General features: G+C 39.2%; 10 protein-coding genes, 2 long non-coding RNA genes and 1 other non-coding gene across 18 annotated transcripts in view; 5 read left to right on the forward strand and 8 right to left on the reverse strand.

The window, feature by feature from the left end:
* Positions 1–1,518: 1,518 nt before the first annotated feature.
* LOC141907085 (26S proteasome non-ATPase regulatory subunit 3-like) lies at positions 1,519–19,393 on the reverse strand. Its single transcript, XM_074796655.1, has 10 exons — positions 19,250–19,393; positions 18,901–19,094; positions 17,708–17,842; positions 16,933–17,069; positions 8,491–8,681; positions 7,653–7,871; positions 6,719–6,942; positions 6,095–6,250; positions 4,433–4,483; positions 1,519–2,293 (listed from the first exon to the last, which is right to left on the reverse strand). The coding sequence occupies exons 1-10, from the start codon at positions 19,359–19,361 to the stop codon at positions 2,216–2,218; spliced, it is 1,497 nt and encodes a 498-aa protein (XP_074652756.1). The 5' UTR covers positions 19,362–19,393; the 3' UTR covers positions 1,519–2,215.
* Positions 19,394–19,622: 229 nt separating this feature from the next.
* On the forward strand, positions 19,623–45,764 carry LOC141906749 (myc box-dependent-interacting protein 1-like). Of its 4 annotated transcripts, none has more exons than XM_074796067.1 (11): positions 19,623–19,691; positions 25,157–25,237; positions 29,008–29,062; positions 29,369–29,463; positions 30,104–30,307; positions 30,837–30,998; positions 31,660–31,891; positions 31,995–32,051; positions 33,810–33,907; positions 35,813–36,187; positions 39,808–45,764. In XM_074796067.1, the coding sequence occupies exons 1-11, from the start codon at positions 19,623–19,625 to the stop codon at positions 39,886–39,888; spliced, it is 1,509 nt and encodes a 502-aa protein (XP_074652168.1). In that variant the 3' UTR covers positions 39,889–45,764. The 4 variants fall into 4 exon arrangements, with proteins under 4 accessions (XP_074652168.1, XP_074652169.1, XP_074652170.1 ...); XM_074796068.1 differs by having other exon boundaries at positions 35,831–36,187; XM_074796069.1 differs by lacking the exon at positions 31,995–32,051.
* Positions 45,765–51,240: 5,476 nt separating this feature from the next.
* LOC141907514 (uncharacterized) lies at positions 51,241–53,842 on the forward strand. The gene is made up of 3 exons (XM_074797178.1): positions 51,241–51,265; positions 51,977–52,116; positions 52,478–53,842. The coding sequence occupies exons 2-3, from the start codon at positions 51,993–51,995 to the stop codon at positions 52,753–52,755; spliced, it is 402 nt and encodes a 133-aa protein (XP_074653279.1). The 5' UTR covers positions 51,241–51,265; positions 51,977–51,992; the 3' UTR covers positions 52,756–53,842.
* Positions 53,843–55,244: 1,402 nt separating this feature from the next.
* Positions 55,245–55,880, reverse strand: LOC141907729 (uncharacterized). Its single transcript, XM_074797468.1, has one exon. It carries the CDS (start codon positions 55,878–55,880, stop codon positions 55,245–55,247), a length of 636 nt encoding a protein of 211 aa, XP_074653569.1.
* Positions 55,881–58,596: 2,716 nt separating this feature from the next.
* Positions 58,597–127,093, reverse strand: LOC141906826 (dual 3',5'-cyclic-AMP and -GMP phosphodiesterase 11A-like). 3 transcript variants are annotated; one of them, XM_074796238.1, is made up of 17 exons: positions 127,047–127,093; positions 124,801–125,730; positions 81,419–81,577; positions 78,761–78,850; positions 77,611–77,748; positions 71,948–72,012; positions 68,278–68,486; positions 68,113–68,180; positions 66,159–66,251; positions 65,866–65,916; positions 64,752–64,898; positions 63,642–63,749; positions 62,938–63,047; positions 61,871–62,062; positions 60,354–60,495; positions 59,643–59,801; positions 58,597–59,004 (listed from the first exon to the last, which is right to left on the reverse strand). In XM_074796238.1, the coding sequence occupies exons 2-17, from the start codon at positions 125,668–125,670 to the stop codon at positions 58,879–58,881; spliced, it is 2,727 nt and encodes a 908-aa protein (XP_074652339.1). In that variant the 5' UTR covers positions 125,671–125,730; positions 127,047–127,093; the 3' UTR covers positions 58,597–58,878. The 3 variants fall into 3 exon arrangements, with proteins under 3 accessions (XP_074652339.1, XP_074652338.1, XP_074652340.1); XM_074796237.1 differs by lacking the exon at positions 127,047–127,093 and having other exon boundaries at positions 124,801–125,772; XM_074796239.1 differs by lacking the exon at positions 127,047–127,093 and having other exon boundaries at positions 62,938–63,029; positions 63,615–63,749; positions 124,801–125,772.
* Positions 127,094–148,078: 20,985 nt separating this feature from the next.
* On the forward strand, positions 148,079–155,106 carry LOC141907730 (uncharacterized). The gene is made up of 13 exons (XM_074797469.1): positions 148,079–148,306; positions 149,828–149,982; positions 150,581–150,698; positions 150,828–150,928; positions 151,014–151,123; positions 151,215–151,250; positions 151,712–151,810; positions 151,963–152,157; positions 152,534–152,578; positions 153,234–153,356; positions 153,912–153,971; positions 154,396–154,515; positions 154,976–155,106. The coding sequence occupies exons 1-13, from the start codon at positions 148,079–148,081 to the stop codon at positions 155,104–155,106; spliced, it is 1,521 nt and encodes a 506-aa protein (XP_074653570.1).
* A 14,248-nt stretch (positions 155,107–169,354) lies between these two features.
* On the forward strand, positions 169,355–188,735 carry LOC141907370 (uncharacterized). The gene is made up of 3 exons (XM_074796989.1): positions 169,355–169,965; positions 184,873–185,033; positions 187,726–188,735. The coding sequence occupies exons 1-3, from the start codon at positions 169,488–169,490 to the stop codon at positions 188,209–188,211; spliced, it is 1,125 nt and encodes a 374-aa protein (XP_074653090.1). The 5' UTR covers positions 169,355–169,487; the 3' UTR covers positions 188,212–188,735.
* A 22,267-nt stretch (positions 188,736–211,002) lies between these two features.
* LOC141907731 (uncharacterized) lies at positions 211,003–213,718 on the reverse strand. Its single transcript, XM_074797470.1, has 3 exons — positions 213,208–213,718; positions 211,845–212,079; positions 211,003–211,168 (listed from the first exon to the last, which is right to left on the reverse strand). The coding sequence occupies exons 1-3, from the start codon at positions 213,716–213,718 to the stop codon at positions 211,003–211,005; spliced, it is 912 nt and encodes a 303-aa protein (XP_074653571.1).
* Positions 213,719–221,127: 7,409 nt separating this feature from the next.
* Positions 221,128–221,199, reverse strand: Trnae-uuc (transfer RNA glutamic acid (anticodon UUC)). The gene has a single exon. It is a non-coding gene; the product is annotated as a tRNA-Glu (tRNA).
* Positions 221,200–228,837: 7,638 nt separating this feature from the next.
* Positions 228,838–238,207, forward strand: LOC141907732 (uncharacterized). Its single transcript, XM_074797471.1, has 16 exons — positions 228,838–228,886; positions 229,222–229,296; positions 229,540–229,626; positions 229,847–229,933; positions 230,254–230,340; positions 230,707–230,778; positions 230,886–230,972; positions 231,227–231,301; positions 231,546–231,632; positions 232,816–232,887; positions 232,995–233,081; positions 234,560–234,631; positions 234,739–234,825; positions 235,032–235,118; positions 235,210–235,272; positions 238,038–238,207. Exons 1-16 carry the CDS (start codon positions 228,838–228,840, stop codon positions 238,205–238,207), a joined length of 1,344 nt encoding a protein of 447 aa, XP_074653572.1.
* Positions 238,208–260,237: 22,030 nt separating this feature from the next.
* Positions 260,238–268,237, reverse strand: LOC141907733 (separin-like). Its single transcript, XM_074797472.1, has 7 exons — positions 268,206–268,237; positions 264,108–264,281; positions 263,368–263,550; positions 262,143–262,360; positions 261,431–261,514; positions 260,811–260,975; positions 260,238–260,457 (listed from the first exon to the last, which is right to left on the reverse strand). Exons 2-7 carry the CDS (start codon positions 264,264–264,266, stop codon positions 260,238–260,240), a joined length of 1,029 nt encoding a protein of 342 aa, XP_074653573.1. The 5' UTR covers positions 264,267–264,281; positions 268,206–268,237.
* Positions 268,238–269,489: 1,252 nt separating this feature from the next.
* Positions 269,490–270,370, reverse strand: LOC141907920 (uncharacterized). Its single transcript, XR_012619559.1, has 3 exons — positions 270,355–270,370; positions 269,650–269,767; positions 269,490–269,544 (listed from the first exon to the last, which is right to left on the reverse strand). It is a non-coding gene; the product is annotated as an uncharacterized LOC141907920 (long non-coding RNA).
* A 14,142-nt stretch (positions 270,371–284,512) lies between these two features.
* LOC141906668 (uncharacterized) overlaps positions 284,513–288,358 on the reverse strand; it is a 4,201-nt gene continuing 355 nt past the window's right edge. Inside the window, exons 2-3 of the long non-coding RNA XR_012619386.1 lie at positions 284,844–284,924; positions 284,513–284,575 (exon numbers count right to left, since the gene is read on the reverse strand). This is a non-coding gene — a long non-coding RNA (uncharacterized LOC141906668). The remainder of the gene's footprint in view (positions 284,576–284,843; positions 284,925–288,358) is intronic.

Below are 288,358 nucleotides of genomic sequence, written 5' to 3' on the forward strand. Positions count from 1 at the left end.
ATATCCTATTTACATGTATTTGTTAAATTGCGTATTTGTCACTCCGCAATAACGATATGCTTATCAATAATATATAATATGCTTATTGCTCCATATTTGAAATCTTTTCCTTCGTATCCTTTTACTTGACAGTTACATATTGCTATCTCCCGAGGTGAAACCCTTTATCACAGTTACCTATGAACCATTTAGGTTTTTTTTACTGCCAAGTATAGTGATAATTTATGAAGGAAATGAATTGACCGAATCGAAACAAAAAAAGAAATACAGAACTCTTTTCACTTAATTTAGATCAAATATTTGGTCCATTTAATCCCGAACCATGTAAACTATTATTTGTAATTCGGATTTTACTTAATTTGAAGACATCTGGGCGCAGTTCCTAGTCATCCAACTCAGTGAGTTATACTATAGGTATTTAACACCAATCACCATAAACTTGGTTCTAATAGTGGATGTGTACAAACGTGCCTTCAATATAACAAGTAACACAGTATAAACTCGCTTAATTCAGATCGATTTTATTCAGATTTTCACTCATTTTGGACTAAAATCTCAGTCCCCACTAGGTTATTTCTAATGAAATGAGAGCACATAATTCGGATTAGATTTAATCCGGACAAAATTTTCCAGTCACAGGTGATCCGAATTAGGCGAGTTCTACTGTACATGTGTTAAGCCTATCATTCGAAAAACTTCCTCACTCAGTTCTTATTAATTTGCCCTCTTCAATTTTCAGTGTCCTCTCTTTATTTCCATGCCCTTCGTGAGAATTTACTGCTATACTCAAAACCTTTAAAACAATTTCTTTATACTTCATGGCTATTTTCCATTCTTAAGGCCTCTAATAACCGTGTGTGGACATAATCAGGGCCATACAGTGGGAGGCAGTTGCCCCCCCCAAGAAATTTTGGAAAGTGCCCTGTTTGCAAAATTATTGTTATATAAAATAGAAGTCCTTTTTCAGATTCTTGCCCCAAAATTCAAATACTAGGTACGGCCCTGTGATGGCACAAGGGACACATGTACATACAGTGAACTGAATATGTTCATTAAAACCGATAGTTCGTAATATCCGGTATAAAATTCATCAAATTGTCTTACTATATTTGTTACTGGTATATGCGATGAATCGTTGTATCCGAGTTCGTTGTATTGAGGTTCCACCTGTCAAGGGATTCGAACCCACTAAGCTAAAGCCATTCCCCGAACCCCTTGACCTCACGAGTCGTTGCTAGCCGACCAGAATCCGGTCGTACCAATCACAGCGCTTGTAACAAACGACATTAGCTTCTATTGGTTTTCCCGTTTTAATTGACCAATTAGCGAACGTTTTACCGAAGTAGGAAGTATTTCGCAAATCGATATATGATGTCATGCGTAACGGTGCCAGTAATGAAATCACGCGTCATGAGGCCAGATGGGGCTGGTGGAAGCGAGTTCAGGAGCGATACCGGACCCTGGCAAGCGAGGATGATTGAATATAGAGTCAGACGAGAGAAATGAAACTTATTTATACGCATCGCTTCAACGCCAGTTTAGAAAGCTAAACTTTTTATTTTTCCATCATTCATTCAAAAAAAAAAAAATTACAGCAAGGTCAATTACATTTCATTAAATTAATAATTACAAAAACCACATCTACGCTAGCTCGTTGAACCCGGGTTTCAATATACCCAGTTCCACGGTTCATGGTAAATGAACCCGGGTTTCAATGTACCCAGTTCCACGGTTCATGGTAAATTTCCAATAATTGTAGGGTTAAAATTAGTTATTCACTGAAAACTGTACTACCGTGGTTGTTACACGAAATATCAGATTAGTAACATAAATAACTACTTGAAAATAACAAAGTTTAGTAACAACCGGTCGGCTTTTTTACGTTTTCGCGCGAACACCTGCTGCAAAGATCTATGTACTCGTTGAGAACCGTCCAAATACATTTTGAGTAGTAGTCACGACGGACGGTGCAACAGCAGCGGCAGCAGGCAAGCAGAGATCTTCATACCGTCCACGTATGTTAATTCGTCAGTCGACAACATCTGGCGACGAACAAGGTCAAATGCGTATTATTGATAGGCGCACGAGCAATTCGAAATCGAAACATTTTCTACCAGTTGACGAAGAGACATCAGCGACGTCTAGATATACCGCTATATGTTTATATATACAAGAAGTGTCAATGGAGCACATGAACTAACGCGTGCGGTTATTCTCAAGGAAACCCGTCGAAGTCCTCGTCGGCGATTTCCTTAGCGCTTTCTAACTCTTGTTGCTCTCTTTCTCGCCGATCCTACAAGAAAAGAATTACGATCGAAATTATCGACGGTTAGGTTTTTATACGAATTCCGGCGCTGTTGCACGCGGGTTAACTGTTCGATCTTTGATCAGTCATTCTACGAACACGCGGAATAACGAAGTCCATTATAACGCCCGTGGTCGCTCTTAATGCTAAAAATCTTTCCGAGAACGCGAATATACACCAAATCTAACCGGAATCTTACCATAATCAAATTTGTAACTTTTCTGATATTTCCCCGACTCTTCACCATATTTCCATGATAGAATTAGAAGTTATTCTAAGTGGGGCTCATTTCTTCTGAAAAGGTTCTTGTACAACTTGTACCACTCTTTGTACCGCCAGCAAGGATGAATACAAGACACCAGGACATCAAAATTCCCTAATTTTGCCCCAACTTTGAACGAGTCGAGAGTTCCCTGATTCCCGCAGGCAAAAAGTAAATCTGTATCTGTAAGATCGGCGAAATTTTCTGAGTCCCGATGGTGGTGTTATAACAGACTTCAGGTGTAATACTAATTTGAATTTTTGATTCTTTCAACGACCTCCAGCTATTTAGCTAACAAATGGATGAAACCTTGAGGAAAATTGAAAAATATTCGCACTAATCGAAAATTGCCATTTTAGTATACCGGTACTCAAATACGATAAACCTTTTCATCCAGATCAGATTCTTCTTAGCAAGGAAATTTCATTTAATACTTTTACAATCAATTCAAACACGAACTGAGTTTTTATTAGTGCTATTAATCAAAAGTAATAAATAAGTTACTTTTATTAGAACGCAATGAACGGATGAAAAAATAATAGAGATTTTCGACGACGGCCTACCAAAATAAATCATACGCACCATCGATCTAGGTAAAGAATACATATTGAACTTTACGAAATGGCATAAAATTACTGATAGCGTTTCATGATAATAAAAAAATATATTTCACTGAATATTTCTAGATATTGATTAAGGAAAAGCCATTTAATGTCTTTTGGCCACATTACACGGTAGACATCGCTTGCGCAGTTTGCAACCTGGAACTGACCCTCACAGACATACTCTTCAACCATTATTCCAGTTTCTGATCATCCAAGCTTTCAGAAGTTCACCTCAACAAGATATTTTAGATTGAAAATGAACTTATGAATGAACTAAATGCACATTATATCATTTTTGTCACCACACTTTCAATTAGTGATCAAGACTTCACACTTCTGAAAGGTTTCAATTGTACTCTTCTACTCTTTTTTCTTTGCATTCATTTCGACCAAAATACGCTTTACCTATTTCAGGGTTCCAGTTGCTCAAAAGTTGGTTAAGAGTTAATCCTTTCAGTGCACCTACACCACAGTGGGATGTATAAATCGGTGGATTTCGCTAGTACACCGCATCTTGGTGCGTGGATGTTATCAGTAATTAGTTGGTTGTCATCTTTAATGAAAGATGGCAACGTCTGTCAAATGTATAGTGAAATATTAGTAACTAACGATACACTGCAACGCGATGTAGAAGCACCGAAACGGTACGCATGTTATTCCCCACACTGCGGTGGAATTTCATAAAATTTTCAATCTCATACATCTCTGTCACTTTCAGTATCAATAAGTCAGCATTGTAAGGGTTAACCAGCGGATAAATACCATAGTGAAAATTGAATTTGCTTTGTTACGAGGTTATTTGTCCACCAGTTTAACTCCACTAACCAACTTTTGGGCAACCAGCCTCAGAACAGCGTAATCTGTTAACCAGACAGTAAGCCTGTAAAGAGTTTCTAAAGTTCTGGATTTGCCATCCCTAAACCAGAATGCATTTGATTGAAACCTGGCTTAAATGTCAGAGGCGAATATCTGAATGAATGGGGTGGTTCCAGGTAGCAGCAGCTGAGCGGAATTGTTTGACATGCTTGTTTGTCGGACAGAACACACTTTTTGTATACAAGAATATTTCAACAAATATCTGAGTGCATTAAGATTAACTGTATCAGCCATCTTTAAGTGAAGTGTCACATAGATTTTGGGAATTTGCGACACTATGTTCTCATTTTAAAATATTGGGTGGTCGAGAAAATATGGTTGCGCGACATTATAAGGGAGAATAGATCGAAAATCATTCATTAGTTTTCCATTTCTCTTTCTTACCTCGGCTGATTCTAAATCCTTATTGTACGACTTCGGTGGAAACCTCATAGCCTGAAACAGAGACGATCGTCATAATTAGTTCATTTACTACGAGCAAACTCAGTGGATCCTCACTTGCCACAAGTGGAATCGTTGATTGGTCCCCCATAATACGGTCAGATTGCACGGGTGGCCACTTTCCTCTCAAATCCCCTGATTTATTTATGTGATAACACGCAAAATTCCCTGAGTGAATCAGAGAAATTTTTCGGTTTAAAATGTAACAATTCATTCATTTTTCAATGAGTCTCGAACTGGTAAAGTAACACGAATCAGGGATGATTCATTTATAACCGTATTTTCCGGCCAATAAGCCGACTCGGCCAATAAGCCGAGGGCAGTTTTTTAGCCTAAAATACATGGATTTCATAAAGCTTCGCCCAATAAGCCGAGGCCCTTCATCAGAGATTTTAATTCACTGATTTGTCAATTAGTTCGTCTTTGACGATTTAAGAGGCTGACAGTAGCGCCCGCCGATGTGTGAGAGTGCTGTGTATACTATCATCGCCGAGTGACTGTGCTATATATAGACTCACTCAGCTGATTACTATACACACAGCCATACAAGCAGTACTCGGCTCACTGCTGATTTGCATATATACTAATGTATGAACTGACACGTGGTAGTACGATGAACTCGTGTGTTATATAAATGTATACCATTGCCGCTGTGCGGTGATGGAACAATCAAAGTAAAAATAAAATAGTTCAAAATAGATTATAATTGGTAGTAAATAATGACCTCAAATAAATATCGACCACTTTTCTTGATTTTGACGATCATTGAGAGCATATGAGTAGCATAGATCAGGAAGTGATTTTTTATGTCAGATCGTATCCGCCCAATAAGCCGATCACGATATTTTGGGTAAAAATCTAAGGCTAGAAAATCGGCTTATTGGCCAGAAAATACGGTACATACACATACAATTTGAATTTTTCATCATTCCCCCCCATGTACCCCAAAATCAGTCATTTTTTATCACATTAAGCATTATAGCATGTAATTGCACTGACCCCTCCCCTTCCCCAAGTGTGTATGTAATAAATGAATGACCCCTCATCCGAATTGTCAAATTCCCCGAGTTTTCCTACATTTTTCTGGATTCTAGGACAAATGCCCCCCCCCCCGAATAAAATCCCTTTTGATTTGGATTAACACCACCTAAATACTTTACTTAGAAATTCATTTGCATATTATTGAATATAGATTTATAAGATATAGAATTACTGATGTTGTGTGCAGATCAAAAACTTTAAATCAGCCCTTGTGTAATCATAATTCACTTACCAAATTAAGTTAACTTAAACTTAATAAGTCCACTCATTAGTGCATTAGTTAACGTTGGCGGATTTATTGGAATTCGTTTTAGAGTTTCTTTAGCCAATCAAAAACTTCAAAGCAGTCCTAATTAGTTAGAATTAGTTCACTTTGTCTAATTAATTTGAAATAAATATCAGTGTTACTTTAAGATTAAAAAGATTTAATTTGGAGGGGCAATTGTCCGGGGGCAGTTGTCCGGGGGGGCAATTGTCCTGATCCCTTTTTTCTGATTCCCCCCCCGAGTATGGCAGGTTTTCCAGGTCAGCAGCCACACTGCGGTTGCACACGTTGAAACTTACTTTGACCGACTGATTATGTATATCTAGACAGAATGTGATTCGCTGATGGAAGGCGGCCATCGGTTCACGCGTACTGTATATATCGATGTTCTCTTTTGACTGTACGTAGCCCTTCTCGTGGTCGATGGTAGCTTCGATCACTCCATCACGAATTGCCTGTAACAAAAACATAAACGAATGTTATCATCGTCCACTTCAAGGATTTGTACGTACGTAGTAACAGGCGACGTGATCACACAAACATTTTCAATCAAGGCCAAACATTAACACGGGTGCCAAATGGCCGGTGCTGGTTTTATGACCAAAACCTAATTATAGCGAGGGTCAAATTATTGTGCATGAATTGCAACTGGTTCTTGAAGTGACTCACTGCGCTTTTTCATAGCATTTGTTTAGTATCGAGTGAGCAGTTTAATTAGTGGTCTAATTAGGCACGGGCTAAATTTTACTTTGGTCTGATCCGGCTATAGCATATCCTTGTCTTAAAATGAAACCAATAAAAATAATAATAAATAATAATCAATCATAATTCACTGTATCTATCTACAGCTTTGGCACCACCTGACTTTTTTTTTCAGCCAACTGCATAAGTCTAGACATACGTGTCACCTACAAACCACGCACCTTAGCTACGATGAATTCGGCATCTTCCGGACTATCCAGTTGTAATTTCTGAGCAATATCGGACAGAGAAATCCTTGAGTACGACAGATTGATCATTCGGACGCCCGTTTTGATGACGTTATGGCGTAATCTGATGATCAACGTATATGTGTGCTCAGCCTGGAACTTCGCTCCGAATTTCTCCAACACTTCGTTGAACTTTGCCAAATTACCAGTGCGCACAGCTGAAAACATATAATCAAACGATTTTACCACATAGCCAATCATCACAAGAGGCACATTAGAGATTAATTTATTTCTCTACTTGGGTGTTTAATAGTCATTGATAGATGATGTATTGAAAAGTTCATTCGATTTTGATTGAATTATAAGGAAGCATCCCTACAGATCAGTCGCTACTGGACATGAGGAGTTTTGATGGGAGAAAATTTCATATTTCAAGGAAGCTCCTGCATCACTTTTAAATCCCTATTATGATAGAATACACCTATATCGGTACTGTTTATATCGGTAAACCGCTTATTTGTTGGTTTTATATCCACATTTTTATCTTTGACGCGTTTAACAAGGTTTCTTCTTTAAGGTTACAAAAAGATCCTGGTTCCAACTTTACTGATCTAGGCGTAGTCTAATGTACGACTTCCTAAGTATCTTTTTTCGATTTTCTAAAAATTGAACGAGTTTACAAGGAGCTTCCAACATTTTACTAAAATTAAGTTGAGTTTCAAGCAATTCAAGAGCATTTTCCATCTAGAAGGAGTTTTTATGGAATCAAGTAGTCCTATGGACCCTGTGTAGACGAAATTGAAGCGTGGGTAATGGTGTATCTACTAGTGCAACTAGCGGAAAACAGATTGCAACAGTAGCATTGCCGGTAGTCGTTTCATATTTCATTTTACTTTTTCAAACGAGTTCGGACATTTTTTTTGTCTACCTTGAGTAAGCTGGAAGTACGGAGCTAGCGTTTTCTTCAACGACGTCTGTCTGAATACGGAGCGTTCAGGAATTTCCCCCAGCAACAATTCGACGACGATGAGAACTTTCTGAACGGTTTGTTTGAATCCGACGGCCGTCTGCTGCGGCGCTTTCCTCATCGCCGTCAGTAAGTGTTTATGAGCCTCCGAGTACTCCAACTGCATAGCTTTGATTCTTCCTAGAATATGGAAATAACATCGATGATACACTATATCTTCATTACCAGTACCCGTCACAGTGGCCACTTTCTGCTATTTACCGCCCCCTGTTTCCCTTTTTTTCATATATTTTCATCATTCATCATTTATGAAATTTGAGAAATCATGGCTCTAAGTTTCAATTGAATTTGAGAAATCTGGCATCGTTGTCTAATGGACATTGTTGGCATTTTCGCCTTGCTACAGGCAAAATCCTTTATTGCGCTTATCGACTGCGGTGTCCTCATTAACACTTTCATTGTGTTTACACCATAGCGCGGTGTATAGATCAATGATGACCTTTGCTAGTACACCGCGTATTAATCACAGTGTATTATTACTAATACATGTAGTTATTAGTTTCTATCTCCACTAAAAGATCACAGCACTGTAAAACGCAGTGAAATATTAGTACCTGACGATACACCGCACTACGGTGTAGATGCACTATTATAGCGGTATGCCAGCTAATCAACACACTTAAAAATTTTCAAATTGTCTCCAGCAATTTTGGGTGTCAATTAGTCAGCACTGAGAGGGTTAAGTGAAAGTTCTTGTATATCAGACAGTACATAGGTCTTGTATATCCCGGTTTCTTACCTATGTAGTAAAGATATCTGGCCCAGTCGTTGTTCGACACGCTTTCCGGATACGTCGATTTCGAAATCAGCTTGTCGGCTTGATCGTACAGGTTGAAGTGTAGGTAGTTTCGCAACAGCAAATTCAGGATCATCGCTTGTCCCTCGAAGTCCGACCTCAACGTGCACGTGCGAAGTCGCGAGTGTAAAAAACTGCAACGAGAAAAGATGCGTATTTTAAAGACCTTGAGATTCAAAACCATTATTTTTGTTTATATAAAATAGATACTCATTGCGAGTTACCTAAGGAGGCCAGAAAATCTGGGACCAGTTGGTGAAAATATGTTTAAGAGTTGACCAGTGGATAGTTGATGGACAGTGAAAATTATATTTCATTGTTACTATGGTATTTATCCGCTGGCTATCTTTAACAAACATTTGAGCAACTGGTCCCGGATCATTATAACTGATAGTAGTTACTTGTATTCAGTATGAAAAGAGTTAAAAATATCTAATATCTGATATGTTGTTGTACCCAAGTCCGTTACAACAAGGAAAAAGCTTCTTTTCACCGCTGATCCTCAACCCAATGAAGTCATATATACTGAGTATACATTCCCAACGCTAATGAGTAATACAGAGCCAAGCTCTTCGCATTCAGTCCGTCCTAATGTTCAACCATAGTCTTTAACTCAACACATCAACTATCATCATATGCAGGAGTGAGGTATCACATGAGTTGATTTATGTCTTGTATTTATGCACACAGTACTTTCAATAGAAAATAATTCTAACATATTATTTTCAGCATTGGAATAAAATGGTTTCTAATCTTTCCATTTTCAATTGGAAAATATGACAATTAACGATTTATTGTGTCCAAAGTGTATTCAATCATTCCAATGGGGGTATCCAAGTGTTACTCATACAGATGTCGACCCCGAAAAAATCACACAATTTTCTAAGGCCAAAATCCAACTTTTACTCAAGCACGGCAGTTATTACTAAGTGTTATTTGAAAACTTTATTACTGATAGCCCTTTATCACTGAGGTAAGATGTAGAAGGCATATATGGCCTTTACAGTCATACTTTTTGCATCAGTCCGTCCTAGTGTTCAATCATAAGTTTTTAACTCAACACATCAACTGTCATCATATGCAAGAGTGACGAGGTATCGCATGAGGTGATTCATAAAATTGTAAATATTGTACGCGGTACTTTCAATAGAAAATGATTCAAATATTCTTTTAAGCGATGGAATAAAACGGTTTGATAATCTTTCCTTTTTATTCATTGGAAAATATGACAATTTACTGGAGTGTGCAAAGTAGGCCTATGTGGAGACGATTAAAAAATCTAATTTAAAATTGGATGTCTTTTTAATCACTGGAATGAATTACATAGTTTAAAGTTGTCGGTTTACGGGGTATAAAGAATGGTCTATCATGTGAACGTTATAAGTTTCTACCACCAACCACCCACCAGATAATAATCTCAGAATTTTCAGTAGTAAAATCGTTGCTTGCATCAGATAAGCTATGTAAGCAATTTTATTCATTGTGTTCTGGTGATACACTCCCATAAGAGGTGTCAATTTAAATCATCATTTGCAAGCGGAACAACAAAATTATTCTAATAAGGGTGTCTGAGTGTCGATAGCAGGGGCAGAACCAGGGGGATTTGTGAGACTTGTACAACTCTACTTGTACTTAAATTTTCTTAGTGCCTTTTTTCATTTTGTCAACAAAGATTATTAATAACTATGCATTTCAGTGCAGTAGTGCCACTTTTATTGCCTTTTTGGACATGAAAATGCCTTTTTGGATATGACAAGTTCTTCTAAACTGGCCCCTCAGTGGAGGAGTAAACCTATATTGCATTTTTGGACATGAAAGCTCCATTTGGGATGCGACAAGTCCTTCAAAATTTGCCTCAGGATCTGCCCCTGGAAAGATGCTGACCCGGAAAAAATCACCTGTTTTTTTTTCGGTCTAAAATTTGACTAACTTGCCTATAGTGTAAAGTGGTTATTTCAAAGTGTCATTTGAAAGCTTTATCACTGATAGCACTTTATCACTGAAAGTAAGATGTAGAGGGCATATGGCCTTTACAACCACACTTTTAGCATCAGTCCGTCCTAGTGTTCAATCATAGTTTTTAACTCAACACATCAAATGTCATCATATGCAAGAGTGAAGTATCACATGAGGAGATCTATTGCAAATATTGTACGCAGAAAATGATACAAATATTCTTTTTTTTAACAATGGAATAAAATTGTTTTTAATCTTTCCCTTTTCCATTGGAAAATATGACAATTTATAATTCACTGTGTACAAAATATGTACTGGTAATCAAACAATCCCAGTTAATTGGATGCTTTTTAATCACTGGAGTGAATTACATAATAATTTAAAGTTGTAGGTTTTCAGGGTATAAAGATTGGTCTATCGTGTGAACATTGAGTAGCTACCTTAAACCACCCACCAGAAGAGAATGTCAGAATTTTTCAGTAGTTAAATCATTACTTGCATCAGATAAGCTATGTAAGCAATTTTATTCATAGTGTTCTGATGATACACTCCCATAAGAGGTGTCAATTCAAATCATCATTTGCAAGCGGAACAACGTTATTCATACCGTATATTCAATCATTCTAATGGGGGTATCCGAGTGGGGACTTGGGACCAGGGGGACTTGTGAGGCTTGTACAAGTCAATCAATTTTTTCAAGTGCCCTTTTTTATTTTGCCAACGAAGAAAATAGTGCATTTCAGTGCGATAGTTCCCCTGCTATTGCCTTAATGGACATAAAGGTCACATTTGGGATGTGACAAGTCCTTTGAAATTCGCCCCTGGATAGACATCGACCCCCAAAAAATCACCAATTTTTTTCGGTCCAAAATTAGACTTTACCTGAGCATACAGTAGTTATTTCAAAGAATCATTTGAAAACTTTATCACCGATAGCACTTTATCACTGAAAGTATGATGTAGAGGGCGCATGGCCTTTACAGCCACAATTTTTGCATCAGTCCGTCCTAGTGTTCAATCATAGTTTTTAACTCAACACATCAACTGTCATCATTTGCAAGAGTGACGAGGTATCGCATGAGGTATGCAATACTTTCAATAGAAAATGATTCAAATATGGTTTTTAATCTTTCCTTTTTCCATAGGAAAATATCACGATTTACTGAGTCCAAAGTATGCACTGGAAATTTAATGATCCCAATCGATTGGATACCTTTAATCACTGGAATGAATTACATAGTTTAAAGTCGTAGGTTTAGAGGGTATAAAGAGTGGTCTATCATATGAACGTCGAGTACCCCAACCACCGACCGAAAAAGAATTGCAGAATTTTCAGTAGTTAAATCATTTCTTGCATCAGATAAGCTATGTAAGCTATTTTATTCATTGTGTTCTGATGATACACTACCATAAGAGGTGTCAATTCAAATCATCATTTGCAAGCGGAACAACAAGGACACCAAACATTTTTGGGTGCCCTTTTCTCTTGTCAACAAAGATAGTCAGTTCATTTCAGTGGGGGAGTATGCCTTATGTTTTTCTTGTGGACACAAAAGTGCCCTTTTGGGATGTGACAAGTCCTGCAAAATTTGTCCCGGAATTCGCCCCTGGATAGATGTCAACCCTAAAAAAAGTCACCTGATTTTTTTCGGTTCAAAATTTGACTCTTACATGAGTATATATGGTAGTTATTTCAAAGTATCATTTGAAAACTGTATCACTGAAGTAAGATGTAGGCTGCATTTGGCCTTAACATCCACACTTTTTGCATCAGTCCGTCCTAGTGTTCAATCATAGTTTCTAACTCAACACATCAAATGTCATCATATGCAAGAGTGAGGTACCATATGAGGGATTTATATATTGTTTATACTGTATGAGTATTAACTTGGTTCTTGGTGTAATGATGCACGGTATCATTACACGATATAAGAACTAGTAAAACTCCATAATCAAGAACAAAAACGAGATTTGTAGATAGTCCTTGGTATACGCAAGCAAGACTCCAATATAGAGATAGATAGTCATATCAATTTCAACAATTTGGTCGAATATAATTTTTAACTACTAACAGCCGTTATCTTGCAAACTGTGAGCCCTTTATTACTGAGGTAAGATGTGGAAGGCATGTGTGGCCTTTACAGTCATACTTTTTGCATCAGTCCGTCCTAGTGTTCAATCATAGTTTTTGACTCAACACTTCAACTGTCATCATATGCAAGAGTGAAGTATCATATGAGGTGATTTATAATGTAAATATTTTATTCCATACTTTCAATAGAAAATGATTATTAATTCTTTTTAGCAATGGAATGAAATGATTCAAATATTCTTTTCACCGATGGAAAATTTGACAATTTACTGTGTCCAAAGTAAGTACCAGTAATTAAACAATCCCATTCAATTAAATCACTAAAGCGAATTAAGGTACATCATTGTAGGTTTACAGCGTATAAACAGTGGTCTACCATGTAAACATTGTGTGGCCACCCCCAACCACCCACCAGGAAAGAATCTCAGAATTTTCATTAGCAAAATCATTGCTTGCATCAGATAAGCTATGTAAGCAATTTTATTCATTGTGTTCTGATGATACACTCCCATAAGAGGTGTCAATTCAAATTCATCATTTGCAAGCAGAACAACATTATTCCTGTATTCAATTATTCTAATGGGGGTATCCAAGTGTTGATAGCAGGGGCAGAACCAGGGGGATTTGTGAGAGGAGTTAGTACAAGTACATCAATTTTTTTCAAGTGCCCTTTTTTCATTTTGTCAACAAAGATATTTGTACACTTCAGTGTGATAGTACCCCTGTCATTGCCTTTTTGGATATCAAAGTGTCTAGGTATATGACAAGTTCACCAAAACTGGCCCTCAGTGTAGGAGTAATGTAAACCTAATATTGCCTTTTTGGACATCAAAGTTCCATTTGGGATGTGATAGGTCCTTTGAAATGTGCCCCTGGTTCAGTCCCAGGATAGATGTTGACACCAAAAAAATCACACAATTTCTTTGGACCAAAATTTGCCTCTTACATGAGTTATTTTGAAGTATGATTTGAAAACTTTATCACTGATAGCACTTTATCACTGAAGTAAGATGTAGAGGGCATATGGCCTTTACAACCACACTTTTAGCATCAGTCCGTCCTAGTGTTCAATCATAGTTTTTGACTCAACACATCAAATGTCATCATATGCAAGAGTGAGGTATCACATGAGGGATTTATCATTTATATATTGTTTACACTGTATGAGTATTTACTTGGTTCTTGGTGTAATGATGCACGGTGTCTACACCATTCAAGAACTAGTAAAACTGCGTAATCAAGAACAAAAACGAGATAGTCCTTGGTATACGAAAGCAAGAAGTTTATTGTACCAAATTATGTATCGTTCGTCACACTCGTGAAAATTCCAATATAGCCTATAGATAGATAGTCATATCAATTTCAACAACTTGCGTCGAATATAATTTTCAACTAACAGTCGATATCGTGCAAACTGTGAGCTAAGGTCTCACCTAAACCGAGCCAAAATCTCCCCTCCCAGTCAGTGCCTGGGGTTTTATATCCCTCAGCACTCGACTGGTCACCTGACTATAATTCCAAATCTGATTGGCTAACTTTTAGAATGATATCATAGTTTTGCCAGATGCCTAACAACCTCCGAAATTGAGGTCCTGCCATTTCTGATGTAAACAGATCTAAATACTATTATTATCTAAATAATGATTTTCTTTGTTTTCTTTTAATTTACCTACTCGACTACCTGTTGCAGTATAGTGATATTATGGTTTGGTCGAAACAATGGCCACGAACTGAATGTCCTCTTCTATAAATCAATTTCTCTAAAATGGAATTCATTGTTAATGTTTACGCCTGACCAAACCGCAAGCTAAATTCTAAGGATTTAAAGTTAGGGGAACATCTCATTCTGCCGTCAATTGTTTACTAATGCCAAATTAATAACTCGTCATGTAGCCTTAGATATCCATTGTTTTAATATCTTCAAACATCTTCAATTTTATCGAATGTCAGATTTTTTATCATGACACTTGGGAACGATTATAAAATATTATTTTTAGCAATAGAATAAAGTGGGTTTTAATCTCTTCCGTTTCCATCGGAAAATATGTCAATTTACTGTGTAAATAAGTAAGTACCGCTGATTAAATTATCGCATTTAATTGGATGCCTTTAATCACTGGAGTGAATTACAAAGTGGTAGGTTTACAGGGTAAAAAGAATGGCCTATCTTATGAACGTTAAGTAGCGACCCTCTATCACCGACCAGAAGGGAATCTAAGAGTTTTCAGTACTCAAATCATTGCTTGCATCAGATAAGCTATGTAAGCAATTTTATTCATTGCGTTATGATTATACACTCCCATAAGAGGTGTCAATTCAAATCATCATTTGCAAGCGGAACAACATTATTCCGGCTGTATTCAATCATTCTAATAAGGGGATCATAATGTTGATAGCAGGGGCAGAACCAGGGGTACCAGTGAGACTTGTGAGACTTATACAAGTCCACCAAATAATTTCGAGCGCTCTGTTTTATTTTGTCAACAAAAATAAATGGTTAATTTTAGTGCGAGAGTATACCTTGTATTGCCTTTCAGGGCATGAAAGCGCCTTTTTCGGATGTGGCATATGGCCTTTACAGCCACAATTTTTGCATCAGTCCGTCCTAGTGTTCAATCATAGTTTTTTACTCAACACATCAACTGTCATCATATGCAAGAGTGAGGTGAGGTAAGATACAATATTCAGTACTAGAAAATGATTATAAGTATCTACAAATTACTGTGGCCAAAGTAAGTACTACTAGTTTAAACAAGCATTCAATCCCATTTAATTGGATGCCTTTAAACAATTATACAATCCCATTTAATTGGATCCCATTTAATCACTGGAGTGAATTGCATATAGGCCTAGTTTAAAGTTGTAGGTTTAGAGGATATAAAGAGTGGTTTATCATGTGGACGTTAAAAGTTGCTACCCCCAACCACCAACCATATAAGATAGGGCCTACACAGAATTTTCAAAACTAAAATCATTGCTTGCATCAGATAAGCTATGTAAGCAATTTTATTCATTGGTTCTGATGATACACTCCCATAAGAGGTGTGAATTCAAATCATCATTTGCAAGCAGAACAACCTACTGCATGTATTCTATCATTCTAATGGGGGCATCCGAGTTTTGATAGCAGGGGCAGAGCCAGAGCCAGGGGGAGTTATTAGACTCACACAACTCCATAAACTTTTTTTAGTGCCCCTTTTCATTTTGTCAACAAAGATAATGATGCATCTTAGCGTGATAGTTCCCCTGTTATTGCCCTTGTGGACATGAAAGTGCCCTTTTGGGATGTGACAACCCCGGCATCCACCCCATGGATAGATGTCGACCCCAAAAAATCACCCAATCTTTTTCCGGTCCCAATATGACACTACACGAGTCTCAAAGTATCATTTGAAAATTTTATCACTGATAGCCCTTTATCACTGAAGTAAGATGTAGAAGGCATATATGGCCTTTACAACCACACTTTTTGCATCAGTCCGTCCTAGTGTTCAATCATAGTTTTTAACTCAACACATCAAATGTCATCATATGCAAGAGTGAGGTATCACATCAGAAAAATGATTCAAATATTATTTTCACCCATGGAATAAAATGGTTTTTAATCTTTCTTTTTTCCATTGGCAAATATGACAATTCATTGTCCAAAGTAAGTACCGGTAATTAAACAATCCCAAGCATCTACCAGAAAAGAATCTCAGAATTTTTAGTAGTAAAATCATTGCTTGCATCAGATAAGCATGTAAGCAATTTTATTCATTGTGTCCCGATGATACACTCCCATAAGAGGTGTCAATTCAAATCATCATTTACAAGCGACCTGTTGATAGTTTACTCAAAAAACCTTTTTCCACTTCAAATGAAGACTGATGACTCTTTAAGATGGCAGTCCATTGTGCGTCAGTTGACTATCTGATAGAGCAATCCGTCTGATATGTTATGGGAGATCGAAATAATTGAGAGGCATCTTCAAAATTTTCCTTTAAAACTTCAAAAATGTGTAAAATGTACTGATCTTGGCGATGATCAACGGCTGCCGGTTGGACATCCTGATTCTGATCACGGGGCCAGTTTTCGGGCTGAAGATGTGTCTAGGGTAGTTGAATGTACATACCAAAATATCACGAAAATCCCTCCCTCAAAGCATCTTCAAACACTTCCGAAAATAAATGGATTCCATCTACACACGAACAGCCGATGACGGACAGAAACTGAACACAATATAACACGCTGGTACTTAAGACCCGAGTGGGCTAAAAAGGCATCTAAAACGTCAATATTCTACACGTTTGTTCTTTACATCGTAATGAGCTATCGCAGCTAGATTGACGACTCACCTCCGTATCTTGTCGAGTTGGTTCGTCAATTCGTGCGCTCGGAAGTAATAGAAATACGCCTTCGCCGCGATCATGTCCAGCGACCGACGATTCTGAGCGAGGACTTTCTCCATCAACAGATTCGCGCACGTTACAGCCTTCAAAAACAGAAACAAAGCTTCTTCTTTTACACCCGATGCAGTAGCTTCACAAGGAAATATTTCCGTACAGGGTGGCTATATTTGACCTGCTTTGACCCAGACTATTCCCGGACACGCACGGCTAACTTCGGTTATCAGAGTTAGTCGACTAGTCGTACATGTACTTAATGAAACCGAATGTCAGTTAGTCGGAACTATAGTCCTGAAATAGTCGACCACGCGGTTGAGCACGGTTGCAGTAGTTTGGACCTATTTCCAAAATGGCCGACGATGTGAAATATCTTACGACCAAATTATAGCGCGTTCGGTTATTAGTTCCGACAACAAGTCCACTAGCGAATAGAACTGAAGTTCGCCCTTGTTGTTCTTTGACTTTCCCTCTGACTGATTTGCTAAGAATTCAACCAATCAACTCAATCCAATACGAAAAAGACATGGACGGAAACTGTTTGATTTTACGCATTATCTTGTAGCAACCTCATCTGATTTTTTGGTTATTTTACAAAATTCACCGACTTGAAAAAAATATCTACATTTTCTGTTAGTGAAGGAGTTTTCAAGGAATCAAGTGGTAGGAAGCCGGTTATAACCAACACCGAAGGAAGAACGCAGTATGGTAAAACTCGAATACTTACATCGGCGTAACGTTCAGTGTCGACGAGATGAATCAATAAGAGCAGATGCATGTAGATTTCAATCTCCGGCAACGTCGAAAGACTCTTAGCCGAGCGCAGACGCAGCGGGGTCTCCGTTCCATCGGTCTCCATCGGCTAGAAAATACAACAACAGACGAGTGTCGTGAGAACTTAATCGGAACATTTTCTAGCTAGCTTAGGTGCCTTAACCCTTTCAGTGCGTCTACACCGCAGTGCGGTGTATAAATCAGTGATAGATTTTGCTAGTACACCGCACTGCGGTGTATTGATGTAATTAGTAATTATCTCTTGAAAATGGCAGCACCTGTCAAACATAGTGAAATACTAGTAACTAACAATACACCGAACCGCGGTGTAGACGCACTATAGTGATATTCCCGTTATTCAACACACTAGGGTTGAATTTTTAAATTTTTCAAATTATCTCCAGCACTATAGGGTATTAATTAGTCAGCACAGATAGGGTTAAGGCCACATGCCCAATAAATTGTACTTTTCATTATTAATAAACCAAACGCTACTTTTGTATTAAATAATGAGATCTGACTGTGTGATGGAAAATTACTAATGAGCTCTAAATTAGTCGTTTATTTATTCTTCACTTTGTTTACGTAGTTCACTTCCAACCCGCAGTTGGCGCTATTTTGGACGGTATCTCTGTGGTAAACACAAGCACGTGTGTTCTCTAAGTAGCCTACATAAAATTGATAAAATCAAAGACAACATCATTTGTTCGCTTTAATGATGGATATATAGTACGCCCAATAATATATGTTTATCATGTCATATATGATGGCAACAACACATGGAAGATTTTTTGAATTAATTTATTCTAAACTATTATAATAGTTTAGAATTCAAAAATCTTCCAAGAGGATAAAATGCCTTTTGAAATGTCTACTGAAATGACTGGAAAACTGTCAGCGTTCAACAGAGATGGCATCAGAAACACGCACCTGCACACAGAAACAATAACGTGCTGAAATTGCTGATTTAAAAGTCTTAATACTCAGAAGCCTGAACTTAAATTCAAATCAGGAGCATATTCATAATTTGTGAACGTATTACTTTATAGAATAACTTTCACACGATATTCTATTCATTGGGCATGTGCTCTTTTAATTTAAAGAGGTACTAAATAATAGTTATAAACCGAAGTAGCATCCTATTACCTCATCGAGGTAGCTGAGTAAAACTTCTTTTTGCGCCGACGAACTACTCGGCAAATATCCATTGATGCATTTTCTCAGGATCGTGTGGTTGAGTTTCTTCCGCAGGGACGCTAAACCTCGTAAGGCGCGCGTAACGAAACGCGGCTCTTTCGTCGACACGGTTTTTTCGATGTGTTTTACATGTTCCTTGACATCTGAAAATTTCATAAATCATTTGAGACCGAAAAATCATTAAAAAAATCATCTCTTGTAACTGAGTTAAACGGTATAAACACAGACTATCATCGAGCATTTGATGATTCGACATTTTTCGATTGGAAAATCGTCTATAATGTAATTTGCAGCCCACCTTCGATAGTCAACAATTCCGTGTCGACTTTAGACTCTTCTTTCGGTTTTTCGGCGTCTTTTTTAGTGTCTTTTTTCTCTTTTTTGGCCGTAGTAGACATCGCAACCGGCATCGCGTAAATATGCTAAGTCACACTACAGATCAAATATGGCTGCCGTTGCGTAAATTCAATTCAAATTGATTTATTCGTTCAATAATCATCGATGGAGGCGGATAAAAAATAATTAGACAATTAACTAGATTATCCCGACGATGAACTAGAGGACTAGACTAAAGCATTTCTGCCGCGGGGTTTCGCTTCTTTGACGCGCTGTCGCGCGTGGAATGTGCTCGGAGCCATCCATCCAACGGCGTCATTCAATCGCCGAGCAAGATGGCGGAGAGCAAGGGAGGTATCTTCGCGAAGACCTTACAAAAACAGTTCGTCCGAACGAAACACAAGGTAATCGTCTTAAGGATTAACTTTAGATGCATCTTTACACCATGCACCTAGTGATCGGTGATATTTTATGTACGTGTCTTTCTTATAAATACTTCAAAATCTCGCTTAAACGTTCATTTCGGAGGGCTGGTCTTTATTTACTTCCGGGTTTGTGTCATTCAATGAAATTTTATTGACTAGAATTTCGACTTGTATTCTTTGTCAGGCACGGATAATTTTAAAGTAGAAGAGTTAAGTTGTCAACTGTTAACTCTTTGCATGCAAATTATGTCTGAACTGTATCCTGTTGTTTGTGTAATCATTGACCGTCCTAATTGGCATTTCAAGATATGCTTGAAAGGGGTCTGCACTGGATTACCCATTTGCCCTCTCAATTTCAGTAAGCGAGCGTGCTCTTGTGTTGAATTTCTAAACTTTCCATCCATTGTTGCCATCTCAATTTCTAGTTGTTTTGGTGTATTGTGTCTTTGCTGAAACTCATCCAGTTGTCTGTGGTAACTGTATTCATAGCTCTGGCTGTATATAAGGTTCGACAAATAAAGTTGTTGCTTGTTCAATGTTTTCCCTTGTGGAGGAATTTGATTTCTTCTCCGCTCGTTTATAATCAAAAAGACCTGAGTGATGGGTAACCTTTTCGTCAGAGTTGTTCGTGATATAAAGAAAATCGCCATTTTGATGCGAAGTACAGTCAAACCTGCTTAATCTGGATCAGTTTAATTCGGATTTTGATCTATGCTTCATTAGCCTTTCTTTTTCATCTACTCATAGTCTGATTTTATTTTGAAAAAAATTGAAGGGCAAAGGAAAAAATATGAAATTGAGAAATGTATTTTCGATTAATCCAGGAATTAATGCCAGTGCCAGTGGTAAAAATGCTAGAATAAAAAATCATACCATGGATAATGCCATAGGTAAAAATGCCAGCAGGAAATAGATGATTTTGCAAACATGGACTTTATGAACATTGGACATGATATTCTCATTTACACTAGATTTTGAATATTGAATGTGAAGTATAACATATTTCTAGGTAATTGAAATTGAGAAGTGAATCTGTGATTTGTAAAAAAAAAGTAAAAACCTAGGCAATTAGAACATGAGAATATATAAACATAGTACATGGTCTTATTTATTCTAGATGACATCTAGATTATCTACATTATTGGAAATTAGAAAATGAATGCACAGTTTAGATATAACATATTTTTAGATCAATGAATTTCCTGTTGTAATTCATAAAGATTAAATGATTCAATGAATAGTTTATCAGAAGATTTTTATTAGCTAGTTCGTTGCAATCTATCATGTCCAATCAACGATGAAATGAATAGTTCATTATTATGGTTTGGAATACCAGTTTTTTTTAAATGATGAATCGAATCAAAAGTTTCGTCGAAAGCATTAGATTAAAATCGTGGATTTGCTGTTATTATTTTGAATACGAATAAACAGATACAGTGCATATTTCCCTCTGGCATTTTTACTGTAAACCCTTTTCTATTACTGGTGTTTTTAAAATGGAAAGGGATCCAGAGGAAAATAGAAATTAGTTTATTCAAATATTTCCCGCGTAGAATATCTGAAGGACTGCAAAAACATTAAAACGGGGACGAAATTTGTGTTGAATTGAATTCAACCGAGGAAGACGCAAGACTTCGTGCGAATCGTGAGATCAGAAATTAAGACAGAAATTATTATCAACAGCAACAAAATCTGGGTTTTTTTTTTGTTATACTAAACTATCATAAAAACATGACGGGAGGGGTAAAGTTGAATTCATAGCCCTATGTCGATGTTTATGGCAGAATCCCAGGCGGCGATCAAGTAATTAGAAAAAAATCCTAAATATGAAGTACCATGTTTAATCTAGATTTATCAAAAATTCAAATTCAAAATGACTTTATTGATCCTTAATGTGACAGAACATTATTGGTGAATGTCATGGATTTCATCATTCCTGGATGTGCTCTCAATTAAGCGGGTTTGACTGTAGTTGTGTTGTTAACTTTCCATTTTATATTTTTACCGTATTCTTAATCGTTAAGTTTATGTTGATATTCTCGACTGTCTCAATCAGGTTTCAGGGTTTGACCTAAGGAATAAACGCCACTTGCCCGTATGACAAGCATATCGGAAATTTCGCTTGTCCCCTCAGTAATCGGTTTGCCCTTATACATCGGCAGTCAAAATTGGTGGCACAATCATCTGTTGTATTGGGTGGGAAAAGAGCTTTGAGAAATAGGCCTTTTGCACTAGCCCAGTGGACGAGTGATGATGATAACCTACTAATTGCCCTAATGAGAATATGCTTGTCGCGGGCAATCGGACAAGTGCTTAGATCGGACCCTGTGTTATCAGTTGGACTTCACTTGAAAAAAGTATGAAATTCATGTAGTTTTGTTTCATTTACTCTAACTTTATTTGGGCATTTTTATGCTGCGGAACTCAACGGGACTGCAGGGTTCCGGATAAACAGTAATATTTAGAAATATCCGATGAATTTCTGGATGTTACAACAACAAAAAACTATTTACTTGATGCATCACTCAGTGATTCATTCGGTTGTCGATTGTTATTTTGCCCTAAAAAATCAAGTTTCAAATTCGAAATTGTGTCTTGTATTACAATTACGTTGATGTTATAAGGTCTTGGTCACTGTGCCACTCGAAAAGCAAATGATGCACTTTATGGGGAACAGAGTTTTGTGGACAGGGGCCTATACAGAATATAATTTACAAAATTTATCTACAATATTTTCTTTGTCTTTAATAGCCTGTGCGTATTAATTATTATATGTGCTAAGCCAAGCAGGTTTATAGGCTTACTGGTTTTAACATTACTCAAAACAGGTCTATATGAAATGGTCATTCATTCAGAATTCCAGATCTTGACGTCGAAAAATATGTCTTGGAAAATTGTTTGCACATGATCTGTCATATCGTTGGCGGTTCCTGATGATTTCTCAAGTACCGGTACATTTCACTACATTAAACCATTGATTAAACACTACATCCTTGTTGTATTGATGAAAATGTTGAGATGCCCACAATGATAACAAAAATTAAATGATATAAAGTTCTAGTAGGCTAGTTTATTTAACGTTTCGACTATACATATAGTCGTCTTCAATGGAATATTTCGAACTTTAGTATCTATTTTTTTCATTATCATTGTGGGATTAACCATTGGTGAAACACTATATTCCGTGTGGTAACGATGTGTTGCAGAGAATCCCACACTAATAAAACGAGAAAGATGAAGTCCGAAAAGTTTCCTTAAACCTAATAGTTTAATATGTAATAGATGAAATCTAAGTGACGGACGCTTCGTCACAGCTTGATTCAATTTTTCATAGTAAGAAATGATAGCGATTGGGGAAAACAACCTCTAGTACGGGGTAACGAAGTCGAAAACACTCAAAATATTGTCAGTGACAAGGAGCACACTTAAATGCTGTTAATGAAACTGGAAAGAGAATCAACTCCAATATTCCATATTGAAATTGTACTGTAGTTGAACCCAAAGCAATGAATTAATGAAGAAATTAAATCAACTTAGTCAAAACTTGGAAAATTTAAAATTAATGCTCGAGTTAAGGGGTGGGAAGAAAGAAGATGAAACTGTAACTCTGTAACTGTAAGTTTTGATTCATTTCTGAAATTTGGGCTTGATATATTATAAGCCCAAATTTCAGAAATGAATCAAACCTCATAATTCTTTAATCTTATATTATAAGATCAAATGAAATTTAATATTTTAATTTTTGCGAGAAAAAAATTTCTCATAAATCAGGTCTCGGTACCACTGTCTGCTAAAAAGATTATTCTTTCGATTTGGATAAAGTGTCATTTTTTAATGGTTTAAAACTCTTTGTGAAACCATAATGTAACCAATGACATTTCGGTGGGAACTGAGAGGGGTTTTTGCAATATTGAAGAATTTTGACCTGGTAGTTAATTTAGAAATTAGCTCCATTTGGAAATAAAAGGAAGATGAGAGAAGATTACAACGTATTTCTTAATTACCTTCAAAAAGAAAAAAAATCGAATACGCGTTGAAACGCACAAATCGGAAAATTATTTTCTGCTAGAAAAAACTCGAATTAGCAGGAAATGCGAATGTCAGTACAATAATTGATTTCTCTTGCGAAAAATATACATTTCTTTCTAATCCGCCTGGAATACGGTTCAAAATAAGCAGTGCACGCAGCCAGCGGTTCCGAATTCCTTATTTGGTGAAGAAGGGGCGGAGACTAATGTTTTTGCCGACCGCGATGTTGCTGCTGCTCGAGAGCGAGACTACGCCGTGCCGATCCGCCGCCGCGCTGGCCGAGAAATTTTACGACTCTAACGCGACTCTCACCGCAGTTCTTAGGGTCGTTACTTTTGATTAAAAAAGTGTATTTCAGTGCTGCCGCTGAGAATGACAGCTGCGCGCGCGAGAGCGTAATTCTCCGGGATTCGAACCGCGTGGCACCGGGCCGCGGCCGCGTTTTGTTATTATGAATTCGCCCCTGTTGCTAAGGGAATTTCAGCTATTTTCAACTGGATCGATCAACGCGGTTCATTGTTAAACTATTCATCAACCCAATCTTGTTCGAAATTTCATGAAATAAATACATTCTGAAATAACCCGATCCATAAGTTACCGTATTTTAGTTAGTGGAATGCCGGATTTTAGCGTGACGTAATTCTACTTCCGATTTCCCCATGAACTTCAAACCGGACGTCAAGTGACGTCATTTTTTTCTGACTTTGTCAGCTAGTCAGAATCGGTTAAGAAGACACTTCGTAGTACCCACATATACGCGTTTACCAAAGGGACGTCCTCCGGGCGCCTTAGGCGCCCGGCGTCTGTCTATTAATTCGATGTTTTCACTACAGTCAATCCCCAATATACTGCCCTCCCACATAATGCCAAGTTTTCTCGATGTACATCTCTATACAAATACATTGTAAAACACCCCCGATATAATGCCGTACTCTCTATACCGCCAAAATTGTTCTGTACCCATGTGGGTGGTATATCGGGGTTGGCTGTATATCCTAATTTCTGTACATGACTATTAAGACGACTGAACTATGACTATTAGGTTATAGTCGAAACGTCGAATCGATAAGTTATTAGCTTTAAGGAAACTTATCGAACTTTATCCGTCTCGTTTTGTCAGTGTAGGATTCTCTTTACATTTCACTACAGTATAATAGGGACTCGGCAAACAATCTGATGACTTCATCGCTGTACAATGACTACAAGGTTTTCATTTCATTGTCGGTTACCACGTTATTACTTGATCATGCTTTTATCTAATCGAGGCAGCATTTCCTACTCGGGTCATGAATTAGAATGTAGAATTTCCTATCGCGTTCAGTTTTGAAGCCTGCAGCTTTCTATAATAGGTGTTGAGGTCGACCCTTTTTCGATTTCCAGTCGACGAGGATGATGATTTGGTTTTTGTTTTTCAGGTACTGCAAAATCTTGGAAAAGCTGAGAAAACGAAAGACGACCATTTTGACATATATACCAACAATTTTCACCATCAACAGGTAAGCTGAAACTGTTACAGGGCGGTCACTTACCTGGATATCGGGGAAAGGTCGGGGAACTTTTTTTCTTTACAAAAGTGGGAGAATTTTGTAAAAGCCTGGCACGGACGTGTAACTTTTTCAAGCAATCAAGCGTGATGGTCAAAATTGCTCGTTGTCGAACAAAAAATTGCTCGCCTGTAGAAACAGGAGACTGAAATAGCTTGTTGAATGGATTTGTTCCTGGCCGATATCAGCCCGATCGCCCAATACCAAATCTAGGTTTCTTTCATTGACTTGTCGGGGGATCTGAGGACTTCTCTCTAAGCTATGGCAACAATAAATCTATAAATGTGTTTATAAAAATGTATCGAAATAGATTGGGGCCAGAAAAAAAGGCACTCAGAACATTTTAGGGGGGAGGGTGCAATAAGTGGTCAGAGCCGCTTGAATTTTCCAATTGCAGCATGGCGCAACTGAAAATTGTCGGTCTGCTAGGGTTAGGGAGGGCATATAGATAGAGGTAACTGCAGGAAGGGTTGTTGACATTCGGCTGGCGGCGGGCATTCAGCTGAATCCGGGGACGTGATTGAATTAAGCGATATTTATTGGCACGGACTAATCTTCGTATCTGTTAATACGAAATGTGTTACAATCGAATTTAACAACCGTCCTTGTTCTATATCATCGCGTCATCTATATTTGTGTTAATGGCCAACTGTGCACATTCCATTGCCAGATACCGATTTCAGTTGCCTCTCTCCCTCCCCCCTCTCTCTCTGTCATTCTTGTTTGTGTGTCTGCGCTTCAAGTGGACGAATAAATCGATGAAACGAAACCAATAAAATCCACTCGGTTGACTTTTTATCCGCCACGTGTGCCAATTATAATCGTTCAATTCCTATTGATAGCGGAACAATTTTTTTCCTTCGAGGGTCAAATACCGAAATTATATACGGACGTATGTGACTTATATGTACACGAGTGTGCGGATGTTTTCATTAACGAATGTTATTCGCATTTTTAGGATGCGCGCACTGTAAGAATCAGGGGCGCCGCACTTTGCGTTTTGTTTAACGATCAATTTTTTTCTATCGACTTTGAGTAAAAGTTGGCGGCTCATACTTAAGTCGAAGTTAAGGGTTTACGGAGACGTTCCATTAAAGGTATTAGAAATAGAAATTTTTGTCGGCCGCTCTTAACTTATGCAGTGGTCAATGACAATGCGGTATTCCTCCAGTCAGGAGCCAATCAGTGATCCGTGCCAATTCGGCCCGGGCCTAATCATATTCTCTGTCTGATCGCGGCTTATGTTGTTAATCAATAAGCTGGGAATGAAAGCAGAGCTGCCAACTGTTCCTGATTTTCAGTATTTGTTACTATTTTGTAATGAGAAATGCTGATTTGATTTGTTTGATGCACATACAGAAATATGAAAGGTGTTACTGAGGGTATCACTGCTGATGACCGATTAATTTGAACATTTCTTTCATATTTCGATGAAATATAACTGAAAAAATTCGATTTGTTACTGATAGCGCTTGATAGAGGATGGCGGCCCAGTGAAAGGGTTGATAGTGATAATAATTTATTCTCATTCAACTAATTTACAAAATAAGGGTATTTTCACGATTCGGAATAGGAGATGTTAAACGAGGTTTTGAACACTGCTGCAACGTAGTAGGTGACTTAATAGGTCATAGAAAATAGTCTCAGTCGCTTACAAACACGCATACGGTTTTCCAGCGTAACAACAATGCCCAGTTGTAACGCCATTGATATTGCTGGTTGCATAAACATTTGATTTAGGTGAATGAAACCAATTTAGCGCGTGTATAAATTAGCTTTTGGAATGCGAGCGCGCGTTTAAGGCTGTATAATTCGTTAATCGGTGACTAGCAGCGGGAATCGACGAGCGGTCCGGTCTAATATATTATTAAGATAAAGTTTATCCGACGCGCTAGTTATACTGATGAGGCATTCGATTGAATATTGTACGTCATTGAATACGTAACCTGTCTCAATTAACCAAGAATTTTGATTCAATTTCTTCGTTGTTTTAGATTTAGCCTACTGGGGCTTTTCTGTGAACGACGTCCATATTGTTGTCAACTTATGGCTTGTTTCAATTACTTGGAGTACGGATTTTTTCCAAGAAATAAATGGGAGGGCTATGGGAAAAATTGTTGTTAAAACTAAAAAGTTTTTTACAATCAGCGTTTCAATGAAAATCTGTTTATCATTGAGTATTTTTCACATAAAACCTCTGAAGGACTGCAGAAGAAAATAAAAAAAGAGTGAAAAGTGTCAATTTTACTACTTTTCGTCGACAAATGCAGAATAACTTTCTGGACTAGATCCAATCACTACGCAAAGTAACCGATTTACTGCATTTGATATGTTTTCAGACATTAAACATCTTTAGGTTTGCCCTGCAATACATGTAATGCTGCTCATCATGGCAAAAGTAAATGCAATGTCTCTAATCTTCTATAGGCCTATATAATTTTGCCTCCCAGGAGAATTTTGGAAAAATGAACATAGACACAGACAGTTTTTCAATTGCCATTCGAGGGGGTATCATATTGTTTGTAAATATATGAAATATTCAGAGTCCATCATATTGATTGTAAATATATGAAATGTTCAGAGTCTACTGTTCATGAGAGAAATCCCACAATAACGAAGCCTAGATTGAAAAATTGAAATTATATATGAGGAGCGACGTTTCGGCTAACAACTGTTAGCCATCATCAGGCATACTGATCGCTCCTCAAATATAATCATTCTGATATAGAATTTTTCAATCTTGGCTTCGCTTTTGTGGGATTTCTCTCGTCATCATCATACACAGATATTGTGTATCTTCTCATCTAGTCTACTGTTCATGTTTTGCTACCTCCCGGTACAAGTTGACTGATGTACCTTTTTGTTTGTTTTATGTTTATTGCTAATGAAAATCTTGAATTTCTACTGGACCCTAAGCTGATATGAATTGCACCCTCATAGAACATATAACAACGATAATCAGTTGCAAAATTCTAGCTCATGACAAGTTCTATGATTGCGGTGAGTTTCAAGCTAACTGATTGCACCGAGGGATGTTGAATATTGAAATGATCAGATTGACAGGCATTTCGCCAAGTTGGCATGGCGTCCCTGGACCCCTAGATTTTTGTGGTTTTGACCTTTTAATCATCAATCATCATCAATTTTAATCGACATACAGCGAATTCCAACTCTTCCGAGTTGCCGAGTCAACTTAGTCAACCGAGTCACCACCCTAAATGGCCCAGGTTCCTAACCACTCCTTAAAAACTTCTAAACGGAAAATGCGTTTTGCTTGAAACTCCATGAGCAAAACGTCAGATACTCCTTTAAAACTCCGTCATTTTGAAGAAAAAGGCAATTAACGATTTTCTAAGTTTTATGCCTAATTTGGTACGGGTGGAACCGTTTAGGCAGTTACTGGATTAGAAACCGCGTGTAGTAATGTAAAAGATGAATATTTGCTTACAAAACCACCGAATTAATGGTTTACCGAGATCAAAAGTACTGATTAATGAGGAGCCTACGGAAATTGGCATGAAAATGATGCAGACGCTTCCTTGAAATATATGAAATTTTCTCCTTGGTAAACTCCTTTAAAACTCCTTATATCCAGGAATGACTGACCTGTAGGGATTCTGTGGCAATAGCTGTTCTAGGGGATGAATGTACAGGGGAACATGAAATTGATTGATACCCTATAACTCGGTAGATTAACGATTTATCATTGGTTGTATTTTCAGAGTCAGGCGACTAGATTAACGAAGGAATTAAAGAACTATATACAATGTGTAAAAGGTTTGTGTGTTTTATTGATAATTGATGTTGCAGATTGTATTATAAGGCAGTTGTTGAACGAAATTGCAGGAAAAAGAAGCAAATTTTTCACCCCAAATAGGCTAGAAGCTGGGAAATTGCTCGTCCTTGGTCTAATTTCCAAATTTTTCTGGCGAAAACTGAAGCTCCAAACATTTCCACCTTAACAAAAAATTACACTTGCATGAAAATCAAAGCCTAAAAGACACGGCTGGCTTCAGGCCTGTGTTACCACCTAGACTACTAGTAGGATCGATAATTCTGAATTTGGTTTTTGTTTTTCCATAGCTGTCTCCATCGCAAGTAAAAGTTTATCAGAAGTTATCGAGGAAGTCTACGAACCGGACTGGACGGAGCATGCCGAGGTGCGAGAACTCGTTGAAGTAAGTACTGCTGAGGGAAATCCAGATATCCAGATATGGCATGCATACATACTCAGGGATTTACAGAACCCTTGCGCTGCATATAATGAGCTGGGCTTGTCACAAAATTAATACATTTTTGATTCGATGTGCCCAAAACATTTGTGTGATGCCGCTGAGGATTCGAATTTGAAAGAAATGATGCCGACATCTTTAAGTCTTTTACTTGAAGTTGGCGATGACACTTGATTTCAAAAACAGGACCTGGTATAGATTCATATGCAGATTATTCCAAATGCCATTACTGGGTAATCAATTATTTGATGTATGATTTTGATGAACATGTTCACTGCCAGGACAAGTTATCGTGTTGTACAGACAACATTACCATTAATTCCAGCTTCCTGAGATCGGGCAGTGGCCAAAGCGCAACTAAAAGTCATCTTGCAGCTGGACCAGATAAGATATGATTATTGGAGCTGCCCAGTATATTTCAAAAATGAAAATTTTGCGTATTGTAACAATTGGGCATTGGCAAAGGAGAGCGCAGTAGAAGATTTGCGATTGGCAGCAAACGTGTCAATGGTTCAAATCTAATGAAAAATCCTTTTCGCTTTTCTGATGTGCTGTCTGATGTTTTTTCGTTCATTACGCATTTCAGTCTCAGGACTTACTGTGGGCAGATTACGTCAATAAGTTGACGGAGCAGGTACTCGGTCCGTTGTCAGTATACATGGCGCAGTTTCCCGATATGAAAACGAAGATCGCGAAACGCAGTCGCAAACTGGTCGACTACGACAATTCCAAACACCACCTCGAACACGTTAAAAGCGCCAAGAAGAAAGACGACGCTAAGATAAGTAAGGTTGGTTGAGGAAGAGTTTAGCGAGTAACGAATTAGCTTAGAACCCGACCCTAGCTCCCTCAACGACGCGTACCCCTGACGCTGTACCGCCAGCTGAAAATCTATATGGTTCATACCCTGAAAAAAATCGTCTCAAAATAACACCGCCGACAATTTTGTTTCATACGGCCAACGCTACCAGGCTGGGGGTGGATCCAGGGGGTGTGCGACTCCCTTTTTCCAGCTGAGGGACCTTGGTATTTTCTCCCCAAAAAAAGAAAATGTTGAAATCAAGAGCATATTTCATTCCTAATTTCAATCGGGAATCAAAATTTTCTGGGGTAGGACCCCTCTGACCGCCTGCTTACCTTATGGCGCTTTTGTGTAAGTAATGACCCGATATTCCATGTGCGCCCCCTTTTCTCAAAAGCTACGTAGATCCGCCCCTGTAAGCCGCCCACTGTTTTCCGATTCATTATCGTCGGAATTCTAACCACCATTGAAAACGTGTTTCTGAATGTGCTGATTTGAATGTTTTATTCCCCTGTAGGCTGCTGATGAATTGAAAGATTCGAAAGACATATTCGAACAATTGAATGACGAGTTACATCAAGAATTGCCATCTTTGTACGATAGCAGAGTGCAAGTGTATTCCTCGACGTTACTACAGCTTTACAGCAGCGGAGCTACTTTTAACTCGGAAATCGGAAAGGTGTGTATTCGCCCGTTTTAAAGCATTGTGATCGATGTCGATTTATTATCATGTCAATATATTTATGATGAATTGATACATTGTATACAATAGACATTATGAAACAATAGACTCTGCTCATCGACTAAACTTGGATAACCGTTTAACTCATATGTTTCTTGATATATTTCCTTGAAATAATATACAAAAACCAGTATAACATCTACATATCTCAAATATCACTCAAATTTTCAGTCTGACTTGAGTGGAGTGTACTATTGTACTATACCTAGCCTGTCTTAACCCCTCAACAGTTTTGAATGAGAATTAGTTCATCTTCAGTGAAATTTCAAGTCGGTTGTTAGGCTTCTGAATCTGAAAAATTATCAGAGTCATTGAATAGATATATGATTCGCTTTCTCACTGAGTTTGTGGTATAGATTACATTAAGAATTGATTTACTAATGAGAAAAGTTGACACAAATTTGACTGAAATGTAGAAGAAATTGAAGGGCGGTCACCCGCAGTGAGCAAGCGATCCTGGTGGATCATCGCGTAATCCTCGCTTGTCACTGTTAGCGTTGCCGGTATCCCATTGAATTCTGGCCACTTCGACCTTGTCAGTTAAACAGATTTAAACGGATTTTACCGTAAATCTATCATCTACTATATTTACCAACAGGTGGAGCTACAATTATCGGATACAATGCAGGAACTGGAGCGCGAGTTCAACGCCGGTGAATTTCGAACGTCGCCGAGTCACAGTCAGTTGAACGATTCCGAAAAGCGTTCGTCGATTGCCTCGTCGGAAGGAGGTTCGTCGCACACGCACAGCCCCGTACTTATTAAAGCGTCGCCGAAACACAACTCGATTATCAACGAGGAGACGAAAAAATCGGAAAATAAATCAGAAGGTTAGTTTGCAGAAGATCGGATGGATTCTAGGACGCCCCTCGCACAATTCCCCTTGTTTACTATTGGAGTTGATAAGTAATCATGAAATAATTGTGCATTTAGCAAAGCGTTTGCATAAACAATCTGCGAAAGGATTTCCAAAGTACAGTGAACTATTAAGTAACAGTTTTTGTAATTTGCCTTCATGCTTATCTGTACTGTATCTGTCTTGCGGCATGCCTGGGATCTCTGTTCATAAGCCTATGGAAAATTGGGTCTATGCCCAGTGCAGGAAATAGACCCACAAAAACGAGACCGATTTGTCGATTATGGGTTTGCGCAGGCGTTTTCCGCAGGTGCACACTGTGAAACAAGAAACACCAAAATGAACCTACAGCGCCACTTGTCTTGTGATTGGAAAAGTATTAGTTTCATCACATGATCCCCGCATGTTGTCCCTGATTGGTTATTGAATTATAGCATTTCTTGTGTAGCTATTCTGACCATAGCACACGGCAATCAAGCAAATGTCTCTTGATGAAATCATATTGGTTTTGCCGAAAAGTATTTCGGTAAACCATGTTTGATGTTTCTTTGGAACGTGCACTGTTGTGAAAGAAGCCAGAAAAGAATTTCACCGGTCACCCTTGTTTAATGTCTTGTGGCGTGCGCTAGGTTTTAAGCTAGCCCTCTTTTATCACTACCTATATGCGGGGCTTGACTGTATCTAGAATTATGTAATTCAGAAAGATATTTATCATTCTCTCTAGTATCATGTCAACAACTCGGCAGGGACTCGAAACTGATGGCATCGAGACTGCCATACGGCAGAAAACCCTACGCATGCAGCTAAGATGATGTCATTGTTACCCAATCAAGAAATCCCGTTTCATTTTAGCCCGGGTTTTCCATTTAGAGTTTATCTGTGAAATTTGATCCGGCGATTATACAACGAGCAATCTTTTGTTGCTGCACATTTACACGCGGTTAACCTGTGCCTGTACCTGCGCAATTGGTCCAGTGTGGCAGGGTTTCATACCATGTCATCGTGTTCGAATACCTGCCGATGTTGGAATTATTGCTGCTTACATAACTGTTTCGAAGCCTTCCTTCATTACTTAACTAGCCTTTACTCAATCGAACTGCGTATGCTTCTTCTTGCGAACATGATTCAAAAGGTGTTTGACATTTTTCAAAACCATAGAGGCTGACGTGACACATATGACGTCATTATTTGTTTGACCATCGTAAATATGATGACGCCAAATGTACAAAAAAAAAGCATGATAAAAATGGGGATTTAGAAACTTTGGGTATCTGTCATTCAAATGTCCACATGAGGCCGATGAATAAGATGACAACAGATATATCCCTGAAACAAATTAACCAGAACTCTCATTCCAGACCTCAATGGTCACCCATTCCAGACCTCTATGGTCAATCATTGTTATTACACATAACGAATCGGGCAGCAGCACGAGCTAATGCTAAAAAAATCATGTATGAAACATTCTCTCCAGAACAAGCAATGAGATACAAGCAGATACCAGGGGCCATTTGCTCAAAAGTCAGTTAAAGATAGTATCAAGAGAATCTCACAATAATGAAGAAAAATAAAGTCCGAAAATGTTTTGTCAACTTTTCGACTATATCCTTAGACCTACCGGTAATAGGCCTAGTTATCTTCAGTATTCCTGTAGATATTGAAGGTATTCCTGGAGTTGGCTACCATTTTCAGTACAGAATTACTTTCGCCACTTAAGAAGTCTCGTATTTCGCTACCATGCTGAATAAGCCCCGAATAAGCCTTTAATAATTCAACCGTGTGACCATTTAATATTGTTCTAAAATCAATGCCACGTAAGCCCATGAAAGGAGGATTGGAGTAAGTTATTGAAAAAAGTGATAATCGATAATGTTATTTTTTTGGAATTGTAGAAAAAGAAGATGTAGAAAATCATACGACGGAAGAAACGGCTGTCGAGGAGGAAAGCAGATACGAACCGATCGAGGTGACAAATTCTCCTGTGAAAAAAGTAAGCTAACGAACCTCAGCATGTTGCGGAGTGTGAACGCATCATCTCTACTTCAATATGTATAATTTATGGGTATAAATCCAGCAGCCAATACACTCGCAGTCAGTTTCACAGTTCTTCGATAAACAATTTAGTTGTTTTTCAATTAGATTTGAGCTTGGTTTTGATTGTGATCCAAAACTGAAAATTCATTGGAGAGATATAAGATTCACTTTCTCCCTCGCTGAAAATTCATTTGCTAATGACAAAAATTGATTCAAATTCGATTGAAATACACAGTTGAACCTCGTTTACACGATTCTGTTCAAGACAAGACCTGTTTATTACGATGATTTCTAGCACGTCCTGGCTAAGATATTTATATCGATCAAGATTTGGATAATACGAAACCCGTTCTATACCATGATTTCACTTTTGCCAACAAATTTCGTATTAACGAGATTCCGCTGTAGAAGAATTTGTAGCCCAGTTACCGGGGGCATAACTGCATAACTGCATAACTTAGTGCTAACTGTGGTTAGGCAGAAATCGCTGTTAGCTAACCGTTGTCTTCGTGCGGCCTCTTATTTTAAGTTGGTTAGCCTAACCATGGATAAGCCACTAACGACGGTTAGGCTAACTTGGTTTTCCTGCGCCCACCCCTAGTGAATCATATCGCTCGCCACGGTAGTGTTGCCGGTGCCCCCATTTGACACTCGAGTTTGATTACTGATAGTTCATTTTCAATCGGTTTGACTTCGTAGTCAAATCTCAAGTTGGTTTGACTTCGTAGTCAAATCACAAGTCGCAACTGTGGACCTGGCTCCTGATTGATGAGAATGTAAAATCATACATTTTCTTTAAATTTTGTGATCATATAAGCGCGAACATTGCGAAATTTCTTCGTCTGTTTCGTGCTACATACGTCAGGGACCGCTCATATCGGATCTGACCAACCAAGGAGGATGCGTTGAAATAATTTGTATGATTTTAGAGGCTCAAAAATACCGCTCGCTGACGAGTATTTACCCTTTCACTGTGTATACCCCGCTATGCTATGTATAATCCATCCACACTATATTGCATCTACCCTGCAGTCCGTGTAATTGTTGAAATTAGTTGGAATCTCTATTGAAAGACGGCAGCACCTGTAAAACATTGCAAAATCATATCAACTAATGATGCGCGACACTACCAGGTAGACACGATACAATGGTATGCCTCGTTTCCCGAATTTGTTTGGCAGTATCGGTTGGTTAACTGCCAACGGTTAAGGGTTTTCGACTTGAGCGGAGTCTACTGTATTGGGGGGTGATTTTATCCTATCGATTTGTAAAGATCGTCGTTTTTCACCATTCCATATTCCTCTTGTATCTATTCCTGCATTGTTATCCTCTCCGAATTTGTAACAGCACCTGTTTTTCTGGCCTTGTTTTATCGACGGGTTGATGATGTTTTCATTGGAGAAACGAAAGAAATATCTGAGATATGTCAATTTATTGACCTTAAACAATTAAATGTCATTTTAATACGTTATTGGAAAATTGATATTATAAGGGATTCGGTTAGTTATCAACATAGTAGTTCCCGTCGATAAAACTGGGCCCAGGTGTAAGCAAGTACAGTAAACCATGTTTGAGTCTGACGTTTTGGATCCGGGAGATCTTTTCAACTTCGAAAAATTCAGATTTTGATATCATCTAAGCTGCGCACACGCAGGCTAGTGCGGAATGGTTTGTCTCGATGCCATCAGGTTTCGAATCCCTGCCAGGCATTGATGCTACTCTGTGAGAGTTCATTTCGATCAGACGAACGCACGGTTTACCGTATTACCGCATGTTTCCCGTTTCTGCGGTGTCGGTGGCTCTCTTCCTCGTGTCGTGAAAAAAACTTATGCATGCTTTCGGCGATAATCGTTTGTTTCAGTCGACGTTTTATTTCCAGGTGGAGCCACCGAAAGTCGACGGCTACGACAACGTGTCGATGCCCGGTCCGCCGCGACCGGACGACGCTCCACCAAAGCCGCCTCCGCCGTCGACGCCGACGTCGGCAAAAGCGCCGGCGAAGGTTGAAGATGATAATGAGGAGGACGAAAAAGAGAAATCCGTTTACGTCGTCGACGAGGATTCGAGCGCCGTCTATCAAGTCCCGACGAGCAACGAGCCGACGGAAGACCTACCGGAAGGTGCTTTGTACAAGGTGATAGCCACTCACCCGTACGCGGCCGTTGACCCCGATGAGCTGAATCTAGAGAAAGGCGACATTGTCATTGTAATCAAATTCGAAAATGAAGAAGAACAGGTAGGGCATGATATTACGTACTCATTTACGCATATTCATTTATTCTTTAAATCTACGGTGAACAGGGTGGCCACTGACCTGGAAAACTTGAAGAATAGGAACATCTAGAAATAATCGGGAACAAAACGATTCTGGGAATTCAAGAAATTTTAGCAAAAACCTGGAAAACTCAGGGAATTTGGATAGAATTACAACAAGTTATAATATATTGATACATAAATGAGTAATGATGTATTAACATTAATGTTGTAATAATACACCGGGAAAAAGCTTAAAGCTCGAATTCCTTCATTACTCTCACACAAAATCACCCACTTACGCAGAGAATAGCAAGTATAACAAAGAAGTAAAGAGTGATAAGATTTTCCAAGCAAAAAACAAGATTCTGAAGGAGATATATATGATAATTGACACATTACTGTATCACTAAATTTTTTATCAGTATCGAGACAAAAATTTTTTTTGTTAGATGATTTGAATGCTATATTCCATTATCAAGTCGAGAGTAAGGGGTGTGTAGGTCGTATTGTTGCCGGGTGTTATACTGGTGAATAGCCGTATTATTAGTAAATAAGTTGTCAAAGGATTTGGAAGGGTATTTTTGTCATAGGCCTATAGATACATGAGTTTGGCCTTTTGGTGATGTCTTCTAACTTAAGTATATTACTTGACTCTTGGTAACAGCCCTAATGGCCTTTTTCTGAAGTTGAAATGGACTATTAATATTTGTAGGATAATTACTTCCCCATACAATGTTACAATATTGTAAATAAGGAAAAACCATTGGGTAATACAGTTTAATCAATACATGATTTGGCAAGAAGAATAATAATTTGCGGATGATGACAACACTTTTAGAAATTATTTTTGGCAATTGATTGTATATGGGTTTTCCAGTTTAGATCCTCATCTACCTGTACCCCAAGAAATTTAGACGATTTTACTTGGAAGATTCTGCTATTGTCCATAAATAATCTAAAATTAGGTTTTTTTCTAGCTCTACTAATGACTATATAACTAGTCTTCGAAATGTTTAATGGTAATCTATTACATACAAAGTAATCTGAGAGACTTTTAGTTTCATTATTAACAATATCCTGCAATAGAATTGGATTATGGCTGGAAAAAGTATTGGTATCATCAGCAAACAATAGATACTGAAAAATTTCAGATGCATTTACACATTCATTGATATGCAGAATAAAAAGCAGAGGACCCAAAATTTATCCTTGAGATATTCCACAAGTAATATATTTGAAGTTAGAAGTTAGATTATTAAACTTGACTGATTGTGACCTCTGATACAGGTAACTTTTGAGCCAGCTCCCTGGCAGTCCTCTGATACCGTAATATTCCAGTTTTTTAGCAGGACTTGATGATCGATGGTATCAAACACTTTGGATAAGTCTAGGAAAATGCCAATGGCAGTTTCTTTTTTTCTAGTTTTGTAATTAGATTAGCATTCAATAAAGCCAGAGCCATGGCTGTTGAACGGCCCTAATGGAAGCCAAATGATAATTAGAAATTACATGGCAATGGTCCATAAAGCTAACAGTACGATAACAAACTAATTTTTCTAAAATCTTTGCAAATGAAGGTAATACGGAAATAGGACGGTAATTGGAAAATATTTTATTGTGACCACTTTTGAATATTGGTGACATCAACGCTCGTTTAAGAGAAGCTGGTACATTACCCAAAGAAAATCTAACTAAGGCTTATAGATAATATCAATTATTAATTTATCCAGTTTAAAGCTTATTCCATCAACACCACAACTGCCCTAAGGCATGAAAATTTTCACGATATTTTCCATTTTTCTGCAATGACGGGTGCTAGAAATAGGTCATACTCTGTGTACAGTTCTTTAGGTAGTAGATAAAGTGATTTTGGGATTGTGGAATATCTGCAGCTAATTTGGGTCCGATTTCTGTAAAAAAAAGTATTAAAACCATTCGCTATATCTAGTGGATTATTCAAAACCATGTAATCGACAACAAACTTTTCAGGAAAATTTCTTTTTCTTAGCTTATATTGAATTTACTAATGATCACATCTTTTAGAATCGTTATGGACCAAAGAGAAATCTCGTGAGTAGTACATTTTTTTGTAGCTCTCGCGCATTCAGAAATTATGGTTCCGTATCTTTTAAAAGCCAGCTTTGCTGATTGGGTTTTTTCTTTTAAGTAGCTCTTATGAAGAGCTTCTTTTCGCTTTGCGGAAGTTAAAAGTCCTTTTGTTATCCAGGGGTTTTTTATGTCTTTGTACTTGGAAAATTTCCTTGTTACATATGGGAAACTATCAACTAAACGTTTCTCAAACAATGCTAGAAATTTAACATAGTGCAGATCGACAACTACAGAATCGATTAATGTCAGCTTCAATAAATGATTTGCATGAAACTAGTTTGAACATTATTTAACTAATATGAAAATTGGTAAGTGGCCGGAAACATCAGAGATCATTACACCTGATCTGGTTTTATCGGCTTGGGTTCAATTACAAAAAATATTGCCGATAAGTGCAGAAGTTGTTTCTGTTAAACCGGTTGGTCTATCTATAAGTGGATAAAATGAGTAACTGTATAAGTCAAGTAAATAGGTTTCGGTCGGAACATGATTATTTGACTGAAGGAGATTGATATTGAAATCGGCCACCAAAAAGACTAGTATGGCTCCTAATTCGAGCCTGAATTGCCTTAAAGTCATTCTTAAAAAGTATTTAAACAATGAGCAAGACCCTCGGGTATGGAAGAATGTGCCAATTAAAAATTTGTCTGAGCCATATGAGATTTCTATAAACGTATATTCAACTGATTTCATGTTTGGGATAGTAAGATCATCTCGAGTTTCATATTTCAAAATATCTTTAACGTAGCAGCCAATACCACCCCCTCTCTGACCCTCTATACTTGTAAGTATTGAGTTGTATCCACTTAAATTGTACAGAGTTGAATTGTCACTACTAGAAACTGTCCATGTTTCAGTTATTCCTATAATATCGGGGGGGGGGGGGCATAGCATAGTGATTTAAGGTAAACTGTTAGGTGCACGTAATTCTTATTTATGCTTCTTATATTGACATGACATAGACATAAACTGTCTTTAGAAAGAGTGTTAAACTAATCACTGGTACAATATGAGCATCTCTGCTCATTAGGTTCAGTTAATGCGTCTGCCATAATAGACTCTAGTTACGATATATATATCCTTATTTGTTATAATAGTTACCATTGAACATGGTGCTTTTTCAGTAGTAGTTATACCGGGTGGAAAACATAATTACTTTTCAATATGAGTATTTATAAATGATAAAATAAAGAACTTGTTTATCTGTATGTTACAGGAAAATATAGAAATAAAGTGAAACGTCAATGAGGGCAATGAGGGTATCAGTACGTGATTCGATGAGAAGTGAATTGTAACATTTCCACATTTGTGTGTTAGAGTTAACTCTGAGTTTATGTTATTTCATTTTCAATGAGTTAACTCAGAGTCAAATCTGAACTCACAACTGAGGAACTGGACACAGGAGATTGTAAATGGGGCAGAAAGTGGCCACCCTGGTGAATAGAATCGTTCGCTTCGGACTTTATACGGTAACGTTTCTTTTCGTTACAGGACGACGGTTGGCAAATGGGCATCATCGAATCGACAGGGAGAAAAGGCGTTTTTCCGGAAAATTTCACGAAGAAAATATAGTTGAAGAAGACGACGGCGTACACACGTTGCGGCTGTCTCTTCGGAGATGAAGCCAGTCCCTTGCCTCGACTGCTGAACATATGGTGCATGCAGCTTATACGTATACACGAACTGAGCGTGGTGGTGCAATCTGCTGCCTCTACATTATTCATCGGATATTACTGTTAATTCTTTTCAAGTCGTTCGTTGTTCATCTGAAATATTTAGCGATACGAAATGATGTCTCTCGTCTTTTAAGATCTGCACGCGGGGTCCGATCTAAGAAATGAAAGCCATTTGTCCAGGGGGCAAGCATATCTGATATTTCACTAGTGTCCCCTCATTAATCTACTCGTCCTACACAGGCAGTCCAACTGGTGGTGAAATCATCCATTGTATTGATTGGGAAAAATGCTAGGAGGCGTAAAAATGCACTGGCACGGTGGACCAGCGATAATGATAACCTACTTGCCCAAATGAGAATATACTTGTCCCGGGCAATCAGACAAGTGTTTAGATCGGACCCTTGTATGATGAATGAAAGCGTACCAGGGTATGCCTCATACTGTAGCCTAATGGACAACGATTTAACCTTTATTTTGGGCACAAGCATTTTTCCAGTGTACCTCGCTTAATCCGGATTAGTTTAATCCAGATATAAACGGGATTGTTTTGCAAAAGCCACAGTCGACCTGACAATCTATTCTAATCTGACAGTTTCGGAGTTTATCTAATAACGATGTAAAGTAATTTCAGAATATAGACGTTACTAAGGAAGGTTTTTTTTTAGAAGTTTATATGTTTGAATTACTGTATATCATTAACTCTGAAACTGTCATATTAGAATAAATTGTTAAAAATTACAAAGTTCTCAACTGTGGGTTTCGCTAATTAACTTCAAATACTAAGATTTAGTCTACCAGTCATAAACCGGATTGAATTCATGGACCATAAATTATCTGGATTTAGCCGGGTTTACTGTTATACATGTACTTAAAATTTAAATGTACGACTTGATAAACTGAAAGTCATTGATAGCCATGTTTTCCATACAGAGACCTACTCGAAATACTTAAGTTCCTACTTTTTGGAGCCTTCGCGACGAGACACCAATCAACAATTTCAATAGCATCAGATTCTGAATTCTTACTTCATCTTTGAGGACAGAGTTTTTCTTTCAATACTCAAAGACGATGGGTTATTTTTTCATAGGTGCACTCATACTGCACTCACGTAGTAGTATGTATGGTATGGGCATTGCCACGGACGAATTTGATGGAACTATAAGGCCAAACAGGCGTTTGTAGCCATCTCGCAAGAAAATTTTGAAGAATTCAGGCATAAAAAAGAAAAGAAAAAACATTTTCCGAGCTCATTTTCCGAGCATTATTTCCATTATTCCAATTATGGGATGAAATGAATGCATCATCGATAGCAAAAGCCTGGAACTTTGGCATTTCTAAATCAGAGAAGGTCCTGCTGGTGTCGCTACTATGAACAGCTACGTGATATAGTGAAATTCTTAGTATTAAGTAAAACCAATCCTTTTCAGATTAACGGCAGAGCTCGGCGAATATTCCGTAATTATATTTGCGATTATCGGCTGCCCGATTAAGATCGTAGTCGGTTCTTTGCCGCTTAACTATACGCTATTACTAAGGCGTAAATCATGCCCTTAATTCTCCCATTTTAGAGAGACTTGTACGCTCTGCCGTTTAGAGGGAACCGAATTGCCGATGATGATGATGATGATCGCTGAAATTAAGCGCCGTTAATGGCTGTTATCGCATTATAATCTGCGCGTAGTAAAGGTTATTGACATCATCTCCTTGGTTAAGTTAAGGTTAATTTGCCAAATAGAACGAACGGTAGACAACTGATGTGGTTTGACCACGCGAATGATGCTTGAAAAGATGATTGTTTGATTCTGTTAACTAGTGGATAGTTGATGAAGTGACAATTAAAAGTTCGTTGTTACTATGGTATTTATCCGTTTATGCAATAGACTCTTCCAAAGTAAAAAAAAAACTGATGAATAAGTGATATCAGTGAAAAAGCTTGCCCGAGAAGTTTTACGCATTGTTTTTGTAGAAAAGAAAATATTTCGGCTAGAAAATTGATACCTTGTTTCTCCTTTTCCGTTGAGCTTGGAGGTTGACCCAGCCGGCTGGCCGGCCACCCTGTACATGACCATTTTCTTGAAAATCATAATCAGGCTAGCCATAACAGACCCGGCAGTTAGATAGACATCTGATATCCGATATACCCGATAGGTATGAATTGGATTATAAAATTCATTGCTGTTTACGAAATGAACCGTCCGATTAGGAGAAACGAGGTATCATTTCATTCTAGCCGTAGTGTTGGATTTCGTCGCTTGACTTGCCAACAGTTGGAAACTATGTAATGTTCAATTTCATGATACTGAAAGTTCATCATTAATGTATCGATTTCTGATTTTCTCGTTGATTATTTGAGTCTCAACACTCGAAATCGATTTCTTGCCATATCGTTAGCGTTGCTGCACATGTTGACAGGTTTTTCGAGCTGGTCGGTTAAGATAATTACGAACAGGTTGCAGCCTTCTTTATATTGTAACATTTACTTAACTAGTCATATGTAACATTTCATTGATTATACAATACGTACAGGAGCGTTCAAATAGAACATATGGTCGATTTTACCATTTCTAGACCACCCTCCCCCTTTTACAATCTTGGTACTTAATTCATTGACAAACCCCCCCCCCCCACCCGTATATATATTTTGAAAGACCACCCTCAACCAATGAATGGGCCATAATATGCTGCTTAAATTGTTGAGCTTTAAATGAAAAACGCTGAGTTAGTCGCTAGAATTTGATAGTGACGATGTGTCTATTATATAAAATCATGTAAATCTTAGAAATAGGATATTTAGAGTGGGATGATATTAGAATACTGTAATTAGATATTCTGTATCACAGGGGCAGATCTAGCTTTTTGGAAAAGAGGGCGCGCACTTCTTAATTGGGCCGGGTCTGAAAATTTTGAAAAATTAGATGCATTCTGAGCACTTTCCTGGTTGAAATTCGTAATGAAATATGTTCGCAATTTCACCATTCGCTAAATAAAAAGTCTTGGGTAGAAAATTCCAAGGTCACTCTGTCGAAAGAAGGGGGTACGTCTGGATCCACCGCTGTATCAGACAGTGTTTGTCTTAAACTGCCCTCCCACCATATGAAGTTGTACGTACTATATGAACGCTCCCTAACTAACATGTACCGGTATATATACAGTTGACCTCGCTTCATTCGGATCATGAAATCCGGTTTAAGAATCATATTGCATTTTGAGTATTTTCCCGGTTGAAATCAGGAACGAAATGTGCTCACGATTTCGCCATTTAATTTTTTTGGGGGGAGAAAATTTCAAAGTCACTCGAACGAAAAACCGTGAACTGCCGGCATCCGCTCCCCTGTGGGCCAAGGGTGGTGGTAAAGTCACCCGATTGATACCAACATAAACTGATCCGCAACCGTAGTGGGTCTACTGTATATGTATATAATATATATGTATGTTTTCATATCATGCTCATATACTAGTTTATCATTTCTTAGATTAAAAACTGAATCAAATGAAAGATGAAAGTAGTTATTAGCGCGCACACAATATTATACTAGTATTTCAGTATTTCGACAGCTATGTACTGTAAATGTGTAGAATATGCTCTATATTATTGGCAGTCGTTGCGCTTTCAGAAACGAGTTCACACGCAACATTTCGCGCATCGGCGATAGAATTGTTCGAATATATATATATATTGTTTTTGCGATGTATGAGGGTTTTCTGCGTGTATTCCATTCATCAGAACTGATGTTAATAATGGGACCAATATTATTATTATTATTTTTATCATTATTATTATTATGAAGTGATATATGAAATCCAAGCGTTATATTAATTCTATATACGATCGTATGTGTCTGATAATCGTATTGTGTATGTTTTTATTCTGTTTTCGGTAAGGAACCCGCGCGCAATTTTCCATTCGAGGTTATGCGTTTAAAGAAACTCGATAATTCTGATTTTGTTCGTATTTTCGAATAATCAGAACTAGAAGTAGTTCATTCTGGTTGTATCATAAAGACACACACGGAATGTTTAGGCTGTTATTTACAAGATTTTTACTTTAGGCTGTTATTAACAAGATTTTTACTTTAGCAAGGACGGTTGGGATGATGGTCACATAAGCCGCGATCGCACAAACTTTTTTGGCCACTGTTCTCACGAGTGCCAAATGGGCCAGTGCCTGTTTGCCCCGGTCAAATTTGGCTCGACCAAAAACGAACCAAATTTAGCACGGGACAAATGATTGCGTTTGAATTGCATTTGGTTCCGGAAATTACTCGCTTTGCTTTGTTTGAGCATTGTTCGGTATCGAGTCAGTGGTTTGTGTGTGAACGCACTCTCTAATTAGGAACGGGCCAAATTTCAAATGAATCGGGCTTGATCCATGCCAATTTGGCCCGGGCCAAATCGTCTCCGTGTGATCACGGCTATTAAGAAGAGTTAATTGGGTTTGAGTCCTTTTCCTTGTTTCAGATAGATAACATGGGCCAGACCTAACTTAAGTATAAGTATACAATGTCAAAGATATTGGACACGTGTTCCACAGTTGTGAGTTTGAGTTAACTCTTGAGTTAAGGTTAGTTCATTTTCAATGAGTTAACTCAAAACTCTTGACTCAAAACTGTGGAACTGGACCATGTACAGTAAGAAATAACCATTTTCCTATATTTGGTATCTAGCATACTGGTCGTCGGAACTAACATTTGTGTCAGGCCCCTGTGAGGTACGATGCGGTTCGAGCGTTAAGCCATGAACCTGGCTTCATTTTGTGAAAGGCTTCCTCCCGATACAGATGAAGATAGTGATTAGTTAGTTTTTTTCGGTGCTAAATACGAGCGCGGATTTTTAGATTCCGTTAGTCGTAAAAATGCTTATTGTGATATTTACTTCGAGGGTGTGTCGCTCAGATTATCGTGTGCCCCGGACAAAATATTGAGGACTTTCTAACAGCGCCGTTGCTCCAGCTACGGCAAAATACGTTTGCCTCTGATGGGAAAAGACTTCGGTCGAGTCGGATCTTTCGGGCCCGTAAAAATGTGTCCGACTTGAGAGACATATCCGAGTTGGATGTTTAGTATATCCTATATCGTGTCACAAAAACAGTTTTAAAAAACATCCGATTATCAGAGCTGATCGAATCCGACTCGGGCGGAGTCTACTCTGTTTGTGCTACGAGATCCTAGGCGAGTGGAGTCGACTGTTTTTGAAAATGAACTTATCTTGATCGGGAACCTGGAACTTCGGGCCCTAACGATAGATATTAGATATGTGGCCAGGTTTCACTAGATCGTGATTATAGTAGAACTTGCTTAATTCGGATTTTTCAATCCGGATTTTCATTTCGTTCTGATGAAATATTCAGTCCGTTTTACCTGGAAACTGGTTCCGAATTTTGAATACACTGTAATAGTTTACATGGTTCAACCATGTAGACTCTTAGAGTCAGCCCCCGATATACCGCCCACATCGGTGCAGAACGATTTTGGCGGTATAGAGAGTATGGCGGTATATTGGGGTGCTTTACTTTGTATTTGTATTGATATGCACATTGAGAAAACCTGGCGGTAGGCGGGATGGCCGTAAATGGGAGGGCGATATATCGGGGTTGACTGTATTCATAATTCAGAAGAAATCTGGACAGTCCCTAGTCATCCGAATAACGGTGAGTTCTACTGTATTCCATATTTATCGCGTGTACGTTTCAAGTAGAGCCTCCGGGTTCTTACACAGGCCTTTTAATATGGTTTGGGATAATTTTGTTAATATACACGGCAATTCTTCATTCGCTCATAAGCGATATGAATGTGTGTGTATATATATATAATATATATATATATATATATATATATATATATATATATATATATATATATATATATATATATATATATATATATATATATATATATATATATATATATATTTATATATATATATTACACGCGAACCTTTCTAACTCCAGCTGGCACGGGTATCGTTTATTATCAAGAAATTTGTGATGTTTCAATGATTTTGTTTTAGCGTGTTATTCATTAAACTTTGCCGAATTTTATCCGAATGTAAAAAAAAGGAAAATGTCTTATATGCTCCGATATTAATGTGTACTTACTCATTCAGATGATTGAAAGTCCAATGTATATTTTGCGACGGTCATCGTACATTTCATCTAGAAAACATTTTGTAAATATGTAACCTACATGTATATTCTTTCTACATATTGTATTATTATTATTATCATTATTATTATTATTATTATTATTATTATTATTATTATTATCGATATTATTATTGATATACAAGCAATAAATGAATATAAGCCACCCTTAAAATAATCAATTTGTGTTGGTCGGTCTTTTCGTGCGTTTGACGGTAAGCGTATTAATTTTATCATCGGACGCGATCTCGGGAATTCTTTAAGTGGCGTTTTACCCATCAAGACAGTTAGAGTCGGATTCCACGTGTTCCAGAAAAAGTCCAGGTGTGCCAGTTGCACAGTCGTGACTTAAGTCCAAAAGTGGTCTTAAATCTTAAGACCGGTCTTAAGTTGTTAGATTGGCTTTAGAACTAAGTTGGTCTTAAGTCTAAGCCATGACTGTGCAACCAGTCCCCAGCTAGTACTGGTGAGAGCGGATTACCCATCGGCATACCAGAGATCATTTCGTCAGCAAAAATGGTAAAATAAAAAAAAAATTCTTTTTAGTCTGTGTTTTCATCACAATTTTTCCGAAAATAAAAAATTGTGATAAGTCTATCTTGTTTTCAATCTTACGACTTGCAAATAATTAGGTTCATCTGAATGGTTAGGTTCTTGCGGAGTCCTTACGAAGTTTTGCATGGAAAATGCTCAAATAATAATAAAAAAGTGTTTCCTGTTCCCTTCCTTTTTAAAACGCTTATCACAGAAAAAGAATTATGTTTATTTTGCTTTTTCCCTTCGCTCTCCTTTCATTTCTTGAAAAAAAATCCATACTCCAAGAAATCTAAAGGGGCCTTATCAATGAGAAAATATCAAATCTGCTGCGGACAAACCCGAAGGCCCGTTTATAATTCCACAGTGAAAGGATCAAATAAGCTTAATCCCACTCTCAAATTCAAGTTGTTAAAAAGACCGGTTTCCGGATGCTGTGGTTTTATAATGCCACGCAGTTAACGCGACGATGCGTATGCACCGCCCCTTTATAACACCTTGATGAAAATCTGCACGGTAGAGAATATGTTTGGCCTTGATGCCGGGATGTGAATTGCCGTTCCTATCATTAAACTGCCATTAAAGCGCGTATAATTTGATTAGATTGAGATCGCATGCTTTCCGAATCGAGAATGTTTCATTACACATAGCGACCGGATATACATCATACTGTACAGTACATTGGCTGTCGTTTCCATTTCAATGAATCAAAATCCTACTATTAAAAAGAAAATGACCTAATAATGTAATAATGATCTTAACCCCTTAGTTTTTCCGAATGTCGAAGGCAGCCGACAAAATAAACCCCCCTCCCATGATTGTTCAGGCTTCATGGAAGAACGACCTTGAACCTATATACAAGCATCTCTGATTCTACATGTTCTAAGAACAAATTAGCAAGAAAATTCTCAACATTTTGTTAATTTAATGTTCATGAAGATGACTTTTAGGTTATAGTCGAAACGTCGAATCAATAATAACATCGGACTTCACCTTTCGTTTTATCAGTGTGGGATACTCTACTTTATATACATTTATCTCTGATTCTACATGTTTTGAGAACAAATTAGCAAGAAATATCTCAACATTTTGTTAATTTAATATTCCTGAAGATGACTTTTAGGTTATAGTCGAAACGTCGAATGAATAAAAACATCAGCTATATAGGATATTTTTCGGACTTCCTTTCCGGACCTTTCGTTTTATCAGTGTGGGATACTCTACTTAATATACTTTTTATTTATATCTCTACTTCGATTTCCGTTTTCAAAATCAAACCCTCCTGTTTCGCTCTCGGCAGGTACACGACGATTAAACATAAAACGAAATCAATCAATCAAATCAAAAAGGGAGAAACGAAGAAATTTTATTCAGTTGCTCGCCTCATTATTCATTTGATCTATATCAGATTTCCACAGGAAACCCTAGCACCCACCGACTTCTAATAAATCAGTAATTGTACCATATATGAATAGATTTCTAGAATACTTTTATGATGATATGAAATGGTTTATATTCACGTGAAATTTTTATATAATTAATGAATGAATAAAAATACATTGGAAATGTGATAATATTAAATGTTCAAATTAATTTATCCGCCAATAAAGTATAATGAAAAATAGGGTCTCTTTAGAATGTACGTACTTAGTGGACGAGAGATATCCAACATTACGCCAAACAGTGATAATATTAGATTCCAGTTACCCAATATCATCCCACTCCAAGATTCACACGATTTTATATAATCGAATCTTCGTCGCTAAAATCTAGCGACTATCTCAGCATTTTGCAATTGAAGGCAGATCAACAATTGATGCGGGAGGGGTCTTTCAAAATGTACGCACGGGGGTCAATAAAATATGTACAAGGTGGTACAAGTGGAGGGAGGGTCTAAAAAACGGCAAAATTGACCGTTACAACCAAAACGTCGAAAGGTTTTAACGTGCATTAATACAACAAATTTACGATGACAAATGGATTTACACATCTTAGAAATAAGAGGTACATTTTTCGGACTACGTATTGACTACGTATTGAAAATTGTTATTTCCTCGTCCATTAGTTTTTTTGGTGTTTGCAGTCAAACTCAGTTGTCATCTTAGCCGTTATCAATACATTGCTGACTATCCAAATGATGACTTAATTCATACGTTTAGTATGTAACCCTGAAAATTCTTCGATTGGAAAAATAGATTGATTGTGATGATTTCTGTGCATTGCATCGACCTATCCAATAACGACAATAACCGACTTCGACTGTTAATTCAAAACAAAACACGGTGCCCGTTTGGAAATTCCGGATGTTGTTTATGCTGCACATTTGAAACAATATCCCCGCCGAACTTCCACGAATGAAGACTTTCCGATGGTAGAAATGAAAATCGGTAGAAATGAAAATGGATATGACGTATATCATGCGATTTTTATACGCTATTTGGATTCTAATGATAGGTGTTAATGTGCAATATGCCTTTTAACTCGCACAGATCTATAGCGTCGACTCTTGAACGACGCGCTGCTACACGCGTAGAGCTATTTTATTAAAAATTTGACACTTTAACGACGACCTGAATTGTTTCCTGACATCTTAGCGACGATTCATCGATCAAAAGCCAATAAGAGCCGCCACATTGGTATCGATACACAGCGGCAAGTCGACCAGAAGTCATCAATTCATAGTTTCACTGCAAAATTCTAACCACGCGAATTTTTCTACCAGTTTTAATCAGTTTAATCAGAACTTTTCAGATCCTTTTACTGATCATTTTGGCTATTATAATAAATATAAATATATCATAATGATGCATTTCCGAGGGCATAAGTGGCGCACCCCCTTTTTCAATTTTCTACCGAAGACGTTTTTAGAGAAAATGTTGAAATTGTGAACATTACTTATTTCAACCAGGAAAGTGCTCAGAATGCATCCAATTTTTCAAAACATTCTGGAGGAGCAGACCCCGCCTCATTATGTAAGTAGTGACCTAAGTAGGTAGTGCGCGGCCCCTTTTCCGAAAAGCTAGATCCGCCCCTGTTAAAACGAAATCTCCCTTGCTTAAGTGTATAATGACATTTTACTTAGAAGAGATATTAAGCAAAATATGTCAGTCGTAGTAATTCAAACAACAAAATAGAAATCCGGTCGATTTTGAACACAGTTTGTGCCTTTTACAACAGCTGTGCAGAGGGAGGTTTGTACTAAAGCATTTCTGCATGAAAAGGTTTCAATGTTTACATAAGGGTTTCCCCAAATCCAACTGACGAAAACGAAAGTGGCTTTATACGATAAAAAACGAAGAATTAATTTCGTATGCACTATGGACGCGAAAGGTGAATGAAATATTGCTCAATGAATTGATACGCGCGTGTCTATCTAATTCTTTCCATTCTTTCGTTAGTCTCTCGGACAAGAGACGTACAGAGGCAGAGGTTATATAAAGGCAGCAGGAACATATCGAACATCATAAAATAACAAATAAAAGATGGTACTAATAGTCGGCTTCATTATAACAGGTACGTGGGACGCTAGAAATTATCTTGGTAGAATTCGCTCGAGAATGAGGTAATCTAATGATGATCTCGGTCAACGTATGGCCACCGCTGGTTCGTTAGGATATCTCTGCACATAATTTACAAATGACCCGCGCGTTCATACATCGGACATCGTTTACGGTCGTTTCTATTGGTTAGTAGTGACCTGTACAGATATTGCAGTGGCGTCACTTAATTCGATGGTTTGATACCACAGGTAGCGTTCAAAACGTACGTGCCTCTGCAAGGGGGTGGGGAGGGTAGATTTTGGTAAAAACGCAGTGCAGGGGGTAGTTACGTGCCTATGGGGTATAGATCGATCTGTATGTTTATGATTGATGAACTAAACTCAAAAGAAATGCGTATTTGTGTTATTCAAAAAATCAAAAAGTCAATAAAGATAAAATATTTTGCTTTATTCTATATTGGGATCATTGTTTCATAACACATACCGGTATGCATTAAGTAAATATGAAGGGCGCTCCTGTACAGCCTTATGGCTCTAGGTGTGTCCTTCACATCCAATGTATATTAGATCTAAATGTAAATCTGATGTTATCTGAAGTGAAATAAATTCTTCCATCTATTGTATTTTGTACCAACAGTTCATAACTTACTTGACGGGGTGGGATATTCGCATACCTATAAGAGGGGGTCAGGATTTCGATACAAAGGTGGTACATGGTTGACAGGTGGTTCAGAAAATCGGGAAATTTTGAAGTACGTACGTGCTTTTTTGAACGCTCTTACATTGGACTTCATTGACGACCAATATGAACACTGTGACGTCACAAGTTCAAATTGGATATATAGCCCATCGTCGCAGAAATCCCCCAATTAAGCTGGAGCCTGTTTTCCATGTATAGATACCAATTCATTCCGAATAAGTTTTTCACCATTTTCTTACCATTTTCTTTTTAGTGGCATGTATTGAAGCGTCACATTGCCAGAAATGTCAATGGGAAGTCGTATCGAAGGGATATTTGACAGGTTTGAATGATGCATATTATGGCACCTCTTTGAATATGCCGCGGGAGCAATGCGAGCGGGTCTGCGTGCTGCAGACGAAGTAAGAATATCAATGAGATTTTGATTTCAGTCCAACAGTATCAATCTTATCGTTAATGGTTTCGAAAAAATTATATATGGCGTGCCTTCCGGGGTAGCCACTGAACCGTGCGAAAGAATTTCAAACAGCTTACAGTCGATCACATCAAGTATTTTTGATCACATGTATATAGGCCTACCTTTGATTAAGTTTGGAGTCGAATCAGCTGTGGATCACAATATCCGTGATAAAACAATTAGTAAAATCCAACAATATGAACTAAAATATTGATCTAAAAAGCTATTTGATATATATGAAATATTTCGGGTGGTTGCTATCACCCTTCTTCACGCTAATATGACTTGGAGTCATCTAGCCAATCCAAGCAAGGGGTATCGGCTTTGGCACATTTTTAGTGGCGATCAGTTTAGCAATGAAGAAGAAAATAAGGATTATAGTTTGTTTTTGTTTACAATGGGTACAGCCACGTTTTTAGGAGTTGCGCTTTGCACTAGTTACTTAGACTTAGGAATAGTTAAGACATATTTGAGTGTCTAATACCGAATTCACGTAAGGGCCTATACTGCTGACTAACAATTCTCGATGAAAAACCTCGGCCAGACATTACAATCCTTTCTAGTCCTGGCTTGTGTGATAGAATTTGTATTTCTTTACTGGTAGCTTTGAATGCAATTTCTTAACTGGTAAATCGTATATATCATTTTCAATCAGATTTGCCTGTCGATCGATGGATTTTCTGACGACGGTGCCGCACGCTTGTTACCTGAGCTCCCATAACCGTCACACAGCACCGACTAAGTATATCACTGACAAGCCCACGGATTGGGTATACGTCGAGAGACAGTGTCCAGGTCAGTATAATCTAAATCTGAAATTAAGCCCTTCGCTTATATTCACGTATCAGACTTTTACAGGAATGTAGGACATCCGGTCCTTTTCCTATACGTAAAATTTATATTTATACGTATTTTGTACTGCGTTAAATAATTTCAATAAACTAAACTATGATATAGGTTAGGAGTACCGTTAAGCAATACCTGTCTCGAGGTGGTACGTAGATAGATCAAAGCATTCCCAGTGGGCGTAGAATCTGTTCATGATATTTGTGGGATCTTGCTTTGGAAATTAACGAAAGCGCATGTAAAATAACTCAAAATTAATAATAATATTATCATTCATATAACGTATATTTATCATTCTCATATAACGCAGGTGACTTGCGATCGTCATTTTACGATTTGGAACAGGGCAAAAATTTCGAGCAGTCCACTCGCCTTCTGAACACTGCAACGGTAGCGACCCCTAGCGAATGCGCAGTGCTATGCCTGGGTGAGCAGTACTGCCGTTCGTTCGACGTCAAACCAGCGGAAGTGGAACAGTTGTGTCACTTGTACGGGGATTACGCGACGAGTTTGTCGAATCTGCGCTCGACTATCGGCGGTTTTTACGGAAGCATGGACAAACGGTTGGAGGATTTCAATCGACCTTGACATGTTTACATCATGGATATACTTCGAAAAAATGCTAGCTATCGCCCGAGAACACGCACTATACGATATAACCCTAAAAATGAGTCCCACAACGCTTATATTGAGTTAACACCATTTATCTGTCCGGTTTAAATGGATATTTACTTTGAAGATCCTCAACTACACGTTTTTTCAAGTACTTTTGGTTTGGCGTTAAAACATGCAATCGAGAAAAATAATCATACTCTCGTCGAGAATAATTTCGACGTCGCATAAAGGCTTCATAAAACTTCAACGGACTAAATAGCAGCAATTCCAGCTGGCTCTCCTCGATCGGATCGAGGAGGGGGATGTAAATGAATGATTACACCTTTCGGCGATTTAGCGAGTTACAAAGACTAACAAATGGAAAAAACTACCGTCGTAAAGAGCTTTTAACTGTGAAGGACTGATGTTAACATAAATCTTAACAAAAACTGCTATTGTGCCCGATTGTGTCCAACATGGGACGCGCGGATAATGGAAATGACTTGAACGGGCCGGCACCCTGCCATCTAGCAAATTATTTCCGTGTGTGAAATCCGATAGCTTTTGTCGGCCGACGTTTTGTGTTTAACAATGTCAAAACATCGCCGAGTGAGCTGATCATTAGGGGGTAGGAAACCCCGCGGTTAGCGAGAATGGTAAAAAAGGGTGCACAGCCATCGAAGGGAAAACGTTCTTTAATGTAAGGCCAATCATCGTGGAAATGGTTGGTTGGGTTTGACAGCACGCAATCTGCCGACGGATCCCACTCGATTTTTTTCGACTTTGTCGTATCTTTAAATCTGATGAAACCTCTGGTATACTTTCGTCGAACGATTTCACTTTCATCGACAAATCTATCGGTGGTTTTTAATCTTCAATTCGTATCTGACAAAAGTCACAAACGGACGGAGCTTTCGATTCGAATTATCGTCGACCCAATTATGGACTCCAGACGCCAGGAATAAAAAGCACAAGAAAAACCCTCAATTATGAATATATGTTTGGTTTTATTTTATGTAGCAAAGCCGATGGTATAATAGAGAACACTTAAAAATCATTCAAATAAAAATTATGATATGTCGATGACACATAACGCTTAAATCATTGAAGTAAAAATCATGATATATAATGGGACAATATTATCTTCTTTTGGAATATTTAAAAACTCGTTTGCATACGTGTTTCTATTGCAAAATATTTCTCGCATTTTCAAGATGGAATTTTTGCGACCTTCGCTGTCTGGAATCTTTGACGTGTAGTCTTAGTCTTCAATAGTCTTCTTGTACATATGAAATACCGGAAAGCGATACACACTAACAAAACGAAATGAAGATGAAGTCCGAAAAATTTCCTTCAAGCTAATGATTTATTGATTCAGCGTTTCGACTATAACCTAATAGTCATCTTCAGGAAAACTGACACGTGTATATATATATATCTCATATTTTATATCACTCACTATTTCCGAAGGTCACTATTAGGATAGAGTCGGAACATTGAATCAATAAATCATTAGCTTGAAGGAAATTTTCGGACTTCATCTTCATTTCGTTTTGTTAGTTCGGGATTCTCTATTATCGTTACATCACGGAATAGTGTTTCACCAATGGATACCGAAATGCAATACTATAATCGTTTAAAAAAATGTCTGCAGGTAATATCGACACGATATTCGGGTCGGGCGCGGATATCGACGCAACTCGCCGAGATGGCGTCGCCGCAACATCCCCTCTGATATATTATTCAGTCTGTCCTTTATACCTGTCGGGATCCTGAAAAAGCTCGGATGGCGCGTATGTTATTACACGCTGCGACATTGAAATGAAACGCGACGAAACCCCGCAACGTTTCACCGAATATTGCCAGCTAATTCTATTGATGAAACGGCGTCTCAGCGAGCTTTACTTCACCGACTGCCATGTTTGCTGGCTAATCTCCTGTGCCTTTGCGTGGACTCCAGTCGGCAAATTAGCAACATTTGCGGCTAATAGTCCAACATTATCCAAATACGCCCGCGGTTTTTAGGCGCGTTTAGCCGGTGCATGGCTAAGATGCAAAATAGTCAAAGAGACGAATAAACGACGGAAAGACGCTTCCTGTCTGCTAGCCCGATTTCGAGAAAATACACGAATGACTCGGCGAATTCATTATCGCGCAACACGCTTCATTTATTCACACAAATATATAATATAATATCAACATAATATACACTAATAAATTCACATACGTAAAGTAATCTTAAATGTACAAGTATGTGCAAGTCGAAAGTTAGAATCAGTCTATGATTTTTACAAGATTCATCCTTATACGCACGGGTAAAATAGTCATTTTTGTTGATTTTGAAAAAAATGTAACCAAACGAAACAAACAACATTTTAGAAACAGTATCAGGTTCATCGTCACTCGAATTCGTCGCGCTTTTCTGCTTAGATATCGTTCATTCGATCAGAAAAAGTTCTTAAAAGGCTGATAATGGCGATTCACTACAAACACGACTGCGCCGCGCAAACTGCGCACGGATACAGCGGACACGTATGTTGCAGCGGCGGCGATCGCGCGTCGATCTGGCCGTGCTGGATGATGGGCGAGAGTTGCGACGGTTGCTGATGATGGCTGGCCGTCGTCAAAGCGGGCATCGACGGAACTGCCAGCGACGGGGGCACGTCGAGCACGATTTCGCCGTGGTGCCGCGAGACCCGACTAGTCGACATAGTACCGGTTCCGATAACGCCGACGTTGGCGGCGAAATACGCCGGACAAACGTCTCGCACTACCTTTTTCATCTCGTCCAACGAGTGCGCTAGCATGAGAATGTAATTTTTCGCCAGTAGAAGAGTGGCGATTTTCGACAGTTTTCGCACCGAAGGCCCGTGAGCGTACGGCATGACTTCGCGTAGCTCGTCTAAAGCCGAGTTCAGATCGTGCATCCGTCTGCGCTCTCGACTGTTTATTTTCAATCGCAGCCGCTGCAATTCGTCCTCGCTCAAGCACTTCCCGGAGATGTCGGTCGATTTTCTAAAAGTTCGATCGGAACTGTCCTTACCGTCGTCCGATGTCGTCTGCTGACCAGTCGGCGACGAATCCTCGCCGCTATCGAAATCATCTTTGATGTTAGACATTTTTCGGAAGAATGCGCCGCAGTAAAAATAACTATCCAAATCAGGTTTTTGTTATATTCCGGTGGCTTACGAAATAGTTAATATCCTAAGATATCCAGTTGCAATTAAGCGCACAGTTGAAAAACTATTACGCGATGTTTTTTTGTGAAACCAGTTTCGTACGCTCAGAATACGTATCTTTCGAATATGAATCGAATATCTCTCCTTCGTAAGAAGATTCTTAAAGATCACGAAATCAGTTAGTCATCGCGTTTTTACCTGTTTATCTAGTACACGGTTGGAGACGGATCCCGCTCAGCTTGAAGGCGTGTCGTCCCAACAGCGTCCGTTTGGATAATGTCGACAACAACTCGGTTGTACGTCGTTGGAAGGGGCGTTACGGAGTCGTCGTATGGCCTCTTTTTACCCTTGCGAAACACTACGAAGTCATCGATTTTATCAAGAGATCGCCGCCGGCTATGACCCGTTCGTATAGTGAACTCGACGCGAATGCCTTTCTGTTCTCTGTTCACGGTCGGGCCTTTTTTCTCATCTGCTCAAAATCTGTGCCTTTTGTCGTCGCGCGATAATGTCATCATCGAACATCGTGGAGCTCTTTTGTCCGTCAGGGCATCGTATTTATTTAGGCAATAAATCACAGTATTTTAACGGTCATAGATTGTATCTTAATATGAACACTCGATTTAATGGTCTAATCATTTTTTGTCTGTTGCATTTGGTGGACTGCTCATAATACGGTCCAAAATCATTATACTTTTCACTCAAGCAAATGATACAGTCAAAGTTCTTCATAAAACCATCCTTTTTTATCCCACAAATTTGCTCAATCTCACCCGAAATCAATTGAAATGCCATCATTCATAACGCTAAATTCGATGTTACGCCATATTTCGCATCGGTATCAACGATGGCGTTATAAAGGACTTTATATGATCCCAAAATAAGTGCTGTTCTGGATTCAATCAATTTGGCTGGTCAGAATCGTCCGACCAGATTTAGTTCAATACGCTGAGTATACAATGACTCTGTAGCGTGTCCGATTTAAGAAACAGGGATTTTTGCAAATATATTTTAGTGAAATAGACCGGCTGGAGTGGTTTATCGAGCAAGAAAGAGTTTATACCATCGTTCCTTACGCTGGGCAAAAAGCGCTAACAATCTTGCTAGCTTCACCACAAGATATGCTGCATTGATTTGATATTCTAATCATTTCTAATCATCATCGCATTTCAGGATTATATCTTGGCAGCTGAATTCTAGGGTTGGAGGTCTGGGGTCTCGAAAGCTCACCCCCGCTCATCGACGAAGGTCTGCCCTCAAGAAGATAATAGCATCGATTTTTTCATTCATTGTTAGTACATTTTCATTCCATTTCGTTCAAAATATGCACATGCTTTCAAATTTACTTGATCCAAGGCCAAATTGCAGGAAAAGGAAGCAAGATCTTCACCCAAATATGCTAGAAATTGTGAAATCGCTCCGGATATTTTCTGCGGGAGCGCTCCGAGGATCTCCGACTTTGGCGTGAGTTTCACTTATAGCCTATCTTCGCGAAAAGACATTGAAAAAGAAAAAATACACAGTAATAATGTACATTCATTTCAATTTATTTCAACTTGTTGTTCATGATATAGTATAACAGCTGATAACAGTATATATACTATACCATATACGTCTTCAGAAGTGCTGATCCATGGGAGAAATAATCATTCAAATCTAATTAATTCATTATGAATGAAGGATAACGAACAAAATAATCGATTCGAGTAAATAACATATTAACGTTTAATAATCATATTCTGATTAATATTATATAAGTTTGAAGCTAAAACTTTAAATAACAATTAACATCATCTTCATCTTCATCTAACAAACTTCTTACCAGACGTGCGAATTAACAACTGTTTTGTTTAAAGTGTAAAGTTTAGAGGCTTACGTAGAAGTCTATAAGATTGAAACATCGTACAAACAAGCCTTCGGGTATACCGAATCGTACAATTCGTTAAAAATACCTGCAAGTCCTGAAAACGAGGACCGCAAATCGGCGAATTTGGTCGTCATAACATCGACTTGAAAGAAGAACATAGTATCCGTGTTTCGATACGTTTATATATACAAAACCCGCAATTGTTAGTCAAATGCTAGTTAAATTCAGAAGATGTATATACATATACACAGTGTAGATTTCGAAATGAGATATTCCAAATTTTGATTTTCTTTTTCTAATTTGATCAAGAATTTTCTAACTGTGGGTTTTTGTGGAGATGACTAATAACGTGTTAGCCTTGGCAAACCTCGGTTTTCGCCGTTAGTCGACTAGCGATCGCGGAACTAATATCCGAACGCGCTATAGTTCGGTCGTAACGCATTTCCCCTGTAAATTTTTCTATTATATAATGTAATTTTGAAATGCAAAATAAATTCATTCATTCATTTCAGTTTCGGCCATCTTGGAACTAGGTCCGAACTATATACAGCGGCCGTGCTCAATCCGGACTATAGTTCCGACTAACTGACATTCGGATTCACCTACGGTCAGGCGACATCTTGAGATGATTACTCGTATGTTTCACTTACAGTTCGACTATTGTCGACTAACTCGGGCAACCGAAGTTCGCCCTTGATGAAAGGTACACGATATCCTCGATACCGTATATCCATCGTTCGCGTAGGTTGAGCCCTATTGGCCGCGGGGTCGATTCGTCGCTTTTCAGTGTTTTATCGAGCATACGTAAAAATGCAAATGACCGACATCGCTGCTAATCGATATAAGCGACCGGGTTTGCTGCGCAAGTATTACCGATCGCTATAGGCGTATAGTTCTCATTATCATAAATATCGATGTACATTTGCACGAGACTGGCGGTCGCGATTTTCGACTCGGCATCTATACGATTTTCCGACCGAATAGGTTTTACTACAGGAGGGACAAGTTCATTGGTTGCTACTCTTAATTCAACTCTATACCGACGACGGTTGACGGGATGCATTGTTTTTTTCACACGCCCGTTTCTTTAACGCGGTTTCCTTGAAGACGGATTTGTTCCAATTGTTCCCAGTTTCGTCTGTTCTGTAGCACGCCTTCCAACATCGGCTGGAAGTTTGCATCGAATTTTACGAGATTCTAAAAAGAGAATCATACCAAATCTGTTACTCAATATACGGTGGAATAACGCAAATCAGCAATACTCCTATACTTAAGAATTTACATGTGTATCGTATAACCAAATCGTATTCGATTCCGATTCGAATGCATATCCGTTATAAAGATAACACAGAGCTAGATCCCCAATTGAATTGAAAAGTTTGAAATTGGAAAAACTCTTATCATGATTTTATGCGCTAGTCGATGTGAAATTCATGTCATCAATATTGGCGTTTCAAAATAACAATAACAATTGTGAATTTTGGCGTTCTTTTTTAATCGAATGAATCGATTTGATAACTCATTATAATCTTGATAGTTATTTTTGAGAGGATGTGCACTACGTCATCAATATTGGCGTTCTAAATTAACAATTAGGGATTGTGAACATATTTCATAACTCTAAGTTTATTTTCGATAGATTCAATCATTTCTGAGAGGATGTACGCTTCGTCATCAATATATCGGGGCTAGACTGTGGTTGCCGGTCAATTCGATTCAATTATCAATATTCAAATCCAAAATACCTAAAGAAAACTCAGGTTAGTGTTCTTGTTCATCTACACCAACGACTGTTAGACAACTTGCAACTCGCACCGGAGATACCGTAAGCATACCTTGTATAAGGGCAAACATATGCCATCTATCCAACCGAGCTGTAACTTCGGCAGTTCGTGTTGTTTTTCGCGATCCATCTGAGCCGTCGGCTGGATCTTCAATTCCAGGCGTTCCTTATCGCCTTGGTCAAAAAATTCTGTCATTACCAATTCGGCCGCCTGGGAAAAAAAACGTGGATTATTCATTAAAAGCACATTCGAAGAGGATACATAGACAAAATAAGGTTAACAATTTGACACATTGTTGGGACAGTAATTTTCTTAAATCTTTTAGAGGCACATTCCGATGGTATATTGCATATTTTCTGCATTCAATGCATCGATCTATTCAAATGATTCTAAACGTATTTTTTCGACATGATACCGAGGAACCTAAATTTGTGATTTCGGAGGACTTAAACGCCGCGGGTGTTGTGATGGTTTCATAAATCGGGTGTCAAAGTTACTCCCACTGGAGTAACATCTATTATTGGGGTAATTGATAACTACTATAGCCTAATAACAATGCGAAAACATACAGAATAGCTGGAAAATCGAGGTATATCCCATGGGATAAAAGTAATACCACGCCTATGAGACCTTGGAGTAATCATTCGTCAAATAGTTACTCAAAAATGAGACCAACCTAATTACCATTAAATAATATAATAATGATTCGCTCGGAAATGTTAATTTGGTCCATGAACTAAAGACCTCAGCGTTAATTGCTACCTTGCTTTGGACGTCCCATGGTTTTGAGATGGTAGCGATATCACAAGCGGTCATCAGAATGCCACGTAGAATTTCTTTATTCGACTTTTCCTGCCAGCATACGTCACTTTCGTCTGCCAATTTCGCGAACTTGTCTCTGTTTCTGGAGTATAGCGAAATATAGGTAAGAAATCCGACGATTATTTCAGCAAAAGACGGAATTCTCGAGTAGATAAGAATAGTGTATATTTGGAGCAACGTTTCGGCTATAAACTAATAGGGGCCGGTGCAGGAAACCCTGCTGGTGCTAACCGTGGTAAGTAAACTGTGGTTAGGCATAAATGGGTGCAGGAAATCGCTGATAGCTAACCAATGTTTTCGTGCGGCCTCTTATTTGAAGCTGCTTAGCCTAACCACGGAAAAGCCACTAACCACGGTTAGGCAAACAAGGTTTTCCAGCGCCATGTTATACTACTTCTAAATTATTGCGGTACTTTTAAGTATTCATATAAAACGGATATTGTCTATCTTATCGACCTTAAAAGTGAAATCTACAATAAGTATTTTATGAAAACTATATAATATATTCCAAGTCAAACAGTCCTCAAATGAAAAGCGGCTTCACACGAGACACTGGGCTTACATAGTACCGTACGATTGTGTGGTGCCGACTATGCCCGAATACCGCGCATTGCGAGCAAGTTGCGTTCGCACGTATTTCAGCGCTTAGTAAGCCAGCTTTATTAGTTACTAGCCAGAAACCCGTCTTCGATGGGTTGGTTGATATGGGGGAGACATAAACACATCAGTGTTACATGTCTATACCATTAACGTTAGTTCATGTTCCTTAACAGAGGCACAATCTCCCAACTGCCAATTGTATGTAGTTCACTAATTTCCTCACAGAGATCGTCCACATGGCTGATGCGCGATGTTTTGATATCATTCAGTTATGATTTTCTTTTACTAAATTGATTGCGTCCTTGTGATCATTCACATTTAAACTATGCTACAAACCTTCCTAACGTTATTTAGGACAAAAAATCGCCACATCAACATTAAACAACCCGCTCAAAAACCGTGATGTGTCCTCCGAAAAACCTCCAACCAATTCATATCGTCATCAGATGCCGATATTGGAAGTGATTCCAAGATGGCCTTTCCACACTATCATCGTTATATATATATATATATATATATATATATATATATATATATATATATATATATATATATATATATATATATATATATATATATATATATATATATATATATATATATATATATATATATATATATATATATATATATATATATATATATATATCCTAACATAATAATATAATCCTAACAACTATACGTATGTTGCTAAATACGTTCGTCTCCATGTATGTGAGCGTCTTGTAATGCTTGTTTACATACATTCAACGAGCGTCGATAACGAAGACACTTCAAAATAGCCGATGAATGATAGAGAAAACAACTACTTGAAGATCCATTCACGGTCTTTCCACCATACAAGACGTTATACTTACTGAAAGTGTAACGAGAGATCGGTAGCGAGAATCGAATGTTTGAGTAGCTTCATAACTTGCTCGTATTCATTGGGCGTTAGATTCTCGAATATGTTGCTGCCGTCGCTGTTCAGTATGATGACGGCGTGGTTGAAGTGGTGATGTTCGAGCGTCGCTTTCGTGCCGTACAACTGCGCCAAAGCGGAACTGGATCTATACGAATTATATATCAATCAAACTTGGTGAAGACCATTTTTTACGTAGTGCTTTATTACTAATTTTGCGTAAACTTTTTTTTTATGGAAAATGATTGCAGAGGTATTAAATGCTCTTCGACCGAAGAGGTTGAGGGTGAAATACTCCAAGTTCTGTTTTTCCTCTATAACCGCGAGTTTGCGCAAAATGTACGTACATACGAAGATGTAGAAGGAATCCCACATTAGTAAAGAAAAACATTCCGAAAATGTTACTGGAGCTAGAAGTTTATTCGGCCTTCCGACTTTATTCTAATAGTCATCTTCAGGAATACCGAATATTAGAATATAGTCGAAACGTTAAATAAACTACTAGCTCCAGTTACATTTTCGGACTGTTTTTCGTTATTATTGTTGGATACACTCTATATTATCGTCACAACGCGGATAAAGTGTATTATCGACCGTGTACAAAGAAGATATTTTTCGTTGCATTGGATTAGATCATTTTTTACACCGTTTTATTGAATAAAAGACTGTGCATGCCCTAATATGGTCACGAGTCTATTATCTTTTTTAACCAAAAGGATAAACAACGTTTTGCCCTTCACGCAAATCTGAATTAGTTTTGTTCGTAAGGACCCTATCCTACCCTATCCTCCAGGTATATTATACATTTTCTACATTTTTACACAATCTCCAAGCTAATTATTCAAATCTATTTTTTCATACATAAAATTCAGTAACATTCAAATCCATTAAAACGACATAAAAATGAAACATTACTCGAGTAATTCCCAATGCAATTAGACTGACTAATAGATCTTATGAATTCTGAATGATAAGTCCAATATGTTATGTTGATACTCTACTATTCTTCTATACTGTGCTTACTTTTGTTGGAAAGCGTTGTTTGTTCCACGATGGTCAAGGTCATGACATAAGCAGCCGACAATCAGAGCTAATGCCTCCTTGTCGTCTAAATACTTATCGACGCGCATTGTCTGAAAATTGTAGCATTCGATAATAGAATTCATCAAGATCGTTGCGGGAGGGAGGGAACTTACAGTTGGAGATTAGTAAATCGCAGCAGCAACGGCGTCTCAGACAAAAAACTCATTTTCTTTCTCGTTGCACTTATTAGAAAATCATTTTGCATGGCTGTGCTTAGCGTGGGGATGCCGGGACAGCAGTTGCCTTCCAGAACCATTGGCAAAAGTGCCCCTTTGGTGTCTGCTTGTTTGCCGATTGAAATTTAGTTTAGAATCGCTTCGCTTGGGACTGACACGCATTTCGTTATAGGCCTAACAGTTTGTGTTAAGGTCTATAAGAATAATCGTTATATCAGTGTTTGACTCTAAATGCCGTTTTAAGGTTTCTCTGCCCCCATCATTCGAATGCCTAATACGGCCCTATCCGAACATAAATTTTGGTTTCCGCGAAATGAATTCTCGAACCCCGAATTAAAGAAAAACAAACTTCAGTCTTTCCGGCCGGTCCTGGCACCGTCGAGTGAAATATCATTGTCCAATTTCGCTAATCTCAAAGAGCTTTCAAAATATCATATTCACGTCTGCGCTGCGTTGTACTCTACCTACCTGAAATAAGGCGTACATAACTTGGCAAACGTTGAACGCGTGACGCCAATTATGATAGGCAACGTTTCGGTAGTTCTTCTTCACCGTTAACAGAAACCGACAGAGAGTCTGCAATCACATCGAAGATACATTAAATGGATTCAATTAAGCGAAATAACACGCGATCGAGCCCTGAAAACTAAACGCGAATTTATCTAGTGACATATTTCGCCTAATAACTCGTTTGGTGAGAGGGAGCCGATTCATATAGATGTTGGAAAATTAACTATAGATTTTGATCGAGCTGTACTTTTGTTATGTGCGCCATCTGGTGGTGCAGAAAGCGGACATTGCCCATCGATCAATTAGACAAGGAGGATTCATGTGATATACCTCGATTCAAAAGAATTAGTTCCAAAAATGCCAAAGGACACGTCATAATCGGTATATGAAGGAATTTTGCACGAGAAAATGAAATGCGTTCTTTCATCCAATGGTATGCTCGTTGAGTTATATAATGTGATCAAGATTTGTTTTATTTTGTCGAATACAACCATAAAACTTCATCTGTTTGTCATAAGCAATATGGTATTTTGCTTTAACGCCGTAAAAACCGTTACGGTAATGTTTATATACATTCATACCTAGTATGCGTTATATAATAGGGGTTCTGTTTGAATCGAGGTGCACTACGTCATCAATATTTCAAAATAACAATTACAATTGTGAATTCTGGCGTTTATATTATAATTAAACATATTTCATAACTCTTATTTCATTTTTGATAAATATTGATATTTTTGAGGGCATGTGCACTGCGTTATCAATACATTGGGGCTAGACTGGTTCCCGGTCAATTCAATTCAATTATCGATATTTTCAAATCCACAATAACTTCATTGATCCTTATCATTACTTAATTCATATTATAATATTCATTGTCGACAATATGACGCAACATATGAGTTATTTTTTCAAGGCGTCAATAAACTTTCAAGTAAGTTTTCTTGTTTACGACATTATCGGGACATATCGCTATGAATACTCAACTAACTGACCCGTTCTTTTTGGTAATGTCACTCGCATGGGATATTTTCATTTCGAAAGTTAACCAATATAGTTATTACGAACCTCGTAGTCAATTTTGAATTTATTGATTAGTCCAGTATCCATAAAAATACGGATGCCAGCCAATACCATGTCGTCCATACGTAAACTGAAGTCGTTGAAAGTCAATTTATCCAACGATAGCGCGTCGGCTTCAGGCACTACTTGATCCTACAACATTTGAAAAACATTTCCTACATATGAAAAATTATTAATTTATTTTCAATCATTTTCCATATTTGGTGCTTTCCAATAGATACACTCTTAATGATAACGAGTATGATATATATGTCTTATTCACCGCGCTCCAAATATAAATTTCAGCGCGGTTAACAAATATGCAGGGCTATGAAATTTACAAATTGAAAAACGCAATTTTAAGATATTGTCTAAAGAGAAATTCTTTAACCCAGTTTGTTAACTGTGCACTGGTACTGCAACTGTAATAACAGATAAATAAATATAATCAAATACAAGGGTGATGAAATTAAACTTGAAATTTTTTGAAAGCTATTTCTTAATTGAGATTTGAATTACATATCATTTGAATTACGTATGAATATTTCTCAAACTATATTCGGTCAAAGGAGCCCAATATATAGAGTATCTCACACTAATAAGCCTAGAAAGATGAAGTCCGAGAGGTTTCTGTTAAGCTAATGAATTATCAATTCGACGTTTCGACTATCACCTAACAGTCATCTTCAGGGAAGATATCATTAGCTTTAAGGAAACCTTTTTTTGGACTCTATCTTTCTCGTCTCGTCTATATCAGTATGGGATTCTATAAATATATACATCGTTACATAACCAACACCAGCATAGTGCTTCATCAATGATTAAACATCTCAATGTTTTGGACCAGCAACTCGAAAGAATTAGATCGCCATAATTGTGACTTAAGACTTGAATACGACTTATAGAAGAAGGTTAGTGATCTGATAATGAAGCGGGAATATTTCAATGTCAGTTGGCAACAAGCTCGTGCTATCAGAATTCGATGGTTTCTATAACGATGTTGACAAAGCAGCACAATTAAGGAAGTTGCGTGATGTAGGTATTGAATATTGATGATACAATTTGATTAGTAAAAACGTTTCACGAGACTGAACATTAGTTATCGTGGTCAGCGGCTCACCTTCAGCTTTTCGCCTTCTTCGAAACTGACACCAGCGTGGTAAGCCAGGCACTGAAAATGTACGGGTACGGAGGTGAAGTGAAATGAATGATAGAATAGAAATTCTGTGCCGATCTTTTGTTATTAACGCTAGAAAGTGATCTTACTTGGAATTAGATTAAATATCTTGGCCCAGTTTTCGAATAAAAGGTTTAAATTCCTCCTCGATCGATTTGACTTACACCGAATTTAAATCGAATTCGGAGTTAAACTTTTCTGTAAAACTTGGTTTTGGATGTGAATATAAATATTACCTCCAGTGCTACAGCCTGTCTGGCTAATGATCCTCGAACACGGTCGTATAGCATACAGTTATTGATGCCCAATCCGCAAAATATAGTAAATGCCTAAAAAGTCAAGTAATCGAAAATATATGAAAATCATTTTCAACGCTCAAAACATGATACACGCAGGGTCGAATCCAGTCATTTTGAATTGGGGGCCCAAACATCCGAGGTCTAGTTGTATACACGTACTTGGTACGTGAGAGCCGTAGACGCACAGTCCTTTAGGGGGTTTTGGGACCCCTAAGGAAATTTTGAAAAAAATAGATCATTCTCTGAGCATCTAATGGTTCTCGAACAAAATGATTTGCAATAATTTGCCACAGTATGTTTTTTTATGTAGTAACTTTCTTAAAAAAGGTTGTGAAAATGTAATCTTGGTAAAAAAATAGGGGGAGGGCGTGCTGCTAACTCCCCTACGATCCGCCAGCGGCAAGTATGTTACTACGATCTCGCCTTATACCACAGCTGTGACGGGGGCGCACAATGAGGAAAAAGAAACAAACTATATATAACTGTCATTTATATTCATGTTCTTCCTACATTTATGTATTCATGGTTAATTGTTTCTGTGCTAAACAAACGTACTTTTCTTGAGCAAAATGAAATGAAGTAATTCTAAATTATGATCAGAACCGCCACAATACATATGATAGTGTTCCCTCAGACCTGGAAGAGATTGTTCCCGCAGTGGTCTCTTTTGCTCTTCGATCCTATAGTGTGACTATTACGGTTCCCGATGAAACAAAATAGAAATTAGATTTTCAAGAGAACTACTTCAAACGGATTATCGATTCATACATTATCGACTAAACGAACCACGGACATCGACTATAAAGAGTTATATCATCACTCCTGGTTTATCTTTTCCCGTGTATTCATATCATCGTCTCCAACTCGGAGGTCTGATATGTTTTTATTTGATCTGACTTTGCATTGCACGAAATGTCAATAAACGGCGACTGATCGCAGACATCAGCAGACGGAGACGATGGATAGAATAACCCCTCGTGGGGATGGGATATACGTAAACCCGCGACAGCGTCGGTGCCTAATGCCGGCAGATGTGTCGCTTCAAATTATATTTTTATCGGTTTACATTGGCCGCGAGCGGGGCGTGCGGATATCACAACGGAACATTGTGACAGAAAATCTCATAAACCGAGTTATCGTATGATGGAAACTGCGGCGTGATCGGTAACGTAACTATAAGAGAAAAAATATCCGAATGTTTATGCTCATGTAGAGACCCGAGCAAACATTGTACGGATATCACTCCGGCCGTCTGAAGGCCGCCTAATCCAGGATCTAACCCCGAGACCTGGCAAATTTATCTTCTTTAAGGGCAAAGTTCATTTGGATTCCATAACTTACTACATTCTATATATCGGGGTGGCCACTATTATTTGACTTGCTTTCCCCTTGACTATTCCCTGACATGCACGTCGTTTTACCTACTCACTCGATCTGCTAAGAATCCAATCGATTAACACAGTCAAATACGTAAGACATACTAGACGTAAAATGTTTGATTTTACGTGCGATCTAGCAATCTCGACCAATTTCACTGACTCTTCCCCGAGTTTATACGAAATCCCCCGAATATTCCCTGACTTTTTAAAAGAAAAATTTCCCTTGACTTCCCCCTGATTTCCAAATGGCCACCCTGGTATTCTAAATGATTTATGTAACCAATTTTCTTAGACCGATTCTATGTGACCGGTGAAGTCCTTCTCTTTGAAAAACAGTGGCGTCGGAACTGTAGCGACTGCAGCGGCGAAAGCTGCGGCATATACTATACTATGAAACGAAATTGATGTAAATTCGCCGCGGCTATCTATAAGAACCTGTCAAAAAAGGCGATTCGCTGCGGCAATCAAAAATTAACGCCACTGAAAAAGAATTAACAATTCATAATTCTTACCTCAAACAGTTGATCGTCCAATTCGTCAAACGGTAGGCCATCTTGCTTATTGACAATCTGCGCAACCCCTACAATGTTGTTCGGTCGAAGCAGCATTTTATTCATTGACTTGTTTGAAATGGTTTTCTATACGAAATTCAGTTTGCATAACAATATATAGGTTACCTATAATTTGAAGATCCGGATTTCTGATAGGTTTGCACATTAGGCTTTTATTTTGGCTCGTGTGAAGCGCATCTAATTCGCCGAGTACGTCTTCTTTAGATTCTGTAATGTTCACGGTTTCGCCAGTTGAAGCGACCAGTTCGGCTATTTTGTTGTTGATCGTGCCACCACCTCGGTCTTCGCTCCCTTGTTGTCCGAAGTCGGCCGAACTAAGCGCGAAAAATATGAATCACAATTGAAATGTCATATTTGAATATTTGCATCATTTTTTTCCCATTGAATTATATATTTTAGATTTCGCTGTGGAATACTCATTGACATAAAGGTTTTATGAATTAGTTAGTTATTCCACGTGTCTTTGTATAAGTAACGCACCTCAACCGAACATTTACAACAAGTTTTATATCTAAGATTTCCCTGGAACGCTCATTCGCGGTAAGATTTTATAAATTATTCAGATATTTTTTTCTGCGAGATACCAAAATCTCTGAAAATGGTATAAGTAAAAGATGAAGATATTTCCCAAGGTCGTTTCCGTGAGTTACTGGAACAGGCTATATATACAGAGTTGCCTAAATCGATAAGTTGATCTTCCGGTCGCTTTCATCGAAATAATTGACCGGCCGAAAAACGGAATTCCCGACGGATCCAAGTAATTGGGGAACGTCTTGGATGCTGAGAGTGGATTCTCGAAGGAATCAGTATTCATTGTCTGAATAGCGGCTTTGGATATCGTGAGGTTTACGCAGTTCTGGCTCCAATTGATTTCACTTCGCTCGCCTTCTCGGCGTCGATATCCCTATGTATTTCCATAACTGCGAGTATGATGAGATATGCGACGAAATGAAAGGTTTTCATTTCCGAAATTAGCGATTTATCACATTCTATTGCGTATTTCACTAGCAAACAGTCCGATCCTCCGTATCGGAGGACATACGAATTATTGGAATTAGCTTTATGATGAGTCGATCGATTTCATCTCGTGTGCTCGCTCAATGACGTGCAAAATTAGTACGTGTCGCGACTACTAGGTGACGCTATAAACAATTGGGAACCCGAACCCATATACATCACCCACCAAATATACAATAAATCAATTCTTCTTCTCAGATATCGGTACAGTTTTCATTAATCATTGATTCAGCTACGAGAAAAGCTCATTTAGATTTAATTGAAATGTAGAAGAAATCGAACCCGGAAGTTTGACTTTCTACTTGCGATACCGGGTGGATCCTTCCATAAGTGGAATCATATCAGGTATATTGAGGAAAAACTGTATTTACAATTAATAAAAAAAACAGAAGATAAATGCATCTCAAAATGTAACTAACGTTAGTTAAAACATATTATTTACATACATACTATTAGAGGTATTCATACACCTATTTTCATAGATTTAGCCACTTTAAAAGTTGGATTTTCGTACCAATGATGTTCTTAGACATCTGGTGGAAATAAACTAAACTAAACAGTGCCTCGTTTCGACGAAGACCGATTTAAAGCATGCATGAAAATGACCTTTACCCGTTATCGCTGCGTTCAAAAACCCATAAACTCGATCTCAATCATTTTTTCCTGGTTTGTGCGCTATATTAAGTCGTATTATCGAATTTATTAAAAGGTCAAACGAACTTTTCGTGACGTCTATGATTTAGTTTATTGCCGGATACGCTGGGGTCAATTTGCTTCGAATATACGGCATTTTTCCCCGCGTATTTTGTCGGTCCATTAACTGGAAATATATGAGACCATTAACAACAGCGACTGTAAGTCTTACTAATCCTAAGCAATAAAATATACGGCATCTTAGTCCGTCCTTATATACCCTGACATGACGGCGTATAGTTGATGCGACGGTTTTCGTCTGAACACCAGCGCGCGCTTAGGGTATTGTAGATGACGCGAGTTTCTCTTATCGTGCCGATCAGACCGAGTTACGTAGAGATAGATACCAAACATATACCAGATGACGTCGCGTGAAAGGGACACCGGCCAGTGAAATACAATGAAGCTTGCGAGAACTATCTTATCCTCGAACACGCTAGTTCTCATTCCTCGGAGAACCGTGGGTTCATTATCCAAGATGTTCCAAATTACTCTGATCAATCAGGAATTCAAAGACCTGCCATCTAATATGACTGTGCGTATTTCTAGCCGGTCCATTGTTCTGATGAAAACAGACGGCAAATTGCCCGTCGTATTTCGCATTTTTAGGGATTCGAACCTGATGGCATCGAGACTCGTGGGATGAAAAGTGGACGAGTTTAGCGAGGGAGAATGATCCATCGAGGCGAGGTTAGAAGGTCATTGATTAAAAGAGTGATCATCAGGCCCGTGCAAAGGGAGGGTTCTAGGGTAGCGAACGAACCCCCCCAAAATCATCAAAGTGCCCATCAAAAGGTCACTAGTGTAAAAATATTCGGGGCAAGACTTCGGGACAAAATTTGAACAAAATTTGGATACAAATTTCCAGTTTTTTCAAGTAATCCATTTCTGATGATTTATTCAAGGTTTTCAAGTACTCAATTTTTTTCAAAAGGAAAGTGTCCCTTTTTACGGTGAAAAAGTTTCATTTTTCTTGAAATAGAACTGCCCCTCAAAAAAGCTCGGCACGGGCCCGATCATATCATCTTCAAGACCCCCATCTTCCTGCTTGGAAGACAGTCGAACACGACATAGTCTGCCATAAAAAGGAATTCGTCCGCTTTTTATTTTCGTCTGCCCTACGTAATATTCACCGGAAAGTACGCGCGTGCGTGCTTATGCAAAACTAGAGAAGGTGTATACAATGCTTTAGCAATAAACAGCAATTGTAAAACACGTAATATATAAAGCAGATAATAATAGCGACCGGTCATAAAAAAGACATTAGCACAGACGAGAAAGCCGACATGTTGGATTAGCGCCGGCTATCGTGTGTCTATATTTACGCACGCTTGTACTGATGAATATTAATGAGATACTTGGTCCTACAGCCGTCGTCGCCGCTGCTAATACGGTGGACATTCACGGGGATGAATAAACAACGTCGAAAAAAACATCGGTCACCGAGAAGCGCCGCGAAGAAGCAAAGCAAACGGTGGAACGATACGGCGGCGTCGTGCTTAAGATGTCTAAGACTATAGGAGCAGGCCCCGTAGCTTCATGTGGGGGATTTGTACGGGTTACGCTGTTGCCCAAGACCTACCTATACGGCTAGCATATGATCAGTTTGATTAGATGTGGGACCAACATAAGATTTAACGGGACCAAGATAAGATTGCTTCAGCCGGGCCTGTACTCTGACACGGCCGACTCGAATTTTTTATTAACTGGGTGAAAACTCATTTTTGGCTTCTTTTTTTTTCCGATACTTAAACTGGCACTTCGCTTGCAAGCGACTAATTTTACAGCTTCCACTTTCCCTGAGTTCGGCGGGGTTAAGCGCGCGTTTAAGTTAGGAAAGGAGAACGTATTTCGAACAAATCTAACGCGTTAATGTGTCATACACAAGGCTTCCAGGACGCCTGATAACGCTTCCAGGGGGTCCACCAGAATCCCTTGGGTGCATCGTCACTACTTCCCATATCTAGTTCTGCTCATTGGAAATTTGAACACGGCCCGACCAAATCAGACCACGCTATGCCCTCAAAAAGCGAGCATCGTTGTGAAATAAGTTCTTTTTACTTACCTTGAGTAGCTGTGTCCATTTGACAACGGGTTGTTCAAGTCAAATACTTTGTCGAATACAATACTCTGAAACATGGTCAAATAGTTAGAACAATGACGACGTTGATGGTACTAATTGGCTTTCTAAATACAATCTTTTTTCTATGGAATACTGTTACATATGTCTATCAATGATATACATCTATAACAACTTCATAGATGATTCTTTGTTGATGATATATATATATATATATATATATATATATATATATATATATATATATATATATATATATATATATATATATAATATATATATATATATATATATATATATATATATATATATATATATATATATCCTACTTACTGCCAAGTAAAAAAGGCTTTCTTACGGAGAAAAATTTTTCTTTCTGTAAACATGACGCGCATCGGAGAAGTTTACGATGAAAAATGTTTCACTGTAGTGTGAATTGAAGATTAGAATATTCAACATTCGGATGATTATTATCTTGTCAGTGGGATGATTACTTTGAAATTTGCTCGCTTAATAGAAAAGTCAGAATATTACTCGCTTTCTTGCGCACAAACATAAGCAGACAAATTGAAATGACCTTGCGAAAAAAAAGTTCACAGCTTGTTATATGAAAGTATATGGAGGTTACAGTTGGGCAATTTGGTATCGAATCTATATACGTACGTAAAAGAAACAAACTGCGGAAGAAAGGGCGCGGTTGACTGGGTACCTAGCGCTTCGACCACGGTTCATTGTGGTCCTTGAAATCCGTGAATATCATTGAAACTGAAAAATTATTTGCAAGGCCTTAAAAAGCATTTAATTTAGGTGTGAGGCATTGGATAAAGGGGAGAAGCATTAAATTATATTTAGATTTTTCCAAAAAAACAAGGTCCTGACTTAAACCCCCGAAATCAAAACGTTCGTAGTTCCTGGGATAAAAATACACGTGGTTTCCGTTAGTATTCGTTAGTTGTCTCGTCGAATGTCGTGTCATCGCTACCGTTATGTGGAAATTTTGCGCACAAAAAAAAGATCGATCAAAACATATAACATAATTAGAAAAACCCATTAGTAAATTGAAATGATATATCTAGAATATGTACGCGTTATGTTTTGCACCACATTCGAAGTGGACATGATTAGGTGAGTGGTTTTAACTTAGTTTACACGTGTGTGTGTGCATATAGGATTCATATAAACAGGTGATGCAGCTAGACGTAAGCTAATATAAGAAACGGAAAAATGGCTTTTATCTATCACGGAAAATTTGTTAGATTATCTTCTTTTTGACGCTGTAAAATCCGTTACAATACCGTTTATATACATTGATCCCTAGAATGCGTTATATGAGGGGTTCTCTGTGAGTCGATGTGCACTACGTCATCGATATCGGCATTACAAAATAATGATTACAATTGTGAATTTTGGCGTTTATTTTGTAACTGAATATATTTCATAACACTCATTTTATTTTTGATAAATTTTGACATATATATTTCTGAGAGGATGTGTGCTACGTCATCGATATATCGGAGTTAGACTGGTTGCCGGTGAATTGAATTCAATTATTGATATATTCAAATCCAAAATAATTTTATTGATACTTGATATTACATGTGAATATCATTAATATCATCTCTTTATTGTCGTTAGTATTAAGCAATATGTGTGTTGTTTTTCAAGGCATCAATAAACTTTCAAGTTAGTTTTCTTTCTATATATATATATATATATATATATGTATATGTATATATATATGTATATATATATATATATATATATATATATATATATATATATATATATATATATATAATATATATTATATATATATATATATATATATATATATATATATATATATATATATATATATATATATTATATATATATATATATATATATATATATATATATATATATATATATATATATATATATATATATATATATATATATATATATATATATTATATATATATATATATACGAAAGCGTTCTGGGGATGTATTTGTAAGTAGGATTTCGAGGTTTATCCCCAGTTATCTTGGAAAAAACCTGTTTTCTCAATCAAAAGTGATTTCGGAGGCTCATTCCGAGTTGGCATAAGTCGGAATTAACTAGTGCTGTACAACCACTTTTAACTGGAAAAACCTAGTTCATTCCGAGTTTAGTAACTCGCAATAAACCTCAATTTCTTTTTTACAAATGTATCTTCAAGACGTTTCTGTGCGTATATTTCTAATATCTGATAACGAGGCTGTCCGAACGAGCCGGTGAGAGAGAACGGACGAGGGACTGCATTTCCTAACCGTGATATTCTGCAGTACACACTTTAATAAAGAAGACTAAACTATGAGCTATACCATGTACCATACCACATATCGTTTAACAATCTTTTACACAATTAGAATCTAATAACTTCAAAACCAAATGAAATATTTGGTACATGTTTGAGGCGTATTGTTTGTTTAACGGTGGCATTGGTAGATACTACCGACAGCGCGGGAAGCTATTCGGCATCGTGTAATATGATCAGCATTTACTCTGGACGCGTCAATCTTAGCGCGTTTCATGGCAGATTCTGCGTAATTGTACCTAATGTAATATCGGCTTTTAGCGTCCGTATATGACGACGTCGACCTATTAGTATAAGGTTACGTATAGGGTATGAACGAGCCGCCGCCATTACGTTACCGATACGTCGGGGGCCAGATTTGATGTCATTTTCCCATCAACATCTATCAACACGTGTGTAATAACAAAACAAAACTACATTTCAGCTCGCAAATAGAAACCTGACATTTCCGAGTTAATAATGCATACAAAAACATCGTCCAGGAAAGCAATTTCTCTTTGCGCACAGGTCGGAATGCGTTTTGACGAATGTCTCGCATATCTTTACGAGGAGGCTGAGCTCACGTCTTGACTTGCTGCGATGGACGTGGATGAATCATCTGTTTGTTGCAATTCGTTTTCAACGCGGGTTGAAAAAAGCACATCGTTGATATACCGAAATGTCCAATTATGTGCTTCGATTCAAAACAGAAGGTAGCGGGTTTGTTAGGGACACCGAATCAAAACAAATCAAACGAAATCTACCAATCGAATACGTAATAGGATCGATTCCTATTTTAAGATAAAACAAGAAAACTAACTTGAAAGTTTATTGATGCCTTGAAAAACAACACACATATTGCTTAATACTAACGACAATAAAGAGATGATATTAATGATATTCACATGTAATATCAAGTATCAATAAAATTATTTTAGATTTGAATATATCAATAATTGAATTCAATTGACCGGCAACCAGTCTAACTCCGATATATCGATGACGTAGCACACATCCTCTCAGAAATATATGTCAAAATTTATCAAAAATAAAATGAGTGTTATGAAATATATTCAGTTACAAAATAAACGCCAAAATTCACAATTGTAATTATTATTTTGTAATGCCGATATCGATGACGTAGTGCACATCGACTCACAGAGAACCCCTCATATAACGCATTCTAGGGATCAATGTATATAAACGGTATTGTAACGGATTTTACAGCGTCAAAAAGAAGATAATCTAACAGCCTTTCCGTGATAGATAAAAGCCATTTTTCCGTTTCTTATATTAGCTTACGTCTAGCTGCATCACCTGTTTATATGAATCCTATATGCACACACACGTGTAAACTAAGTTAAAACCACTCACCTAATCATGTCCACTTCGAATGTGGTGCAAAACATAACGCGTACATATTCTAGATATATCATTTCAATTTACTAATGGGTTTTTCTAATTATGTTATATGTTTTGATCGATCTTTTTTTTGTGCGCAAACTTGCCACATAACGGTAGCGATGACACGACATTCGACAAGACAACTAACGAATACTAACGGAAACCACGTGTATTTTTATCCCAGGAACTACGAACGTTTTGATTTCGGGGGTTTAAGTCAGGACCTTGTTTTTTTTGGAAAAATCTAAATATAATTTAAAGCTTCTCCCCTTTATCCAATGCCTCACACCTAAATTAAATGCTTTTTAAGGCCTTGCAAATAATTTTTCAGTTTCAATGATATTCACGGATTTCAAGGACCACAATGAACCGTGGTCGAAGCGCTAGGTACCCAGTCAACCGCGCCCTTTCTTCCGCAGTTTGTTTCTTTTACGTACGTATATAGATTCGATACCAAATTGCCCAACTGTAACCTCCATATGCTTTCATATAACAAGCGGTGAACTTTTTTTTCGCAAGGTCATTTCAATTTGTCTGCTTATGTTTGTGCGCAAGAAAGCGAGTAATATTCTGACTTTTCCATTAAGCGAGCAAATTTCAAAGTAATCATCCCACTGACAAGATAATAATCATCCGAATGTTGAATATTCTAATCTTCAATTCACACTACAGTGAAACATTTTTCATCGTAAACTTCTCCGATGCGCGTCACGTTTACAGAAAGAAAAATTTTTCTCCGTAAGAAAGCCTTTTTTACTTGGCAGTACGGGAGCATGGGAGCTATCGAAAAAACCAATTTACGGTCTGTCTGGTCGGCTAGTGAAGATTCTGTCAGGGCAGAGACGGGGAAATCGTCGTCGTCGGTTTTAATTAGGTTTGTACATGTATTATCAAATTTCCAGTCACGTATTCAACGCCCGATCCTAATTGCTCGCTTAATCATCCTAGATATCATTAAAATGACACTCTAGGAAAAGACGTATGCTTGTTTCTTTCAAAAGCAACGCTTCCCAGCCCGCAGACGAAGAAAAAAACGAATTTCGCTTTTCGCGGCTATCGGGACGTCGTAGCATTACGCCGCGCGCGTTTCGAAAGCGATCTTAATTTGCAGACAACCTTCTGTACAGTCTTACTTAAACTCTCACCGAATTATCTTGTGCACGTCTTATTTGATGTAGAACACATCCAAACATACACAGTCGTCGATGATGGCTTGAGTGTCTACTTTTCTGATTAAGATTGTCGTTGATTAATCCCGCAGACGAAGACGACGACGACCGCTCCTTCTAACGATGCAGCTTCTGTATTTGACCCATGCCGTATATTTGGTTTGAAGTGCAAGTATGTAATGAAAACACAGTCGCCAAAACACAATCCACGATGGTTGTGGAGAATATTACGACTATATCGGTACTTCGATTTTCGATTTCAAAATCAAACCCTCTGTTTCGTTCCCGGTAGGTGTGGTCAGTTTGCGAAGGATACAATATTCTAACAAAATTGAAGTTAACAAACCAATCAAAATTGATAGGAGGGAAAATTAGAAACTAGAAGATGGTCCATTATGCAACAAAATGATTTGTGATCCTTGAAGAATAAGATTTCAATGTTGACGGTATTACTGAAAACATTGAAATCTTTATAGGAATATATAGTGCAACTTAACGCCATAACAGACTCCACTTCATCTCACTCTCAACTGATAATGTATTTCGCCTAATTGAAAAGGGATCGTGAATAAATCGGATTCATAGAATCAGTCTTAACATCGAGATCAAATGCATGTGCTCGTGATATAGGCCGTTAAGTAGGTTGTCTGCCCAGGGAACCTACTGATTCGTTTTCCGATATTAAGTGGTTTTTCAAATACCTACACCGCAGCCGCAGGATTGCATGTCTATATATCTGATTACAGGCGGCCTACCTCTTCGTTCAGATCACGCAGCAATACCGAACATTTCTCGCACTTAAGCAGCGTCTGCGAGCGTTGCATAATCTTCGTGACGACCGTGTCGACTGATGTCTGCTCCTCAAACAGATCGTGAACAACCTCCAGAAGTGCCTTTAAAAGAACGTAATAAGCTTATTATATCGAAGGCCTTCGGGCGGATGGACGGCGTTTTAGTTCTGATATCATCAGGTGACGTTCATACGCAAGATGCGTTTCACGTTTTGATTAGATATGGCATTTATTCGTAAAAAGACATTACGGGGTCTCTATGTTTTAGCTATGTAGTCAGTAACCGGATTGTGGTTTTGATTCGCGATCAAATATTTTGCGAACTACAATTTCGCATATGTCTTTCCGATTAATAAAGCTTACCGCTGATAACAACCCTGTACTAAATGACTGCTAAATAAATCAATGTTTCATTAAATAATCACACGAAATACATAACATTCTATTGGAAATACATCTAGCAAGAAAACTGACTTAAAAGTTTATTGACGCCTTGAAAATAACCACGTTTATTGCGTCATCTTGTCCCCAATGAATATGATATAATATAGATTATATAATGATGAGGATTGATAAAGTTATTTGAATTTGAATATATTGATAATTGAATTTAATTGCCCGGCAACCAGTCTAGCCCCAATGTATTGACGACGAAGTGCGCATCCTCACAAATCAGTGCACATCACATCCAAAAAAAATTATCAAAATTAATCAAATACGAAATTAGCGAAATGCAATATATCTATAATATATCTAATCATAGAATTGGACTAAACGCAAATTTAACACTTTTAATCGTTATTTTGAAACGCCTATATTGACTAGCACAACGACTTACGCAAAACCCCTTATATAACGCATAGAGAGTCATTAATGTATATAAACATAATTATAACGGTTTTTACGGCGTAAACAGATTGCAAACTGCAACAGATTGTGAACTGTGACAAACCAGTATTATCGAAATTGTTATGAAATGATATTTTTAAACTTTCAGTCGAGTAACTTTCTGTTTACTGATTCGGAAAATCGACGACAGCATAATCGAAAATCCAGAAGTATTGGCTCGTGTGGCGAAACCGATGTCGATACTAGCATTGATTGCGCCACTTACCTTGTTCCTTTCGTATTCCTTTGAATGGCCGTCGAATAATTGAGCATTTTTGATGGCAATCCCGCAGAACGTGAGGTACGTCTCGAAGAGCTGAAACGACGAACAAAAAGTCAGACTAATGAGCGAAACGACGAGATCGCTTTCAGAAGAAACTCGTTGGACGACTATGCCATGTCGTTCTAATCACCCACTTGTCTAAGAACACGACTTCCGTTTCCAAGGTCTCTTGTTCGTTCTACGAACGTGTGTTGGCACTTTCAAGGAAATGCCCTTATTATAGGGGAGATCTTAGAAAAAGTGTGAGGAGATGACTCAAAATTCGATAACTCTGTTACTACTGCTATGTTATTGGCTTAGGTTTGCCAAACCGATTTGAAGCAAACGAAACGTTGTCTTTAAATAAGTTTGTTTTCATCAGCTCAATGAGAACCCCTAACGCTCCTGTGGCAAGCAAGGGTCCACCAGGATCGCTAGTAGTGAGTACTTTTTTTTTATATTTCTAGGAAAACTGAATGAACATGTCTCTAAATACATCATAAATAGGTTATCACGAAAACTATACCTATATCTGACTAGAAAAATGAATTTAAAGTATATTTGGTGGGTCATAATGTATGGATTCGGGAGCCATTCTGTTAATTGACAACAAATCAATTTCTGCAACGAAAGACTGAGCGTTCGTCACGCCATCTAGCGGGTTTAACTCGTGTTGCGGCTCCTCTTCAGCTTAGTAAACATAGTTTCTAACGATTCAACCAAATCCCTGAAACTCGTTCATTCGGTATTGCATGTATTACACAGGCGAAATAGATATAGGGTCCGTTACTACATTGCACGTGAACTTTGGAATAAACCGTGTCTAATGATGATCTATGGAGCAAGGTGTGAGTGCACCAAGTGATAAAAAGTGGCCGACAAGACAGTGATAAAAACTGACTCGACCGACCAACCCAATGTATCTTTACTTCGATTTCTGACTTCACATAATCCGACCCCCTTTTTCGTTACCGGCAGGTGTAGTACGTAGGTTCGTAAGATAGACCGCCGGATAAATACCAACGATATTCAACTCGATCTAACGAATACGAGATAGGGATAATCCCTTTTTCAAAAACCGAACGCACACCTTACAAATAAAGCTCAATCCCGATCGCCGACGACTGGGAATCGCTTAAACATCTGAATATCTTCGACGGCGTATAGAGAGTATAATCGAATCTATTGGTTTTCCAATCGCCGAGTGATAGGAGATCCGCGTCATTCATTCGGATCGACTAAAAGACGACGACGACGGTGCATAAGAGGCATTAAAACAGAGTCTCGATTCGAGAGACTCATGATTTTCCATCGCATGACTCTTGATAGATTTATTTACGGCGTAGCGAAACGTACACAGCTGCTCCTAAAAGAATTACGGTGCGGGCTTAAAATGCCGTCTATTCATCGACAAGCCATTAGGGGCAGTCGCTGAGACTGGTTACGCGCGGAAGACGCTTTTTAAAAATAGATAAGTTACTGAAGACGAGGTTGTCAAAAATAGATTAAGCAACGGGACGAAAGCCGCGGCATTTAGTTTGACGAATCAACTTTCGAGTTCAGTGACTTACCGATTGCTCGACAGTTCTTGCTTTATCAAGCATATTCTGTCGGCTAATGTCATTTATTATGGACCGCATATGATCGGAAAATATGGACTACGGGGTGATTTCCCACTCGTGGTTCTGGTCAAATCAGGTTAGCCGATTGATGATGGTTACTTCTGACGCATCGGTAATGTGTTCGGAACTTGCTCAATCGCATTATCTCGGCGTGTTCGTTCCCAGCAATGACGCTTCGTATGCGTCAACCGTAGCAAATTCCGTTCATAATTCACGATCATGTTATCATATTATCTTTTACAAATAATTTCATTAAATTATTTAGATGAAATCATTATAAACAAGTCACCATGGTGACGACGGTTCTCGGGCTAAGGCTCGACTAAATTTTGTCGATACGACTTTTTGAATTTCGACCCCGTTCCTCAGTTATGAGGTCATCTCCAAGGTCATGTTGCTGAAAAACAGTTTTTAGAGTCTAGTTCTGTCGCTCTGTAGCGCACCGGACCTAATCTTTGCACACCATAACTAGACCCCCATACCGTTGTACCCAAGATTTATCAAGATCTTAGCTAAGTAACCTGAAAGACAGGCATACGGACGGACGGATAGTACGAGAATAAGGGTCCCACGGAAGCCCGAGAACCAATACCGAACACTACAAAGGCTTTGAGACGTAGTGCGGGCCTTTATGTATTACGGGTAAATCAGAGAATGGATCATGACTGCAAAACAGCGCCATCGTTTATTTAACAACCGACAACAGTGACTGTCACTAACATTTCCAAGTGTGTTCTTCGATTTAAACCAATAATCCTGCATAATTTCGACAGACCATCCAACTATATTCGTACTTCGATTTCAGATTTCAAAATCAAACTTTGAAGCAGGTGTGGGGCAAAATCAAATCAAATACAGAAAAATCAAATCAATCAAATCGATTCAAATCATTCCCCAAATCGATTCAAATCATTCCTATCAATAAAAAAAAATCAAAAATCAAGTTAAATCAAATCAAATCAAATCAATCAAAAATCAAAGAAATCCATTTAAGACTTACCTTTTCATCGTCACCGGTGAAATGACAGCCATTTTGTCGTTTATTCACTACTTGCGCGACACCTATGATCTCGCCGTCGGCGTTGTGTATAGGCATACACAACATGGATCCGATCCGACATCCAGCTATCCGATCTACGTCGGGGTTGTATCGGGGGTCCTGAAAATACACAATATTCGATTGATCAATACCATTCAGGGGCGATCGAGAATATTCGGAATAGAACCAGCTCAAACAAGGGGAGGATATGCAACCTTTCTATCTTAACGTCCACAGAAGATGCGATTTCAGTGATTCCAGGTGGGGAGTACGAATGCGATCATCATCGACCACCGAAAGTGGGAAATTGTATCCAATGATTTCTTAAGATGATAATCTGTAAATTCGTATAGCACCTGCTTCTTTTATGTACAAAATGTTCACCAGCGCGTTTTATAGATTTCATTGAAACTAAATGCGTTCCATACGCTTTACAGAAAATCTCTAAATCCAGAATTGCAAAAGATTATGCAATATATCGGTAGCATTGTTGGCCAAAATGTTTTCAGACGGTTTGCGAAGGGATAAAAATGGGCCAGATACAACAATAAAATGACCACTATGATTATCATCAAGAATGTGAACATTTATTGTCTAAATCGTCTCATTGAGTGATTGAAGAAATCAGGGGCGGATCCAGAGCTTAGATTGAGGGGTAGCACCCAATGAAAGGAGCAATTATCATTAAAAAGAGACATTATCCACCAGTAGCGATATGGTCTGGTGGCCTTGCCCCAGGGCAATTTTAGAAAATTAACCCCTGCAGAAGCAATTTCCAATTTCGAACTGATTTCAAGCAAAGAAAGATATCTTAGGAGCCTTGCGGACGTCCTCAGGTGGTACCGGATTTTTAACCGGAAAGATTTTCGGGGGCCATCTGAAAATTTTGAGGGTAGCATGTGCCCCTTAATCCGCACCTGACAATGAGGAATCAATCGTGATTAGTGTGAAAATATACAAGTTTCGAGTTGTCGTCTGAAGATTGTCAAGCTGACTGACGCACAGTGTCCAGTGCTAGTATAATGATTAACTCCTAAATCGATTTAAGATAAACTGAATTAATGAAGTCATAATAGATATTGACGCTGCGGGCAGGCGATCATTCCACAAACACGTTGCAACACGTGGAAAGCTCTATTTCCGATGATAAATCTGCTGATGGGTTGGGGTGATAGTAAGTTGCGCGATGAGCGACTGGAGATACTATGAGCCGCGATCACACGGAGACGATTTGGCCCGGGAAAAATTGGTCCGGAATCAGGCCCGATTCAATTCTAGTCCGTGCCTAATATTAGAGAGCGCGTTCACACGTAAACCATTCACCCGATACTTAACAACGCTTAAACAAAGCATAGAAGTCACTTCCGGTATTGAAACGTGCTAGTATATGGCTCGGACCGAACTGGCACGGGCCCATGCATTTTGCACCCGTTTAAACGGTTGTTTCGGGTCGAATTCGACAGGCCCGGGACAAAAAGCTCTTGTGAACGCAGCTGAAGTTTTGGCGCAACGCTTTGAACTTAATATACGATTTTCAAAAGCCCTTTGATCCGTGCCTTCACTAGGTACAGAATCACTCGAGTCAAATCCACTCGTTTCTTTTCGTCCTTCAATCGAATTGGAAAACTAGGAATCGAATTAAATTCTTTTACGCGATTAGAATTTCCACGGTGCGGGAGTGCGGTAAAAGTGTTTCGGTCGAATTATCTAATCAAAAGACGCGATTTATTCGATACGGTTTCGTATCAATCGATAACTCGAAACTTCTATTCCCGCGTAGTCGCTTTCAATCCAATTAAACCGCGACTGATGTAGAAACTCGATTTATTGGAACCTGTCCGCTCCATGAACGGCGACAAACGAAAAAAAATCGACGAAATATCAGGCGAGATTTTTTTTTTACGAAATAGACAAAATCTAGCGTGATCCTATTCATGAGATTTATCTGCCGCAAATTATAGCACACGCGGGGATATGCGCGGCTTCCGATCACGTGATCGCGGACAATCAATCAAAAGTCCTTTTTTTCCTCTCTCTCTCTCTCAGTCGAAGTAGCGGTGCGGTAAAAGGATTCGATATAGACTCGTCGATGTCGTCACACTGTTAAAAGCAATGAATAAACATAAGCCTTCTCGAGTCTCACTCGTCGTCGGTCGTCGTCGTCGAGTTGCGATGTGCGACGGCGACGAAATATGCATGTCATCGGGGATCGATTTTCTTTCAAGACGGAATCGGTTCGAGAAGTATATACCGTCGCTGTTTTCGCTAACCGACGTATCTCGAAAAAATGATTTTTGAGTTTAATCCATTAAAAAGATGAGGGAAGTGCATACTTTATTTATACATACCAAAATAGGATTCTACCTCTTTTGGTTTCTGACCCATATAGAACCCTGTATGACGTATCTCATATTTATGGCAAAATCATTTTTTCACTAACCGACGTTAGTTTAGATGCGCCACTTAGTGAAACAAAATTACATGAAATCACGATCTTAATCATATTTCACTAAGAGACGTATCTTATCTAATCGTAATTGCCACAATGGAAAAATTGCTAAATAAGTTCAAATGGAGTTATTTAACATGGAGCACGCCCAAGGAACACGATTTATTGTGTAGCCGTTCCTAAGTTGTAATTCTTGTAGTTAACCTCATCATTGCTAAACAAAAATGATAGGGTTAAAGTTAAAGATTGTTAATATATGTGAACAATTGCTATCAAATTGAAATATTGTTTAATTTTAGACTCATTGAGTTATAATTTTCTTTACATTCGAAGAATGAGTCATTATTCATATCTAAATGCATATAATTGTTTGTTTAATAGAGAGACGTATCTACAAAAACAGGCAGTTTTATTTTTCACTAACTGGCGTATCTAACAGGATAAGGTGTAGTATCTGGTGAAAATCAGAAATTTTTTTTCACTAACCGACGCACAACTTTGGCCCCCTAAATTTGGAAAATTTTTGGAGCTTGACTAAAAACAATAACACCGTATGATAATTAAGGTAAACCTTTCCATTTTGGAAAAATATAATGTTGAGATGACATGAATATCTATACCGATCAAGCTACCAAACATTTCCCGATTTTCAAATGCCATTTGTGAAAAATCAATTTTTTGAGATACGACGGTTAGTGAAAACCGCGACGATATAATGTATCGGGCGTTGATCCGCCTACGTAAGCGTTCGACGGAGGACCCTAGTGCAGCATTGAGACCGGAAGAAAAATGGCATCGAACGCCGTGATACGATAGTTTATGTCGTAATGTTGCCGTAGTTACTCGCGCGCGGGTCGCTCATATATCAACGGGACATTCTTAAAACATCACGAAAAAAATGGCAAGCGTTTGTACCAAAGTCCATTGAAAGACGCGCATAATCCCCGACCGTACCTTACCAGTTCGCACAAAGGACTTTTGTTTTAGGATCAATGGTCAAACGTAGAATTCTCGTCGTTTCAACCGGCGTACAAGTCTCTTGGCGGATTGATCGTCGTTTCATCATGAACAATATAGTGTCGTGTGCCGACGCTAACGCCACGCTAAAAAGACCACAAAAACACCGGCATTCGTCTAGTAAACTGAGACGCCGATAGGTTGTTGGTTCAAATCTAGTTTGAGGGACCACAGTGTTGGTGGTTGACTGTAACGGTCCCCGCTGCTGATCCATGTGGTGCTCGTTGATATACGAGACAGCCTAACAAGACTTGGAAGTTCCGAAAATATGTATAGAACATTTATTCGGAACTTTTATACACAAACTATGAAAGAGATGATTATTTTGATATTTGAATGACTTTGAGTGAACAGTTTTAGTCGATTTAGTGCTGTAATATGATAGTACAGTATTGACATATTATGTATAAAAGTCTATTAACAATTCCCGACTTAAAGGACCGATCATAACGAAAACACAAAGATTGGTTTTCGGAAAATATAAAGTTTTGGATTTGGGCCGACCAGTAATACGAATGCAGTGAAACAGGAATAAACCCAGTATCCTAGAGTCACTGATTCGCCATTAACTATGGAAACAACTAGATTTAGAAAGTTCTGATCACATTACCACCTCGAAAAGATAAAGAAACACATACGTAGTCTCATCATTACTTGAAACCCCGTTTATGACTTAGGCAATGGATAGTTATATACCATGCTTCAATGGGCAAACCGCACCGCTACGGTGGCATTCGAGGATTCCACGTATGGCACGTGAGGATCTACCAGGAGTCGCTAGTAGACGGTCGGTCTACTGCGTTCTTCTACGTTTCAATTAAAACTGAATGAACTTTTCTCAACTGAATTGATTCTCAATGGAAACTATACCGATTTCCGAGCAGAGAAATTAGAAAACTACTAGTAAAATCAACTACGACACGCTTACGCAGGCTATCGGGATCATTTTGAAAAACGAATCCCCCGTCGAGATGTACAAATAACGAGGTTTTAGCGTGTGCAGAACACACCGGCGCAATGCGTCTATCCGCGAATAAATGACTATCGGTCCGAAGTAGCGCGTCGCTAATTACGGCTCCCCATGAGATATTAGCGATCTGAATGTGTGAACAATCGCTTCGAAACCTCTCTGGGACGAGCAGTTGTTGTTTTTATCGAGGCCTAATTGGCGTCACTTGGGCTGCGCTAAACTGTCGTTAACATCATTCGTCGGATATATCGGGGGCCGATGGGGACATTTTTTTTGACAACGCCGCGCACGCATCGCTAGCAAATTGTCTTTACGGCTCAATATTGAGTCACCGTTCGCAGTTTTTCTCGTGTAATCCTCGTTAGCTGTGTATAATGGATCACCTCCCGAGCTGGCTCATTTTATTTAAAGCACGTATCGCATAAGAAACGACTCGTGTTAAACCTTCTCGTTTCGAACTCAGGCGAGCTTGACATTGTACTAAAAATGCTACACCGCGCTCATTTTGTGTTCTCGGAATAAACTGGAGTGATATAGGTATAGCATTATACCCGTCCAATATATGGTGCGTTTCTTTCTTTACGAATGAAGCTGCCGAATTTGCGTCTCTTGGTAGAAACGTCAATATATATATATATATATATATATATATATATATATATATATATATATATATATATATATATATATATATATATATATATATATATATATATATATATATATATATATATATATATATATATATATATATATATATATATATACATATATATATATATATATATATAGCAGAATAGCCACAATCAAACGTGCAGAGAAGACGATGTGATAAAATCCATTTATGTACAGATTTAAAGAAATAAAAACCGATAATTTATTGAATCACAAGTATATTCGAAGACACGAAGTTACAATGTAACCCTAGATATCATCGTCAGGTGAAATCGAGACGACGTGTCTATCAATATATTTTTTGATTCAAGAAATTATCGTTCTTTCATACATTTAATCTGTAAATAGTCGGTTTCTATCATAGAAGCTACGCTTGCTCCTTATACCCGGGTTAACCGTTTCCGCTTCGCCTGAAACGCGGGTTCAATGCAGAGTTTTCCGCAAAAAAACTTTGTCTGAGAATCCGTTCTTAAAAAAAAGAGTTCACCCCGCACTAAACCCGCATTCGCATACTACTCAACATTTTATTCTAGTATAGACGGTAAATTTGCCGTATCATATTCAACGTTCAATGCCGCGTTCGGACGCAACATTGACCTTGAACTTCAATCACGGATGTTGATTCGTACTACATTGAAGCTGAGTTAAGGAACGACCTAATTATTCCATATTTCAAGGGACAATTAAAGAAACACTCATTAAAAGTTATAGGCCCCCAATTCTGGAACAAATTAAATACAGATATAAAAAAATCAAAAAGTTTATTCGCTTTTAAAAAGAGGCTCAAACATTCCCTTGTTGAGCGATATTCGTAATTTATTATGTCAATCAGTGTATGTATGTCATTGTCAGTCAGTATATGTATATGTATGTCAATACGTTGTATTATGATCGGTATTATGTCGTTTTTCTACTCTATTTCATTTCATTTTATATATTTTCTATTCTAGGGCTGCTTTCTTGTATAAGCTAACTGTTGCTTCAAAGCAGTCCCCCATCTAATATCATTACAATTTTAATGTATTTGTTTATCCATTAATTCTGTAAAAATTTTACATGAAAATAAATCATATCATATCATATCATATCATATCATATCAAGTGTAGACGCGCTACTCGCAGGGAACGCGGGAATCCGACTAGTGTAGACGCAGATATACGTCATAAATCGCATCAACTCGAGTAGCCTTATAATAAAGACAATCACAGTGGTCAGTCCGCGGATAACCGATTTAGAATAGTGGATCCACGTGACGCAGACAAGATAGTGGTAATTATGATGGGTTTTGATGCGTGCAGGGGAAACGAACAGTGTGATAAGATTGACTGCTTGCGCTATCGATATCAGCAGTTTCATGTGCGTGGTCAAAAGCTATCTAATATATGTAACTCGTACGGTTGCATTTTCCATCAATGCCATACCGTAATGGATCTTTAGGACTTGGAGAAAAAGTCACCCGCGATGGCATCGTTTGCCAACCGACGCACACACGATGCAAGGAAACACGGAAACTGGCGTGAGAAAACGTGTTTCCGAGCGTTCACCTCGTGCCATCCTGCCCGGCAGGGACTCGAACCTGATGGCATCGAGATTGCCACGGTACGAAACCCTGCCATACTAGACCGAATGCGCAGATACACGCGCAGCTTCGATGATTAGCCAGGGCATCACTTGGGAATCCCTCTAGAAGGGCTTTCCCAGTGACATTATCAAGAACTGTTCTCTACCATGTACTTGTCACTCATAGGGAAAACCCATTACCATGTAAATCATCAAAGTTGGACATGCTTGCTACAAAGTGCACCAAAATTTCATCTTTATCAGCTGTCCAATCAGAAATCCTGTTTTATTTAAGCCCGGGTTTTCCCATTTATAGTTCTTCCGTGAAATTTAACTCAGCGATTATACAACTAGCAATCTGATTGATGCCGCAAGTTTTCGTGCGGCAAACATGCGCATGTACCTGCTCACTCCGTCTAGTGTGGCAGGGGTTCGCGCCGTGGCTGAGCGATACCATCAGGTTCGAATCCCTGTGCCTGGGGAGGATGACCTCGTGTGCGTTTATGAGAAAACATGATTTCGGAAAAGGATGTTTCTTTCAGTGTTTTTTCCGTATGTTTCGATGTTTCCCTGTTTGCTGTGTGCGAAGGGCTTTCAAAGTTGATCGTCCGGTTAATCGTCCGTCGAATGTACCCAAGGTTGTAGGATACGTATACGGTCTGCCCTTCTCAAATGTGAAAACTCTAAACCATCTCCGAGAACAGCAAATCAAATACAGTTTGAGTCGTCGTGTACTGAAGAAAGAACACCGTCAAAACAAGTCTATACGAAAGATGTTTTTAATGTCGTTATACAATGTTCATTATGTCGTTATCAATAAGTAGTCACGATCCCAGGAAATACTTTCATCCTTTTGGGGCCTGGTACCGGAGAAGTTAATAGTGACATAATATGGCGATCGGATGTATGTAAGAAATCTGGCTGAACGCCAAGAGCGCAGAACGAGCTTAATTACCGTCACCCAATTATGGAAACGTCAACTTCGTTCACGGCCAGACGATAGAATGCGACTGAAATCGACTACATCGAATATGTCCGAAAGTGTAGAAAGACATTCGGAATATTCTCTCGGCGATCGCGTCGCGATTGTAGAAAGTACTTCAAGAAACATATTAACTCCGAGACTCGATACTGTTTTAATACCACTCTCCGACCGAAGGTAAGTGCCGCGTGGACGCCGTATATAACGAACGCTTTAGAAACGGCCTGATTACTTCCGATAGACGGAATTTTATCGTCGACTGGTCGTGGACATCAAGCGCCATCATCGTTCCGCTACTTCCGCCTTCAACGGATACGATAAAAGACCGCTAGGCGTAACATTCAGCGCCGACTCCATCATCATTTAGGCGTGAATCGAAGTATTCGGTGATCGCTGTATATACGCGGACACGCCGAGGTTCCTCGACTGGATCTTTTCAACCGGAACCGTTTCTTCTGAAAATAACCCAAAGGCAAGCCACAGGCGACAACGGTTCGCGTGTTCACAGTCGAACCCTGAAATTACCATGCATTAGTTTCCATTACATTTAGGATATGTTATATCTAGGGCCAATAGCTAAATTTAGTCAGGACAACTTAAATGTCGACCCCGTTCCTCAGTTATGAGGTCACCTCGAAGGCCATGTCGCTGAAAAACAGAATTTATATTGCCTAGTTCTGCCGCTATGTAGCGCACTGGGCATATTCTTCGCTTACACCGAATAAAAGACCCCCATGATAACATTGTACCCAAGTTTCATCAAGATCGAGCCACTAACAACGAAGCTAAGTATCTGAATGACAGATATACGTAGAGACAACAAGACAGTAGGAGAATCTGATAAGGGTCTCAAGAAGGCCCGAAAACCAATAACGACGAATGTTACAGATGACCCTAGATCCCAATTTCTGGATCACGTGACATCAATACGTACTTGTCTTCTTCGCGAGACCGATCACTTGTCAAAAAAGTCCTCGGCGAAATACGGAAAATTCCATATGAAATATTTATATCAATATTTGCATCGATGCCTAATTTCAATGCGCTCCTGAACAGCTACTTGATAGATCTGATGCTGTCAGATATAAATTGCTGGCTCATAACGTTTCGCAATATGTATGTACTTAACTGTTCTAGCATTATTATAGACTATGCACTGGGGGATATCGCGTAAATAACGCGCATATTTTACAGAGAAAGCTTGGAGTAAATATTTGGAAAGGAAATTATCATCTACTGTGGACCACGCCCAAGTCGGATTCGGATACGATCAACTCAGACTAACCGGGTGTTTGAAAAAAACTATTTTTCTGACACTAATGAAATGTATAACATCCAATTCGGCTATCATAGTATAGTAGTTTATTCGTCATCACCACTATGTACAAAATTGACAATAACAAAATAGATTACAAACATTGAGCAGAGCCATAAACACAAGCTCAATATCAATATCGGTTCTCTTTTAAACCTACCAATGAGGCTGCTCATAGTTGGAGCGGATTTAATGAATACAGGTTAACTTTGTGCCAAATTGAAGGAAATTTACAGAGAAATGACTTATTGAAAATGCTGGTTTTGTGGGTCTTGATTCTAGGGTGGTTTCGAGCTCTAATATTAAATCTATGATTTTAAGAAATTTCTATAAAATAGATTTACAATTGGTCGCGGATGTTGGTTATTTACAAATCGCTCAAGTCGGACACATTTTTGCGGTCCTAAAAGATCCGGCTCGAGCGAAATCCGCCGTATTGAATTCATCGGAATTGTCGATCGGAATGTGTTAGATGTCGGAATGTGCACGGACGACAGCATGCGTCTCCCATCATGTATCGAACGCTTCAGATGGTTTGAGCGAAATCCGCTGTTAGTACGGCGAGGGTTTTGACGGAAGCAAAATAAAGAAAAAAAAACGTTAAATCTATTCGCAACTGCGAAGCGTTCGGGAGAATGTATTCCTAGAAATCAATTTCAATATTTCTTCTTTTAAGTTCGATTCGAAGAAAAAAAGATTCGATTTAGAAAACATAATTTTCCGTTATTTCGTCGTCCGCGGATTTAATCTGCCGTAAACCAAAGTATCAGAGTGTCGTCGCGCGGGCGTATGCTCAATTTTTCTTCCTCCCGTATTTGATTTTCTTCTAAGGTATCTGAGAAGCGAGATGGCAGTAGGCAGATTACACGCCGTACAATTTAGCCACGTATGTACGACAGTTGTGCATGACTCTGATAGTGAAGGAAAAAACTATTATACGAATGTCATGAGAAAAAAAAGTACAATACATTAATAGACATGTATTGAGCATTATGAGATCCTGTTTTCTTTTCCGAGTTCGACAAGTTCGCTAATGCGTGATGTACAGTCATTGGTCACGTAAGAAATTAACAACTGTGTTAAAAGTTCGTTATTCGAATCCTTCAAAATTGGAAGGACGATGGGGGACGCGTATATGTATATGATGAAAACAGATTGTTCTTCTGAAAAACTTTATCGATTGGCTTACCTCTGTGGAGGCAACATATGTTCTTTGGGTTCGATCGAAAATACAGATTTTTGGTTCAATGGGTTATTTGAATATTTCCCTATTGAAAGGTCCCCCGAAGAATCATCACTAAGAAAGAGGTTCTTAGGAGAACCTGTCCATGAGAAATGACGGGTTCACTGGAGAAGCTAGGGGTTCAACTAAAAATGTTCTATTTTAATAATGGCTCTATATTAAAATCAGGGGCTCCTTCGTTAGAGGTAATCCATATACTGAACTAGCAACTCACTTATCCCTTACCTTATTCACTGAATGTGTTCTGATCCGTTGGACCCAGTTCCACAGTTCTGAGTTAAATTTGACTCTAGAAGTAACTCATTGAAAATCAACTAACTCTAACTCACAACAGGAACCGGGCACTGGAGTTCGCGCATTTATGATAAGGCTGAATGAAATGTTAATCGATTTAAGATATAAACGATACTTTTTTATCTACCCGGTACAAGAAGAAAATAATACAACGTAGTAACCCAGATATAAAACGTTTTAAGTAATGAAACTTAAGGAACTAGATTCGGAAGTGTCACAGTATGAACACAGTATTAACACTACTGTTACAGTTTCGTATAAACAGTATACAGTATCTTAACAGTAATACTGACTTATCGGTATTTGAATTCGGGATGCCGAGATTGTTTATCCTGTTTTTCGGACGCGGAGTTCATCGAAGAACGATGATAAATTGGCCGCAGCTCGTCGTGTGTCCTAGTTGACCCGGGTTTCAACCGCGTTCAGTGCGAATCAATCACTTTGTTATCGGTTTGGTGGGATTTGCGCTATCGATCGGCGGCCGATCGACTATGACGTCAATTCTGGCAAAGCGAATGAAATCACATCCGCTCCGATTCACCGATGTATATAGGACTATCCCCCTAGGGATAGGAAAGCGGGATTCTAAAGCGATATACGCCGGCTTTTATCGAGCGCGGGTAATGATTTTTATTGATGCCCTCGGGGGTATCATCTTTTTCCGCTAGTCGTAGGCCAAGCTATAGAAAGCCATAGAATCGGTATTCATCGTAAAGGTCTTAGGGCCAGTTCCATGAAAGGTTTAACATCAACTTATCTCCGAGTGACGTACAGCGCATACCGTTTGCACCCAAAACACTATAGATTAAAAAAAGATCTATTTTCTCGAAATTTTGTAAGCTATCATCTGATATGTTGGTTTCCATAGACGGGTGACTGTATGATATCAATGAAGTAAAAAGCCCACATGAAACAAGAAAAACTAATTCGAAAGTGTTTTGACGCCATGAAAAAAAACATTATATTGCTTGATATTGAATGAATAATTTGATATAGATCATACAATATTAAGGATCAATAAATCAATTGGATTTGACGATTGTTTGTATTGATCAGCAAACAGTCCCGAAATATTGATGACGTTGTGCACATCCTCTCAAAAATGCTTATCAAAAGTATAAAAAGGGTTATTGAATATATATGATTACGTAATAAACGCCAATATTCAATGATTGTAAAAGTTGTTTTAGAACACCAATATTGATGACGAAGTGCACATCGAATCACAAAGAACCCCTTAAATAAAGCATGTTATGTATCAATGTATTTTAACATTATTGTAATGGTTTTTACGGCGCCAATTAAATGAGAGCTTGACGTTTCGACCCCTTTCAAAATCAACTTCTCACTCACCACATTCTCGCAGCGGTTCAAGTCCAGTATAGCATTAAATAGTTCCGATAAGATAGTAATTTCAAATACCAGTCCGATATGATCGGTTTTTGCTGGAACTATCTAATGCTATACTGGACTTGAGGCCAATGGATCTTACGTGGTATCATACTCATAAGTCAATAATTTGCTGGAATATCAGAACGTCGGTAACCTGATATATGTCGGTTTGTCGGTTTGTCGGTATGTCGGTATGGCGTAATGTACGTGTGATTAATAAGTTCACTATTGGCGGATTAATTTCATTACCAGTCCGACGTGATTGGTCTCTGCTGCAACTATGTGATCTTATAATGGACTTGAGCCCAAGCAGCTAAGAACCTTGCCGCTAATTGCTGTATTGTATTAACTGCACAATATATCAGTTTTTGCAAGTGGCCCAAACGTCAAATTTATTTCTCATTTTTTTTCATCATATTGCTGGTTTTTTCTTCATTCAACTGATATATCTACACAAATCTTAGCAATTGTCAGCCACGGGCGGTATTCAACAACCTTTCGGTCTACAGATTCTAATCGCAGACTCAAAGTATTAGACCATGTACATCGACAAACAAAAACATTCTTAATCCGGCATCGTCGCCGTCCGACGTAGTTATTTCGTTAATCCGTTTACACGCAACATGTCGCTCAGTTTTTTTTTACCAACGCCGACGACCGGAAGATGTAAAATTGATCGCAACATTTTATTGCTACGCGAAACACAGGCTCGATGTCGATTTCACATTAAGAAGCAACCATCACGCGCGAAGATAAAATGTCGTCGGTTTTTTTTTCGTCCGTCACAAGGAGAAAAGCTGAAGTAAAAATCGACACTTTTCTGACTAAATCGTTTTTACAGATGACCCATTTAACGAGGTGATTTGGTCGCACGATGGAGCGTCGGAATGGAACCGACTGTTGACGCTGTCTCGTGCCAGAGTATATGCCGTACGCAGAGGCGGGTCCAGAGCTTATATTGAGGGGTAGCACCCGACAAGAAGGGCAAAAATTATTACAAAGAGGCACTACCCACGCGTAACGAAATGGGGGCTGTTGGCCCTCCCCTATGAACATTTCTAAAAATAAACCCCTGCAGATGAGATTTCCAAGGATTTGAGCTGGTTTCAACCAAAGAAAGATATTTAAAGGAGCCTTTCGAATTTTTGACGGGAATGATTTTCAGGGCCAACTGAAAATTTAGAGGGTAGCACATGCCCCAGGTGCTACCCCTTGGATCCGCGCCTGGAACGCATCCGTCTATTTCGCCGAAAACGTATGGGGCACCGGTGGCCGAACAACATCTATATTTAACATAATATCATAATACATCATTTCGTAAATAGATCATCAAAATTTGCACGAAGTAACGTAGCAAAAAACCAGGCATTGATATTCGGGAACGCGGCGATGTGTCCAACGGTCCTAGCGAGAGCCTTTCGTTTCGCTAACGGTAAAGATACGCGAGTACGTATTACTTTCCTTTTTGTTCTTCTTTGAGGGAGCCTGAAGCTTTACTTCCCTACGGTTGCCCCATAGTTATTTTTCACATCGATATATTCGCATCCTCCCTCGGCCTGGATTCGAACCTGATGGCATCGTCAGACTCAGCCACGGCACGAAACCCTGTCACTCTACTGGACCGAATGCGCTGGTTTGCAGCGCGAAAACTTGCGGCGCCTATCAGATTGCCGGTTGTACAATCGGATAAACAATACAAAGAAAATCCAGGCTAAAATAAAATAGGAAATCTCATTGGCTTACAATGGCATCAACCTAAGATGCGCATGAAATTGCGCAATCGGGCTGTGTGGATCGTACCGCATCCTCCCTCGGCAGGGATTCGAATCTGATGGCATCGCAACACTCACCCACAAACTGTGGCAATATCGATGCATTTAGGTTCGAATCCCTGCTGGTGGAGGATGTTCGTATACCGTGACAAGTCTCGATGCCTTTAGGTTCGAATCCCTGCCGGGGTTGGATGATGTATGTCTAAAACAAATTAACTTTGCATATTGTCATTACAAAACGGTTATCTCTTGATATAGATGATTTAGGAAATTAATGAAATGAAATGAAAATACAGGCCCAGTATGAAATATCATTACCCAGAGATGCGTAGATGAATATGAATCAGCGGATATTGTAAAATACGCGATAGATAAAATTCTCCTGAAAATGAATTTTGGTATATGGAGTGTCATTCATCGGTGGTAATCAGTATATTGCTCTGGCGAATTAATATTTCATCGTTTCAACATAAAAAATTCGCGCGTCAGTAGTTTTTGAAATGTCGTCGTAATGAAACTACTCGAGAAACACTTATAAACAGTCGCCGGGCCAAGAGCTTTGAGTATCGAAGGCTAAGAGGCATAATCTCGGTATGATGCATCTCTTATGTTGGCGCATGATTATCAGGTACATGCGAAAGTGAAGTGGGTTACATGGAGCATGCGGTGCATGGGTACCTGTATCAAGTTGCTCGTGAATATAAGTCTCCACAATGGGGAACCGGCACCGTTACTGTGATTCCAAGTATGGCAGGCGAGGATCCGCCAGGTTCGCTAGTGGTTACTCGGTTATCGCGCTTCAATTTCTCCTCCATTTCGATTGAATTAGAATCAACTTTGCTCATTAGTAAATCAATTTCCAGTAAAGCTATACCCTACACAATTGAAAAGCCGGTGCCATTTCGCGATGACCGATATTTCGAAATACGTCACGAGCGAACTACAGTGCGTTAGGCCATTAAAAGTCTATCCCAGTGGTTTTGACCGCGGCATTTCACTCTCAAAGAGCCAGTATCAACAACAATTTAATTGATACTGACAGGTTTAAGTGGTCAAACTCACCATGAGCATCGCTGACTCGCTTGACCCCAGCTGCTTGTTACTGTGGTTACAGGCAAGAGTGAATAAAGAGCAAAACTTTTCCAAGAAAATGAAGTAATAAGCAATGAAAATTCAGTTTTGAAGTCTTGTTGCATTCAAGAGTGAATATTTTCGCTGGATGCTGAAGTCGGTGTTTACATTATGAAGTGTCAAAACCAATTTCCAAGTTGAAAGATTATATTTAGACGGTGTTTCAAGCAAAACAACAGCACTCGACTCATGAGATGATTCCAGATTATATATGCTCACACTCTGAAGAGTTTATAGATGTACAAAATCAATCAATCAGATTGAATTTGCCACATGACATGATTATTCCCAAAATGAAACTAAAAAATTCAAGAAAGGATTTTGTAAAATTATAAAAATTGGAATTTCATATCCTTTAATGAATGGCCAGGATGGTATATTATTCACTCTTGAATGCAGTAGTCGCTTGACCTCAATTACTCGTAAGGCTGAGTGATAGAAACCACAGGGATCCCGATATGTTAGTGTAACAACTCTTTGATGCACCGCGGTCATAACTACTGGGGACTCTACGAAAGTTTGCCCTCGATGCCGACCGGGATCGAATCCCTGTCGAGGGAGGATTTCCCAACACGGCCAATATAGAATTGTTGTTCACCCTCGCTTTGTCCTACTGACATGCACATGCATCCTCGGGCCAGGCAGACCAGAGCCAATCTTGAAAATAGCAACATGTATAAAACATGTAGTTGTTACCCATGTGATTACGAAATGCCATTCAATTCGCAAAATAAACGGATATGCAGTATATAATATAACTCGCCCAACTCGGATCAGTTTTATTCGAAAATTTCCAGTCACAGGTGATCCGAATTAAGCGAGTTCTACATAAAAATCACATTTACACCTAAACATTTTTTCGTCAATCTTAACCGCGTTATATTCTGTGTCAATCACATCTCGGAATAGAATTTACTTTCACATTCTCATTTGGCGTGATGCGATAAAAACATTAGCGCGAGACAACATACGTCCCATTAAGAATAAACGTCGCCCGGTTTACGACTACACCGAGCTTTCTACATCAACGCGCAGTTTCCTCTAATGCAAAAACAGCAGGCAATACAGATGTAATTTTGTTTGATTTCCCAGCGGGTGTCGCCGCCGATGATAAATTCTACTATAGTTTCCGTCGGCGACGATGAAACAATCTGTTTCGGGCCGCGTAGAATAGATGGATATATTAGATGGTAATGTTTCGTATAGAAGGTCGTTACGGAGTATATTAGGCTACGGTTTATGACACGTGTTAATGATAAACTATCCAGTTCCATCTCGCGGGATAAGTCGTTAGAAATATTCGCCGATGCCGCGGAAACAGCGACAGATCGCGGCAATTTGTAACGGTAAATCGACGGTGTCATCTTTTATCAATTTTTCACATAGTTCCGTTGACAGATGACGGCGCATCGAGGAAAGATTATACTTATCCTTCGCAGGACTATGAAATATGAAAGGCGTTGTTGCAGTAGCCCGTTCCACAGCTTCGGCCCAAATTTTCAAGAGATTTTCCAGACAACCTCCACGAGCGCTTGAACTATGGATGTATACATATCGTTACGTTACGTTACGTTATTATACTATACTCAGTGTCTGTTCAAGGTATCTATCTAAACTAAGAGGCTGTCCGTTCATAGGCCTAGGGCCTTCTGTTGATGGTGAATAATGACGTGCTATCAATTGAGGTTACGTATCAGCAAAATGAAACACAGCCATACTCGCCGGTTTTAGGGATTCGACATTACTTTCACAAATAATGATTCCAGACAATTCATAATAGTCTAAAAAGGCCCTAAACTCTAGAACTCTGTATCAAATAATCTAAAATCATGTAGTTCTTAAAAAATCATGTAGTATTAAAAACTATTTGCATGTTTTATCATACATGTATTTCGTTGGTCCATCGATGGAATTTGACGGTTCCGGCAACATCTACACCGAATGAATCTCTAGTCTTCTGTTATGCAAAAATCATTTCTCAGATTTGCAACAATGCGAAATAAGAGCGATATAGAAATAATTTCTGAAAAATTATTTCCAGAAATAATTTTCTAAAAAAATTCTAACATTTCAAGACCTGTGCGCAAAAACGAGGCGACAAGAACACGGCTACAGTCGCCTCGTTATACACCTAACCGACGACGTTGCTGTCCTAAATCACTGAACAAAAAAAGGTCGACATTCATACGTCCACCATCTGTATTCATCAAATTAGCTGTTTCTGGTGATCTCCTAGTCGTGCATCGGCTCGTAAAATAATGTGTCCTCATTTGGTTCCCGCGCGCACATACACGCCACGTAAAATCATTACGCAAATTACGTGATTATCCTAACGCCATTAGTAACACTTTAGCGCGCGCGCACAATCTGCAGGCCATAACGATCAAGATACCGCGATGCACATACGCATCACAGCAGTCCTACCCTTTTTACGAGACAGACAAACCAGATGTTTTTGCTTCAGCCGTAGCTAACTCAAATCATACGGAGCCCCGGCGGTGACATGGTGAGAAATAGATATTTTTCTCGTTCGAACGAAATGTTATTCGCGAGAACGAAATCTTTTTCGCGGGTACAATCACAAGAACGAGAAGCAACGCAACTCTAAACTACTTCAAGTCATACAAAGATTCGTTTCAGGAGACGTGTGTTAACCGGGTGAATAAATACAACAAGACGAGTGTTATTATTCATGATTATCATTATCAACTAATATTCTACTTGACGCGCGAGAGCTTTCACTCCCAATACATAGTATTCTGAAATGTCGGCTTCATCCTCCCACTCGCTTTCGCTACTAATGTACAGTAGCTTCATCATCACTGACTATACTTATTCACCTGATAAAGCTACTATACATTAGTAGCGAAAGCTCGTGCGTCAAATAACATAGTTAACCGGTCTTTCGGGAGCTTGTGGCTCCGCGAGCTTCTCGCGATTGCGTGGACTAACGTCGATTAGTACATCGAGGTCGATGCATGCATTTTCATCCGAATGGATCGTAACCCGCTGTTTTCGGACACACGTCGGGCAAATCCGAGAGCCCACACTATAACGCCCCGAGTCTCGCTCGTTGAACTCGCGCCTGCTAGATACATTTTACTTCCATTTTTCCGGATAACGGAAGCATCCTGGGGACATATTCATAAAGGGGTCTTGTTTTTTTCATAGGAATAGATTTTAATGTTTGAGTTAGCATAACTCAGAATAAACTAGAGTTTTATATTTAACAATTTCAGTGCGTCTACACCGCAGTGCGGTGTATACATCTATTATGCACTTTGCTAGTACACCGCATCGCAGTGAAGTAATGGGCAGTACTTCTCAAACACAGTTGAATGTTAGTAACTAACGATAAACCGCACTGTGGTGTAGACACAATTAAGCGGTATGCTTGCCATTCAACACACTGAGGTGGAATCTGTAAAAATTTGCAAATTATCTGAATGAGTTTAAAGTAGATTTCCGAGGTTAACTGCGGGTAAACAAAAACACCTCGAAATCATTGTTACAATTCAATGAGCCCGGAATGTTACGTCGTATGTACGTACATATAGTCTACCTATGCCTGTCTGCTGGCTTGCTAATCAATACAGCTAGTAAATAAATCAAACGACCCGCTGCGACGACGCCATTAAATTCTAAAGGACGTGCATTTAAAACTACATTTTATCGAAATCCGATACATTTTAATTATCGCTCCGCGTCGAATTTGCATTGAAATATGACGTCATACGCGTCAATATTTATTAGCCGGAATAGCGTAGAGCTTCCCGGTGCTGTTACTAATTATCCACGAGTACCATTCGATTGACTTCGATGAATTCTATCGGCCCCATATACGTGATTGATAATTAGAAGAAAAAAATTCCCGAGCAACCGCGAGAACTCGAACGTGCCTAGTGATCATAGACGGTTGATAAATTCACTTCGATTGCTGAATATCTTATGAAAGCTGGAAATCATTTATTTCATGACGGTCGCGATGTTTTAACTTTTTAATTACAGTCGTTTTAATTAGGGCGCATTCAAACTGTGGATGCTTCACTCAGGAATCATATATATTCGTTGATTTACTGATTCGAAGGTATAAGCGTACATAGGCGGCCATCGCTGTACACAAATCCCTCAGCTTGTGGGCATTTTTAGAAGACGTGTATAGCTGTGTCTCCTTCTTAAGGGGGGAGGCCAGAGAGAAGTCGACCAAGAATCCACTGCTTTCTACCGCCAGCTAGATTCGTACCCATATCATATATCATTATCTGCCATCAAAGAGAACCATAGACTCATATGCAGGCCTCTTAAGTGTAAATATTTTGTGTTTTTAGTGAAGAACGTACTTAACATCTCTCTTGAATTGTTCTTTATAAGGGTGTCGCCATAATAAAAGTCCTACTTAACGTTTCATGGTTTTGTCAAAATGTTTCTAAGTATTTAGTTTTTCTGTTGTTGTTGTCGAAAAATATCAACGCTCTCCATATCCATTTTTGCGCACTTTTAAGTTGCCCGCGAAGATCGACCAACCGAGTACCTACTGGTGACTGAACCTTTGAAGATACTAAGCCTCACAAAAGAGCGTCGAAACATAGAAATATAGGGTGAAGTATCATGAATTGTTAAGATAAATTATGATGAATAGGTGAACTATAACACGCGTGAAATCGCCCTACCATTCGCAAACTACAGCGCTGCACCGAACAACATATTCCAATCGACGGCAATGACCGGCGTTTTGTAGCCATCTTTAATCGCGAGAATTACGTTCTCAGCGATGCGGAAAATCGATACTAAATCAGGCGGAAAGTTAAAACAGTGATTTGATGCCCGGCGTTCGGAGTCCTTATACGTCTTCTTTCCTTTTGAAAGCAGCCATAGTTGTTTTATTCGTGGGCATGTTTTTGTGGTAAGGCCACGACGCTGGGTTATCTTTGTTCCGCGTACGTCGCCGCAACTGACGGTATTTGTCCAAGTCATATCTGCATATCCTATACAGCCTGAAGCATAAAACCGAGTACGTTCAGTGTTGAGCTATTCGAAGCGATATCTCCTAATTCACAATGGACATTTAGACGTATAAAAGCTGTTGTCTCAACGCTCGAAAGTGTGGGGTGTTGGTAAAAGCCAATTATCCCCGCGATCGAGGAAAACTTGATATTTTCTTTATATTCTATTTTATTTTATTTTATATTTATCACACATAGGATTATCATTTGCATATGTCAGAAGAGATATCTACATGCGAAAGAAAGTTATCATTTATTTCTTTTTTTTCGTTTGTCGCAACGTCTCCCATAGATATGTCGATTTCCGGTCGCGAAATTAACCGCTACAGCAGTGGCAAGCGATGTTTTATGTTATTACATATAATTTTCTAGAGCGCAGGAAATTGAGAGAGGTCTCCCGCACCTCCCCGGTCCAATTAAGGTGACATTTACGGGTTCTATATAATATTCTCAGAGAAAAATCTATATATACAGGTTAGGTAATATAATGTAACTAGTCTTGAACGAAAGACGTCACCTTTAATCTAAACGATATCAAGTTATCAAGTTGAAATGACACGCAGAAAATTCTTCGAAGAAAATTGGATTTTTCCCCGAGTGATATGACTGATTTGAAAATGTTCATAAACAATACGCTAAAAGTGTCAATATTGAAAGTGTCAATATTCTTCACCTTTTTGCATTTCATTACGTATTTTGCTCAATGAATTGTTAGATCGGCACTCGTTCTATATTCGCTATTCGCAAAAGGTGATTTAGGTTTTGATGTCATCAATCAGCGACTTAGTCATTCAGCAATCGATGTTGCTAAAGTCGGGCGGAGACGGACGAACCCCCAAATGTAACAGGAAGAAATATCTGTACGAACTCTCGATGCCTGGCGTCCAAGGCAGACGCTCTACCGCTGAGCCAAAGAGTTCAGCCTATAGTTACGAACTGCTTTTGACTCGTTGCGTCGTAAAGACCCATGAATTACGCTACCCCGCGACTATGAGTGACAGCGGTCGCGCACCTTCTAAGACTTCATGGCCCAATTGGGGAATACATCTCTCAAGGCTTTGAAATCTTAGACTCCGGTAGCTAAAAATAAACCGATGTTGATCTTCTTATTGTTATTTCAATGTGAAATGTTTATGGTTTGTAAATACTATTTTGTAAATATCACTCTGTCCATCTTGGCCCGAAAGGGTGTATTTAGTACAATAAGGAGATTATTGAATTGAATTGCTCTGGGATGTGTGGCAATCGTCTATCCCATCAGTGGACCACTTACGCACAGATTTTCGACCAGTTGCAACCGTGTCGCAAGCAGCCGCGAGTCGACCTACACCCGCCTTGAGCTTCACAAGTATGCGCAATAGTCGTTCAGCTGATAACTTTTCCGCTTTTTTCGGTCTCAAGATTTGGAAAATCTGATCCTTCTTTGAGATTTTGATACGTAGAATGAAGAGTGTAAAGTTCTCTTCACATCATTAGGTATTTGAACAAGAGTTATTCCAAGTGTGACAGTAATGTTGTACACGACAGCTTCATCTTACTCTATACGTACGTGTACATCAATTATATAAATCAGTGAGTCAAGTTGTCTTCGGTAATTAGTGATTAGTGACGACTAATGTAATGTATAAATACATAAGACCTTCGCGAGTACCGATGATTTCTTGTTCGCGTTAACAACATGTCCTCCGTGACCGTCTGTAGATACGGAATGACGGTTATTCAGAAGCCTTGATGTGGTTCGAGTGTAAAATACGGGGTAATAGTGCATGGGAGGGTTTAGGACATCCCATACGTTGGTTGGGATTCTTCATTTTAACGTAATAAGACCCAGCGACTGTAGAGCGATAATCCAGCCATCCAGTCATCTAGTCGGCCAGTCATCCAGACATCCAGTCATCTAGTCATTGAGCCATTCGGTCATCTAGTCGGTCAGTCGTCCAGTCACCCAGTCGGCCAGCCATCCAGTTAGTCATCTAGTGGGTCAGTCGTCCAGTCTCCAAGTCATGCAGTCACCTAGTCGACCAGTCATCCAGACATCCTATCATCTAGTCGACCAGTCATCCAGTTGGCCAGTCATCCAGTCGGCCAGTCATCCAGTCAGCCAGTCATCCAGACATCCTGTCATCTAGTCGACCAGTCATCCAGTCGGCCAGTCATCCAGAAATCCCGTTATCTAGCTGACCAGTCATCTAGTCGGCCAGTCATCCAGTCGCCCAGTCATACAATCGTCCAATCATCTAGTCACGCATTCATCCATTCAACCGGTCAGCTGAGCATATACTATGTTGTGCGGATAAATGCAAATAATAATTTGAACTATTTTATCGGATTCTACATTTGGGCTCCATTACTTGCCGAATCCTATCATAGGAAACCAGCTCTTTTATACGTTAAACTCTGATTACGACACATTCAAATGAGTTCATAGGAAGTATAAGTTAATTACCTAATCGTTGGCAGTAAGCTTTTATAAGTGGATAGGCTTACATCAACTTATGCGGTTTGCGAAAATATCCAATAGTGAAACTTAACGACAGACAGGTTTCTGGCTATAGGAGTACCTAATACACGCACGTAAAAGAACCCATAGCGCAAAGAGGATTTGTTAGTCTCTATGTGAGAGATAAGTTTCCATTTCAAATTAAACCACGCAGTCTGTTAAAATACGCTCACATTCACTGTAGTCACGACATCGAAGAAGAAACCGACTCGTAGTAGGGCATTTAAAAGTGCATCGTATAAATACATTAATAACGCATTTATGTAAACGTGATTTTTCATCGGCTATATCGAGGGGCTGGGGCGGCTGTCTGTACACTGACGGCTCGGGTTTACTGATGAATTTGTCGCTGGTAAATATTGCAGGTAGTCGTTGTTTGTGTTAGCGACGATCCCAGACGGTAAAGATCAAATATTCGCGATAGTTCTAGTTTTTTACGCGAATAGAAATGAGTAATTTTACATCTCTGGGTGCACCCTTGGTGCTTAAGTTAAGTAACGTCAAATAGAGTTGGTCTACAGCATATTTTCACTTACAAAAAAGATATATACATGTACCAAGACTTCTAGCCGACGAAGCTGTCTACAGTGGCTTGTATTCTCTGTATATCCAGCGGAGTCAGACTGATCGTCAATGGTCGCGATCACACGAGCGTTTTTGGCCCGACCAAAAACGTCGGACCAGGTCCGAGGCAAATTTTAGCACGGGGCAAAGGATTGCCTTTGAATTGCATCTGGTTCCGGAAATGACTCGCTTCGCGTTTTTCAAGCATTGTTTAGTATCGATTGAGTTGTTTGCGTTTGAGCGCGCTCTATTTTTAGGTACGGGCCAAATTTGGCTCGGGTCTGATCCGCGCCAATGTGGGTCGGGCCAAATCGTCTCCGTGTGATCGGGGCTTATATTGTTCATCCAAGCTGCATTTATATACCAGTATAGAAAGTAAGATATACGTTGTTAATTCCTATCATTGATCTAAGCGCCAGAGGTGCGTATTGTCTATTTATTTCTACCTGTGATATCACCTGTCTGTGCACAAGAATAAGCCTTTTTACAGTTTCCTGAGAATTAGGCCCTAATCGTCTCAATAATTCCCTCTTAGAATTTTGAGTAATTAATCAACGCTCCGTAGATTTACTATCAATCTTCCACGAGAAAGTGCCACTAGTTCACGAGGCTGTTTTTCCGAACCATGGATACAACTGGTACGATATTGGTTATATCTTTATTTCTTTTTGATTTATTGGCGATTGCATTTCAATTCCTTCATCGAAACTCGTTTATCGTTACGTAAAATACCCGATTCCAAGAGCTACAAAACAAAAAAAAAAAACACGTGCAAAGGAGGGGTTAGTATTTGTAAAAAGACCCAGAGGCCCTGTCACTAGAACCTTGGAATCATAGGGGCCGGGTTTGAGGTGAGAATTCTATAAAATAACATCATTTCGATTAATTGATATTCAAACTGATTATTATACTATATTATCTATTATATACTGATATTATATAAACTGATATATACCTGATCTTCAAACATTTGCATGATACTAATTCATCGTCATTTTTTCACCATAGCATCCTTTATCTCTTGTTTTTATTTTGGTTTTTCTTTTAATTTCATGTTTTGTCAGGGTGTCTGAACATCCTTTTGGATATGCAGCCTTTAAGGCTCTGCTCAGGTTCCTGTCATTAGCTGTATATGCACCTCATCGTTCGTGAATAAATTTCTTATTATTAATTGTGTACATATTCATGGTGACAAATAAATTACTGTTACTATTACGATGATGTCTCAACGATGGGGATGATCGCCACCCGCACCCGAGGAGCCATACACTCCTTGTAGCTTATTCACACAGAATTGGAATGTACGCAAATGTTACTTACAAAGCCACAAAGTCAGCGTGTTTCGAGGCCCGAGGCCTCAGATTATAGCGGCTCTGTTCTATGTATCAATTTAGGTTAGTAGGCCTACAAATACACCGTGCGAATGAAGAAAGAAGAAATCTCAATATCTCGAGGATAGTTATCGCATTTTTTCTTCAATCGTTCTAAAATGTCATCAACGCCTTGTGGCGTATTCTAAGAAAAAATGTGTTTGCCAAACAGGAAATGAAGTCGCCGTGCGTAGCTTGAAGCACCCTCCCCGGCTGCGGAAGTGATCCGACGACTGTGAAGGCCGCTTTTGAAATGTAGAATTCAAAGGAAATATAACAACGTAAAATGATAATCTTAACGTGTGATGGAATCTTGGCAGACAAAAAATGAAATCAAGATTACATGAAAGTTGAAAATGACGAGCCTTTATGTCCATATAGTTCGATCCGTGAACTTCTGCAGATGAGACCAACAAAGTAACAGCCCCAAAGTACTGTGGCAACCGAGGATTCCGCGAGTATCCGCCAGGTTCGCTAGTGGTTACTCATACGTCGACCTCCTTTTAAGTTCTTCTAAAATTCAATTGAATTGCATATTCCGCACGCAAATTTATCCCAATATAGGGTATATACATTTTCATTAATTCTATTCCATTCGCGATTTAGAGATGAAAGACGCTCTGTGGTCACCCGGATAAGCTAGGCCCACATATGATACATGATATTTGAAAAAAAATATATTTGTGTATGAGTTGAGTGAATCGGTGTATGCTAGGGGATTAGAGATTTTATAAGCCTTCATTGGCTTCATCTAATCTCCTCCACATTATATTAAAACATTTCATATTTGTATATCTCTTTATGACATGTTGTAATTTTATTGTGGAAATAAATTTATTAATTAATTATTAATATTGTGTCGTTGTCGTTGTAGTGTAGTGCGGCTTAATGCATCAGTTAGATGAGAAAAATACCCACAGGAAACATTGAATTGAATCCGAGATGAAATATAGCCACTCCAGTTCGCTACGTTGTCTGCGTTGTCTAACACGATTCGCCTGTTGCATAATGCATGCGTTCCTAGTTGCAGGACACTGGCAGTAGATATATAGTCGACGAATTAATCGAAGATTTTGGCAAGCAACGTACGAGATTTTAATGTCGCGCTAACAAATCACGTGGAAAAGCATCTATCGTAGGCCAAGGACGTCGTCGTTCGTAATAGTGCACGGAGCGGAAATTGACTTCGACGATGCGCGTTGTGACATACGCTTGGGTAACCTTGACATTGGTTCGGGTTTATGAATATACCCGAGGTATTCATAACCATTCCGGATTTAATTAACAGCGCGATTCGTTAGCTATACGGACATGCCGGTATGATAGTGTGTTGAATACCGATGCTTTCAATTTGAAAACACAACACCGCGTGATAACACTGACGTCATCGAAAAGAGTTGGCCAAGAAATACGGCACCAGTCGTTCGCCGATTCAGGCAGGGTGAATCCTATATCTCCAATTATACATATTCGGTTAAACAGAAAATATGCGTGTACGTAAATTCGACCGACCATCCAACTATTCCGATTTCAAAATCATGTCCCCAGTTTCGATCCCGGCATGTGTGGCTTATCAGAGAGACCAAATCAGAAAATCAGTTGAATGAACAAGAGGGACTACTGTGTCTATGTCTTACAAAAAAAAAACAGAAATCACTTTGTTATCGACATGGGGATTCGAAACACTATGTCATTTTTTATTCCAAGACAGGGATTGATCCTCATTCATTTCATTGGTAGATTTCCTGTTGGATTTGTTTTGGTTTGGCGTCCCGTACAAACCCACCACACCTACCGGGAGCGAAACAGGGGGATTTTGGAATCGGATATCGAAGTACAGATACAGTTGTGTGATCGGCGGTCGAATTAACAGCATTTTTTGTTAAAATCGAACTACATAATAATGGAACACAATGCCTGCCCTTTTAGCGTGTACCAAATCCCATCAACTCAATCTTACCAAAGAGAGAGATGAAAAGTTACCCGTTCCTTTTCAAAACGGATTATGTCCCTATGATATATAGCTAGCTATGGAAATATATTCGTGCTACTCAGATCTCGAGAAAGTTCTCGATACATGCATTTGTCATCGCGGTGACGATGGGGAGTGATGGCCTTGATCTATCTTTGATGATCGCGACGCATCGTGATCGCGGTCTCCGCTGATCAAAGACAGGTAAATATTCTAGGTGTCTTGTCTTCGAAGACGAATACCGTGACTGTATCCTAATGAGCTCTGTCAACTCCCCGAACACTAGTCATCTTTAACTATCGAGCTTTTTCTTCATTTACGATATATTCGCTGGCCACTTCCGTGGGTATTTTCGACTGATATCGGCGTTAGTTGAATAAACGAGAGAAATCCCAAAATAATTAAGCCAAAGATGAAAAGTGCTTGAATAGCAGTGTATGTATCAAATATGTAAGCTTATTCACATCTACTATCGAACTTGGCTGATAAAATGGGGGATTTCTCACGTTTATTCGCTTGCCATTTACGTAGGGATTTTTCTACAGAGGATGCGCAGCCATTTTTTTTCAAACAGTACATAATAGGCGAAGCACGTATTAAGACGTCTGTCACAATATATATGGTTAAGTGTGATATGCTTCGATTTTACCAATACATGTATGAGATATTGGTGAAAATGATGACATTTGAATTCAAAAACTAACGAAATTTCTCACCCCGTAAGGAGTCTTCGACAAAATTCAATTTACATCGCAAGAACTATATCCCGCTCCTGAAACTCAATTATTCACTTCATTTCAAAATACGACGCGTTATATCGATGTGAAAATATCCAGTTATCGCGCAATTCGTGATTTACTAGCTTAATTTGTTTTTACCCCGTACGGTTTTTTTCTAACACAGAGCGTGATATTCGGCGTCAGCTAAATCAGTAGGTGCGCGATAAACGTCACAACCACGACGGCTACTGGAAACGGCATGGCGTCCATCGAAATGCGTTGAATTTATGGGAAACCGCGTGTAATCTATATCACATGCGTTATATCAAAAATACATAAAGACATACATAATACATACATCCTCTTTATGTATTTTTGGTTATATCCCAATACCAGTTTGTTGTACATATAGATCTAGATCTAGATTATTAAATGAATTGGTTGAAGGATTTTGGAGGACGCTTCACAGTCATTTTGGTGGGTAGATTCATGTATTTAGCATAGTTTGTGAATAATTACAATGATGTATATGTTAGATTTAGTAAAAGAAAATCATGAGAAAATGAAATACATGACATCATCAGCCATTTTTGGAGATGTCTCCCTCCATGAGGAAGTAAGTGAACTATAGCTGGCAATTCAGTAAGGATGTTCATGACCTATTCTTATTACTGTAACGCTTATGTTTATGTCTCCCCCTCAACCAACCCGCCGATGACGGGTATCCTGCTAGTTGTAAATATATCTTTGAGAATGACTAAGAAGGTAGTCCGATAGTCCGAAAACGCGGAAATCCAGCATTTTAGATGACCAAGAAGGTCGAGGTGGCCGCCATTTTTTGGGTTATGCTATCAGGTGATGAAGCACGTCTCGTTGTGTTTATTCTGCACCCGGTTAACACTAGGTCCCTCTAAAAATATTTTTATAAAGGACACAGTAAAAGAATTTGCCTTTTAGGATCAAAGAGGAAAAATTCGATTCGATTCGAATTCAAATGAAGGGAGAAACGAAGTAAATCGACTTATGCAAATCACGCGAACAAAAAAGGAGACGGGAATATCAAACAAATTTTCATCATCGATTGGAAGAATTTCGATGACGGAAACGGCAAGTGATTGCGAAAGGTCCATTTGCTTTCGCTCTTGTTTGCCAATATTACCATTATATTCGTATTAATGTTATATGTAGAGTGTCTGGTTTCCGCGAGAATGTGTGAAACTAGCCGATGCGATATATCGATTCAATTAGCAACTGTTTATAGTCGACTTATAATCGACTTATCAACACATGTGTAAATCGGATTCCAAGCATGAGAATATCAATATTCATATGAATACCTAAGGAAAAAAATGAAATGATTTCCTGTATCGCATTTTGTGCATTGCAGAGGAAGTACATATATCTGAACGACGAAACTAACAAATCATCATTCAATGGGAAGCCGCAGTTCCACAAGTTATTACGCCAGGTGGCGTGACGAACACTCACATTATTCGTTGATAAAATTAGTTTATTATCACCCCAAACTTCAAATTGCGAGCCCTTTTTCCGTCTTGGAACGTTTATGGTTTTTATCCTTCCCCAGGAGGGATTCGAACCTGATGGCATCGGGACTCGCAACGGTACAAACCCCTGTCCTAGTGGGCAGCTACATGCACGGCTTAGATGATGTCATTATTAGCCAATCAGAAGTCCTGTTCTATTTTAGCCCGGGTTTTTCGATTTATAGTTCTTTCGAGAAAAATATCTCCCTGAACGATTATACAACAAGCAATCTGATATGTGCCGCAAGTTTTCGTGCTGTAAACCTGGGCATGCAGCTGCGCACCCGGTCCACAGTTTTTGCAGGGGTTCGTGTCGTGGCTGAGTGCAGCGATGCTATCAGGTTCGAATCCCTGCCGGGGAGGATGGTTTTACTGTAGTTTTCAGAAATAGCATACGAGCCGGCATCTCACTTGCAAAAGATGAACTTAGGTGATTAACGGTAACTTTTTCTTAAAAGTCATTTGAAAAGCTTATCAGGCGCCTCAGATCTAGTGTTGTCTGATCAACTTGGTATCGTGAATCGTGACGTCGAGTCGAAACCGGAAAATGAGTCTGGTCGATAAATCACTGAGATTGAGCCATAACGATCACGTGCTTTCGGGAATCCTATTGACGTCACCACGACGAAAATATTACTCGTTTGTCTTGTTGAAGATATCGTGTGTATTTTGTGTCAATTTGATTGTCGACTGAGATTCGTCTACGACCTAGTTTTTGTGAGGATGGGCTATCTGTTTGGGCATTGCAGGAGAGCATTTTTCCGGAAGGTTTTGCTGACATTAAAGAATTACAGTATGGTAAGATTTTTTGAATGAACCGCAACCAAATTTCCCAATTATGTACTTCCATTCGAACCAAACAGTTCTCTATTTTGACCGCCGATACTTGTACTTCGATTTCCGATTTCAAAATTAAACCCCCTGTTTTGCTCCTAGAAGGTGTGGTGGGTTTGTAAGGGACACCAAATAAAAAAAAAACAAATGAAACCTACCAATTAGATAAATAACAGGGTCAATCCCTATTTCAATATCTAAATATTGTCATAGTATCCGTCAACTATATCTGTACTTCGATTTCCGATTTCAAATTCAAACCCGCCGTTACCAGCAGGTGTGTTGGGTTTGGACGGGACACCAAATAAGAAAAAAAAGACAAATGAAATCTACTTATTCAATGAAAAACAGGAACAATTTTAAGATCTAAATATTTGAATAGTCCTAAAGCAAAGTTCTGCTACCAATAGAAAAGTGTGGCCGCGTTCCGTTAGCGTCACAGTACATTCCCTTGCCTGGACAGATGATAGGACAGAGAATTTTGCTACGGACGTGAAACGAATTTCCTCTTCGCCCAGCTTGCCATTTGATATTGTCTCAACTGACTTCAGACAAGACGACGCTAATGGAAGATTGCAATTAGTACTGATTCCTTGTCATAAATTCGATAGTCGCGTGCCTGTCGCGCTGTCTGTCAGTCACGAGTGGCAATCACTGGTGCTATTTGACAGTGATCAACACAGTTTTATCGGCTTTGCCCAACAGGAATAGAATTAATTCGCTAAAAATAGACGTTGATTCGGTCTATTCGGTCTCCGGTGGGCGGACACTGTAATTTGGTAGCATTCTCACCGCGGTAATGTCACAAATGCGAGTCAGCCACAAATTCCCACTCTGCACGAACGCGGGTCTACCTTTCACGGCGGAAACGCATAATCGTCGCTGTAATTCGAGATCGGCGTCAATAACGGCTTTTTACCAATGATACCGAAAGTCCGGTGTAAACGAAATTATCGGCATCGAACACAGACTGAAAATATTGGACACCTGTATTTCATTAGAGGCAATCAGTATACCTTTAATGTTCGGCGGGTTTAAGGTCTCGATCAAGGTCATACCCGGTTACTGAATAAACGCTTCTCTTCCCAAGTAGTATAATCTTCATACAGCTATTTCATTAGATGATCTCGTAACGAGATGTTGGCTTCCATAGACAAGGGCTGACGTAAGTCAATAAGCTAATAAACTCAGAGTAAGAAGAACAAACTAAGAGATAGTTTGACGTTTCCACTCAATTCTATTAGCTATTATCATATTTAACTTTCCATTTCAAGTCTATGGGCCATTATTAACATTTTTGTAATGGCTCATAGAATTGAGTTTAAACATGAAGCTACATCGTACATCATATCATTATTTACCATCAGAGCAGCCGATAGGCCAACACACAAACAGCCTTTTAGTTTTGATATTTATGAAGAAGGTACTTAATGCACCTTTTCTTAATTTGTTAGTTTTTTCTGTTTAATCTCTCGGTTTTTACTTCAAACTGTGGGTTTATCAACCTCTTCTATAGATTATCGAGCCGGACTTCGCTGAAGTAAAGTTACGCCACAAATGAATTGATTAATTCATGACGTCAAGCCCGAATGACTTTCTTTTACTGACTGTTTGACACAATTTCAAAATCTATTTCGACGTTGATACGACGGGGTTAATTGCGCAAACATTATGACGTCACAGTATTGTGCGTAGCGCAGTTGTCGTCTGTTTACATCGCGTTGGAATCTATATTGAACAAACACTTAGCAGTTAGTTTTCTAAATTATTAACGATTATGCCTCTGAAAATTACGCCCGCTTGAACACCGAACTCCGTTCATATTCGCAATTACAAATCTCGCGAGAAGTGCAGAAAATGCGCCTATTTTCATAATTCGGCTAGTTGTTTACGACTGCAGATTCCCACGCCGCGACTTGTTTATAGCTGGTAGTTCGCTTGGCTCGCAGCCTTAAAGCTCAGCGTGGCAGTATGGCGTCACTAAAAGGTTGAAACTGTCAACTGAGAATTAATAAGTATACGGATAAGACGGATAAACTGGCGAGAGGCTGTCACGCGACCAGCGTATACACCCGGCATTGCGTGCAGTATGTGGATAAGTAGAGGCGGCAGTATTAGGATTGGCCTCTATTAGAAATTCTATCCGTGAGGGCAACTTCGAGGTAATCGTGTATCATTTCGCTGTGACGTCTGAATGGCACAGGCAGACCATCTGCTTATCCAATTTATCATCTACTTATTAAGCGAGTAAGTGACCGGAATGGAGTTCGATAATCGGAAACACGGTGTAGTTTCGTTTGGTCACGGTTACTTCGTGGAAGCGACGTGACGTAGGTGAATTTCTGTCGGCGTTTAGACACAAACGCCAAAATCGACCAGCGGTAATGAAATCGAAGAGATAAAACTAAAAATCTAGAGGGTAGCACGTGCCCCATGTGCTACCCTGTGGATCCGCGCCTGAGTAATCAGTTTGGGCAATCAAAATAAACACACCTTTTAGTGTTGTATATATACCAATTGAACTCGATGATGAACATCACAACAAACCAGAACAAAGGTTCACATGAATACCATTTAAGCAGCGATTTTATAAATAACCAGTTTTGCGCCTCAATCCCTTAATCAGTCGCTTCCTACGTATCCTGACTGATGTAACGGATATAACGACTGATAAAGTTCATATACATGACGTCATCATTTGTACCTACTACTCCGTCATCGTCAGCTTTTATGTGCACTTACTGACCCAGATGCAGTACAAGAATAGCAATCCATGCCATCGCCGCGCAACAACACCTATCAGTCGTTTATCGCGGCCAAATATCATTCTATGTGTAGGCTCGTTAATCACGCGCTGATACGATGGCCGCCCGACTAGGAGTTTACGTCACTACCGGAGCGACGCATCGATTGTGTAGTGACGTCACACGCGAAGAAGAGCATAAAGCCGGCACTGTCGGTGTATCGTCTTGTAATAACCGCGCGTCGGAAGTAATACGCCGGGTCGCGCATTTTCATTAATTTCGCGGCACGCAACGCGAAAAACATCATTATCTTTAAGAAAAGGTTGCTTTTGCTCGAATGAATACACGAAGCAACGAACGACGACGACGACAACAGAGAATCGTCATGAGAACGAGTCGTATTTCATTTAATATAAGGCCTATCGTTATTTGGCTTATCTCGATTGACATTTAATCGGGTTTTTTTTTCGGCACGCTATGTTAAGTCGCTGATGGTGAACACTACTTTCGTTGATAACAGACATTCAGTCATCCAGTAAAAGTGTGTTCGTCGCTACGAACACGGCAAGTCTATTGGTTCTTTATAGGTTTTGTATTGGTTTTTGTACTTACCAATATTGAATATATGATAATTTGCTTTTGAACCGATGTTCAAATAGGAAATGAAAAATAAAACGATGTCTGATGATGAAGCCCGGTTCACGTAGATATATATTATACAAACATTCGCAAAAGAATGAAGCCGTCATTTTTCCTCGGTAAGATTTCATGCCCGCAGTTTGATTCATGAAAATATCCAAACATTGCGACAGAAACATAACTACTTTCAGTAACAGCTTTCTGCGCCTAATTTCAATATAATGGCAAAATCTCAACCAACAAATTTAACTCTCAACTACGAACGATTCACTGAAAACTAGATTTAAAAAGTTGACCATAGAAAACTATCAATCATAAAACATGTTTATACCTATTGATTATAAAACTGTTGGTTATTTGAAATGATGAATTGTTAGATTCAATAGTTAGATTAATTCATATCTAAAAGGTCAGTTTCGTAAATTTGAAAGAAATTTTCAGCGAATGGAATTTCGATATTTTTGATTTTCGATGGAACTATATCGTTGATTCTCGATAATTTCGTCTGCATTAATGTCGCTCGCGGGTGAGTTAGAATATCCCCGTTCTAAATCCGCGCAGCTGTCTGGAATCTTAGTCGAATCGAACGACAGAACAGTAACTATTGCCAGCGCAGCAGTTCGGATTCTCTCGAAGAGTCATCGAACGTACAGCGTTCTTACCCGAATGAAATAGACCGCTTCGGCTGCGATCAATTTCGTCTTAATCATGTTTCGCGTTAATATGGTCATGATTTTTAAAATGGTCGTGAATGACCAATATCCTTAGAGGTGATGGCACGGAGGGTACACGTTGTCCGCCATCTCTGGTTACATCATAATATCATAATTACATAGTTACATATGATATTTATATTTCAAAGTACGCATCATGCCCATCCATTATGACTAAAATGGAGGCCTTCCCTTAAAATTGAACGTAGTCTCTAACTATTACATAGGTCCAAACCAACTGGGCATAGTAAGCTATTACCAAACATTTTCTGGTAGCTCTTATTACTATTTTCATAGCAGAGTTTTACGGGTCTTCCCTCCTTAGAAACTGACGCAATTAAACTGATTTTGAAGTTAAAGGCAATACAGAGGAAAATTATTTTCCATGAAGCATTCATAATCAATAAAAATTGTCCCCACCGAAAGGGTTTTAAGGCGGGCGTATTGGGCTAGCTGCGAATGCGCGTGATCGGTGGCAATATTGGTTACAATTAAGGGTGACAGTCGCAACGAGTCACTGGGCAATGATAAGGTGGAACTACACCTGCCTTGATCACATCGATAACAATGTACGGCATCCTTTTCTTAGAAAAATGTACGGCTTCCTTTTCTAAGAAATTCTTCAGAAAGATAGACGTCTTTTACATTCTTTGCTAACGCCTGTTGCAATATTCGTCTTCGCTCTTTTGAAGCGCGTATTCAACGTTTTTCTGAATGTAAATTGGCCAATTTCAGTCGCGGCCGACGACGACGCGTCGACGCGGAATATGCAACCAATCAGACGAATATTAGCGCGATTAACTGCGAGCCTTCGCTGTTCGGATTAACTGATCAACTCGCATATGTAATAAAATAGCCATTTACAGCCGTTTACAGCGACGCATCGCTGTTTTATATCATCGAACACAACAAGCTTCCTTCTCGTCGATCGGCGAAGTCGATGAAATTTCCGCAGATTTCCTTTCACGACGACGAGCGCCTTTATTGGACGGTTATCGCTTCGAAACGTCACTCGGTGGCACCAATTCTCTGTTCGCACTGGAGCGCCGTAAATTCGCTCGTATAGTTAAAAGTACACGATACACACACCGCAGCTTCTTTCTTACGGCGCACCGGTTTGAATATCTACTGTTATCTTAATACTGATACAGCGAAAAATTCCATCAATTATAATCAGCAGTTCAATACTAGGTAACTAAATATGGTTTTACCAATGGCAATAGCTGGCTAAGGGAGCAAAACCTCTCGCTCCCTTTTCTCCCTCTCTCATTAAGAACCTCGAATAAAGTGGACTTTTACTCGTTACCTTTGATTTATTTGAATACATCTGTGAGCTTGGAATCCCACAATCAATACAGGATGAAATCTCATCAATGTATAGTACCTAGACTAATATTAACCTTTTTTCCATTCGAAGGTTAACGAACACTTCTTAAGAACGTTTCGACTTCCCGTGTCAAATAATAGGTAATAGACGTATCACAAGGCTTGATATGATCTAAAAATTGATCCTTGATCGTGTGAAAATAACGATGATTCGAACTCAATTAGTCGTTCATACCGCAATTTACGTGGATTTCGCCTGCATCGTCACTTTCGCCATTCCCTTTAGGAGGATTGAGGCCGAAGATGCAGATGCAGATTGAAGAAATATATTTCTGTATGTCAACCAGTTTTGATCTGGAATATTTGCATTTCCGTCATTTCTGTAAATAAATGACCTTTTATCAATCAATCACACAATATCTTCTTAATTTTGCTGCAAACCTAGTTCGGTGTTTTATTCTCACGGAGCAAGGGGTATCATAAATACATTCTGTATGTCGACCAGTACAATATCCTCTTCTATGAATAGATTGTTGTATTAACATAAAAACTATGCTTATCTGTTCGTTGTAGTTGGTTGATACAATCATCGGGGTTACAGCGACAATCATAATATGATTTCCGCGGTCCTGATGATTGTCACGCTCGGATGTGTAAACAGTAATATAGATAAGCGTGTTAAACTATAATAATCTTTCGGACGATTTACAAGTGGAAAACGACCAAAACAATGAAAATGGATACAATGATCTTCAACCTCGTAGTATAGTTATTTCCAAAATCTCGATGTATTGAAATAGGCAGCCGACTAAGTTAACTCCAATCAGTCGCTTGCCGGTACAGGCTGGTCTGAAGATTATGTGAATGAACCGGAACCGAAATTTACAATTATGTAATTCGATTTGAAAAATTCTGTAAATTCGACCGTTGCTTACACGACTATATTGGTACTTCGATTTCAAAATCAAACCCCCCGTTTCAATCACGGCAAGTGTGGTGGGTTTGCAAGGGACACCAAATCAAAATCAGAACAAATCAAGCAAAACCTAATAACAATTGAATGAATAACAGGGTCAATCCCTATTTGTAGATAAGAGAATAAGTGTAAAGTATTTTGTACTCTGATAATCATCTGATAAATCAAATCAATCACTTGTTTTTCTTGACAGAATACATGCATACATCGTGTATTGCATAATACGTCATACTCATAAGGTTCAGTTCACGTTCCCTATCGCTTCATCTGATGTCATCGCAGACGTCATCGCAGTAGTTAAGATCGATTTTATGATATTCAATCAGATCAGGCAGTCCGTTGTCGGGTGACGATGATCAACAAATAAGCACTGCGCGACATACATGTTTGTATCCCAAATACGAAGCGTGTGGCTGAACTAATTTTGTCCTTCAAACCTTTTTGGGACTTTGAGCGGAATTGTTATGGAGCTATATTTGTAATGATCGCTCGAATGTGCTTCGTGATGATCAACAGTGGCATTGCATGCATGTGTATATATAGATATAAATATGCAGCTGTTGATTCATCACGAACACTATACGCCGATTGAAACTCCCTTGTTTTTCCCGCTGATATCGAATATATTCGCAGGTGATCATCTTCAAAAAAGAATAAAAGAACAACACAGACAGACCAAGTCTCTCCGAGTCAAAATTAAGGCGTTATTCACAACAAGTCTCAGCTCTAAAGTTCGACCGCGGTCCATAACGGACACGACCTTTCGCATCAAGGTAAATTGGCAAGATCGCAGAAACGCTCCATCACCGTCAAGTCGCGCTCTGGATGATAAAGGTGATATTTGGCAGTCGAGACGACACAGAGTTCTACCAATTTCCGACCGTCTGGAGATGTATGTTTACGGAACGTGTACGCGTGATTTCCAGGTCTCTTGCATTGATATTTGTTTACCGTCATTGCTCCTACAGAATAAACCGTCACAGGTTTCTAGAAATGAAAGACATCTCCATGGTAAACGCAGTCAATATAGGCACTCATTTCGTGAACGGACTTCAATTCTCGCTTTCGGATTTAATGTCGCTCACTGTCGTGGTTGAGATGATGACGTCATCGCGATGGTATATCAATATGGGCCGAATTGTGAAAATTGGAAGGCCCGGGTCCAGGAGAAAGGATAAGGCAATTCAAGGCAACCGATTCAAAGGCTGGGTTCCGCGTGGTTCCGCCCTCGGCTTTTTAGATATTTTTGAAGAAATTCATCCGCAAGGTTGTCATTTCCGAGAGGATGAGCGTCAAAATTACAGGTTTTTTATGATCGCTGACTTGACAAAAAGGCCCATCTCATTGGGAAGGCTACAGATGTCATGACCCCCGAGACCATCCCTTAATCCGCCCCGATCAAAAGCCCAGAGAGAGAGAGAGGGAGAGGGAGAGGGAGAGGGAGAGGGAGAGGGAGAGGGAGAGGGAGAGGGAGAGGGAGAGGGAGAGGGAGAGGGAGAGGGAGAGGGAGAGGGAGAGGGAGAGGGAGAGGGAGAAAGTTATACATCTTTATCTGTTGTAATAGAGGCGTGCTCGGGAACCGTTATACCCGAAGATGGGAACATTGAAATCATATTCATTATCAACTACTTTCATTTAGTGCGCCTATTTTAGTACGCAGTCATTAGATCCATCGTTATTGGTCTACTTTCATTTAGTGCACATTGTACACAGAATGCATTAGATCCATCGTAATCGGCCTCGAAGATGGGCAATATATAAATCTGACAACTATAGTCGGCAATAAGCAGTTAGCTCGCAATTTCGATTTCGATCTTATACGCCGAATATGCACCTGCATTGAAATGGATGTCGTATAAACAGCGTCGAAACAGCTGTTTTGCATATCAGCAGCTGCAGGAAAGTGGATCCTTTCCGATTGATGTGGTGACGGGTTCCCGAAGATGATTATGCACTTATCCACTACGATCATTCTAGGGGCCTCAGTTCGTAACTGAAAAGCTCCTAATCTTTAGAATGAACTTATACCTCGTAGCATAAGAGAGTTTCCATCTGTCTCAGCCTTAAAATCCAGAACGAAAACTTTTCTTTTTATAAACACCTATGGTGATTAATTTTTAACTTGTTCTTTTATAATGTAGTTTTAGAATGTAAAAAGCAGTGGCCAAGATTTTATCACCGCGCTATATAGAAAAATATATTATCATTATTAATATTATTATAATTAGTATCATTATCATAATTGATAAAAGCGAACAGTTCGAAAAACAACGAGTCCATTAGACGATCTTTTACGGTCGAGAATTCGTACGTTTCCAACGCGAGAAAAGACTTCATCCCTGATCTAAGTTGTCCGTACCAAGAAGTTCAAAGTCATGCGCTAAACAATGTTCTCATATTTCAAAATCATTTATATTACTATTCGCCCACAAAACAAATATATATATACTAATATATACTAAGTTTCATGAAGCATTCCATACATATTTCGCTCTATAAGTAATTCCTTTCCCCACCACCATCTTCCTCTTTTTTCATCATTTCACCTTTTTATCTTTTATCATTATATCATTGCTGAACAATCTTCAGTCTTACCACCATCTTTTCACTATCTTTCCATCATCATTTCATCATGTTTTTATCATCTTTCATCGTAATGCTATATTTGGGGGTGTCTTCGCCCGCCATAATCAAAAACTGTTGTTCAACGATGGCTACTGCACTCGACTCACGCATACGTAGCGCATAAGATCATCAAAAGGCGAAACCCCCGAAACAGAAATGCATATCTGGTTTGTTTCGTGACTGTGTGCGTTGTGCCGAAACACAAAACGCGATTTAGTGAATTTCGTGTCAGAGTCAGCTAAAAAGAATCCCCGACACAATTACCAATCAGCGACAACGAACGGATTACATGACCGATGAGAACCGCTGCCATTTATATATTATGTAATACGTGATCTACACGATCTATTTTCCATCGCTTGCAGCGTTCTATAGGGTTGTTACGGTGCGTCTTGACTCGCTCTGTCTCAAAACGGCTGAACCAAATCACCGACACACAAAGAAACAAATCTCTTGTTTCGTATTCATTTCTTGACGTGTGCGTTAGGCGGAGTCAACGCGACAAATGCCACATACACGGATCAATTGTTTCCGAAATTATGTAATTACGGAGCAATGCTGCCTTACGTTATTACCGCTATTTTTTCAAATTGTGGAAGTGACCTATCAGATAAACACTGTTACTAGGATTAGCTCGGGCGAAACATACATAAGCAACGAACGCCTAGTGATCGGAACTAATAACCGATTGCGCTTAATTTCCGAACTATTTCCGGAATATAGTTCTGACTAACTGACACTCGGTTTCGCTTAGTTCGACTATAGTCGTTTAATGCCGATAACCGAAATTGGCCTAGTCTGCGGAAGAATTCTTAATTTGATAAAGCGAGTTGACACGCCAAACGATGGTTGGATGTCCGGCGAGGTCCTGCTTAGCGATGAAACGGAAATGGTTCACGACATTCTGACGTCTGACATAAGTTTTTATTGGAATAGACGTTGATATAATGCTCGTAGGCGTTAAGTATTCTTTGCAGACGTAATAAAATTGATATCGACAAAATGTCGATTTTAATACGTTCGTTAATTAGATTTCCGTCTTGTAACCGCTTGTGTTTTGGATATATTTAGTACATAGCCCCGAGGTGCTGCTGGAGGTTGACTTTAAATCCGTACCGTTGCCTCGATACCGCTTCTATCGGAGGGTAAACCTGATTTGGATGGTTCGAAACTGGGACAATGAGTTTTCGAAAAATACGTAGAACACGACTACCGGGTCGAATTCTCAGGGCAGCAAAACATGGTCGCATTTAAAATGTCGCCTACTCATATAGACGTAGATCTAACGTCAAGCTTTTATGTATACAAACTTGTAAAATTTGTAATTATTACTTATATAACAAATATCGTTATCGATATCAAAATCAAACCCCCTGTTTTGCTCCCAGCAAGTCTGGTGGGTTTGTAAGGGACACGAAATAAAAAAAAAATCAACCGAAATCTACCAATCAAATAAATAACAGGGTCAATCCCTATTTTAAGATTCAAAAAAAACCATGATAGACCTGGCAGCTATAGAAATGAACTGATTACAAATTTTATCGCAGTTTACACAATATATAAGTGACCCGACCGATTAGGGGAAACAAGGTATCCAGTTTGAAGCCTTATGTATTACGAACAAACCGAAAGAAAAATATCTGATTCATTCTGGTTTCCGTCATGAATTCAGCTGTTACGTCGTTTAGCAGGCCTAAATGGATTTGGGCGTTAGAAAACGAGTAAACAACAAAAATAACACGTCTCCTTCTCGGAATTTAATATCTCCATACAAGTCTGAATAGCGCGGCATGATTAATGTATTTCAAACGACGCCGTGCTAGTCGTTAGCGTCGAGTGATTCCTGCTTATCTGACGCGTTCAATTCCGTAATAACAATGTCGTCTGCAACGATGAAATCGTACGCGTCGAGCGCTCGGCGTAAACACGCGATTCAAATATAAACACACCCACGCTTATCATTTTTTCATTACGTATGTATTTTAACGCCGTTGCGATAACGTTTCATATACAACGAAACTAAAATATGCGTTTAAGGGCTTCTGTGTTAGTCGGCATGTGCACTACGTCATCAATATTGGCGTTTCAAGATAACAATTACGATATTGATTTTGGAGTTTATTTTGTAACCAAATATATTTCATATCTCTTATTTCATATTTCATGAATCTTAATGATTAATTTTTTAGAAAATGTACACTGTGTCATCAATATATCGGGGCTAGAATGGTTTCCGGGCAATTCAATTCAATCATCGATAACTTTATTTATCCTTAATATCAGGTAATTTATATTGTTTATTATCTACAATATAAGAAAATATATACGTGTTATTCTTCAAAGCGTCAATAAACTTTCAAGTTGATTACCCTTAATACCTCTTAAAGATCAAGTATAGCCTATAATTCATCAAAATTCTAAATAATGATCTCATTCAATAAATAAAGTTAAGAATTTTGTGTGAAATAAAATTGTTGAGGCTGTCAGCTCGGGATCGTTCAATTTCACGGAGAAATAACCGCGTAAACCCGGCAATCGACGGAAGAGACGTTATCTTATTTATTTCAGACCATTTGTTTTCAGTCGACATTGAACATCACGCACTCTCTATTCAATTTATATAATATCCTCGTACGTGCTAGACATATAAACCGAATTCACTCTATCATAATCTAAGAACACGATCAAAGAAGGCAATGTCACTTGCAGAAAATCTTGCTGAATTCGGCATGATTTTGAGGACCTTAAAAGGTGTTGGATCGCCCAACGGATAGAACGTAATTCAAATTCGGTGAAGATCGATGATATTACCGAGGAGTAAATATTCGTCCAGATTTGGAAATAAAGACACTTCTAATATATAATGAACCTGCTTATTGATGTTGGTGTTAGTTCAATGGTTTGGATGTATTTGTAAATTGCGCTGGGTTATTCGGTTGTCGATAGTCGTAAGCGTCGCAACTTTGTTAGCAGCGTAAATATAATTGCGAAATACGAGATCGTTGAACTCACAAAATGTCTTCGAGCGTTTGACGGTGGCCAGCAGACGATCTCGAGTCAAAATAAACAAAATCGATCATCATTGGTTCCTCGGATTTCTATTTCGTCGAAAAGTAAAAACAAAGGCAATCGAATTCATAGTTATAGATGGAACATTATGCCGAGTCGAAATAGACTTTACGCAATGAAGGTGAATCGGCACGGGGAACTGCAACGTTAGCTATACGTATCCCACTAGATGGCGCGACGAGCATCCAGTCCCTACTTAACGAACCCCGAAAAAACTATTTGAATTTGAATACCTTTAATACCCTTGATATTCTGAAAAACCCAACGGTCAAATTAGCTAAATTCATTAAGACCGGCTTAGATGTATATAGATCCCTCCAATAGCATATTATAGTATTGTAAATAGTTGATGTATATATATTTTGTTACGTTTTCATTCTCTAAATTCTAATCACTTCAGTGTTGTTTTGTAAATATTTGTACCCGGTATACACATGTGTAATAGTTTTCCTCCATATAGCATGGAAATGGTTGGAGTGTAAATAAAATCGTAATCGTAATCGTAATCTTACGTCATTGTCGATCACCCGTCGAAAAAACATCTAATTGATTTGATGATCTGAGTGATTAGAGTAGTTTTAATTATTTCAATTAATTCTAACTGAATTAAATGATCAGCAGAATTGATCGAATGCGGAAAATCGAATACCTACTAGCGAACCTGGTGGACATTTCTTTGCCATATTAGGAATCATCATCGATCGCCGCAGTAGGGTTGCGGGTTACCCATTGTTAAAGTCCCTGATCAAACCGTGTCAAGGCATATTAAGGCGGTTTTTGTAGTTGCTCCTATACCGGGATATCAGGAAATTGCAAATACTGGTGCTAAAACTAGCCAATTTCCTGAACCGCAAATAATCCACACCACTGTATATGTTAGATGGTTATCCATTACAATCATCATGGACGAGAAAACGAGATCCAGGCTATTCATTACGTTTAACGCGAAAATTAGGGTAGATTCGGAGGAAAATAATCGGGAACAATTAGCCATATGGTGACATCGGTTCTCGGATTCCGGCTCAAACTCGAACTCCGAAATTACCACGCGTTTGTTCCCAACAGTTCATTTTGTTCATTCCAACTTTTGGAATTTCGGCCCCGTTCGTCAGTTTATAAGGTCATCTTCACAGTCAGATGTTGCTGAACAATTTCAGGTGAGCTGAGGTTTTAGTGCCTAGTTCTGTAACTAAGTGGTTCACTATGCCCATTCTTTGCACTGCACAACACCCCGTAATAACATTGTACCCAAGTTTCATCACCCACATCGACCGCCTATTAACGAAGCTAAGTAGCTAAAAGACAGGAACACACACAGACGGACGATCCAGTTGTATATGAACGGATAGATGAATGTTACCCGCACACGACTCTGGTCGTGTTGCCATCGTGTAGCCGCGATCACACGGATCAGCCCGCACCAGACCCGAGTCCAAATTCGGCGCGTGTTCAATCGGAGAGCGTGTCCATACGTAAACCACTCACTCGTTAATAAAAAGCTACGTAAATGTCAAAACGATGCTGTGAAAAGCGATGCGAGTCAATTCCAGAACCAACTAGCATTCACGCAATATTTTTGATATCCCAAGCCTTGAAACCTTTTAGCAAACTATGTCGTCAGGTTGACAATAGATAATGTATCCTACATATTTCTACTCTCAGATTGATTATGAATACTATTTAAGGTTTTAGTCTATATTCTACTGGGGTCAGTCCCACGAGGAAAATAAGTTGCTTAAACGGAATAACCTGACCAATGCTTTTTAATATTGCACGGGCCTGGCCCGAAGTTTCTGATCGGGACAGATTTGTCGCCACGTGTCAATATCGGGCACGCAACCCACTGAGCGAACGGTTGGCTTACTGGCATGGGCCAAATTTGGGCTAGGTGCAAAATGCTCGTGTAATCGCGGCAATATATAGTATGTATCAAAATGGTCTTACCTCTACTGTCCTCTCTCTGTTGTAAGTATGCCCAGTCTCGGCAACCCAGCCTATAATACCACGACCCAATGGTAACTTCACAACGTTCTCTTCGTCGACGGTGAACATCCCGCCATTTCCTCCCTGTTGACCGCTATATCCTTTCCCGTTGCTGCCCCCTTTCGACACTAGGTATTGATTGTTCTTCGGGCCTTCGATGATGTAGACGGAGCCGCATTCGGCGTCGCAGAGTATCAACGTGTTGACGACGATCTTGCTCGTCAAGCTGGTCAGGTCCAAATCGTTCGAGATATCCTTGACAATTTCGAGAAAGAACTCGCGTTCGTTTGTGTAGCGAAGCTCGCGTTTGAGGTCTTCGTCTTTGCTGGCGTATCGAGGCAGGCGAATTTTCGACTCGATCAGATAGCTGAGCATGTTCACCGAAGTGGCCGGAAGTGATTTGAACTGGCGCATGCCTTTCAAGCTGCTCCTGCGCACGTCCAGGGCCGTGCTGGAAGTGACCGCCGGTTCGCAAGTGCGGAACATGCTTCGCATTTTCGACCGGGCGTAATCGTGTCGAAGGTGTTTCTTCGAGTTCGAGCGCTGGTGTTTCGAATCTTTGTCGGAGAAAAAGCCGCTGTCGGTCATCGGTATGCTCGGTGATCCGGGGCCACTGCTGTCCTGCGACATGGATCCCCGACGTCCGCCGGTAATGTACTCGTGTACCGTATGGAATCCGTGCGCGACAAGCCATTTGTTAATCAACGTTAAATCCGCTCGTTTAATGAAATAATCCTGAACGACTTCTTTGTTTCCCTCCAGCCACTCCTCCACCTGATGCCAGTCCAACGGACCCATCGTTTTAGTTTTCGATTTCGTGCTGCCGAGCATAAGAACTAGCCACCGTTAACCTCATTCAGCGGGACATTTTCGGAAGCCGTTCGAAGCAGCCTGTAATAATAGATTTAAAGCGAAGTTATCTATAAAACGAATTTCGAGTGTCATGCACATTTTGCCAATATAGCAATGACGATCTCAGTAGTTAAAGGCACCCAACGAATCGCTGTTATTTTCAACTTGTGTTATCTTATCAATACATTTCGCATATCCATTTCCTATAGTTTGTTTTCTATCGTCAAGATTAATTATTGCTCAATGCGATAATGCAAATTTTATGTAGTGGCATGATTTTTTTGTTTCCTAACTCGATATTGAATTATAGTCAGAAACATAGAAAGTTGGTATTCCTGCTGCAAATGGGTCATACGTGGGCGTCAAACGTATCGCTTGCACGCGTCATATTGGACAGTCGTGGGTAAATATTTTATTAATAATCTCCCCGGTAAAAATCCCCCAGGTTAAAAATCCCCGATGAATCAGCCGCGGTGAATGTCCTCTGGTAAAATCCCGTCATGTAAAATCCCCCGGGAAATACCCTACCCCGGTAAAAAAGCAAGTAATATGCATAAAAAGACATTATTCTGTGACTTTTAGTAAGCTATAAGCATAGAAAATGTCAATATCGAAGTTTTAAAACTTTCTAAGAAGATATGAAAAGATATAGGTGATACGTAATATTAAAATACGTACATTTGTGTTCCTAGATATTGTTGTGAAAAGTATTATCTAGTTTTTATGTAAGTTTTATGCTCCAGTTTGTTAGAAAATTGAATTTCGGGGGATTTTTACCAAGGGGTATTTTTTTCCTGTGATATTTTCACCGGGTTCGGGGAATTTACTGTGGGATTTTACCTTTTACCATATGGGACATCAAATGGCAGTCAACTTTTTTGTGCATTTGTTGTCTGCTTGTGCTTGATGTCTATCATCATGACGCACTCGCTGGGTGGAATTCAGTTTATGTAATTAATCACACGATGAAATTCAATGCGCAAATGCAACTGATAACGTTGATTATTCAAGAATATGGCGAAAAATGTACATTCTAAAACAACGTCAACATTGATTCTAATATCACACATCAAATAAAGATCTTTAACACATATAAATGCCAGTGACCCCAGACTGAATATGAGGTCTTCGTCCCGGAAAATTGATTGATGGTGAAGGCGTACTAAATGCATCTGGATACAAAATAATATTGCTATTGATATTTAGACGCATCCCGAGCAATTTTAGCTAAGCTAATCAAGTCAATAATACCAGTGCTCAAGCCGGAATAGAAATCAGCTCTCACCAACGCGCCTCGGGAGACGAATATCCTTGAACTTTATAAGGTATCAGACGGTATACCTCGATTGAATTACCTCCATTACGACTGGACGTGATGTCCCGATGCGTTCTCCGTCCTCGATAGAAAACCGGCGTTAATATATTACTAGTCTGGAGAGTTGGACAAACAGTGAGGTTACATTGACCACCGAGCCAGGGCATACAATGGCAACCTCGCAACGACGGTGTAGATACAACTGGAAGTGTCATGTATACCGGCCAAGTAGTTTCAATTGGACGACATCCATTGCAGGTAGATTGTTGATAAACGCCCCTTTTAAACCCTTTAAACGCATGTCAAAATGTCAACCGCAACTTTTCATTTCACATGGCCGCTTGCGCTTGCATACGACATGTTAGTAACGTTACTTGTGAACAAAGTCCTAATGGCTACTTGTAATCCAGCTAAAACACTTACCAGTCGAGAAAATCGGCTTACCGCGAAACGATTGCCATCATCTCCCGAAAAACACTCGACTATTTAACAACGTATATTCATGTTTTGAGCTCACGTAGAGATCTGTGCAGGCTTCGTATAGTCCAATAACAATAATTGCCCGTTCGTGGTAGTCAGCTGTTTGTAACGGGCGCGTCTAGCTCGTTTCAACATGACACAGTGGAATCCGTCTACGGACGAGATGTAGTAGATACATAATCTCCACAAGCCGTGTTAATATCAAAATTTGAATATGCAACGGAAATTTACTTCAGTCGTTATGAAATATACGTCGCATGTCCCATCACGTTCTATTTCCCAGGGTACAGCAAAGCGTATTGTAAAAAAGAATAGAAAGGTATCGTATATAATACCGCCTAATCTGTCTGCCGTAAATACTCAGTAGTCCTAATGTCGCGAAGACGTCCTAGATCTGTAAAGACGCTCCACAGGGTTCGGTTTTAGTATTGAAACGGATCTAAAATCGTCGTCGACGTTACGTGGTTAGCCCTGGCCGAATTTTCCGACTTTTCTTGGAATTTTTGTAGTTAATGCAGGGGAACACGGAAATAGGAGACGGGAACATGTTTTCGAGCGTTTCCCGCTGTCGTGTGTGTTTATGAGAAACATGCTTTCGGGAATAACGCTTCCGAGACCGAACATGATTGATTCCATGTTTCTGTTTCTGTTTTTGCCAGTTTCCCGGGGTCTCGTGCGTATGGGCTCAATACGTAATTGAATAGAACATACAAGTGTATAAGTAAGTATGGGGCATCGCGGACATAATTTCTTCCCACGTGATGACGCCATATTGGTGGCAAAAGACCGTATAAAAAATGAGCTTTAATTTTCAGAAATGATGTGGTGGTTTTCATGACCATGGTCCCGATGTTCACATCCAAAATGGCGTCCATCGTAGGCAAACAATGACGTCGCGTGAAGGACTTTTCTAAAGTACGTTTATTACAAAATGCTCAGGATGGAGCAATGCATTCTGGATGAAATGCATTAAGCAAGGTTTGTTTTTGAGCTTGGTGTCTCGTTGACATCGCTGAAGATGGCAAGTTGGTAAATGACCAGACCAGGGCAACATCGATATCAATGTACAAAAAAACGAGAACCAAGTGCTTAGAACTGCTGACTCGATGCGACAAAGACGGCGTGATTTTCGTTCGATCTTGAATTTTTCTCATATCGTGATTTGAAATCGATATGGTTTGAACGAGCGACTTTGAGAAACTGTTGAATGTCTAGCATCTAAAATGAAATTGATCCAATTCACTGCTAATTATATTGAAGCGTTGTGAATAGTAAGCCCTGGGGAACCCAAGCATATTTAATATTTGCTAGTTTATTTAGTGTCCCTTATTATGGCAAATCAATATCGGTTTTGGATATATTTTCACATTGACATGGTTTTTGGGCGTAAGGCAAATATCACCCCCAGGGTGCTACTTCATTATTAGTTAGAGTACCTAAATAATTACAGAGAAATCATAATCTGAAGAAGTGCATTCTTATAGCCGAGGGTGTTCCATATAATATGACCCCTTGTTGATAGAAAACGTACAAGATGTTCTGGACATTGGTCGTATATGACCCTTTGGATTGAAGAAATAAATTTCAATTTCATGGAAAGCCACCTCATAAGGAACACTGGGCTTTTAAGATAGCACAGGTGCTATTTAACTCAGTTAAGAACTCTTCTCAACACTTCTTAAATTTACGACCGGCAAATTAGGAGGGGTTCAGGCCCGTCGAGCTTTTATGAGGGGCAGTCCTATTTCAAGAAAAAAGACAATTTTTGCCGTAAAAGGGGCACTTTCTTATCGAAAAAGGCTGCTATTATGAATATGAAGTGCCCGGGTACCTGGATAAATCATTTGGGAATTGATTACTTTTCATTTTACAAAAAAAAAACGAAAACCTTGAAGGGCACCTTGAACATTTAAGGGGGTTCGTTCGGTCCCCAATTCACCCCGTCACTCCTCTAAGGTTGGGAAACGTTTAGAATAATCAACGCCGCCAAGTAGGTCATCGGAAAACCAACGAGGTCAAGGTATCATAGGCGTGGTCAATAATCGATACATAAGACCCTAGCGTTTTATCGTCTATTAAAATACATGGACGCCAGACTACAAACACTGAAGATGATACACTGGATGCCACTTAGAAGTCTCTCGCTTCGTGATAATACTATGTTCATACATCGGCAATAAGATACAATCAGCGCATCGAGTAGAGCTCAAGCGACATACGATTCCATTAAAGGTGTAACAAACGATCAATCATTTTTATCGGCCTTTGTATTTTTTTTCTGTTTTGACCGTTCGCACACATTACGCGTCGTAAATCAAAAGATTTCCGTAAACCCGACGAAGAATGTTGTATGTATCAACAACGCTAGGTCGTCGGACCAATATGCAGATGTAGGCCTCATTTATCATTCGATATTAATGATAAACTCGTATTTAACGATATCTTACTCTTAGCGCGGGAATGGCAAGTTATACATTTATATGCAAAAATACACTCCAAAGGTCGAAAAGTACTTGAGCATGTATTCGCAACAACCGTCATCAGAGGCTAAACTTCTCTCTGAATTGAAAATGCCCACTAGTGTTTATAAGGGTATATAGAATAAAACTTCTTTCTGTACGCCAGATGATGGCTAATAACGTTTCTCAAATAAACATTATATTTTTTTCGAGAACTTTTCATCTTTGGCTAAATTATTGATATTGTGTATCCTCTTTTGACAGAAAACTTCATTTCTGGATTCATGCAATGTCTGCAACTGTTAACTGGGCTGATCTTTGGCACATAACCCCTGGTCGTGTATGTATTAGTTACACAGTTACACCGAAAACAAATATGAAACCTTTCAAACTGCGCATTCGAATCGTATTAATTCGGCTATCGCTCGATCGATTTCTTGCGAGAGTTCGTTCGTGAACTCTAGAGCGCAAACCCGCTGCTACCTCGCGCTATCAAAACCGAGTTGATTAGATTAACTTACGTACATAGCGTCGTCCACTCGCAGCGGGAATTCGACCGAAAACGAAAAAAAAAAACAATTTTGTCGAACACGGGAAACGCCGGACTAATCTTTATCGTCGGTGATCTTTTTGTTGTCGGGATAGTTCCCGTATTTGTTCATGTTAGTGCGGTCGGCTTGCGCGTGAAAAGCACGATCAAATAATGAAAGGGCGTTTTTGTAACAATCGCTGCTGCGACGTTAGATGAAATGAATCGATCCCGTTTTAATTATCCGGCCCGAAGTGACACATGTTTATCTCGATGCTATGTCGCATAAAAAGGTCATCTCGCAAAGAAGAGATCCGACACAGTGGAAAGGTCAAACGCGCACAGTACACACACATTTATACTCCGCTTACTGCGGGCTCCATGAAAATGAAATCTATTTCTTCGACCCAAAGGGTCAAGACCCATTGCCAATCAACAAATTTTGGTAATATTTATAGTAAATTCTCGGCTATAAGTGTGCACTTTTTCAGATTATGAAATTTTCTGTTAATATTTCTGTAATCTAACTAATAATGAAGAAGCGATATTATCACTTAGGCATAAGATATGTAGATTATAATGAGAAACCACCGCATCAGTTATCCCACAAGAATGAAATAATTGAAAATTAGTTCATTATCAATGAACTTTGAACTGAATTTCTAGGCTCCGAATCCATATATTATCACAGGATTCACCAAACACACCTCGAATTAATTTTCTTACTCTACTTAATTTCTTCTTAACTTTACGTCTTCATTAACGATTGATTTATTCAAAAATTCATTCGAATTCAACCGAAATGTAGAAGAAAGAAGACCGTGTTACTACTAGCGAACCTAGCGGATTCTCACTTGCCATGAGTGGAATCTTCGATGGCGACAGTAGCGTTGGAGGTTTCTCACTATAAACCACATTTCGCCATAAGATAGGGTAACAGCGAGTCCACTCGGAAAAATCAAATTTTGGACTGCTAAGGATGTGATGTTTATACAGTAGACTTCGCTCAATCCGAGACCTTAAAATGTGTCCGACTTTAGTTATGCTCGAGTTGGATGTTATGCATTTCATAGTGTCACAAAAAATATTTCAAAAAACGTCCTAGTTGAACTGTATCCGAGTTGATCAGAACCAACTTGGGCGGAGAGTCCGCTGTACACATGGCATAACTTTCCATCCAAATTTCCGTAGAAAAATCCTAATCTTAGTAAAAATCCCCTTTTCAGCTCCAACACGTAGAAGCCGATGCCAAACCTCCAGTAATAATTCATGAAATAGATTTTGACACTTTAAAGGCCCCTGTCTTGCGAAAATCCTACATGCGCTAACACATGAATAAGTTGCTGCCTTTAAACCATAACTAAGTTGAACTGCGAATTATATCATAAAGGTTGTTCGTGGTTTTTGTCCGATATAGGCCTGAGAGCGCAAAAGGCATAGCGCATAGCTCCGTATTGAAGAAAGCACGGTATCCAAAAATGGGAGTGTGGCAAAAACACAACGAATTACGATTATACGAGACACAGCAAATGCAATTTGAAGCATCTGTTCAATTCAGTCGAAGATAAACATCGTAGGGACTTCGATGTTCCTTCGAGACGACACGCGGGTAACTTGATTACGTTCACTCTAGTTTGTACAGAGACTAAAAGCGATTAAAAAGTAATTACTTTGCGTCTGTGTGGTGTGTGTCTGTGGAGAGTCTATGTGTGTGCCTGGAGGATCGGTGCCGGTGACGGTATCGGTTTGAAAGTTGTTTTCCAAGCTCGGAGATTAATCAGATTAAACCGCGCATCGCAAGTCACGTACAGCGTAACGCATAGTGTTGCGGCTCCTTTTCGAAAACGTATCCACGAGGCATCGGAGAAATCTGACGACGTAACGGAAAGTTTTAACGTTATCGAGAACGACATTTCAAAGAGATTATGGCGCTACGAACGAGAAAATATAAGCAGTGAGAAAGGGGGAGGAATGGGACATTTTCTTTCTCTACGTCAAGGGTGGATTTGAGGGTAATCTTCAACCTTGTAATATATTATCCAAAATCTCGATGTATTAAACTAGGCAGCCAACAAAGTTAACCCGAATCAGTTACTTGCCGGTTCAAACTGGTCGGGAGATTGTTTGAATGGACAGGAACCGAATTTCCCAATGTATGCACTTCGATATAAACAAAATATCTGTAATTTCGACCGCCGATCACACGACTATATCAGCTGGATTTCAAAATCAAACCCCCCTCCCTGCAGGTGTGGTGTGTTTTCAAGGGACACCAAATACAAAAAAAAACAAATCAAACGAAATTACCAACCAAATAGATAACAGGGTCGATCCCTATTTCAAGATTTAAGGTTCTAAAAATGGAATTAGCATTTTCTAGGAACTATTTCTTCTCCAGAAACATCTTAATACCGAGGGAGGGACCCTCTGTGCCTTTTGACATGGCTGCTTCATCCGCAATTTTGTTTATTGTTGTTTTCTGGACCCCGGACTTCAAATGTTTCTAGATACCCCTCGCTACGTACGCTCGTAGTTGAAAGTCTCCGTATTAACCTTGGACCCGCTGTGTTTACCTATCACCGCTACGTGCATCAAGAGTTATCGAGGACGTGAGAACTTTTCCGGTTTCTTGGGAAATTAGACAAACGCGCAGTCTAATATTCTATACTGGCGATTTGAATCTCGTTCTCCCGATCGGAGTCTTCTGATCCCGTTGATTGCCGTCATCAAGCCAATCGTCGCGCTATCAAAACACGTCCATACGATGAAAATCAGAGTGACAGTTGCGAATTAATACCGTCGTCGGATCACACGTTGTTGGGCTGCGCACCGATTCACATTTTATCTGCATATAAATCTACATCCGCCGCGCCGATAGGGGCTAATGAAGTATGAATTCTATCGGCTTCGGCGACGAAGAGCGTTGATGAGGCGAAGACGGTATATCGTCAACCAGTCCTGTCACCGTTGTCGATCAAGTGCGGTTAGTTGAAACGTGTCGACGTAGTTTTACGAAAACAAAAAGAAAAAGAATCTAAAACCCACGGTGTACTTATATTTAACAATCGTGTATATCCTTGATTGCGTGGGCGATACTTGCTATATCGCGAAGGGAAATAAGGCTGCAAGATATTGATAACTGATTTCTCATTTCCGTTGAGCTCAAAAGTTGACCGGCTGGCCGCCTAATTCCCTGTACATTACTTTAAAAAAAATTATGATCAAGCTGATAATAGCATACCCGGCAGTTATCGAAATTAATTGTTTAAGAATTTTGTTTAAGTTACAAAATGACCCAGCCTAGGAGAAACAATGTATGATTCTATTTCACCCTAACAACATTATTCAACGCCGAATACTTAAAAGAATGAACAGTTTTGCCGATTGAATGTTTAGGCATTTTCCAGAGCAGAAGTTCGACGCACACAGTATAAGTCAGAAAAACGAACGTTTCCGATAGAAAAACGATTTTTGTTCCGAACAGCACAAAAAGGGAACGAAAACATTTGCCTTAAAACTTGCGACATCTACGTGTTTTATCGAAACAAGAAGAAATACGTATCAATTGTTATTTTTGTTTCATGTATCAAGCTAGTTTCGACGGAATGTTTTTGTTTCGTGTTTCACCGTTTCGTGTGCGTTGGGCTTAAGTTATGAGCAATCATTTTTGTATATTATACTCGTTTTACCGATGCTTAGTAAACTTACTGTAATAGATTTTATTGAGATGTGAATTCAGTAATCCATCGTCGTACAACGTTGTGCGCATTCGCGTTATGTGCTGGATGTCCGTCGAGTTAACACTTAACTTTTGAATCTTCGTAAGTCAATAGACGAGTATAATTTTCCACAGAAACTCTATCCACAAATCATTGGCGTGTGTAAAATCTTAGAGTTTTAACAATTTAAGCGGGTATTCCTGAAATGTTTAAAATTCGAAGAACGGCAGAATCCGCGCGCGTCCATGCAACGGTTAACGATTTTTTTCTAAGCACGAAAACTTTATTAGCGATACAGTCTGAAATGTTGTAGTAGTAGACGGTGCCGTAACACACCAGCACCGAAGTCGCAACGGCGTGAAAATGTGTGAGTTGGGAATATTTCACCCAGCGAGCGACACGAGTTGTCTCATAAATCAATTACAACAGGTCGATCGATCAGCTCGAGACAAATGCAAATTGCGCTCTAATCTGCGCTTATCAATATTCATAGCTTTCACATATTTCGCCGGAACGTTAACCACGCACAGCTGACCAATTCGTCGAGATCGTACGTATGCGTATGATGTGTATCAGCTACGCCCGAATATCGCGATTACGTTGACTGACTACGTTATACTTTCGAAGCTCGCTTAAAATCGATGCAAAAATCAATTAGCGAGTGAGATAAAAAGTTTTTCCAGGTCGCAAGCGTTTATCCCGGTTGATTAAGTCTCAGACGTGTCTTCGAATCTGATTAATCGCCGTCGCCTTCTAGCGAGTATTCCCAGAATCATTTCTAATCCTTTAAATCGTCGATTCCCCGAAAACGTTTTTTTTTTTCTGTGACAGGTTATCGTACGCCGATTGAGCGACGTTACAACGTTAGAGTCCTCGCATGCGCTGGTAGTACTGCTGGCTTTATCGTTTATTTTCTGTGGTCGACGGGTGTTTCATCGAAAAACTACGTAATATGCGTATATAAGCGTACAGAGAGACTTAGAGACGCAACTCGCCAGCTGTTCAATCAGCGCGTATTGATATGCCTCGCGTGCACACGCGTTCATTGCTATCTGATATGGCGACTGTCGCTTGGTGACACCAGTGCAGCTACGATCGCTCGCTGAATCTGTCAGTACTTCATCGCGTAGAACTGTCGATGCACTCATAGATCCGCAATTTGATTTCGCAGGGCACTTCGATGATACTTAACTTAACACGTCAGAGACGTCGGAAGTGGTGAGGCTTTTTTCTGAACGGGTGGGGGGTCTGGTAGCCCTCCCCCAGAAAAATTTTGAAAATTCAATCGCCGGAGATGCGTTTTGGGGCCATTTCAAGGTCTCATACACAGAAGCATGAGAAGTCGTGAGCCAACCACCTTACATAGACGAGCTGCTACGCGGGACAGCGTGCTTTTGAAAGAAGCATTAAAAAATTTGTGTTAAGCAAAAAAGTGGAGCGGCTCTGCACGTAAGAAATCCCAGAATGATTTCATCAAAAGTTCTTGTAGCAAAATGAGTAAATATATTTATTTGCAGTAACGTTTCGGCTGTATACTACATCACCAGGCACACTCATCCACAGCAAGCGCTAATCTTCTTCGCTAGAATTATTGTGGGACTTCTTACGCCGGAAATAAACCATTTTACAGTCGCTAGCCGCCATTTTGTTTGGACATTTTTGTCCTGCATAATGTCGGGTCATTTTTTTCTCTTTTCTAAAAACTGTTTGTGATGCGTGTTTTATCATTTTTACCTCTACCGACGCGGTGCAGTTTAATAGCCATGATGAAAACTAGACGAGATATCTTTATTTTGAATTTCACTTGACTTTGTTGACATTTTTTTTATGAATAACGAACTTCAAAGTACTGAGTAGTCTGAATTTTACACGTGCGGCAAAAAACTGAACACAGGTTTTTTATCGCTCTCATTTCGCATTGTTGCAATTCTGAGATATGACTTTCACATAACTGAAAACTAGAGATTCACACGGTTCAAATTATCGAAATCCATATTTGGACCAATGAAATAGTTGGAGACAGTTTTTAGAAATAGCATCGCAAATAGTTTTTAGAAATGAGAAAAATGCCAGAACAACACAGGACAAAAGTCCCCTAACAAAATGGCGGCTAACAACTGTAAAATGGTTTATTGTACAAAATCTATATATCATCTCGACTTGAATAACTTATTTAATTTCAGCCGTACATGTTTTAAGTCAATACTACGCATTTTCTCATCTTTGCTTGGCAATATATATTCAGCTTTGAAAAACGAATTTTCCCCCCGACATAAAAGCCGTAAGTGAAAACTGCGGAAGCGAGAGATGCAGCCGTACAAATATTGAAATGCTGTTGTTGTCGTTTCTTTTGTCGCGGCGTCGCCGATTTCGTTTTGTTTACAAAGCGGAAAGACTCTTCGACGAATTCCCGGCAATTAGCGAATCTATAAAAGGCGATCATTTTACGTTACATCAGAAGGCTCGGCAACTATTTCGCCATTATCTCGCGTCGCAGAAGTTTTAAGAGGTTTCCGTTCAATGCTAACGTATCCGCGAATAACGCATCGAGCCGTTAGTTCGGTGTTCAAAAATCGATATTCGATGGACTTCTAAGAAAATATCAAATAGGAAAAGATATCACGACACGGGATGAAATAGCACAAAAATAACCATATTTCTAAGATATGGCAGATAAGATACAGGCCTTCTATGTTAATTACGTCATCTTCCACATTTTGGTAATTATAAGCTTTCGCATATGTTCGTACTCTTTGGAAATCGCCTTTTATAATTATTGGCTTAACCTGGACGTCAGCGATCTATGGTGGCTGATTCGGGCCATACTAAAATTTCTGTACGGCCAGGGAAACGATAAAAAATGTTCACATTGGCCCGTTTTTTGTTTTGTTTTTCTCGCGCGAGAAAACAAAACATTATGGTTTTGAATTTTTTTTTTATGAATCGCTAGAGGCTAGTTGATTTTTTCCTTTACGTTACGGGCCAATGAGAAAATTTTCTATAGTTCCTCTAGCCGTACAGAACATTTTAGTATGGCTCGGGTCAGCTACCAGTAATCTGTCAAATGGCTAATTTCATTTCTAGGAAATGTCTAATTTTCATTACGGGTATCTGCAAATCCCGACTTTTTTCGCGGAATCAAATCATTTGGCATTCACTTTTATTTTTTTTTCAACCGGTGGCCATTTAATTCCGTCTTTATTCACGGAATCAAATCGGGTTTTGTTTAATTCATCTTTTTCAAATTTTCATTTAGTTTTATAATTTTTCAATCGGCAAAAATGGTTAAAAACATTATATCCCTAGTATTCTTCTGTAGTAATCACATATCTTTGAAACAATCTTTAATGCAAACGAAAATTAACCTTGTTATCCATAGCCGAAATCTATCAATCGGCAGAAATTTCACAGTCGTTTTTCTCTACACTGGCACCATAGCCTCACGCCTCGCTTCGTTTATGCTGCCTTACTCTGAAAGCAAATCTTTTTAAAGATTAAATGAAAATGTGCGCACACTGCAATAATTAGGAAAAATACGTGTGTGTTTTGTTAATCTGAAAGATAAATTGATAAATCTGGTTATCAATACATCGATGGTCATTGTTAAAAATGTTATTTCAATCGTTTCTTTCCAAAGCGCTTTATCTGTACGGAAAATTCACTGTAAAATTCAATTATCGGTAAATTGCTCATAGTCAGAACTCGTGCATGCAAAAACAAGTTTGATTTGATATGAAAATGATGTATTTCATTCATTAATTGTTTTGTTGATTTAACCTTAGGGAATCAATTACATTCAGACTATATAAGCTGTAGGTTTGGACGGAACCATCGATGTTTATCACCTAGCTATTCGAAGTCCGCTATTAGCGTTCTGCAGACAGGGGCCGAAATATGAATCTCATACCAACAAAGCACGGTAAGACCTTTAGTTTTGTTTGTTAAATCCGCTGAAAGTTTCATGGCAATTCCAACGTTCAGAAGATCAGAAGCGTTCAAGATACATCGTTTTTTTCACTGGGAGTAGGAATGGGTTCACTTTTGGAAAATGTATTACTTTTTTGTCCGTTCTGCTGAGCTAGAAAGTTGACCCAGCCGGACACCCATCTACCATGTGCATTATCTTTAAAAAAATCGTGATCAAGCTAATCGTAACAGACCCGGCAGCTATAGAAGTGAACTGATCACAAACTTTTATTGCGGTTCACAAAACGACCCGGCCAATTGTGAAAAATATGGTATCATTTTCTTAGCCTAGTATATGATGGTGGTTATTTTCCGAGGGTGCTTAAGTATCTAGCCTTAGATCTATAACGATGTCCGACTACCAGCACTGGTTATATCAGAAAATAATGTGTCATACATAAACCAGCTGATGAATTAGATATTTAGATAGTTAACTAGGTGTAACCGGCTCGTACTTCGATTCTTGCTTTCCATCTAACATTAACATTTTGGTTTCGCGATTGATGCAGACATTTGCAAAAAATGGACAACGTTTGGCAATCATCAATGAAACATCGTCACACTGTATACGCGTGGCCGTATTTAGCGGGGGGCAATTGTCCCCCTCGAGAAGCTTTGGTAAAAATGCCCTTGTTGCAAATATTGCTGTTATATCCTATAAAACTGCCCTTTTTGGTTTTCTGAAACAAAAAAAAAAACAACAAATATTCAAATGCTAGGTACTGCCCTGATAACTAGATATTGGACTCATGGAACCTGAAATTTAAAATCTTAAAATGGCAAATAATATTAGTTATCGATTCATACCCGATAAGTAACTGACAAACGATCCGGGTATTTATGTATTACAGTTTATTGGTTTTTGGCTTTGATAACAGTATCTATGGCGCTAGATGATGGCAACGGAAGTACGGAGGAAGCGCCTCCGCCAGTTCAGGGAACGTGCGATCGCTCGACCAAAATCATCGTGAATGGATTGACCGGTTTGATGAAAAGGAAGGATATCCAACGAAATAAAAGCTGCGAAGAAGTCACGGCGTACATCGAATTGTTAAGATTCATCCTCGACGTTATCAAATCGAAGGCTTCGTTAAGCAGCACCGACAACGAAACTACCGACAAAATAATGAAGAAACTGAACGACAAAATGCAACGCCTTGAACAAATACTTCACACAAAAGAAGTGGCAAGGATACTCACGAACAACATGCAATTGCAGATAATGAAGAAGGTCAAATCGTTGTTGTTGAAGTATACGAAGCTGGATAAACATCTTGTTGAAATTCAAGACCAGTGAACATCGCGATAATCATGCGCAATAAATCTTAATAACAAGCAATAAATTCGTGTCAGAAATATGATATTCGTCTTGTCTATAATGTCGTAGATTGTTACTATCGTTTTTCGTGAGGAAAACAGCTGGTGACGTGGACTGCTGAGATAAGCCTGTGGAGACTGTTATGTCTAAGGAAGTCGGAATGACGATGACATGATTTATTATGATTATTCCATTGTCTCGTGAATCTTAAACCAAAAATGGATTTTACCGGACCGATTGGTTAGATTCCAGCTTCCTGGTCCAGGTTACATATCAATTTGTTCGGTCTAGAACCAAAATATCATACATGTCATATCATACATGTCCAGAAATGACACTTGACCAAAAACTCTGGAAAACAAAATCTGAAAAGCTGAGATATTTGCGAGATGTATGGACGTACGGTTAAACCTCAGGTAATGGGTGTACGTACAGTGGAACCTCGTTAACGGCGAACTTCTCGGGACCAGAAAATATTAAGTTCATTTTAACCGATAGTTCGTAATATCCGGTATGGAATTAATAAAATTTTCTCACTTAGGACGAAATTTTATATTCGTTATATCCGATGAATCGTTGTATCCGAGTTCGTTATAACAAGGTTCCACTGTATATGTTTCGAATAAACGGCTTTTCTAGATTTTATTCATTACAATGCACTCTCAGACTGATTGTTACTTGTTCAAATAGAAACATATCAACCATATTTTGGCAATAAGCAATTCAAATGAAAAATTTGATTCTGAACATATAAATCAGTTATCTTACACATTTATTTATACACACCAATTGAACCAACAAACAGTTGTCTTACACATTTAATGTATACTACGTCATGTCTGTGATAAGTTAGGTATGAAAATACGCGAATATACATTATTAAAGTGCGTGGGTATTCAGCCATCGACATGAAATATAACGGTTATACTGAATATACAGAAATTTAAGCTCAGGCTTAGATACGTCGATTGTTAAGTATCACCTATCGCACACGATAACTATATAAGGACTTTTAAACAGTACAGATGTTATCGAATATACCGCAGTGATAGGCTCTGGCGCATGCAACCAAATAAATTTCGCCAGTACGATATACAGATGTGTTATGAAAATCGGATAAAAACGATGGTATGTAAGTTTCTCAAACTATTGCCGTTTATATGATGTTACGTTCCAAAATTTAGAAAAGAACGTCAAAAGAGTTTTAAATACTACATAAGATGGAATTAATTGTTTCAAAACTCTAAATCTATCGAGAAGTGGAATCGATTCTGCAATCACGACGGACGTCGTAAATCTTCACACAACTTCTTTGAGCATAACTCAATACGCGATAAGTAAAACGCGTCATATTTGTAATTTTTTCATTCAATCAAAACCTGCAATCTTACAATTTTGATTTTGTTGGTAACCAAACAACACGATGATGCTATCGTAAATATTGCTATCGTTCGTAATCAAATTGAAGAAAAAATTACAGTTGCCTTTCTCTCTTCCCCTCTCCTCTTTTTCTAGTTGCTTGTTTTTGGACTAGCCTTTATTGGTAAGTACGCTTGAACAGTCGTAATTAAAATTCGCGACAAAACCTATTATTCAAATATAGACAGAACTATTCAACAAAAATGTGTGGATTGAATTATGTGAATTTCATTATGTCTTTCATATTCAATTACTTGCGAGTGCAGGACTTTGTGACGTCACTGTCGGTCGGATTGTGGTGAGTTCAATAACTAGCCATTATTTTTTCATTATAATACCTTATTCAACAATCGAAGTTCGACTAATCAAAATGATAAGATTTTCGTTGACGCCACGAAACAAAATAATGAAAAGGTGTTAACACGTAGCAATAATCTCTTCATTTCAATAAATCCTCAACTGTTAAAACTAATTGAAATAAACTTTGCAAAACTGGGCTCAGAAACTAAGCACAGAAAATGCAGTCTTAAGAATAGTCTTGTTTGTCTACATAATAGCACCGGACCCTAGAGAAATAAAACTCGAAAGAGACTGTCACCTATGCACAACGCACACGCCGTAGGGGAACACGGAAACGGGGGTCAAAAAATATTTCCGAGCGTTTCCCTGTGTCACACAATAAATTCAGCCATAGATGAAAAGTTCTTGAATAGTAGTGTACATAAATATATATTATATATATAGGCTTAGGAATATATTCTTGGATTCCCAAGCGATAATCGAATCACGTTCACTTTTAGAAACGTACAGCAACGATTCCATACGCCCAGCAATTGTGGCCAGTCGGTGTTGTACCTTATGTCTGTACAGGTTTCGGTGAGATTGCGTCCTTTCGTTCAATAAATCGATATCAAGTCAGATGACAGATGCATCGAGAATACCTTAAAAAGAAATATCGTAAAAAACCAACTCATACATTTCAAACCTGCTGTGGAGCAAAATGGGTGCATAAAATCACGTCATTTTCTTGCAGATTCTGCGCAGGTTACCGAAATCGAAAATGCACTGAAGCGACTTGAGCAAATTGTGGCCCCGAGATGTGTCCGATTCGTAAAACGAACTGCTGAACCCGACTATGTGAACATAACCCTGGCAAACAGGTGATGCGGCTGCCTTGCCCTTCTCGTCATTTCAATTTCAATCTTTATTCTGAATTAGAACGATAACCACACTCAAACGTGGTGAACGGATAATAAGATAAAAACCCAATATCTACAAATTAAAAGAATTTAAAAACAACAAATTTATTTATTCGAACAATCTAAAATATATAAAATACACGACGTTTCGATCTCACCTGACGATGATCTCTAGGGTGAGATCGAAACGTCGTGTATTTTGTATATTTTAGATTGTTCGAATAAATAAATTTCTTGTTTTTAAATTTTTTTAATTTGTAGATAGTGGGTTTTTATCTTTCTATTCTGAATTGTTTGCGAGGAATATAGGTGTCATTGTCCTGGGCCAATTTCATCTTACAAACAGTTTCTTGTTCTGGTGATAGCAAGGGCGGATCCAAGGGGAGTATTCCCCCTAATTTTTCTTAGGTGCCCTCAAAACCTTTAAGAAATTTGTTTTTTTATTTTATGAAGAAATATGAATCATTCCCTCATGACAGCCATTAAATAGCCTTGGAGAACACCAAAATTTCAAAATATTCTGGAGGAGGCCCCGCAGACCCCCTTTCATGGTTTCGTAACACCTTCGGAGCTCGCCACATTGGGGCGCCCTTCGTAATTGCTTTTGTGCCCTTCGCGACTACTTTTGTGCCCTTCAGTACGCTGGTCCCCGCCTTAATCCTGGCTCCGCCCTTGGATAAGAGACCCCCTCTACATTATAGGCAAGTAAGTTCGCAAGTCACTTGGGGAACCTCTTGCACACACCCGAACGATCTTTTCCATTTGAATTTAGCTGCGGTTCCGTGGTCGGGATGATCGGGGGCGAACAGTCTCTGAGACTAGCTGCGCAATGTGTAGCTAAACAGGGCTATATACTGCAGCAGTTGCTGCATGTGCTCGGTATGAAAGCCGAGCATTACAGACCGGACCGGGACCAATACGTCACGATCAACCTATCGAACGTGAAACCAGGTGAGCGGGGCTAGTAGCTCAATAAAAAGTTTCTCCAACGAAAATTTCATCAATATTTGTATTTCAAAAAAAACAATTGCAATTGTGAATTTTGAGGTTGATTTTGTAAATATAGATATATCTTATAACTCTTATTTTACATTTGAAAAACGTTGATAATTATATTTGAGAGGATGTGCACTACGTTCAGTGTTAGACTGGTTGCCAGTCAATTCAAATTACTTTATTGATATAATAATTTTAAATATTATACTATTCGTCGACAATATTAAGCAATTAAGTATTTTTAAGGCGTCAATAAACATTTAATTTTCTTGTGTTTTCTTCAACAAATCCAGCTGACCAATTCAGGTTCCGTATTGACCCAACTGTACAAACGTTTGGTCTACCATACGATTATGGAAGCCTGTTGCACTACTCGGAAACACATTTCGCCAAGTCACCCGGATTGAAAACGATCGTTCCGAAGCAACCAGGCGTCACCATCGGGCAGCGAGAGACCCTGAGCAGTTTGGACACGCAGACCGTGCAGCACCTTTATAAATGCGGACGTAAATATCTCGTTGTGCAATCAATGAAGTTTTTTGTTTACATGAGTAATGTATTTTGAGTGTTTGGTTAGATTCTGTTGACCTTGCATTCTAAAATATCAGGTTAATCCAACAAAGGATTCAGTTTCATGAAAAAGAAAAACTGAAGCATTAAACGATTAAGTCGAATTGTTTGCCTCATTGATATCATTAAGTAGGCGTACGGCAGTGGAAATTTCATTGTCTATAAAACTTTCTAAAACATATTTCATTTCGTTGAAATGCGGCCCCAGGCCCACGGTTTGACAGATTATGTTAAACTCTGAATTTTATTTACTTTCTTAAATTCTATGATAATTCAGTTTATCCTTACTCGATTCATGAGTTAATTCTTTTTGTGGAGATATTGCTTTTGGCCTTACAAAACATGAAATTCATAATGTTTTTAAAATCTCTAGTAATATGTATTACGTATATAATACGTATGTGGAATATAGATGTTACATTTATGGCAAAATCACAGAGACGAGTTCATTCACAGAGACGAGTATTGATACTGATCCGAGATGTTTCCTCTCGCCTAGTATAACCGTTTAACGATTACGACACTTTTCTTTTATCAGAGAAAGTTAGCTTTACGTGCGATTTTTCCGCAAGTTCCTGCGGATTCATGTCGAGACCAAGCGAAGCGTTTGACTGGATAAGAACTAGTGCCCCGACGCCACACGGCCCGCAGTCTGGTCACAGCGGTGACGGTAGGCTATACATGTGTACTGACAAGAAACATCATTTTCGCAACAAGAAAGAACGATAAGGTCGGCCATTTAGATTGAAAAAAATGTTTAACTACTTATCGTTCTGTCCTGTTATGGCGCGAAAGATAGATCAAAGACAGTGGGTACGATTGGCTGGTGGTAAATTCTAGAACTAAGGCCCCACTGTACGGTAACTTGAATGTTACTAAATCTTTCATTTGTAGTCGCAAAATGCGATATGCAACCACCAGTTATATGTCTTCGCTTTTCGTATCCATCATTTTGGTTTTCTAATGTGATTGGAATAATCGAAATTCGGTACTAGTCTCTCAAAGTCCTTGATTTCTACCTTTTAAAACAGGGTACTACATGGCTAGCATTATAACCAGCGATAAAGGTCGCGGCTACTCGGCACTTGTTTTTCAAGAGCTCCCGCAAAGTTCTGTAGGATACTGCATCAGTTTCTGGTAAGCATGATCAATTCAGCAACAAGGTATTACAGGATCACCTGGTAGTTACATGGGACATTTAAAGAATGTAAAAGTGAAATGCATATTTTTGTACGCACGTATTATTTTTTCTGTAGGGTTTTTGTCTACCCATTCGGTGGAAGCTACAGATATGACATTATCGGGCACTATATCGGAGACAGCACATACTCGCAATACGAAACGTATATCATAGGCCCCGCTGATCAACCCGCGCAGTGGAAATTGTCCAAAAAACATTTCAGTTGGCCAAAAACAGAATCGGCAAGTAATCTGGGTATATTTAAGCTTACAAGGAGATATGTACGCCCGGATAGAGCTTCCCTGAATGACACAGTGAATCAATCCCGAGTCACTAAATTCTTATAAAAAAAAGAATATAATTTGATAATCGAGATCATATGCATAAGATTTTTATCGACTATGTTTATCTTTTCTTTCAGTTTTATTTGATGACTTTGCCGGATTGGGCGGCAAGCGGTACGAAAGTATTCGCTATAGATGATTTAAGTATTGTAGAGGCTTCGTCCTGTTAATAAAACACTTCAGACGATTTCAAAAGCACATATTAATACGCATTTCAATCGATATTCAACGGTCTTGACTTGTATTTTTTATTTCGTTCCTGAAGTCGCGAAGACGGCTGTTCTTTTCAACATCCTCTCCCGGCAGGGATTCGAACCTGATGGCATCGAGACTCGCCAAGGTACGAAACCCTACGACAGACTGAGTGCGCAGCTACATGCGCATCTTGTCACTCATTATTAGCCAATCAGATGTCCCGTTTAATTTCAGCCCGGGTTTTCCATCCTCCGTCGGCAGGGATCCGAACCTGACGGCATATTCCCATTAAGGTTATTCTGTGAAATTTGCCTCAGCGATTTTACATCGAGCAAACTGATTGGCGCCGCAAATAAACCTGTGCATGTACCTGCGCACCCGCGGCCACGGCTAGGCCAAAACAAAAGCCCTATATAGACATACAGACGGCTCTGACGGTATTATCAAATAAATATATATTTCATTATTTCGAAATCGAAGCTTGGAAATCGATGCTAAAGTATGATTTGAAATATTTGTACAGGTGATGTTGAAAAATAAATACATATATTAAGTTTGACGAAAATCGATGCACGTACAAACTGCACGTCCCTATAACGAGTGGCGATCTACGTCATAATCTAATGACTAAGGGCAGACAGACAAAATCGCGCAGTGAAGCCTTTTTACAATTTCCAGGCGCCATGTTTTTGGGTACCCACTGGGTCCGTATATTGTTGAATTTTCTACCGCTATTTCTCCCATTGTTTAAATTTTCATTTCGTTCATACAATGTCGGTCACCTTTTGTCATAAAAATGAATTTGAATCTCCTCCAAGCGTTTTCATCACTGAAATCACATATTGCGAATGGGTGTTTGAAAATCTTAACTAATAATCGAGATATGTTCCATTCGGAATTCGATTGAATTAAATTTCATTACTGTAAACTGAAATGAATAAAAAATCAAGTACATATATTCAATTACACACATCATACATGTGATTCTATTAATGGTCCGATTATATGATAAACGCTGGTGTTGACTACAAGAATAACCTCTTTTGTTTATATAACATCATATCGGTTCAATAATATTGGATTGCAAAAGGATTTCAAGAGGAAAACACCTGTCGACATAAATAAAGAGGGAAATCAAGTAATGGAGGAGATTTTAAAAACCAAAACCAACGCACAACGTCGAGTTTTCTCTAAAAATACAAGAAAAACTAAAAACCTTTTTTTGGCGGGGCGCATTTTCGATGTTTAATTTTCGTGTTGGTGTTCTGGCGCCCTCATTCGCATACCAGGAATTTTACATTATGGCCCTTATCAGCCACCGTAGTTACGATAAGTGTTGAATCAACTCCGAGTTCACAGTGTTTTTTTAACCAAAAACCGAAAGAGTCGAAAGGTCAATGAAAGTCGACCTGCGTGCTCGGGTGAATTTTAGATTGCGCGAAAAATATTCGAAAATTGAAAAATAATTGAAAAATGGAAAAGCAGAGACTCTGATGAGAACCAAGCGATCAATTTTGCGAGCTATGCTCAAGAGGTGCCACGAGGATCGCGCAGCAGTTCGCAAACACCGCTGGGCCTATATGAAATTGATAGACGAACTCATTGATTGTGTCAATAGGCTATGATATAACCTGTACTCAATAAATATTGACATCTATCCTCACTTTTTTCTGAGATCTGTAATTTCCGCCTCTCGCTCCCTGCGCTATGTGATGTATATACATATAAATATATAAACTCTCTTGCACTCTCGACTCAGGGGATGTCGCGCGTGGGTCCATGATTCGTTCAAGCGACACCGAATATCGCAATTAAAACCGAGTCGATTATTAATGAGAAATGTCGTTTCCGAGAGTATCTATATTAAAAACGAACCCTCCGGGCAAAGATACGTGACTAACTTGGTATTAAACAAAGTCTAATTAAGGCTGAAATTTCTGGGAACGCTTGACGAACCGGCCTCCTAGGTGCTTTTAATACTATCCGTTGGGACGCAAGATAGAATCGGTTGCCACAAAAGCGAGACAGTATTTATATATGTATATATTAGGATGTTTTATTTTTCCATACAATAAGTACGATTGTATATACACGTATATTACTAGATATCGCGCTTTTGAGTTTTTAATGCACTTCAGATCGCGGTAAAATGGCGTAAGGTCTATTCTGTACATTGGCACTGGTTCACAAATCCCTCTGCAAATATTCAGCCAATACAATTTTAATACACATATACATATTTATAATGCCTGCATCAACAAAAGTAATGATCCGCGATTCACGATGGGGGTCAGTAGTTTTGTGACGAAATGACGATCGAGCTATAAATTAAATGGATGAACATCAGCGAGTGCGCGATGGGATTTTTTTTAAAACGAATTTACTATCAGTAGCGGACAAGGGGACATATCAGAATCCGGCATTCGAAAATGTCCTCTCGTTTAAGAAGACGTTCGTATCTTAATTCGCTGAGATTTTCATCATACACCGATCATACCAATGACGTTGATTCTGTTTCACATATTTTATGAACTTCATGTACTTAAGTTCGAAGTCAGCGCGTGCGATGACTGGTGACGCGCGAACTAGGAAAGCGCGCTCGACCATTAGGCGTGCGACCGCAGTTACATTCATAAGCCATCAAAATCAGCATCGAATTAGTAAAATCATCTAGTAATTCTATACGTCGTCGCACGCGATGGTTCAGAAGACATTCGGATTTACGAAAATGATAAACGTCGTCGTTTTCGTAACGTTTTTCTGCTTGATACAATGCGGCGAGGGTAAGTTCGTCAGTAAACTCGGCACAAGAGGCTTCACCTCGCAAGAGAGACAACGTATCGTCGACTTGCATAACATGTTCAGATCTCGCGTTGCCACGGGTAAACAGTCCGGCCAACCAAAAGCTGCCAACATGATCGCTCTGGTGAGTTAACCGCATTCTTTTTTGCTTTCATACTATTTCGAAAATGAAAATACAATATTCATGATGGACGGAATAGAATCGAATGGAATGGGATTGTGTATTGCATAACTAGAGGTCTCACAGCCATATGCTTTTTACACGCCATATTCTTTTTTCAAAATCTGGGATAGGGATTGGCCCTGTTATTCATTGAATTGGTAGATTTCGTTCGATTTGTTTTGATTTGGTGTCCCTTAAAACGCCAGCGCACCTGCCAGGATTGAAACAGGGGGTTTGATTTTGAAATCGAAAATCAAAGTACAGATATAGTTGTGTGATCGGTGGTCGTTTTTTGTCTAAATCGAAGTGCATAATTGGAAATTTCGGTTCCTGATCATTCAAACTATCTTCCAACCAGTCTGGCAGTCAAACATTAAATGATTCACTTGACAGACCGTCGTAGCTTGAAACTCCTCTGGGGCCGGTTGCATAGTCGTGGACTTAAGACCAGTCTAAGACCAACTTAGTTCTATAGCCAATCTAACAACTTAAGACCAGTCTTAAGATTTAAGACCTCTTAAGTCACGACTGTGCAACTGGGTCCTGATTATCTTCTGTTCTCGTGTATGAGCACTGTCTCCGGCACTGGTTTGCTAACGCACAGGACCCGGTTTTACAGGTTGGTATTATCTTAAACCCGAGGGTTAACTCAATTGAAAATGAATTAAGTTAGCCCCAGGGTTAAAGTTGATACCAGTCTATAAAACCGGGTCCTGGCATTTTTAAGATTGAGAAACACCTTATATGACGTCACTGCAAGAACTCTAAGCAAATTTATCCGTCAGTGACAAACAAAAAAAATCTCGTTACATTACATAAAGGGGTTGTAAATTTAAAACCCAAAAATTCAAAGTTTAAAACATTAAAAGCTCAATGTGGTCATTGTTAATCGAAAATTGAAAGCCCAAGACACGACGTAACACCTGGCGATGGTCTCTAGTGAGAGAGTTCGTCGTGTCTTTTGATTTTAATTTATGCTAAATAAAACTGGTTTCTAATCTTTTTAACCTTATATATAGTGGGTTTTACATTTAATATATAGTCTATTCTCCACGTCTGAGTGTACAGGCTATTCAACTTATGAGGGGATTGTGTCCGTTTCACGTCAACAGCGTTTACCGACAACTCTTTTCTACTTATCGACCCCAATTACTGCGCGAAGTTGAAAGTAAAGCCAGCGTAGGTCGACCTTGCAGTGAGTCGCGTCGCAGTGAGTCGCAAGCCGTCGCAAGGCCGATCTACGCCCGGCTTAAGGGTTGTACATACTATCATTCTATTGCAATAAATTGGATTCTAATACGATTGTACTATAGGACAGAGACAATGAATCATTTTATAATGAAATATAGGACAGAGACAATGAATCATTTTATTATGAAATATACATACGTATTCTTTCTCGTCGATATATACATATATTCATTGGAAATGAATGAACATATTGTTATCTATACGGTTTATTTTCGTCTGCTTATTTTACAGGAATGGGATGATAGACTGGAGAAAAGTGCGCAGTCGTGGTCTGACACGTGCCCGGATGCTGCTCACGCGCACAGCGATTTGGAGTCCCGTCGATTCTATCCTTACCTCTTCACCGGGCAAAACTTCGCCGGTTCCGCGACCGCCGAGATCGATGCGTAAGTTGTGTCGATTTTCTTTTCGATTGCTGCACTACACTATCTTGGAGTCTTCAAACAATGAGGTCTACCCTGACATACGGAAGATATACTACCCAATGAGAATTAAAAGGTTTTTCAAGTGTAATTGTTTTCATTTTTCACTAGACTTGTTCACGTGACACCACAGTACGCATGGCCATTCCCGCCAAAAATCAGCGTTATTCCATTTGTTTACTCTGACAATAATATATCATCCGTATAGTATAATCCCCCTAAAGTGTCAAATCGCTGACATTAGACGATTTGACGTTACACTTCCGTGTAGATATTTTGACAGTATAGACAATGACATTTAATTGTCATTGTCTATACTATCTAATAAATTTAAAAGTGCTGACATAATTCGACACAAGGGGCGATACTGTACGGTTGATATAGTTGTCGCAGGTGGCCGAAGTAGAGTCACATTCGACGGCCTTTTGACGGCCAATATTTGACACATATTGTGATCAACGCGTGTGAAGTCTGCGAAAGAGGTCTACACACTGATTAGATATATGATCAACTGTTCCACGAACCGAGACGGTGGAAAATTTCTCCTTTTCTGTGTTTTTAGGTCCGTCGCTGATTGGTACGGTGAAGTGAAATATTACACTTACGATTCGAATAAATGTCACGAATGTAGCGATCCACCCGCGTGTAAGCGGACAGTCACTTGCGCCCACTATACACAGGTAGTCCGATACTAGATATCCTAAAGTCCGACAAAGTGAAAATACATTATTAGCAATATCTTGCTTATAAAGGCAGTGAGATATGTACGTTATTGTATGAAAATGATATGTAACCGCCTGGTTTTTCAGACGATCTGGTCTGTAACTACCAAAGTCGGCTGCGGACAAAACCGTTGCGATAGACAACGCGGAAAGTTTGGCGGTGTACTTTATTGTGAATACGCCCCCATGTAAGCTTTATTGAAATACGCTTATCTCGTCGCACGCATTGTCGAATTACCCGAATCGTGTTTGATTTTCTGAATTCGATTTCAGTGGAAACGGGCCGATACTGAATGGAATTGTGCCCAGACCATATGTCGAGGGTACCCCGTGTTCTCAATGTCCAGCTGGTTATAGTTTTTGTTTGGCTGGATCTCTTTGCGGTAAGGTCCCGCATGCGTCGTCAGTATAATATAGCTCGCTAGGTCGATTTTGTAATGAAATAATTACATCAGAATTGTTGTTGATTTGCAGCCAGTGAACGTGCTTGTGTCGGAAATTCAAAATGCAGTAAGTGACTCCAGCAAAAAAAAAAGATTCCGGTGGCGACGTAACAACGGAGTTTGAATTCCCGTTTGTACAATCTAATATCATTATACATTTTGGACGCCGTTATGATAATTTTTGTATAAATTGATCCATAGCATGCTTTATCTAAGGGATTCTGTGCGAGTCGATATTGGCGTTTCAAAATAGCATTTTACTATTAGAAATTTTGGCGTTTATTTTGTAATCAAACATTTCATGACAAATTTTTTTCATAGTTTGATTATTATTTTTGAGAGGATAAGCACTACGTCATCAATATACCGGTGCTAGACTGGTTGCCGGCCATTTCAATTCAATTAGCGACAAATACAAATCCAAAATATCTTTATTGATCCGTAATATTCTATAATCTACATCATATTACCATTGTCGACAATATCAAGCAATACATGTGTATTTTTGTTTTCTTTTTACATTCTTAGAGTGTACACTGAAAGCCGAACTGTGTAAACATGGAGACTTTGAGCCGACGAACTGTATGTGCAGATGTAAGCCGGGTTATGAAGGAAAGAACTGCGATGGTTTGTATGGTCGAGTTTGATGGCCTTTGATATATCTATACCCACCCGCAGTAAATATAGCGCCCACCTTTCATAATTTCAAATTATCACAAAGAGCTAACTCCAACGATACCTTGAGATCTGAACATGATTAACGGGAATCCCATTTTCAGTTGCATGCCAGGATGAGCTGCCCAAGCAGGATTGCGACTTGCGGAAGGATGCCGGCTGGTGTAAGTGGAACCATTTGGGCATAAGCCGTATGGAAACCGACTGCAGAAAAACGTGCAGCATTTGCGGTACAATGGTGGACGAAGGACAGAGCAATAGAGCTAACATAAAAACTGAAGTTAAAACGTTAAAACTAGGTACGCTCTTTCATTTGTCGTATCTATTATACCCACGAGCCGAAATCTCAGGTATTTGCAAAAAACTCGCAAATGGAAACCATCGAATTTCTCTGACTACAAAACTTCATGCAACCTACGTACGTTTGTTTAGTTTCTTATCATCAGTGTAAGTACCGTAACTGGAGATTAGGATTAGGATTTTTTATCTATTTACTGCGCCTCAACAAAGCTATTTTTGTCAATTCAAGAAAAATGAAGACAAAAATGCAAATTTATAAAATGTTAGTTATTTGAAAGTTATTCTAAATGTTTTTCTGAATTTCAAATTCTTCGTATAAATGTTTACGTATGTTGATATGTAAGCATGAAGGATTACTATTTTATATTTGTATAGAACTTCCAACGCAGGACGTGAACAAATACAGAAAAATAGTCAGAGGTACGTGATAAATGCTTTAATTCAATTGATGTCGAACCATTGAGATAAATCACGGAAATTAGAAATGAGAGTGGTTCGTTCTAGAGTCCACTTTAGACTTCGGGGAGAGTCTCTATAGTGTGCGAGTATGAATCTCAACCACAAGGAAATTAAGAAACACGTATCTGAGGACACACCGTTGATTTAAGCCCACTTATGGCTATTGACACTTTTCGTCTGTTCCATTCGTCCCTGTAAAAATTAGCATTGGGTCACCCAAACGACGATATTCTTTTTTTGGAGCAGGCAAATAGATTCCAAGAAATAATTCGGCAATTTTGTTATTTTGCATGGTAACTTAGTTGGTCTAAGACCAGTCTTAACGAACTTAAGCCACGTAGATAGTTGTCTTAAATTTTAAGACTAAGTCTTAAAATTCAAGACGAATTTCTTAAATAAGACATGACTATGCAACAGGTCTAAGACCAGTCTATATTTTCTAAGACTGGTCTTAGACCAACTATCGACATAAGTCACGACTATGTAACCGGGCCCTGTTGTTAAACAGAAGCTATGATGATCCATGTGATGCATCTATATGTTTTGGAAGGCAGGAATGTTTTGTTCGTGACGCTTTTCATAATGTTTATCTGGATGCGTATTCATTCATTCCTAGGCAATTGTAGAAACAAACACGGCGATGATAAGCAATGCAATGACTGGGCACGCCGTGGCCAGTGCGAGTCCAATCCGGGCGGTATGATCGCCCATTGCGCTAGTTCATGTAACAAATGCGAAGGTATGTGAAATCGTGAAATCGTGTTCGTTAATTTTTGAATGTGAATACCTATATAGAGACGAATGAACATAACATCCATCCACCTTGCATATCATATGGCGTATACGCCATAATGATATGCAAGGTGGATGGATGTTATGTTCGTTCGGTCATGGAAACCACATATGAATTGGAGAGGAATCGGCCGACGACAGCCGAAATTAGACGAATCAGGAGTGTTAGGCAAATACGGCATCAAGCTGTTCAACCACTAACCAGGTCCTTTTGATCTACCGGTTATCAACGCACTGCTTATCACTGGTTATACGATCTCCGATGGACTAAAATAAGTTCATTTCTAATTGTTGACACCTTGAATCGCATTTTAAACTTACCTCTACGTGGTTAACGGCCCTGTTCAATCTTCATAAATTTCATACTTTTTATCATGTCAAACCGTAACATAGCGATTGACATGTCGGCAAACATTTATCTTCTTGACGCGAATTGAATTGACGGAAAAAGAATCAATTTGTGGGGACCTTTGAAATATCTCGATCGATATATGCATTTCAGAAGCGAAAATTAGGGAAAATGAAATAAACGAAAGGCCAAAACCAGTGCCGATTCAACGAGGTAAGTAACTTTATTGTATCAAGTCCAACATACGTTTAGATGCATTGGATAACTTCTGAATAAGCAGTGCGTACATGTACCTCGCTTAGACAAAGAGTTGCAATGACGTCGAATATCCGTCAAATGAAATTATGGTCCTCGAGACGTTCACCCAAGAAAAAGGACGAACCGAGTAACCTGAAGCCTGACGCACACAACGGGCAAAAGCGTTTTCCATGCCATGGAATCGTTTCCCAGTGGTTTTCTATTTCAGTTACGTTTCGGCCTCGTCAGGTTTTAACAACCATTATCAGTCGAATTGTTTTTGACAAGAGATTCCCCTCTCTTTTCATTCCCTATCCCTCTCTCCAACTTTCTATACTTATATATCATATCTATGTGTGACTTCCACTTAATTTCGATGACCCGTTTTCTCGTTTCAAAGGTGATTGTGAAAATGTTCGCGAAGATAAGACGTGCGACGACCTGGCTAAAAACGGAGCTTGTTCTCGCGATGCGGACAGAATGAAAGAATTGTGCGCGAGTTCGTGTAATACGTGTCCAGGTATAGGTCCTGATAATTCGAACACATCTCAACGAGCATGAATCCCTTCTCGTGAACGGTTGTGACAACTTCCCTGATAAGACATGCGATTAGAGGGCAGTAAAACGTAGTGCCTATCATAAAAAGGCTCTAAGGCGCGAATACAGAAGTACAATTGAGATACAATAGGGTGCCTAGGGTTCAAAGTAACATTATGATGTGAGTGGTTCAATATTAATAATAGTCTTTTAGTCTTTATTTACATCGAAATCAATACATGATATAACGTGTATTTTTATAGATATATGATTACATAACATGTATAGATATGTTACAGGAGTTATTATGTCAATGAAGGTGCTAAGGAACCAAGATGGTTGTAATAATGGGTCACTCACACGCCCACATTCACCCAAAAGTGAAATGAAAAAAAATAGATTAAGGGTGATGACAGAACTAAGTCTAGGTGATTTACTTTCAGGGCCATCAGCGTGTGAAGATCGAATGGAAGCCTCGAAATGCCAGAGATACAAATCTCACGGGTACTGCTCGGCGCCAGAGCAACAAGAACTGATGACGTATCACTGTGCTGAAACATGCAGAAAATGCTAATCCTTGTTAATTATCATGCCATATGTATAATACATTATCATCATGTTTCATCGAGTTTTCAAAATTTAATATAAAGGTTCGGGGTTCATATGAATATATTTATTCGGTTTTTGAAAGTGGGTTTTCAAATCTTCGCGCGTTCGTGTATGCAGGTGGAGCTGCCAGCGCGCTGCCTATAGCGACCGGTGTTGTCAACGTTAGTATACAATCAACGCCGTTATATAGTCGTTTAGACGTGGATTGGAAAGCCGCCTCGTCGACACAAATTCGGCCGCGATTCCGCCAGAAATTGGATTTGGATCGGCGAAATGGTCCGACAAAAGTTACCAGTCGACGTAAGGAGAATTGTGAATGGATTTTTGAGCGCTGGAAAGCAGGTCGTTCGTTATAGAATCACAGGTAACGTACACACGTCAACTCTAGTACTTGACTTCCGATGTCGCGAGTCCAACAACCGACAACAACAACAAGCCCACGACACGGCTCCGAAGCACAAGAGCCCGGCGAAACGTTTTCGCGATCGAAATAGACTGCGTTCGTGGTTGAAAGCTAGATTCGACGATTACCATAATAGTAACTCGAATAGGCATATCGACCGAGAGCATGGTCTCGCGGAGGAGGATTCGGTCGTGTCTGATGCTCTGATAACGGAGATATCAACAGATTTGATATTGGTGTCCGAGTCTTGTCCACCAGTCAGCGTAGAAAGTGCCGGCACGTCATTGGTGGATCCCGACGACTTCGTTCTCAATACTAATTTGAATGTGTCTCCGGATGCTGGTGATATTTCCAACGATGTCGACGAAGGCTGTCGTGAATTCGAGGATTGCGAAATGATAAACAGCCAATGTCCAAACAACCGCGGTGAAAATGAAAATTCGAATCCGACAATTCGCGCAGAAACGACTGTAGCTCCCACAGATCCCAACGAACCAGGCGCGTACGACGAAATCGACCCGGTTGTCGTGCAGTCGTTTCCAATACACCCGAGACCGCATATTCGAAAGGTCGTCCACGATCAACGCGATTCGACGTCGAAGTTCGTCGCCGATGTCGACGATGGTTCGCTGATAGTTTACGACGAAACCGACGGAGGTTTCGAGATCCTCCGTCGTTCCGCGGACGACACGGCCGCGAGTCGGTCGGAACACCATAGCACCCGAATTCGAGAGTTCGAGGAGCTTTTGCTGTCGTCTGTCGACGTAATCGGCCCGATGAATGTTTTCCGTTTGATATTATCCGACGTCTGGGAATAGATTGGTTTATCTGAGAGGGCGATTGACCGTCCTGTAGACTTGTTTTCATACTGGGACCAGTTGCTCAAAAGTTGATTAGAGTTAACTGGTGGACAAACACCATGTGAATGTACAATACATTTTCGATTGTCACTATCACATTTATTCATCGGTTAAATCTAACCAACCTTTAATCAACTGCGACTTGTACTGTTACACATTGATGAAACACTATGGCCTTCTTGGAAGATCGTGTAGAATCCCACACTAAGAATACGTTCAAAATGGTTACCTCGAGGTAACATTTATTCGACGTTTCGACTTTATCATAATATTCATCTTGAAGATGATATGGTCAAAACATCGAATATGTTAGCTCAAGGAAACATGTCGGGACTCTTAGTGTGGTATCAATACTGCATTGTACATGTTTGTAGACTTAACTATGTGGTCAATAATCCATTCACAATTTCTTTGACATTTTGAACTGTACACAGCATTGAGTTGTTATACTTGTACAACCATGTATATAAAAGTTGTTCTAGTTATATGTTAAACAAACTGCAAGGACGAAAAATGCTTTAAGACAACAGAAACAACGATTTCTGTTTTTTTAAAATATATTTATGATATTCTAATGTCCTGCAAGTATTTATTCATCTGCTTTTGTGTTGTTTATTTCCTATTATTGTGTTACATGTTAATTGTTTTTTTTAATACCATGTCATATCATCGCTACATATAAATATCAATGGACGGAACAGACATCTTGCTATGTTACATGAATTTTGAAAACCATTGCACTAATTGACACGTAACAGTTTTTCTAAACTACGCTGTCAAATCGACAACTTCGATTCGTTCTCAAAAAGCTATTTCGTGTTAGCTATTGCGGTTGTTTTTGACTGCATCTCTTCATGGACAATGAATATTACTACATCACTACTACATGTATATACTTTATCGTTAAATTTGTGAAATGCGTTTCAACTACTGGGTATAAGGGTCGATTTTCTCTGCAACTATGTACTTAAACTGTAAATAAACATATCTATTTTACGACTGTTATTTTCCTGTAGTAAATCTAAATTAAAAATTAAAAAACAAGCATTTTCATTTGATGATGATACTTCACTGTTACTGATTATTGTCGCAACTTACAGGATCCTTTCAAACCCATCATGGCCTCTAAACCCGAATGAATAGAGGATTTTGCAGACCTTCAGGTGTTTTTTTTCTGGATAGAATATTTACAAGATCACTGGCGTATAGTAATGGACATGGGATATTGATGTCCCTTAAGGGAGGGTGACAGTTATGTGAATAATCTACGTAAGTTGATATTGAGTTGAGATATTGAAGAGCATCGGGCTTAGAATATTACCCTGATGAACAGAGATTTTTACCGGAAATTAAATATGAAATTCTAAAACATAGAGCCGCTGAACGGTACAGAAAATGAGAAATGTAAAAAGGACGCTTTAATATTCTTCATGATTAAAGGCAGTTTATCATGCGGCTAAATCATACCCACTGTCGAACGTCGAATATTGATTACGAATGACTTGTCATCAATTTTCGATATTCGATCAACGGCACACATCGTTCGCGATCGTTTTTCCTGCATAGTTGACGAGATATTTGGTGGCGCATTACCGAGCCATTTATCGCTTGTTCCATCACGTTGTGTCAATACGCCATGTTAAGTCAACAGCGGAACTACTTTCTGACAGGGGAAATTTCGCGTTTTAATCATCCAACTAGGCGCCCGTGTCAGACTCGCTACGCCGAGCGAAACACGCGGAAAAGATAATAAATGTTAAACCGATGAGCCGGGGTCTTCGCGGGGCAAAATTTATGTCAATATTTCGGCGGAATTTATTCGAACAATCAATAGATACCGCCATTAAATTGATGAACGTCAAGATTTTGTCATTGTCGACAGTGCTGAGATACGAGTTTATGAGGACGCGCGCTCATCTGTGCCCAATTTGCCGGAAAATTAGCCGTGATGAGCCGCTGAAAGCGAACGATAGACACAGAGTGAAATAAGCAAACACGACGACGCTGTACGTCACATCGATCGAGGCAAACCGTGCGCAATAATATTCAAGAAATCACTGTTTACTTTTTATGTTTTTTTTTAAAATAGCGACGGGTACTGCAAAAATAGAGTGAAATCTACGAACGAGAAAACAACCTTGGAAGTTTCTTGACGCCTTGAAAAATAACACGTCTATTGCTTGATATTGTCGACAATAAATGATATAGTATATATTATATAAGAGCAAATCAATAAAGTTATTTTGGATTTGAATATATCGATAATTGAATTATATCTACCGGCAACCAGTCTTTATGACGTAGAGACATCCTCTCAAAAATGGTAACTAGAAAGCGAATATTTTGAATTAAAAAATAAACGCCAAAATTCACAATTGTAATCTATCGTTATTTTGAAATGCCAATAGCGATGACACATCGATTGGCAGTAAACCCCTAGAGTCACGCTTAGGTATCAATGTATATACACATAATTGTAACGGTCTTTTCGGCATTAAAAAAAACGATATGCTGCATCGAGACCAGTCAGGGCTTAGTCTTGTCGATTCGATCATACATCTAAACTAGGGTTTGTAACTAGTTTACTCGAGTTGATCTGCATACCCATGCTCCAATATACACGATCACGCGTAGACACCCGCGCATACTAAAACCAGTAGAAAATACCAGATTGTCTCGAAGCATGTATTTCTTGCTCTTGTCTTTGTATGACTTTACATAGAGGATAACCCGATAGACCATGCATCTCCTTACCTTTTTAGAATCACTTTGATGACAGGCGCGTTGGGAGCTATTTTGAATGCCACCGAATTATGACAGGTTGCAATATATTGCCACGGCGAATGTACTTCAATTTCTTCAAAAATATCGTATTCAAAGCATATGTAAAATTGTGTTAGATTTATACGCACAAACATGGACTTAGTCAGATGAATCCACGTGTCCATTCGGATCATTAAGATTTTGATCGATAAAATTAATTTGCATTCATACAATGTACACAAAAGACCCGCGTTTTATGGAGTCATACCGTCCGGTAGGCTAAAACATAAACTTAAGATTGAATGTGGTCAAATAATTCCATGTGATAAGTTAAAGATAAATTGGAACTTTTTATCCTTGAAGGGTACTTTTTGATTTCAAAGAATATATATGTCACAATGTAATTCAGCCGGATCGGATATTTCGAAATGGGCCGTTTTTATGTTTTAGAAATGCCGCCTAATTCGGCGATGCGGTCGTTCATATCTCATACCAGTGATCGCTGCGATAACTACGAACGTTCAACCGCCATCCTCGAGATGTGATTTATTATTTTCGAACCGGCGTGATGGGCGAACCAATTAGTGCCGAGATTGGGCAGCGCGCTAATAGGCATCGATTGTTTGTTAATTGCGCCAATAACAAAGACAATGTAAGCAGTAATAACGCTAATGAAAGCTCGTCCAGTTGACGTATTGATCGGTGAAGTTAGGGCGGAAAATGCGCGGATTAAACCGAAGCCAATCTACCGCTCATGAATACGTAACAAGCGTCCAATCATCGCGCATTAATTTCTCGCGGCCTCGATGGCGAAATCTTGTTGAGTTTTTAATTCAGAGAAAGTGGCATCATCGCGCCGATTGGCATCTATAGAAAAAAAACCACACGGAACATATCGTCGATGTCCGCGTCGTGGAATCTAGCAATATGGGTGGACTTCGGTTTTCGTAGCTAGTCGACTAGTGGTCGAAGAACTGATAACCGACTGACTACTGCGACCGTGCTTAATCCCGCGGTCGGCGATTATCTGACAATCGGTTTGATATTCGCTAAGACCGCAAATAGTCGACTCCGATAACCGAATTCACCCTGGCTGTCAACGGGAACTGTGACCTTTTGCTTCAGTTAACAGCTTGCACTTGACATCCAATGTGACGCGCGCTTGTACATCGAGCGTGGGCATTTCTTTTTCAACCGTGAGGTGTTTTGAATATTGTATTTTTTAGAGCGCCCAACAGTGGATCGTGTTAGAAAATAGGTATAGACTCATGGTCTTGACCAACACCGCCACCTGGAGCGTTGGCTGCCTGATAAAGAATCATTCGCTGGAACGACGACGTCAAAGAATTCCATAATGTACGAAATTAGATCTCTCTACCAGAAAAAATGAAAATTCAGAATTACATGTATATGAATCTCAATCTTGTATTTGACAGAATGAGCATATCGACCCAGGAGATTCTATCGGAAATCCCTCATGTCAAATAAACTTCTACACTCGAACATGCTGGCTGTACTTGATTCGCCCCCGGCAGGGATTCGAACCTGATGGCATCGAGATTACCACACTAGACCGAGTGTTCAGCTACATGCGCAGCTTAAAGGATGTCATTATTAGCCAATCAGATATCCCGTTTTATTTTTGCCCGGGATTTCCCAGTTATAGTTCCTCCGTGAAATTCACCTCAGCGATTATACAACGAGCATTCAGATTGGTGCCGCAAGTTTTCGCGCGGCAAAGCTGCGCATGTACCTGCGCACCCGGTCTAGTGTGGCAGGGGTTCGTGCCCTGGCTGAATTAAGCGATGCCATCAGGTTCGAATCCCTGCCGGGGGAGGATGGCTGTATTTCTGTTATCGTAGTTAGTCGACTTTTCGTGAACTAAGTGAAATCGAATGACAGTAAGGACCACTAGCGAATCACTCAACACCATGAGCACGTTCACTGTAGTTCGCTGAGACCAATTTAAGACCACCTTAGTTCTATATGACCAATGCAAACAATTTCAGACCAGTGTTAGCATTTAAAGAACATTTTGGACTTAAATCTCGAATATGGAAAGTTCCGAGATGATCGACAAAAAACGTGAGACCGAACTGTAGTGCGTTCGATTATTAGCTCCGACCACACAGTCGACTCACTACGATAACCGATGTTTTTCCAGGTGATAGTTGACTAGGGTTCATCAAATAATGATATAAATACTAATAACGTCTGGGGAAACAAATAACAAATAAAAATGATGATTCAATGGGAAGAGTTGGGTTTAACGAAGAAAACAAGAAATGTAAATAGCTTAGTCTAAGGGAATAGTTCAGAAAACATGATTCAGAAACTTGGTATGTAGTGTTGGTGGTTGGAAATATATTTCTAGTCGGAGAGTGGTTGATGGAGGCTGCAGATTCTGTAGAAACCATACTGAATTTGGTAGGGAGAGATCACGTGGTTGAAACTTGGTAGAGGGAGAGACTAGTTAAGTTGGGAAACAAGTAGAGAGGGAGTGAGTTCGAATTTTGGCAGCCACCAGTACAGTTGTCAGTAGATCCCATGAGATTGCCTAGTTGTTAGTTTATTTTTTTGGGGAAGTCATCTTAAGAGGCAATCGATCACAGGTGGTGATCGAAAGATGGACCTGGACCTCGGACTGCTAAAACTTCAGCCCTTGGACTCGGTTCTGAAACTGAAAACTGAATCGCGTAAAAACCGGCTTCGTTCGGAAACTTCGGGTCTGATCCGTCGAGCTTCTGCACAAAAAGATAAACTAAAAACTATAGACACTAAATCTATAACCATAACTCAACTATGTAAACTATAACTATAAATAAACCACTGTTTTTTCAATTCCAAAGCGACGATAATCAGCACAGTAAGTAAAGAAGCAGACAGAGGAAGTTTGAAACTCACATCGATATATTTGCTCCATGCTCGAGATCACAAAATACCAATATTTCGAGCAGAGCGAATACGTCAATGAGAATCTGTCATTTTGCAAATAGGACCTGGTTGCTCCCCTACTAAGTTTTCCTGATCAGTGAGCCAATCCCTTACGCAGAAATGGTCGGTTAGGGCTCCGGATTCGGGATGATCCGGTCAAATTGCAACGAATCGCTGCTGTACGCATTAATGACAAGCGTGAAAGACTTATCGCCGCGTGCATTGAGGAATGAAATTTCATCATATCGCGCCAACACCAACACCGCTTCTCGACCCGACATAAAAATTCATTTCGCGAAATGGTTCGCCTTTCGGCGACAATCAATCCGGTTGTGTGGACTAAAGCTAATTTGTGTGTTCAAAGTCGCGAGCAATCGGCACCGAATGTGTGTACCGAACAGGCCGTAACGATCGCTAATTCGATCTTCCGCGACTACGGAGGGAATTATGAATTTATTAAGGGGTCCTCGGAGAATTACTCGGCGGCCGTTAGCGTTCGGCGACCGGGTTTACTTAGCAGATTAACGCCGGTAAACGCGCGTGATAAACGAGCCGCAGAACCGTTTGGCAGAAATCAGAAATTTTGCACCCTCGGTTGGTAAATTGAGTTTTCATCCGGGTAATCATACACACAGCAGCGGCAGACGATGTGGATCTCGATCGTTGGTGTTGACTTTAAAACAAGACTTCCTGCTTGGTCCCGTGGTCTTACAGAAAAATTTCTTCCAACAACCCAGAGGGCTTCAAAGTTTTTTAAGTCAATTCATGTAACATGAACATACATCACCAATACTGATACATATAGAGTTAAGTTAAGCGTGACTCTAAATATACTATTAACCCGTTCAGCGCGTCCACACCGCAGTGCGGTATATACAAATGATGGACTTTGCTAGTACATCGTATCGCGGTGTATTGGCGTTATGGGTAATTAGTTTTTATCTCTATTGAAAGATGGCAGTACCTGTCAAACATAGTGAAATATCAGTAAGTAACGATACACCGCACCGCGGTGTAGACCCACTAACGCGGTATGCCCGGCAATAAAGTTTCTATTATGAAAGGTGATTTTGAGTGGACAGGCACGTCCCCCATTTCTATTTTCAAACTCTAAACTGAATGTAATGAATGGATGGCGTCGCCTCTGGGCTCAAATAGCTGTAACCTAACAATCCATTGACACAATGGAAAGTTTATGGATGTGGGATTGTGTTGTCCCTCATCTTGTTCTTATAGTACCTTTGCGTTTCATTGTGGTGCTTTTATACGTATGGGACTATCGTGATCACCTTTTAACATCACCTCATTGAGTAGCATTAGTACGTATTTCTCTTGTTTGATGTGATCGCCAAAGCTTATAAAATGGAGGAACTGCGATACCAGTTCTGCCACCAGATGGCCTGACTATCTATAACTCTTGAATTGCCAAAGTTAGTTCATTTCAGTCATGTTTAATGAAAATGATTTTTTAGGCAACTGTATCCACCTATCATCACGTTACCTACTCGAGTAGCATTAGTACGTACTAATGATCTTGGAGTATTAGGACTGTCTTATTTCTCCAAGGTTTGATGGTTATATCATTTCAAGTTCAATTCTGATTTAGTCTTTAAGAGGTAGCCCTTCAACACAGGGTAACTCAATACGACGTGCTGCGTGTAAATATAAACATTCCAACTATCTGCCGAAAGTGTTTTTTTATCGAGGTTGCCCGTCTTTGAATGAGAACACGATATATAACCAGTATCTCTCAAGGTTTTGGATACCATTCCATTGGTTCTCTTGTTTGATGTGATCGCCAAAGCTTATAAAATGGAGGAACTGCGATACCAGTTCTGCCACCAGATCTGTCATTTCATGCGCTGAAAAAATTATTATAGGTGGAAAACCTTCCAAAAATTTGGGGGTGACATTTTTGAGGGCACTTCAAATTTGCGGGGAGGGGGGGGGGGTTGTCCGGACACCCTGACACCCCCTAGATCCACCCTGCCACTAAATATATACTTGATTGATTTTTCTACTCGGTGATTGGTATCGTCTTCATAAATATGATTGGTTTATTGAATAGAAAAGTTATAATATCCTTGCATGCCACAAGTATAATCATCGATTGCCACAGTAGCATTGCAGGGGGAACGATGGAAATTTGAAACCGCTATCCAGAACGAAAGAGAAGGCATTTCTCGGGATAAAGCAGTTTAATGTGTTGTCAAATGCCTCTATTGCATGGGGTTCCGCGTGGTTCCACCTTCGGTTTTAGATATTTTGGAATAAATACATCCGAATGCTTACAATTTACGAGAGGATGAGCGTAAAATCTCAATGGTTTTAACGATCCCTGTCTTGACGAAAAGGGCAATCTCGCAGGAGTAGGCCTACGGACCCTGAATCCGACCCTGCAGTGAAAGTATTCCACTGACGTAAGATAAGATAAGAAATTCCCTTCAGAAGGGATCAATATGTAGATATCTGAACCGTTTTTAATAAATTTTGCTGATTGGAAATTTGAAGTTTCAAAGTTTAAAATTGGAATGTTTCCGCGAAGTTCAGTGAGTATAGAAAAGGAAATGTCAATTCCCCAAAAATTACACGATGGACATGCTCTTTCGTTTATGGCTAAATGAAGATTACGTAGGAATTCAATGTATATAGTACAAGTAAAAGGAGAGACCAAATTCTCCAAACTAGAAAAAAGTTCTACGTCCCACTATCGCAGCTGGTGGTTCGTTGGATTTGCCGCAGTATCAGGGTAGTCAACATTGTACATCGGGCACCACCATATATGGACCGTTTATTCCTCGGTGGCGCGACTCGAAGACGGTGGCGACAAACTGCAAACAGAGAGATAATCTCATCAGCATCGTCGTTCACAAGAGCGGCGACGCTACTAATCGAATAGGGATAACTATAGCTCGATCATTACAGTTGATTCACCGCGCGACTAATTAGATATCGTGCCTAGCTTCTAATGACGCTTAAGTGAGTCGTCTCATTCACGAGCGGTTAAGCGATCTATCGTGTAAATACCCGCGCGGCACAGTGGTTCTCGCGCGCGTGCCCGTATAGATTAGATTAATATACACGCTATTCGTCTCTCGTTCATACGGCGGAAACAGTATTACGCGCGTTCGATGACTCTTTCTTGGTAGTCTGAGCTAATTACGCATATACGAAATTGATAAGAAAACTCGTAAATCGTGTAAGAAAATATATGTATTAGACTCGAAACAAAATGGGTCTTCGTTTACCTTCTACATGCACTCGACTTGACCTTACGATATATATGAAATGTATTCAATTTCTTTATTCTTCTTTTTGACACTTAAATGTTGTTTCTTTTCCTCATTATTGTAAAAAGTCAATATTGTTATCCATATACATGTATAACGGTGCAATGAAGATAAAATTGAATTGAATTGAATTGAATTGTAAACTGAAGGGAACTCCTCAAAAATCCGCTATAATGATAAACGATAGATTTTCGGTAACATTTTCCATGATATTTTCTCCGCGAGCATTGGGGACAGCGTTTTTCAAGATTAAGTAAAAGTTTTAAGACTTGAACAACTCCAGAAAAACGCTTACTATGAGTATAGTCCGGCAACCAGTCTAGAAAATCTATCGTTTATCGCCATCGGCGAGGGCGCTGAACAGAACACAAGATTGCTATAGCGGCGCCGATCGAATTTCTATGAATGAGGGAATTCAATTGATGATAGAAAATGTAACCAGAAAAACAACTTGTCTCTAGTGATAGCTAAGAGTCTTTTTCTAAAGGGTTGAATATTCAAATAACTTGAATATTAGAAGTAGTTTAAAGCAACATTCAACTCAATTGTTGTGTAATTGGGCACAATTTTTCGTCACTATTTAATCGAAGCAAATATACACACTTCAGCGACGGCAGATTTTGACTGCGGAATAAAAATCCACAGAAACCGGCCGCTTCATTTTTCATAAAACGCATGACGCGCGCATTGTCGACAAAGCCCTGACGACAACACCAAACGACGATCGCGTTGTTGTCTTTGACACTTCGTCCCTCGTCACGATATTAAACCTAAACGGTTAAACATCGTAATTGGGGATCGCGTTTTCGGACCGTGAACGCATTAAAACGGTATTAGACAGGTATGCGTGCCGATTTTGACAGTCGGTGCGGTCAGATCTCGTCGAAGTGCACTTTAGACCAGGTGGTTAGACGAGTTGTCGTTCCCAGATTTCGAGTGCCGATATGAGAAAATCATCAGATGAAATCTATTATACCGCGAAGCAAAAAACGAATGAAATTCGGAGAGCGTGTTTACCGAGCGCTTTTTTCCGTCCTGTTATACTGCAATCAAAATTTGACGACGCACTCCGCCAGCGTTAAACGTATCTATATCGTAAGATAAAGCGGCGTATCGTTATGGCTTTATCGAAGAAAAAAGACGTTAAACAAATTTTGGTCGGCGTAGAGCGTCAATTTGTAACATTAACTGACAAATGCGGCTTGGAGAGTCGTTAAGGCAATTCGGCGATTAATCAAGCCGAATTGGAGAGCTGTTCTAACAATTGTATTATTCAATATCGTACCATACAGCGCTGATTAAAAGCAGCCACTTAATTAAATGGCTGTCGTTCGACGCTTTGTAAACGCGTTCGGCCAGAAATTAATTTGGTTGATAGACGCTATTAGCTTTAATTAATACCGTAATTAGTGCAAGATGAATTTCTGAATGCGCGCGCGCGCGTCTTGAGAGGGACGATTCTCGAGAAGTGTTCGTTTAATGTATTCCGCCCCAATCCCGAGTCGGAACCCTAAACTGGGGCACTTTTAGGATATTGATAATCAAAGTATCTTTCTCAATCGATCGAAAGCGTTTTTCCAGCTCGCGTTTGATGAGATGTTTGGAAACCGGGATTGAATGTGACTTCAGGATTAACGTCCTTCTTCGCTGCGATTATTGGACAAAGGAAACAAATCAAATCATTCACATCCCGGTCTTTGAAAAACTGAAATCGTTCTTCGGCCTGTCTTTCTGCTCCAATTCTTTCTTATCATTATTTCATCCAGTCCTGGAAGTGGTTGTTTCCGCAGTGATCTCCGTCGCTCTACGATCCTAGTGTACCCAACTGTAATCCCTAACATTAGGCCCCTTCAAATTCAAACCCCCTGCTTTGCTTCCGGCAGGTGTGTGACACCAAATCAAAAAATCAAATGAAATCTACCAATCATTTAAAAAAAAGGTTCAATCCCTATTTCAAGATAAAAAAAAAAAAAACATCGGATACTAAAGGTTCTTGTTGAAATTATCAGGTGCTTACGACAGCGACCTTTTAAAGAAATATGTATATATATTCAAAATATGTATTTATATAAGTTAAAAAGATTAAACATTTATATATCAGAAATCTAAATCAAAAGCTACAAGGTTCACAAACTAAAACGAAGGTCATTAAAGAGAAATTATCAAAGTTAAGACGGGTAAACTGTAGAATTGCGTTCTCGTGATAACTTCATAACTTATGACTTCGATTGGCATTATACCCGGCATTTCATAAAGAACATTCAAACGAACATCCATCCTCTGAGATCCGCACTAGGGGAAGAATTGCAAACGATTCTCTCGCATATATTTATGGTGACGTGACACGATCTCTTCGTATTATATGCGCTCAAACTCCAAAATGTCGTCAACTTCGCCGACAAAACGCGAAGTTTTTCTCGTTGTGTACAATTCGTGCGCTTTTCACTCGCGGCGACAAAGGCCGCTGTGTCGTCTGCAAACATCGATAAAACCTATACGGTCGTCGTCAGTCCCTTTATAGCGTTCTAACCCGGGAAAATTAATCCGCCATACAACGGAAGGTTTACCCGAGACGGCCGTGTTTGCTCGCCGATGCCTTTCGGAAACTTACAAATTGGTATTAAGGATATTAAAATTTGCCATGATTTCGCCAAGTCGTTCGCCGCGCATTTGCGCTGGGTCACCAATAAACGGGTGGAAAGTGAATATTCGCCGCCGCGATATCGGCCGAATCAACAAAGATTATTGAGCCGAGGGAGAAAGACAACTGACGAAATCTAAATCCTCCGACCGGATTACGCGGATTGGTTGATTAAACAAGGCCGAATGACACCGAACACCCGTATCGGAAACATCTTAATTCTCACCAAGTACTCACTCGAATCAATTACATTTTCGTCGCTTAATAACAAAGATAGGGCTCTCGATTTCCACTTGAGATTTAATATCGTTGAAAGCAATATCGGAATAGACGTGAATCAGCCGCGTTTCGCCGAATATAACACGTATTATAAATGTGTAAATATGAAATGTAATTTAGTCATCGACTCTAAACTCGTTTAATCGATTTGAAAATAAACTTTATTTAAAAGTCTCAGTCCGTCCAATATCTATATATCAGATATGGGAGTGAAATAGTAAGAACCCGAAAAGAAATCTGATGAAATATTTCGAATAATGTCTCCGTGCTCTATATCGATCAAAGGTATGCGCGTTTTCCTCTCATGATGGAATTGACTGAAATAGAGAAGAATATATTATCTTTATTGGTCCTTAGCATTAATGAATACACCATAAGATTCAAACAATAAAGAGGCTCGCAGCAGGAAGAACAGGAAAAAAATGTTTCGAAATACAGAAATACACAGCCGCAGAGTACAATGATACTAGCGATAAACATCATGATATGAAACAAGAAACGTACGTTATATTATTCGAATACTATTCGGGAATCTATTAAGCGGTGAAGTCAGCTAAAATCGCGCACAATCGCGACACGATCAAAACCGTCGTCGTTTTGTGTATTGTCGTGATTTGATGACGCTGTCTTTACGCGGGGCATAAAATATTCCCCGTCGCTGCCGATCACACTCGTCAACGAGGCCGTCGCCTGCTAGTGGTTCGCGCGCGCTAACATATTCTCGACGGTCGACCAATCAGCGGCAGGCCGACTAATGATTTATCGAGAATAATTCAAACCCGTTTACTATCTCGTTTCTAATGATTATACAAGGGGAGGAGAACGCGCCGACATTGTCAAAATTTATTACGTACAAGTCGCATGCGCCGCGGCTTATCGTCACAGTATCAGCTATCGACTTTTGCGGTAAAGGTAGAGATTATTCGCAAACCGATCGACTCGATACGAGGACACCGCGCTCCGCGTGCATCATACCTATATACGATCGATCAGAACGATTACGATTTTCGGATAGAATCTCTTTACAACCGGACATTCTTCGGACACGTTTTTTCCCGAAAAAAAAAACGAAAGGAAATCGAATATATATACGTATAAACATTGGTCGTATATTTCTCTGTGCCAGAATTGCTGTAACGAATTTTTGCATTGCGGACCTTTTTCGTATTCATCAAAATGACGGAAGGAAAAACATCGTTCAGCATCGATGCGTTGCTGTCGAAAGATAAACCGAGTAGCGGACGAAGTAGCACCGATCAAGTGAGAGTCTACAGCCCGCAGTCTCGAGCATCGTCACCGGCCGAAAGTCACCAGTCGGTAGCCAGCAGCAGCAGTCCGTCGCTGTCTCCGAAATGCGCGAACGGACCCGGCGGTTTCATCCCTCGGCCGGGACTGCTGGGCGTACCGCCGCTTTCTCAGGCGAGTCCGGCGGCTATCATGGCCGGTCTGTATCACGGGCATCCGTTGCATCCGTACAACGGACACCATCCGATGCACGGGCCACATTCGCCGCCTTTCCCGATGATGGCCGGCAGCGCGTTTCACAGCCCGGCAGCTACCGAACAGGCGATCAAAGCCGCCCAGGCGCAGGGAGTCCCACTCGAATGGTTAGCCAGATCCGGAATGTTCATGCCAAGACTCATGGAATATACAGGTAAAATTGCTTTTTAATCTTTCAATTTCGTAAAACATCGTGGACGCTTTTATTTCCGGACTAAACGTTAATTATGGGTTGGTGTTCACTTAAGAGAGGGTTCACTTTATTGAAAATGAATTGGAAAATTTTGGTTGGTTCCGAGAAAAGAGTGTTCATTAAGGGAGGCGTTTGCTTAGCTAAGGCAGGATTTACTGTTTAACCATAAATTAGACTATTCAAAACCTTATTTCTGTATCTGAAGATTAAGATGTAAGCTCTAAAATGCGACGTTTTTGTCGAATTCATTCATTCAATGATTTTTTTGCCTCTCGAAACATTTCCTCTATCATTCGTTATATTCGAATGAAAAAAAAACTATGTAAATATCTTTTTTTTGTATATACAAATATCTTGTTGCACCGGTGCAGCGTGGTCGATGAAACATTCCTCGGGAACATCGTATTCACGAAACGGTGGGCGAGTGCACGTGAATTATTTAAAAATCCAACTTAACAAATTATAAGCGATAAATTCGTTACTTTCCATCCTTCGATTTCCGTTATTTTATAGAGATATTCCAATGACGTTTATCAGAACGAATGCTTATAATAATAGTGATAATAATCTATTTGTTTATATAGCGCTATATACTATAAGATAATCATAGTGCTTTACAGTAGAAATGCATCTATCAAAATACCGTTGGAATACAAGAATATGAAAACAAGTTGTAAGAGACATTGTGCGATAGTAAAAGCTTTCCTAAATATATATGTTCTGAGGTTTCATTTATAAGCGTCGAAAGATGGGGATTCCCGAATACTAGACGGTAAAACATTCCATAGTGCTGAGGCAATGAACTCGACACTTCCAAATGACCTTCTCGAGACTGATGTCTATTTCAACTCGAATGGTGAGCATATCAGGTGGCTAAGCTCAGTCAGTTTTGCTAGTGCATACCTGATGAAAGTCTTATTATGACCAGAAAGGACTGGCAGCTGACCTAAAACATTGATTTTAATCTATTTCAACTGTATTCATAGATATTCAAAAAGTCTTCATTGATAGGGGTTGAAAAGAAATAAGTGACTCCATAATTTGAAAGTTTAACAATATGTTTCCATGTCTATACCAAACTTCAGTTGGTAGGCATTTTATTGTGAGACTCGGACCATTTACATTTACGGCCAAGATTTGGCCTACGAGGCACATCGGAGTTTTTCAGTTTAAATTCACTATTGTACTAACAGGCTTTTAAAGTACCTATCAGTTATGAACGCACATATCCGCATTGTTGAAGTTTAACTTGTCTGATTGTAAATGTTACATCATCGGACTTGAAAATGCTCCTTATCTTGCATATTTTAGTTTCCAAATATGATATTTACACGGCGCGATTGTGTCGATAACGAGAAGTGAGTGAAATAGTTATTGGATTAATTACGCGACCGATCATTAATAGGATTCATCTTTAAGTTTATTTATATCCGCATCGGATTAAGAAATTCCGTTATAATATTCACAGGATTAATGCGATAATAGGCGATGAACTTTCAGACGATTTCTAAATAGTCAGATATTCTGCTGTCAAATCAAAATCCTTGGGTGCCATAATGGTAGAATATCCACGTGGAAAACGGATAATAAGTTTAAAACCCACTACATACAGAATTAAGAACTTTAAAATCGACTTTTATCTGTCAAGGATTGAAATCAAAATACACGACGTTTCGACTCTCTCTTGAGATCATCGTACGTTGGTCTCTTTCATACCATAGACATAAAACACCCGAATGAATCGTACGAGGTGGGGTAAAAGAATTGAAGCATTTAATCTTGATAACAAAATATAATGATAATGAAACTTAATTATTGTTCGAACGTATTGCCCTTATTGAAACCCCTAGGGTTCATATTTATGAGCTTGCTGAACGGCCAATTTCATTGCATTGTCATTCAGATTGTAACAAATATCAAATATAAGATTTTATTTCAAACGCATGCGACGAATCTGGCTATTGATTCATTCGAGATAAGAATTCGATATAAAATATAAAACGGGGTACATAAGAAGCCTGTGTGACTTTCTAATACATGTTTTTATAGTCCCAATACCTACAGCGATGTTAGGTCTCGTTTCTTTTGACTTTCGAAAAGTTAGCGAGAAAAGTATGCATAGCGGAGGAAAAGCTGCAAACTTCACCTATCTAATCAAAAATTGATTATACATACTTTTTGAAAGTCCATAAAGAGTTATGCTAAATGCAGTCGTTTTGTCAAAGATCGCTATTTAGTGCATTATCAGACATTTTTCAATAATTCCGTTGAAAGTTAAGATCGTAAATCATGTGCGCAACAATTCAAAAACAAAACCAACAAAAATGGACGAAAAACCACCGTGAGATAATTTCATGCATGATCTGTAATAGTCCAACGCCATATCCAGGGCGGTAAAAAAACCGTTATTTCGTAATGGTTTCAAAGCGGCTTTCAAAACCTGCGTAATGGTCGTTTAGCATGCGAAGTTCCCACTGATAATCGCGAGAAACGACAGCAGGCCCAAGCCCGGCGCACACGACCGTTGCAGACACTTTCAGGCGGTCGGGGGGCTTCGAAATATTTACCAACAGACAGCTCCGACTGTTCCGAAGCATGCTCTATCACTCGAAACGTGATTTTCCGTGCGCAATTCGTGTATACACAGTTTGACAAACGATTTTATTCGTATCAAAGCGCAATATTCCGTGAAGCGTCCGCGCCGCGTTATCATCGGTAAACATTTTAAAAGTGATTAAACACGATTCATATACCTATAGGAGTACTTACCCTAGTTGTTGAACGTCTATAAAACTCGGTTTTATCAGGTTTTTCTGATCGAATCGTTCGTGTATTTGCCATATTATATATACGCACATTAGATTAAACGGGACCGGCCGAGAGTTTATCTATTGTCCGCTGAAAATTCGAATTACTAAAGCCCGACGCGCATGACGCAATGAAACTGGGGAACTGGGAAACACACGGAATCAAATTGATCTCGGAAACATTATTTCTATTCAGAAACCATGATTTTCGTTTCTCCTTAATGCATACGCGAGACACCTAGGAAAATCTTCTGAAATATGTTTCTGTCTCACGTTTCCTCGTTCCCGTGCGTCGTGGGCGTTGGGCTTCGAATCGAACCTATAAGCATGGCATTAAGCATCAGAATCTTCACTTTATTTCAATTTATTTTTTTACATGTTTTGTTCCCGTCCATATACGTATTTCACTCGCGTTGTTATAGGCTCGCGTTAGCTTCTGCTTTTTGATATATACATATGAATATATAAAGAAAATCTGAAAACCGCGAAAGATACACTTGCAATAGCTTTCTCTTTTGTCAAAAGAGGGGTCAAATCCCGCGGGACTGCGCGCATTTCTGTTCGTCGTCATAGCAACCGATTTCGTCATATTTACACTGCCCATTTGGCGAATTACATTTTCAGCAGAAAATGATCTGATCGTCTGCGACACATTGGTGTTGTTTACAAGTCGGCAATAAGATTAGGACCTCGTTGGCTGGTATCGGCAATCATTCACCCGTCCGCGGTTTGTATCCGTACGGTTTACAAATTGGACTGGCTGCCAGTCAGTCGGTCGAATTTCGATGTCGAATATATTTCGCTCACAGCGCGACGCTGCCGATTCCACTGTAGAAATGTAACCCCGGAATGTGACCCCGACTGATATTCTGTCATTCAATGATAATGTAATAATTCGTGTGATGTTCTTCAGACGACACGGACAATTTTGTATAAACTGTCAACTCACTAGCCATATAAAGTTGAATGAATTGCACCTTGTACGACGATATTACAGAGATTACCTTCCGAAAACGCCACGTTAATTTCTACAATTTATAGACCTGGTACTGAAGTTTAAGAGTTAAGAGTTAGATGATTGAAAATTTATCATAATATTTTTTGGGGAAATTTTAATTCACATTGCACTGATACCGTTAGTATGGCTTATATAGCTCCAAAATCAGGGGTAGATCTAGAAAATAATTCGAATGTCAGGTTCAGAAAGATTTCCAGAAAAAGATTTTCAGATGAAAAAGCCATAACGCGGTCGCACCATCGGTGTTAGATATTTTTGAAGCAAAACATCCGAAAATATACGATTTCCGAAAGAATGATAGTCAAATTAGCTGGTGTCAACTCTCTCCGTCTTCGGCAACCTCAGTGTAAACTCGGGTGTCCGAACCCCCCAAGACCACCTCCTAAATACGCCGCTGAAAATAAGATCATCCGTCCTTAACTGATACAGCGGACAATGCTAGCTAATCAAAATAGACTGGGTTTTGTTGTATATCAGCATAGTTCATTCGCATTTAATAGACCTCTAAGAGAAAATAAATTCAAAAACGTATATTTCTTCTTCAGTTCCACAAAGATGGTTTTTAAACTGACATATGCCTGATTATCACTGCGCTCGTTTCATGCCCGACGTTCCATGTAATCGGCAAGTTTGAAATTGATTAAATTCGTGCTTCTGAAAGGAAAATTAGCAATGTAACCGGTTTTCGGGTTGCCTTTTGTGAATACAGACGCGCGCGCTGCCTTTCTCTACGGTATCATTAACGTTGTTATAAGTCCGGATCAAATCGTCGAAAATAAACGCGCATCGACACCGGTCCAATCTGTTCCCCGCAACGAAGGTGGCTTAACTCGCCGATCGAGGGCCATACGGGCGAATAAAGCGCTAACTGATGCGATGAATCGACGTCTTGAACCGGCGCGATGATGCTCTTAAGAAAAATGGGTGCCACGTGCGCGCGGTTGATAGTCCCGCGGGAAATTATCCCTAATAGTGACGCGTTAGCGCGGATTAAACACCGCTTGATGGGAAATCCCTGAAATAACACCAGAATTCGGCTTAATGTAATTAAACTTTAATCGTCGACGGCAAAAGTGAAACTAATCAATGTGTTCGCCGATGGCTTTTGTCAGTTTTTGTGGGTTGGCCCTGACGCTGGCAGTATAGTTCAGTCTCTTCACGCTAACGGCCGGTTTTCACGAGTGGTTTCCAGTAAGGTTCTTAAAACGCTTTCGCTGTCCCCGAGCTGAACAACGCGGCTGCTGCAGGAAAAAATCTTGCCAAATTAAATGAAGGGGTTGCGCACCCCCTAAAATTTTCTCAGTGCCCTTTTATCTGGCTCCTACTGTCTTTGATACGTTTTTATGAGTACGTTTATAGTTGCCATAACGTAGAAGGAAGTCATCGGATACCCTATAAAGTCATTTAAGTCACTAAGTAAAGATTTTCGAAATTTTCTGGACGACCCTCGGTGCTCGCACAGCGTTGGCAATTTTACATTTCTAATTTATTTCATAAGGAAGCATGGTTTAGGAATAATAACAAAGAAAACAAAATGAAATTGAGAAGGCTCACTTATATGAGGGCCAAGCCAGAAGGCCGCAACAGCAAGCGCTCAGTTGCCCTGTTTTTGCACCCCCTGGAAGAAATTCCAAATCTGCTCCTGTTTTGTATATGTATTTGCTAAGTCGTTTACGGGTATTCAATTTGTTTCGTTGTTATTCATTTCGGTACATTGACACCGGTATTTTCATCTCGTCATTTCGCGGCAATACATGTTGAAAAATGCTTCTATCGATTAGTGTGTCGCCTAATGTAATAAACCATTTTACAGTTGCTAGCCGCCATTTTGTTAGGGTACTTTTGTCCCGTATTGTTGGGTCATTTTTTTCTCTTTTTTTAAAACTATCCGTGATGTGTGTTGTATCATATTTCATCTGTCCATGGATGGATTTTGACAACTTCAGCAACATTCAAACCGCATAAATCTCTAGTTTTCAGTTATGTAAAAATCATTTCTCAAATTTACAACAATGCGACATGAGAGCGATATAAAAATCGGTGGTCAGTTTTTGCCGTGCGCATAGAAATCCAGGGTACTGAACTTTGAAGTTCGTTATTTTCAGAAATAATTTTCTAAAAAATCCAAACATTTCAAGCACTGTGCGCATAAACACCCCCTTTCAGGTGAATTTTGAAATTTTAAGATATCTTGCCTAGTTTTTTTCCTATGGCACTTTAACTGCAGCGCGTGTATTGTCATTCCGAGATTTGGCGCTGTTTCTTTGCGTGTATTTCAGTATATGGGTGTTATTTCTTCATTTTCACTACACTTGTCTCTACGGAAAATGGTTTAATTGTTGGTACGAGTATCAGGTTTAATATTACGGCATTAATACTGTATTCCGTTCTCCGGCGCTAGTTCGTAATGGCTGTAATGGTAGCCGCTTTTACGGCAGGCAGAGGCTTACGTACATGCACCCAAGAAAACCCAAAATATCACTCTTTTGTTGTAAATGCAATCCACACACTTCTTGCGTTTTTGTGATGGTAGATGTCACTTTTTACTTTTTATCACGTGCGTATGACATTCGAACTTGATACTTGATATTTCACCACCAAAACAAGAAAACGTTTTCCTATATTTTCTTCCCAATCTAATCAATCTTGAGTGTACTCATAGAAAGTATTCATAGAAAGTAGCTGAATATTTGCCCCACCCCATTTGTCCAGCTTTTTGACCACTTCTCCATCCATCTAATTTCAGTAGATTTTTATGTAAATTTATTGATAGACTACTGATTTAAATGGTCATCATACTCGATTTTGAGTGTTATATTTCTTTTCTTCTTCCATCTCAATATAGGCCCATATATTCTCTTCCCGCGCGCAACTTCGAATGCGTGATCAAAATGCCGCTCAGTCTCGCTGCTAAAACTGGTCAGAAAAATCCCTTAAACCCCAACATCTCTAATGTCTTCGACCTATTATATTGCATAAACGACGTGATATTTAAACCTGATACTCGTACCAACAATTAAAACCATTTTCCGTAGAGACAAGTGTAGTTAAAATGAAGAAATAACACCCATATACTGAAATACACGCAATGAAAACAGCGCCGAATCTCGGAATGACAATACACGCGCTGCAGTTAAAGAGCCATAGGAAAAAAACTAGGCAAGATATCTTAAAATTTCAAAGTTCACCTGAAAGGGGGCGTTTATGCGCACAGTTCTTGAAATGTTTGGATTTTTTAGAAAATTATTTCTGAAAAAAACGAACTTCAAAGTTCAGTACCCTGGATTTCTATGCGCACGGCAAAAACTGACCACCGATTTTTATATCGCTCTCATGTCGCATTGTTGCAAATTTGAGAAATGATTTTTACATAACTGAAAACTAGAGATTCACGCGGTTTGAATGTTGCTGAAGTTGTCAAAATCCATCCATGGACAGATGAAATATGATACAATACACATCACGGATAGTTTTTAAAAAAGAGAAAAAAATGACCCAACAATACGGGGCAAAAGTACCCTAACAAAATGGCGGCTAGCAACTGTAAAATGGTTTATTGGAGCGTTAATTCGATCGACAGTCGTCGGCTAATTAATGTTTACTAATCCCATCGTCTGATAGAATACGTCTCGCTGTCCATCGTCTTCAAAAACGTCGGGCAGCAGAAATCACTGGTCTAACTTCGTTATCGCCGTCTCGTCAAACAAACTTAACAAATCATCAACTCATTTTATAATTAATTTACCCGACATAACACAACTAATTAGCGACATCTTCCGACGAACGATGATGTCGTTACGGACGTCTTCAAACCGCTCCGATTTGCATTAATCATATTTATAAAACAGATTAAACGCCAAGTCGGCAATTGCGTCGCAGCTGCGAGCTACTTTCTTCATCTGCCAGTGCAAACACTCCGCGGCAATTACACCCGGATTACTGGCGTATTTTCCGCGCGCGTAGTAGCGCAATTTGCTAATTTAATTTTCAATTTCGGCTCCATTAGCCTTTAGGGATCTACTGGAGCTGTTGTGACGTGCGACAGTCTGATTCTGGCCCCCTGTTTGTCCGCGCGATCGGCGAATGCGCGCTGCGAAGATATAAACTCTGAATAGAGCAACTCTCTCTCTCTCTCTCTCTCTCTCTCTCTTCTCTCTCTCTCTCTCTCTCTCTCTCTCTCTCTCTCTCTCTCTCTCTCTCTCTCTCTCTCTCTCTCTCTCTCTCTCTCTCTCTCTCTCTCTCTCTCTCTCTCTCTCTCTCTCTCTCTCTCTCTCTCTCTCTCTCTTCTCTCTCTCTCTCTCTCTCTCTCTCTCTCTCTCTCTCTCTCTCTCTCTCTCTCTCTCTCTCTCTCTCTCTCTCTCTCTCTCTCTCTCTCTCTCTCTCTCTCTCTCTCTCTCTCTCTCTCTCTCTCTCTCTCTCTCCTGATGATGGCGGCGTTAATTTGCTCGCTGATGTGCATTTAGGATAAGCGCCTGATTGGGAATAATTCTCGAGCGTCGAACCAGTCAACGGCGATTAATCTGCCTAATGAATTGTTGACGCGATAACATCTAGTCGCAAAACGTTGTTTAGGCAGACGATGATGATGATCGCATAGCGTTTATATTTCGACAACGACGACGACGAAAAAGAGAAAAAAGAGAAAAGAAAAAAATCGTGATCGTCGCTCGTCACTCATTGTAAAAAAAATCACGGATAAAGCGTTCGTCTTAACGTCTTTACGTTAGGTGTGAAATATTGCACCGATAACCACGGCAAACTTTACCGATATTGTATAGTGTATTGAATTCAAAATTTCTTAACGATGTAGTCGAAGAAAGGTTCGAAACAATAATATGATAATAATCAAATAAAAAATGCTCATTGGCTTTACAACATATTTACATCATTATATAGAAGATAAAACAAGAACACGTTTGATTAACACTTTGATGAACAAACGCGTTGAAGATTAGATTTAAAAACATTGATTTGGGGACTACAGATTAAATTGGACTAGGTAACCACAGCGTTGGGGCAGAGTAAGCAAGACGGTCCGGCTGAGACTAGATTAACACGGGAGATGACTAGCAGGGGTTGATTGTGTTATCTTTTCATTTTCTTTTGAAAATTATTCCGAGTCATTTTCGGTAAGATCAGAGATAGAAAATGGCTCGCTTTTCTTCGCGCTGAAGACGGAAAACATGACTAAACTGGCGATGATCGCGAAGCCGGCGATACACGATAACAGAACAGCGAAATAATTTTTCATTATCGTCGATAATTTCGGTTCGAAAACATTCCCGCGATGGTCGTATACAAATTAATATCAAGGGGTAAATATTCCCGGGGAGACGACAGCTAATTTCATCCCGCCCGTTCCGACATCATCTCCCGGCTAAATCGAGCTTTGATGAGCACGACGTCGACGTGCCAGGCATCGAAAAGAACGACTTCGCGAGCTATCGACGTTTCGCGTAATTGAGAAGTTCGTATTTTATTGTTCCCCGGAGAACGACGCCAGGCGATTAGCGGAAGAACGTGTAGCGATTCGGACGGCGCGTTTTGTAGCATTAAAATCTACACGGGAAACTAATTATCCCCGGCGACGTAAAGCGGCAAATACGCGCACACATTCGATTGAAGAGAAATTAACGAAACATCGAAGGGAATTAAGCAACATACATCGCATGATGATTGCCGTCATTATACGACAAAAATGTTACGAAACATTTTTAACCCTTTAGACGCGACAAGCGCGCTTCACTCGGGTTACTATACGCTTTTCTTTAACTAAAGCATTTGCAGCCAAAACAACTTACCCAATTTATCAAAGCCGCTTCCAATTTCTCTAACTAATTTTTGTTTATATCGGTGTATATGTATTTGTATGTCTATGTACATCCATGTATGCTAATTGTTTGTAGAGTAGATTATTCTTTAATGTTTGCGAGCTCCTGCGCAATATTTTTTACATAAACCGCAAGTTTTCTTAACAGTTTACAGTTAACAGTTTATAAGACAAACTCAATGTCTACAATTAAGACAATATGGATGAAAAAATAGAACAATATACAAAGTAATCAAGTGGCGAATACAGTGTTTACACGGATATTTTAGTAATTTCACTTATAACACATTTCTATTGCTTGAATTCAATAATTTACTAACTTGTTAACTATCAATGAACCGCATTGATTTTCTGTAATGTCTATATATTTGTTTTTGTGTTAACGCTCATAGCAACTGTATTTGTTGTCGAGCAAAAATATATAACGTATTCTATGCACTCGGGAGTTTGCTCCTTGAGGGACCATAAAATATTAGTAAAATGTTAGTAATAGAATGAAATTCAAATTATTATACGATATATGCAAATCATCACGTAACCGCCTTATTTATAGTAGTGTTAGTGTTAACTTATCATTTTGTTATGTCATACAAGTTATATAAAACTTTGACTTAAAAACAATTAACAATATCAATATCGATTTCCGAACTACTAATGCGCAATGATATACTGATTCTTCAGCAGGCTTTTAAGGCAAACAAAACACGTTTTTTTTTAGGAAAAATTAGGAGCATTCTTGGGTCACTTTTTGTTTGAAACAAATCTAAAGACTAAACTTACTACCCCTAACTACATACTGCCGCCGATCAAAATATCGCGTATTTATTATATTTTTTTCTATTTACTTCGTAAATTTCGCTTGATTGATTGTCATTACTATTATGGCCTTGAGTTTGCCAATAAGATAAAGTTTACTGTATTAAGCACCTAAAAAGAAATACATAAACTGTTTCCCCTATGGTATCATATGTATTCCTATTGATAACGTGATAATTACGCAAACGTCCTAGTCATCGATCTGTGTGCGTAATTTCTCCTAAGAAATTCTAATCGAGGGGCTGGCCGAACCTGACGACACCAACGCGGCGTATAACTCATAATTATGTTTATCAGCAATTCATCGCAATCCACTTCGAGTGTCGTATATTCCGCGATGATCAATATGTAACACCAGCGTCCGCAATTTAGCCACATCCATCTAGGGCGTTAAGCCGACCGTTAGTGATATATTACCAATTAAGTTAGATTACCTCACTTCAGCGCGCGTGGCGGCGGCGGCGGCGTCGGGCCTCGCGAATATATAACGCTCGTCTATTTTATGCTCGACGCGATATTAATAAATACCGCGTGAAAGTGAGAGGCATTACATCGGCGATCATAGCCGCTGATGAGAAGCTGTATATTCAATTTTACTGATGGTTCGGGCGGTCATTTATTACGATATGTATATAATATGATACGTACGATTTATGAGCCCTCCTTTGAAAACGAAGCGCCGCGCGCGAAGAAAAGGTATATTAGTCCATTTATCTCGGGGCCGTAATGACGTCGTCGACAAGGCGATGACGCGTCGTTGTTGCTATCGCGGAAAAAGCCGTCGAAAATAACGACAAATTGCACCCGCAAACCAATCACATCATCTCACTCAAACGCGGACCTATATAGTTTGCCTAGGATGTTATATTTACAATACAAATATATCGACATATTGCCCGCGATGCTAAGTGAAATTTGTTCAAACTCGTTAATAAAAATAGAAGCCATTTGCTCGAAGTATGCGGTCAGTTTTGTGTGTTTACTATAGTCTAACATCGCGGTGACTAACGACTGCTTTCAATGGTGTTTTCTATGGCAAACAACACTTTCCGACCAATCCTTTAAAACTACGAGGTATCTGTGCAAAGAATACAGATTTCGAGTTATCTAACTCGGTAGATGGTGATTGTAAACGTGTATTTACCTAAAGGTTTATCCATTTCATCTATTTATTTCATTTATTTACAAATTTCACACCACGGAGGTCTCGATTCTGTACACAAAAAACACATAATTTTAGGATAGAAATTGCCAAGTCAAAAAGATTGGTATATTAAGAGGAGCCGTGTTAAGCGGGTGTAGAATGAATACAACAAGACGAGTGGTACTATATATCGGTTAACTATTTCATTTATTTGTAACTACCCTGCTTACTCAGTTCTCTCTAAAAAGTGTCAATCTGACTCATTTACCTGATGGAGCTACTGTACATTAGTAGCGAAAGTTCGCAATTCAAAAAGATCTCAGAATATTGTTTCGAGGACAGCGCATTTAGCGATATAGCGCGTTCACTTAATAATTATTGTTCATTTTTGTTGGAAACGTGACAGGAGATATGAAACATTTTCGTCGAAATAAATGCAAACTCGCGTATAAATATTTGCGTTCCCTCGGGTTTTCATTCACGGGCACCTAATCAGCATTGCAATGTAGCTAAACCCGTTTAATAATCTCTCATCGGCCGAGCATTATTTAATAACAAAGTGCTTAATACGGCGATAAATTGCCTTTAACAAGTCAAGTATCGACTGGTATCGCCGGCGGCCTTTCATTACGCATGCGCCCGAACCGTTCAGAACAAACAGACGACAGGAGAATTTGGCGCGCAAATTTGCCGACGAAACGCGGCATGCCATCGCCTTAATTGGTAATACTAAGGACTCGATACACAAGAAGTTATGATGTGATTAAATTATAATATCAGAGCGATAGAATTCCCCGCGGGCGACGAGGCTGTTCAGAGTCTTAACAAATGCGCGTCGATGACCGTTTTCCGTCATGATTGATGCTAATCAAAAGAGGCCAATTGAAGCAATTGGATTGATCAGCGACAATTGATTGGCTTATTTGATGAGCGGCGAAGCTGGCGGAAAACACTTTAATCAGTGGATTTCATTTGTCGCCACCACAAACCGCTTCTGGCTCGGCATAATGCATACATTGGACACGTCGTTAGCCGGTATAATATGGAGCTAATATTCGTGTATAGTCGACAGCGCACAAGACGTCACCGTCGAAATCCAATTATGGCAGATTAGCCGACAAACGGGCACAGAAAAGGCGGACTGGCGAACGCGTGGATTTCTGATTAAAATACACGCCTGTCTGCATTAATCGTATACAGTCGCACGTGACTGTTGTTGTTGAACGGCTGCTGAAATATGTGCGTCGAAAATTCGACTTGTTTTCTTTTCCGGATACTTTAGAGATAGTAGAAATCTCATCGATTTCCTATCGAAAACATTTCGTCTTTTTAAGATCAATTTTTAGAATCAAGCTCCGATTTTTACGGATATCATTCCCCTTATATGTATTCTACCTTTTTGACGCCGTATAAACCGTTACAACAATGTTTTATATACTCTGATAATTACTACGCGTTATTTTAGGGGTTCTGTGAGAGTCGATGTGGACTACGTCATCAATATTGGCGTTTCAATATTACAATTACAATTTTGATCATTTTTGCGTTTATTTTACAATTAGATATGTTTCATAACTCGTATTTCATATTTGATTAATTTTGATATTGTTGGTGCGGATGTGCACTACGTCATCGATAAATCGGTGTTAGACTGGTTGCCGGTCAATTCAATTCAATTATCGATATTCAAATTCAAAGTTTCTTTATTATTCATGTTAGTTATTGTCGACACTCTGAATGTGTCAATAAACTCTCTCAAGTTAGTTTTCTAATTCATATTTGAGAATGGCGCCCTTTTCCCTCCCGCCTTCGTATATATCCTGCTTTACTCTATCAATGTTTTTTTTTTCATGCACCGATTCGACTAAGACTTCAATATCCTATCCATTATACTCAGTATCCTTTCTTCCCGAATAAAACACCAGAAAATTAGCTCATCAAATTATCAATTCATTTATTCATCTCGGTACTGTCGACTCATTCGCGTGCGTGCGCGCACCTTTCGATTCATTAATTCGTTTATTTGACTTTCAGCTCTTGTATTCAATTCGTCTGATCTTTCGCCTTCTGATCCCGCAATTCATCATCTGTTCACGGAACCTTCATTTTTCGGCTCTATTCAGTCTGAGACGACGGCGAGAATTCCGAATATACGTTTTTTGCTCAATCGAGCATCGTTGAATAATACACATTCGCCAGACAAGAGCGTGTTAATCGAAGTATATGATTTTGGAAGGCTCATTTATTCTCTTTTAGGCCCAAATGCCCGCGTAACGGCCGATTCGGTTGCTTCTTTTCGCTTCATCGAATTTAATCCGTCAATTTTGCTTTCGTCGCAAATTTTGGATTGGACTAGAGGTTAATTTTGGTATCCGAATATGACGCATCGGCTGAGCTTGTTTAACGGACCAGGGTCCGTATATACTTTTCGGCAGGATATTGCCGTTAACCGCATCACTTACGATGAAATAATCAGAGTCATCAATCCTAAAAAGTACCGATATACAATCTGCGTGGCCTGGGTAGGATTTATTGTTGTCACTCGTTCGATTCCATATTCGGAAACTATAGCATATATTTTTACTCAGGGTGGCATCTGTGGGGACATCAAGGGTATATGTCCCCCCCCCCCCCCAATTATCTGAGTCTCAACACAATTTTCATAATCGACCTTTTCAATTCCCAATGTATAAAGTTCAGGCTCGCCCCCTTCCCCAATATCTCCATTTAGTACCGAAACGATAAGTATAAATATAAAATTGCCTTAAATTGTTTTTACCCAGTAATACGATGTTCCACGAGGATTAAGGCCAAAATGAATTGGAAAAAATTTTGGGTCTTTTGGGCCCCCTCCATCCAAAACAGGTGGTGCCGCTCCAGTAATGCTAGATATAGTAGAAACTCAACACGCTCACACCATCGAAGACCACAATTTCGAATTTTCCTGCGTCGCGCGAGCGTACCTAAATATCTGCTGCATTATGTTGTTACGGGTCCAAAAATCTGGAACTGAATATAGATGAGCTCACACAATCGATTATGTTTCCCGGCCATCTTCCCTTTACATTACGAGACTATCCCGGTGCAAATCCGAATGGAATATCCTAGAAGTATGGCCCATAAGAAATTTAGTTTTCTTTTCAATTTTACGATGAAAGAACGGAAAATAATCCAACAGTCAACGAGAAGAGAGTTCTGATACAATTGAAAACGTCAGTAACGATTAATTCTGTATATGTATATCTCATTTCAGGCCAGGCACCGCACAACGTTCTCGGAAAGTCGAGACGCCCACGAACGGCATTTACCAGTCAACAACTCCTCGAATTAGAGCGGCAGTTCAAGATGAACAAATACTTATCACGACCGAAACGTTTCGAAGTAGCCACATCGCTCATGCTCACAGAAACTCAGGTATGAATGTGTCCTATGATACTAAAGAAATCGATCACGGGATTTGCTAAATTTCGAATTCAAAATTAAACTGTGATCGATTGCGCGTTGATTTCATATTCGAATCATCGACTTTCTCTCGAAACCGGACACAGGTGTCCATCGTGTAACACGTCGCGAAAGCTAATTATGTATCTCGTTATTGAATTACATATACAATCGTATGTCAACAATGTTTGACAAAAGTATGCCTAATTTGAATATGATTTCCTTATTGGACGGAAGAACATATCTGAAATATATGGAGCACATATCATATTCCAAATGCGAACATGATGAATTTATTTTATTTCGAATCCCTGCTATATCGCGCGATTCCGTGTTCTATCACCGTACAACGAAACGAACGCTTATAGCTCGTAAATCTACCGATTTATCGCCGTCAAATATACACCGGGTTATCGTCTCATTATTACCCGGCGAATTGCGAGGCCTCTCAAAACGTGTGCAAAATGAACTTTCACGCGCTCTATGTCGTTCAAACATTTCCGATGGTAATATCGATAATATGAAACGATAGGAAATTTTATCAGGAATCCGAGAACGGTGTTGTATCGAGCATAAATATGACGTGATAAGTGGGCTATTAATTCTGTTTTAATGGCCCCCAAAAGCACTTAAAACCATTTATTATTTGCCTATAAATCCGAAGCATTGTCATTATCTATAATGTTGCCATTTGATAACGTATATTGATAAGATTTTTAAGATTCTCGTTATTTATGTTTTCAAACATTTGAAATTTATGGTCACCTTCAGATTCTTTTTTTTCGTGCGAGCTCTAAATATCACCCAGAGCCACGTCTATAGATATGAAATGATAAATACCAAAGCTTCATAAAGACCAGGGTCCAGTTCCACGGTTCCGAGTTAAGATTTAACTCTTGAGTTAAATCACTGAAAATGAACTAACTTTAACTCAGAGTTAACTCTAACTCACAACTGTGGAACTGGGTCCAGGGGCCAGTTGCTCAGAAGTTGGTTATAGATAACCGGTGGATAAATACCATAGTTACAATGAATCTTTGATTGTCACTATGTCAACTACCTACTCATTAACTCTAACTAACTGCTTAGCCACTGGTTAATTGCAACCAATTGTTTAGCACCTGGCCCAGTCTTACACATGGCACATTCAACGACAGTGATAAAATGAGGTAGCGGCAGCACTACTGTGGCAATCGAGGTTTCCACGTGTGGCAGGTGAGGATTCGCCAGGTTCGCTAGTGGTCACTCGGTTATCGCGCTTCAATTTCTTCTACGTTTCAATTAGATTCGAGTCAACTTTTCTCGTTAGCAAAACGATTTCCAGTAAAACTGTACACTCATCGGTAGCATCAAACTTATATCTATTTGATTACTTGTTTGACAACTTTTCCATTTGGGAGCCTGAAAATCCAGTTCAAAGGTTATTGAAAATGAACTAATTTTTCACTACATGCAACTGAGTGTATTGTTACGCCGCCTGGTGTATGTGGGCATCCCATTATTTTTTGTGTTCAGAAATTGTTTCGTCGATACATTCGGTGGTTTTGTTAGATGGCCAATATGATTTACCCGAAAAAAACCCTACATAAAATCATTCAAAAAATCTTCGACACTAAGTGGTACTGTCCTTTACATTTAGGCATATGTTATATTTCACTTGTTTCACTTCGTTATTGCCTTCGATCGTCGCCTTCACAATTCGCCGATATATCGCCGAAGAAAAACTGAAAACCTAGCCAAATATATTCGATCGATATGTATGCTATATTTAGTTTATACTTAAGGAATAAAGTCTACTGTACTTGAATATGATATAGACGTGACTGATCGACTGTTTTTATAATGACCGTGTAATGAACGGAGCAAATTTGGCGTAGTATTTACATATTCTATATAAATCAAGACCCTGATTAGCGAGTTTACACGACAAACCGGATTCGAGTCGTGAACAACACGTTCGGACAACAGCGGCAACTGTCTAAATTTCAATTTGCCCGTTCATCGTTTCGTGATCGCGCACATTCGTCACTAGGCTGCCAAAGCTAAAACTAGGCTAAACTGTTTACACGAAACGCCGATGGCCGTCTTTGATGACGTTTTGACGGAACACTCGAGAAACTTTATTAATGAATCGTTTCGACCCGCGATAACCCTATCAATATTTAGACCGCAATATTACACGTCGTTTTCGACTAATGGCCACGCATTAACATCCATCAAACCATAGTTATATAGCAATTTATGTGTCATCGAAACAACCAATAGACACCTGTGCAAATGCGGCTCGTTTTCGGGACTTCTTTGATTCGCGATAAGGCGCCCGTGAAACGTGTTTAAAACCAGTTAGCGCTATCTCATTTCAACTTAAATACTCGACGAGCACTCATTCTCCTGTCATTGCTTGTTTATCCCCGATCAAGTGGCTTCTTACATACTAGCGTACAGCGAGTGTAATCAAACTTATGCTTATTGAAAACTAATCACTTCGTTATCAATAGTATGTATACTATGATGAACGATCGATCAAAGATCGTCTGCCAGTTTTGCCCCTGAAAGCGTATTGTTTATGGTTTCCCGGTTCGAACGTTTTCAATGGGACATACATTATGGGTTAGGTCATCTATAGGTGGAAAATGTCATCAAGTATCGCTTTACATACTTTCAGGTTAAAATTTGGTTTCAAAACCGTCGAATGAAATGGAAACGCAGCAAAAAGGCCCACATCGAAGCGAAAACGAAGCTAGCCGCGGAACGAGCACAAGCAAAGGATAAAGACCGCCATCACAGGGATAAAGATCACCCAACATCGCCCGCCGCCAAGTTACGCGCGGCGCCAGAAGGCGGCGCCTCGGCCGAACATTCTCCTTCGCTTGGAATCGAAAAACACGATAACATTTTAGTTCAGAACATCAGCAACAATGTCGCGGTAGTCGCGTCCGCTGTGCCGGATACGATCTCGGCGGTCAAAAAGGCGGTCGTCGGGGAAAATAGCGCGACATCGAATGGCGCGAATAGTAACATTGTCAAGCAAGCGGCGTATCCTTGTGCGCCGCCGTTTTTACCCACAGCCTCGCCTTACAGCGACCAACAGCAACGACCTCACGATTTTAGTTTCCACAATGGCCAACAGCGGCCGCATCTCGCTGTGTAGGACTTCACGATCAGACATTTTTTATCTGTGATTTGTAAAATACGTATGTTAGGTTACGTATAGTATAACAATGATGCCGTATACGGATTGGTAATCGGAGAGATTTCGGTAAATCAGTTACTTCTTTCAGAGGGCAAAGTATGCACGCAAAAAGTATTTTGCCCGGTGTAATCTATCTTTCTTCACTGGAATTCTAAGCGTAAATTCTATGAATATCAAGGATCACGGTTAGCCAATTCAATTTCAGTTAAAATCGACCGGACCTGAACTGATACCGGTCTTATGATACTCAGTTGCCAGATTTGCATTTACGCGTATCAAATCCAAAACAACATCGTCAGCGAAAGAACGAATCTTGTCGCGATTTTCGAAAACCACCCACACTGTCAACGATACTCGTAAATGAGACTGTACTAACGTTGCCTGCGCATTACAAATACTAGGAACACTTGTTAGATGTCAACAAGGTATAAACATGGCGTATAGGGCCTATAATTCATAGTTTTGATGTCGTCTCTCAATCTTAGGAGAAATAAGTCAGTCAGTGTATGTAAATATGAAATATTAAACATATCAGAAAATGATGTAAATATGTAATCCTTTGTGCTAAATGAAATAAATTCATTTGTATAAATAAAATTAAGTTGTGTTGTTTTTCCGACATTTTCTCGCCCAGATCTCTGTCTATTTTCTTAGCGACGGTTGTACGTTGATTCTTGTGCTTTGAACGAATCTCAACGTTAATGATTTATAAGCCACGATCACACGAGCGTTTTCGATCCGTGCCAAAATTGGTCCGGGACAACTGTTCACACGGTTGCCATAAATAGGCCTGTTTGGCCCGACCAAAAACGTCGGACCAGGCCCGAGCCAAATTTTAGCGCGGGTGAAATAATCGCGTTTGAATTGTAACTGGTTCCGGAAGTGAATTTGCTTTGTTTAAGCATTGTTTAGTATCGAGTGAGTGGTTTGCGTGTGAACGCCGACTCTATTTAGGCACGGGCCAAATTAGACCTGGGCCTGATCCGTGCCAAATCGTCTCCATGTGATCACGGCTTAAGTCTATAAATAGAGTAGTTCCTTTCGAGATTTTGTTATAGATGACTGGCGTTTCCGCGGATGTTCCCGAGAGATTAACAGATTAGCATTTAGAATATGGCTGATTGAAGTATCATAATAATCATAGTTATCTTCACTTTAATTGGTCAGATCCAGATTTGAACACGTTAAGCTGCTATTTTCTGCACAAATAGGCTACATTCCCATTCCAGTTAATTATTCTACATAAACAATACAGAATCATCAAGAATCTTTATCTCTTTTGTGTATGTTTCTGTTTTCCTCCACTTGATACGAGTACTCGGTTCAAATTCAGTAACTAAATTGAGGCATTCTCAAAAGTTGAATCTTCAGTGGACTGGAGCAACATTACACGAACGTCAACGTGTATATTCTTTATTCGATATGGTTGAAACACAGAAAAACCGAGGGGAAGCGCTCGTACCACGAAACACGGTTTAACGAAACGCCGTTTCTCGCAACCAACACAGCACGAAACACAGCAGATTTCACAACTGAACAAATCCCCACCATTTTGATATCGTATGATACAATTACTGCTTTTTTCATCGCTAGGTGGTGTATATACATTACATTGCAATGCATACATTCTTCTTTCGACGTTTTCTTGCTGTGTGCGCGCTATCATTTAGGCATCTTTTAAGTTGCCCCTGAAACCAACAAAACTCGGTCACCTTAAAAATCCAATTTGTTTTTCGTAGTTAAATGTGATATCGAGATAGTTTCCAGTATTAACCACGCATTCTATTACAACATACGAAATACGGAATGCAAAATTCGAGAAAACTGAATCCGGTCCTGCATTTCTTGGTCCTGAGTACGATAGATGAAAAAAACTCTAAATTTTATAATCTATTTTCCAATATTGAATGCTGAAATTGAGACGAGATAAACTGTGAAACTATTTTATCTCCCAACTATGGGAGGTGCGTGTCCATTGCTTTGTTGCGAAACGGTAGTGCCACCAGTCTTGAACATGACAATTTAATGGGTTACCCACAGTGCTACTGTGGTAATCGAGGATTCCATGTGTGGCAGGCGAGGAAACGCCAGGTTTGCTAGTAGATAGTTGGTCTTCCACGTTCGATTTCTTCTACATTTGAATTAAATCTAAATGAACCTTTCTCTTAATGAATTGATGATTTAAGAAAACTATACCGATATCCTAGTAGAAGAATGGAGGTATCAATATTTGGTAGGTGCTGGGATAATATATGGATTTGGGAGTCCAAAAATCAGGCTCAAAGTCTATTGAAAATGAACTAATTTTGACAACGGGCGACCTACTACTGCTCGTCACGCCATCTTGCAGAATAGCTGGTGTTGCGGGTACCCCATTCAATCTACGTAATGGGGAGCAGCAACAACAAGTTATCCCGCCAAATGGCGTGATGAAAACTCGGTCTTCCGTTGCCAAAATTCAATTTTGGCAATTTTGGCAACGAAAGACTGAGTTTTCATCACGCCATCTGGCGGGATAACTTGTTGTTGCCGAGTTTTCATCACGCCATCTGGCGGGATAACTTGTTGTTGCCGCTCCCTATTACGTAGATTGAATGGGTCACCCGCAAAACCAGCTATTCTACCAGCAGTAGTAGGTCGTCCGTTGTCAAGATTAGTGCATTTTGAACTGAATTTTTAGGCTCCCGAATCCATATATTATCATATGTCCAACCAAATATTCAATAAATTCGTCAATCTACCCAGCCATGGGTATAATCGATAATGATGATCTATATATGAAATATAGATGAAATTGAACGCGGAAGACCGGGTAACTACCGGCGAACCTGGCGGATCCTCGCCTTCCATACGTGGCATCCTCGATTACCACAGTAGCACTGCGGGTACCCCTTAATTTGTCAATTTCACAAATTGTGGGACTGAGTCCTGGCTTTTGTTTGATCATATTTCAAGTCTTTCACGCCACAGGAGCCCAGTGTCGTATCAACTCGTTGAACCGAATCCGTGGCTTTACCCTATGGGTGTAATCAGCAGGCTGCGTACTGATGCTCAAACTGAAATCAGGCAACTTCGCTTGCGTGTGGTCTATTCACCGAGCCATCGCAAAACAACCCTTTTTCTCCTTGCGCGAGAAAAGCCGTACAGGAAAAAAATCTTATAATCTCGCTAAACAATGGCCGCAGTTAGCGGTGATTTACTCGATCTATCGCCTCTCTATATAATACGTGATTATAATTTGACGGCCGGAAAAGAACAGCCGACAGCTCAACACCGGCGTTGTTTTAGCCGACGCGGTATACACACTTTACTCTTAATTAAATTACCGCTACGAAAAACCGACTACGCCGAGACCACGGAGTAAATTGCGTTTAAATGTCAACGGATTAGCGACGCGGACCGAGCGCGTAAACCGAACACTCCCCGTGAATACGGCTCGGTTGTTAAATTCGGGACGACGGATTAGCGGGCGTCGACTGACTAAGGCGAACTTCCATTTAGGAAAATTAACCCGTCGTTGAAACCGATCGCAGAAGAGAGCGGTATTTGATGGAGATTAGGGCACCATTGATCGAGTAAAAAGTGGGCTCTGCTGAAATCGTCTATGGTAATACCTACCAGTTATGCGCAGTCATTTCATAACGCGAAATATATTCAGAAACGTAGTGTGGACATGAATTCTTTAAAAAAGATTTCTCGTACGCGGCTTAGTCGATGGTCGAATCGGCGTGGACTTCAGCTGGCCGAGAAGAAAATGTTATCAATTACAGAGGCGCATTCGGGGATTACGGGGTACTCAGAATATTACACTTCTTATGCGTATAAGCATATATCTACAAAATTGTAACAGCATAATTATCATTACTGAGTGTTCCTAGCTCGTATTGCAGACACGTCTCGGATCAAGTTTTAATTTTGCATATCGTAATTTCATTCTATGATCTTATAATTTTGTAGAAATTTATTTTACGAATAAAAATTTCATTCAAGTATATTTATATCCCAAAAGAATTTCCCTGTGAGGGAATACCAAAGTGCTCTACACGAGGTAGGTATCGCGACCCTTATGACTTTCGATTCAATATGCTCGAAGTTTTGATCTTAGGGATTGTCCCTGTTATCTATTTAGTTGGAAGATTTGGTTTGATTTGTTTAGATTTTGGTGTCTCTTTCGCAAACCTACCACACCTGCCGGGAACGAAACAAGATGTTTGAATTTGGAAATCGGACATCGAAGTACAGCGATATAGTTGCGTAATCGGCGGTCGTATTCTTAGCCGAAAAATAAAAACAAAAACGCACGAAAGAAACTAACAAACAAAAACTAAGAAGCACTTTGCTAATCGAAACTGTCTTTTTTGCTTTCTATATATATATGAAAAAGATATCTGAAGTGTTATTTCCGTCGGAGATTTAGTCGCGTTACCGTGTTAGTTGACAGACTGAGCTGCACGTAAGTTGACACAGGCTTCGAGACTGACTGTGATCGAGCGGGCAAACAAGCGCGCTCCGTAAATTGAACAATGACAAATCACCGGCGGTCAAAACTTAATTAAGCGTCATTAGCCAACATTTCGTCCGTGTTGTTGATATTAATTTGCCGCTGGTAATTGTTTTTACGAGCGACTCACGTTAGCAACCGCGTCGGAGCCCGATCTCTAAAACCCGCCGCGCGGTTTATCTGCGTCCTCGACGATATAATTAATCACCGCCCGGTAAACAACTAATCTCTGGCCGAAGTGTCGACGCATATAAAACGATAACGCGTATTTCATAAGCGGGATCTGTTACCACATAAACGCTCGGTAAATACCGGAGCCATCGTCAATTATAGCTAATATCCGATCTGATATGATATACAGCGACAAATGACAAGCACGCTCCTTCGAGAGGCCAATTATGCCGCGTACATTATTATGAGAATCTATATTGTTCATTGTCTAGTTTGATTCCAAACCTGATATTATTGCAATATCAAAAATGTTATACATGTAATTCATTACGACGATATAACCGTGACTTTAATGTTTCCATGGGCCTTCTAGAGAAAATTGAGGTTTTAAATTTTGTCACGATACTCAATTCTACCAGATGGCGTACGCTGCACGGATGCCGTGGCGTATTCGATCGCCCCGAGAGAAGCGCGAGGAAGATCATTTTCGAGGTTAGATAGATAGATGGCAAACGGTATACTGTAGAAGTTTCTTCGAGACACTGACAATCTCAAAACACGACGACACATCAATCGAATTTGCAAGCGTAATAAGATTCAACGTAGAGATATTCTGATTGAATACAATAAGAACGGAAATAATCCTTTCACACGGATAGGAAGATACTTATATATATGTACTGACTTAACAAAACTCCAACTGTTTATTACGAGAGCCTACAACTTGGACTGCATATAATAGAATCGACCACGCACAGCCGTGTGGCTGTACGCAACGCGACAACTGCGGAATATCGGCGTTTTCCGTCTTCGTTCGGATCAATCCGCTGGTCCGTACGATTTCCGATTGCCATCACAATTTCCGGCCAATATCTATCTATCTGATGAGCAGACGAGATGAGAGGATGAGAACTGTATCAGACGATATTCGGTGGTAATTAATAGCTCATATCGCGCGTGGTATAAGTAGCGGTATATTGATATGGCGAATTGTTATGATACAAGATAATTCATCGTCCTATACCCGATCTCTACTCGACCGTCGAGTATTTACGAAGTCGATCTGTGCCGCTGTATCGGACGATTTCAAATTCAAATGTATTCTATTTGTGTTACTAGCTACAGGAGAGATTCAAATGAAGTCCTTAGACGGTATTCGAAAGAGCGTTTCTTTTGGAAACCTCAAAACATACCTTCTGAACAAATTATCCTGAATTACTCTTTTAGACCGAGCTTTCTTTCAGGGGCAGTTCTATTTCAAGAAAAAGGGCACCTTTACCGTAAAAAAAGACAGATCTTAAGTATGAAGTGCCCGGGTACCCGATTAAAGCATTTTAGAAAGAATGACTTTTCATTTTCCAAAAGAAAGATTAAAAATTGTATCCATATTTCGAAAAATCTTGACCAAAATCTTTCGGCACTGATTTTTTGAAGGGCATAATTGCAGGGAAAATTTTAGGGGTTCGTCCGTACACTTGTTCACTACCCCCGATCCCCCATCACCTCGGCACGGGACTGTCTTTGGAGACCAGCCAACAGGCTATTAGCGAAATGATCACCGGACAAGCCTGTTGGCTGGTCTCCAAAGAGCTCCGGTGCCAATAGATAAATAAATGAACAAATAATCATAATTAATTATGACATTAATGAATGAGCTTGTTCGATAAATTCTGATCATCTAAAAACAACCTTAGATAATGAGTGAAAAAGAACGGAACGTGCTTAAGGTGGACGATAACAATTACTATAGACTCAGAAAACAAATTACACTGATCCTAGCTAATATAAAGAAGGAAATTATCATGTCTTCAGTACTTGTCAGTTATCGTTACAACAGAAAAATCCATCGTTATAAACGTATTTAAACAGCGATCGACCCTCAATTGAAGATGGCGTGACCCTACTTATTGCCGCCATCGATTTCTAGAGTAAACGGACACGGCCACGAGTCGGTTCTCATATAAATCTTTGCCTGAACCGGCGAAGCGTAAGACCCGGGGTCTCGCGGTGGCGCGAAGAACGCTCTCCAATTCGCCGATGGATCGATACGTGTCAGCTGCCGGTTCATACACCGCCGTTCGCACACACACACACAAACACACTGAGAAACACACAATCTTTTGATTAAAATTCGCCTTGAAAACAATCTCGGGATAAAACGATCATTTTTTCTTCGATCAGCCGCGTGTTCCGCACGCACGATAATGTTGCTTCTCTGTCATCTTTTTCCTTTAGAACGAAAGAAAAGAAAAAACAGCGGTGGCTCAGTTTGGAAACTTTCTCTCAGTTTTTGAAGTATTTTTTTATGTTAAATCCCTTTAAATTTGCTTCAAAAATCGATCGAAGAATCGATTGAATCTAGATTTACGCTATTATTGAATTGCAAAACGGACGAGTGTGAATCAATGAGCAACATATTGAGCCATTTGACATTTTCAAACTTGAAATCTTATTTCAACAATTTGATGTTCGTACAGTTTATCTACAAAGTCCAGATTTCCACCTCGGTCATCGCGATCGAATATTCACTAAATCGCCAGAAAGTATTTGCATGGATGATAAAAAGAATAGCGTCGTCGGGCAATCGTTTTCTCTTTGAAAGGTTATTCCGAGGATGTTTTTAACTTTTGTGGCAAGAAAACGAAACAGAACAACAAAACATCTTAAGGGCCCATATAACAAAAGAAGCAAAAACAGCTTGCAGCCAACCCACAGGCCTTCACTGCAGATCGTTCGCTAGCCTTTTGGAAATCTGATTAAAAGTCAGACCCTCGGCGAACGGATGCAGTGACCATCCTGATAAATCTTATCTAGAAAACTCCCTTTTAATGGAATTATGTCACTTTTGCCGTAGTTATTTGCGTGAACGGAACTATATATGATACATGATATGAGTGTAATTGAATATTTTAGACATTCGTGAAGAGAATACCATAGGTTTAATTTCTAACCATTTCTAACTCGAACACAAATACTTACTTCATTCGTATTTTCATTATCTGTGCACGAAAAGAAAAAAATCAATTCCTAAAACCCAATTCCGTTCAAGTCGAAATATGTCCATTAATTTGTTTTTTTTTGTGTTAAACAACTCGCAGTTCTACGTAAACGTACTGTCTGCGATAAGGAAAAAAGCGATTCCCATATTTCTGAGTTTGAAGTGAGAATGAAATCCTCCAGTTATAACTAGCGGACCGATACTGGAATTAAATCGAATCACTCGAACGTAGAATTTAATTACAAACGGAGTTCGGCCCATTTATCAAAGTAAACTGAACCGTTTGCGGCCACGGCAAAATAATCCCGGGCGTCTTTGAAGTTTTAATTAAATTTTCAAGAATCTATATTTTCATTTTTATCTGCTACTCGAAATGAAATAGCATATTTCATTTAAATTGGTCGCCGATCACCCGAGGACATTGTCTTCATACGTCATTCGATAATCGGTGATGTATCGTCGTTTCCGATACATATACGACCCTTTCTAACGTGGACAATAAACTACGATCGAAGTATTTTGAAAAATCTTGGTCCCAACCTTAAGTTAAGGTTTATCTAGATAAGTTTAATGTAGTATTAATAGTAATAGTATTAGAAGTGGTGGTGGTGGTGTCGACGGTGGTATTGGTGGCGTTGTTCGTGGTGGTGGTGGTGGTAGTGGTATCGGTGCTCGTAAATGATGGTGCTGGTAATGGTAATGGTGGTGCTGGTGATGGTGTTGGTGGTGGTGATGATGGAAGTGGTGGTGTTGGTAGTAGTGTTGGTGGTAGCGGTGGTGTTGTTGATGATGGTAGTGGTGGTGCTGGTAGTGGTTGTGGTGTTGGTGGAGGTGGTAGTGGTGATAGCGGTGCTGGTAATGGTGGTGCTGGTCGTCGTGGTTATGATAGTGCTAGTGGTCCTGGTAATATTGGTGTCAGTGGTAGTGGATGTGGTGCTGGTAATGGTGGTGCTGGTGCTGGTGATGATGATGATGGTGGTGATGGTGGTGGTGTAAGTGTGGGGGTTGTTGTTTGTGGTGGTGATGGTCGTGTTGGTAGTAGTGTTGGTGGTAGTGGTGGTGGTGTTTATGATGGTGTTGCTGGTGCTGGTGCTGGTAGTGGTTGTGGTAGTGGTGGTGGTGGTGGTGGTGGTGGTCCTAGTTATGTTGGGTGGTGGAGATATTGGTGGTGGCGGTAGTGGTAATGATAGGGGTGGTGGTTGTGGTGGTAGTGGTGGTGATGGGGGTAGTGGTGGTTGTAGTAGTGGTGGTGCCAGTGGTGTTCGATGATCACCGATGATCACTTAACAAATATTCATGAGACATCTTAAATTCCAGTTCATGTGCTTCTATCTAACCCGGCTTGATTACATATTCGGTTTACACATTCTATGTATCGTGGACAGATATTAATTCCAGAATGAAATTAACTTTCTTTCAAAAATTTTAAAATTTTGGTTTTCTCCAAGGCTATTTGATGGCTGTCATTAGGGAAAAATTCATATTTCTATATGAAATGAGAAAAAAAATTCCAAAAATTTTTGAAGGCATCTCAAAAATTTTAGGGGGGACAAGTCCCCTAGTCCTCTATTGGGTCCGCCATCGCTTTTTTAAGAATACAACAAGTCATCGTGGAAGCTTCAACAATGTGTCTTCTATTCCGTCTTCAAATTCATTTCTTCCGGCCTTTTGTCGCCAATTGTTCATTCATGTCTCCTCTCCCAGTTCAACGCCTTTTCTATACCGTTGTCGCTTCTCCTTTAAGAATGAAACGAAAAGGTCAACGAAAAGAAAAAAGATACTTTCAAAGACAGGGTGAGCATGAAAAAAACCCTCCGGGAATCTGGTAGTATATCAATTGAAACTTGAATGTCATGTGCATTTGTAGTGTGCTTTTTGATTTCTCGTCATAAATTACAATCGATGTTACAGGGACGTGACTAGATAGCATTGAGATATAGGATCGAATTATAGGATGTGAAGCCCTAATTTTGCGTTTAAGTTTTACAAAATCGCTAAATTGTAAGAAAGTGTCATCAGTATGGTCGGATTTGCCCACAAATTGGCACACAGGTGACTAAAAAGTCTAAAGCTCTCTCACTAATAACATAAAGCAATTCATTGTCCTTTTCGTCAGCGCGGCAATATTCTGACAAATAACAATGTTTATACCTATTTACCTCGCTGATCATTGTCCTCGTCAGTATTTCTTATCCGCATAAGAGGGAACGCGCGCGTCTTTTTGAGATTGTATCGATCGTCTTATACGGGGAACTCGGTCTTTCTTGTGTGCGCGCGGCATCATAATTGCCGCGCTTTGATCTCGCTGACGATGGATTTTGATCCCCGCGATTTTTCATTGATGTTTCATCATCGCGGACGAAATAATTCAAGCAAAACAGCAGCGGCGGCGGCGGCGGAAGGAAAAAATCTCTCCAATACGCGAGTCCGATTATCGACGGCGGAGTCGGAACATGTGTTTACGGGTGAAAATCACACGGTTGATTAGCGCTGATTCTGGTCGGGTCGCAGACGATCAAGAGATCTCGGTTTATGTGCATCTTGTCTAGCGGCTAATGATGCCCACCTCACGCACACTTTCTAGAATTAAACCGCTCGAAATATTTTGATATTCGTCCACATCTAATCGCATGTAAAAATTTACCGCGCGGTTTTTTCGAATACTAGTTTTCCGTGTCAGCGAAGGTCAGTACCGGCGAACCGATCGCTGTCTTGATATTTTATTATTTCTACTGTCTTGTCGGTCGATAGATAAAAATCAGGCGTCTAAGAGTAGGGACTGGACAGAATTCTGAAACCGCAGCACCAGCAGCAGATATTGTGGCGAGTCGTTGTCAAAATTCATTTTTGGTCAACTTTGAACTGAAATTGTTAAGCTCCCGGATTCAATGTATATCATGACACGACCCAGGAAACATGCATCAGACTGATTTTTTTTCTTGGGATTTTTTACTGATTTTTTTTACTTGTGATTGGGATTGTTTTTACTGATAGATTGATTTACCTACGGAGAAAGTGTATAAGATTCTAATTGAAATGCAGGAGAGACCGAGTAACTACCAGCGATCCTGGCGGGCTCTTCCATCCAACATATCGGATCCTTGATTGTCACAGTATGAGGGAGGGTTCCCGTTGGCCGCTTGTCCAGGCCCGTTGGCAGGGGAGGCTTACTGGGGTTACTGTCAACCACTTTTGGCTGATATTTTGCCATTTCTCTGAGCTGTACTTCTATGATATAAACATTGGGCACTTTCTGCGAAAAGGCACTTTCATATAGGGGCCCCTTTTTTCCAAAAAGACACTTTTTATACAAAAGGGCTTTAATTTTCCTTTTGGTTTGATTGACTATTAGAACTAGGAACAAATACATCACACTAAGAATGAGGGCAGCAGCCCCAGTACCAAAATAAACTGCAGTTCACCTCCAAATGCTTTAATGGCACGATTTTCAACGAAAATTTTTAAAAAGACCCAGGTCGAGGGGGACACCGTCGGTTCTAAGGTCGAGTGACCCCCGACTCGCGGCTTGATACCGCTTGGACTTCACCGCTTCGTGGCGCGTTGGTCGAAATTCCTATAAACAGTGTGATTTTCTTCAATTATTGGTGCCCTTTTATACAAAATAACTCCCACTCTCTTAAACCCGCCTACGGATCTGCTAATACATAGGGGCTGTTCAAAAATTACGTAACGCGTCAGGGGGTGGGGGTCTAACACATCTTGTTACAGCTTGTTACAGGGGGAGGGGGTGTGAGGACATCTGTTACATAACAAAACACATGGAAATCTCAGAAGAATGAAATTCTTCATAATACCCTTTGAACTATAGAATATGCTTGAAACAATAGCTGAACTATATTGAACTTAAACTTTCTGACAATAACTTATTTACAACAACACTAAGAGTCTTGACCACTGATGGCAACATGAACTTTAAACATTTGAATCTAATCCTCATCTTCCCATTGAGGTAATCCATCATTAATCGCGTACAGGGGTGTTCCTGCTTCGACTCGTACTGGTTGGAGCTCCTATATGGGGCGGGGGGTATTTCATCTCGTTACATGATATTTAGGGGGTGTGACAACATTTGTTACAAGCTGTTACAAGGGGGGAGGGGATGTCTAAATTTCCCCAAAAATATGTTACGTACTTTTTGAACAGCCCCATAGAACAAATCGGAAACCAACCGTACGTTTAATGATATCATTTCTCAACCACGAAAGCAACAAAAATGCAGTCACCAACCTCAGGTGATACGACAGTGATTTTTAGTCTAATATCCATCCGCTTGTTTTATTTTTTCAAGAATATCCCATCTGCCAATACGCCCATCATCGACAACAAACTGGCCTCGCGGCGGGCGCCTTGGCGGAGATTTCAAATAAAAAGCCACGGCCACCGAAGCATAAAAGCGTAATTCAGTTGGATTTGAAGATTATTTGTATTCGATATTTTGAGATCGGAGAAAATTTCAGTTTTGTAACAGCTGTTTTTGTCTCTGTGCGCGCGCTTACCTGCGGGGCGCTCAAAACAGCGGAGACGTCGAAGAAAATTGATATTGGTGTCGTGGCAAAGATTGATACGACGCGATGATACCGTTCTCCGGCCACGCGAATTAACGGCGACGAAGTATACCCTTAGGACCAACGATAAACGGAGGATACTAAAACCTTCTCGTGGTACCTCGGTGCTGAATTGGCGTACCCGCAGTGCTACCGTGGCAATCGAGGATTCCACTTATGGCAGGCAAGGATCCACAATGTTCGCTAGTGGTTACTCAGTTATCGCGCTTCAATTTCCTCCACATTTCAATTAAATTCGAATCAACTTTTCTCAATAATAAATAAATTTCCAGTAAAACCATGCCATACACGCATTTGGAACATAATTCTTATATCTATTTGATGACTTGTTTGACAACATATCCATTTTGAAAGTCCGGTTCAAGGTCCATTGAAAATGAACCAATTTTCACCATATTTTACGTATAACTGAGTGTATTATTAAGTTTATCCGTTCCCATTTTATGGTTGTAGGGTTAGTGAAAAACCCTTTGAATGGCTGGTCGGTTTCGTTCTTCAGTTTCAGTTTAGTTTAGGCTCCGCATGTTAATAACATTGCCTAGAGCACGAAAAATGCAACAAATTACATGTACGTACATACATAACAATATTGAACAATATCATTCTGTCATACAGTTGCAATGTCAGATCTAGGTCTAATGAATGTTCACTTGACTTTTTTATACAAAAACCACCGTTTTCATAGCTTGTTTTGGAAGAGTCTAACGACCTTGGGTGAACGATCCAGTGTATGAAAACACCCAGGAACTTGAACTTATCAACTATTTTGATAAGTTCCTCGGCTGAGCCCCTCGGGCGAATCACTTAATAGAACCTGGTCGTCTACATACAAGAGAAATAAAATTTTGAACCGAGGCACATTGTTATGTTCGAAAAAAAATCTATAGAACTATTTTGTTCTTGTAAACAGCTGGTCATTCAAAAAGATAATTTAAAGATTGAAAATAATATAGGAGACAGCCTTTCTCCCTGTCTAACGCCCAAAAAGCCATCGAAAAAAACCTGACATCGTATAATCAGAAAAAAACGCATGATTTGATTCCTCGGTATATATTATGTATATCATTAAGGACGTTGGCGGTTACTCCACTGTTTATCAATTTGTGCCTCAAAGCCTTTCATCGGATTCTTTTTGAAGTCAAACTGAATTATACAGACTGTGAACTTTTTAATCTGTGTTCATTTTTAAGTGAAATATATGTTGCCACGGTGGAGCTTCTTCTCCATCAAGAACATTAACCTTCCACCCGGTTTGATTTTGTGTTCAGATAACCGCAGTGAATATTAAATCAACTTATTAAACACAAAAAAGATTGAGTCGACTAACGACGATCTCCTTATAGCATCCAAAGACTGAATAGCAATATCGGACAAACGCTGTGCTATCTGAAACACGGCGGATTTGACCCGTAGTTTGCACCTGGTATTTTCACCTCTCAGCGGCTGATCGTGGAAGATGTCATCATCTAAACATAACACTAATAGGAAATCGTTCGACCCGCAATTCTGCGCTATTAGACGCAACCGAACCGGGGTCATTTGCTCCATTGAAATCTATTGTATGGTTTCCATTCCATTAGCGATGATGGCAATTCGATTGGTACGACGTGACATCCTAAACTTCATAGCATTCTAGTCGGTCGATTTTGTCTTTCCCGCGAATGCTAAAATTGATTAAAAAGTTTCAAAAATGAGAAAAAAATTCGACGTTGTTTCTAACTTTTGCGAGCACGATTATAGATTTGAATCTAGTTTCGGATTTTCTTTCCAACGGTAATCCAGATTTTTCTCATTTATTCGGCTACGCATTATTCCGCTTCAGCCTAGTGAACATATCGCATGAAAAATGTTCTTTTATATTCTGAAATTTATAACCTAACTTTGATTGCTCCGATATGCTGAGTCTGGTAGAGCAAAACCCGAAAAATCAAGCTCAATGATTTTAAGATATCTGAGGCTGATGCAATTATAGGAATCTTAACGTATTCCAATTCATTTCGTTTCATACAAAACGACGATCCCAAGATTAGAGAAAAAAACCTTTCGCGTAAATGATCCTGAGAATTTGGATTTGATTATTTTCACCGGATATCATATCAAATCTAATCTCATCTCAGCTCGTTCAATAGGCGGATAATGAAAGTCAATTGATCGGCCTTCTGACATGACAATCGCGTGTCTGCGCGTTTCCCGTTTTACCGGTAAACCGTAATTGTGTGACGAGGGCTAATCAAAAATGCGATATCGACGAATCGTTTTCACTCGCGGAAATCTAATTTCAACGAAATAATCTTAACGATTCATCTTCTCCGTCGTGGACGACGAACAGAGCGATCTACGTGATGATGTTGTTCCGTGCGGCGCATGTATTTGACGGATTGTTTCAGTGAACTATAGGTCTATAATCGCGTGAACCGGCCTGACTCTGTGTATCTGTATATAAATCGAAAGGCATTTTTGAGCGAGAGTGATTTCGTGATTAAATTTCCAGCGACAGGTCGATACGCTTTTGAATAATCTGTTTGTTGAATTATACTACCTGCTACAACCATGGGAGAAAACTTCGAATAGCTTTTACAACATGACCATTCATAGGGCGTCCCAAGAAAATGATTTGATTAGTTGCGTAATTAAATTCTTCGAGAATGAAGCCATTGGATTCTTATTATTGAATTGATTTTATTGGATTCTTAACCTTTCATGGAAATTCACTGATGCATGAAGGACACAGATCCAGACATCAAAGAAACGACAAATATATGATTTTACCAACGCGGACTTACGGAAAACCATACGTTAAACCCAAATTTAACGATCCTATTCTTAATCTCAAGAACTTGTTTATTGCACTATTTCTTACTGAAAAACAATGACCGGTCCTTTGCAATCACTTTAAGTCGAATTTCCATTGCTACCTTTAATGTACCGGTGTCATAGAATCACACGCCTCCCCTTATCCATGCCCCCTTACGATATATACCCCGGATTAAAGATTTAGTGCCACGAATTTCCAATTAATCCGTCAATCTATTGTTGGGGGCATCTGACATCGGGAGGGGGCATCTGATTCTATGACACCAGCCTTTAGTAACCAAATCAACCATAGCCATTGCCTCACAATATCCAGTGCTTATTCACTGAAATGCCATTACTATCCGATATCTTTTTGGAAAGAATTTGAAAGGAAAGTTGATCAAGCCGATGTATGATTTGTTGGTAAGTTTCGAAGATTACAAATAAAATACTGAAGTCATGTTAGAAATGAAAAGTTAAGCTATTGATTTCTACTAATTTATTATATCATATCATGACTTATATTTCCTTTCTCCCTAACAGCGGGGTTAGGCTATTTGGTGATTAGTCCTAAAAGATGAGGTGCCTTTAAGAAACTGAATCCTTGTAAATCGATTTGAGTGACACGCTTACGGCGCTCGTTTTAGTGGACCCGGTTTAGTTACATTAATCAATTCGTTTATGGACACACACGGTCTTGTAAATCGATTCATCAAGCTAAATCCAACCTGGCGTCTTCTTCAACCACGGGCTCAAGACATGCGTCGCAGACCATCATCTATCGATAATTCTGTTACTACTATCAGGTCCGCGGGGAACCGGGCCAATAATTTTGCCGATTATAATTTTTTTCATGAAGGTTATTTAGAAACCTCTTCTGGGCGTGTTCTTATTTCCAGAAAATATTTTTGATCGACTTAAACAGCGTCTAAATCAACATGATCCGTAACAATTATAAACAAAGTGACTCAATCAACCTGAATCATGATACCGGGAAACTTCTCAAATAGCTCCATACATTTGAAATACAACCATTTAAAATAATTTTTCTGGTGGGGGGGGGGGGGGAAGTAGTACCCTGAACCCCTTGAAAAAACAGACGCAAATTTGTCGCGTGGTCGACACCTCGCGCCGTGAATGTCCACTCGCTTCCACCGGCTTTGACAACGCCCATTTTCTTTTCGAGTCACGACCTTAAATTAATGAAATGATTCGACTCATTTACGAAAAAACGATAAGATTAACTAATCCTTTTTGGTTTCCGACATCGAATCGGATTTATCTAAACCGAATCAGATCCAATTTTGTAAAAACGCAGGCTGCCTCTCCGCATGATGGCGCCGCCAAACAATATTCAAACCACGTGCCACAAATAGGAGCGCTCCGTTCAAAGACATCTTCGGAAACTTCTTATAACCGGATATTTTCACATAACACGTTGACCTAGTGGCGCCACTCACACCGCATCAGCTACGAATCCCGACGGTTCAATGTTCAATAAATCATAATTCTCTTGATTGATCATTTCGAATGAGTATACCGCAACTGTGTAAAAACTCATTTTCGCTGCTAATTTTTTTCCAATTGTATTTCGAATTGAACAATATTTCAGCCTCGTCCGCCTTAGACGTTATCGAATCATTTTGTCGACACAAATTCCCAGGGGCAGATCCAGAGGTCCATCAAATTTTTTGAGTGCACTTTTTCATTCGTCAAAAAGATAGTTAGTGCATTTGCAGTGCGGGAGTCCTTTTTGGACATGAAAGTGCCCTTTTGGTACTTGACTTTAGTACTTGAGTTCTTCGAAATTAGCCCGTCTGTCCGAGAGTACACCTGATATTGCCCTTTTGGACATCAAATTGCCCTTTTGGGATGTGAAAAGTCCTTCAAAATTGGCCATTGGATCCAAACCCTGATTCCAGTTTCTCAAGCAAACGCAGAAGAGCCGCGTGACGTAAACGATTAAGCGTCGATGAATTAAATTGATTAATTTGTGATTTTTAAACTGACGGTTTAAATCGATCGTAGGAAGTTGGGCATGATCGTGTTTTCCTGTTTTGAAATGTCAGCTCGCGGGCCTCGCTTCGCACGCGTTTCGTTGTAGCCGGTAGTCGAGCGAGCAGGTGCAGTAACGTCGTTCGTCGCTGCAACGCTCGCACAAAATTTGCAGATAATTCTGATGAAGATAGCCCGATCACCTGTCCACGCACCTAGCACGCAATCGGCTGTTAAATACTATCATACGCAAAGCGAATCGACTGCGACTGATTAAATTCGCGACTCCGCGCGCCGGAAGTCGCTCGAACGCGACGCCACGTGCTCGTGCAGTAATCACATGACCTTCTTGCGAGATTTGACGCATGGCGCGTGGAAGCAGGTGAAACCAGTAAAGTGTTACTCTTTTGTCTTCAGTTCGACGATCGCATTTTTACACATTATTTTGTGTAATTAGATTTTAGTTGATTGGATTTTTGCAGCTGTTTTGACTAAACTACACGCCGTTTCTCTAAACGGATTGCACAGAAATGAATAGTCTCTGTAGTAGTCTTCTTTATTCAAGGCGAAGACCTGATTATTTACATCGGAAATTGTTTGATTAATCGATGCAGACGGCATGTTTAAATCTGTTTATTGATTGATATATGTAAAACTATAATGCGATCAAGGATAATAGGTACGGATATGGAGCACACTCTGAAACACAGTACCCAATCTCCCGCCGCCATAAAAGAAAGGCGTGAATAAATTTTTGAATCTATTGATTCAGTAGCTAAAAACGATTTTAGTAACTTTTCTCTAATTAACTTCTTACACAATGACAGAGAGCATGAGTTATAAAAAGGCGATTAAAGTATCTACCTGCGTTACCCGGTTGGCCAGGGTGGTGTAAAAACACCCGGTGGGTAAAAGGTGCATTATACTTGCATTAAAATTTTTCAAGAGGAATCTGAAAACTTAGTTCTTTTTTAAAGTTTTTATAACTGCAATTAATCTTGATCACCGGTAAATGTTGACTTAATATTGAATCTCCAAGTACTTTTTAAGGGATAGCTAGAAAATGTACAACACGAAAATGCACAACATGGTGGTTGACCAACAAGAATCATTAGCCACTTTTGGAATATGACAGAAAAGACATGGGTGGAAGTTGTGCGGCATTGAAAATGATGGAAAAGATCAGTCGGAATTTGGTAGAAAAATCCACTATTGGAAAATAATAGAAAATGCATCACATGAAAGTGTACAACACGGAAAATAACCTACATGAATTTGAAAGAGAAATCCACTGCCAGAAAATAGCAGAAAAAGCAAAATGGGAAAATGCACAACATGGAAAATGATAGAATTCTATCATTTTCCATGTTGTGCATTTTCTGATTCTATTAACTAATTATTGTTGGTCATTCGCCGTGTTGTACATATTCATGTTGTATATTTTCTGCCCCATTTAGGGGAATGCATTTCAACATGAAATTGATAGAATAGCCTTCTTTTTGAATGTTGTTTCCAGGAACCAGACACAGGCACTTGAATATGGGCTTTGACCTTGTTGGTGCGGTAAAAATGATTAAATTTACCGTAATCTACGATGAAAACACCAACAGGGTTGCCATCTTAATTATCCATGATGCAACTGTTTTACCCATGATCCAATGCGCATCCCTCGTCTAACTATACTATACAGAGTATAGTACAGTATAGTTAAACGACGGGCGCGCGTTGCATTATGGGTAAAATATTATAAAACATGGCGGATTATCGAAGTAGGAACAACGTATCGCTGGTGAATTATTAAATATTTATCCATTATCAAAGCCCATATTCAAGTGCCTGTGAACCAGACAACCATCAGCGCCAATTTCCTTCCACTTTGATTCAATAACGCTGCATATATCAATAGGCCGACAACAATTATCCACATTATTGCTTGCTCTTTCCTCTCATTGCATTCCCCTTCCATTCATATCAATGATCTGAATTTTAAAATCCATGATTTTATTCCCGAATTCCTGAATTGATGCTAGTCAATAATGGAACCCTCATCTCGGGTTCATGAAACCTGATAATATGAAATAAAGATTAAATTACGAAAAAAACTTTATTTTATATTAGAAATTACCAGTACAAATTAATGATCTGTCATATATCTGTTGCAAATTGTTCACATTACTTTATTTAGAGACACAACTAAAATGATAACCTTACAACCAAAAATTTCATTTGGCAAATAATTACATGTTATAATTCTATATTAAAACTTCACAAACCAGCACATAATTAATCTAGTACAAATTAATAACCATCATCATTTCATTTCGGCAGACTGGACATCGGCCTTGTAAACCAATTAAAGTATCAAGGCATGGTCTACAAATAGAAGAATGCCCGCATGGAACAACTGCAGCCCGGCCCCCAGGAGTAGTTAAACAAATCAGGCAATTATTTTTAACCTGCTGAGGTTGTACTTGTATTCCTTGGTTTTGCTCGGCGTCATCTTGCGCATGAGGTACGGGATCTTCAATCAAATCGGGGAGTTCATCGTTTGCAATACAAAGTTTTCTATTAACAATATTGTGAAGTCAAATCTTTTCAAACGTATATCATAAGCTCATGCCACGTCGTCTTTGATAAAAATGCGTCGTCGTGTTGTTTTAGTTCGATGAATAATGAATGTATTTCGATGGATAGAAACGTCAATTAATCTTTTCCATACTAATCTAAATTGTTTTTAGCGATATCATGATTATAACGGAAATTACACCGGATGTTTTTACTGAGGAATCCGTAAAGTCGCCTGTTTTCAGGCTATAAAATACGGGCACAGAAGTAAATTAGAGTGAAATTTTTCATTTAGTCGCACGGAAACTTGAAATATTCATGATTCAAATAAAATATGACGTCATTTCATTTCATTCGGCGACTCGTATAAGCACGACAACGATCGATCAAAGTCTTCTGCGGAAAAAGTTTCTTAGAGTCTGCTGGATTGGAATTCCAGCGAGTTGATGTAAGAACTGACGAAGGAAAGGTTTTCCGAAGAACATTTATCATTATTTGTGGAGTAATTCGAACGTATTGTGATTCGGTGAATATTACTCCATTCGGTAACATTTTCCAGTGAACCACCGTGAACTTTTTAAATGTCGAGTTTTATGTGTCCAATCAATTTCCTTTTCTGGGACCAGTTCCACAGTCGTGAGATAAAATTTGACTCCGAGTTAAAACATTGAAAATTAACTAACTTTAACTCAGAGTTAACTCTAACTCACAACTGTGGAACTGGGTCCTGGTGGCTGTTTTCATATCTAACCATTATGTACTTGTTCTAGATTTACCGTATGTAAGTGATATTACGATATCAAATATCTCTAATGTTTTATTGACAATCGGTGTCTTGATTATGAGGAATGCAGTTACGAATTGGGTTTGCAGTTCTCTAATCTGTTAGTAGAATAACCATTCTCTGACGTAGAGAATAGACAATAAGTTTTAAAACTTCGATGTACGTAATCTAAAAGATTCAAAAGCAAATTTTATTAATCAAACATTAAAATCAAAAGATACGACGTTTCGATCTCTCACTAGAGATTCATCGTCAGGTTTATTTTGACTTAAACACTTTGTATCAGTAAATCTCGCTTCTAATATTTTAAATCTTCTAGTAGGGTTTTAAACTTATTCTCTAAACTATGTTTAAACAAGTAAATATTACCATGATAACGACTTGAGATTTCTTTTCATGCTGTATTCTGGGCATTTCAGATTTCAACATAAGATTTGGTCGTAAGAATTGCTAAGTTACTTCAGAAGGCTGACCACAAAATCCACTGGAACGGTAAATCGTTAATTACAGGATCGTGGGTTGACGTGAAATTGATGATCTGTTGACGAAGTCGGCCTTTATAAATTGAAGATCCATAAGAACGAACCGACGACGCTGCTGCTGCTGCAAATACATACTCGTATTCGGGGTGATCTGACGCACGGCAACGATAAATATTTGATACGTAATTATCGGGACGGAAATAGGTAGGGAAATCACCGCTTTCATTAGGCATTTAGGCAGGTGTGCATCAGAAAATTGATGCACACTAAGTATTTATCTGACAAATTGTGTCGTATTCTCACGACATCGTGTACTCGCTTTAATACCTCATTAATAAAGTCCCGGGTTGATTCATCTTTTATGGATCCACGTGTGGTTAGAAACAACGACTCGGTTATTTATCTAAATTATTCAATTTCTTATTTAAAAAAAAGATTTACATTGACTTAGATTTTATAGGTTTTATTTTCTAGTTTTTTTTTTCAACTTACCTATCAGTTTCTGATTGCACGCGACTTAATGTTCATGCACTGCACAAGGGTGGATCTAGAAGGGAGCACGAGGAGCACTTTTCCCGTGTCCTTTCGAAAATACAATCGCTATATTTTTCGGGGCACTTTTTCCACTTGCAACTAATAAGACAGCAGTCCGCAACGCAAGATTTAGCTTATATTCTCTCAAATGGCCCCGAGTGCCTAGAAATTGTATGAAAATGCACTGAAATGTCCAAATTTTCCAGACCCTTGTTTTGGCTGGGCGGATACTTGATCATTGAACCGCATTTTTACCAAACGCGTTTATTGCCAAAAAAGTCGTATATATATAATTTGATTAAACACCTTTTAGCCGACGATGTGAGTTGCTCGATAAGCAATCCGTAGTTGTTTTGCCAGTCACATTCCAGCGGTTTCTTCGTGAACGCCGAAAACCAACTGAGTATAAAACGATTAACCACGAAGACAAGAAACATAGAGCCGAAAATTGATTTGAAATATTTTCAATATAGACGCTTTTAACAGCTCGAATGTGTTTTGAAAATGACCCTTTTTCTACTCACCCAGGAATTACTTTTGTCTCTATACTCTTAACTACATTGTCTCATTTCAAAACGCTATTACGAATCAATTTTCGTTCTACTCTAATGCATGGGTAAAAGCGATTTTTCGCAGCCTTATAATTCTACTTATAATCGTTTAACGTATAAATTATTTTATTAGTTCTACATATTCAGATATGTTGTTTTACATCTAGTTTTTACATTAAACATATTTGCTAATTCTTATCATTAGCACATTGCACTGGTAAAACGTTACAGTCTGTGTAAAATACGGATGATAAAACTGAATCCTTGGATACATTTTTTCCAAGAAACATTATGTAGAAGCGATTGCAAACTTTGTTTCACATCAACACATAATATCAATTGTATTGCCAGAAAAACGTTTAATGATATTCATTCATCTATGTTGTATTCTACAAATGTTTTTTACCTTCCAACAATGCCTTACAAAATATACTGTAACAACGATCAGTTCAATTTCACATTACCACTGATCTTAAGCCAATATTTCAACTTGCAGGCCCAAGTAGGAAAAATCCAATATGTATATAACCGAGAACAGTATAATATGTTTTTGGCCAATTCTCTGTATAGAAGTTATCGCCGAGAAAATTCAACACGAGGATTTCTTCTTTCAAATCATCCGTTACCACTGCGAAACGGTGAGGGGATAACTAAATGTCGGATTCAATTCGAATCTAATCAGTCGGTGTGCGGTAAAACCGGATTTTTAATCGAACCAATAACTCGATAATATAGCACCATATTCGTCTTTTAAAATTAAGCGAGTTTTTGTGTCTGTTTTTTTATTATTTACGACAATGTCGGATACGGATGAGCCAAAGTCGTCTGCGATGGAAAGGTCGGCGTCGGTAACGTCGTAGGCGGTTTATAATAGCAGGCTCCGCAGAATCCGGCGTAGCTCGTGCTCATCTGGTGATACGGGTTCGTTGCGCATGTGTTGCCGAAACCAAGTGCTCTGAAAAATACACACAACGAATACGACGTTTAAAAAAAGATATTCGCTTCAAAGCAGTCCTTCATCTTAGATATTAGAATTTACAAAATTATCTTCAACCATGTAATAAAGTTATTTCCAAAATCTCGATGTATCGAATTAGGCAGCAAACAAAATTAGCTGGTCAGGCTTAGTTGGGAGATTTTTTGAATGAACCGGAACCGAAAATTCCAATTTTCCCCTTCGATTAAACGAAATAAATTCTATGAATTCGACCGCCGATAACACATCCATATCTGTACTTTGATTTCCGATTTCAAAATCAAACCCCCTGTTTCGCTCCCGGCAGGTGTGGCGGGTTTGTTAGGGACACCGAAATAAACAAAATCAAACGAAATCTTCCACCAATCGAATAGACAGGGTCAATCACTATTGTAAGGTCGCGATTATTGTAATGTATATTGTTTATTCATCAATTCTGTAAAAATTTCATACGAAAAATGAATCATATCGTATATCGTATCATATCATATCATATCATATCATATCATATCATATCAGATCTTAGATACGAAATGTAACCCCTTGTGACAATTTTCTACCATATATGAATATAGCTGGATCATTTTCATACCGCTGCGCTTTACACGTTACCGTCCCCCAAAATGGTAACACCGATAGAAAAACGTTCTCTCACCTCATGTGCTGGTCCATTTGTGCTTTTTCGATTCGTTTGTCTTTCGCTCGGCGATTTTGAAACCAGATTTTGATCTGTGTTTCGGTCAGGTTCAGCATCTCGGCTAATTCGAATCGGCGCGGTCTGGTGATGTACTCGGTGCGGTGGTATTCGAGCTCGAGTTTTAGAGTTTGTTCGCTGGTGAACGTCGTCCGTTGTCGCCGTGGCCGGTTCTCCTTCCGGCGTCGACGAGGGACTGTAACCAAAAGATTTTACAATATAGATAATCGAAAGAAAAAGAACGCGATTACTCCTAGCGAACATCAAAAGGGGCTATCTGCACAGGGGTGGGGTGGGGGTTGGAAGGGTGCGAAAGAACCCCTTTTATATACTTTTCATGTTGGTGCCCTCAGCAGGAAAAAGTGTGAGCGCAAAGTTTTGATACTTCATACATTGGCACCGACTGGGATTCGAACCTAGTCGTGTTTGCGATCACTGACAGGGAGTAAACAACGCGTGGGCGTTCGGAGACTATTTCTGCTTAGAATTTCAGTTTCAAAAATGTTACAAAATTAGTTTAGTGTAATCGTTTCGACGTCGTCTCTACAACGTATGGATGGCACAGTTTTCGAACTGTTCTAGTGAATCAAAAATTTATAGGCAAATTTGTACCTTCAAATACGTTGCCAAAGGTAATAAATATAGAGGGAATCCCACAATAATAACGAAGTCTGAAAATGTTTCCTTGAGCTGTTAGTATATTCGACGATATACACTTTGATTAAGAATAAACTATCTCCGATATCATGATAGTTATTTGAGGAATACTTCAGTATTGGTCCGACACAGGGGCCAGTTGCACAGCCCCGGCTTAGATTTAAGACCGGCATTTTGTCCATCTTTGTTCTCTAGCCAAAGATTTCAGACCATGACCTGGTGTTTGGCTCAACCCAGTATCACACGACAGCATTCGCTGCATAACTTTTTCCACTCTTTGCCAAATTTTCGAAATTACGTTATTTGAATGAATACATGGGAATGGATCAAAATCATGTGTATGAATTGGACGATAACCACTAAAAATTTTGTGGTGGGACATCGCCCAAACGATCTTATAATTCTGAATACGTTTTCATAACTTTCTATTTCTTTATTGCAGTTCAAAACTACGATAATGATCCTTTCACGCCCAACGTTTCACTTTCAAAATACTATTAAATCTCTGTAAATTTCTTGTTATGACTTGATAAGCCGTAAGTTTTGTCCTGTTTATAGTATTGTTTAAGAATGTTAAAGTATACAAAATGCATGGGCGTGATTCGTGAAAGTCATATGATATGTACGGCATATTATAGCCAATATAGGAAACAAATCTATTACTTACATAAACCAAGTCCGGGGGCGAGAGCCAGATCTGAAAAACCTCCGAACATACTTTGCGTCGGGTACATCGGTAAATTGTTCGCCTGGGCGGCTCGTAACGGGTCCATCGACAGTTGTGACCGGCTTTGCAAGCTGAAACTTGTAGCGTCCATAAACTTCATCGACGACTGGCTACTGTGCGTCGGCGTTATCGTCGTGAAAGCCGACAGTCTGTCCGGAGTGGCCATCGAAGGCAACATCGTCAACGGCGAAATGGTGCCCGATGAGCTGGACACCGCGGATAAAGGTGGAGGAATGGGTGTCGGATTCGCCAGGCTTGCCGGTGGGTTGAACGCGCTGCCGAGACCTGATAAAAGTCCAGTCGGTCCGGCTCCGAGCGGGGCGGAATTCGCGCTGTTGCTCCCAACGCTTCCTAAACTTCCGACGCTGGCGCAGTTCACTCGGGCCGGTTCGGGAAGAGGCGTTTGCCCGGCAGAAGTCGGTAAACTCATAGCAGGCTTAATGTCCATCATTTTGATCGAATATGTTTTTCTTAGAGCGCCGATAGTTTTACACCGATCGCGAGACGAAATCGGCCATGTTGATCGTCTATTCGAAATCCTAAAAATCTAATTTACAGAGACTGCTTGTCTGATAAACGTACGTCTAATTTTGCCGTCGAACACACGGAAAACTGGTGTCCACACGCGTGATTGTAACAAGTGCGCCGTCGATTATGAAATACCTTTTAGACCAGTTACGGATACGGACACTCGTTATTATCGTTGAAGAGCCTCTACGGGATGCGCGTGTTCCGTCGACAACTGACAAATCTCAGCAAAACCGTTTACTCGAGCGACGGTGCCTTTTTATATAGAACGGTGATCACCTGGGAAAGGGGACATTGATTTAGCAGTTGACGGTTTCCGATTAGAGGACGTGCGGTTAATCGATACACGTGCGCAGAGACGACGTCGAGCTGCGTCGTCGAGCATTGTCGCATTGTTACAATCAAATTTACCTGCGAGCTGGGCGGGGCGTCGTCCGGATCGGCGAAACGATTGGTCGCGCGTTGAATTCAGAGGAATAACGTCGTCGTCGCAGAATCGGTGAAAATTCCCGAGGAAAGTATCAAACGTATAATCATCGGTCTATTTCATCGGTAAGAAATTAGATGACGAAATAAGATCTCAATATTTCATTTTATGGATAAAAGGATCACTGATGTTTTTGGTCAACGTTGGATTTATTTTTGCTATAAGCTATGTCTAAAATGCCGTCATGAAAGCAGCGTTGTCTCGTGTTCATCGCAGTATTTCGGAATGTATTTTTTGTACCCGTAAAACAGCACGAAAACTGCTTGGCGACTGAATTCAAGCTGTGTGGCAAGAGTCGCTTTCACGCGCGTAGGAAGTGAGAACAAAATCGTGAAAATGTGATAACTTATTCATCCAATTATAAGAGATAAATCAGTAATATTCGCGTATAATAGTTGCAATAATGGATATTAATAATGCTTGGAGGCGAATATCAATAATTGGGGTATTTTGTATACCTAAATTATTTGTCACTCAAAACGCGCCCTCCAGATACGTATGTACATAAGCAGCCCTATCTAGCCGTCTATTGTGTCTTCGGCGCCCTAGAGTTTTCCCGACGTATCGACATGTAAAGTAAAACTTCAATTATCAGGATTTTAATGAATTTTAACGAACCCGCAGACGACGGGTGGGAATCCTCCAGATGACGTCGTTGTTCCGCCCTGGGGAATCCGCCATCGTCTACCCGAGACGCATACGCGTAGGCCTACTCTACCCCTACGCACGCGCGAGCGCGTATAAATACAACCGTTCGAGCATGAAACACGCAAAAGAAATAGCGCTGTTGTACACGCAATATTTAGAATATATCATATAACACTTATCTCAATCTGCGACCACAGAAATCAAATTCAAATTAACGTATCTCACTGAATTTAAATGAGCTTCATTCATTCATTCATCTTGAACGTATCATTTAGGAGTACTTTTTTTTCTCTTTTAATTCCGGAGTGATAGGTTGTCTCTTTGTGTCTTTCGCGTTCCTGTTCGGAAACCTGTCATCTAAAATAAAAATTCAACCGTTGCTCCGCACAAATGTATCATTGTCACCGTTGTCACTTAAACAGCAATTTGTATGGAATCAGGAGCATCGTGATTCTGCTAGTCGCGTGGCCATCTCGTAAAAACCAATCAGCGCCGAGCTTCGAAACAACAGTAGTTTAGACACATAGCGTCAAACTGCGCGCAAATGGCTTTTTTAAGTGCTGCTATTAGAAACTACGCAAATATGAGGCCTATATACTGCGTCAGGACCTAATGTCTATTTCAATTTGACTTGAGAGGACATTCATCGGGTGGCCTAGCTCAATCAGGTTGGGTGTACATAGGTCTTTAAAAGGACCAGAAGTCTGGCAGTTGAACTAAAACATTGATTTTTGATGATACACTTCGTGGAAGGATTGCCAAAAAGTATTGATTGCATCATAGAAAAGAAAGTCTAGAAACTGCAGTGTATCAGACCAAAGATCCACTGCATTTAGCAATTCTCAAAAAGTATTGATTGAAGGGGTTGCATCATCGAAAAGGGAGTCTATGAACCCGTGTATCAGACCGAAGATTCACCCGCCGAACGGTTCATTGTCCGAAAGCCGTTAACTCTTCAAGAAGAACACGTCTGCTAACGGAAATCGACATCGTATCAAGCGTTGAATGGCGTCGAAAAAAAAGATGGACGATAGGACACGTGATTAGATACACGTGACACAGTCGGCTTAGTAGACAATTATCGCTCAATAAGTAATAGCATTAAACGACTATTATCACGACCTTCACCGATCTTGCAAGGTCACGATAAGGCCTCGCTAGCGGAAAACTGTACTTTCACGTTTTTTCATATTATCAATTGGGCCCGTTTCATTAGGTTTGTTTTTTCAATTTTGACTATTGACACTTTGAATTGATCTATAAAGCAGCCCCGAAGATCATGGATTCTTCATTTTAGACTCATCATGAACGCATCAATAATTTACTGGATTTCTGGCGCACCGTTGAATTTGTAATTTTTGTCGAAAATGGGCTGAATTTACCGACAATATCACCGTTTTTTAAAGTTTTTTTTCTGCAAATTTGATATGGATCAGACTACTGATTACTTAATTACTCGAATTAAACATCAATTATTAATTATTGCTGAATATGGTTTTTCCTCCTTTTTTTCTTATTGGCAAACCGTCTAATATCAATAAACATCCATTTATGGGCATATTATATCCGTCGAATATGAATAATGAATTAAATCATTAAACAGCGAACTGTCGAATATGGTAAATCAACAAATGATTTTTTGGTGAACCCGCGAAATCCCGAAATGGTCACTCAATCTCTAGTAGTTTTTCTTGACCCCGTCGAATATGATGACCCCTTTTTTCAGTACGAAATATTGGTTACTTTCATTTTTGGTATTTGCTTGTCTAATACGCTAGCTCATCCTCAAGCTATCTACAATGTGTGTAGGGCTGGCGTAAATTTTATCGGCGGCTACAAGCGGTCAATATAAAAAAGTGTGTAAACCTATAATTTCAATATTCAAATGTTTTAGAAAATATGTTCGATACTAGGGCCGGGTATGCCGGTTTCATGAGAACGATCCCGATTAGCAATTTATAATAGCATAGCTGTTGTATACGGCTCCGCGTCCTCTGATGGCGTGTGTTTCAGGTGATGACTCAATTATATTCTTTATTTATCCTTATGTTAAACATTACATAAAAGAATCCCAAATTCAATAAAGTTACAAATTTTTAAATAAGAAAATACAACATACAAGACACATGTGTTATTTATACGGAATAACATAAACAAGCCTATTGCTATTTCAAAAGACAATGTCTACTTCAACCCACGACTGCGGATCGAGTCGGCAGCCGACCCGGTCAAGCCCGGTCGACCTGTAACACCTACCCAATCGCCAAATCTCATAATTCCCCAAATTTCTTTAAACTTCGATTTCAAATTTGCAATTCCACATTAGCTTATCCCAGAAATTCTACATTTTTTTCGCAGGCGTCAAATAATTTATTAGAAAATTTTCTATGCCTGGAGCGCAATGGGTTTGATTTTGAATCTCTATCTGAAAGACGAATAAGAATGATTTCGTAATTATAAGATTTCGTAATTCATCGATATTTCCAAATTCTATCGCTTGCTCGGTCAGATCAATCGGGGGATCAATCATCGCAAATTTTCCCAAAATTAATCATTCTCGATGCACGTTTTGAATGATTCCATCAATTCATTCTCGATGTAATATTGACCCCGACAGGTCGTCGACAAATCCGTTACCGCAACTGTTTTGCTTTTGTGTATTGTCACCTAAATTGTTATTTCGATCGAATATGATTATTTTATAGGTTCGTATCTTTATCACACGCACACGAAAGACGAATGGGCCAAAACCGCGTGTGAATAGAACCAAATTTTACGCTCGTTGCCATCGAGTCGCCAAAGCATATGTTGACTGTATTTTGCTCGGTTATAGACAAATCGAGCTGTCGCCCCGCTCCCGCCGTTCCTAGCGTTTTCCGTCGACTTTCACACTGTTGTTTTCACCGATGACAACGGCTACCAACGCGCACATATAAAGCGCCGTCTGGGCCCGGATCTGCCCGGCGGCCATATCGCTGCGAACGAGCAGCGCATCTCGGGCGCTAATTGCGCGTCCAAGCTGCGGAGTTAGTTATCTATAGAAAGTGGGCCCGGCCCACATCCCCGGCGGCATCGGTAAAATACGCGATCTCACACCGTTCGCAGATGCAATTATAAATCATCGGCATGATCATGCGGCGAGGAGGATGTTTTTTTTTCTGGGTAAAAATTCACCGCTAAGAATGATAATTTAGACAGCCGCATGACACTGCGCAGGGATGTGGCGACGACGCGGCTGGATGCTATTGAAACCGAGAATAAATGATTTAGACGTCACCTTAGAAAGCTTAGATCCGATCGTTAACTGTAGATTTATGGTTATGAACGCTGGAGTCAATAGCAAAAAAAAATATAATCGGAACAACAGACCGCGGACTTATTCATCATATCCGAAATTTGCGAAAATTCAATATCAGGTCTTTTCGTGCCCCATGACGATAATGATCATCATCATAATATCATATCTATTTCCTTGTCAACAGTTAAAAAGTTAATATATAGCGACAGTGGCAAAAACTTCCCGACGAATGCTCTTGAAAAACCTCGGTCTTTTACGTACAACGGGTTGATATCGTATCATAATATAGCATCATGTGAAATAGATATAAATCCTAATAATCCATAAAAGGCGGTCAAGAATAAATAAATAAAAGCTGAAAATTTGTTTTTCGCAAATCAGTTATTTTAGTCAAAATTAATTTGTCTGTGGGCAATAAAATCTTGGTTGCGTGTTTTTAATCGTTAGAAAAATGATGACACTGTGAGAATGTGAAATCCCTCGTCTATAATACATTGTTTTAGTATATAAAGTATACTTTCTTTTTCCGCGTTATTTTTTGTTTAAAGATACTTCTAAGCCAATAACTTTTTAGATTTTTCACGCTCATGTAAGTGTGGTTTTCCCTATATACAATATGGAATATTGGAACGTTTCCGTGAGTCCAGGCACATCTTTCAGTCACCGTTAGTTGTTGTAGAGCTTGATATCGTATTGATATGCGTACGCGGACAGTATCCCTGAAGATGACTATAAGTACATAGTCGAAACGTCGAATAAACTATACCAGCTCAAGCAAAACATTTTTGGACTTTATTTTTTCGTCTTTGTATCGTGGGATCCTCGTTATATCATCGTCACAACACGGATATAGCGCCTTATCGATGGTGGTAACACGGACCTTCGAGTAATCATTCGTCAAATTATTAACCCCGAGCACGGACTTCGTTCGATTGAATCCGCTGCACCTGCGATATTTTACTTATACCGCAGTGTGATATCATAAACGATATAAATATAGTCTATAGTGATATCAATAATATATATACTAATCGTCTTTAACACGTGATTGCATTCGTATGTGTCGTCCATCGATTGCGTAATCCATTGAGAAATAGCGCGTACACTAGCGGAAGCATCGAATATTCATCTTCCGGTCAGTTAACACTTGCTGTACGTAATGATTTACGCGGCTCTCGCGTGCCAATCCAAATACTATTCTGCACTATGTCTATTATCTTGATTGTAATTGTGACAAGCTCAACACTAGAAGGAAAGAATGTCTTTTCCTCGGTTTTATGGTTAGATTCGTCTAGCCTATATTCGATTCAATTGAATTTAATTCAAAAGATCTTTTAATTGCCCCGTAATGAGTTTTTGAATTATTGGTTTTCGTTCAATAAAGACCGGAATATATGATATAAAGATATGAAAAATTCTAATAGTTATTTACAAAGCCGGGTGTAATACATGGATCCTACATGATTAAATTTGTAGGCAAGATATTTCTACACGGAAACTACTAAAAAAATGGACAATGCGATTTTGCCCCAAAATATTAATTACCAATCTTTTTGTACTACGTATCAAATTCAGCAGAAAACAATGAAATATGCCAGTGAAATAGACATATTCCAGGGATATACCATATCAGTCGCTTGCCAGCTCAGGATGGACAGAAAATAGTTTTCCCGAACCGGAACCGAACCAATTTAATAAAAGAATGTAATTCGACCTCTATATTTCGAATGCGATTTACGATTTCATAATCGAATCTTCCCGGTAGATGTGGCATTTGAAAGGGACAAGCGAGATGAATAAGATGTTAAAATTCGAATCTAGACAGATCTAGGGAACTTGCCGAATAGCGTATCGTGTGGACATCTTTCTCTAAAACGAGTCATCATTCAGGTTAACTGTAAAATCGCCGAAGGTCCAAGCCACTGGTTTAGAACACACAAATCAGTCTTGTATACGACCTTTATTTTCGATAAACCATCAAAACTCAAAACGATTATGAAGATTGAACTATCAATATCGAATTCTCGTCACTCTCGTGACCATCAATTCGAAATCTAAATATCTTTTTTGAATTTTGAATTCAAATTTATTCTTTTTTAAAGTATATAACATTATTGCATGGATATTACAAACATAAGTTAACGAAGAAGAAAAAGACTGAAACAGTCTATCTAGGCCGCATCATCTTTTAGATATCTTGGTATAGAAAGAAATGTATCGTCATCTGATACGAGCGCTGCTCCTCTGGGATAGAAAAAATCGGACGCAAAAAGGTATCGTTTATCCAATTTCGAAAGAACCAGAATCAAAATTTAAAAAAAATGTCCTCGGTAAACCCCCTCTTTCTGCATATAGCTGATTTCATACAGAAAATGATATACATGTTTAGCAGTGTTACATAGAAAGAGTCTAGATAGAAGACTTGGATATCTATTTAGTCGCCGCCCGGTCAATAGTCCCAGATCCCGGTTGCAGAAAACAGATGCTCGCACGCTTTACGTCATGTCGCGAACGCGCAATGAGGAATGATTTAATTGGCGAAATGCCGCTGGAGGCAAAGACTCGGAATTAATTTGGAAGAAAGTGAGCACCGTGCATCCGAAAAGGCACGTGCAGAAACGTTTTATGAATATAATAAAGCAAAGATGAAATTCACTGGACCCGCAGTTCGGCATATGGGGATTATCAATCGGAAACCGTGGCCCGCCTGATTTGCTAACATTGTCATAATTTCTGAATGCGTTTGTGACACTAGCGTCAGAATTGACTTCACGTTGTTACATTGTTCTCTGCGTGCAGGATATAACTTAGTTATGATTGTTAGTTTCTTATTTACAAGCCAGGAAAAAGCGTGAAATATCGATAAGCGGATTTTCCGTGTTTGGTGAAAAAAAATATGTTCCCACACCGGGAATCGAACCCGGGCCGCCTGGGTGAAAGCCAGGAATCCTAACCACTAGACCATATGGGAGCTTGACGTCACTGGAATGGAAAATGAATATGGTTTAAACTGTGCTGTTTAAGCAATTTCATTTTGTTCCCTCTTATAAAAGTTTAGTAACGCGTGTTTGATCAATTTTATCCGATATCTTTTTTGTAACGTACCGTTTGTTTTCTCCCTTTGTAAATTCTCGATGTTTTGTTTTTTTTCCTTTCTTAGGTGCTAGCGCTCAGAAGGCTTTATTAGTACAGTTATTAGGATGTTATATCTATTGAATAGCATGTCAAAACCTTCGCGTGAAATGAAATTTATGTAAAACACGAAGTATCCAATTTTGATATGTTAACACCCGGTACTGTAAACTAACTCTACCCCCCCCCCCCTGTGGGCCAGCCGATATTTACGATATGGGCTATAAATACGTAACAATCTCAAAGGTGCAAGGCAGTCGTTAAGGAAAGAACTCAAAAAATTATATTTATACATTAGGCAAGGGCTAGTTTTAGCACACAAGTTCAAAAGGCATTCTATATCTACTTTTTTTATAGGGGCGTATCTAGGCTTTGTGCAAGATTTCAGGGTAACTTACATTTCAGAGAGGGTCGGGAGTTGCACAACCCCTGCTCCGCCTGAATCCACCCGTGAAATAAGAGGTGGTCGTCTGTCGACCGTTTGACGTACCCTTGTGACTGACGGCGACGCCTAGACACTGGGAGCGACGCCAGTCGGAAAGATGAAGACGCAACACAAGGGTAGTTATCGCTATCCAAAAACCCCTAATTGTGGTTAGGACAAATAAAGCTATATCTTAATCTTAATCTTAATTTTAATCCTAAACCGTCTCTCCCAGTCGCAACAGCACTTTTGCAAGCGCCTATTTGCAAGCAGTGCAAGCGTTCGCGGCGGCGAGCATTCGACACTTGCCCTACGCCCGCCTTAAAAGCGATTCGTGAATTTTCTACATGTGCGTAGTATTCATTTAAAAGACTAACTTTGCGACAGGGCTCTATTCGATTCATGACAATGTATTCATATCTTTGCTGCGAGTTACACTGACATTAAAATTCCATGGTGGCCCGTAAATCCAAGCGCACACGACATCTGCGTCATCAAAACAGAAAACACGTTTACACAAACGTTGCGATTAAGTATAAGTTTTACCCGCAAACGATAAAGCTTTCGACGTACACGGCAAATATTCTATTGCTCTAACACCGAGTCAGATCAGGAAGACTAATATTATTGTCTTGGGTTGGTGATATCAAAGAGTACTTATTGGAGAAGACTTAATGTCCGGGAGGCTAAAAATTTCAGGGTCCAGTTCCACAGTTCCGAGTTAAGATCCAACTCTGAGTTAACTCATTGAAAATGAACCCTTTCACTCTGAGTTAACTCTAACTCAGAAGTGTGGAACTGGGTCCAGAAGACTAAATGGGTGAATTCCGAGTCATTATGAGAAATTGACTCCTGGTTCCCAAATTGTCAGGATCCAACCATCAGTTCTGAGTTTTCGATATGCGCTTGTCTTATAAGGTTTCCCAACAGTTCAGTTTTCTGGTTCTTCTTCGAATAAAATTCTATGCGAGATGCTCTGCGCGTTACTGGAGAGATGAAAAAAAATGATCACGCTTATAAATAGTCCATCCATTCGTTATCAAATCGTCGTTAATGGCGATAAAGACACGTCGCTTGACACCGACAAATATCGACAACAATTTCCTGGCTGCGGAGACAGTGGGTTGCCGGGCAGCTGTCGGTTAAACCCCTCAACCCGGACTACCGGCACCTCGATCACCTGCCAAATCCAATCCACCCAACGCATTTCGAACTAAAACTGTCATCGTTTTGTAAAATCGACCATTAAATATTCATGCGAATAGGCAACGGAAAGTCGAGAAAGTTTCTGAGCGAGAGTTAAAGCCGATGAAATACATATATGTATATACATATACGTACAGATGTAAAAGTTCATGACTTCGCAAATCAATTGGATCCAATTTGACAGTTGTGAGTTAGAGTTAACTCTGAGTAAAAGTTAGTTCATTTTCGATAAGTTAACTCAGAGTCAAATCTTAACTCAGAACTGTGGAACTGAACCCCGGGTCTTGATACCGCATGATAACTAAAACTACAGGACCCGTTTGATTTATCACATAGAACTGTGCAACCAGATTCAACTCCGAGTCATTCTTTAACTCTGAGTTAGGGAATTTAAATCTGGATCCACTTCCACTGTCGTGAATAAGAGCTCACTCTGGGTTAAATTCAGTTCATTATCGATGAATCAACTATGAGTGAAATCTAAAATCAAAACTGTGGAACTGGATCCAGAGTTATTAGAGTAAATCAAAAACTGTGAAACCGGAATCCTGAAATGCTTAATAATAAGATTTTACAGTGGAGTAAAATTTGCATCCAGCGAATAACTGAAAAATTAGTAAGCCTAATTAGTAGTGTAGTTTTGTCTTATAATAGAAATCCATTCATTCTCCAAGTTCATTTCTAAAAGACAATGTGGGGATCGCAGTTAATTCTATCCCACTGCAGAAAACATAACATTAAATCGTTCTGGCCTTCAGCTTGATTTTCGGGTTGATGAAAAAGTCGTTATTTTCATATATGATTACAGATTGGTTTGATAATAGCTCTCGCAAAATGGATTTCATGAGTTCCTAATAAAAAAAAGAAGATTGTTTGAAATGTGGTCATAGCTGACGATTTCGTAAAAGAATTAACTCATAGCGCAGCAGATGGTCGTGTTGGAAAGATTCGTTCAAAATAGGCCGGCTAGAATTGTTTCTTTTGATGAAATCATCGTTTTCAAAAGCAACTGTGAAGCCTGTCGCGATTCGCGGTTGAGTTCCGAAATAATGCGAATGGATAGGTATATTTCATTTCAAACTCGATCGGAATCTGACACCATAATCTGCGTTGACCTTTTCCACCGTTGTTTCTAATCACACTCAAAAGATTACATGACCCGCCTTTATCGAACAAAAGAAACCCGATTCCAGATTTTCGTAACTACATTATATTCCACTTCTTTCAAGAAGAATGATTTTTTTTTTCGTCGACAGATTTCATCGCGGCGGTCTCTCCCACCTTCCTGTAGAGTTGATAGACTATATTCATAACTCATTGAACTATGGTTTCATGGTCGTAATAGAGAAATTCGATATCGCCGGGGTCTGTCTAAATTAACGCGTTCTGTTGCGTCTTTCTGTGGCTTCCGGTATAACAATTATTGTAAGCTCGATGATGATCGCGTGATGTTACCAAACAAGAACCCGGTAATTACTAAAAAACATCTTTTATGACCCGCCTCCAATTACGGCGAGATTACAGGCGACAAGGTTTCTTGTAACAGCGAAGAGAAACGGGTTTCCTTTTGACGTTTGTTTTAGAGCCGTTCTGTCGATATCGGCTCGAACAATGAACGACGTTACACAACCGCCGTGTCCGTTTCAACTAGACCTACTGGAGTGCGTTATAGTAGAGGCGGCCATTCCCGCAAAAAATCACCGTTTCGTCTATTTGTCTGTACATTGATAAAATTTCATATAGTCTACAGTTAGACATTTTGACTACGACAATACGATACTATATTCATACGATTTAATCTTATATAACATGGGCGGATCCATGGCCCTATCCCGAGGGAGTTCCAAATAGTATAAGGGCACTCATTATTATGGGGGAGTGCTCCTTCTATGTCAAATCACGGCAAAAAGGGCACTTAACTTGTGGTTCTCAGGGCACTTACTACGCTAAATTATGCCAAATGAGGGCACTTTTACGTCAAATCCATGGATTAAGGGCATCTTCAGGGGCACAGACAAAGCTCGACGGTATTCCAGAACCCTCGGAACCCTGTATAAGTTTTAGGTAAATTGATACCTAGTTTCACCTTTCTGCTGTGCTTAAATGTCGACCCAGCCGGCCGCCTGTCTACCCTGCACATTATTTCTTCTGCTGTGTATAGTAGTTAACCCAGCCGTCCGCCTCTCTACCCCATACATAACTTTTTAAAGGATCATGATCGATTTTACGGTAACAGACGTGGCAGCCGTAGAAATGAAATGCTTACAAATTGTATTCCATTTTTAAAAATAACCCGGCCGATTAGGAGGACGAAAGTAAGATTTTTGTTTCAGCCTAAGATTGTATCTTATTACATTTCATCAAAGTGTAACGTCTAGCCTGTAATGCTGGCTATTTTACACAAGGGCCAAATATACTATCCGTACAGTATCGCCGCCTTGTGTCAAAGAATCGACATTACACGTCTTCTTCGATTAAAACGGCGATACGAATACATGAAATGGAAAACGATTTTATATATCAGCATGTTGCGTGTCTCAAATTCTGCGGGAATAATGGAATAACCAACTTAATCGTGTATAGCTACATTATGATTAATTCGCCGAAGTTTCCTTAGACTTTCATAAAGAGCAGACTACTGTTATCCATCTAAGAGTTCGAAATGAGATGACAAAAGATAGAATGATTTGATTAGAGGGGTAATTGATATCATTACACCGCATGTCATCCCGGGTCGTCTGCGATTAAGACTATGAAACGAAACGTGAGCGCACGCGACACACGCTAAAACGCGAACACAAAGGCCGAAACGTTCCAGCTGGCTGTTCTCATACGAGGGCGAGGTACCAACTGCTAGGACGCGATTTTTGGTTTAAATGCTTAATTAATAGAATTCACGCAGCTCTACGGAAAATGCTGAAATTATGAAAGCACGAGTCTATTGTAGAAGTAATAATCGGGTATAGATATACATAAAATACACAATGTGGGAATGATAGCCCTACGCAGGCCCGTGGCGAGAGGATTCGGGGGTAGCTAACCAGAACCCCCTCACATTTTTAGATTTTTTCTAAAAGTCAGTATAAAAAAAATTGGGTCAAAATTTTTCGAAATTTAGATACAATTTTCATGTATTCTTAATGGAATTAAAAATTATCCATTCGGAATGATTCATTCAGGTACCCCGGCACTTCGTATTCAAGATCTGCTCTCTTTCCACTAGGAAAATGTCCCTTTTCGTGGTAAAAATTGTCATTTTTCTTGAAATAGAACTGACCCTAAAAAGCTCATCACGGGCCTGACCACGCGAGCTATCATCTCAGCCGCAATCTTGAAATGATTGCTCGTAGGATAGCCGTAAACTGGTCCGTAAACTGGTATCATTTCTTACGTAGCATTTTCTGAGGCAATTCCATAGATTTAACCTTCCGGATTTTGAAAGCGAAACGGATACAAGAACCAATAGGCCGCGAATGAATGTACATGGCCCCTAACTGATAATTCCTATTCATGGATGTTTTCACGGCGTTCGCGTAGAAGGCCTATTATTCACATATCGTTCATAACGTTCTATCTACAAGCCAGTATAATATTCTTCGGGGAATGCATCCCCACCCCTAAGCTGCTCTGATGTGGAATTGCATAACTAAAGAGCGAAAGGGGAATGTACATTGTGTCAGAAATTAGTTCTATTTTGATTCCCAGTCAGAAATGTGATTCACACTCAAAATTTCATCAATACTCGCTAATTATCGTCCTTACGGTCAATTAAATCTAAATGAAGAACCTCAAACGGACCGCCAACCAATATCCATTTCGCTTTAATTGAAATATTTTTTGTAAGTGAAATCGGTCCAATCACTGGATTTCACTGATGCATTCATTATCGATCAATTTAAGAAAGAAGATTCCCGTAATTTTCTATAACCTTCTTTCGTGTATCGTGTTGGAGAGGAAGGACAGTTTGAGAAGGAGACATAATGATTGTTCTACAGTCGCTTCGTTGAGCCGGATACAGACCTACCGACTATAGTCTAAGTTCTATCATGCATATTTCATTGGTTAATTCGATGGATTTAGACAACTTCGGCAACGTTCGCGTGAATCCCGTAGTTGTTAGTGATGAAAAATTCATGAGGTTAAAACGGTGCCACAATGTCGTCAGAATTCACCGAATAACCAATGGAATATGATCAAACACGCATCATAAATAGTTTTTGATAAAGGTTTAAAAATGAACCAACGCAGGACAAAAGTACCCGTACAAAATGGCGGCTGGCAACACAGTAAAATGGTTTATCGTTTTGGCACAAATAATTTTGGTTTTCGAATACGGGACGTATTAACAAAAACTCACTAAACCCGTTCTTTTATTGGGAATGGTGTTTTCAGTACTGCGCGCCATTAGGTTATAACACATCTACACATTATGAAATATTTCTGGTTTGAAGCACGTACATGTATGATACAATATTTTAGGCATTTCTATCGTCTACAAGAGCCCTCCGCCGCGCAAACCCGATTACGACAACGCCACCTGTTTCATAAGTGTCGTACGGTTTGGGGGTGATTGAGTGGTTTCACCATAGAACTCAGTGTTTCACAGATTGGAATTATGCCGAAATAATCGCATAATTGCTACTAGTTTTCACAGAAGAATAGCATCCCGAGAGGGATGTATGTGATCACGCCACTTTTACGTGTGCTTAGCTTAAAACGGTATTGGTAAAATTATGAAGAGGTACGATATGAGACTTAATCCGTGTTCGTTTGCGATATATATCCAACGGTGAATCCATCCAAATATACCTACGCGGTTACTTGATGGTATACGTAGTTAACTTGCACTGATCACCATGGATAAGTTGGTTCTGATGTTATCGTTTCTTGCATTGGGTATGTATACACACTAGGATGTATACACACTAGGACAGAAATGTATCAAATTTCCGAATCGTACGGAAGCGTCCAGGGGGACATAATTAATATTTTATTTTTTTGCCGATTAAAAATCATAAAATTGAATAAAAATTCGACTTTTTATTAAATGTTATGTTTTTTTCAACCGACGTTGATTTAATTCCGACTTTTTTCACGGAATTAAATCATTCTTTTTAGATTTTATCTTTTTTCAAACGGCGTTGATTTAATCCCGACTTTTTCACGGAATTAAATCATTCTTTTTAGATTTTATCTTTTTTCAAACGGCGTTGATTTAATTCCGACTTTTTCACGAAATTAAACCATTTTTTATCTAAAGTCGGAATTAAATCACCGCCGGCCTATAAAAGATAAAATTGAATGAAAAATGATTATCTCCGATAATGATTAACTCCGTGATAAAAAGTCGCAATTGAATCGCCACCGGTCGAAAAAAATAGAATTAAAAAATGATTAAATTCCGTGAAAAAAATCAAATCAAATCAAATCACCGCCGGTCGAGAAAAACATAACATTTAATAAAAAATCGGATTTTTTTATGATCTATGATTTTTCAATCAGCGTGAAATAAAAGGATTAATCATATCCTCAGGACGCTTCCCTAGAATCGTGATCATCTCCTTTGAGATGCCAGTTATGTAGAGGTTGACGCCGTAACGAAGAAAGGTATTGGGGGCTGCAACACCTGTTTATTCCGGCAAATAACATGATTAGCACTCGATCATACGTTGTCAAGATTAGTTCATTCTCATTGAACTTTGACGTGAATTGTTCGGCTCCCGAATCCACATAATATCTCAGCCCCCACCAAATATACTTCGAATTCACTTCTATACTTAGTGTTTGGTATAGCTTTCATTATCAATTGATTTATTCGAGAGAAAATTTCATTCAACCTTAACTAAAATGCAGAAGAAATCGAACACGGAAGACCGAGTTACTACTAGCGAACCCGGTGAATCCTCACCTGCCATAAGTGGAATCCTCGATTGCCACAGTAGTGTGGGCAAATAACTCCCTATTAGAAAATTATTGGAGAATGATGATAGCATTTTAATTCAACAAGAAACTGTTTAGTAATGATTCGAAATACGCATTTATGTAACTCCGTTTGATTTTTTTTTCGGTACAGCTTCGGTCATTTCTGGAAAATCTGTCCATCGTGAAGAAAGGTCCGCAGGTAAAATTCCCAGAAACACGTTCCTGTCCTGACCGCTCAAAATCCACCGACGCGTTTAAAAACAATTACGCGTGCTTCATATCTATTTCAAGTATTTTTTCTACTAACAGCTGCAGCTGCTGTCGCTTTTGAACCGGATATCTACGCGGTTGATCCTAATCCGAATACGATTGCGGAAATACCAGGTAAGTATTCAAATTCTTCTTGTTTCTATACGAAATACTTGTCAACGAGAGAACTCTCACCGCACAAAAAATGGATACATCAGTATATTTCCAGATGTTTATATAGACACCCATCTTAAAAGCAGTTATGGAATTACCCATCTCCGTACAACTACTTTCAAATTTTCGAGATTTTTTTGCACGTCGATATCGAGAATATCTTTGCATATAGTCACAATGCTTTTCCGAAAATTCAATTTCTAGATTGTAAAGAATGTAGCATGTCGTGTGAATTTGGAAAAGTAATTGGCGATGATGGCTGTCCACTTTGTCAATGCAAACCTAAACCTGGTAAGTATACTCTGTTGCGCTATATCCTGACCTATGAGACGATGAAATGTTTGTTTTTATGCTGAATATATTGCGGTATTTTAAGTAAAAACCTATAAGTCGAAATTTTGAGATATATCTATAAATTACACTATCCCGTTGAAATTTCGGAATTTTGCACTTGCTTGTTAGTCACCAAGACTTTTTTGTAAATTCAAATTATATCTCAAACCGTTTCTAGCTTGTAAAGAATGTAGTATGTCGTGTGAATTTGGAAAAGTAATGGGCGACGATGGCTGTCCACTTTGTAAATGCAAACCTAACCCTGGTAAGTTTACTCTCTGACGCTATACTCTTACATATGAAACGATGAAATGCGGGAGACATGCGGTGACATACATATTTGTATTGATATTGTTTTAAGTAAAACTGGGAAAACTTTTAAATTGCTAAATACACTTTATAAAGCAACGTTGAAAAAGATCGATAGAAAAATCGCGATCCCGAATCAGGCATTGAGAATCCTCTTGTCGAAGAAGTCGTCGATTTTGAGGGAGAATTTCAGTCAGGTTAGACAAACAAAAGCGAATATGAACTTTTTCAATTTGCTTTTATGTAAATTCAAATTATATCTTATACAATTTCTAGATTGTAATGAATGTAAAATGTACTGTGAATTTGGAAAAGTAATGGCCGACGATGGCTGTCCACTTTGTCAATGCAAACCTAAACCTGGTAAGTTTACTCTCTGACGCCATACCCTGAACTATGAGACGACGAAGACGTTTTTATTTTCAGTGAATATGATAATAGTAACTGGTGTGATGGCTGTCCTCTTTGTAAATGCAGAACTAAGTTCAGGTTATATCTTACATGATATCTAGTTAGTAAAAACTTTAAGATAGATTGTAAATTTGGACCTGTTATTGGCGAGGTTGATTGTTGTGTGACTTGTGATGCGTACAACATCATCCCGTTGTGACATACATGTATCGATATTGTTTTAAGACAAACTGTGAAAACTTTGAAACTGCTTAACACATTTTAGGAAACAACATTGGGAAAAGATCGATAGAAAAATCGTTTTTCTTTTATTTCAAGACGATTCCGAATCAGGCATTGAGAATCCCCTTGTCGAAGAAGTCGTCGATTTCGAGGAAGAATTTCAGTCAGGTAAGAAAGAACGGGAATAAAAGCAAAAGGAACTTTTTCACTTCGTTCTTGCTTGTTAGTCACGATGCTTGTCCGTAAATTCAGATTGTATCACATACAATTTCTAGGTTGTAAAGAATGTAGTATGTCATGTGAATTTGGAAAAGTAATGGGCAACGATGGCTGTCCACTTTGTCAATGCAAACCTAACCCTGGTAAGTTTTTATTTTCTTTTAAACACCCTCAACCCGCTAAGCGCCACACAGGGCATTATAAGCGGGTTCGATGTTTCCTTTTCCCGATGGGGGAGAGACTAGAGAAGAACCTTTGCCCAAGAAACTCCGTCGCCACTTGCCCATGTTCCACTTTTGAGCAGCTTGTTGTACCAATTGTGCTCAAAATTCACCGACGCGTTTAAAAACAATTACGCGTGCTTCCTATCTATTTCAAATATTTTTTCTACTAACAGCTGCAGCTGCTGTCGCTTTTGAACCGGATATCTACGCGGTTGATCCTAATCCGAATACGATTGCGGAAATACCAGGTAAGTATTCAAATTCTTCTTGTTTCTATACGAAATACTTGTCAACGAGAGAACCCTAACCGCACAAAAAAATGGATACATCAGTATATTTCCAGATGTTTATATAGACACCCATCTTAAAAGCAGTTATGGAATTACCCATCTCCGTACAACTACTTTCAAATTTTCGAGATTTTTTTGCACGTCGATATCGAGAATATCTTTGCATATAGTCACAATGCTTTTCCGAAAATTCAATTTCTAGATTGTAAAGAATGTAGCATGTCGTGTGAATTTGGAAAAGTAATTGGCGATGATGGCTGTCCACTTTGTCAATGCAAACCTAAACCTGGTAAGTATACTCTGTTGCGCTATATCCTGACCTATGAGACGATGAAATGTTTGTTTTTATGCTGAATATATTGCGGTATTTTAAGTAAAGACCTATAAGTCGAAATTTTGAGATATATCTATAAATTACACTATCCCGTTGAAATTTCGTAATTTTGCACTTGCTTGTTAGTCACCAAGACTTTTTTGTAAATTCAAATTATACCTCAAACCGTTTCTAGCTTGTAAAGAATGTAGTATGTCGTGTGAATTTGGAAAAGTAATGGGCGACGATGGCTGTCCACTTTGTAAATGCAAACCTAACCCTGGTAAATTTACTCTCTGACGCTATACTCTTACATATGAAACGATGAAATGTTTGTTTCTATGGAGAATTCATTTCGGCTTTTAAAGTAATAGGCCTATGCAAAAATTCGAGATATTTTTCAGTTTAAGGCGAAATATTGAGATATATATTTTCGTTAAATGAATTTATGTTTTGTTGGATTTTCTTTGGGATCAAAGCCGACTCGTACGCGCAACAGAAATTCAGGTTATATCCTACATAATTTCTGATTGGTAAAGACCGTACGATAGGTTGTAAATTTGGACCAGTTATCGTCGAGAATAATGGGTTCCGACTCGTGATGAATACGACCTCGTCCTGCGGTGACATACATATTTGTATTGATATTGTTTTAAGTAAAACTGGGAAAACTTTTAAATTACTATATACACTTGACACAAATTACTATCAACAACGTTGAAAAAGATCGAAAAATCGCGATCCCGAATCAGGCATTGAGAATCCTCTTGTCGAAGAAGTCGTCGATTTTGAGGGAGAATTTCAGTCAGGTTAGACAAACAAAAGCGAGTATGAACTTTTTCAATTTGCTTTTCCGTAAATTCAAATTATATCTTATACAATTTCTAGATTGTAAAGAATGTAAAATGTATTGTGAAAGGTTATACCTTATATGATTTCTAGTTAGTAAAGACTTTAAGATAGGTTGTAAATTTGGACCTGTTATTGGTGAGGTTGATGGTTGTGTGACTTGTGATGCGTACAACATCATCCCGTTGTGACACACGTGTATCGATATTGTTTTAAGACAAACTGTGAAAACTTTGAAACTGCTAAACACATTTTATGAAACAACACTGAGAAAAGATCGATATAAAAATCGTTTTTCTTTAATTTCAAGACGATTCCGAATCAGGCATTGAGAATCCTCTTGTCGAAGAAGTCGTCGATTTCGAGGAAGAATTTCAGTCAGGTAAGGAAGAACGGAAATAAAAGCGAATGGAACTTTTTTAATGCGCTCTTGCTTGTTAGTCACAATGCTTGTCCGTAAATTCAGATTGTATCGCATACAATTTCTAGGTTGTAAAGAATGTAGTATGTCATGTGAATTTGGAAAAGTAATGGGCAACGATGGCTGTCCACTTTGTCAATGCAAACCTAACCCTGGTAAGTTTTTTTTTCTTTTAAACACCCTCAACCCACTAAGCGCCACGCAGGGCATTATAAGCGGGTTCGATGTTTCTTTTTCCCGATGGGGGAGAGACTAGAGAAGAACCTTTGCCCAAGAAACTCTGTCGCCAGCCTACATCGACACTGTGATTGGAGGAGACAATGCCGGGCAGTTTTCGGCGCATGAGAGCAACTGGCTGGTTACAATCAGTGTTGCTCTAACGTGTCGATGTGAGCAAGCTGACGACTGCTAAAGCCCAATGCACACGGCAAAAAATCTGTTTCGCCGAAACAGAAAACACGTTTTTCAGAAAACGTTTTTCGCAAAACGTTTCGCCCGCAAACGATAAAAGCCCAACGCACACGGCAAAACATTTGCTTCGCCGAAACAGAAAACGTTTTTCAGAAAACGTTTTTTGCTTGTGAAAAACGATTTTAAGTTCGGCGTTTTGTTTTGCCTCCCCCGCACACGACATAACAAAAAACATCGAAAACGTTTTTTCACGAGGAAAAAACGTTTTTTCGGTGCCGTGTGCGTTGGGCTTTAGCGTCCATCTATCTCCAATTCCAGCCAGTTGCTATGTTCTACTTTTGAGCAACTAGTTGTACTCAGTTACTGTCATATCCGTCGATGTGGGCGCTCCATAATCAAAAACGCGTGGTTGCAACTGACTAAAACAAAGCAATTTGTTGCGTGACTCGAGATGCCTTCTAGAATATTTGCTAGCTAACACATCTCAGTTGCTGTCGATGTGTGCGCTATGGACCTAGCGGCCGGCATGAGTCACGTAGTTGCTGGTTTTCATTAGATTTTCGCTGTGAGCGGGGTACTCGCTCATCAGCAACTAGTTGTCTCCAGTCGCTTTGTCGATGTATGCTTAGCTGAAACCAGTGATCGGCGGCTTAAGCCACTCGGCCACTGCGCCTCTCCCTGGTTTTGTTATAAGTAGCTTTATTAACGAAAGAACAATTTTACAGTATAAAATTAATACTTAAGCCTCTCCCTGGTAAGCTGGTAAGTTTACTTTGTGACGCAACACCCTGACCTATGAGACGATGTGATGTTTGTTTTTTAAGGTGAATATTGCCCCATTTAGACTAATAGGCCAATAAGTCGAAATTTTGAGATATATTTTCATTACACTATCCCGCAGAATTTTCGCGCTTGCTTGTTAGTCACAATGCTTTTCCGTAAATTCAAATCATATCTTATGCAATTGCAGAACTAAGTTCAGGTTATATCTTACATGATTTCTAGTTAGTAAAGACTTTAAGATAGGTTGTAAATTTGGACCTGTTATTGGCGAGGTTGATGGTCGTGTGACTTGTGATGTGTACAACATCATCCCGTTGTGACACACGTGTATCGATATTGTTTTAAGACAAACTGTGAAAACTTTGAAACTGCTAAACACATTGAATGAAACAACATTGAGAAAAGATCGATAGAAAAATCGTTTTTCTTTTATTTCAAGACGATTCCGAATCAGGCATTGAGAATCCTCTTGTCGAAGAAGTCGTCGATTTTGAGGAAGAATTTCAGTCAGGTAAGAAAGAAAAGTAATAAAAGCGAATGGAACTTTTTCAATTCGCTCTTGTTTGTTAGTCACAATGCTTGTCCGTAAATTCAGATTGTATCACATACAATTTCTAGTTTGTAAAGAATGTAAAATGTCCTGTGAATTTGGAAAAGTAATGGGCGACGATGGCTGTCCACTTTGTAAATGCAAACCTAAACCCGGTAAGGTTAATGGTGAATATATTGCGGTATTTAAACTAGATAGATTGTCGAGGATGTTGTTTGTCCGACTTGTGACGCATGCAATCTCGTCCTGCTGTGACATCCAAGTATTGAGATATCGTTTTAAGAAAAACTCGAACAACTAAATACATTTTATGACACAACAATGAAAAGTTAACTCAAATCATATCTTATACAATTTCTAGTTTGTAAAGAATGTAGTATGTCATGTGAATTTGGAAAAGTAATGGGCGACGATGGCTGTCCACTTTGTAAATGCAAACCTAAACCTGGTGAGTTTACTCTGACGCTATACCCTGAACTATTTTCAATCTATATAACAACTGAAGTATATATTCTTATTCTTCGATATATTTCATATAGCCGTCGTGTCGCCTAAGACTGTCCTACGTATACTGCTTTTCGAAATTTCATCGATTTTGTCTGGCATTTTGTCATAGAAAATAAAATCGCCCGATCGATGATTTAGTCGCGTACTTTTATTACTTCACCCTTTCTCACTCATTGGTTTGTATCGGAATAAACTAGGTACGAATGAGTGACAGTATATCGCTATTGATTATATGTACAGTCATATTTCCGCCCATCGCGCAGACGTCAGTGTCATACGCCATTGGACCGCACCTAGTTTCTCAAGAAGGTCAAATGCCACCCGAAATCAAAAAGTAAAATGCGATCGCCCGCAACGACAAAGAATCGAAAAATGTTTTTGCTTTAACGAAGCCCCCTTTCCAGTTAAATTTTACACCGAGATACACATAATCCTCAACTATCTCTAATAACCTGATTAATCCTACTTTTACTTCGAGCGAAGACTGTTTCGTTTTATCAACATTCACCGTGAAGCCGTTGTCTGTGCAATATTCAAAAAGTGTGTCTAAATCTAACTGGAGAGATTTATCATCTTCAGCAAGAATGACCGTGTCGTCCGCATAAAGGGTGATAAATAAATCAAGTGTATTGTTACGCCATGTCGTTACGCATTTATATCCCGAATCTTTGAATGAACTAAATTGACCCGTTTTCGTCCACCAAATTTAATCTGAGGAACCCATGGATACGTGCTATATGCTTCGAAACGGCAGACATATATTATGATTTCCTTTTTTCTCCACGTGTTAAAACAACGTTAATGCGCTTATTTGAAGGGTCTAACTGATTTGAATATGAATCGAATACTAATATCTCAAACCCCTGGGATCGCTTTTGGATAAATCCGTACCGGTATCACAAGCGTTTGCGATAGATTTTCGCATGAACTCTTCATTCAGCAACATCTGCGTCACAAGAGCTACAGTTCGAGTCATCAAGACGATAAACTAATGTTTCGAGCATGAAATCGGATTTGAAATGAGAACTCAAGCGGATTTATTTGCACCGCGTCCAGCTACGCTTGACACGATTTTCAAACGATTTCTGAAAAGATGTGAAGAGATTCCAGTGGAAGAGCGAGCGAATATATATATATTCATACGATCTCGTTGGTGAATCGCACATTCATCAGCTGCTCTGTTCGTTCGACCAAGTATAGATAAACTATATAGATTCACTCATGAATAAATTCGTGGTGTTGCTTATGCTGTTCGGGCTACTAATACTGGGTATGTAGAATCGAATATAAACATTTTTACAAAATTTTAGAAAAAAGAACAGACAAATGATTAATTTTCTATCATTTTTCAGTCAGTTTTCTACTTAAATTTCAAGTTTTAACCTAATTGAAAAGATGAACATTATCACAAAAACATATTACTAGTATAACATATACATTGCACATCAGTTTTGGAAAATCTACTTATTTACATTGAGAAGAAAAATAATGAATCAAATGAATAACTAGAATGTAAAACTTCCATCAAATTACAAATTGATTTAGAAACTTTGGTCAGGAGATTAGAATTTTCAGATCTCATCATCTTAAAACACCCAAGCTGAGGTTGCATACTTATATGACCGCTATGTAGAGGGGCGTTCTTGAGTCAAGGCTGCCCAATAATATATTCCCTTTTAGCTAGGCACATCGCACATCGTGCTGGGAATGTTTCCATTAGAGCGAAATCATTCATTCGGTCTTTTTCTAATTACTCGGAGCACGGATTTTTCTCAGAAAAATTGGTGAATGGAAAACAATAAAGAATAAAAACAAGATTAAGTAGGCGTTTCAAAATAGAAGGAACAGGAAAAAAATGAAAATGATCTGTTTTTCATAAGTTCAGTATTTCCAAATAAACCGTCGGAAGGCCTGCAGAAGAAATATAAAAGGAGTGGCAATTGTTCAAAAGAATTTGGTTTAAATGATGGGAGAAGTGAAGAAACTAGTTTTTTTTTGCAAATCACGTTGAAATATTGTGATGGAAACATGAAGGCATACTAAAAAGGTTTCTTTGATTTGATGATTTTTGCAGAAATCTGGAAGGCGTATCCATGCTCCAAGTAATAGAAAAATGCCTATGAAAATGAATTTCTAGAGCCTAATTACACACATATGTATGAGAAAGTTCGTAGAGGAGCCGTGCTAACCGGGCGTAGAATAAATACAACGAAACGAGTTGTAATTTACTTTTTTAAAGTAGGTTACTTAACTGGCTCTTGCGTCAAATAAACAGTTTATAGTTTACAGTTTATTTGACAAACTTAAGGTCTACAATTTAGACAATATGAGTGAAGAAAACAATATACAAAATGACTAGTTATAGAATACTTTTCGTCTGGGTGTATATCTCTACCAGGCTGACACGGCTCCTCTACGAATCTTCAAATGCGCCATAGTGTTGTTTCTGCCACTGACTTGACTCAACTGATGAAGCTAATAATATACTAGTAGCGGAAGCTCGTGCGTCAAATAAACTAGTTAACCTTTTAAATTACTACTCGTCTCGATGTATTTACATGTATTGTCTTTTCAACCGTACATATTTAAATGATAGCAGGGAATTATATCTAGACAGCAGATTCTATACGAACCCCAACCTTTTCAAACATAAGTTATTATAACAAACCAAAAACAGAGCAGAACTTCGTGAATGGTGTATTTTCATTGCTAAAATTATGAGATTTTTCACTTTTCCTTAAAAATAGCTCACATGTAAACCAGTATCTGATTTGGTATCTACTGTACGTCGCATTTAATGTAGCCCGACTAGCCCTACGAAATCAGATTCATACAAGAATTGCATTGTTCTTCACAATAGCTTCGATCACTAGCGCCCAAACTCTCGATCAAGTAGAAGATGACGTACCGGATTCTGAAGCCGGAGACGACGACGACGATTTTGACGGCGACGATGACATGATTGATGGAGACGGTGACATTATTGATGAAGACGATGACCTCGAAGAAGACTTCGTAAAACAAGCGTAGAAAAGACGTAAATACAATGCAAGAAACGTGTTTAAATTTGCTATGTTTGCTCTGATCTTTTTATAAAACAAGTTCGTTGATATTTGCAGGGAGAATGGCATCGTCTTCCTCAATTTTTGCGCAACTATAAGATACGTACCTAATTTCCGATTCTGATAATCAATTGATCTAATTTTCTATACATTCATGTCCTTCGTATTGGTATTTTCTTGGTAAAAATTGTATTGAAAATGTTCCCTTGTTAAACTAGTTGGCTACAATAAAGCAATAAAATTCAATAATGCGGTGTATGAATTGTTGAACAAAATTCTTTTTGAAGTAGGCACGACTTTCCCCGGTATTTACTTGATTGACCGATTTGACTTTATATATTCATGTCCATTTTGTGTCTTAACAAACCCACAACACCTGCCGGAAGTTGAAACACGGGATTTGATTGGGAAATCGGAAATCGACGTACATATATCAATATACACAGCTAAGGGTGAGCGAGTACAGTTTTATCGAATGCAGATGATTTTTTATCGCTATTTTCTTGCGTTGGCTCGCCCTGGTCGTTCAAGCGAGGGTTTAGCTGAGACCAGAGGTGGATCTAGCTTTTGGGAAACGAGGCGCATGTGGATTATTGGGTCACTACTTACACGCGTTTGTGGCTCTAAATGACGGAGCGCCAAAATGGGGTTCTGGAGGTTCTCCCCAGAATATTTTGAAATTTAGGCGCATTTTTAGCGCATTCTGAGCAGTTGCCTGGTTGGAATTAGGGATGAAATATTGTCACAATTTCACGCTTTTCTATACGAAAGTCCCGGGGAGAAAATTCCAAGGTCACTCGGCCGAAAAAGGGGGCAGTCCGTGAGCCCCTGGATCCGCCAGTAGAGTCATGGGCCGTGGTCCAGGAGGCTGCGTTGTAATAGCGCGTTGTGGAGGCGTTAAACCGCTGCTGATACGTGTAATTCAATTCAAATTTATTCAGGAAAAAATGACACAATGATTGGGCATGAAGTAACTAGAGACTATGATAAACGGAGAGGAACGATCCTGCAAAAAATCGACAGGGTGAAGCTCCGTGATTCCGCAATCATGGAAGGATGAAACCCGTGCGCGCGTATCTCTGGAAGTGAATTTCGAAGTGATCTCAAAATTCAACAATAGAAGCGGATTGTATGCGTAAGCCCATGTAATATGCATGGTGTTTGGCTACTATATATTTGATTTGCTTTCATCCTACGAAATGAAAATCTCACCATACTGAAAATCCATCTGGAAATAAAATCTGCAACACCAGTAAGAATTAGACCTAATTGTTGTGAACATGCTTTGTTTGTGAAGGGTTCAGCTGCGTCGTGACTGAATCGTACTGCAACTTTGTTTCAACATCTGAACGACCAGACAAGCCATTTATCGGCTAAACCGCTCGAATACATCTCGGTCAATTCCTTTGTTCTTTTCCGATCGAGGGCAATCGAGAAATAATGCGTTACAAATCTGAAGTTTAAACGTGCCACGCCAGAGGCGATAAAAACATTGTTTCTGTATGTGATGTCCATTGCTGCGAATTCATTTGTCAGGTTCATACGCATACGAATACACGAAGCTTATCTAATCCTCACAATGAATAAGACATTTTTATTGGCAATGCTAGTCGGGCTCGTTGCGTTGGGTAAGTTCGCCGTTATTTCATTTTTTCTAATATGGGAAATCTCGAGAAAAATGATAAATACGCACTCAGAAAAATGATGGATGGATAAACATAAATATAAATCACTTTGTAGACTCATCACTCTACGCAGAAAAATTGCCACCGTCGAGAAAAAATGATTTAGATGAAAATGAATACATTTTTTGTGCGATCTTTTTCAAACGAAAAATCAATTTCTTTTTGGAATAATTATGCTTTTTATCGAGCTACACGTAAGCTTAATACAACCAATAATTTTCCCGAGTGATTTTCACGCAGAAAAGTGGCGGCCATTGAGAAAAAATGATAATGAATTAATTTTCTTATGTGTGATTTTTTCAAGCGGTAAATCAATTTCTTTTGAAATAATTACGTATGTTTCTGGGAGCTACAAAAAAGCTTAATACGACTAATCATTTTTCAGTGTGATTTTTTTCTTACAGAAGAATGGTCATCGTTGTGGAAAATGATAAATTCACGTGTGAATTATTCTTTTCACACAGAAAATTGATTTCATTTAGAATAATGGTTCTTTTGAGAACTACAAAAAGATGAATATGATTATTATATGCGTTAAACTGGTTGATAGTAGTTTATACACTTAATCCGTTTTGCTCAAACAAGCTTGAATGTCATGGTGGCATGTAACGTTCTGAGATTCTTTATACCGCAATGGACGAGAATCATATCCTCGCGCGTGACCCCATGATACACGTTGTCATTTCAAGAATTACCGGCCATTATAAAGATTTTAAACTTGCAGGATTTACTGACTCAGAAAAAGAGCAGAATGATAGTTATCCTACCGATAATGGAATTCATTTAGACAGATGTTTTGAGGTTAACCTTCCGGAACCAATTCAGGTTCTCTGATTCACATTTCAGCTGCTTTGGTGCAAGGCCAAGATAGCGAGATGACAGACATCGACTCCGAAACGGTTACGGAGTCTAAATCCGACTCAAAATCAGCTTCGGACTCGCAGTCGGCCAGTGATGGAAATGAGAGAAAAAAAAGAATGAAGTAAGCGCCTGGACATCTAACCACAAAAATTACGATATCATTTATACATGTATCAGTTGAACTGCATTTCTCGTAGCGTCTAACGTACAGTGTTTCAGTTTTTGTTTTGTTGATTCGTCTTGTTATCGTACTCCCAAATACACCACCACCATTTCAAATCCCAGAATAAAGATAGATTAGATTTTCTGCTCAATCTTAGATTTTGAATCTAATTGGACTCATGATTTTAAAACTGGGTCCGGACAACATTTGCGAATCTGTTTTCCATGTCTATTGATATCGTAATATTGTTTAGTGTCTATTGATATTGTAATAATGATTTCTTATCACTTCAGAAATGAAGAGACGATGTCCGACCGTTAAGATATAATCCACAAACTACAACATAGACCCACAGTAATCAAATCGATCACATTTCGAAAACTGGTTTTGTCGATTGGAAATAAAAGATTCTATTACTGACGAAAATTGTATCGCTTCGATTTAGAAGCCTCTGGCGGCAAAGCCGGCCATTGCATTGCCCGAAGTTCACACGTATTTTAGAATGGAATGCACTGGACACATTGCGGAAAAAAAACGTGTTCAGCAAAGAAGCTGCGGCAAGCGTGGATGCGTACCGGTACATGCATCGTACGTTAAATGAAAGTCTAAGTCCGAGGCCAAACAAAATCACCCCTGGTTCCCAGTTTTTCGCCAGCGCATTTCGACTCTTCGGGAGTAACTGCTAATGGGTCTTTAAGTCACAAATCTGCTGAGCGTTTCGCCGAGCGTTCATAGGGACTTCGTTAGGTTAGGTTTCGAATCCCGACTTCGCTGGTTTACACACGTACACACAACAAGACTCAACAAATCAGATCGCGGAGGATTTTTCTGTTACGTACTTTTTTCGCTTGATTCTATTTCTCTGATTTGGTTATCTAAGATTTCTCCTCGATATGAATCTATATAAATCCTTTTCCTTTATCGCCAACCCGATACCCCGAAATGGTTGGCATTCAGTATGGAATCGAGTTCACCGCACACCTGGTGTTGAATGTGCTTAACATAAAATCTGTGGCCACTGAGTATGCATCAATATTTACTAAAAATCTGCAGCATTTACAAGCGAACTTTCTTCATCCTTGTCGAATCTATTTGAATTATACAAAGGAATTTCTCTTTGGCGGACGACAATGCGCTGGAAATGTTCCCGGCTAGCTTTTTCCCTGACATAATAAAAAATAACGAGTAGCATTCTACGGAAGCGATAAGGGGCCTCGAGTGGTCGCGTTCAAACTCGACAAGTCGTCATATTTATGTCGACATACCGCGATATATCGCGTCAAGTCGACTTAAATATGTCGCTATATCGTGACGTTTTGACGACATATTTCGTTTTCTCGACCATTTTCCTCGCGACAAGTCGACATATTCATGACGACTTGAAACTCAGTCGTCATATTACTGGCGTCCTCATCTTACATTTAGACGTGTCTTCAAATGACGGCTTGTCCCGTGGAAAATGGGCGAAAAAGCGAAATTTGTCGTGAAAACGTCACGATATGTCGACATATTCATGTCGACTTGACGCGATATATCGCGATATATCGACATAAATATGGCGACTTGCCGAGTTTGAACGCGACATCTCGAGGCCCTTTATCGCTCCCGTAGACTTGATTCAGTTTTTCCTAGAATAATGAAATCAAATGACATCGGTTGATGATTTCCCTCAACGGCAGGTGATTACGGAAGCGATAAAGGGCCTCGAGTTGTCGCGTTCAAACTCGACAAGTCGCCTTATTTATGTCGATATATCGCGATATATCGCGTCAAGTCGACATGAATATGTCGACATATCGTGACGTTTTCACGACAAATTTCGCTTTTTTGCTCATTTTCCACGGGACAAGCCGTCATTTGAAGACATGTCTAAATGTAAGATGAGGACGCCAGTAATATGACGACTGAGTTTCAAGTCGTCATGAATATGTCGACTTGTCGCGAGGAAAATGGTCGAGAAAACGAAATATGTCGTCAAAACGTCACGTTATATCGACATATTCATGTCGACTTGACGCGATATATCGCGGTATGTCGACATAAATATGGCGACTTGTCGAGTTGGAACGCGACATCTCGAGGCCCTTTATCGCTTCCGTAGGTGATGGAGATCGGTAGCGTACCAACAACGCAGTTGCAAAAAAGAAGTTGTATTTACAAATAGTATCGATAATTCTGGGTATTGCCTACATTTTGTAAAAGCCTTATTTCACAACCACATCTTTTTCGAACGAAATATCATAGTGTTCTGTTAGTAATTCGGAATAAACCAGTTTTTTTTAAATTTTAGGCAATTTCGGAGAACTCGGAAGAAACTAGTGATTTTGGAGGTAAAATCAGATTAATATCTCGGAAGAAACTAGTTTTCTCTTCCAATGTAAAATGATTTTCTAGGTTCACCTCGAGTTTTTAACTTGGAATGAACTAGTCTCTACAGTTAAAAGCTATTTTTGAAGATTTATTCTGCGCCTACGCGGCAGGGATTCGAACCTGATGGCATCGCAAGACTCGGCCACGAAACCCATGTGCATAACTAAATATCATCTCACTACGCGTGTTATCTCACTTAGTTTGCGCAGAATTTTCACACACTTTGACTTTACACACCTTTCGACAATCCAAACCGTTTTGCGTTTAAGATAAGTAACGGAAATGATATATAACTGCGCGAGTAAACAAGTTGTCTAGAAATACGCTGAGATGCGAGTCTCCTGGAATCAGTACTACAGACCGGGGACTTGTTATCTGCATTTCGGGCTTAGTACCCAGTCCGATTATTGTAAAATTTCTGACGCTTATTCGCTGAGATGTTATATCTTATTGTTTTATAAGAAATATGGTCCAAATCAAGGTTTCAGGGCATACACACCTCTAGCTTTTTCTGAAACCTTGCCGATTTATTACAGTTATTATGAATGTAACCATTATGTACTTTATGTAACCTTTAAAGCGCATTATTATTTTATGATTAACTGTACGGAAGCGATAAAGGGCCTCGAGATGTCGCGTTCCAACTCGACAAGTCGTCATATTTATGTCCATATATCGCGATATATCGCGTCAAGTCGACATGAATATGTCGACATATCGTGACGTTTTGACGACATATTTCGGTTTTGCGACCATTTTCCTCGCGACAAGTCGACATATTCATGACGACTTGAAACCCAGTCGTCATATTAGTGGCGTCCTCATCTTACATTTAGACGTGTCTTCAAATGACGGTTTGTCCCGTGGAAAATGGGCAAAAAAGCAAAATTTGTCGTGAAAACGTCACGATATGGCGACATATTCATGTCGACTTGATGCGATATATCGCGATATGTCGACATAAATATGACGACTTGTCGAGTTGGAACGCGACAACTCGAGGCCCCTTATCGCTTCCGTATAACTGTTATCTATTCAGGAATAAAGATGATAATAATAACGATCTATAAAAACCTCTCCTGAGTCATTAAAATCTGAATCACTTACGGCAGAACCATGGCACTACTACACCGGGTAGAATTCTTAAACTTTTTGACTCTGTAAAAACCGTTACAATAATGTTAATATACATTTTTTCAATTTAGAGTTTATTACTCAACAGACGACATTTTTGCACAGAGCAGATATTACGAGAAAAAAAAGAAAACAATTCAAGAAAATGACAGGCTTAAGTGAACATAATTAAATTCGACAGTGAAAAAACATCATGATTATGTTACTTCAATTTTATTCAATAAAAGGCCATGCCTTTTCTTATGTAGTTAACTAGAGACAAACGCGTCTTACCAGAGGAATTCAATAGTCTTTGAAATTTTACTACGCTAACTTTAAAGGGTTCTGTGTTAGTCGATGTGCGCTTCGTCATCAATATTGGCGTTTTTTTAAAATAGCAATAATAATTATAAATTTGGCGTTTATTTCACGCCATCAATATATTGTAGCTAAACTGGTTGCCGGTCAATTCAATTCAATTATCGATCAAATTGATCTTTTAATATGATATAGTCTATATGATATTATTTATTGACAATATTAAGCAATTTACGTGTTAACTCACGAGGCATCAATAGAAATTCAAGCTAGTTTTCTTGTCGATGCAACATTTAATAATGCACATGTATGTAACGGCTATCAATTGCCAATGATTCAAATGCCAACCCGAAGTTACGCACTTACAAATCGTTCCCAATTCACTTTATTTGAACTCAAAAATCATTTACTCTCGCCAAGACTGATACCCGTCGTGACTTTTCCAAAAAACGAATTTAGTGCCCACTCACCTCGTATCGAAACAGGTACGCCCTGAAGGCAGAACGTGCCAAATCTGCAATTGCAGGAAGATGAAATCCGAAATCTGTGAGGTCTAAAATAGATAAGAGATCCATAGTGCGCCAAAACGGGTTGTCGTTTTTGGCGCCCACATCCAGAAGTTCGCTGGTTAGCTTTCTCGTGCAAGGCGATTTACACTAAAAATTTAATCAATTCGTGTAAAGAATTTTAACCGAATCAACGGCTTACACCAAACAATTCAGTTTGTTCACCTTTTCGTTAAAACCAGGCCCCGGACTCTGTAAATTACGTGATTAAATTCTCGATTTAAAAAAGCCAATAAATGCATGCCAAATAAGGCGTCAAAGTAAATCGTAAATGTGACAATTGAATGTTTCTTTCGTGTGTTTCTACGAATGTTTCTACGTGTGTTGACAATAACGACAACATCTGCAGAAAGCAACACAGCAACGCCGTGCAAACTAAATAAACTAATTGCAATATTAAAAAATGTACTTTGTAATCAGCTGGCAACGGGCTAACTCGAAGGAATAATAACTCCTAGATTCGTTACAACATTTGTAGAATAATCAAATTTGATCACATGGAACTGACTAAACAGGACATATATATTAATTGTCGGGGAGATTATTCTTCCCTGGGAAACAAATAACCACAAAACGTATAAAATCTGGCTCATATGATCCATTTTCAAAAAACTGCGATGATGAATATTGTTGCATTTGTTCTAACAATCGGCGGGTGAGATTTTTCAAAATTCATGTTTAATTTTCATTACATCGATTTCTGACTCTGCAATGGGAATCGCGCACATAACCCATCATTAAGGGTAAACAATGATTGTCTTGATGTAAATACAAAACTGCGCATTCACTTTGTGGTTTTTCACAATCTACGTAGCTAAGCTAAGCTATAAATTCACCGTATTGAATCTCAAAGTATGGCATCTAGATGTAAAAAACAAGAACATTTTCATATGTTATTCACATGATCACTTAATTTTCTGCATATTCTTCCTGGCATATTATTACCGGAACTTGTTCTACCCGCACGCCGTATCCTCGATATGAAATATTTTTAAGCCATCACTAGCACATTTCAGTCTTTCATCAAGAATTACCTTCGGAATCTTGAACGCAGTGAAATACAAGAACCAGTAGACCATAGATAAGAAGGTTTCTTGGGTTTAAACATTTCGTCAGAGAGGTATTTCCATCCGTAACAGAGTTGTTCTGATATGGAATATGTTAAACGAAACAGAGAGAACTTAAATTTATTTTTAGTTCGGTTCACTGTCAGTAACGTATATATAATTCACACGAAAATGATTATTAACACTCGCTGATCTTCATCCCTATGGACGATGCGACGCCAACCAATGTCCATTTCGCTGTGATTCGGATTTTCTGCCCGTTATCGCTGCTTTGCAGCTATATTTAGTTGGTCAGACACCCCAGTAGTGTCCCAGAATTTTGCGGTATAAGTGTCCTTATTATTCCGGCACTTTTAAGTTGCAACGCATCAGGCGCCTATGTCTCCGGTGCCGGTTTATAGAAAATATGTCGTGTCGCGTTGCGCATTTTGCGGTAGGTATATTAACCGAATCCCGCACTCTCTTGTGCTTGTAGTTCGAAATAACGAAACTGTGGTCAACACGATAATGTGGATAGCTTAGATTAATTACGATTGATGTAAAATGTAAAATAACATGTTATTAATTGGAAGTTAGCATAGCGTACGTACCTATGATTTGTTGAGCTAGAGAGCCTTTTGTGTGTCGCCGTATTTGGCGGCTGTCGACTATAAGGGCCTGGTAAGTGGCGTATTGTCCTTGGAATGCGATCTCTTAAAAGACTTAATTGGTGGGGTTTATCATGTATTTGGTCACGTGATGTGTTTGGTGAATGGGGTTGATAGATCGATAATACTTGATTTGTGTGTGTGTGTTGAGACACGTCGACACGTTGACAAATGGAATGTTAATGGCTCGCGATGTGAATGTGTCGACATGTCAACTTTCTTTGGGATACACACAAACCGAATAACGCAGTAAGCATACGCGAAGGAACTATACTGTGCAATACCCTACTTGAGCCCAGAGTTCTTTTGTATAAGTTGTGACGTTGTTTTCTTTACAAGATCGAGGATTTTTTTCACGGTGGCAAGTTCATTAGGTGACGAACGAACAATAAGACAATATCCTGAGAATTATTTGAGAATTGAGTATAAAATCTTATTGTATATTTATAAAGCCTTGCATGACAGTGCACGGAGTATATAAAATCATGCAATGATTTCTGTCTATACTCCAGCACGTAATCTACGGTAATGTAAACAACTTTTACTTGATGTTTCGCATAAAATTAAGCGCTATGGTTTAATACGTACTTTTACTTGCTCTGCATCAGTTTTATGGGATGCTCTACCCAATGCTATAAAATCTGCTGAATCACTACAGCATTTTAAAACTCTTCTTAAAACTGAAATTTTCACCAGATATTTTAACTAAATTTTCTATGTGGATGTTTTAAATGTTTTGTAGGATTTAAGTTACCGCGTATGTTTTTATATATCGTTGTGCAAAGCGCTTTAGAGCCTCTTTTGGAAAAGGGCGCTATAAAATTTTGTATAATAATGATAATATTCATATCCTAAATTGCATTTTGATGGAATGCGTTCAGTCACTAAAACATGAAAACCACCCCAGCGTGGGATTGATACATTTTTGTTGTCACATTTCAATAGATCTACATCATGAAGCTTCATCAGGCAAACTCTAGCCATTATCCAAATATGATCATATATAGATTCATATGCGATGGATGTTTTGAACAATTCTAACTTGGGTCTTCGAATCGTAGGTATTCTGGTATTTGTTCATCGTCAAAAAATGGTTTCTTTCTTAATTTTTTTGTTTTCTTTGTCGTTAGGTTGTTTATAGCATTTTCCAGAATTAAAGTAGCTTCATACAGAAGCTCCACTTGATAGGGTAGCAGCTTCAGCATGTTTGAATTTCTGATGCACTTATTCGGAAACTTCTGTGAAATTTTTGCAGATGTCTCCTTTTATGAATCTTTCTTTTTTCTCTTCTTTTTCTGAGCTCAGAATTATCTGGGGTTTGTTTTTTTAAGGTAGTCATTAAGAAACTGCATTTTGTCGCCATAAACAGACATCAATCGGTTTTCCAAGTTCTGGACCAAGTTCCTCAGTTGTGAGTTAAGATTTGACTCATTGATAAATTAACTAATTTTAACTCAGAGTTACATGTGGAACTGGACCCAGTTCCACAGTTCTGAGTTAAAATTTAACTCCGAGTTAACTAATTGAAGATGAACTAATTTTAACTCAGAGTTAACTCTAACTCACAACTGTGGAACTGGGTCCTGGATCTTGGGCAGTATTGTTATTAGTATCGCCTGCAGCAGCATAACAGTTAAGTCACCAAGCAAGCATTATTCATATCTTTCGAACAATTTATTCATTTCAAGAATATAACCGTTTGTAATGATCCATCGATTTCACCCTTTAATCTGTCGAATGCAATGTCTCTTGGATTTGCCGATATCTCTACAATAAAACTATATTTCTGACTCCAGTATCTATCTGCATCGACAGTCTGTGTGATACTGGGCTTTTGGCAATTAATTAAATCGTGACATTCAATAAGTGAAATTAGTGCGTAGTCCTTTGTTTTGCAATGCTGATTCTGTTTCGCTGGTACACATTTTCTTTACCCTCTTGCAGCTCTGACTGATTAAACATATAACTCTTTTCTATTATGATAAATTTTCAAAACGGATTTTGCGTGGATTTGCCCTACGTCATCAATAAGGGTTAGCCTGGATCGACTGGTTGCCGGTAAATTCAATTGTCCTTACGTTCAAATTCATAATAACTTAATTTATCTAATACCATACGCATTGTCCATCGTAGTTGATAATATTAGACATTATGTTTGTGTTATTTTTCCATCAAGCCACCAATAAACTTTGAAGTTGGGTTTTCCTTAATTTATTGTTAGTTTTTAAGGTCCTTTTACTGGTTAGATTGCTTACGTAGGCCTATCTTTGTTAAATCTATAGTGTTGATACAGACAATTTGGAAAATCACTAAGTTTTTACTTTTTAGTCAATATTCTTGAGTGTGTATGAATCGCTGAATCGCTGTTGTTAACCTGAGACTGTATATCGATCACGACGAGAGCCGAAACGAACGAATAATACGTACGTGCCGTTGAGAGATCGTTGTTTGAAAGTTTTTGTTTTCGTGGGCATTACAGGGGTCATAGATCACCCTGTTTAGATCTGGTAACAAAAAAAGAAACCACGAAGATATCTTGACTGAGTTTCACAAGTCCACCTGTAATATTGTGCGTGGCGCGTTTTAAAGTCGCCACAGTAGTTTCCAGTAGGTCACATGACTTTTGCATAAGAAAATGCGCCACAATGAAGTTAGTCTGATATTTCGTTGTAAGTGATGGTGAAGTTTCCAGTTCTTAGGCGCCATTTTGTGGCGGTCCCTCGAGGTCCCTATTGTTGCGATAATTTGCGCTCATTTTTAAAACATAAGTTTAGATTGAATATCATATAGTTCTGCAGTCCCTTGCTCGACGAAATCAATTTATACACCATTTTAAAGGAAATTAAATGCAGATATTTGCTGGCGATTCTTGGAATTTCTGAACGCAACAATTGAGAACAGTGAAGATGTGAAACCAAGGACCGCATATCTTAACCGTGCGTAAAAGAAATCGCAATATTTATTAGTTTTAAAATATCTAAGTATCTCTTAAAGCTATATTTCCAATTTTCACAGAGGTTAAAAAGGGTTATTTGCAGTTTAAGCCTGCGTTGAATTTTTTTGAATATCTTTCCTGACGACTGATCTGTACCCGCTTGAGTTTGAGATTACGCGCAAAAGGGGTCTCCCACTGCGCACCGCCATTTCACTGAACATTGAGATTTGTGAAAAGAAATCGCAAAAATAAGATTTTATACTGGTTTGTAATTATCAATATTGCTTCTGATGGTTATTATATTACCTTTATTTTCGTATGGTTGAAAATGGACTTTGAGTGCTTTGATGAATTCGAGTTTTGTAGCGTTGGGAAATTAAAGGATTTCTTGTAAGAGTGGGGACTTTCTGTGTTGGTTGCAAATGTGGCCTAGTTGAGAACCTAATTTGCGTTTCAATCGAATGTACCACTCATGGTTGGACACTAGAAAAAAAATCTAAGTTTTTATATATTTTTGAATATGCGGCGCAGCTGAAAGTTGCCAAACTGGACGTTGACCCCCTAAAACAGAATATCAAATTGGGGACAGATATGAACCCCTTTAAATATCATATTGGAATTTTATATCAGTAAGGTTTTCTGGTCGATGTTTTCCAGCAAGAAGGTTGAGATTCATTAAATAAATTCATCGTATGATCCCAGAATGAGGGATTACCAGAGAGAGATATGTGTTAAATATGTCCTAAGCGTTTAAATTGACTGGCACATTTCACCATCGACTCTAAAACGTTTGATTTCACCGAACACAAAATCGGCGCTAGGCTGGACGGGCTGTATACGACAATTCCTCACTTGGGCCGTTCACACTTCAATAGCGGGACAACCCGGATCCCGAAACCAGATTAACGAATTGCCCCCGCCAAAATACGGTACAAACAAGATATGGATTATCATCTCAAAATATCCCCATGGAAAATGTGAAGAAATCAAATTGCATTTAAAAATTTCTTGTCGCAAATCTCAATGTTCAGTGAAATTGCAATGCGCAGTGGGAGACCCCTTTTGCGCGTAATCTCAAACTCAAGCGGGTACAGTTCAGTCGTCAGGTAAGATATTCAAAAGATTTTAACGCAGGCTTAAACTGCAAATAACCCTCTTTAAACTCAGTGAAAATAGGAAATATAGCTTGAAGAGATACTTAGATATTTCAAAATTAATAAATATTGCGATTTCTTTTACGCGCGGTTAAGATGTGGTCCTTGGTTTCATATCGTTACTGTTCTCAATTGTTGCGTTCAAAAAATCCAAGAATTACCAACAAATATCTGCATTTCATTTCCTTTAAAATGGTGTATAAATTAAGTTAATCGAGCAAGGGACTGCAGAACTATATGATATTCAATCTAAACTTATGTTTTAAAAATGAGCGCAAATTATCGCAACAATGGGGACCTCGCGCGACCGCCACAAAATGGCGCCTAGAAACTGGAAACTTCTTTATTGGTTCGCGTTTCTAGTTGGCGCCTATGACGAGTCGCGTTCGTCGATAGATCAACCAACAAAATAGCGGCTTTTTCAACCGTAGAAAATTCGGGGTTGCGGTTCAGTCATGAGGCGATTCGATTTGTACCACGGGATCGTACGCGGCTGTCGAACGCGAGTTTACGGAATTGCTTAAATAAAAATGCCTTTTGAAATGTCCCCAGAATATTATGTACTAAGTTGTGATAAATTTCCGGGGAACCTATGAGCAATTATCTAACTTAGATAATTATCTTAGTTCGATAATGGCTCGTAGGGGGTACCGTCGTGGGGTTCGAAGGGAACCATAGGCCCGCATAATATCTACCTACTATGTATTGGATATTATGCGTACATTTTGCTTACATCGCCTGTATCCTTAAACGAAATTGGATAAATGTAATACTGAAAGACTATCTTGATACACAAGTTTTTAACAACAGTAGGAATGGGTCTCTCTACCCCACTCCCACTCCTCTCTCAAAATTAGAGATATTGCCATATCTGTTGTATAGATTATTACTGCTCTATACTGTGGGGTCGATGTACGTATATTCAATCCATGCACGTCTGTTTGAAATAAACACTAAAATATAAACTGTTTTTCAGAATTTTATTTCATTTCAATCTTCAATAGAATTGTACAAGCAAAGAAATTCATCGTTTTTATTTGGAGGCATCGCAACCGGCTGTAAAAGATGATCGTAATTTGTACATGTTAACTACCAGTTACATTAAATGAAAAGTCGTTCATCCCGGTCAGAGAAATTATTCCAAATACATAAACTATATACGTACTTTTAGTTTTTCTTCTCCTTCTTATCTTTCTTCGGCTTCTTACTTTTTTCTTTCTTCGGCTTCTTGTCTTTGCTGCTGCCGCTGCTGCTTGATGGAGCTGAACATCTACTACATCCGCCGCATTGGCGACGGTGCAGGGCGAGCGCCAAATCGTCGCGGCCGTAGGCAACATCAGAATTGGCATCACTTCGAGAATCAGCGATCGTGACCACGACAGCTGGAAAAGAGAACAAGAAAAACCAATGAAAATGAATTGATCTTGTGAAAAAATAGTAGAGTAGACTCCAAAAAAATGTATTACAATGTCTTACAAATTTCCTCGCTCGAATTCGTAATACCGATAACGACTCGACTGCCCGATCATTCACGTACCTCGGAGGGAATTTATTATTGGTCCCCGAGACCCGAGGCAAGCGGAGAAAAATAAAAACAGGTCTTATAATAAAGCTGATAATATCCCATAAGATAAGAAAAACACACAAATACTTGATTTATTTTTTGTTTGTTGATTAGATCGATAACACGAATATTCAACATTAAACTAACTAAACCGCCTGTCCAATCTACCTTCTATATACTGCACCTACTACTACATTTGCCTTTTATACCTTAAAGATGAGCTAACAAAATATGAAAAAAACTTGGAATTTGAATTCAGGCTAGTAGATTACCAATAAATGAGATTACTGATAATCTTATGATTACAAAGTTCGGCTGCACCAGGTAACTACATTGTATATGTTCAAGTTGTACATACCCATTAAGACACAGAGCAGCGTTCCGATTACGAATCTATTCATCGTCTTTCAAGTCGTTTGTCAGCAACGGTGAGGAGCAAAACTTTGAATGAATTTTGTGAAATATCTGAGTTTAATATATACGAATTTTCGCCGATTTCCAAAGAAACACATTTCCACTTAAACTTCATTTCTAAACAAAAGTAAACTAGAAACGCGCCGTTTGACATGAAAATGAGAACAGAATTCTGTTAGAAAATACAATGTTAACTACTTAATCAATTGTTATCATAATTCACACAACGGTTCATCGGGTTCTTAAATATCAGTGCGCCTCGACCGATTTTTGTTGCAAACACCTTTTCAACCTATAATATACTTTATTTTGAAAGCAGAAATAAATAAACCGTTCAAGATCAAACGCGAACAAAGTCTTTTAAGGAATGTATATCGTATTTACTCCATTCGTCGACGAGGCGACAGACGTTTAGTTGGTTCACTGGTCGATCTCCACCACCTGCCGCCGAGGGACGTTCTCAACCGATTTCATTCTGATTTGATTGTTAGTAGGGAAAACTGAATCAGGTGGCCGAGTGTTAACTGTTGTCGCAGTGACCAACCCGACGATTCGTACTGTAGAATGTTCATTGAAAACCCTGTCCATTTATTCTCGTGAATTTCATGATGAATTCGCGTAACAGACACTCAACGATATTCTGAACGAAACCTGTGAATATATGGGGAAACTCTGATTTACTATATGGGCTAACTCAAACTACTATATTTTTTCGAATAGTCGCATTGCTGGGCTCTAAAAACGAATTCGATTCTGTGGTTTTAACATTGACGTCTTAATTGACGTTCTAGGTCGAGGGGACGGGGTTTGTGAAGCTTGGACTTTCTGGACAAGGGGAAGGGATTGTTTGGATGTGGACGTGTATGCCGAACAAATCATTTAGTGCATTTTTGATTACTTCTCCTTCGAATCAGGGGAGTGATAGTTCACAAGTTTTCAAGATAATGTATGGAATAACAAACCGAAGTCCAGAATGAATAATAAATGATTAAGTGAATGAACATATTTTATGCCAGGACTACGAAAGCTTATGTACGTAAGCAATAGGGGCTTCTAGTTGTTGTATTCCAACTCAACAGGTCGCCATCATCATGTCAACATATTGCGATATATCGCAGATTTACAGCTATGTATAACGAATTGAATGTTTGTTTTGATATATTTTTTCCCTGGATCAGCAGCCTCCGAATATCGTCTTTTTTCATTTGGGATTCATTAACTACATATATGATGATCAAGGAGACAAGGAGAAAATCTATCCCCGGTGCTCTTCTCCATATTTGCCGATGATCTTGAGCCTTTTTAAGTGAACGACGTTGCCAACCGCTGTCATTCCCACTTAATCAAGATATTCACGTATGGTTTAATCTCATGATATTACTTTATGTTGACGATACATTTTTACTTGCCGATAGTGTCTCTAATTTACAGATTATGTTAAACCAAGTAGTTGAGTAATGTGACAGATGGAAATTAATTATCAACGTCGATAAAACGAAGGCAATCGTCTTTGAGAGGGGAAAGTCCACTAGGCTACCCACTTTTCATATCCGAGGTAAACCTAATTATTGGTCAAAATTTAAATATCTCGGCATTCTTTTTAACTATACTGAAAACTTTGCTAAATGTAAAAAGGCATTATTTTTGTATCAATACAGAGGCACTATTTGCATATCAATGCCTCGTTCCAGATTTTTGACGCATGAGTTGATTCAATGCTTCCTTTTGGTAGCGAAATGGGGTTTTATAAATCAAGAAGGCGTTGAAATGCATTGAATGTTTTGTATTGTTTCCAACGAAGCTGAAACGCGCCACACCAAGTGCAATGGTATGGTGAGCTAGGGCGATTCCCTATTGAAAATTAAAGAAGAGTAAAAATGGTTAAATTTTGGTGTCATCTCATCATACAGGGGTCGTCTCATTCTTGTAAATTGTACAGAATTTTGCTAAATTATCAGATAAATGGCAATAGTAGTAACTGGATATCATCGGTAAGATCGACGATAGACAATTGTGACTTCGGTTGCATTTTGGTGCGAGCAGTCCTTTCCAAACATTCAAAATTTACTGAAACAACGACTAGAGGATGGCTTTAAAAAGATTGGCATCAATCTCTTGAATTTTGCTCGAAGTAAGACACTTATCTTATCATTGCATTGAATTAGAATGGGGAACAGAGCAATATTTAGTTAACCTACCAACGGATTTACGTTCGGCCTTTATCCGATTTAGATGCTCTTATCACCCACTTCCTATTGAAACTGTTAGATACCATAACATACCAAGGGATGATCATTTACGTACCTAATATAACATAAACAAAACTATTGACAAATTGCATTTGGAATGAAATTACTTTTCGAATTTTGTATAGACCCCAGTTTGTCACCCATCTTTTTCACCAAATTCGGTAAATCATTAATTCAAATGATAGAAAACAGTTAAGAAAACTTGCAGTGAATGTTAGGTATTGTGCGGGAGTATGTAAACTTATATTTCCATGTATTCACTTTTGTTTTTGTGCTCGAAAAATTATGCATAATGAGGAGCAATAAAGAATTATCTAATCTAATCTAAAGAACAGCACTTATCCAAGCCACCTATATACTATGCGGACCAGTTCTTCACGAAATGTCTTCAAATTCGCGATATATATGAAAAAATTTATAGCGCTGTTAGTGATCATTAAGACACTCCCGATAAGGATGATCAAATACTCTATTTGGCTTGGTAAATGCCTCACCGTGTTGCTTGAATAGTTAACCAATTCGAATAGAGTATTCGGTGCGTTCAATACAAAAAATGCTATGATTATGCAAATTAGATTGCGTACGCATCTGCGTTCCTGTTCTGAGGTATTCGTGTTTTTAAACTGGACGTTTCGTCTGGCGAACTGCGTCCCGATCACAACCGTCGAAAATACCAAACCGATCCACGGAATTATGGTCATCGTCGTGTAAGAATAGATTATGATTATTTGTGCTATGATTTTTGAGTCGGTGTTCATTTGGCAGTTTTTTAAGCCGGGTCCGATGGTTTTAACGTGGAAAATGAAACCATGAGCGCTTTCCGCAACGGCGTAGTAAAGAAAAACCGATATGACAAGATTCCGGCGTCGTACCCGAGTCACCAGTCTCCCGATGTGCAAAGGTACCAGCACCGCCATACTGCGCTCGACGGCAAAACATAACAGAATCCACGAAGAGCATTTGATTCCGAAATTTATGAGTGTCATGCCCAGTTTGCACGCGAATTCATTCACCGCGTAGAACACGTACCGACCATGCGCGCTGCCGGCCACGATTTGAATTCGTTCGAGAGACTTCAACGAAAAAGTGACGACGAAAATCGAATCTGAAAAAGCTAGCGGTATAAGATACTGGAACGAACACGCGTCTAACGTGCGACGCAGACGGAACAGGACGACTATAGACAGAATACCACCCGTAGCACCGGTCACCATCCAGAAATAAATGTAAATATTGAACGTGTACCAAACACCGTTCTGCCACGTAAGATATGATAGAAACCTATAACGCATGACGCTCGTCGAGTTTGTACCAGTAACCGTCATCTTCCCGAGGCTACTGCTATTCCAGTAATATGCAATTATGAATGTTTTGACATTGCAAGCACTTTTTAAATGCCAATCCAATTAGTAACCAAACCAGTTACCGTTTAAAGCAGAGTCCAGTAATATATGCCCGATTCATTAACGAATTTAAAAATATCGATGCATGTCTTAGCAAAATCAGTCATTTTCACTGTTTCAATCAGTTCATTATCACTGTTTCTATCATAGAGTCTAAACAAATCTAAACATTGTGAGTCGAGGAGAAGACACAATATCCGTATATGATGAATAAACGCGAGAAATCCCACAATAGTCTTTAGCCGAAACATTGCGCAAATATGTTTACTCTTATTCAAGTTTCTCGTTTTGGCTTTATCTATTGCGGGATTTCTCGCATTGAAATCTAAACATTGTATATGAAATTTAACTGTTGGACCGCGTACGAGTGCTTACTGGTGTTAGTCCGTCGCTGGTACGGCTACTTCTCTTGACAGGATTTTCCATTTATCTAAGCTCAACCGACAAGCGTTATCTGCCACTTTGCAAAAAACAACCTCCAAATGGCTATTTCACACACCAACTGCAATTTTCCAGGGGAAGATTATTAAGTTTACAGGTTTTAACGACACCTTTCTCGCGAAAAGGGCTATCTCAGTGGGAAGGCAGGGGTCCGGATCCCCAAGACCTCTTTGAAAAAGTAAAATACACAAACTATCGATTCCAAATGATTTCAAGCCGCTTTTTCGATGAAAGTAAAATAATCAGTTCAGAAAACGTGCCAATGAAAATTGAAGTGCGATTCACAAATCCTTCAATGAAGATCACAAAAGTCTTTTCTTTAAATTAGACACACAAATTTTATTTCCATCAAATAAATGTATACAACATCATATAATATTAAAATCCCCACAGTATGCAAACACTTAAATTTCACAATTTTTTAATCATTCATTTTTACACATCAACAGCAGGTACTCATGGACAAGTGACAGCTGAACAAACCAGGGTGACCACAATACATCCACTTTCAAATTTCCTAAGAACTTTCCCAGTGTTTTGATGAACGTCCCAGTCGGAAAAGACGAGAGAGTCCTCATCTCGACAGATACAAGTACAGTTGGACCTCATTAATACAATACTGTTTAAGACGAAACCCGTTTATTATGATGATTTCCAACACTCGCAGCCGAGATATTCATATCAATCGAGATTTGGATAATAAGAAACCTGCTTAATACAACAATGTACGACAATTTCACTTTTGGCCACCAGATTGGTATTAACTAGGTTCCACTGTTATAGTCAGCTAGCCTGTTAAGGCTGGCTTATGTCGACAAGCAACGCGATGCCTACCGACGAAACTGGGTTTATCGCCGATTAGCGGCAACTAGCGGCCAACAAGAGGCCGCCAGTTGCTCCTCAATCATTTGAGCGCAGGAGTTCCAGCCAATGAGAGATCGCATATACATAGTACAAATTATCACCGCTAGTTAGCGTCATTCGTAATTAGTCATAAACTTTCAAATTCAAGTAGTTCAAAACGTAAACCAAACCTTCAGCACGGCAGAGGAGTGGACCGAAGATCTAGAAACGAAATTGGTAGAATTATGGTGTGAGCGGCCATCTTTATAGATGTCGCGAGCACGTTGTATTCAATACAGAATCAGAAAGATCAAAGTCTTAAAGAAATAGCTTTTCTAATAGAAGTATATTTCCTATGAATTCAAATTTATTCTCAAAATGCTTATCACGTGACCATTTGAGCCGTTGCAGTTGCCAGCAATCGCAACCGACATAAGCAGGGAAGCAACTGGGAGGATCTCATATCTCGCTAGTCGGCCTCAGTTGCTGCGAATCGGAGCGCAGTCGACATAAGCTGGGCTGCGATCGCGGTTGCTCTCAGTTGCGTCGGTAGGAGTCGGTAGGCGTCGCGTTGCTTGTCGACATAAGCCAGCCTTTAATATTCCAACTTTCAGTTAATACATTTCTATAGGAATTTAAGCTTAAAGCTACATGAAACTAATATTCTTCAAAATCTGTTACGTTCTGTTGACAGAGATAGAGAACAACACAACATAAACACCATTTCCCAGAGTTTTCCAGAGAGTGATCAGATTCTATCGAATTCCCTGTGCTTTCCCTGTCTCCCAGAATCGTTGTCGCTATGACACGGATGAGATGCAAGATTCTAAAATTTTCACATTTTTCACACATTTCTCCACACAAAAAAAAAAAAAACAGGATTTTCACATATATTTCTATACCAGAAACGTAATCTTAAACAATACATTTTTCAAAAGAGATATATACCTAACGCGATTTCTACATTTTCGACGAGGTTTTATGCAAGAATTGCGTAGTTAAAGGTGTTTAAGACAATGTAACTATTTTGACACGTAATAATTAGGGTATACAATCAATGACTAACACTAGAGTATGAACACGTACAAGTACTATGAACTACCTCATGTCAAAGCAGAGCCCAGACAGATAGAACAACATATACAGCCTATAAGGTAAACTACACAAAATTTCTGACAACCAGAATTTTCAACAATATTTTCACATCTTTATCACACAAATTTACTCTCCAGAAATTTTCACTTTTTTTACATGCATCTCATCCTTGCTGGTATTGTATCTCGTGACATGACCGCCCGTAATTAAATAACTACATGTATAAACCATACAACCTGTAGACCCTGCTTTAAATGACAATTTTGATCGATCCACCTATATAGTGTATAGACGTAGGTAAAAAAACTTGAATTTTTAAATCTGGATATTGTAAACTGGATTGATCTCGTTTGGTCCCAAATGATCCGTTTAAAGCAGGGTTTACCGTAGATGGCATGTTTTTTTCAGCATAAACTTTAACCTGTAACCGAAGTGCGCAAACACATTCGTTTATTTATTAGTCTAGATAAATATATGTATACAGTTAACCAAGCAGTAGGATTGGATGAAGTTGGATGAATGCTGAAGTCAGAGGAAAATATTGTCAAAATAACGTTTTCCCTTCTCGATTTCAAATGCACGGGTACAAGTATTTCTGTCATAGCCAATATCCAAAATGGGTATGAGAAAATTGCGATTGGAGCACGTAGCACGCGTGCTCCCGTGTGGATCTGCCCCTGGTGTAGGCCTCGCTTCTCGCATTGTTATAAATGTAAGATTAGTCGATATATTCAATTACATACAGCAGTCAACCCGCTTAAGTCAGATTTCCATAAAACGTTTCGGACCATCTTCTATACTAGCAATGCTAAATTCGTTCCCGATTTTGACTGATGTCGGACAAAAATCTCCCTGTTCCCCAAAAGATCCGACTTAAACAGGCTTCCCTGTACATGTACATGTACTAAGATTGCGCTCAATTTCTTATTTAGTCAAACTCTTTGCCCGAAAGCTCGAAAATCCGACTTTTTCGTATAATCAGAGTCGTAGAAAATCTTCCAGGCCCAAATCATCCGAATTAGCGCATGGTCTGCTGTACTACGCCGTAAATATAAATCGGTATGACCGGACTGAATATTCGAAAGATGCCGTGCGCTTCGCGGTGAAATCTCAACTTTTGAGTTCGGCGAATTTCAAACCGACCGGCAGACCGTAGATAGCAGGCGCGGCGCCGTTGAGAAACTGCATGCGACAAATCGAACGCGCTTGACACATCAGTTCGTTGATCGTCGTTCCCTCCGCCGAACGGAACCAGGCGGTGATCAGTTGCTCGAAAAATCTGTCGATATCTCGGTCGGTGATATCCCAAAGATTACCGATCGCGACCGGACTGAAAGTAAATCATGTTAACATGTACTTGCGTGTGCATAGATAGATCAGGTTAATAAAACGACAACAAAAATAAGTTTTTCCATGTTATAACACACAATTTCCTGCGTGAATCGGCAGGTGAATGGCTAGATTCTTTTGGTTAAAAGTGTTACAACTTATTAATTTTTCACAAATCACGTATTGATGAAGAAACTCGTGGACAATAGCATCCAGATTCCGCAAGATATCCCTGATTTTTTCTAGATCATCTATTTTACTCTGTGGTTACAAAAGTTGATTGTATCGAAATTCCTCTTCCAAGTTGGTAACCATTTTCAAAAGTTTACTTTTCGCCATCAAACAATTACTCACCCTCCGCTAAAAAGATAGTTCAGCATTGTGCCGGTGACTTCGAGGTCGCCCTGAACTTGCAACAGTCCGCTGCTGCAACCCATGATAAACGATACGACTCGCGACTGTATGCTCTGCAATATTTCTCCTTTAACGTAACGAGTACCACTTCCGTGACCCAAATACCTGTAAAATGTGCACATGTTACGACCTTAGAAATTAATTCCCCATGACAAGACATTAATGGCGCACGAAAGCGAACTCCACCGGGCTCTGAGCATGAATGACTTGGTCACAGCGGAGCTAAAACTTAAGTGATAATGGTGGTGACTACTGGTAGGTAAGATGAGATGTCACGTTATGTACCCTGGGTGACTAGGTTGAAGTTTAGTTAATAATAGTAATGATTTATTTTTATATAGCGCTTAACTAAAACCATAATCTAAAAACATATATGCAGGGTTCTTCAAAAATCTTACAATTATAAATAAGATAACAAGATAGTTGAAATAATAAGAATAAGAATAAGATCATTTCAAACGTGAAAAGGAAACAGGATATCGAACTGAATGGAATGAACTGATGTAATTACTATCGTGATAAAACTGCCCGCTCATTTGAGAATTTTTCTTCTTACTTACATGAACAAATCATTGTTAGTCAACGCGTCTTTGTAGTCATCTGCCGAAGGCAACGATCCACAGATACCGGGCCATCCTTGTTTTCTAAAAAACGTGAATATGGTAACTTTTCGCAAATTTAGTGGTGGCATTACAATAACAATCTGTAAATTTACATAGCGCCTGATCATTCCAGAAATGTTTGTCGGCGCTTACAACCATCAAGTGCTACTAGAAGAGAGCTTAACGCTTTACAAGATGTTTCAGGCTGTGCATGCAGGGGAGGATCTAGGAAAAAAGGAAGGCCAGGGTCTAGAAGAAAATAAAAGGCATTTCTCGGATAAAGCAGCCGTACCAAACGCCGCTTACAGGGTCCCAATCCTCTGTATATAGATATTTTTGAAGAATTACATCCTGGATTATGCAAATTCCCATAAAACGAGTGTCAAATTTGGCTTAGCCCTTGATTTGAATGTGTTCAGATTGTCAATAAATCCTAACATTACACTGGCGTGAAGAACGTAGAACATGTGTTTATGCATTGATGCATGCATTACTGTGTGTATGCGTGTGTGGTGCATATATTGGCTATTATTCTTCATCGATTGGTCCACAAATTTTGTCACAAATAAGTTTTATGTTACATCTGACAATTTTCTTCACGGCCTTACACGAATTATCTTCAGCCGTACGGATTCGGATAAAGGAAATAAAAAATTCGAGATCATCTTACTTGAACCACTTGGAGAACGTTTGCTTGGTGTGTGGGAGGTTATTGTCAGGATCGAGTATGTAGTACGCTTTCCTCGCGTCTACTCCGACGTTGTAGACGGATGTGTCGTCTTCACCGTGCAGTCGGAGTTCAGCACTGATCGCGTAAATCGACAACATTCTCGACACGGGATGATTGATCAACATCGGGATCGAATCCCACGGCATCATCTGCAATAACTGTAATGTAAAAGCTATTGTTAGTATATGGAAGGTTTCTTTTTGCTTACCATATTGATCAGAGTGGCCAGGTGGATGATTTAATGCGTGATCAAGCTGTCTCAACAATATTCCCCGAAATTTCCTGTTTTTTTTTTACAGTTAAGAATATTCTTTCCCTGATTTCCAGGTCAGGGCCACTATGATTGATGGATGGGTGGCCAGAGGTCACCCTTCGACCGATGAACTTTGCTGCGGCACACCTGAAGACTGACTATGTAGTTTTTACCCCAAATGAATTCCATATTGAAAATGGTCATTAAATTGAAAATAAACGAAAAATTATACCGATTTGAGATTATCTTTATATTGTTGGGAGTTGTCGCTCTAAAAAGAGTTGAAACTATTCTCAAATAGGAGTGGTATTGAGTCTGATCTAGAGCCCCCAGCAATCTAACCCATGAATCCTGGATCGACTTGAATGGTATGCCAATGATGCCTTTACACCTTGAGCGACCACCTATACACATGTACTACAATTTCCTGCCGATGACAAACATAATATTCCATATTATGAGCTTTGTTTCTTTGTATCGTCTTCAGTAAACATGTTTTTTTTTTTCAAATTTTCATATGGCATGCAAATGTTGCTCTACATGGTTTGACGCCTAAGGTATTTAAGCCCACTCTGAGATAATAATTACAGTAGAATAACATTACAATAAACTTCAGCAGAGCAGAAATAATCAAATCTTCATCAGTATCAGCGTATAAGTGAGTGACCGCTCTGCGATCTTGCACTGGCTAGCTGTACATATTCCCTTATCTGTGTTGTAGAGGTTAGTAAAAGGGGGTAAACTAGTTTCAGATCATTTTCATTCATATAAAGATTTTCAGCTCTTTTATCAGTAGACGAAGGCATATTCTAGTTCTATTGTACATACTTGGGAATTCTGAAAATAACTCCAAAAAAAAAAATTTGACCATATCTACAACAAATACTGATATATTTCACAATAAAAATTTACCCGATCAAGTACAAGAATGAGAGGACTTCGTTTCAAGGCGGCGCTCTCGAGTTTATTTGAATATTTCCGGATAGCTGCAGCAATTTGTCGCGCATTTGCTTCCGATACAGCTGGGAAGCTTTCTTTGACAGCCTGGTAGAGCGGCTGGATATCATCGTATAAATGGGCAGAATTCAACAATATCTACAAAACCAAAAATTACTTAAAAAAATTACTGTGACAATATACGCTTTTACACGGTCAACCTAACATTATACCCGTAAGAGGACCTCATATCATAGAACGGGGAAACCTGGGATGACAGGGCAACTCGAGACAAAACCTTTCCCATCGATGCTAGCGAAAAAAAGGTAAGTTTATCTACAGTTTCTTGAACGAGTTCAATCGCTAGAATGCTGGATAAAGATGAAAATGATCAAGAAAATGCAGATGAACTCACCATTGCCGCTCACGTCAACAAAAAAGGTCTCACCTCAAGTTACTCTGTTGTCTCCTAAGTATCCCCATCCTACAGTACCTAATGCAAATGGTCATGGTCGTTGGTTCAAGATTATTTCATCTCATTTTGCGTATTCTGTACGTAAAGTGTACTAATTGCAAATAAGGGAAAATGAGGGGGAAGAGGTGAGAGGGAAGGATGAGAGGAGAGAGGGAGTTATTAGAATCATATGTCTTCAACATGAATGCAAAGTTTCAAAGGGATACGAAACACTAGAGTCGACTCAATTTCGGAGACGTACGCGTAACATTTGTTGGCATTCAGCGTCGAGAGAGCAGCCGAGTTTCTCACAAATTCTAGACACCGCCGAAGCTGCTTGTTGTAAACGCTGTCGGTTCGATTCATCGGCCGGTTCACTCAATAACAATCCTTTCCACGGTCGAAGCAGTTTCTCTTCCATATCTTTGATGAGTATCTAAAATTCAGAATCGATCATTTATACATATTTATTGCACTTTGTTTTTCTGGACATCTATACCGAAAAACTGGACTTTCTGCTTTAGTTGATGGTTGTTACATCGGCGAAAATTCAAACTTGAAACTGTGCTCCGGATCTAAAGAGTCTAATAATTGAAAAGAATTCATGGTTTGCGGAGTACGTGGCACCACAATCATGTGGATTAGTATTTTAGACCTTCCAAAAGTAATGCGCGGCAACGTTTTTCATTTCTTACATTTCACGTCAATGGCAAAATTGTAGCCAATAACCTGTAATCTATTTTCTTCAATGGTGGAACTTTTCTAGGACCAACTGTTTGGGCCCTGGTGTGCTATGTAAATTATTTTCATTCAACAATACCTCCTTAATCGTAACTGAGACAACTACGTTCACTGTAAGATGTATACCAATAGAAAAACTTTTATTACTGAAGTTATTTCATTCGTGGATAACTGAGCCACTATAACAGTCACTATGCTTCATGATGATGAAATTTTTAATATCACAATTTATTTTTTATACATTTCCTATTTCATGGCAAATTTGTATGAGTCCACACGTTCATGTAAAAAGAAAGTCAAGAAAACAGTAGTTATTCAAATTCATGAATTTATTGACGTGTGGTTAAAACATGCAGTCCCTGGTTTCATTATTGTAAACTGCTCTAAAAAATCGCCCGCAAATACCTACATTTCATCTCGAGGGGCCGCGACAACATGGTGCCTAGAAACTTGGAAATTTCTTAAATTAGTTCATGCAAGTGACACCCGGGGACTGAACCCTGAAAAAAACTACAACGCAGAAAACCTGTTATCGCTCATTTACAGCTAGCTACCGAGTATATATAATGGATAAAATTTTTGTTTCAATATTTTTTTCCCAGAGAGCAGCAGCCTCAGAATACGGTCTTTTTCACTTTGAATTCACTAATTACATGCATGAAGAACAGCACGTATCCAAGTTGGTGACCTACAGTCTAATCTTCGGGTCATTGGTTCTCATAATTGTGCTATGCGGACCAGTTCTTCGCGAAACGACTTCAAATTCGCGATATATATGAAAAAATTTATAGCGCTGTTTGTGGTCATTAAAACACTCCCGATAAGGACGATCAAATACTTAATTTGGGTTGGTAAATGCTCCAGCTTGACGCCGGAATAGTAAACCATTTCGAAGAGAGTATTCGGTGCATTCAATACGAAAAATGCTATGATTATGCTAATTAGATTACGTACGCATCTGCGTTCTTGTTCGGAGGTATTCGTGTTTTTAAACTGGACGTCTCGTCTGGCGAACTGCGTCCCAATCACAACCGTCGAAAATACCAAACCGATCCACGGAATTATGGTAATGGTCGTGTAAGTATAGACAATGATTATCTGCGCTACGATTTCAGGGTCAGCTTTCATTTGGCAGTTTTTCAAGCCGGGTCCAATGGTTTTAACGTGGAAAATGACACTGAGCGCTTTCCGCCACAGCCTGGTAAACGATAACCGATATGACAAGATTCCGGCGTCGTTCCGCCACCGCCATACTGCGCTCGACGGCAAAACATAACAGAATCCACGAAGAGCACTTGATTCCAAAATTGATAAGTACCATGCCCAGTTTGCACGCGATTTCGTTCACCGCGTAGAACACGTACCGACCATGCGCGTTGCCGGCCACGATAGGAATTCGTTCGAGAGACTTCAACGAAAAAGTGACGACGAAAATCGAATCGGAAAAAGCTAGCGGTATAAGATACTGGAACGAACACGCGTCCAGTGTGCGACGCAGACAGAACAGGACAACTGTAGACATTAAACCACCCGTAACACCGATCACCATCCAGAAATAGATGTAAATATTGAACGTGTACCAAACACCGTTCTGCCACGTAAGAGATGATAGAAACACATAACTCATGACGCCCGTCGAGTTCGTACCAGAAACCGTCATCTTCCAGAGGCTACTGCCATTCGTGTAATACATAATTATCACTGACTGGAATACATTAATAAACCTACTTCGGTTACCGATAGTTAGCACTTTTTAAATGTCAATCCAATTAGTAACCAAACCAGTTTCCATTTTAAGCAGAGTACAGGTATGCATTAAAATCACTGCTGCATCAACTGATTTAAAAACATCAACATACATGTATATACGAATCTCATCACAAAATCAGTTCATTTTCACAGTTTCAACTATAGCGTCAAATTCTAACCAAGAACTGTGGAACTGGTAGCTGTGGTTTCATCATATATGAAATTCAACTGTTATCTTAGGTTCCACTGTAGTATACTGGGGTGTCTTATCTTAGATGATTACTCCAACGACCAAGAGTATCTTTAGCTGCGTTCACACGATTTTAGTACGTTACTAAGCATTCACACTTGGAAATTATTCGAGGCCTATTCGCGGCTTATTCAGGTCGGTACTGAAATACGCGGCTTATTCAGCGCGGAATGCGATTCCGCGCCGAAAACCCGATCTCAGTACAGAACTGAGCTGGCCGCGTATTTTCTGTAGTGTGAAAGCAGATGCGGTGTTTAGCTAGCCGCGTATTTACATCCGCGTAGTACATTACACTCAATACTAATTACACTCCCCTCTATCGGCACAGCGGGTGGCTACTATACTGGGTTAACTAAGTGCCAAATTGCCGACTCGTAGTGTGAACATAACTGACTGTGTAAGCGCCGTATTTTGGTGAATTTGGCATCAGCGAAGTACGGTACTTTATAAGCCAAAGCGACGAATCTAGTGTGAACGCAGCTTTTGACGCAGGGAGTGTGCTATTTCAGCCTGTGTACAACTGTTCCAATCAATTACAGTTTTAGGGGAAAAAAGAGTTCATGAACTAATCGGTTCTTGTTTTCGGATCGCCTGAAATTTCTTGGAGTTGTTGGACCTCGTGCAAGTGCTTCCTTGTGCGATATGGTGGGTATGGCTACTTCTCCTAATATGGTCAGAAATATAAAGTTCAAATTTTAATAAAGGACCATCTGTCCAGTAGGAACTACTGAATACATTTTAGTCTTGAGCACAAATCGATTTGCTCCTGGATTTGCAAAAACGTATAAACAGCTGATAAAGATCAAATCATGGTAGACTGTGTAGTAAGCATGTTCAACTTTCTACGGAAGCCCATTGGTGACATACAAGATTATCTTTAAACAATTTCAACTTATTAAGCCGAAATTTGACAGAATCAGTCGAAATTCGTCGTAATAAGTCAAAATTCGACTCAACAAGTCGAATTTCGAGTTTTTAAACTGCATATTTGACCTCGGCTTATACACTGGCAAATTCGGTTAATATAAAAATATGCATATATGCATAGGTACAAATATGAATTTAAACATTTGATTCATTTCAATATCTAACTCCTCTGGTGGGGAGAACAATAACACACCATACTCCTAATAGGGCACGAGAACTGATGAAACTAAGATGGCCATATGGTCACAAGGACACAATATCAAAAGCGTGATCCTATATGAAAATAGGAAATACAGAAGGGCTGAGCTGCCTGTACTGGGCATAATTAGTTCATGCAACTGCATAGTGCTACTGCAAAAAATCTGTTATTGCTGCTTTGCAACTATATTTTCGACATCAAGATTCAAGTTAACTGCGACTTGGACACAGTTCTAGAGCCCAGAAATGTGGATTCCGGGAAACTGGCTACGGTAGCTTCAAATTTAGCCTTGACTTGACCCGCGTCAACTGTTTAGACTAAGAAGCATTTGGGACAGCAATAACGTCTATGGGAAAGCATTGACGATACTATTAGATGAATTTGATCGGAGACAGTTACATAGATGTCTCTTCTCATTCCTTACAGGGGAACTGCCAATCTGCTGACGTAATAATTTTCTATGACAACACCGGACGCCCTCAAGAATATCTCACCTCAAGTTTTGTGTTTGCTTCAATGCGGTATTTCCACCATCTTGTCTGCTCGGTTACTTCGGTGGAATTTAACCGGTTCTGCGATAATATATCGCGAAAAGTTGCAATAATATCCTTGCCCTATAAAAATAAGCGATAAAAGTACATCTCCATAATCATTATTTATGAGCATATATGAACGAGAAAATTTTTTGTTTACCATATATACCGTTAGTTGTCGAATTTCTAGACCTAAAATCATTGAATTTAGTCAATGTCAATTTTTGGGTCGACATTCACAGAAATACTTTACGGCATAAGAAGTTTTTTGAGTAACAGGGTCCAGAAAATTACTAAACGAATATCAATGCCATATGGGAAATAATAAGCCCAAATAAGGGTGTGCAAGTACTATAGTTTATACTGGGCTGTAGGGCTGTGACCATAGATATTTTGCTTATGATTTCGATAAAAATCAATAATAATTTCATTTTTCATTTAACTATAAGGGAATACATGTACAAGATATAATAATGACAATAGTGATTATGTATAGTAAATGAAGGAAGCAGTGAAAGCCTAGAAGCTGTACAGGTCACTGCACCTAAAAAGAAATATATCAAAATAATTATAGTAGTTATAGCGTAAATAATGATAATAATAATAATAATAATAATAATAATAATAATAATACTTGTATGATTTGTTTAGGGGCGAATCAAGGGGTCTCATGAGACTTACACAACAGTCTCTCCAAATTCTGATAAGCATATAATCTTACTGAAAATTACAAAAAAGGTGAAAATGGTTCTCGGGCTAAAACTCTGAAATTATGATGTGTTAATGGTTCCCATTGCATTTCGGATATGTCGTATCTGAGGCCAAAAGCAAAATTTTGTCAAGACAAGTTTCGACCCTGTTCCTCAGTTATGAGGTCATCTTCAAGGTTTGTTGCTGAAAAACAAGAATTTTTAGTTTCTAGTTCTGCCACTACGTGGCGCTGGGTCTGTTCTTTGCACTGCACAACTTGACCCCCATACTAACATTGTACCCAAGTTTCAGCAAGATCGACCTATTGTTAACAAAGCCAAGTGGTTGAAAGACAGACATACAGATAGGCTCTAGTACAAGAATAAGGGTGTCATGGAAGCCTGAGAACCAATAGGGGCCCCATTTGTTGATCTTAGTATATTGATAATAGATTTCGACGCTCGAAGTTGACACTTACATTTTCAGTGAAGCCTTCGACTCGGCGAATGATCACCGGCGTCCGGCTGGAAAATCGACTTATAAACAACTGATCCTGTCCCGCTACGCTTATCACAGTTAGCTGGCAAACAATCCAATCCTCCGGAAAATTCTACAAACAGAACAGTCAGCACCGTGAAAAATAGATAATAATGATAATGATAAATGATTCTAGACGATTTCCACGATGCTCAGTAGGTCAAGGAGTCCGCCATACCTGAATGGACTTCTCGAAAGACGTTCTTGTCTGTAAGAATTGCACATCTGTTTGGTAAGTTTTAAGATTAGGAAGCAGTTTAGCTGATTGGTGGTTACCGTTATCCCTGATGCATTTCCTGAATATAAAAAGAAAGAAACTAACTGTTATGGTGTTCTCAACGACAGATTTACAGGGGTGGCCACCCCTTTCATTTAAACAGCCACCCCTTACAAAAATATCTACTGCCCCTATTCAGAAATAGAAGATCACACCAAAACCAAGCTTAAGTTTCTGTATTTTTGAGGGGCTGAAAGCCTTGCTACTTCAGCAGCCACGATGTCATACACTAAACAATGAATACTAGCATATGGAGAACGCGCTGCATACAGGGCGACCGCTTTTATTTGACTTGCTTTTTCCCCTGACTGTTCCTCGACATGAATGTGGTTTTCCCTGACTTGATCTTCTGAGAATTCAATCAATTGACGCAGTCAAATTTGTATGACATTGACAAAAACTACGCACAATCTAGCAATATCAACAGATTTCCCAAATCTTTTAGCTTTTTGTCAACAAAATTCCTTGTCTGTTCCCTTTTTTATAGAATAAAAATTTCCCTGAATTTTCCCTCATTTCCAGCTAAGCGGCTACCTCGCGCATAATATAGGGAACGCCATGCAATCTGCAAATTCGGCAATTCCGCCGTACGATCCTATACCGTACCTCCTTTTCATGTATGTATTGACGATGAGTTGATGCCTGAAGGTGACAGCCATGCTCTCCGTTAGGTAGAAAGCTGCGTCGATCGCATTTCTCAGACGGTAGTGAACGAGCGCCAACGCGTGACAGATACATCGATAGAGAACGGCTTGTGGGAAATGTTTCACGAGTTCCAACGTGGATTCGAGTTCTGCGATCAACGCGTCGTCGTCTAATTCCGCGGCTGAAATTGATTTCAAACATAACATCGTTAAAACGAGATCGCTTATCAGAGCCCAGTGCACGCGTCCATCCAATTTTCATGGGAACTTGATTCATTTTTCACATAACTATACAAATTCAATCGAGCGCCGACACCGGCACAACTACTGCTACAAGCAAGCATCTGTCGGGTCTGCTAGCACTAACTCAGTTTTGCTGATTTGAGACTGACGAAATGAGAATCCGGGTGATAACCCTTTCAGTACCGACTTATACGTAGTTATCCTGAAGTGTCGGAGATAATTTGAAAACTTCAATCCCTGTGCATTGTAAAATGGGCATACCGCTAAAGGCCTAGTGCGTCTACAATGTGCTACGATGTATTGCTAATTGCTAATTTCCTGACATTTGACAAGTGCTGACATCTTTGAATAGAGATTATAACTGATAACTAATGGGGTACTAGCAAAACCAGCTATCCCGTCAGATGGCGTGATGAGCAGTAGTTCTTCCGTTCTCAAAATTAGTTCATTTTCGATGAACTTTGAACCAGATTTTTAGTCTCCCCAATCATATATCACAGCACAAACCAAATATAAATACTTTCATTCTTCTGCTCGGATATCGGTATAGTTTCTTAATTGACTCATTTAAGAGAAAAGTTTATTGCCTGCCAAACACGTATTGGTACGGTTGACCTGTTTCTTAACTCTAATCATAGATGGCAAATTCATCGCGCAACACCAGTTAGTTTAATGCTTTTTACTACTAAAACAGATTGTTATCAGTCATTCTATGCAGAGTGTCACTGTCAGTGACGTCATCTATTGAAATGGGGGCTGAACACGCATGGAGGGCATATTTACTGCAAAAGACCCCCCTCTGGACTGGTGATTGCTACAATTTGTATCGCTCTTAGAAGAAATGCTGCTGTTTTAACATGAAAAAGCAAGACCAGATGAACAAAAAAAAAACAAATTTAATGAAAATTTCATTTCTAGTTTTTGTTTAATGAATCTGTGAAAAACACGGTTATCCTGGCAAAGCGCAGCATAATCGTGGCAGGCAAAGAGTTGAGAAAAGTTCATTCAGATTTAATTGAAATGAAGATGAAATCGAACGCAGACGACCAACTATCTACTGGCAAACCTAGCAGATCATCGCCTGCCATAGAATCCTTGATTGCCACAGTAGCACTGCGGGTACCCCATTAGACGGATACACTACGATGCAGGGTACTGTAATGTTCAGAACCAATTTAGACATCGCACTGCAGTGAAGATGCACTGAAAGCGTTAAGATTTTAGAAGCAATTATATCTGAATAAAATCAAAATTTGATTGACCTGAATCAGGCGGATCAAGTCTACCGTATTTGAAACTTACACAACTTTTCTCCAGGGCTTTCCTCGTAAATCTGTACTTTGCGTTGTTGAACCTTTTTCGCCCGACCATTCCTGGCCGGAGCGAGCCTTCCACATAGTTGACTTCTTCTCGTCAACTCTTTCTCATCGTAGGACGATTTCTTATTACTATGCCCTCTAGTGGCAGGTCGAAGCGCGGGTTCGTCATTTTCTTCATCGCTACAAGCGCGCATAATTTCGATATCCGACGGAGAAACGTCGACATTCTCCTCCGCGAACACCGGCGGTAAATCTTCGCAGCAGCACAAAGCGATATCGCAGCTTTCGTGATACGACGAATCGGATTCGGACTTCGGCGCGGACGAGATCGATAATTTCTCGTAGACGAACGCGCCATCGGTTTCGTCTTCGAACGCGTGATTGCCGTTCGCGACGCCGACGACAGCTCGTTGCTTTTCAGCGGCGCTCGACGCTAACGCCGCCGTCCGTCTGCTACGAGATCTCCGCGTAACTATGTTCGATTGCTGCGCATTGCTCGACGATCGGCGAGTTTTCCCAGCACCGACCGAACTATTTGTATCCGGTTCGTGTCCGTCGTCGCGACAGATCTCGACGTAGTTGCTATCGAAGTCTTTTTCGCGGCGTACTCGTCGTTTCATCGCCGTCGGTTTTCGTTTCGCTATCGCCGTCGAATCTTCGCCATCGGATTCCGCGTCGATGTCGTAGATGCTCATGTCTACGTCGTTTCCGTTTTTCAGATGATTGCTCGCGGATGACTTCGAACCCTTCGGCTTTTCGTCGTCCGGGAATTTGTTACTCGGTTTCAAAACCGATTTCAGTAAACTTTTCTCGCCGTTGCTCGCGCGAACTCGCCGATTATTCTTGCGCGTTTTCTTCGCTGATTTGACGATATTTTGACTGCTGTCCTCTTCGTTTTCGTCGCTTTCCATCAGCCAGTCAAGAACGGCGCGTCGAGATACATCCACCGGCCGGGGCGTCGTCGGCAATTTCTTCAACTGGCTCAAATCGGATGCCTCGCGTTCGTCGACATTTTTTTTCGTCAACTTCGAAACATTCCGACCGCTTTTCAATACTCTCGACGCCGGCGTTTGCAAGTCATTCACGACTAGGTTTTGATCGTCGCTACATTTTGGAGGTTTTGTTTTTCGAAGCGGCGTCTCGCAGCCGGAGCCTTTGACTAGAGAATGAATCGATTTCGACGACGACGCCGACGCACGCTCGCCAGCGGTCGGACGATTTTCTATGGAATGCCTGTTTTCTGTCGGCGTCAACGTCTCCGAAAAATCTACGCGCGCGATTCCGTCGATCAAACGGTCTAGTTGCGAACTGACGCGAATTTTAAAACGCTTCAGCGCGTTCGCGATCTTCAGATAATTCACGCGCGCGAGCCTCGTCGAATCTTCCAAGCCGTCGGCGGATAGGATCCGCGAGCAATCGTCGACGTGTTTGGCGACACCAGCCGCGTCGTTTTCGTCGAGCGAAACGCTCGTCATTTCGACGTACAAATCCAAAACCGCCGCTTTCATCGGCGTCACGATATTTTGACGCGGCGCTTTCGTCCTCGCGGTTCGCGCGACGACCAGCGATTTCAATAACGGCGCGAGCGCATCTTCGAACCAGGCCTTACGACGTTTGTTCAATCGTAACGCCGCGCGAATGGCTTTACGCGCGGCCGTATACTGTTCCTGACGGCGAAGACACGCGGCTTGTATGCCGTACCACGTCAGATACAGCCAATGCAACGCGAAATCGGCGCATCTCTCGCACAAGCAGTCATCGGCGTGTTCAGAATCGGCGAACACCGTTTTAACGCTCATGCGTTTCATACTCGGCGAACTGGCCAAATTCTGCGCGCGCTTCGGCCAGTAATCGCCATCCAACGGTTTCGTTTTGATGAAGGCATCGAACCCGAAGCAATCTGCGGTTTCGTCTTTGTCGGATTCATCGATCAGTTTCGAAGACGGTTTGTTTTCTTCCTCTTCGCCCGATGACCGGACCCGGCTTATGACGCCGTCCGTCGGTTGTTGCCGCGTCGATTGGATAACGTGTTGACATTGATCCAAGTGCGTCTCGCATTCACTCAGACAACCGGTCAAATTATTCAGCTCGCCGATCGCAAGGAAAAACTGCAAGACCCTGTATAGGAGAAAGGGTACATTTTTCGGTCATTACAAAAAATAATAGAAGACCCGAGTCTTACATAGTAAAATCGACTGAAAGAAATAATTTCGAGAATCATGAGACATGTTCTCTTAGTTCTGAGGCAGATAGTGATGCCAATGCAGAAAACATACATGCACTATGGCGCATTGTTTGAGAGATGTTGCATTGCATTGCCTTTTTAGAAGTGAGTTCACCTCACTGATTTTGATAAGATGTTTGATTTGACTACTATATGTTATCATACCAGGTCCAACAATTTACAACAACTATAATATGGAGAATATGTCGATTGTGTAAAAGCAGATCTTTTTGCTCATAATGATAAAATGGCTGAATGGATGACGGCAATTCATGTGATACGTCACATCCGCCCTTGCCAGGGTCCAGTAACTCGCTTCCACCAGTGCCCTGGCCTCACAACGCGTGATTTCATTACTGGTGCACATGACGCCAATAACATAATGTTATGAGATTTGTCAAACTTGCCAAAATACTTCCTTGTACGCTAAAATGTTTACTGATTGGACTATTTAACTGGAAATTCAACAGAAGCACAATGTGGTTTACTATAATTAGCAGATTTTTAAGTTATTTTGAAACGAAATGAAATTACACAACCTTTTGAATTCAAGACATACATAAGTGGATTTTAAGACGCTAGGTCCACGTATCATAGGATGAATTAATAGCTTTTTGTATGTAGAATATTAGCCCGGAATCTTACACGCATATAAGACGTCATTGGAATCAAACTACCGTATTTTCTGGCCAATAAGCAGAGGGCAGTTTTTTAGCCTAAAATACATGGATTTCATAAAGCTTCGCCCAATAAGCCGAGGCCCTTCATCAGAGATTTTAATTCACTGATTTGTCAATTAGTTCGTCTTAATTGATGATTTAAGAGGCTGACTGATTACTATACACACAGCCATACACGCAGTATGCGGCTCACTGCTGATTTGCATATATACTAATGTATGAACTGACACGTGGTAGTACCATGAACTCGCGCGTTATATAAATGTATACCATTGCCGCTGTGCGGTGATGGAACAATCAAAGTAAAAATAAAATAGTTCAAAATAGATTATAATTGGTAGTAAATAATGACCTCAAATAAATATCGACCACTTTTCTTGATTTTGACGATCATTGAGAGCATTAGAGTGGCATAGATCAGGAAGTGATTTTTTATGTCAGATCGTATCCGCCCAATAAGCCGATCACGATATTTTGGGTAAAAATCTGAGGCTAGAAAATCGGCTTATTGGCCGGAAAATACGGTACTAAATAAATTGTTTCGTTGCATTCTGCTACTGACCTTCTGGGAAGATTGAATCCTTGAGCGATGTGTAATCCTTCGAGTAAATAACATTTCGCTTCGCGACAAGCACCGGCATGTCGATAATATTCTGCGCTTAGTAACAAAGTCGTGAGCACTTCGTTCAACACACCCCACTGATCTGTACTACACGTATCTGTGAAATGAAAATATCAGAGAATGCTAAACATTTTATGAACTGCAAGGTTACCAACCTCTGAGAAGTTCTATTAGTACGTAAAAACGTCAATTTTGGAAATACGAAAGTATTTTATAAATAGCGCTAAATCCAGCTCATAAAAAAACCACTCAGAGCACTTCACATAAAAGCCTCAATTAAAGAGGAAATGTTTAAGTTGCCTCCTGAAGATCTCCAAAGATGTTATAGACCGGAGGTCTCCAGGAAGCCGATTCCACAGGGTCGGGCCATTGATGGAAAAGGCTCAAGACCCGAAACACTTTCAATTGTATCTAGGGACTGTCAGTGAGATAAAGGCAGAAGAACGGAGAGGATGGCAAGGGACATGAATATGAATGAGGTCACAGAGATATTTAGGAGCCAAATTATGTATTCACCGGAAGATGAAAATGAGAACTTTGTACTTGATTCTTTGTTCTTATGAACAGCATCAGGAAATACTGAAGAGTTGTTATCTTGACAGGCCCAAGTAATAGGCTAGCGTACTAGTAGTAAATATTCCGTGTATTAGCTAGCATAACTTGATAGGAATTTTAGAATTTATCGTATTAAATGAAGAGTACAAAGTTATAAAGCCCTGATGACAGGTATGGACACATTTCGCGGGGAAAACATGTTAACGAAATAATTCCATTTCCCAGTGTATTATTTCCGAGTTTTGCCCGAGAGAAATTAATTCCCTGCGTTTTTCCGGAATTGCGGTCATCCTGAACTTACGTACGCACTTACCCCGTTTCAAAGGATTGTCAGTGTTCTTCACCGGAAATAGGTTCATCTTGTTGCCGATCAACGAATGAATAACCCCCGTATTCAGTCGTATTTCGTCGTAGACAAGCGCGAGAACGCCGTCGAGATCGTCGGTCGCATACACGACCGTCGTCGCGTTCGGCAAATACCGATGCAGCGGAACGAAGTAGAATTTCGCCAATGACCGGCGGACGAACGCTTCCAGTTTGATATTGCGCAGGGTATTTACGGAGCAATGTTGCTCTCTCAGCGTATTAGCATTCATTATCAACTTGTACGCTTCTGCTACCTGAAAATATTTACCAGAATTTCAAAATTTTACAGTTTTAAGGGTATCCTTCAATATGTCCTGATGACCACAGTCACCACCAGTGCCAATTATTGGAATTTCAGAGCTTATCTTTGTATTTCCTTGTTTTTCATCACAATTTAATCAGAGTAATTTGATATAGTAGTTTCATTGAAAATGAACTAAAAACTAATTCTGATTTTGAGAGCATTTTGATATTTTTGGGATAGCATCGGTAGTCGGTAATATGCTTAATGGCAACAAAAAATTGATCATCATCAGCACCCAAAACCTTTCTGTGGGATTACACTTTCGAGAGAAGTCATCAGAATGGTTACAAACCAACAAAATAGATTGATCATCGGTTAGTGAGATACAATATTCATTGAGTGTAAGCCGTTGGTCAAGTTCATCCAGGTTCATGGGTTCAAATCCTGGTGTAGGCAGAGTTGCCGTGTCGAAGGTTGGCCTCTTGATCAGGAAAACGAAACCTTGAGCCAGCTACATTAAACCTTGTCTAACTAGGAAGTCAGATAATGATTGAGTTTTTTGTGCGAGTTTGTCAAAAGTCATGCCATGTCTTATTTTTAGGCGAGGTCAACTCTAGAAATGCCCAGAGTGGCAATAATGAGTTGAGGGATGAAAAAAGAATTCACCTTTCCGGATAATCGAAGATATTCAGCCCGGACAGTCTGCGCCGTTATTCTCAGATTCCAATCGTTGTCATTGTCATCGGCGAGCGCTTGGTTCAACTGCTCGACGATGATCGAAGCGTGCTCCAATTGTCCGAGATTGCACAGTAAAATTATCAATCGTATCAAATTCTCGATGTATACCCTCACGACCGCGACGGACGACAGTCTCTGCTCCTCCTTACACAGCTCGTTCACTAACCGAAGACAACGCAATTCATGAAGAGGCTGAAAATGTAGAAATACGGTATGTCGAATGTGGTATTGAACGGGGTGGCCACTTTTATTTGACTAGCTTTCCCCCGACTTTTCCCGGAGCACTCCCTGACATGTATGTTGTTTTCACAGACTGGATCTGCTTGGAATCCGATCAATTAACAGTCAAATACGTAAGACATAGATGGAAACTGTCAGACTTAACAAACGATGTAGCAATCTCAACAAATGTCCATGACTTTTCCCCAAGTTGAAGCTTTTTTTACAAAATTCCCCAACTATTCCCTGACTATTTTCAAGAAAAGAAATTTCCCTGACTGGTTCCTGATACCCAAGGAAAGTGGCCACCATGTTGAATTGTAAAACAACCAGAGTAGGTGGCCTATTTGAATGAATGAAATTATAAAGAACCTTAAATGCTGCAGCAAGTGAGGATCTGCCTAGTTTTCGAGTATTCACTAGTATTAACAGTCTTCTGCATTCAATATCTTCCACTAAATTATTTCTTTCCAGTAGATTAACTTTCAATGAAAAATGTATTGATATAATATACTGTTATAGAAACACTATTTTGTGAAACGACACAAGAAACATGTTTCAATTGCTGTATGCGATGTCTGGATAGCCAAACATGTACTAACATACAATACTGCTTTACTCATTGCTAATGTAGTTTTGATTTGTGTATGCTTCTTGTTTCAATATGAAGTACTGGCTGATAACAGATGAACTTCAAACACATAAAACACAAAATTTTTTTCTGGTTTTTAGGTTTCTCTCGCATATGTGCAGCATGCCACTAGGCTTTGCAAACCGTCATGCGGAAAAATAAATACGTTCCAAACCTTATATTGAGCCTTACCTTGCCGAATAAAGCATAGAGCGAAGCCATCGATTTCACGCATGGTAAAATAGTCATTTCCATAACTTCGTTCAACTCTCCGAAGGAAGTATCCTTTTTGCCACATCGGGGGACATAATCCTCCCACAGTTGGAGCGATTCATCTAAAATGACGATCATCTGATATTCAGCGTCTAAAGTCGTCAAATCGGAGAATATATCGTCTTCATTTTCATCGATGTCATTGTCTTCATCATTCACTTTAGTTTCTTTCTTCTTCGGCTTCGGTAATGGTTTCATCTATGAATGCAAAGCCAAGCCGTTAGCACCAAGAATGGACTCAATATAAGATAGTAGACAGGCCTGTGTCGAGCTTTGTTTGAGAGGCAGTTCTATTTCGGGAAAAAAGGGCAATTTTTACCTTGAAAAGGACCATTTCCCTATTGAAAAAGGACATATCTATAGTAATAAGTGCCAGGGTACCTGAATAAATCATTTGAGTATGGATTGCTTTTCATTTCGAAAAATAAAAAAAACATGAAAATAGTATCCAAATTTCCCAATATCTTCTGATATTATCAGGGGGTTTGTTCGGACACCCCTGGACCCCCGCTCGACACGGGCCTGGTATATGCAAGAAAATGCTATAAATTATTGATATTATATTTATCTAAGTCAGTTGTCAATCGAAGTGAAAGAAGTGGCAATATACCTCTTTGATTGTTTCAGAGTACGTAGCGATGAAGAGCCAATGCTTTGCCAGCGCCAATTCATACGATAACTCGTTGCGATTCACTCCTTCCAGAAGTCGAACCGATTCAACGAAACATTCCAAAGCCGATCTGCGGATAGAAGGTACAGTGGTAGGAATTATTCAGATATTGATATTTTCTTTTGGAGTAGATGAGCCCTTTAAAAAGAGTAGAAACTACTTCTAAATAGAAGTCATAGTCGGGTTTAGTGGTTACTAAGTATCATACGTAGCAGGGAAGTATGTCAACAAACATCTTTGTGGTATAAATCTGTATTCAAACCTGTTTTGCGTGCTTTCTGTCCAGAGAGCTTGGCCTTTTTCGATGAGAACAACAGCTTTCTTCAACGGATTGCCATTTATACTCGACAACGACAGCAGAGCTTCGATAACTGAATTCTGTTCCGACGACAAAGAAGTCGATCTAATTGAAATCAAACGAAAAATATTTCTCATCAATAACTGGTGGACAGGATAACAGGATAAATCCCAAGATTTATAAGGTACATTATGTATAGGCCTATGTTTACCGTTTCTTGTATGCGTTAAGTTCTGCAATTAACAGTTTTTCAATGTCGACATGGCCATATTCTTTTGCGCTTGAATCAAGAGCATCCTTTAAATTTCTATGAAAGAAAAAAAAAACAGTTGACACTTCCACAACAGGCCTTGTCCATGTAGCTTGGATTGAAAAATTTCTACCGGAGGTTGTTAAAACTTTGAGTTTTGACACTTAACCCCTAAGAAATAGGATCTTCCTGCATGTATTTCTTCAAAAATATCCAACTCAGAGGATGAAACCTAGCGTGTGACCTTCAGCGTGGCTCCTTGATCCAAGAAATGTATTTTATTTACTCCTGAACCCTGGCCTACAGATTCTCCTAGATCCACCTGAGATGTTATGAGCTACAACTCAGCAATCGACGGAGATAGACAAGTTGAGAGGCTATGAAGGAAACGTGAGCTAAATTCAAGAAGAGGCTAGGATATTGGAAATCAGCCATATGTAAGCCCCTGTGCTGCAAAGAAATTGTGACTCGGAAATGCCTTAAAAATGAATATTGACACTTGTGTTGAAAAGAGGTCAAGTACCTATTTGTATCCAAATCCGGCGCATCGCGTTTGATTTTCATCCAAACCTCAGCAGCGGCCGATAAATTGCTGTCATCTTCGAGAATACCCTGCACGACAACTTGCTGAGCTTTTGCCCACTGATTGGACTTCCGATACGCATCTGCACAACATTCGAACCAATACCATAATTTGACCTGAAATTAGGAATAATACATTTTGCGAGAAATGCAAAATCTTGGTATACAGGTATAAGCAACGGGAACAGTAAATATTCGAAAAGAAGTACCATTACAACGAGAAACTCATCGCAACAAACTTTAGGGAGCAGTTTTATTCAGTTTTTTCCCCATTATGTAGGTATCATTATATCCAGAATCGAACCATTTCATTTCGGGGTAACAATTTTTATCTATCGCGCTGGACAAATTGTAGCAATCGAATAATCATTTCCATTTTTTTTGTGTCATATGAATCACCTCTAGAATCCTTGATTTCGTGCAAGTCTTATCCATACGGCACCAGTCACCGAGATATCTAGCTCCGATTTCATAAAACTGCGTACTCTTAGCGTACAAGCCGGCATTGAAAAGACACGCTCCACAGTTGTTCGCCATTACACCTGAATGATAATATATTATATATAGCTGCAAGCCAGCGATATCAGATTTTCTGCAGCCCAGGGCATTTTTTATGCACCCACTAGACGGCCTCCGGTAGGGAGTACTGAGCCTGCTACATTTAACTTTTCATAAGCCGTAATCACACAAGCATATTGGCGCATGCCAAATTAGGCCAGGAAAACCGTACACATGGCTGCTAAATGGGCCAATTTCAGCGCGAGCAAAAACATCCGATTTTAATGTTTCAATCTGTTCACGTCAAATTGTAAGATAGGATTGTTGTAAAGCGATTATTTGTGAAGGAAATGAGTGAATGCTAGTAGCCCTAGTGAAAGTGAATGCAAACAAGCCATAAGGCAAGTTCTCAGACTCGGGCTCAAACTCAGAAATTACCATGCATTTGTTTGAGTTGCATTTTAGATATATTGTACCCAGGGTCAATAGCTAGATTTTGATATGACAACTTTGACCCCGTTCATCAGTTATGAGGTCATCTTCGAGGCCATGTTGCTGAAAAATTTATTAGTGTTTTAGAGTTTTTAGTGCCTAGTTCTGCTGCTAGGTGGTACACTGGGCCTATTGTTTGCACTGCACAACTAGACCCCCCATACTAACATTTGACCCAAGTTTCATCAAGATCAACCCACTATCTATTAACAAAGCTGAAAGACAAACACAGACACACATACACACAATCGCATACAGACAGACATTACAAAAATAAGGGTCTCACGGAAGCCGGAGAACCAAAATGATAGCCCCATCAGGCATCACCATGAGTCGGCTAAAAAAAGTACATTAGATTGGTTGATAGTTTATGACTCACCAATAGCATGACTTTCTGCGCAGTATTTCTTTATCAAGTCAATTATATCAACGTTGAATGCATCTAACACCTCTTCAATAGCTTCGTCACGTGATTCCTCTAAAAGAAGACAATTGAATGAATTTTATATCAGCACACCTTCTTTTCATACTCGTATTCTAGGCGTATAGGATAAACCAAATACTGTATAGCTGAAAATGATTTCAATATTCCACAAATATTGAAACAAATGATCATCATTGATCGTGGTTATAAATGCATGTACCCAATGACAAATTGCGAATAATGAAATATTTTACTCCCCTGGTGGGAGAAAAAACAAGCAACTTGTCAGCTGGTATCTATTCCTTACATGACCAAACTGAACATCTTGTAGCTTCAAAAATACCACCCTCAAGGATAAGTCTTAAACTAAGGGTCCACGGACTTCATGCCAACTTGGAAAGCGGTGCGACGTGCTCAACAATCTGACAATTTCGATATTCAACGCCCCCTGGTGAACAGATACTAAACCCAATGACCTTAAAAACTAGCCACAATCATAGAACATGTCATTTACGCTACAACTTTGCAATTGAATGTGGTGACAATATTTGCCATGAGTCGGTAATCTTGATTCCGATTGAAAGAATCTGAGGGTTGCAGATGCGACCAAGGTAGATACAGGTAAGAGCGATAAATTAACGCAATCACCCGCTGGGACTTAAGTTCCAAGTAAGCTAAAACGGCTCCATATTTTTGTAGACCTTGATCCCATAGATGATACGTACATCTAAAAACAAGTTAGTACATGATATGTCTCTCTTTTAAGTCATAACTTTCATTTGAACTTGAAATTCTTCTAGTCCAAAATAATCCAAATAAGCGTGATTTGGTATATTATTGCACATTATTGCATGTTATGGAGACAACAGGAATAAACATAGGTACCTGAGCATTTCACCCAGTTCGTAACGACCATCACCAAACTCTGCCAGATCGAAGGCAGACGACATAAACGCGATTGTTGCTTGGACGATTTACGATCAGTATTATCCGCACTGCGATGTAGATCGCGGAGCGAGGTCAACGTGAACTTCAGCAAGTCGCGTAGCGCAGCGAACGCGTCGTCCAACAACGGCGCATTCGACTTCGCGTTCTTCGCGTCCCAGCAAAATTCCAACTGCGCGTGAACGAACAAAAGCGTATCGAGAACCGAGATCGTTCGCCCTTCGCCGTCGAGATCGCGGCGTTTCAATCGACTAACAGACAGCGCTAGTATCCGAATCAATTCTCGCTGTTTGCCCGGTTCGACCAATAACGACTTTTTCGCCAGCTCTCTCTTGAACGAAACGACGGAACGCTGAAGTTCAGAACAAACGCGATAAATTTCCGACGTCGGCGTTTTCGGCAGGCTGTCCGCGCGATTCGCATTTTCACCGATTATGTCGTCGGCCTTGTTCCATCGACAACTACGAACCAGCGCTCGGTGATAGTAGAGCGAAAAATCTAAATCGGACGACGGCGCATGCTCGACGTCATGCAGCAGAATTTCGCGAAAACCGTCGGCGAATTTTTCGTACGCGTCGATCGAAAATGTTCGCGCCTTTTTCGCTGACGTTTCGTACCGACTCAAAACGATCGTCGCTTTTTCGACGAGCGACGACGACTCGCGCTCGAACAACGCCAAATATTTCAACGACAACAACTGCACGTCCAACACGCTCGTCGTCGTTGACGGTCGACACTTTTTCTGCTCCATTTTGATCGCGTAGTTCCACAGCGTCGAGAAAACGCCGCGATTGATATCGGATAGCGATTTGTTGCGTAGATCACGTACGTCGAGGTCGATCATGATCACGTACAACCGTTCGATCATCGGCAAACATTCGTCGATCAATTCCTGGAAGAAAAACCAAAAAATTCTACTAACATCGCTCGAACACTCACATTTTACTTATATAGGGTGGCTACTTTTATTTGACTCAATTTCCCCCCCCCCCCCCGACTATTCCCTAATATGCACATCACTTTCCCTGCTAGGAATCAATCAACAATCGATCAGTCGCTTTGTCTTTTTCGTCACTGACACATTTGCTTTTAACTCGACCTCAATTCAATTAGTAAAATTAATAGTTGGTAGGGACTCGACTGAAACACCGGACGAACTTAATGGTACGTAAGGGGACATACATTAAGTATGTACACTTGACTTCAGGGTATTTTTCACTCCCCTCCCCCATGTACGCCCTTTGTACATTCTTTTATAACCCCCCTTGTGTACATACTTTAATGAATGACCACCCCTCCCCCCAAATTTTTCAGGATCCACTGTTTAAAGAAGGTAAAATTTACCAGCAGTTATTAGAGCTCTGCAACGATGTATCGTATCAACGAAGTGAAACGCCGAGAGTGGGGGATTCCTGGGAAATCCCAACAAATAGCCTATTGGGGATATTTGTAAAAATCAACGTGTTTCGTGCACAAAGTATGTACTATAAACATTAAACCTCCCCCTAAGAAAATTATGCACGCTTTGAGCTCACCACTCCCCTTCCCCAGTACGTTTTTGTTCAGATTTCTAAATGTCCCCCCTCCCCCCCCCTATGGGTGTACAAACTTTATGCACGGCCCCCCAATATAACTACGACACAAACCTTTGAGACTAGTTTGGTGAGAACGTGATAGTGAAGTTTATGAGGCATATATGGAGACGAAAATTCTGCGTGCAATTTTACACGCGCGTAACACAACGAACAAACATCGACGCTCGCCATCAACTGATCCAGATCAGCTCCCGTCGCCGTATCCAGACTCGATTGTGTCACCACTACGTGCATGAACGTACACGAGAATTTCCCATATTGTGCGGCGGCATCGGGAGCAACGTCGTCGCCATCTTTTATCGGTTTCAGGTACTCCTAAAATAAACAATCGACAAAATTATCAAGATTACAATACACGATAATGAACGATAATACATGATTTATTAACAGAAGCGACTGCAGCAGTGAAAGCCGCAGCAATAATTGATTGAATGGCATTTTCAAAAAATGTTTCTCATTAAAAAACAGAAAAAATGAACATTTCATTAAAATACCCTCTATTTCATGGTTAGCGGTAAAAATCCCCTATTTTACCTAGGGGATTTTTACCTACAAACCTATTTGATGCCCTCTAATTTTATACCTGTACTTTTTCGTGAAGTCCCGGAGCTGATGGACTCCTCTTCAATAGCTGCAATATTTCAGCATCCATCTCGTATCAAATCTGCAAAATAAGGTTACAATAAAAAGAATTAGATAATTAAGTTAATTCTTACAATAACACTGCACTAGGTCTAATCATAATGTCTAGATTGTCCTTTAAAACAAGCAGCCTTAGATTTTAACACTTGATAACTGCAGCTTGGCCTTATCTTAATTGCACTAATTGGAATAATCAATCCCTAATTGATAAACAAAAAGCCAATTGTGTTTCAATTTGAAGAGGGCCTGAAAGTATCAACTCAGGCTATGACTGAATCAGTGCATTGGAGGTATTATAGAGCGAAATTGATTAGTGGACAGCACATCCATGAATTTCCTGTAGCAATTTCAAAGAGCAGAATACATGTGGGAATCGGCTGATCATCTCTTCCACAATCTTGGGAAAACTACTCGCGTTTAGGAGAATGAATGCTTTCTTATTTGTACACGCCGCCGAACCCGATGATGATACCATAGAAGCGGCAATCAACTTTTTGCTACTGAATTTCCGAATTTCTACTTCGATACTCGCTAAGACGGCGGAATTACTCTTTAAACACAACATGGCCGGGAATCAACTCCACATTTTATGTAAGTTAACGCAATGTTTCTTTAAATTCACAAAACTTAATCGTCAAACAGGTAAAGGCATAATAACCTCAATAGTCAAGACACAAACGACCAAACTTTGTGGTGAAGTTTGGGCCGGTCATCCTTATTACCGAGATGACATATTTTACCGAGATGAACCGAGATCAACCAAGATGAAATTAGATATGACATATTTATTTATTCCTTATCGATTTTTACCATTGAAATCATATTATATCAGTAATAAATGCCTGCTGGAGTCATATTTTACATATTTTGTCGGATATTTTTGTAGAAAAATAACTTAACTTTACCGAGATAAGATCGTCGATCAATCAAATTCAATGAAATTTTATTGCTAACCGAGTTTACGTATTTGAAGTCAAAATTTTTTTAAATAAAAAAAATATGTAAAATATGACTCTAGTAGGTATTCATTACTGATATAACATGATTTCAAGTGTTAAAATCGATAAGAAATAAATAAATATGCTATATTTCATTTCATCTCGGTTCATCTCAGTAAAATACGTCATCTCGGTAATAAGGATGACCCGTCGGGCTAGTTGATAGAAAGGGTTAGCGGTAAAAATCCCCGGGTTAAAATCCCCTTGGTCAAAATCCCCTCGGTAAAAATCCCCAATTACTGATATAATATGATTTCAAGTATTAAAATCGATAAGGAATAAATAAGGAGGATAAATATGTTATATTTCGAATGTAGGTAAAAATCCCACAAGGTAAAAATCCCCCCTAGGTTACAATCCCCCCATATCCACTTTTCTATAAAACTAGTGTAGAAAAAATTAACTTTTTACCAAATTATTTAGGAATACTTAAGTACATTAGATAAAATCAAAGAAGTTAATAACTGTAAACTAGATAATTCCGCGACTAGATAATTCTTAAGTAATAATTATTCATTTTCAACAGTGACCACTCCTTATTAGCCACTTTAGTTTAAATGACCAATTTCAATCAACTGTACCCTTAGAATAAGTATTTTGTCTCTACAGTAAATTATCTTAGGGGTAATCACTCCAGTGCCCAAAAAATCAAAGAAGTTAATAACTGTAAATCAAATGGGTTGGCTCTGTGACTAAATAACTCTTAAGTGATAATTATTCATTTTCAACAGTGGCCACTCTTTAATTAGCAAGTAGGCTAGTTTAAATGACCGAATTCAATCAACTGACTCGCACCCCTAGAATAAGTATTTTGTCTCTACACTTATTATTCTTTATTAAACGTTTGGTAACCGTATTTAATGGATGGAATTACTATACTAGAGTTAAATAAAGCAATAAAGTGCAATAAAATTTCGAATCTTTATTTTTTTAAACATAATAGCTGTTCAAAATCTTAGTGAAATCAATTATGGGGGGATTTTTACAAGTCATCTCCGTTCATCTTGGTAAATCGGTCATCCTTATTACCGAGATGACGTATTTTACCCGAGATCAACCGAGATGAAATGAAATATAACATATTTATTTAGGCCTATTCCTTATCGATTTTAACAATTGAAATCATATTATATCAGTAATAAATGCCTGTAACAAATGATACCTTGTTTCTCCGCTGCGGCCGGGTCATTTTTGTAAAATATAATAAAATTCGTAATCAGTTCATTTCTATAGCTGCCGGGTCCGTTATGGTAAAATCAATCACGATTCTTAAAAAAGTAATGTACAGGGTAGATAGGCGACCGGCCGGGTCAAATTCTAAGGTCAGCAGAGCGGAGAAACAATTATATAAATTTTAGCCATATCATCGAAATTCTAAACTGATAAATTTTCGCAAATCGACTAACTCGCTCCCGGAGGAATTTGACACCTAAGGTGGCTACGCCCAGAAGTTCTCCAAGTTGCCGTGTTCATGTCGTAAGAGAACCCAAAAACCATTTTCGTTTAAACGAACGATTTATCGAACACGAACAATCATATTCTCTCGATATATTTACAGTTTCGTATCGCGAGAAATTTCAGAACGAAATCGACACGATCGCCACCCACCAGACGGCGAAGAATACGACTCGACGAAAAATCGTGCAGCTCTACACGAAGCGATCGGTCGTCGACACGGTCGCATCGCGTATCGTTGACTACATGCTGCGGTTGCGGCGATCGCTACGAGAACTCGAGGCAACGCTACCGCACGAAATGCGACTCGGGCCGGAGCCGCCGAACGACGAAGATCTGGCCGAATTCGATGACTTGGAGGAAGCGGACGTCGAAGAACACCACGCTATGGCGCTCGACAATTTGAACATCCGTAGACGAGAATAGACCGACAACCGTTGATAAATTTTACAGAGAGCTCGTTGTTATTTGTTTTATTTTCAAGCGATGTGAAAATAAGAAAGATACTTGTTACGCTGAAATGAAAATCGATTCGTTTGCATTGAAATCTTTTTGAAGTGCGATGACAGCTTAAAATCTTAGTCTAGTATCTAGCCGTTGTTCCCTTTGTAGGAACCGTAACAACGACTGGTATTCAGACTATAGGTATGTCTATGCCATGTATGACCTCAAAACTGCGGAGAAAAGAATATCTTCTCGTGGAAAAAGAATAACGTTAATTTTGTAAGGAATTGATGCCTCATTTCTGCTTAATAAGTTGACACCGCCAGCAACTGGCCTAGCCTACCCTATACCAGATTTTTTAATAATTGTGACCAAGTTCACTATAACAGACCCGGCAGCTCAAAAAATGAACTGATAGCAAATTCTAATGCAGTTTACAAAATGACCATGTCGATTCATCAGGAGAAACAAACACAAGGCTTCGAAGGTATCATAATTCTATTTCAAATGGCCTAAATTAGAACCAGCGGCTATAACATAGCTTCTTTCCTTCATTTGT

The sequence above is a fragment of the Tubulanus polymorphus genome, chromosome 6 (genome assembly GCF_964204645.1).
Source record: "Tubulanus polymorphus chromosome 6, tnTubPoly1.2, whole genome shotgun sequence".
NCBI classification, from domain to species: domain Eukaryota; kingdom Metazoa; phylum Nemertea; class Palaeonemertea; order Tubulaniformes; family Tubulanidae; genus Tubulanus; species Tubulanus polymorphus.

What these genes read in the sequence shown, in the direction of transcription:
- LOC141906749 (XM_074796067.1), top strand. Translation starts at nt 19,623, where the DNA reads ATGGCGGAGAGCAAGGGAGGTATCTTCGCGAAGACCTTACAAAAACAG. An exon ending in AAAGTACAGTGAACTATTAA is followed by an intron (nt 32,052 to 33,809) that starts GTAACAGTTTTT and finishes TTGGAATTGTAG; the next exon opens with AAAAAGAAGATGTAGAAAAT. An exon ending in CAAATTCTCCTGTGAAAAAA is followed by an intron (nt 33,908 to 35,812) that starts GTAAGCTAACGA and finishes CGTTTGTTTCAG; the next exon opens with TCGACGTTTTATTTCCAGGT.
- LOC141907085 (XM_074796655.1), bottom strand. Translation starts at nt 19,361, where the DNA reads ATGCCGGTTGCGATGTCTACTACGGCCAAAAAAGAGAAAAAAGACACT. An exon ending in CAGATATCTTTACTACATAG is followed by an intron (nt 7,872 to 8,490) that starts GTAAGAAACCGG and finishes TCCATATTCTAG; the next exon opens with GAAGAATCAAAGCTATGCAG. An exon ending in TACATAATCAGTCGGTCAAA is followed by an intron (nt 4,484 to 6,094) that starts GTAAGTTTCAAC and finishes TCTCTGTTTCAG; the next exon opens with GCTATGAGGTTTCCACCGAA.
- LOC141907733 (XM_074797472.1), bottom strand. Translation starts at nt 264,266, where the DNA reads ATGGAAGAGAAACTGCTTCGACCGTGGAAAGGATTGTTATTGAGTGAA. An exon ending in ACTAACAATGATTTGTTCAT is followed by an intron (nt 260,976 to 261,430) that starts GTAAGTAAGAAG and finishes CACATTTTACAG; the next exon opens with GTATTTGGGTCACGGAAGTG. An exon ending in AACTATCTTTTTAGCGGAGG is followed by an intron (nt 260,458 to 260,810) that starts GTGAGTAATTGT and finishes ATTTACTTTCAG; the next exon opens with TCCGGTCGCGATCGGTAATC.
- LOC141907370 (XM_074796989.1), top strand. Translation starts at nt 169,488, where the DNA reads ATGACGGAAGGAAAAACATCGTTCAGCATCGATGCGTTGCTGTCGAAA. An exon ending in AAGACTCATGGAATATACAG is followed by an intron (nt 169,966 to 184,872) that starts GTAAAATTGCTT and finishes ATCTCATTTCAG; the next exon opens with GCCAGGCACCGCACAACGTT. An exon ending in TCATGCTCACAGAAACTCAG is followed by an intron (nt 185,034 to 187,725) that starts GTATGAATGTGT and finishes ACATACTTTCAG; the next exon opens with GTTAAAATTTGGTTTCAAAA.
- LOC141907729 (XM_074797468.1), bottom strand. Translation starts at nt 55,880, where the DNA reads ATGTCTAACATCAAAGATGATTTCGATAGCGGCGAGGATTCGTCGCCG.
- LOC141907732 (XM_074797471.1), top strand. Translation starts at nt 228,838, where the DNA reads ATGCAGAAGAAATCGAACACGGAAGACCGAGTTACTACTAGCGAACCC. An exon ending in TAAATGCAAACCTAAACCTG is followed by an intron (nt 235,119 to 235,209) that starts GTGAGTTTACTC and finishes TATTTCATATAG; the next exon opens with CCGTCGTGTCGCCTAAGACT. An exon ending in AATTTCATCGATTTTGTCTG is followed by an intron (nt 235,273 to 238,037) that starts GCATTTTGTCAT and finishes TCTTCACAATAG; the next exon opens with CTTCGATCACTAGCGCCCAA.
- LOC141907730 (XM_074797469.1), top strand. Translation starts at nt 148,079, where the DNA reads ATGGTTCAGAAGACATTCGGATTTACGAAAATGATAAACGTCGTCGTT. An exon ending in TTCATGTAACAAATGCGAAG is followed by an intron (nt 153,357 to 153,911) that starts GTATGTGAAATC and finishes TATGCATTTCAG; the next exon opens with AAGCGAAAATTAGGGAAAAT. An exon ending in ACCAGTGCCGATTCAACGAG is followed by an intron (nt 153,972 to 154,395) that starts GTAAGTAACTTT and finishes CTCGTTTCAAAG; the next exon opens with GTGATTGTGAAAATGTTCGC.
- LOC141906826 (XM_074796239.1), bottom strand. Translation starts at nt 125,670, where the DNA reads ATGCTCGGCAGCACGAAATCGAAAACTAAAACGATGGGTCCGTTGGAC. An exon ending in ACAGAGAGAGGACAGTAGAG is followed by an intron (nt 81,578 to 124,800) that starts GTAAGACCATTT and finishes GTGTATTTTCAG; the next exon opens with GACCCCCGATACAACCCCGA. An exon ending in GACAGGCTGTAGCACTGGAG is followed by an intron (nt 65,917 to 66,158) that starts GTAATATTTATA and finishes GTACATTTTCAG; the next exon opens with TGCCTGGCTTACCACGCTGG.
- LOC141907731 (XM_074797470.1), bottom strand. Translation starts at nt 213,718, where the DNA reads ATGATGGACATTAAGCCTGCTATGAGTTTACCGACTTCTGCCGGGCAA. An exon ending in CGCCCCCGGACTTGGTTTAT is followed by an intron (nt 212,080 to 213,207) that starts GTAAGTAATAGA and finishes TTTTGGTTACAG; the next exon opens with TCCCTCGTCGACGCCGGAAG. An exon ending in CAAATGGACCAGCACATGAG is followed by an intron (nt 211,169 to 211,844) that starts GTGAGAGAACGT and finishes TGTATTTTTCAG; the next exon opens with AGCACTTGGTTTCGGCAACA.
- LOC141907514 (XM_074797178.1), top strand. Translation starts at nt 51,993, where the DNA reads ATGGATTTTCTGACGACGGTGCCGCACGCTTGTTACCTGAGCTCCCAT. An exon ending in CGTCGAGAGACAGTGTCCAG is followed by an intron (nt 52,117 to 52,477) that starts GTCAGTATAATC and finishes CATATAACGCAG; the next exon opens with GTGACTTGCGATCGTCATTT.